General features: G+C 37.5%; 22 protein-coding genes, 1 long non-coding RNA gene and 20 other non-coding genes across 84 annotated transcripts; 11 read left to right on the top strand and 32 right to left on the bottom strand.

Annotated features, from left to right (window-relative positions):
* Nucleotides 1-5,083: 5,083 nt before the first annotated feature.
* Nucleotides 5,084-28,392, bottom strand: LOC105205541. Its single transcript, XM_011174934.3, has 4 exons — nt 28,030-28,392; nt 15,869-15,998; nt 12,239-12,337; nt 5,084-6,766 (listed from the first exon to the last, which is right to left on the bottom strand). Exons 1-4 carry the CDS (start codon nt 28,036-28,038, stop codon nt 6,741-6,743), a joined length of 264 nt encoding a protein of 87 aa, XP_011173236.1. The 5' UTR covers nt 28,039-28,392; the 3' UTR covers nt 5,084-6,740.
* A 20,592-nt stretch (nt 28,393-48,984) lies between these two features.
* On the top strand, nt 48,985-105,177 carry LOC105205562 (angiotensin-converting enzyme). The gene is made up of 13 exons (XM_026139188.2): nt 48,985-49,201; nt 51,886-52,257; nt 54,569-54,727; nt 55,045-55,141; nt 55,855-55,998; nt 56,296-56,487; nt 56,616-56,713; nt 56,826-56,995; nt 57,189-57,313; nt 59,077-59,419; nt 87,172-87,315; nt 98,316-98,482; nt 102,334-105,177. Exons 1-13 carry the CDS (start codon nt 49,145-49,147, stop codon nt 102,480-102,482), a joined length of 2,217 nt encoding a protein of 738 aa, XP_025994973.1. The 5' UTR covers nt 48,985-49,144; the 3' UTR covers nt 102,483-105,177.
* Nucleotides 60,562-64,283, bottom strand: LOC105205543 (proline-rich protein 4). Its single transcript, XM_011174936.3, has 2 exons — nt 63,099-64,283; nt 60,562-62,658 (listed from the first exon to the last, which is right to left on the bottom strand). The coding sequence occupies exons 1-2, from the start codon at nt 63,108-63,110 to the stop codon at nt 61,441-61,443; spliced, it is 1,230 nt and encodes a 409-aa protein (XP_011173238.1). The 5' UTR covers nt 63,111-64,283; the 3' UTR covers nt 60,562-61,440.
* On the bottom strand, nt 65,846-68,480 carry LOC105205559 (BCL-6 corepressor-like protein 1). Its single transcript, XM_039454922.1, has 2 exons — nt 68,471-68,480; nt 65,846-67,604 (listed from the first exon to the last, which is right to left on the bottom strand). Exons 1-2 carry the CDS (start codon nt 68,478-68,480, stop codon nt 66,214-66,216), a joined length of 1,401 nt encoding a protein of 466 aa, XP_039310856.1. The 3' UTR covers nt 65,846-66,213.
* Nucleotides 70,520-76,419, bottom strand: LOC105205560 (proline-rich protein 4). Of its 7 annotated transcripts, none has more exons than XM_039454797.1 (4): nt 76,289-76,395; nt 73,481-74,251; nt 72,383-72,614; nt 70,520-72,241 (listed from the first exon to the last, which is right to left on the bottom strand). In XM_039454797.1, the coding sequence occupies exons 2-4, from the start codon at nt 73,490-73,492 to the stop codon at nt 71,310-71,312; spliced, it is 1,176 nt and encodes a 391-aa protein (XP_039310731.1). In that variant the 5' UTR covers nt 73,493-74,251; nt 76,289-76,395; the 3' UTR covers nt 70,520-71,309. The 7 variants fall into 7 exon arrangements, with proteins under 7 accessions (XP_039310731.1, XP_025994976.2, XP_025994978.2 ...); XM_026139191.2 differs by having other exon boundaries at nt 73,481-73,887; nt 76,289-76,386; XM_026139193.2 differs by having other exon boundaries at nt 73,481-73,887; nt 76,285-76,357.
* Nucleotides 79,923-82,413, bottom strand: LOC105205542 (proline-rich protein 4). The gene is made up of 2 exons (XM_011174935.3): nt 82,242-82,413; nt 79,923-81,445 (listed from the first exon to the last, which is right to left on the bottom strand). The coding sequence occupies exons 1-2, from the start codon at nt 82,251-82,253 to the stop codon at nt 80,330-80,332; spliced, it is 1,128 nt and encodes a 375-aa protein (XP_011173237.2). The 5' UTR covers nt 82,254-82,413; the 3' UTR covers nt 79,923-80,329.
* Nucleotides 105,178-113,073: 7,896 nt separating the features above from the next.
* Nucleotides 113,074-130,794, top strand: LOC105205544. 6 transcript variants are annotated; one of them, XM_011174938.3, is made up of 11 exons: nt 113,074-113,437; nt 115,801-115,924; nt 116,021-116,146; nt 116,752-116,878; nt 124,314-124,491; nt 127,250-127,367; nt 127,490-127,746; nt 128,071-128,376; nt 128,705-128,941; nt 129,193-129,333; nt 129,593-130,794. In XM_011174938.3, exons 3-11 carry the CDS (start codon nt 116,040-116,042, stop codon nt 129,730-129,732), a joined length of 1,611 nt encoding a protein of 536 aa, XP_011173240.2. In that variant the 5' UTR covers nt 113,074-113,437; nt 115,801-115,924; nt 116,021-116,039; the 3' UTR covers nt 129,733-130,794. The 6 variants fall into 6 exon arrangements, with proteins under 6 accessions (XP_011173240.2, XP_039310886.1, XP_025994984.2 ...); XM_039454952.1 differs by having other exon boundaries at nt 115,994-116,146; XM_026139199.2 differs by having other exon boundaries at nt 115,790-115,906; nt 115,994-116,146.
* A 1,073-nt stretch (nt 130,795-131,867) lies between these two features.
* LOC105205547 (neurogenic locus notch homolog protein 1) lies at nt 131,868-145,727 on the top strand. Its single transcript, XM_039455205.1, has 19 exons — nt 131,868-132,152; nt 132,300-132,366; nt 132,577-133,013; nt 133,862-134,590; nt 135,827-135,967; nt 136,063-136,162; nt 136,301-136,744; nt 137,843-138,379; nt 138,802-139,880; nt 140,213-140,376; nt 140,707-140,850; nt 141,209-141,255; nt 142,076-142,248; nt 142,388-142,487; nt 142,624-143,559; nt 143,693-144,336; nt 144,435-144,598; nt 144,848-145,003; nt 145,349-145,727. The coding sequence occupies exons 1-19, from the start codon at nt 131,998-132,000 to the stop codon at nt 145,432-145,434; spliced, it is 6,303 nt and encodes a 2,100-aa protein (XP_039311139.1). The 5' UTR covers nt 131,868-131,997; the 3' UTR covers nt 145,435-145,727.
* A 716-nt stretch (nt 145,728-146,443) lies between these two features.
* LOC105205548 (serine-rich adhesin for platelets) lies at nt 146,444-160,671 on the top strand. Of its 2 annotated transcripts, none has more exons than XM_026139216.2 (7): nt 146,444-147,125; nt 151,058-151,201; nt 151,676-151,837; nt 152,637-152,813; nt 154,151-154,411; nt 156,808-157,073; nt 157,335-160,671. In XM_026139216.2, the coding sequence occupies exons 1-7, from the start codon at nt 146,846-146,848 to the stop codon at nt 157,647-157,649; spliced, it is 1,605 nt and encodes a 534-aa protein (XP_025995001.2). In that variant the 5' UTR covers nt 146,444-146,845; the 3' UTR covers nt 157,650-160,671. The 2 variants fall into 2 exon arrangements, with proteins under 2 accessions (XP_025995001.2, XP_025995002.2); XM_026139217.2 differs by having other exon boundaries at nt 146,445-147,125; nt 154,151-154,291.
* Nucleotides 160,672-160,811: 140 nt separating this feature from the next.
* On the top strand, nt 160,812-167,641 carry LOC105205564. Of its 2 annotated transcripts, XM_039454963.1 has the most exons (4): nt 160,812-161,799; nt 161,859-162,394; nt 162,507-162,642; nt 167,422-167,641. In XM_039454963.1, exons 1-3 carry the CDS (start codon nt 161,109-161,111, stop codon nt 162,594-162,596), a joined length of 1,317 nt encoding a protein of 438 aa, XP_039310897.1. In that variant the 5' UTR covers nt 160,812-161,108; the 3' UTR covers nt 162,597-162,642; nt 167,422-167,641. The 2 variants fall into 2 exon arrangements, with proteins under 2 accessions (XP_039310897.1, XP_011173265.1); XM_011174963.3 differs by lacking the exon at nt 167,422-167,641 and having other exon boundaries at nt 162,507-163,498.
* On the bottom strand, nt 163,327-173,286 carry LOC105205549 (heat shock 70 kDa protein cognate 4). Of its 3 annotated transcripts, XM_039454945.1 has the most exons (7): nt 173,194-173,286; nt 172,656-172,716; nt 172,420-172,487; nt 172,124-172,179; nt 167,603-167,855; nt 164,702-165,946; nt 163,327-164,580 (listed from the first exon to the last, which is right to left on the bottom strand). In XM_039454945.1, exons 5-7 carry the CDS (start codon nt 167,805-167,807, stop codon nt 164,096-164,098), a joined length of 1,935 nt encoding a protein of 644 aa, XP_039310879.1. In that variant the 5' UTR covers nt 167,808-167,855; nt 172,124-172,179; nt 172,420-172,487; nt 172,656-172,716; nt 173,194-173,286; the 3' UTR covers nt 163,327-164,095. The 3 variants fall into 3 exon arrangements, with proteins under 3 accessions (XP_039310879.1, XP_039310878.1, XP_039310880.1); XM_039454944.1 differs by lacking the exons at nt 172,124-172,179; nt 172,420-172,487; nt 172,656-172,716; nt 173,194-173,286 and adding an exon at nt 168,564-168,720; XM_039454946.1 differs by lacking the exons at nt 172,124-172,179; nt 172,420-172,487; nt 172,656-172,716; nt 173,194-173,286 and adding an exon at nt 167,944-168,080.
* A 761-nt stretch (nt 173,287-174,047) lies between these two features.
* On the top strand, nt 174,048-177,483 carry LOC105197563 (islet cell autoantigen 1). 4 transcript variants are annotated; one of them, XM_039454947.1, is made up of 6 exons: nt 174,048-174,336; nt 175,073-175,342; nt 175,477-175,819; nt 176,025-176,300; nt 176,361-176,981; nt 177,054-177,483. In XM_039454947.1, the coding sequence occupies exons 1-6, from the start codon at nt 174,330-174,332 to the stop codon at nt 177,178-177,180; spliced, it is 1,644 nt and encodes a 547-aa protein (XP_039310881.1). In that variant the 5' UTR covers nt 174,048-174,329; the 3' UTR covers nt 177,181-177,483. The 4 variants fall into 4 exon arrangements, with proteins under 4 accessions (XP_039310881.1, XP_039310883.1, XP_039310882.1 ...); XM_039454948.1 differs by having other exon boundaries at nt 174,049-174,336; nt 175,077-175,342; nt 176,361-176,986; XM_011163989.3 differs by having other exon boundaries at nt 174,326-174,336; nt 175,077-175,342; nt 176,361-176,982.
* A 93-nt stretch (nt 177,484-177,576) lies between these two features.
* LOC105205550 (armadillo repeat-containing protein 8) lies at nt 177,577-181,761 on the bottom strand. The gene is made up of 8 exons (XM_011174948.3): nt 181,546-181,761; nt 181,338-181,411; nt 180,726-181,176; nt 180,146-180,640; nt 179,719-180,010; nt 178,628-179,151; nt 178,151-178,317; nt 177,577-178,064 (listed from the first exon to the last, which is right to left on the bottom strand). Exons 1-8 carry the CDS (start codon nt 181,570-181,572, stop codon nt 178,028-178,030), a joined length of 2,067 nt encoding a protein of 688 aa, XP_011173250.1. The 5' UTR covers nt 181,573-181,761; the 3' UTR covers nt 177,577-178,027.
* Nucleotides 181,762-182,214: 453 nt separating this feature from the next.
* Nucleotides 182,215-185,042, top strand: LOC105205551 (vesicle transport protein GOT1B). Its single transcript, XM_011174949.3, has 4 exons — nt 182,215-182,771; nt 182,887-182,978; nt 183,057-183,235; nt 183,839-185,042. The coding sequence occupies exons 1-4, from the start codon at nt 182,747-182,749 to the stop codon at nt 183,963-183,965; spliced, it is 423 nt and encodes a 140-aa protein (XP_011173251.1). The 5' UTR covers nt 182,215-182,746; the 3' UTR covers nt 183,966-185,042.
* On the bottom strand, nt 184,827-188,758 carry LOC105205552 (ADP,ATP carrier protein 2). Its single transcript, XM_026139209.2, has 4 exons — nt 188,442-188,758; nt 186,535-186,796; nt 185,905-186,139; nt 184,827-185,821 (listed from the first exon to the last, which is right to left on the bottom strand). Exons 1-4 carry the CDS (start codon nt 188,602-188,604, stop codon nt 185,579-185,581), a joined length of 903 nt encoding a protein of 300 aa, XP_025994994.1. The 5' UTR covers nt 188,605-188,758; the 3' UTR covers nt 184,827-185,578.
* Nucleotides 188,759-192,532: 3,774 nt separating this feature from the next.
* Nucleotides 192,533-230,102, top strand: LOC105205565 (protein furry). Of its 12 annotated transcripts, none has more exons than XM_039454935.1 (49): nt 192,533-193,236; nt 193,671-193,871; nt 194,033-194,136; nt 194,757-195,180; nt 195,648-195,724; nt 195,790-195,831; nt 196,384-196,560; nt 196,629-196,813; nt 196,873-197,072; nt 197,136-197,345; nt 197,425-197,632; nt 197,731-197,868; nt 197,960-198,194; nt 198,284-198,687; nt 198,761-199,336; nt 199,415-199,550; nt 199,622-199,792; nt 199,868-200,057; nt 200,146-200,322; nt 201,290-201,436; nt 201,827-201,997; nt 202,078-202,227; nt 202,305-202,474; nt 202,565-202,836; nt 202,993-203,147; nt 203,373-203,536; nt 209,782-209,991; nt 213,810-213,946; nt 220,365-220,604; nt 220,684-220,952; nt 221,173-221,299; nt 221,464-221,654; nt 221,888-222,522; nt 222,616-222,784; nt 222,850-223,159; nt 223,307-223,610; nt 223,728-224,242; nt 224,316-224,624; nt 224,730-224,898; nt 225,315-225,487; nt 225,686-225,760; nt 226,269-226,304; nt 227,300-227,473; nt 227,546-227,683; nt 227,841-228,031; nt 228,104-228,296; nt 228,419-228,676; nt 228,739-229,240; nt 229,404-229,802. In XM_039454935.1, the coding sequence occupies exons 5-49, from the start codon at nt 195,682-195,684 to the stop codon at nt 229,562-229,564; spliced, it is 9,807 nt and encodes a 3,268-aa protein (XP_039310869.1). In that variant the 5' UTR covers nt 192,533-193,236; nt 193,671-193,871; nt 194,033-194,136; nt 194,757-195,180; nt 195,648-195,681; the 3' UTR covers nt 229,565-229,802. The 12 variants fall into 12 exon arrangements, 11 of the variants coding, with proteins under 11 accessions (XP_039310869.1, XP_039310870.1, XP_025994990.2 ...); XR_005575843.1 differs by lacking the exon at nt 192,533-193,236 and adding an exon at nt 229,843-230,102 and having other exon boundaries at nt 193,586-193,871; nt 229,404-229,669; XM_039454937.1 differs by lacking the exon at nt 192,533-193,236 and adding an exon at nt 195,301-195,447 and having other exon boundaries at nt 193,586-193,871.
* Nucleotides 203,178-207,925, bottom strand: LOC105205554 (thyrotropin-releasing hormone receptor). 4 transcript variants are annotated; one of them, XM_026139207.2, is made up of 5 exons: nt 207,284-207,924; nt 205,608-205,719; nt 204,793-205,523; nt 203,934-204,132; nt 203,178-203,775 (listed from the first exon to the last, which is right to left on the bottom strand). In XM_026139207.2, exons 2-5 carry the CDS (start codon nt 205,618-205,620, stop codon nt 203,657-203,659), a joined length of 1,062 nt encoding a protein of 353 aa, XP_025994992.2. In that variant the 5' UTR covers nt 205,621-205,719; nt 207,284-207,924; the 3' UTR covers nt 203,178-203,656. The 4 variants fall into 4 exon arrangements, with proteins under 4 accessions (XP_025994992.2, XP_025994991.2, XP_039310898.1 ...); XM_026139206.2 differs by having other exon boundaries at nt 204,793-205,719; nt 207,284-207,921; XM_026139208.2 differs by having other exon boundaries at nt 203,603-203,775; nt 203,904-204,132; nt 204,793-205,719; nt 207,284-207,925.
* On the bottom strand, nt 214,917-214,989 carry Trnaa-agc. The gene has a single exon. It is a non-coding gene; the product is annotated as a tRNA-Ala (tRNA).
* Trnaa-agc lies at nt 215,074-215,146 on the bottom strand. Its single transcript has one exon. It is a non-coding gene; the product is annotated as a tRNA-Ala (tRNA).
* Trnaa-ugc lies at nt 215,226-215,298 on the bottom strand. Its single transcript has one exon. It is a non-coding gene; the product is annotated as a tRNA-Ala (tRNA).
* Nucleotides 215,378-215,450, bottom strand: Trnaa-ugc. Its single transcript has one exon. It is a non-coding gene; the product is annotated as a tRNA-Ala (tRNA).
* Trnaa-agc lies at nt 215,530-215,602 on the bottom strand. Its single transcript has one exon. It is a non-coding gene; the product is annotated as a tRNA-Ala (tRNA).
* Nucleotides 215,682-215,754, bottom strand: Trnaa-ugc. The gene has a single exon. It is a non-coding gene; the product is annotated as a tRNA-Ala (tRNA).
* On the bottom strand, nt 215,834-215,906 carry Trnaa-agc. Its single transcript has one exon. It is a non-coding gene; the product is annotated as a tRNA-Ala (tRNA).
* Trnaa-agc lies at nt 215,986-216,058 on the bottom strand. The gene has a single exon. It is a non-coding gene; the product is annotated as a tRNA-Ala (tRNA).
* Nucleotides 216,138-216,210, bottom strand: Trnaa-ugc. Its single transcript has one exon. It is a non-coding gene; the product is annotated as a tRNA-Ala (tRNA).
* Trnaa-agc lies at nt 216,442-216,514 on the bottom strand. The gene has a single exon. It is a non-coding gene; the product is annotated as a tRNA-Ala (tRNA).
* Nucleotides 216,594-216,666, bottom strand: Trnaa-agc. The gene has a single exon. It is a non-coding gene; the product is annotated as a tRNA-Ala (tRNA).
* Trnaa-ugc lies at nt 216,746-216,818 on the bottom strand. The gene has a single exon. It is a non-coding gene; the product is annotated as a tRNA-Ala (tRNA).
* Nucleotides 217,037-217,109, bottom strand: Trnaa-agc. The gene has a single exon. It is a non-coding gene; the product is annotated as a tRNA-Ala (tRNA).
* On the bottom strand, nt 217,189-217,261 carry Trnaa-agc. Its single transcript has one exon. It is a non-coding gene; the product is annotated as a tRNA-Ala (tRNA).
* On the bottom strand, nt 217,341-217,413 carry Trnaa-ugc. Its single transcript has one exon. It is a non-coding gene; the product is annotated as a tRNA-Ala (tRNA).
* Trnaa-ugc lies at nt 217,493-217,565 on the bottom strand. Its single transcript has one exon. It is a non-coding gene; the product is annotated as a tRNA-Ala (tRNA).
* On the bottom strand, nt 217,772-217,844 carry Trnaa-agc. Its single transcript has one exon. It is a non-coding gene; the product is annotated as a tRNA-Ala (tRNA).
* Nucleotides 217,924-217,996, bottom strand: Trnaa-agc. Its single transcript has one exon. It is a non-coding gene; the product is annotated as a tRNA-Ala (tRNA).
* Trnaa-agc lies at nt 218,081-218,153 on the bottom strand. The gene has a single exon. It is a non-coding gene; the product is annotated as a tRNA-Ala (tRNA).
* On the bottom strand, nt 218,233-218,305 carry Trnaa-agc. Its single transcript has one exon. It is a non-coding gene; the product is annotated as a tRNA-Ala (tRNA).
* On the top strand, nt 229,830-231,798 carry LOC105205553 (A-kinase anchor protein 14-like). The gene is made up of 4 exons (XM_026139213.2): nt 229,830-229,999; nt 230,236-230,346; nt 230,411-230,596; nt 230,928-231,798. Exons 1-4 carry the CDS (start codon nt 229,856-229,858, stop codon nt 231,045-231,047), a joined length of 561 nt encoding a protein of 186 aa, XP_025994998.1. The 5' UTR covers nt 229,830-229,855; the 3' UTR covers nt 231,048-231,798.
* A 73-nt stretch (nt 231,799-231,871) lies between these two features.
* Nucleotides 231,872-252,636, top strand: LOC105205555 (zinc finger protein 8). Of its 10 annotated transcripts, none has more exons than XM_039454959.1 (10): nt 231,872-232,415; nt 233,598-234,373; nt 234,478-235,737; nt 236,434-236,542; nt 237,363-237,578; nt 240,658-241,212; nt 242,233-242,541; nt 244,397-245,999; nt 247,866-248,663; nt 249,427-252,636. In XM_039454959.1, the coding sequence occupies exons 8-10, from the start codon at nt 245,927-245,929 to the stop codon at nt 250,101-250,103; spliced, it is 1,548 nt and encodes a 515-aa protein (XP_039310893.1). In that variant the 5' UTR covers nt 231,872-232,415; nt 233,598-234,373; nt 234,478-235,737; nt 236,434-236,542; nt 237,363-237,578; nt 240,658-241,212; nt 242,233-242,541; nt 244,397-245,926; the 3' UTR covers nt 250,104-252,636. The 10 variants fall into 10 exon arrangements, with proteins under 10 accessions (XP_039310893.1, XP_039310887.1, XP_039310892.1 ...); XM_039454953.1 differs by lacking the exon at nt 231,872-232,415 and having other exon boundaries at nt 233,491-234,373; nt 234,478-234,671; nt 235,587-235,737; nt 249,427-252,632; XM_039454958.1 differs by lacking the exon at nt 231,872-232,415 and having other exon boundaries at nt 233,491-234,373; nt 234,478-234,671; nt 236,437-236,542; nt 249,427-252,632.
* Nucleotides 232,509-233,728, bottom strand: LOC120358957. Its single transcript, XR_005575844.1, has 2 exons — nt 233,589-233,728; nt 232,509-233,496 (listed from the first exon to the last, which is right to left on the bottom strand). It is a non-coding gene; the product is annotated as an uncharacterized LOC120358957 (long non-coding RNA).
* A 1,034-nt stretch (nt 252,637-253,670) lies between the features above and the next one.
* On the top strand, nt 253,671-261,030 carry LOC105205557. Its single transcript, XM_039454943.1, has 5 exons — nt 253,671-254,212; nt 256,072-256,164; nt 256,227-256,358; nt 256,624-257,002; nt 257,284-261,030. Exons 1-5 carry the CDS (start codon nt 254,153-254,155, stop codon nt 260,997-260,999), a joined length of 4,380 nt encoding a protein of 1,459 aa, XP_039310877.1. The 5' UTR covers nt 253,671-254,152; the 3' UTR covers nt 261,000-261,030.
* An 800-nt stretch (nt 261,031-261,830) lies between these two features.
* On the bottom strand, nt 261,831-268,640 carry LOC105205558 (coiled-coil domain-containing protein 102A). The gene is made up of 7 exons (XM_011174956.3): nt 268,212-268,640; nt 264,483-265,216; nt 264,179-264,407; nt 263,798-264,007; nt 263,452-263,726; nt 263,274-263,368; nt 261,831-263,211 (listed from the first exon to the last, which is right to left on the bottom strand). The coding sequence occupies exons 1-7, from the start codon at nt 268,314-268,316 to the stop codon at nt 263,189-263,191; spliced, it is 1,671 nt and encodes a 556-aa protein (XP_011173258.1). The 5' UTR covers nt 268,317-268,640; the 3' UTR covers nt 261,831-263,188.
* Nucleotides 268,641-269,129: 489 nt separating this feature from the next.
* Nucleotides 269,130-270,992, bottom strand: LOC105206039 (ribosome biogenesis regulatory protein homolog). Its single transcript, XM_039454933.1, has 5 exons — nt 270,623-270,992; nt 270,269-270,527; nt 269,722-270,023; nt 269,467-269,646; nt 269,130-269,388 (listed from the first exon to the last, which is right to left on the bottom strand). Exons 1-5 carry the CDS (start codon nt 270,769-270,771, stop codon nt 269,247-269,249), a joined length of 1,032 nt encoding a protein of 343 aa, XP_039310867.1. The 5' UTR covers nt 270,772-270,992; the 3' UTR covers nt 269,130-269,246.
* Nucleotides 270,993-286,682: the final 15,690 nt, after the last annotated feature.

The raw sequence follows: 286,682 nt of genomic DNA, 5'->3' as shown, positions 1-286,682 counted from the left end.
AGGCTCGCAAAGTATTCATTGCGGTACGTTTTTCATTTCTTGGCTATCGTCGTAATAAGCGTTAATAAATAAAGCGCCCATCTCTTTCGCATACGGCGGATCGCGATGTAATGAGCTCCAGTGTATACATGTGTATTTAGAAATACCTAAAGAATGTAAATTATATCATCGGTCGTATTAGTCACGTTACGTGGGAAGATTGCACATGCATGGAAAAACCGCTTGTATGTTTAAAGCGATATACTGATTGCACTTATCCATAAATAAAACATTTGACGTTATAAAAATTTTTAACGTTTGCTATGAGAGCTGTTATAATAAAACTCAAGGCAAACTTACAAAGATTTATCGAATTACTTTGAAAATATGATTGAAATCTCGAATTGTCCCGGTTTTTTCTGTTAATTGACATTAAAAGTGCAGGTAATAAACAGCGAAAATTTCAAATATACTACATATTAAATATGTGGAAATATTTATTAGATAAAATATATATAGTGGAGCCTTCCATATATATATCCGTAATAATAGGGAGACAAAATTGTTCGGATAAGGGAATTTTCGGATAGTAAAATAAACACATTTTTATACACATTTTTATTAAATTTTATTTATTCAAACAAAAACTTAAATTTTTAACAAAAAGGACTTCATATATTCAAAAAGACTTAAACTTTTTATGTTAAAGAAAACAAAATTAATTGCACAATATGTTATAACATTTGGATAATGGAACGTTCGGATATGAAAAAATTCGGATATAGGAGACTCTATTGTAATTAGAAAATATATATTATTAAAATATATTTTTCTGACTTCGCTGGCCGACAATGCGAGTGCAACCGTGTGATTATAAGATTGGAATCGTGTTTTGATAGTCGCTCATTTTCAAATGCTCGCTCCGCGCTGACGCGCGCTTCAACAGTCGAATGTACCGGTAAAAACGAAACTACTCTGAGTCGTTACAGTTCTGGTGCGTTATTTCGGCGTTGCACAATGCTCAGCGAAGGAAGGCCCGTCCGCGAAAAACCGCGCGCCGATCCGATATCTGGCGTTTGCGTGTTGCGAAAATTGGGAGGTGGCGTATATTTATTGCGTGCTCGCAATGAATATCGCGAAAGAAAAATAAAAAAGAAAAGAGGGAAACGGCTGCAGCAGTGCCGAGAAGTCAATACAAAATGCGACCTGTAAGCAAGCCGTCGATCTCCGCAGACACCTAAAATATCTGCGGAAAGAAACGAATTTCTACCACGTTTCTTTATTCTCTGCTCTGGTTACTCGCTAAAATTTATTACAGTGACGTTAGTTAGAAATATGTTGCACAATAAATATTTATAATAATATTTAATCGGAGCTAATTAAAGTACACGTGCGGATGTAGCTATTCTTCTGCTCAATTTGACTTGCGATTTAAGCAGATGACCAGTTTGCAAAGATCCGACGAAGATACTAAATATTATTTTATTATTTTGCAACCCCGAAGAATAATTAGCCCGATTACACCAAGCACATTCTTGTGTGAACATTTACGGGGGAAATAAAATGCGGGATTGAAGAAAAGTATGACTCGTAAATGGTAATTGCTCAGGAAGTAGCGCAATATCAAAGTTATTGTATGCGCCAGAATGTTTTAAATCTTAGATCTTTAATGTATGGTGATTGCACAATGTACTGTGTGAATTTACACAGTTTGTACAATTCAATTATTAATGTTTACAGCTTGTCGAGTCATGATGCTATGCAAAAATTGAAATTAACATTGAAAATAAAGTGAAATATGTGTGCGATGAATCTTGAAAGCGCATTTTTCAATAAATTGACTTCTTAACAAATTGCATTGTATCCCTATTATAAATCTCTTTACAACGAAAATGTGATTTGACAAGTTGAGCTTCAGCGGTGAACGAATCGCCGTCCTATCGTTTTATTTTAAAAGACAGTGCTTATAACGGACCGACCATAAATATCGATTGTCAGAGCATTCCTTAATTGAAAATGAAGCCTTGAGGATTGACGCGCGGCCATTGCGCGTAGTCACCGTGCGCGCGCGAGAGAACATAATAATAACGCCTGGAAGGAGTGAAACGCGGATCTTGGGCCTTTAGAAATTCGCCGCGACGTGAACCCGACAGCTACTCGATAAATGGCGATGCAGGCGAGGCTGCAACGACGACGCTCGCCCGATAATCGATTGAACATTTGTTCGGCAGACTGGAAGTGCCCGATACTCGGAGGAGAGGCAAAAGTGGCGCACGAGCGAGCGAACGAACGAACGAACGACGTTTCCTCGTCACGGAAGCGGAAAGTGGCACCGATTTGTACGGACCGACAAGTACATCGTCTTCGCGACGAACGAGACAGAAACCGGCGTCTCGCGAGGCATCTTCGCCTCGTAGAAGACTTTCCCCGTGGCTTCGTGTCCCGTCCCATCCTCGCCTTCCACGCGCGCGAGATTAACGTTTTATACCTAGAAGTTCGGAAAGCTTTATGCAAAGTGAAGCCGCGATTTCATAAATACTAATTACATGCTGTATTATCACGCCGCGCAAATACAGCGCAGTAAAGCGTACATACGTTATAATTTCCAACCAGCGATGCGATGTCTGCAGACTTATATAATCTAAGACACGCTACTTTCCTTTATGTAAATTAAAGTGACGATCTTATTATTTTAGATATCAATTAATTCTTTTTTCTTTTTTTACTAATAAGATTAATATCTTTTATTTTTGGTTTGATGCATTTATAGAAAAATAAATCGCCAAATAATGTCTATATTAGGAAGAAACAGAATTGTTGTAAAATTATATTCGCTGAAATATTTTTATCTCAATTGACGTAACAAATGATTCTATTTTATGGCGAACTGTTCGTATCGATGTTCTTCGTGCGCTTTCGAATCTCTAAACTGTCAAACACGTGGCACTCTAGTTAACTTCAGGATGAATAAGCGAGCGCTCTCGGCGGATCTCTAGCAGATCCTTATCTCTTCGCGCGGATATATGATACATCACGAATCTCATACAATCAGCGTATGTCACGATGCCGTAATATCGTGATAAATCTTGCGGCACTTTCCGTAGAGAGAAAATTCTACCGGTTTTACGAGAGGGATCGTGGCGACGGCGACGCCGGAATTTCTTTAATTTCCGCCGTAATTACGCACTTCTTGCATATAAGTGCATGAATAAATCGGTCATATTTTCACATGAGATCCGACCGCCTTTATCCCACGCGGATTATCCCGTCCTATTCATTTTGAAATGTTCTCACTCGGGAACGATTAGCGGATCGTGCGTGAAAATACGTTCGACTACTCGTGAGATGTCTATTTGCGATTGTCAGACGAATGTGCTTGCGTGTGCGAGCAAAGAAACAATCAGAGTTGAGTGGTAACTAGTTAAAAAGTTACTAATTTTAATTTAACTTTAGTTAATTTTAAATAATTTAATTTTTAACTGCAACCAGTTACTTTTAAAACACATAAACTTTAACTTATTAACTTCTTTCTGAAATTAAAAAATGATCGGTGTAAAAAAGATAATAATTATAAAACAAAAAAATATATTTCCATAGAAAAAGTAATATTTCTTTATTATTTCATGAAATTAATTTACAAATAAAGAATAAAATTTATTTGATAAATCCATATTATAATTGTCTTGTCTCTAATCTAATTTTTTTTTATAAAATTGCGACTTTCTAATTTAGTATAAATAATGCTTTTCAAAATTAACTTTTTATTTTACTCAAGTTAATCCAATTTTGACGTAACTTTTAACTGACTGAGTTAGTTTTATGTTTGTATAACTTTTAACGTAACTAAATTTATCTTACATTTGTCATTAACTTAATTTAGTTAAACAGGAATATTAACTTGCCCAACCCTGGAAATAATACAATACGAAGAATTCTCGGGTAAGCCGTACCCTTTAATAAGCACTCATGCGAGTATTCCTCAATTATTACCAATTATAATTAGCGAAAATAATACGGTTGATACACTTATGATTTGTACGGTTGTCGTATGTTATTAAAACGAAACTGGTTTTGCAGCTGCAAATTGTGTACATAAACGTTTAGCTCAGAATAAAAAACTTTAAGATTCTAAAGGAGCCGTTCTCGTATCTTAAAGAATTTGAAAACCTGTTGCATTTTTGAGATGCAAATAAATGATTAGGATATACATAGTTAGAATACATGTATATAAAGTTGTCAATTATACGGATTATTTGCAGACAGCTGTATAATTGTTGAGCTGACTAATCGTCTTAACTTTCATCGCGAACAATGTTCCGCTTACTTTCATTCATATGCCCATCTTCTTCTTTGAACAGTTAACATTCGCGCTTTTCTCATTAATGCGCGACTGGACGTAAATGTACTTTCGTTACACATTACACAGGACACAGTTTCTCCGTTCGCAAAGATCGGGTGAGAGTCTTACGGTCGAACGTACGTGTGTTTGAATATTCCGTGCGCGCTCGAACGGTTGCAGGAAACTTTCGTAATTACTAATACACGAACGTGGATAATGGCGCTCGATGGTAATTATCGTCGTCGTGCGAGCGTCGTGCACCACAGATTTCGTCGCGGATAAGAGCGCCGCCCGTCGTGTTTATCAATTTATTGGCAAATTTCATTCCGGGACGAGGTCTCCTTGAGCAATGAAAGGTTCCCGGTGCTGCTTTGATATATTTACTCTATGCCGAGTTAATCTCGCATCTCATAAAATAATTAATGCCTCCCATGTAATAAATTTTTATTATAATAGATAAATTTATTGTAATAGATAAATATTTAATGGAAAACGCACATAAATATAATCACCTTTAAATACATGTATAATTTTATTTCTAGTTATTATATACACTGAGAAAAAGAAATCGAAATAGTCAGGAGCAAATGTTACGTGCGACATTTTCTTCGATGTTTATTAGTCATAAACAAATTTGCTCGATGACAAAATATTCATTTTTATGAAGTAAATTTTATTTTATTAATTGATTTATTTCTTGGAAATAAAATTTTATTTCATCATATTTAAATGAAGGTTTATTTCAATGAAATAAATTTTTAAATCTTTTCTTTTCTCAGTGTAGTTTATTTGCATATCATTGCATAATCTAGCTGTAAAATATTTCTTGATAATATGCTGCTTCTCATTAAGTTTCTCAAATCAATTTACCAGTTTATTAATAAGTTAAAGCTAAAATATATATAAAATTTTTGTAGACGAATTTTATAAAAAAAACGTAGATTTATAGGCAATGATTTTATTTTATTCCTGTAGATTATGTAATATTTACACACTTCTTGTACGAAAACTTATAAAAATCTTCTAAGATCGGCCGTACTCATGCGAAAATTACGCAAGGGTGAGATAATTAACCGGTATGCAGATGTTTTTTGGCCACGGATCAATGAAGCTATAATCGTACTTCTCGCCACCGTGCGCGATTAAAAGTGGGCGCGTGCGGAACAGATTGACCGAGAGAAGCCGGGCACTTAAAATGCACCAACGTAGAAGGTATCTCTCGCGTTTAAAGAACCATGACCGAATTGCACGGAAACGAAAGCGACGGCGGCACCCCGCCATTGATTCCGCGGCCTCATACCATACTTCCTTACTCTCTCTCTATCACATTTACATATAAATATATTACTATTAAGCCGCGCGTCGAGTCGCCGCACGACGCGGAGCGTTAACAATTTGAACTCGATACGGGCTGTAAAGTTCGTAAAGACTGTTCGCCCGAAAACGGCTATCTACGCTTAATTAAATCGCCATCGCGGTCGTAATAAATAACTTACCAGTCGGCACGAAATGTACTCGCCGCCTCTTAATCATTTTCAGGGGATTCAGCGGCGCGCGCCGAACCCACCTCCTCTATTTACCCGGTCTTGTTTCATAAGCGGATATCTCTCGACTCTTTTAAGACGCGGATTGCTATTCAGTCCCGCTTGCTTTGTTCTAGGATCGCACTGTCAGGAGTGCACGGTGCTTTCTGGCTCTGCTACTAATTATACACGCCTCAGCGTTACCACCACGCGGAGGCGCAAATACCCGTAGTAATGTACCATAAAATACGACTTGTACTTTCGTAGATTTCGTTATGCGGACGTTCGCGTTGCTGCTGCTCGTACACGGGATTACTCGCGGTTCGGTAACGAGACTAACCGTGGCGTAATATCAATTTCGATATGACCGGCATTTAGCTGCTAACTATCGGTCTCGTTAGGCATACCTAAAGGTGCGTCTCGGGTGATTCTTAATTGAAGGAGAGATAAGGAAACACGGGTTTCATTTACTGCGTTATTTCATCGAACTTTCATCTTGAAGTATTCCGCGCGCACTACGCTACGCCTTAGGGGGGAACTTGATGTTTTTAGAAAAAAAAAGGAAGAAATCTCGTTATCGTTATGATTTCGCACGTATTTCTCTATTTGCACATCGCGTTAATAGCTCTCTTTTACCCCGCGAACTTTACGCAATCCAAAGTTCACGGGAAGTAGGCGTACTCCCACGCCGCCAATCACGGTGGAGAGGCTATTGTTAAATGGAAAGAAGAAGAAAAAACTACTTTAAGCCCGTCCTTCCCTCAATGGACACGCACCACCACGTAACGCCGATTTGCTAGTCTACCACAATGTCCAGTTGGAGTCTGCCAGCCGTGACGTCCGAAACCTTGACCACCATTTTCTTCGTGTTATCATCTTCACGCAGTCCCTCATTATGCTTAGTAGTAGAAGTAGGTGAAGTAACCTGCAACAAATGAAGAACTCGTTCTCAAGATCTGGACGTTTATAAAGTGACGGAACTAATTGACCGTCATCAAGCTACTTTGATGATGATTCATTTGGAAAAATCTGAATTTTCTCTTTGCAAATTTATGGATATACTTAATACTAGCATTAAAGAGCTCGTAAGATCATGCGCTGCAAATTTATACGGTTATTCCGGCTCGTTCATCTTTGTTGCGCTCGCGGAAGCGCGGGTAGGCGAAGCAAGGAAAATTAATTCCCACATTTCCAGTCACCTACACTTCCGGGACGCTTACGTCGGCAGATTCCGACGGATTCATCATTGGGAATTAAGCGATAAGGTTAATCGTTTTCCCGATTTTCCTCACCCAATCGAATTTCTGACGTCTTCCTCTTTCTCTTTTCCACATTTTCTCCGTTCTTCTTCTTACGCCATCTTTCGACGACGATCTCTAAGGATTCGTGTGATTTCCATTTACTATTCTATAGTCAAAAGTATCCGTCGAACTTGGAACACCTGAACGTCGCGAACGTCTAATGAGTAGCGAGGGTGATACCACTTCAAAGCTGCTAATTACAGGACCCTCGTCACCTTGTCGTAGGCGGGCAGAACTGACCTCATCCCCTGCGTCTTCCACCCTTTGATTAGTAAGTGCTCGCTTTTCCGGTCCCCTAGTGCTCTGTCGCTTCTCCCTCGCTTTTGCGCGTAGCACGTGTGCTTTGGCAAGGTCGTACGCAGCGTCGATAATAAAGTCGACCGCGGAACGAATGGGGGATCCGAATGGAAGCCATTAGGGAACCAAAAGGATTCTGTCCCCCCCCCCCTTCCTATTATAATCAATTTAAACGCGAGGACGCCCTAATGACGAACGGCAGCGTTCGTACATAATTGTTGGTAAATGACAGAGACCAGGGTCCGATTTGCAAGTGATTCAGGCGAGCGAGGCGCGTATTTTGCAATTACATCGTATCGCTAACAAATTTTGTAGTCGACTTTGAGGTATTAGATCGATTTTATGTGTCTCAGACGTCAGGTGCACGATTTGTAACTGTGCACGTTAAAACAGCAGCGTATCGTGTTGCCGGAACCATGCCGACATAATCTGCAGCTAGTTAGTCGAATGTACTCTCTGAAGCGCTTTATATCGAGTCATTAAAAACTTCTTTCGAGCATCTTCTCGCGCGGATGTCTTCTCGTCCAAATTAATGTCCCGTGAAAAAAAAGTATTTAACGGAGATATCGTTAAATTACGAGAGTTGGTCCCCACGGGGAATACCGACGACGCGTTTCGGGGAAAATTCGTTCTTCACACCCTCCTCCTTTCAACCCCAGATAAATTTCCGTCAAGGACGTCCGGAGGGTTCAACAGTTTTTGCGTGTTGCGTAATTAAATGCGGATCGTTGGGTTTAATGACTATCAAGGGAAACGAATGACCGTTTGACCTAGAACCGGCACCATCTTCGTGCCATTGTATTTGTTTAGTCGTCACACATCAAAATTCACGACGGCTCGTTATCGATATGAGATACGATCGTTCGTAATTGGCAAATTGCAGATGAAGATATTCGCGCACGTGCTTTTCTATTACGAGTTTTTATCTCTCACGGGATTTCGAAATAAAACTATTACGAAATTATCAACCATTATTGAACGGAAGTCGCGCCTTGCGTCAATCCCTCTTCTTCGGTTTTATCGACCCAATTAGCGACGAGCGGTGTGGCTTTATGTTTCTCGCCAGAGAATTAAGTTACACTTTGCACTTATTATCTGCTCTGTGAAACGCGCCGATGGTTAATCTTCAGAGTTGGCCCGATAAAGCGGTCGTGCTTCCCCCTACAACCACGCGGGAGGATCTTACTTTCGGGCTTAACTCGTCCTACCTAGCGCGCCGCGACGTTAATCACGGCGCCGCGCGGCGGTTGCCCGAGATTTACGTTTTCTCTCCCGTGTCGAGTTGCGCGCATTAACGAGTGCAAAACGTTATAAAGTGCGAGATGTACAGGCTTTCCCCCGATATCCGCGGCGCGTGTTTCACCACGGGGAGAATTTATTCGCCCGCCATTCACTTCTTTTGCGCGGTAACGCGAGTTTTAATACCGTTACCGCTGCCTTTCTTCTCTTCCCCGCTGTCTTTTATAGAGTTATTATATAAAATGCGCGCCCGCAGCGTGGCGGAATATTTGGTCCGCATTTTTTATTCCAGCGTGCATTTTCTCAATTGGACCGGCAACTACGAATGCCCGAAGCGAAGGATGTATGTTCGGTACGAGCGATCTATCTATCTCTGTTTCTCGCCGAATCAATCCGATTTTCATCAAAACCATTATTTGCCAACGCACGCTGCTTTATGAAAACAAAGCTCTATTGCGTCGGGCTGATGTTACATCAATGCATTAGCGCTCATGCGCGATTACGCGTTCTTTCCCTGCCGTTTTCACATAAAATTTCGCAGACGCACAAATTACACAACCGAAAGTGTCCGCTCTTCTCGTCGATTGCGAGCTTGATGACACTTGACATTCTTCGATAGCATTGATCCTCCAAGAGGAATAAGTAACGAAGTAAACCCGCGCGGTCCCCACGCGTCGTTTTTTTTTTCTTTTTTAGAAAGACGCAACATCGTTCGTCTTTCTCAAGGAGAAATGAAATTTTATGATTACTCTCATAACACCGAATTCGGCTCTTCCAATCGTGTTGTCACATTTCAAGAAATATATCTTGACGCGAAATTCTCCAATGATGTTGCACGAATGTCTTATATAATCCTTCTCAACGCCAAGAAATACGTACTTTATTTTTATGCGTGCCAATATCTCGACGACTTTCGCCAGCATTAAAAAAAAAAAGTATTTCGATTGGACCGTAACTTCGGATGGGCCAGAAATTTGTGTACCAGAAATTTGTGTACCTTTGATACAAAAATTGACGCACTTGTTTGTACAACCGAGGACGAGTGGAAACGCGATTCGCATGATTGAATGGAATAAAAAATCGATCGAACTTGACCGTGCGTGACCTGTTCGATTCTGGTTCAGAGGCCGGGGATCGAAGGAGCGTTGATCCTCGCTCCTCCACCTCTCTCTTCCGGTGCTCGCGTCTCCGTTGACCAAAAAGGCAACCTTGTCGCCTTGACGACCTCGTAACACCTGTTACGCGCAATGGAGTAACTTAAGTAAGGTTACGCGTAAAACGAGTTTGCGAGCCGCCACGAGGCCGCGCGCAGCCTCGTCGAAATCGCTTTCACCGAACCGTCGCGGGCCCCTGGCCGCGGTGTGCTCGTGTGCCAAGGCTGAAGATTCCCTCCTCGCGCTCGTGGAAACCGGTACACGAACTGCGTACGCGCGGGCCTGCGTTTCGCGGAAGGAGGAAGTACACAAAGGTTCCATCTCCGCGCGCCTTGGTTAGCGATCTTCCCTTCTCTCGCTCTCTCCTTCCGTCTATCTTTCTTTTTCTCATTACGTCTCGTTATGCCGCTCGATGAGTCTACCGGTGCGGCCGAGCGCAGGTGCGAAGGCCGGCGCGTGAAATGAAAGCCGAGCGTACGTTCAAATTACCGGAAGAGACACGTTGCCTCCCTCTTCGCGTATTACATCGCGGAAATCGAGGGGATCCGATTACGCAAGGAAGCCCATTTCACGGGTCTACGATACGTTTTGGTCCGAATCGATTCGCAGGCGCTCGGAACCCGATCTCGTTTTACGCGTACGACTCTCGCTTCGTGCAAATCGGGTGACCGGTAAGTGGCTTGCCGGGTATCGCTGACAAGGTTAATAAGATAACGATCTGGCGAAAGTCCCTATTATATCGAAAAAATGCTTCGTGCTCACCGCCGTGTATATAATTATCGATAATAAAGAGGGAACGTTTATCGTACGTTCACTACAACATTTTACGGAGACCAATTATACCGCGCCAGATATTAAATATATTATTTCTATAGACTTACCTTGCACAGGAGATTACGATATCTATCTGCGAGTGCATTGCTGTCACCAGACATGCTGCGGTGTGCACGTTACTTAAGTAGCTAAGTAAGAACCCGCGTACCACGTATTAGTATCCGTGTCTCGCCGTCATGGCTCGCGATCCCCGAATTAATCGTCCAATTCGGAGAGAAGGCTGTAGAAATCGCGACGGAGAGCAAGCTAGACGAGCGAGACGTCGAAAAGTTTAAGCCTTATAGCATGCTCGCAGCCGTCAATTCGTAATGCCTCAATCTCAACGTACAGCTTCCCCGGGATGTACGTAATGAGAAGAGCTGATTGTCGTCCTCGACGTGAACGACAGGATACCATTAGCACGCTCGCAAAACGACGTACCAGCCGAGATTCAAGGAGCGAACGTCGGGCCGGTAAGACAAAGTCTCGACCTTCGCGCGAGAATGTAATAAACGAAAAGGTAATAGGGAAGAGAAATTTTTGCGGTTTATCTGCCGTTTCTCAGAGCCGCGGTGCAATTCGACACACCGCGGTCGGAGAATCGAATGATTCCAATTTTTTAATAAGCCAATTTTTACAAAATATGGGAGATCAGAAAAATTACAACGCTTGTGTGTACGTCAGATTTGCGAAGGTTATATGCTGAAGGTTTTTTTTTTTTTTATTAACTTACAGCGTATTTATATAATTACGTAACGCAATTAACAATTATAAGAAGTGTCCGAACAGTCGCGCACCTTGCAACGAAATCACGTCTGTCGGTTTGAAACACCGACAGCGTTGTTTAATTACAGCGTATTATCGAGACGCAGTATTGCAAGGTTCAATTTCGCATTGAGCTGTGCTCTGTTAATATAAATATTAACATTTAGCGATATGCCAACGAACCAGCAATGTTATCACGAATATATAATATTTTTCTTCGAATGACTTTTGATAAATTTACATAATTGAAAATATCTTTACTTAATATTGCAGTAGTAAAACGGATTTATCACGTGATATCGTTGCTGGATTTAAAGTGTTGACATGCGTATCAGAAAATCTCGCGTAACTTTTCGAACATCTCGTAAAACAATAAACGCCACGGTGTCACGATGCAATGCACATGCGCATCGCACATGCACATCACATAATGCCGGACATGCACCCTCGGTATACAATTAAAATTCGGGAAGTTGAAGGAATGTGTGCGATCGTAGACTATGTTATTTCATAAGTGACAACAATAAATAGTGTTTATAGTACATAAGTTGAGTGCAGAGGAACGTACGAGGTATCGTGCGATGAAAGATATTATTCTCTCTTTTCTCTCTCTCTTTCTCTTTTCTACTCATTCCTTTTCTACTCATTATCCTCGACGACTCTTTGGGTTGTCTTGCATGCAGAGACTGGTCACGTAAAGGCTCGCCGGTTCGTATTCCACCACCGATCCCTTTTAACCCTTTTGTCTATTTTTTTTTCTCTTTTTTTGGAGGGGAAAGGAGGTGCACCGGGATTTTTTTGATTCTCAGAACCTGGCGAACGAATTACCTGCGCTGGGTGGCACGAATCCGTATCCGCTCGCGCCCACAACGACGCCGCTGCTGTCAGCATTGTTGGGTGGCGGTCCAGGTGGGAATAACACCGGACCTATGAAAAAAGAAACGCATGTTAAAACGCATTCTCGTAACGCTGCGTTAAAGACTGCGATCGTTCTCACGATTGTTCTATTCGATATCAAATATGCGAACTTGTGTTTTACTTCTGTATTTCCAACCAGTGAATACGCCAACATTTTTAGAGCAATCTTGAATCGTGTAAGAGGAAATGTGTTTGAAATCCTTGGAATAATCTTCGAGGAAAGATCTCAGCCATTGTTCTGATAATACCATCAATCAACGATTCATAATATACCGAATATCGCAGTGGAGTGGCATACTTGTAAATGTCCCTCAGTGAATCTATTGATCTCCAGTGATTTATATCGAGCTACACTTAATACAGAGGTATACAAGATTGGTAGGATCGTTATCGACATCGTTTGACGAGATCGAATCGAATTGATTGGGCGCTTGCATCAGTTACAACGATCATTGGCTTTCATGGTCACTGGACGAAACAACGATGTGTGCGGTTGATCGCACATAGTAAACAGAATCGTTAAATGCAACGTTAAACAGTCAACGACGTTCGACAACTTTACTTTACAAAAGCTGAATTAATGGCACTAATATTATTAAATACCAAAAATAATTTTGTCATTTTATAAAATCTACAAAAGAATACCTTTCTCTCAAAATTATTAAAATTAAAATAATTATAATAAAAGTAACCTTATAAGACAAAATCTGAGAAATAACTTGAATAGATCCAATTAAAGAATACATAAAATTTGAAGATCAGCCCATTATTAAAAATATATATTTTATGATCGTTAAAATTATAATAGTAATTAATAAAGAATAATTAAAAAAATAAATATTAGTAATATACCCCCTTATTAATCAATTAATCAGTATTAAAAAAAATAAGGCTATAGCTCTAAAATTTTGTTCAATACTATAAGAAATGGATATTTTATATTCCTCTGTTATTTTTTGTTAATTATAAAATTATTTTAAAAATATGTAATTATAATTAAAATATTTACGTAATGTTGCTTACACCGACGATTATTGCAGCAACGTATGTACATATGTACAAAGTATTTTAAAAAATTGCATTTTTTTGTATTTATCATTACTTTTGAATTGTTACATTACTATTTTAACGAAAGCAACGTTCAGTTTATCAACATTTAAAATTTAATAGAAGCTGTCTTAAATAAGAAATTTCTAAATGAAAATGATCTCCAAATTCTTTTTATTTATCGTGCATATTGTATTATTTAACAAACCGCAGCTGCTAATAGCAACACGGTGTTACGTGATATTAAAGGAAAGTTACACGAAGGAGTAGTGGAAATCCTTTCTAACACGAGGAAGTTATTTATGTGCCCGTATTATTAATCGATCTACTGACACGATATTATATGCTCGCAGATATTATCTAGATTTATTAAGATAATTATCTTGACGAACGTAGTATTTGGGTAAGAAACGTTAGTTTCCGCCTAGTAGTCTTCTATTATCTCACAAGTGAAGTAGTAACAGAATACGCGAGGCGAGCACGCTTTCGGTGAGTAATCGCCATGAATATTCAGCAGTAGAAAAACCGAACGATTTGTTTGACTGATGTAAGCTTCCGATGTTATCCCGATAATCACTTTCTAAGCGGTGATTGTGATACAACGAGGATTATGGGAGCAAGAGATAAATTAGAAGCATCAATCGTTTAGTAATTCGAAATTATTATCAAGAGACAATTAGCATCAAGAAAAATACAGCAATTTAATGTACGAGATAAATGAAAGATATGAAATGTGTATGTGCGTGAGTGCATGCGTCATAAAATATATTCTCTTAGATTTCTTACTGCGCGTAACTAGAATAATTTCTGTGTTGTCAAATTAAAACGTGATTTATGTCGCTACTTGTTCGACATTTCGTCAGACATATGATATACGGCGCATTATTTATTGTACGTGAATTTGAACTTGACACTCATTCCAACGCCGATTATTATGCACATTCTAACGCTCAAACAGGTTGCAAGGATCGCATATTCTGCCCGTGCGAGACATTTGAATAACGTAGTTCGATCAACCTTAGAACAGTCAACATGCTATTATAACATCTCTCGGAGAATTCTATTAAAATTCTTTTACGTTTATGATTATACAACGATTGTGTCAGAATAGATTTCGAAATCGACAAGATCCTATTTCTAGAAATATTTCAATGATTAAATAAAATTTGTTAATTTTATACAAATGTATGATAATTTTAACACAAGTGTAATTATACTGAAAGCAATGATTGACACAATACGTTCAGAAATTTCATCATCATTTACAAAGTTCTGACGATACATATAAAAACAACATGGCTTGCCTCTCCTTCCGTTATGCGTGCACGTGTTCAGATAAATCCCTAGTTAGTCTCGCTGTTCCGGTAAAAGTTCGTTCTATGCTATAAGCAAGATGAATTCTGCATCAACAACAAGACATTGCCTACACGATTCGATTCAGACCCGTTCCTCTCGATCGCAATCAGTCGTTTGATTATACGACAGCGCACTTTACAAAGAGCATACCTTTTATATCTCGAATCTTAACGGCTGAGCGGACACAAACCATCGTAAGAGCGATTGTTATATTGTCAATCGTGCGCACGGAATGTTATATAAATAAACGCGGATAATGAGCTGCAGCTCTTTTAATTTCTTAAAATATTTCCGACGATAGAATTTACACGCTTATCTCATCTATCGCATTTCTGAATACAAATGACTAAAATTGTGTTAAATATTTAGTTTAGTATGAGATTGTACGTTTTCCTATCGCGCTTAGCTTTCCAACGGTAACATGTGAAGCAATAATTGTCGGAATTATACCCTGTAGCAATACCCTCTTACATCTCTCAATAACATTGTACGCGAGAATTGGTTTCTGAGAAATCTATCGTATTGAGGAAGAACTTTCGAACGATTGAGGAATTCTAGCGAGTGGTATTAGGATGCCTACCATTATTTGCGGACGGAACGAGGCCGTTGCTTTGCGGCGTATGCAAATAGAAGGGAAAAAAAGCATACGAACAAATTATCATAATTGCACGATTCTCAGCTTCCTGATAATGTGGAGGATACACAAGAATGAACATTTCCGAAGCATACCGTAAAACTCAACGAGTACTCCGAGATATCTAATAATAGCGCATGAACAAAAAAAGAAAAGCGTAATCGTTTTGTAGCAAGCTGTCGGGCATAGTAATAATATACCGACAAATCATCCTTGGGTTATGTAAATTGACGTAGCCGCTAGTCATAAAAGTGCAAGGGTCACCTCAGAAAACCTTATGAGCGATACCAGAAATTTGTCCTTGATTAATTTGCCAAATGATTAATGTAACAATTTTATAAAACGTTGTGATACATATCCGACAATAATTTCTAGAAATCAATATTACCATTTATTAATCTTCTGTTAGTCTAAATTGAAGTTTTAGTCGCGCGCGAAGAAGCTGTTTGTCATTTTTTTAATGATACTATTATATAATTTTGGTTATTGTTAAAATAACTCACCCCTATTCGATCTTGGATCCCTCAATGCGGCTCGAATGCTTCCATAGGGACCGAATCCCGCGAAAAAATGCCTGAAATCCTGCGCCGAGACGCTCGCCAGGACGGCCATGACAAATACGACTAGAACAATCTGCAATTAAAAATTCGTAAATTTGTAATTCTTACAAAAACGTTTCGTAACATTTGCGTCGAATTTTTTTAACGGAGTTTTTAATGTTTTTAATAAATAAATAGCTACCGATTTATGCTTCTTGATAAACTTAGGATCATCTTTTTTTTCTTTGCGCTTTACACAAAACTAGAGAAATTGCGTAAACAAGATAATAAATCTGCAATGACAATAGAAAAGTTCAATGTGAAAATGGAATTAAGTTCGCCAAAATCTCTAAAAGGAAAGAGAACATCTAATTTTAATTACTATTGTATGAGATTGTGAAAATTGTTGTGTAAAAGAAGCGTAACGTAAGAGGAAAACCCTAACTCGATGTTTAATCTTATATTTTTAAGTTGCGTTACGAAATTATGCAGCAACCGTTTCTTGTGAATCGCAAATGCGACGCGAAACCGCGCTTAACTTGAGAGAGAATCTTTCCTAATGGGCATTCACACGTCCAGCGTACTGCGGTGATTTACATAGATACGGACGACGGATAGACGTTAAGGAGGACGTTACATTTTTCGCTCGTACTATGTGTAAACCATCCGTCGGTTACTAATTATAACAAAGCAAGAGCGCTTGCGCGTGCCGTTTAATCACCTGAATTCTCACAGGAGCAACAGCTGCTTGACGAAACTTGCTGTTCGTAGCGCGACCGAGCGATCGAGTCATCACGGGAGTGTAACTTCGGACCGTTACGACTGTCCGAAAAAAATGACCGTTATTACGATAATTATCGGTGTATCCTATACGCAAAGTTACGCGCCGATCTAGCCTGTCAGGTGCTAAATAATGGCACTATCCGCATTACGACGCTAAGTATAGGCTTTAAATTATCGAGATAGGCATTAAGAGCGAGCAGAACGTTGAACGCACGACCATACGTCCCCCATTTGAAAAGTGCGCGCTGTAAAACCTCGATATTATATCCCTTTGCCTATCTCCACGCTCTCTCTGATCTGTGAAGTTATATCGTCCGTGACGAACGTGCGTGACAATTTTTACGACTGATCGATCGCCATTTTCCAATGTACAATTTCCACCGCAAGCCGCAGATATTTACGACCCTACGACACACTTCTCTAAATAGCCGTTCCGTTGAGATATTTTCAGGCAAATGTACTGCTTAACGTTTTCATTTCTTTAAATGACTCAACACCCGCTGGCGACCGACCGTAAACCGGATTTTCACAAATGTTATGTCCAATACGAAACGTAAATTATTCATTTTTCTCTAGCGTGACATTATTCTCTAGCGTGTGACCTGTCGTAACTAATAACAATTTTCTTTTTGTTCACCGACAGCTTTGCCATCATCGAGATTTTCCATCAATTCTAGGCTTGATGACTGCATCGCGTGTTCAGTCTTTCGCACCAGTTCAACGCGCTCCCCCTGTGATGTCGTAAGACAAACAAGTGTCCCAATGAAGTTAACGAAGACAGCCGCAAGGACTTTCGTCGGATTAGCATGACGTAAACCGTATGCGGTTGCCTCGAAAATTCGTTATCGCGCCACGAATTTTATAGCAGTCTTTACGCAAACGAGAAAGGTGGAGACGAGTCGTCGGGCCACCAATTTCTTACTCTGTCTCTCGAGATATCGTTTCTTACGTAAAGTCCCACCTGACGAAATCGTTACAGCCGTCCTCGACGAGGCGCATCAAACGCGTCGAGGAGATCGTCGAAGGACACCGTTGCTCGATCGCAATTACCGGTGCCGGCTCACGAGGTAATCGCTCGGAATAAACCTCGATTGTCGGCACGATCGGGGCAATACCGAGTTCGTTCGCCGCGGTTCGCTCGTCCGCGAGATTTCCGTATCAAAGGCAAGGTTGAGCCGCCGCGCCGCCACGGCCGCTTTCCGTCGAGCTCCTTTTAGCGCGGTTTTCTTTCGCCGGCGCAATGTCAAGGCGAGTCGGCTGGTCACTCGATAGTTTGCCATTAAAATCGAGCACCTTGCGTGCAGTTTGTCGGAACGGAACAAGCTGATCGAAGGCTAATCTGCAGATCGTATCCGCTCCGCAGACCTAAATGTTCGGACGGGAGTCGCGAGATAGCTGATTTTTGCAATAGCGACTCTCGCTCCGAGAACCTCGGATCGCCGCGGAATTCCGAGCTAACTTTAACCACGGCGGTATCTTTTTACGACAGCGATCAATAAAAGTTATGATAGGAAATTAACGGCGGGACGTGCAACCAATTTATTATCTATTTTCTGTTAATATATGCCGCGGATCGTCGTTTCAACGCTCGACACTTCGACGTGTAATTCCGGGCGGCCGGATTATTATCTTACGAGCGTAATGCAGTAACGCGCTACCGCATTAACAAAGCAATAATTGATGGACCGAAAATCGCGCGATGATGCAACGAAGCGAACATTTATTCGGCGAAATGTGGAATAACGATCGTATCGCGGAGAACGAATATACAAGCGCGGGAAGACAGGCTAATAGCGTAGGCTCGGCAGATTGACAGCAGGACGGTAGATTGACAGCACTTTTAATTAATAACGTTTATTAAAAGAGGGTAAACGCGCGGGCTGAGCTATTTTTCTACGAACGTTTTCTTGTTTCTGATTCTTATCGGGCGCGGTCGCGTGCCATCGGCCTAATTCACTTCATTAATTAGCCATCCAATAAACAACCATCGACAACGGTTGACCTACGAGACGGAATAGTCACGCAGTGTCGTATCAGCAAATACAAATTGACCAAGCACACTGCAACTATTATAGATGCAATTTGTGTGCCAAGCTAGGGATGAGAAGTAATGAGTTACCTTTTTATATTGTTTTTTTTTTAATTTGTAAAATTTGCAATATTTTATACAAGTGTTTTCTGTAAGAAAAAAAAACTTTATCTAAACACATAAATTCTAAAATCTTTGATTTTTCTTCACTAATGCCATTTAAATTTTTGGAGTTCTTCGTTTTGTCAGAGATGCTGAATCTAATATCGAGCACGTAGTATTCCACGTTAAAATCAATTCCTACTTAATAGATTTATTAAATTTTATTTTGTTTTTGTAGCTAAAATTAGAATTTAATTTAAAAAATTAGAATTTAAAATTCAAAGAAATTTATTGTGATTTATTTACAAATTTACTGTATCAAAAAGCCAATTTGCATGAATTTTCTTCTCACTTATACGAGAGTGGAATAGATAGAAAATGGACATGGTGTGGCGGTTCACAATGATAAATCATAGAATTACATCCATATAACACATTAATTTTTTTTCTTTGAAACAGCCCAATTTTAGTGATTATAGCTTTCTCGGAAATTTTTTCGTGTCCCCGTAGTACATCGTCACGCGATAATAAAATTAAAGATCGAGACACGAAACATATACAGAGAACACGGTTGCGTGAAATTATAAGCAATCTCGATTCAGCGTTCGCGTTGTAACACCGTGACAAACCCAGCTCTAGTCACAGAGCGTGAAGGCAAGGTGAAGGCGAAGTGCATCCTATCGAAGTGTATTCGAACGAAGGATGCTAACTCTTGAGATATCCCCGTGACGGCGGCGATGCCGGCGCCAGCGGAAACCATCGAGATACAAGATCAGACCCGCGATGCAATGGTCAGTCGAGCGGAGATTCCGATGACAATGCGAATGTCGAGGAGAGATGCGGAGGAAGCAATTTCTTTCGCGAGAGAATCATCTCGCTCTCGTTGCTACCCGCCAGGCGGTGGCATCGCGACCACCTTCGTTTTCTACGAGGTCGCCTACAAAGTGCGGCACACATGTGCGTAAGACCGTGACGCGAGATCACGCCGGCCAGATATCACCGTCCGCGAATGCGCGGACGATCGCGTAGGGGGGAGAAGAAAAAAGCCATCGACGTAACGACATGCAACGTGTCTGTATGGAAAAGGGGAAAAAAAAAGCGCTCGCGGCACGATATTTCGCGGCGACATGATTTCGCATTGGCGATTTGTTTCACGCTCTCGCGGCGCGGTATCGCCGTTCGAACGCGTGCGTTCAACGTTCCCCCTCGCTCGGAGAGGTTGCATTTGTTACTCGCGGGTGAGAAGGAGAGAGAGAAAGAGAGAAAATAATGCGTCAGAGGAATGCGGGCGGACGCGGCGCGATTTCATTACGCGGGCGTTATTTCATTCCGCGGTTTCGTCTCCGCGAACTCGACGACCCGTCGGACGACGAAACGACGTTGATGAATATTCATCATCCGCGATATAATAATTCATCTATCGCGCATCTCGTCGCCGATATTTATGGGATTAGAAGCAGCCTTTTTCGAAAGATATTGGGGACCGCGTGTCACAGGCGCGATAAATTAATTTCCTTTGTTTATTGCGCTGCAAAAATGTAGAAAGTCTTTGTCAGAGGCATTGATTTCTCTGAAAAATTCAGATTACATTTGGAATAAAAATCTGGAATGATTTATGCTGTTGTTCGTAATATCCATGCCGTTCACGCCTATTTCCATGAATCAATGACAGATAAATCCGCCCGAAGTTATCCTGACGTATCGAACTATCGAGTTAATGATTCTATTAATTTATTTGTACAAGATTGACTTGTCAATTATTGATCGTATATCTTTATTGAGTGCTCGCCCCCGTAAAAAAAAACTTGGGAAAAAATGTAACAAACCGGTATAATAGGCTCGACTTTAACTCTTTCTCCTCCTTCCTCTTCTCTCTCTCTCTTTCTCTTTCTATCATTTAATTTATATTATAATTTATATATGGATTGCGTTGACAAGGACTTTCTGTATTACCGCAAAGAGATTAATTTTGTCCTTATATTCAATAATAGATATTAAAAATAATTATAATAAAATTAGAATAATTAACAAATGCAACTAAGTATATTGTTACTTTCACTCGATACTGGTTAGGCTTAGGCTGTCAAATTTATTTGAAAAGGTAAATCTTTCGTCCGTTTATTTTGTGAATGGCGCGAATGACTCGTCGTAAATTGTATTCCCCTGAATCGATAGTAGCGATATTTATCGGTAATCCGAGGAAAGGGGGAAGCTCTTTATCTCACAGTCGTGTTATACGAATGCTTAGACAGAGTACGGTCAGGTACTTAGTACCGTCCATATGTTTTAAAGGAATACTTCCGCGTTTGGCGCCGAGTGAAACGTACCGATCTGTTCCTGTGGGCGAACTTTTACACCATTAATATTAATCGGTGCAATTAGCTCGCTATGTGTTCGGAGAATATGCCCGTGTGTGCACAATAAGGAATCAAGCCGATGGGCAACGATTTAAAGCGCTTGCCAATCGCAAGATAGTTTGCGATCCCGAGGCCTTTAATGCGTTTGTCATTATAAAAGTCTTAAAGAGAAATCTGTTCCTCGTTATTTAATCTTCATTCTTTATCGATTGTTGTATCAATTACTATAATTGACGCACAAGTAACGTAAGTAACTTTGATTAATACACAATTATATTATAAAGTATATTATTATTATTATTTTGTCCGTAAACAATAGAATAGAAGTTTTATTAAATTTTAAAGTAAAATATACTTTTAAGGTTTTATTTTTCATGCATGCTGTATAATGCTAACGTCGCTTGCAACATCGATTCATGATTTTTTCATTAGAGACAATCTGACTTAAAGTTTTTTTTTCCCTGGTAACGTAACTCATGATTTCCAATAGTTGCAAATCGCAATATCGTTACTCTTCTACTGTAATACTCGGAAAGGAGATTTCTAATAAATTCTCCGATATTATAAAACATCTTCCGCGTTTGTAACTTATTCTGCGCATAGACGAAATGTACTTGCACATGACGTAAGAGCCTACGATACGAGCATTTTGTTTAAATTGCTTTTCTTGTTGTGAGGCGTTAATGATGCTAATTTTGACGTGCGAGGGAAATATCATTTTCTGGATGTGTTAGGAAAATCGAGTGTCTCGTTATGTTTCCACATGATCCGTTACTGCGAGGTGAAATGTTGCAATTTAAGGCTCATCTACGTCCCGAAATAGCGTCATCGAAGGTGACGGAGATTATTATTTTTCTGCCATAACTCATTAATTTTTTTTTTTTTTTTTACTTACGAGACAGAATACGAAACGATTACGTTCATGTAACACAATATGGGCCGAAAAATAATGGTGTGGTAAATTGCAATTTCTCATAATTTCAGCCCGATTGCGATAAATTCGGGTAACGCCGCTGCACTTCGAGGAAATAAAGAAAATTCGACCCGAGATGTTAAAGCACACAGCAAAGAGAAATTACGTTTGATTTGTACATCAAACGTGATTACATTCTTTGATCTCATTATTGTGTTATTTTTTACGAAGTCTTTTTTTCCGCAATACGAATGTATAATTATCCTCCTTTACCTCGAAGCGCGCACAATCCGAAAGTTAATAATAGTGTTCAGTCCGCCGAATATTACACCGTTCGTGAGAAATCAGGCGATGCAGACGGAATTCAATTCGCGGGGATCAACCGCGATTCAAATGTTAATGCCTAAATGCGTAAATCATACTACCCGAGAATATTGCAGCGAAGTGTAACGCGCTGATTGCAACGTTATACAGATCGTTTAACGTCCACGTACTTGGCTGGAACGTATGTACGTCGTGATTAAATTCGTTACGCCGACGATAAGTACGTCGGTCAACGTGCGTCGTTCCGTGCCGCGGGTTTCTATGCCCGCATGAAATTTCCCTTTTAATACGGTCGGCGGTTTTCTATCTCTTTTTCGCAAAAGCGATCGCAGAAGCGAGACAAAACGGCGGCGGTCAATATTACGGAAGATATTTATTATCGCGCTTAAATCTCGCGGACGTTTAATCGCGAGACGATCGCGAGACGTCAATGCGAAAGAAAAGAAAAGAGGAAAGCGCGCAGAACTCGGGGGAAAAACTATGAAGATCTATTGTTTAACAAGAATGCAGGAATTCACGACGGTTGGAAAATTGCACGTCACGAGCGACGGATGCATCCCGCGCGGTAACGCCTCTTTCATGGAGAGAACAGATGTTACTTTCCTCGCTTCTCTCGCGAGCTGGGGGGCACGCTTTCTTGCAAAATTGATTTGTTGCACGTAATAAAACTATTTCACGGCGGCCATCTACGTGATTAAGGGTGATTTATAAAATATTGTTTAACTTGAACAATTCTATGAGACAAATGATGCAAATTTTCCTGTGATTCTCCGCGATAACAATTTTTGTACGAAAGTCGGTGAAATATCATTGTTCTCTGGAAGTCCCGGCTCCTTCCGCAATTTGAAAATCCTGGGAAAACTCTGCCCCAAATACGTAATTAAGATTTACTGGCAGAATTTAATTAGGACTCGTTCCTTTGGCTGCACCTGAGACTGCGCCACGGTAAGCGAGAGTTGTAAGAGCGCATCATTTTCACGTGGTATCATGTAAAGCGCTACCAAGTGAAAGTGCACGCACTAAATTCGTTCTAGGACAAGCTCATTCGCGAGCTATGCTAGTATTACGAACCCGCCCTTGGCGGTAAGCCAGCCGTTACAAGAAAGAGGATCCAAGATGTTGAAAAACGAGCGTGAACTCGTAGCGTAACTCACAGCATGTTTACGAATTATAAATTATGTGAAACGTACAAGTGCGAAATGTTTCAAATATACATCATTACGTCAGCAAAATATCACGAGCATTTCAAGAAAAAAAAAACTTTATCATAGGTCGAAATATATGCTATAGAATAATTACAAATTAAACCAATGGAAAAAATATGCAGACTGAAATAAAAATAAATAAATAAAAGGCTAAATAGGTGATTTAATTCCAGTGACGAATTAAACATCGAATTCAACGTTATTACATATTAATATTACGAGATATATAAATATACGAGATATATAAAGTGCGTACGTGTAAGTATTAGTATTTTTTTCTACTTTGTGTGGGATACATTATTAGGTCTACTATTATTTCCTCTTCCTACTAGGAAGTGCTCTCCTTTCCCCTTCGTTAGATACATAGTAACGGGATATATATATATAAGCGAATATTTCTAATGTAATGTATTATCTGTATGTAATCATATTAGTTTTTAGTGACGTTTTGTGAAAGGAGTAAATGCCAATTTAAGAAAGTAAAAAAGACTGTAAGAGGATATATATTGGATTGTCACGGTTGGACAGTTGCCGAAGTACGACGCACAATACCGTATTACGCTCTCCTCGAGAGAAATAAAAGAGAAGATAACAATATGTACGCGTGTTTGTGTCCAATTATTTAATAACGAAAACATGATTTAAAATAATGATAAAGATTATCTATAAAATCGTTGAAAAATTGGATTAATTAGGGTCGACTTAAAATATTCGAAAAATTAGAGAATTTTAAATACAGCTGACTGCTCTAATTCGATAAATCTTATCTAAAACTCTTATTAAATCTGAGTTCTAGGAACTTTGAAATAATATGAGCTAACGAGATCAAAGGTTTCTTAATTGCATTAATATTTCTTGCAATAAAATGGTTTGCTCTACTTTTTGATAAAAAGATTTGTCGGTTTCGTTCAAAGAAAATTAATAAAAGAGAGCAGAAAATTACATACTTCGATCGCGTTACGCTAGGATTGTACCATTTTTGCACCATAGACACACATGTATGCACACATACAAATCCCCTAACCACTTGTGAAATCGCGAAGGGAGTGACACAATTGTAGCTTTCTGCATGCCATTCGTGCGCTCTAAATCCGTTCTGACTACGCCTGTAATAAACCTAAATCAACATAGGCGTATGTTTATCTATTGGAGAACATGTATGTATATGCAAGTAACTTACTTTTAAATATATGTAATGCACAACGCACGTTGTAAACGAAACGTTTTATTCTTTAATTCCGCAGATTTTATTAAATTTTAAAGGATAAAACTCGATTACCAACGTTTGGAGAACTTTAAAGAAAGAAGAAAGAGTAATGTCCACGCAAACTCTACATTAAAAATTTATGAGAAAAATTGAGAGTAATTAGAAATTAATTTATATACTATGACAACTGTAGTTTCTTGATTTTTGCCTAGAACATTTATTTCTTCGGAACTATATTATATTTTACACTATTATACACTATACGAAAAGAACGGTTTTGCTGAAGTATCTGAAAATTAGTTGGATATAGATCTAAAAATAATTTTCCTGGAAAATAATGTCAAAATCAAAATAATTAGTTGAATGTTAAAACATTTTGCAGCCTTGTTCATGCCGAACCAAACACTCTACATAATTATAATATCTTAATAAAATTATTTTTCAGATCTGTATCTAAATAAATCTTTTGATACTTTAACAAAATCATTCTTTTTGTGTAGTAATTAAAAGTGTCTTTTAGATACAACATTAAAATGATTGCTTGCTAATATACCATTAACGTCCCACGATTTGACGTGTGAGCTATGGGATAAATCCAGCGCTTACGAAAGTCTATGGTACACCGGAATTGCATGCCGCAACGTTACGAAATTTTCGCTAATAGTTTGCATAACCAGTCCAGATTATTAGCACTACTTTCTCGCGTTTTATTTGGAAAAATGACGTATGGAAAACATCGAATGGTTTCAAACCTACTGGACCCGATACTAATCAGAGATGTTCAATTCCGTCGTTTAAGTGTTAGTGCAGTAGAGTTTGTAAATTAGATCAGATCACGTTCCACCGGCTGAACTTAATTGCATAACTTGTTATTAATTCCTTTTTTTTACATATTTTCTATATTACATAAGCGTGCCCTATACTTTAATAAGCACTTTAACTTTTTAAGCACACTTTAAAAACCGGTACTTGATCAATATTAATAATAATATTGCATATTACTTGGAACGATAAGTACCTCTTACATTTTTCTCTATATAATCTAGAATAATTTTTTCTCCTTTTACAATACCACCGTAACATTTGATGTAGTACAGATTATATATATTTTCAGTATAACTTTATGTTTAAAAATCTTGAAAAGAATATTGTGTAACGTGTAGCACGTAGAAAATAAGAATTTCTGACAGCAAACGCCTTTCATGTGTTTCGTGTCACTCTCTCTACAATTTCGATAAGTAAACTTTGATAAATTCTAAATTGCAAGTTAAAATAATTTTAAGAATAATTAAAATTGAAATTTTTTTAGAGCAAAAACAGTTTGATTTATTTTAGTCAACACAAATTACTCGGAACGTCTTAACTTTGCGCTAATACAGCGTAAGGGGACTGCGAATAACAATTTCGTTTAGCATTTGATTTGACAGCAGTTATATCTGAGTTAAGCTAGAAAATCACCGAGGTGCAGTCGCCAAAGGATAGTCTTTCCGGTAACGACGTTACTCTTGTTGTGCATTACGTAATATGTGAACGATCTAAAGCTTGTCGGACACGCCGGTTCACCAACAAACGATTGGACGGCCCGGGGCAAGGCCGCGGACCTGTCTCGCCACGGGCTAGAATCTCGTGAATGAACATGTTACATGGTGTTTGCGGATTTCCTTCGCTGCAGCCATTATCTCTGCGCGCATCTCTCTTTCCTGAAGGAGGCTAATCGCGATCTCTTCCACTAATTTGCTGCTTAATGTAGCTGCTTGTAATTGAGATGTCAATATACGTTAAAGAAGAAAATTGTGGTACGAGCGAGGGGGAATTCACAACCCAAAATTTTGTACACCAATGCCGATTTTTGGCATTGCTGTAAAACACTGCCGACATTTTTGTACACTGCCGACAATGCTTATTGTTAGTCAATGCCTACAATGCCGTCAATCCTATATTAAAATTAAGGCAAAGCCATGCAATTATGAACACTACCGCGTGCCCATTATCATACGCCAATGCCTGCACAAGAATTCTAAAGCTTTCCCGAAGTATTCAAAAATTTTTGTGCTCAACCCCATGATCGAAAAACCGACTCTGAAGTGAGCTCACCACTCCCCAACCACTGACGACAATGCCGTCAATATTATAGGTCACTGCTTACTTTTTTCGGCAGTCCACTGCCGAAATTTTGTACACCAATGCCGGCTGTGAATTTCCCCTCGGGTACGAGAATAGATAGTAATCGAACAGAAGTCGAATTGTAAGAGTTTCTTTCTTCAAATAACTAGCAATTAAAATTCTCATTTCTAAATAATTCGACGGTGTCCAATTGTAGCTAATTAAAGTGATTTATCGGCCTAAAATCTTTGAGCATTTACGAAAGTTTGAAATCCACGATAATTACGGCAGATACATTTTAATACCGATTAAGCCACGGCAACGCATCGTTTGCTTTATGATTCTGTTCAATTAACGTGAATCAGGGCGATTTTATTTTTTTTCATGTCTTTAATTGCGCAGATGCCGAGTGAACCGACCGTGCGGACGTAGAAAAGCACGCTTTACTTTATGTCCGAACGCAGGGTACCGGAAATGAGAATGTAGAAAGTCAAGTCGGAGTCATAGTTAGAGATATATATTTTTGCATTTACGTTGAAACGATGTAAACAAGATTCTCATTCATTGTCCGCCTTCAGCGCGATGCTACTTACGCGGACGATGAACCTGAAACGGAGCTTGGATCAAATTCCTTGTTGCGGTGATTTAAGCTGTTTAAATCTAACGTGATTGTTTAAAAAAATTCGTTAACATTGCGAAACGTTTCGTCGGGTAAATATGATCCATCGACTATCGGATTCGAATACGTGTTAAATTTTATGTAAGTTGAAAGCAATGCCGTTGATGATGACGAATCTTATAAAGCTGTGTAAAAGTCAATGAGCTTCCAAATTTCCTATCCTCTCATAAAGACGCTCGCCTGTACTCGCGTTAATTGAACATTTTTGTGTATGATATCGCTGTCAAGTTTCTCACAAACGTTTAAGACTTCACTAAGATCTAATCGGCACGATTTCACTGGTCTAGAACGAAACACTCTCGACCACTCGCGACTTCGCACGCGGAAATAGCGAGGCTCTCGAGAGGACTTGTCTCTTCCGGTCCTCTCTTCCGTCGGTCGTTCGCGAAGCGCACGGTAATCGCACAGACACATCGTACTTACGATCCTCATCTCTCTCTATCTCTGGGTCTCTCCCGAAACTGCGGCGAGTCGGAACGAGCGCGTTCTCCGCGTTTCCCCGTGAGCCGTGCACAGGTCGGCCGCCAACTGCAGTTGCACTCTCGTTAAGCGGCGAGTCTAGGAGTATCGCGCAACGGTGGTGTGCCACCTGCCACGCGGGGGTACGTTCTCGGAGTCGCGGACTCGCGGATGGTAGGGGGGCTCCGGAAGAAACGCCTACTACGGTGCGGATCGTTGGAGTAGGTTCCCCGTGATGACGGCGGCGGATCCTAGGTGTCGGAGATTCTCTCACAGCTGCTGTCCGTCTTGGCAGTAGAGGACCGTTTGACTCCCGGTGGGGGCCGATCCTGAGACTTATATATGTCGACGTTGGAGGCCATCCGCGCGTCTGTCTCCCTGTTCCCCCCTCGTGCGCCCCCGCCCGAATCATTACCCTCCCAAGGGGCGCGAGCGATGGTCAAGGTGACCTTCGCTCCACCGCGGGGGATTCCGCGGGCAGGAAGTTGTGCGAGAGTAGCTTCGCGAGAAAGGCGAACACGCAGCCGCCTCGCGGATCGCCAGACGATCCATTCGATATTTAATTTTTTACTTGAACGCCGCCTGAGTCACGACGAGGAAGCAGGAAGGATGCCTTCGAGTGGCAACGAAAGCATTCTTATTAATCTATAAATTTATGTCTCGAAATTGAGTAGAGATGAGAATTCCTTATATAACCAGAGGAATTTTTAACATTGATAAGAACACAAATTGAGCAAAAAAACATGGTAAATTTTTTTACATAATTATATATTTATTAATTTTATATTTGCAGTAATAAACTTGAATCAGTTTAAATGTCTAACGACAGAGAAAAACTCAAATTATTTTGAATATTATTCGAAACAAAACAAGTTTTGTAAATCTTGAAAATTTTGAATGTGTTTTGAAAGTTTTAAATATATTAAGAGTCTTGAAAAAAAGCTTACATGTTTCTTAAAATATGTACAGATAGGGCAATTATGTTAAAATATGGATTAAAAAATAATTATACTGAAATAATTATACTTAAAAAATTTATGTTGGACGTTAAAATTGATTATTAGAATGTCAAAATTTTTTGTCGCAGTATCATCCTGCTTGAACGTCGTACATAATTATTTCGATAATCCGACATGAAATCATTTTCTAATCTATATCTAACTAAATTTTTAGATACAGCAAAATTTGATTTTTCTGTGTATTTTTTTCTTCACATTATTAAACATTATTTTAATTTATCTTTTATGTTATACATGCCGTGATAAAGATTTTTTTAAACTTTCAAAACTTTCAAGATTTCTTAACTTTGAAACGAGTCAAACCTTTCATGATCGAATTGCTTGAGAACTGAAAAGAAAAATTCAATAATCTGTCTGTGCCCAATAATCTGCATGTGCAGTAAGAAAAAAAGAAGAAAAGAAAAACAGGAAGGAAAGAAATCAGTGATATATTGTAAAATAAGAACGAAGGGGGAAATAAGAATGCAAATAATGATTAATCTCAGTCAAGTTGGAACACTTTTTCCAGTGACAAAGAACTTTTCTCTCGCCGTTCAATCATAGGGACGGCAAACTATCCGGCGTAATATTCTATCCGGCAAAATAATGCATGCGAGTGCTTAATGCATGTTCCGTCGACGTTACGTCTCAATGCCTATCGCATCATGCTCTCGATCGGAATCCGGATCTCTATTCCGTGAGTGCGGCATTATGACGTCAGCCGGTGTTGCAGAACGTTGTCTTGCCATGCAAATATCGTATCTTGAGTTACTAAACGCCCTTTCTTTAAAGCAATTGCTGAAAGGAGCGTCTTTATTCATTTACTTTAATAAATCGTTATCCCTATCAGAACGTGACATTCTTTTAATAACGCATTATTAATTTTCAACCACTTTGTCTGATATAATTATGGAAGCTCCGAGAGATCTTATCTAAACACGTCTCTATTAAAAATTACAATAAAACAGAAATCTTGTTTAGTGTTGATTACCGATCTCAAATTATTCGCCGGATCCAAGAAACAGTCAGGATGTAACAGTCACATCTGTATATGATTGCTTGTTAGCATTCACTTATAGAGTCAATTGATCGCATAATCATTATTATAATACTGTATTTAATTCCTGTATAATTGACCATTTGCGAGAAGATACGTTAATATACTATTCTCCCGAGATACCTCGTAACTTCCGACGTAAAAAAAATTTCCGCACGTACGTATGACATCCGCGCGTACAATAATTGCGGTAATAGGCTGCACATCCGCGAACGTTGTTATTAGAAAGGAAAAATTACCCTCTCATCTCTTTACGTAACCCCGTGAATGTCTCGCCTTGGAAAAAAAAAGGTTTCTTCTTATTGGCATATTTCTGATAACAATTAACGATAGCGAGAAACGTATGATATTATTTTGCTGTTACAAGAGAAATTCTGGCTGAATCTCCCGAGACGCTGTTCTCTCTCTCTCTCTCTCGAGACCATTTGAAAAGGAGTGCGAACCGTACGGCAAGTTAGCGCGATCGTACCGTGATAATTGCTCGAACGAAACGACGTACACCATACGCGAGACAGCTTACGTTTTACTTAACCGGGCAATCAACGTCAAAATGGGCCTCCAATTTAATTACCGCCGTTACGAACAAACGCTAACTATATCTGACCCATTTATCATAGTCGCGCTGCGGCGATCGTTTCAAGCAGAAATTCTCCCCGTTCGTGTGCAATTCGTCGTGTCTCGCGTTGAGAAAGTGCCCGCGCCACGGCAGCATCAACCGCGCGTGCTGGGCCCCCGTCGTGTGACCGGACCGCCGTGGTTTCTTGACCTTCGTTAAAAATGGAATTCCTCACCTTAACCCGTTAATTAGCGTGCCTCCAATTAGCGGCGACGATCACGAGCAAGGAGAGACCGGAGCGGAATGTCTTCCGATATATCCGGACAGCGTCCGCGTCCGGCTCGCAGCATTGCGAGCTTGAGGGAAGGTTCGGACCTTGCCGCGACTGGCTGCCTGGTGACCTCAGTCGCCTAAATTCGGTTTAATTAACGAGGTCACTCGCCCGAGAGATATTTCGCTCTCGAGCGTGTCGGCACGCGCTTCTCACAGCGCGTTTTCTCTCCTCTTTCTCCTCGCCGTCCCTTCCCTCTTTCTGCAAACGCGACTTCGTGGCATCTCTGGTACTTCGAGAGAAGATTTATGGCGTCTCGATCCATCGCACCGATTAATTCGCTCGCAAGCTGAAATTTATTTGTCTGCCGCTCATACGCGTGGCGGCTCCCCACATTCGTTTTATCAAGGTTCGATAAAGATGGGGCTAACGCGAGTCAAAATATCGATGTATAAGTGTGCAAAAAAGTTTTTTATTGCATCAGACACAATTCCGTAGTTGCTGTAATAAAAAGGATTATTGCGCACATCGCGCGCGCGACACTCTCGCTCGCAATAGTCTTATCTTAATCTTTACGAACATTGTAACATTGAGCTTTTACATTTTAAGTTGCATGGCTTACAATAATATTTTGCAATTCCGCGAAAACAAATGGCAAGGTCGCCCCAGATGTACAGATAATAATGTTTTTTATTAGCATTTCCAATTAATTGTGGCGAACGTGTCTAAACGTGTAGAAAGATTGTTACATAATTAAATATTACTGGATAAAGGACATTATTTCTGAAACCTAGCAATTAAATTTTGAAACATAACAGTTTGTATTAAAAATAACAATTTTTAATACAAACTGTTATTTTCTCTACTCTGACCTTCGGCTATATTTTCGAATCCGCGATTTCGATGTGCTTCCTGACGGTCGACCAAGCGAATTAAGTCGGGCCGAAGGGAAAATCCCGATTAAATCGATCGAGGACGTGCCAATTACCGTGAAGCATTGTCGTAAAATTGTATAATCAATTACGGGAACGGTAATGATACTTATGAAAGTATAACAAGGTCATTAGTCATTAAATAGAATATAGTTGGAAGAAGCGATAAGAAAAAAAGCGAAATCCGATGTTTATGCAGGATGCCGTCTGTGGAGGATGCTACGGCATTGAACGGCCCATTAATTTGTTTAACGTTTAACGAGGCTGACAAACAAAGCTGTCCCGTGGAAGCTGCTGCGATTAGCATTCCTCGCGTGGCATATGGCTTTGGTGCCTGAAATAGTTTTCAGGGTAATGAACAATGATTTTTTTATTGCTAATCCTTTTTCAGTGGCGAATGCATGAATAAAACCTGATGCAACGCGAACGAATGCAGAAAAGCAAGAGATATCGTCGACACGATCTTACTTGTAGATTGATTGAATCGCTCGCGACTCTACGTTTTACGACACGCGATACACGGAAGCAGAAACGTCATCGATAATTTAACATTGTTGAAAAAAAAAGGTTAATTGTTAGTAATTACCATGAGAATTATCTCCTGCGTTGCGGCATTCGTTATTACTAAAATAATTTATACATTCGCATTATTTTATCATATCATTTATCCCGTGAAATTTTTTGCATAACATTATACTTTAATAATCAAATCGTGATTTAAAATTACGTTAAATTATTATTCACACCCTAGAATTAATTAAGAAATAAAATATTACCTATCTACAGCTGATTAAAAACTAATTTAAATTCTAACAAGACATATCATTTTTTTAACTTGATAAAACTTTATCGTTACATTTATAACTTTATTATCTTGATTTTATTGACTTGGTTGATCTTTAAATCAAGGACACAAGACTACTCTATATTCATCAAAAAATGTATATCCTTGCTAGCAAGATTAATATTTTTCCGAGTGTCCCACGGACGACATTTACTCGTATATAATTTTGTCCTCTCTTTCCGATAGTTTTGCATAGTCTTACTATGCCAAGCCCCATACTATTCGTATTATCACAATTATGCATAATATGCGCGTAATTATATGAATTACTATTACATTATTAATGTAATTGTAGAAATACAAAGATTGAATAATCGAGGACTCAAAACCATGACTCAAAGCGATGACTCAAAACGTTTCGAGGCGACAGATACATAAGCGCGCTATTCGCGAAAATTGTCCCTAGGGAACCACGAGAGCACGAGATGATCCGTTTGAAGAGCAAGCCTAACGAGCTTGTGCCTCGAAGGTTGCACGGCTCGACCTCATGAAAGGTGTATTCGTACCGCTAATTACCCGCCTTCGGTGTGCCGCATCGTCTTACGAACAACAAACTGGCAATTCACTGGACGCGCGTCACGCGCATTGGACGTCCATGAACTAATTTCGTTTTCAAACGGAAACACAAAGAATGGCCATTTCCGACAGCGGTGACGAAAATATAAAAATCATCCGCGCTTATCGCCCAATTTTTCGGAAAGTAGAGCAATTGTGAAAAACAGTCTCTCTTGGAATGTAAGATTGTTTATGAAAGTTTACCATCACTAAAAATTTGCCAAAACTAATGTTTTACATATAATGCATCGAAAGGCTAAATAAATATGAAAAACTTACAATAATTGCAATATTAAATGCAACTGTATCGTATTAAGATAATATTGAGTCTACAATAATGATCAGTTTAATAATTCTTTATAAAGAAATAATTTTATATATAAAAAATAGTTTTATATATAATAAAAATATACATATAGTACAAATTAGCAATTATAATATTTTTATTTGAAAATACGATAATTAAGACGAAAGTTTTGTTTTCAAATATATGTTGTAACATGCGATTATAAAATTTTATTAAATTATAAGCTGTCAATTAAGTTATTAAATAATTATTAAGTTATTAAATAATTACGAAGTCATATTCCGCAATATCAGATAGTATTTCTAAATTTCTTCCTTTCATTAGTTCCGGCTAACGGGTGAACGTTCCTATAAATCACGATACGACAATTCCGGCGTATCAAGGACTGCGAGAAGTGCATGTTCAGTTCACGGTCGATTGCGTTTCAATTGTCTAAGTGTCGTCTTGAAGTCCCAAGATTCTCTCTTATCAATAGTAATATGCAAAATTCTCTCGAATACAATTACATACAAGATATTCTTGCTTAATTATACTAAATTAAAAACTCTTGAAAACATAATAATTGCTATATTTTATTATACTTAAATTACTAAATATTTGTTATAAATAAAATTCGATTATTCGAGCATTATTATTTTATTGTACTTTTATAATTTATGTATCTAATTTATATATCAGTTAGGATCTTCTGAAATTGTATAATCGCTAATTATTCATGATCTATGACGCGTACAATTGTACACATGGAATCATATTTCTGAAGTAAGGTCGTTATTCGTGCCAATCTAATCCGATCCAAACTAATAATTTCCGCTTCGTTATACGTATAGAGCACGAGATGAGAAAACATCTCGAGTTCCGGTAAAGATCACGCGAAACTTATTGAAAAACGATTCTACGGACACGTGCCACTTGCGAGATCAATCAGAGATCAATATCTTTGCATTAGGAGAATTAATGATCATGTTCGTTTAAATTGATTGAACAAGTGTCAGTCTGCAGTTCGCAAATAGAAAGGAGGAAGTATCATGCAGACACCAAATTATTCACGTACGTTGCAATTACACTTGGAATTATTTCGATTAACATTGCAGATTTTATGCCTCGTAATAATTGGCGTCACATTCAGCGCGAGACCTTTAGAAATATTAAACAAGGGCGTGTTGCGTGCCACGGAATTAATTAATCTCGAAAGAAACGACTCGGAGGACGAGAAATTTGAAATGCAATATTTTTATTACACGAGAAGAAAAAAATATAACGAGAGCTAACAATGGCTCGATACTGATCAAAGGTTCACCATTTCCCATCAGTCTTGCTCGTGTTTACACAATCTTTTGAAATATTCGATTGTTAGAGAACTGCTGCGACTGATTTGAAATCGAACTGAACGGTACCTGCAGCAAGAAACACGTAAACGAGGGACTGTGTGTCGTAACTACAAGCGTCTACGGCTTACGAGCAGACTGGCAAAATTAGGCCACTTCTCGTGTGTGTTAAATCGCTCTTATTTTCTGCTATTTTCTACGGTAAACACGGGTTTAAGCGGGTGTCTACTAGATAACTTCCGATTAATCGCAATAAATCCCTCCAACAAAACAACAGTAATGCGCAGCCATTACAATATCTTGCACCAATGTTACGTAATATGATGTTTCAACTACACTTCTTCGATTTCAAAATTACATTTCTTGTAACAAAATATACTTATCGTAAGAAATATTTAATCGCTAATAACAAACTCGTTAATATGATCTCGATAATAAAACATTTTGTTTAAATATGATTAAATAAAAATAAAAATTTAATTTTCTTTAAATCAACATATTCCTTATTTAAATCAAACACTTTTAATCGTATAATTTTGGTACGCTTGTGATCCTTTCATTTTTGATAATTTTAAACTTTCAATGTTTAACCATTTTCAAGTTTATTATATTATTGTCATAAATAAAATGACATCAAAAACTATAATTTATAATTATTTACAAACTTAATAAGATAAACGTCCCAGTGATCACACGTATCTAGACTTATACAAAACTGCTTGTTATTAATCTCTTAAATGCTTTTATAACATTAAAATTCAATTGCAATATTTAAATATATTTAAGATTACAATTAAATTTTAATATTAAAATAAAAAGGCATTTGAAATTAATAAGTTCCTGTGTAAGTGTCTGAATATAAATACATAGGACGTTTATGTTGTTACAACATTTATTCACATTTGTTAAAATATATTTTATATTAAATATAAAAATTAAAAAGTATTAAATAAAATGTAATGAAAATTATAAAATAAAAGAACGAAAAAGACAAGAGTCAAAAAAGAATAATAAAGCGATTAGAATGGTAAGATCTAATTTTTATCTGATTGCATCAGTAATTTGTTTTTAACGCCACTTTTTTTTAGGTCTCTTTATCACGTACGCAGAATTTGTTAAGAAACTCGTAAATCTCCTAGAAAAGTAGTCATGGCGACGTTACGCTCGAACAGAGACATCCACTATGTTAATTAATCAATTTTTAGCATTCCGTTACCTGATTTAACTGACGTGCCCGTCAAAGGTTGACATTTAAAATACGTTATGCTTATAACGTGTAACACGAGCAAGCCAAGAAAGTGGTCTCAGGTTTCGATTAGATCATTTCGACATGAATCTAAATATTATCGTTACTTCGATGAATTTGGATAATACAAGAGAATCAAGAAATCATTATATTATGTGTTTATCGTAACTCTTTTATTATAAAGTTACAAATGATACTATACATAGACGTACATATTGTACATGTATTTATAGTTGCGCAACGTGAAAGCAAATTTAAGTACGAATTAAACTGACTGAGATTCCGTTCTTTCATACGCCTTTCATATGGCAGCATTCGCCGGCGTACGCACGTATTTCGATTGAAACGGTTCGATTGAGTAAGTCGCTTCGTGGCAAACGCGATGAAATTTGCGTAACAGCAAAATTCCTTTAGATCGCTATCGGATATGACCGGATGATTGCGGCAATGACATAGTGACGACATATCTCGCGTATTAAATGTTGATAATTACAACTTATGTTGCTGAATTGTAACAATATTTCTGTATTATTTATTTTAATGCGAATAAAATAAGTAATCAGGACTTTTACCATTTCGCAGGAATTGAACTTACCGAGAGATGTGAAAAATTGAAAAATGAAAATAATGTTCTGTTCAGAGATAAAGTAGAATTCTCTAGTTACAATGACGTTACCTTTTACACGATAATATCTTCTGTTTTTTTAATTGGAAGTTAAAGCGATCTAGTTGTTTAGTAAAACAAAATTTTAAACCTCAAATTTTGCAACATTTTGCAAAAATTTTTTCTTCTTATTTGAGTTTAATAAAAAATAACCGTATGATTTGTATAATGTATATTTTTGCAGTTCTTGTCTGTTAGTATCATTCAATGGTTATTCTTTACCAGCATATGATAGAGTAAGAAACTGTCAGGCAGTATATAGCTGCTCACCTTTGCCTACCTTGCACCTTGCAAGTTTCTTCGTTGATGGCGACACTTTGAAATTCTTGAAAGTCACTTGTTTAATCATCCTTTATGTTTGTTATATAGTTACATATTTAATAAATTTTTTATTTTATATTAGAGAATTATTTTTTATGATAATCTTTCATGTTTGTTTCTATTGCGGAATAATTTTAAAAAAATTCACCATTTTATAATTTAATAAATTATAAATCATGAAAAATGTTGCATAATTAAAAATGCATTAAAATTGAGCTTAATGTAATTAAAATATGCCGGAGATATTGTAAAAATTATTATTCAGCACTAAGATCCACTGCAACCAATATAAGCCGTCTCATATTTATATTTAAAATATAAATATGATACTCAAAGAAATTATTGATTGATAATCAATAAAATATATTTTTTCCTAGAAGATTTTTTTCTGTACTCATATATTCCCGAAGTAAATCTGAAGATGACGAAATGTCGATTAGAGGAGCAGTCTTTCACTACGTCATTCATCTCCAGGAAATAAAACCTCACCTGCAGCATCATCACGCACCAAATAATTATGATAATACGACGTTTTCAATGACTCACAAAATCGCGACAGTTTCTGCCATCCATGATCACAGAACGAATTTACCTTGCGGCAATTATCACCGCTACTTCCTGTGTTTCATATCGATGACGCGCCCAAAAGTCATTATGGAATTCTTTGAAGCGTAAATTTTTACAGGCATATTTATTGAATAGGAAAGCACTGCAGAAGCTTTTCCCAGTACAAAATAAAATATTAATCTTTTTAATAATATTTCCATGAAACATAATGTGTGTTACAGAAAATGCGATCTTTTTACATTTTCCTTTTTCAATAAAATAAATGGTATCGAGAAACATTTTAATTTTATAGGAAGTTAATAAAAAATCTTTTGGTAATAAAATTCTTCTACGCTCGGACATTGCATCGCAATTGACTATGCAATGTGGCGTTGTGGAATGTCTTGCGGTTTCTTGCGGAACCGCGGCAGACGTTGAAGAAAATCTCGACAACATGCGCCGCTTACTTCCATCGATTTACGTAATTAAATGTGCGTACAGTTAATTGTCGATCTCTCAGTACCGATATATTAAGATAGTATAATCTGTGTGCATAATAATGTATTTTGTGCCATTGCATTCATCGAGCATCTTCCTGTCTTTCAGAGATAAAATTAATTGCCGCATAGTGGAATTTTGCGATCTCACGACGTCATTTTACATACAAAAGAATAGCCGCGTTTTAAAAGAAAGCGTAAACTCGGTCAATGTCGCGCAAAAATTCTTGAGTATAATTTATGTGTCCTAATAATAAATTATATTATATTATATAATCACTTTTATATCATCAGGTTTCATTATTAATTGTATTCTGAATATTGAATATTAAACATTATCGCGTAATTAATTGATTATTTTACTCGATTTTATATCCACGTATAAGCCAAGTTTACGTCGTTATAAATAAACTTGGCTGTCTGCGTCGCGTTTTGCATTGACTGACACTGGAGTTAATATTCCCCACCATAATTAATGGTAATTTGACCAGCAGTCATACGTACGAATTCAGCGTCTTATATTGATCTTGACCTTCGCAAGACCGCCTAATTACGTACATGTTTTACTTAATAGCCGGAATTGTTCATGTTGTTGACTTAAGCAGATTGTATTTCGACATGTGTAAAACGATTTATTTTTATATCATTTAGATACAGAGATATTATACAACTATTAAAAATATTATATTTAATTTATTTATTTGTCTCTTTTGTATTTTTATAATTTAATTCAATTTAATTTATTTTTTAATCTACTTTTACACAAATCTTTATTATCAGAATGATTTGACACTCTATCAAAACTGTAATTATCGTCTTGTTACCTTGAATATATACAGAAATATTCTGCATGATAAAAATGTTTGGAACATTAACATTTTACAAAAAAAAAAAAAAATGTTTGCTACCGCGTATATTTCTTCAGCATTAAAGCAAAAAAATTTATTTATATATTTCTTCTACAGCACGCACTCAGAAAAAGAAACATTCTTGAGAAACATATATTTATGTTAAAAAAATAAAACAGCACGTGCCAGGTTGAAAAAGTTACTTGCTACGTTGCTAAAGAAAATATACGGAGATTAAATTAATGTAGGAAAACAAACCGTACGTGCCCCAAGATTTATGCCAGAGGCCGCACTGTATATTGCAACCGGGTATTAAAAGTAACGTCAAATGAAGAGATTTACGAGAAGCGCTGCATTAAAATTCACGAAGAAGATCGTAATAAAGAGCGTTGCGAATTGCCCTATGCAAATTTCCATGATCCTATGATTTTGCGCAATCGACGTGTCTCTCATAAAAGTTTTTTTTTTTTTATATATTTTTTCTGCGTGGTCCCGCCGCGCCGTTCGCCGCCACATCGAGTCACACGACACACATATCGCGGTACGTGTGTGGAAAAAAGAAGGTTGGCTCTTGCTCAATCGACGTGATTCAGAGAGTACGCAGGGTCGTGAGTACCGGGCGCGACAGGCAACACAATCTCCGTTAATGACTACGTAATACCGCGAGGAAACCGTCTTAATCGCGGGCTAAACAGCGGCACACGAACACATTTCGTGTTGGGTGGGCGATTTCGCCCGAATTAAGAGAATGGAAAAAATGCATTCAACGCGAAGATGAGACACGGTGGCTTCAGCAATCGCGTTTCTACTTGCCGCTTGCGGACGGTGAGGTTTCTAATTACGAGCTTCTTCTTTCGATTAAGAAAAAAAAGAAGAACACGTTTTTTTTTTAATCTACACTTAACGTTGTATGTCTCGTAATTACGCAGTAATTACAGATTGCGGCTTGCAGATTGCCCCTGCTGCCGCTCGCAAGCGAAATCGAGAACGCGAGTGAGATCAAAGTCTAGAGATTCTTTGCCGCAACCAGGGATCGCGCCGAGGGATGTCACACCCTCCCTCATTTGTATTCTAAATGGGGCGAGATAAAAATGGCACGCACACAAAAAAAATTGTTCCTTTTACGGCCTTGCTTCAACGACGTAGTTTAAGCTTTGTCGGCAGTTTGAAGTTTAGGCTGCGCACGGTGTGCGTTCGCGATTATCCGCGGCTCGTGTCGCCGATTTATTTAACGTACGCCACTTTATGTAATACGCTATCCGCATTACGTATTTCCGCTTTATTTACTACTCGGTCACAGATCACCTTGAAGACCGACCGGCAATCAGGCCAGTTTCTTGCTGTTGTTTGCGATTGAGTTCATGAAATCAATTTTACCGTATCACGGAGATCATGATTTGTTTCACCGTCCTGTTTGCTCGTTAAGCCCCTCGTTAAGTTAGACAATCTGTCTTTTCGTCAGAAATCAGGAAATCAGAATTCTGGTTACTAACTTTATGTGCTGTGTAACATAAAAAACATTTAAAAAATCAGAGTATACGTTTTTAATTTTTTAATGTTTTTCTGTTACACCGGCATAAAGTTCTATCCTGTAATTTACAATATATAGTATTAATATATTTGAATATATTTTTAATTATTTTTATGTTACAAATTTAATTTGAAATTAAATAATAATAAATTTAATTATCAAAATGTACACATAGAAAATTATAAATAAAATTTTCCCGTGAAGTTTGACAAAAATTAAATTGTCGAAAATGAATAGCGCTAGCTCCTTGCGTCTTTCCGTCTGTGAGATACGCGATTAAAAATTTAAATTCCATGTAAAAGATTTCATCGACCGTTTGAATAATTCTTGCATCCGCGCGCGCATGTCGCATTCTGCTTTGCATAATTCTTAAGCGTAATACCGGTTACTCATCTCAACACTTTCCCACGTTTCCTCGGTTCTACGTAAAGAGATAAATAATTATCAGCGCTCATTACGATCGCATTGTTATCGCGTGATAATACACGTATAGAAAATTCATAGTTCAGAAATACACACGCCTTATTAATTCCAAGGTTACGAAGAAGGAAGCGCGCGTCTAGAAAATCTACATCGCGAAAAAACGATGGATTTTCTTATCTCCATTTATTATCTGTAGCTCTTTCTATATATTTTAATGTAGTTAAATTAATATATTTATATTTATTGCAAAATAAAATTAAGACGCTGTGGCATATTTTAAAAACGCATATGTTTATAACGAAAGATAAACTTTTTGAAGTGTAACTTTTCATGATTTGTAATAACTTCGCATATTTTTCTTAAGAATCATTTTATGATTAATTATCTTCTTTCAATTTTTGTAAGTACAGATCAAACACATAACAGATCGGAATGACGTTAAAGTAAAAATAGAAACAGAAACTCTCAGAATGAGTAGAATGACGTCAAGTAAGTGACAATGGAAATAGAAAAGTCGTATTTACAGAATCGTCAAAGAGACGTTACCCGCTCTGAGGAAAGGAAATAAGAGAATTGGCCATAACTGTGTATATGAATAACAATGATCGAAATACCGGCAACGACATTCAATGCATTTCCGGCAATTTTACGTGAATTTCTTGCGACCTGTGCCACTTATTGTTAAAATAGCATTGGAGTACGACGAATTGCGCAAGTATCAACGTAGCGTCATCTCACCTTTTTTGCCCGCCCGAAAGTAATCTGCGACGCGAACAAAGTCGATTAAGATCTGTCCGAGAGTGCAAAAAGAATCGCGAGAGACACACACTACCGCATAAACGTATGGTGAACATAAAATGAACACATTCGTGTGTACTTGAAACTAAAATTGCGGTCGGTACGTGAGACCGGTGCACGCATTATCTGCCAATGAGATTAGCATTGTCCAAGTCTAGGCATGCAGGGAACTAGTGTACTTCCAGTAAGATATCTGTACGACCATAACACCAATAGTAACGTAAAAGTATACACGTTGATTTAGCTTTACAAAGCAAAACATTTCAACGCTGACCAATCATTACATTGAAGGATTTTGATGAATATTCGGCTAGATACAGATTGAAAAATTATATGATTGACTCATCAAAATAATTATACAATGCACAAGCAACGCTGTGTAACGTTTAAGCATTCTGATAATCAGTTTGAGCGTTCTACATAATTATTTTGATGATCTAATAGAATTATTTTTAGAATTGTATTTGTGTTTGTGAAGCTGGCACATTATTTGGTGGAAAATTACTAAACATTGACAGTTCTGGGTTTATTTTCAATAGTTCAACAGTTCCTGATAGATAAAACAAATAGTTCTGGCCTTTAAAGCGAAAAAAACGACAAGGAGGACAAAGTGAGGTGCCAGATTCACGCAGCACCTCAGTTTGTCCTGCGTCATTTTCCAGACCCAATTCTTGTAGGATTTTAAAAGATCTATAGTTCTAGATGAGTTCTAGAAAGAGTTCCAGCGTTTAACACAGTTTATTTAATTTAAAAAAAAAATTATTATAAAACATTTATGTTATAATATTACATAATATTACATTCTGTGTATGAAAAAATATTTTTCCTATAGTTCTCAACATATTAAAGCGCCTTCAGAAGAGTTGCGGTCGATTCAGATATTAGTTAATCAACAAAAAATTAATAACTTCCGAAAAAGCCGATTTTTTCCATATATGGGTGAGATGCTGATCTTTTTCAAAGAGTTCTGTGTACGAAAAAATATTTTTCCTACAGTTCTCAACATACTAAAGAGTTTTCCGAAGAGTTGCGCTCGATTCCGATATTAGTTAATCAACAAAAAGCGGAACGCGCTTTAATATGTTGAGAACTGTAGGAAAAATATTTTTTCGCACACCGAACTCTTCGAAAAAGACCAGCACTTCATCTAAATGTGCGAAAAATAGGCTTTTGCGGGAGTTATTAATTTTTTGTTAATTAACTAATGTTGGAATCGCCCGGAACTTTTCGGAACGCGCTTTAATATGCTGAGAACTGTAGGAAAAATATTTTTTCGTACACGGAACGTTATTATGTAATATTATAACATAAATGTTTTATAATAATTTTTTTTTTTTTTAATTAAATGAACTATGTTAAACGCTGGAACTCTTTCTAAAACTCATCTAGAACTATAGATCTTTTAAAATCCTACAAGAATTGGGTCTGGTAAATGACGCAGGACAAACTGAAGTGCTGCGTGAATCTGGCACCTCACTTTGTCCTATGGGTTTTTTCGCTTTAAAGGCCAGAACTGTTTGTTTTATCTATCAGGAATTGTAGAACTATTGAAAATAAACCCAGAACTGTCAATGTTTAGTGATTTTCCACCAAATGTTGTGCCAACTTCACACACACATTGTATTTAGCTAAATTTTTAAATATTTCAGCGAAACCGTTCTTTTCGTGTATACACTGAGAGAAAAAATTACTAAAAGTTTGAGTAAATATTTGTTTGAATAATTGCAATGGAATATTTACTTACGATATATAAATATTTACTGAATAAAAAAATGATAGTTAAATTAAATTAGTGGTTCTTGCACTAAATAAATATTTCGTCGCTACTATTCAAGCAAATATTTATTAAAATTTAGTAATTTTTTTCTCTCCAAGCACGTAATCAAAAGAAAAAAGGCCACAATTACTTATTATATTTAAATAATATATTTACTATTTGTTATCATTATTTATTATGTTTGCAGTATATTGTTTAAAAAAACTTGACATTAAAATAATTGATTTAAAAATTTTTTAATATAGATATTAAATAGGACTCTCTGTTTCTCTTTCTCTCATAATTTATAATTTATGATTTTAAGTCAAATATTTTTTTTTAAATTCAAATAAGAATATTCTTAAAGCGAAATTGAGTAAAGAAAAAATCTCACAATTGTTTACCGGTACAATTGGCTATCATAAACTATGTATTACCTACAATTTTAAAAATAATGTAGGCAATAACCTAGATCAAATGATAACTATCATAATGATAAACATTAAATTAGAGATGCAAATCTTGAACTTTTTCTCGTAATTCAAAACAAGAGCAACGTAAGTGTCAGACGTTCAATGCGGCAAAACTTAAAACCATCTGAGAATAAATTATATGAGCCATATTTTCTTATATTATACAATATCCACGATGTAAGAGCAGATTATGTAAACAGGTATATCGCGTATACATGCGAGCGGCATCGTACGACACGGAATATGCAGATACATATGCACGTAAGAACTTCGCCATAATGGCTCCAAGGTCTCGTAAACTGGCCTAGACCATTTGCAGTTACGTACATTCCAGATCGTCGTGAGACTATCCTCTCAGCCCGCAGCTGGGCGCGGTTGTTTACGCTCCTTTACTGCGAGCTGCCGTTGTATTAATCACAATCGTTACGGATAACCCTGCGCGGTCGCCGTCAGGGCTGTCAAAGAGAGCGCCGATCATGAAAGCTAAAGTGGAACATGTAGTTCAAGATCAGCTACCGCGCGAACGCGCCTGGCGAGAAATGTTCGTGTGTATATACGCGAACCGATTCATATCGTTAACTTTACGAGTTATAAAGCGCGCACGTTACACGCATGTACTGTCCGCGGTTTACACGATATTTTTTCCCCTCTCCTTTTTTTTATTAGCCGTGCGCAGCATCCAGAACGTTAAGGTCGCGTCCCTGCATTGAGATACACTCCTTGTTGACGGTTGGAGGTAAATTGAGTCAACGATTTGCTGAACATTTTTCTGCATCATAGTTTATTTTTTTTATCGCAAATTTTAAATAAATAGCGTCATAGCTCGCAAGGAAAAAAAAGAGATTGATTAGAATCGGAAAACGACACGTGTCGTCCTGTCTCGATGAGACCAAGCGCTCGTGAGTCATCTCGCTGGCATAATTGCACGAGAGTAATTTTTAAGTCAATGATTCACCTGTTCATTTATGTTTCATCTGACACGCCCTTCGGCGATTCATCTAAGAGCTATCGTGCGTGTGGACAAATCACGCTTGCAACTTCTGCATCGTCCGGTACAGGTGCCATATTTGCGAACAGAATATCCCGCAACCGTGTAACACTTTAACAGCGTATTTTAGAAATTAGCCGGGGTTGAAGGTTCTCATGCTATGAACATCAAAGTCGCAATTACCTTCGAGTTGTAAGCAATCAAAATTAGCGAAGAGTATTGCTAATTTGAAATCCGTTTAAATTTATAATTGCGATCGTTAAGTCGGAGGAGGCAAGCGTGCGCGTACAAACACGAATGGACAACTTGTTTCAATGAGCGGCTACATCATTCGCAATTATCGAAGCGTTCCGTACGATGGATTCCAATCTGTCATTCCTACATGCGTGCCATTCTGTCGTCTTTAGATTAAATAATATTGATTTTTATTACCTATCTTTTCTTTTGATTTCTTTATTGCTGCGTGATGAGTTCAAGCTTCTAATTACGCCTCAAATATATAACAAAAATATTAGTATTAAATATTGCTTTAAAATTTAAACTTTAAATTGCAAGAATTTTTTCAAAATTGCAAATATTTCAAAAGAAGTCGTTGAAAATCTCGAATGTTTTGAAGATCTTTCGGAAAATCTAGTCGGCTATAAGACGGGATAATGCAAAGACTGAAAGTGGAGATAAAAAAGTAAGAGATTCCTGCCTCTTTACTGATAAATATTTTACAATTAAATTTTTTTATCTACATTTTTAGTAAAATAATTTGATATATTTATTATTTGAGTAATTTTAAATCACATCAAATTCTACTAAAAAAAATAGATAAAATTATTTATTTGTTGAATATTTGTCATTAAAGAGGTAGGGATCTCTGACTTATCTTACCTCTTTTTCCAGATATTCTTATTGGTGACTAGATTTTCGGAAAGAGCAATTTTTTAATCTTCAAATCTCAATTATCAAAAAAAGCTTTAAATTTTCTTGAAAGAAATGTGGTATCCAGTATAATTGCATGATAAAATAATTATGGTTATATTATTTTTTGTTTTATAAACATTTTTATATAATAATTGCAATCATAATTATAGTAAGTGTATGTAACTATTTCTTTAACCTTCACTTACCACTTATGTAGTAATAATGACTAATAGCTTTAATTTAAATGACTAAAACAACAAATATATAATTGGTACTGAAAATAACTGTGAATTATAATTGAATTATAGTAATTGCAACCATTTTTTCATTTTATTTTAGAGCCTGAGTAATAAGCATTTTAAAAAAACAAAAAAATGCGCAGAGAGAGAGCTCTTATTCTTGCGAACTTATTAATAGGATAAAGAATCTTATAATAATTGCAAAGCTGTTGTTTTTTTTTGAATTATTTATAAAATAGAGCGCTTGGAAATAGAAATACGCGTAAGAAATATCTTCGCTAGACTTGAAAGTGGAATGTCAGTGTAAAAATTATTCAGTCGTTTTCACTCACTCCACCGTTGCTGCTGATACCTTCCTGAGCCTCTCCTGCGCCCCATTGCCCTTCTTCACTCGATTAAGTCACTCACTCGCGAAAACACAATTGATTACGATCGATTGCGCATCATTTCTGAATAATTCTACGTAGATCTCACGACGGTATTACGTGCGGTATTTTACACGATACCGTTAATCACCCGCGGCACGCACTTGACTATCAAGGATAGTGAAAACATGGAAAAGATATTTCACAAAAAGCTGTTATTTGCTCGATACTCGTTGCATCTCGCGAATTATCACTATAAACAAACCTTGAATAGCGAAGAGTTTTAACGTGTCGCCGATCAAACATCAAAATTACGCGCTGCGCAGTTGACATATACTTAAATATAGAATTACAACTCCAGTTGCTAATTAAGCAACAAGCGACACTTATAATTAGTATCAATCCACGCATTCGTGACGATCCGTTAACGACCGAAGAATTCGAAAGCGACATCCGCAACTTCTGCGCGTGATACGATTCCGGCAGTAAAGTCGAGATAATTAAAGAGGAAGTATGCAACATCGAAATTCAATTTGTTGCACGTGTGATAAGTAATATGTTCTGTCGTATTTTGTACGGTACGTTTATGTCTTACGTTTTCGTATCTATTGTGCGTTACGTTCAATATTTATTGAAAAAAACTGATAAGTATTTAATTATTGAAATTAACAAAAGTGTTCCTTCTAGTATTTTTTTCTCTGTAGATTTTTAGAGGATTTTTTTAATTTGCGTAGAATTTTGTAGAACTTTTTTTCGCGCTTTTGTTTCTATCAAGTAAATCTCGCATGCAAACACAAAGAGGAAGAGATGCAACGTGTGATACATTCAAAGAGATAACGATTACGTGAACGGAGCGCGATGGAGCAATTAAGTGATTTATGAAACTCCAAGATAAACCGAGCATGATTTTTCAGAGACACAGCGGGATTTGATTAATCGAACGGATTGATTAATTATAGGCACTTCTGGTGTCTCACGATATTTGTATTCTGATCAAAAAAACAAATGAAGAACGCTGCTGCCGGACATTGTTGTTTTGCCACCCGAGTATCGCCTGCTGAATTAAAAGGCACAAAAAACGAAACTTATATAAGAAAATAATTTATTTCTAAAGCAGAGAATTCGATTGTTTGTAAAGCAGTCGTATCTTAATTTTTCCATTTAAAAAAAAAAGTGCAAAGAAGGATTTTTTCCTAAGTTTTATTTTTTCAACAAATTGAAGACATTATCATGGTCATTTTTTTCCAACCTGATTTTTTGCCTCAATTTTATTTTTCAGGAAATTCAAAACTTTTATGCACTTTAGCGTGTCCTTTGTCCGATGAACTTTATTTCAAGTTGATCGAGAACATATTTACTAAATTAATGTGTTATTTGTTTTTCTAAAACTTGTAACTCCCGAAAAAAGAAAAAGATTTTTTGTAATCAAATAAGACAAATTGTTACGTATTTTTAAAATGATAATTTTGTTTTATTTCTATCATAAAACAGATTGATAAATTTACAGTCTAATAAATTGTGCAATAGTGATAAAGCATTTCATGGATTTTTTCTACTTCAGTGATAAACGATCGAGTAACGTCTTCATTTTTGTTATCTGTTAAATGCATCGATGCGATTTCTTCTCTCGTCGGTATGACTTACATCGTAGATGCAAGAATGAATCGTAATGAAACTTTTACTTATTCATCATTAGCGCAAGTTAATTTATCAAATTCTTAACGTGTCGTTTATCTAAATCTCGACGCCAAAAACGCACATCTATTATTTTTAATTTTCCACGATTTTTCACGCCTTCCCGCTCGGGTAATCTTTTCTATGAGTGGTTTCGAAAACAAATCTTAAATGTTTACAGAGTCGCCAAGAGTAAACGTGCGCTCCGATAGACAATAGGCCTCATTGAGAGAAGTCGGCGAATGACTCTTGTCAACGTAAGAGCCTCAAGTTGTCGCAATCCATGGCCGGTTGGCCCTCGACCCCCATCGTTCTACCTCTCGTCACCACTTGGCGCTCCTATGTTTCCATTTGCCCTTCCTTCGTTCCCCTTAATCTAATTGGCATGCTTTTCGCGAAGTTTCCTGCCGTTTCTTTTAAACTCTCGTGAGCGCGCTGAAATTTTAATGCAAGAAAAACTCGTTCAATTGGTGACTTGGTCCTGACTCGAATGTACGTAGTTTTTCACTTCTTGCTCCTTCCAAACTTTTCTCCTTCCTCCCGAAAGAGACTTGGTCCCCTCAAATGCAGACAGAACGAAGAATTATTCATCTTCCTCTCCTCGTCCTCGGTTATTTCCACCTACTCCCACGACAATACGTCTAAGCAACAGCGACATCGACATCGACGAACCAACGACACGAATGAGGTGCGCGCGAATCCCCCACCTTTTTCGCTACGGATGACCTCCTCGTGGTCGCGTTCGAACAGCTTCGCAGGGATAAATGTACACTTGGCGTCGTCCACGAGGCTTTTAGCGTCGGCAGAACGAGACCGTCGCTCGTGTTAGTCGTGCTCGATCGGTGGAACGGAATTTCGTACGACGACGAGGAATTATTGCGTGCATCCGCGAACGATCGATAGACGATAGTAAATGATCGTCAGCGAGGATTGAGACGAATTCGACTTTCATGGAGTTTGCTTTCGGTGGAACCGGCGGAATGTTGGATCGCGTCAGCGCCAACTTTGTAAGTTAATACATGTGGGGTGCATGTCTTTTACAGTGATTTTAATACTAGAAGGACGAAAATTGTTCGTCATTATTTTAATGAGTACCACAAATAGCATGATCTTCGTCTGCTGGAAAATGGAAAATCGCGTAATTCTGATCGGCGAGAAATCGAAAAAATCTGAGGACTTTGATAAAAATTTAGTGAGCTACGATTGAGATAAGAGAGGACGCTGTACCCATCGAAATAATGAGTGCACTCCTTCTAGTGTTAAATATCGTGAATGTCTTCTATGTATGGGACGAATGTGATTAAGTAAATTAGGAATTTAAATAGCGAAAGGCTAAACGAATGTAAAATAGTGTTAAAACTGTGTCAACATTTTTTATACGGTAATATCCAGGATATACGAAGATATTCAGGTATCAGTTATTATGTAAAGACGCACAATTTATTTTTTAATTACTTGTACAAAAAAACTTTGTTTTTTTTTTACCTAACATCTATTAATATAATTAATAATTTGATCAATCCATAACTTTTTCTGTCCAAAATTTTAACATTTCTTTTTAAATTCGAATGATAATGTTTTGCTTGAATTTTTTTTAAATTTATAATCTAGCAACTGCAATCTTGTCGACAATATTTAAATAATTTTTAATATACTGTGATTTTTAATAATTACGATACAAATTAAAAATAATTATTTTACAGACAATATATAATTATAATACGTGAGACCTATGTAAATATTTATATAAATATTTCTTTTATTCTTTTTAAAATTATCTCTCAAATCTTACATATTACACGTTACATCCTGCATTTCATACTAAAAATGAATTCAGCCGGTCTTGTATAAAGAACAATCATTAGAAAATAGATGCAAGGCTTCTAGGCATCCATGAATCATCTCCATTCGTTGGATTATAATACACGATACTTAAAGCATACCATTATTACATTTAACGACGACCTCGTTTGTACGCTTATTAAGTATGCTCGGATTATTTTCCATAAATCTTCGTCTTGTCTTATATTATCGGCTATTATTTAATATAAAATATTATATTGCCGGTTTACTGGGAATATTATTAAAACGCGGCTATATTAGCAGAAACGTAAATAAGTCATTACTTTAGTCAGAGCAGCGTGAAATACTAATAAAGCTCACGCTGTTGCGCGGATTAAAAAATAAATATGATAGATACGTATTCTTCACCGAGCGCAATTGTACCAAACCAAGGTCATCGCATCTCGATCAACCGCAGGTGACCTACTACTGTGCATAAGCAGATACCTTTCATGCTGGGAGGAAGTACGTAACGCGAAGACGTAACACGTGACCGTGAGACCAACAAATGAATTGCGCGTAAATGCTCCGCTCGTAATGTCATAGTGTGATTTAGAGAAACAATGAGATTTCTATAGTAACTTGTAAGAGTGCGAGGGGTTCCATAATAATTTTGCGCGCGGTAATTTCTGGCACGATAATTCTACTTGCACGAAGCTCGGTCCCATCGCTTCACGAATCGACTATAATTGTTGTTGCGCGGGAGAAAGCTGAGCCTATTATATCTCGCACACATTGCTATATGTCCTACTTGACGCAAAATCTTAGATTACTTCCGATAACTCGATCAATGATACCTTCTCTCTTTATTTCTTGATGCCGATACCTTCATTTAGGTAAGATAATTTAAGTTTAAATAAAATACACATTCGGCGATCACAAAATTATTCAAGACTTTATTTTTACGTTACGAAATCGATGAGAGACGATCGTTGGAAATGTCGTAAGGGAAATACGGAAATTCATGGGGTCAATGGTAATTCATTACCGAAAGGCCATTATCCGGATCGTTCGTTTTTTTCACGCACCGTTTTATCCGCTTGATCGACATGTTTGAACACTGTCAGCCTAAAAGATATATTTACTAGAAAAACTCGGAAATTTTCAGCCTCTGTTTCATAAATTATTAACCTGTTCATACCGCAACGCAAACAACTTCGTGTAACGAGCCGAAAGTTGAAGACGACAGAAATGAGCGAAATTTACGTATATTTGTGGGCGTAAATCAATTAGTACACGAGTGCGGTCGAGTTCGTCAACCTTATCGACTCGTGTACTCCTTTTAGCGAACATACCAGAGATATTCAACTATATATAAATTCAAATAGACCGATTAATAAGAATTGATTAATTAATTAATCAAATTTTTAATTGACGTTTCAACAATTGGTAGCTATTACCAAACTCTTTTTTTTTAGTGTAACGTGAAAGAAAAATGTTTTCCAATGAATATTTGTAATCCGATATTTTTGTTAATTGACAATTAATAAGACAACAATTTGAATCTGCTATCACCGTATTTTTAACGCAGATAGATCGCTTTTTTACGTACGTGCACTGAAAAAAAGTCTGGTTATCACTACTAAATGTATAGTGAAATAGTATCAATTAAATATTTTGTCAATATAACCAAAAATAATTTTATTGTTCTAAATATTTAATAAGTATTGTCAAATCTGATATAAGTTACTAAATATTCAGAAAGATATAATTATTTTTGGTTACATTGGCCAAATATTTAATTGATACTATTTCACTATACATTTGGTAGTTATTACAAGTTTTTTTTTCAGTGTGCTTAAAATCGGAAAATACGAAACTACAATACAAATGAACGTGTGTTATTTAGGTAAGATGGACAGCGTTCGTACTTTGCCTATTATCGACAGTTTCTGGTCAATTGGATTTGCCGCCGTACAGAGGCGATGATACTAGCCGACAGATACCACCGTACAGGGGCAATGATGCTGACCGACAGTTGCCGTCGTACAGGGACAACGACGTTGGCCGACAAATACCATCGTACAGGGACGAAGATATTGGCCGACCGATACCATCGTACAGGGACGATGATGTTGGCCGACCATTGCCACCAAACGAAATAAATTATCAGAATATCTTAGCTAGATTAGACTTCCTGGGCGCAGAGAGGTGTAGTGCCAATGTGATAGCTCAGTGGGCATACGAAACCAACGTCAACGAGTACACGCAGCTGCAAGCGGTAAGGGATCTAAAATATTATTGAATTCATTTTAAAGAAAGCCTTTCTTTCTCAATTTTGCAAAATCAGAATTTCGTCACGACACTTTATCACACTAAACAGTTTCGAAACTCTCCCGTTTATCAGGCTAACAAATTTCGACACTTTAAAACGCGCAACCCGCATTCGCTTTGACCTGTCCCTCTATTTGCAATTTAGGCTATCTTCTGGAATACGATATTGTCAGGTTTCCACTGAATGTACCGGCAAGTCACCACGAGTATCACGAACATAAAAAAAAATTTAATTTTGTTCGTAGTCTAGGTGATAATTTATTACTAAAATTTAATTAAAGTTTAAAAACAACTTAATCTTAAAACACTAATAATTTGATCGCAATCAACGTGAGATTAAAAGTTAAAGCTTACATAAGCGTATCTTACAAGCGTCATAATGAACAATCTTTCACGCGTATCGGTGTCCGCGGCAATTACTGAAATAAGAAAATATTAGATTAAGAGATTAAAGCAAATTACTACCGAAGAGAGTATGTGTGTGTATGTTTGTGTTGAGATGCAATTCTGAAGGCAAAAACTTAGAAAGGCTATATTTTCAGCGCTGCAACAAAGTGTAGTGACAACCGTGGAAAATGAGTCGCGTACAATCGTATATTTCTCATCCACCCTGTACGAAACGTCTTCAGGGAGGACCTCGACCTCCTCTCGGTATCTTCCCGCGCGACTCTTCGTGGCATCCGCACACATTGACTTGTCAATCGGTTGGCGAACCGCCTGCTCACCAATGCTGGCACGTCGCGTCCACGATTTTCCCTGACGCGAGACGTGCTCGCATTGTCCGCCGAAAGGCCGAACGCCTCCGCGGGAAATCTTCCCAGGCGATGCCATTGTCGTGATAATTATCCTGAACGATTGTGCAATACGCCCGACCGTCTCGTATCGCCGGGAAACGGGAGTTTTGTACTTTTCAATGCGAAACCCAACGACGCTCGCGTCGCGTGACGTTAACGATAATTGAGGCGCCCGTCGTTTCCCTTTTCCGCGGAGGAACGTCGGTGTACGACGAGCCACCGCCTTGCTTCATTATCGCATGAGAGGTGTCAACGACTAGTTGTCGGGGTCGCTCATAAGCTAATTGATTTTTATAACAGTCACAAATAATAATTATAAATTAATTAATTGCATAGAGGGAATAGACAAAATAATGTAAACATTTAGGAAATACACTATTTATTTTATTAATAATAAGATCATTTGTCTTTAATACAGGTTGACACTTTATTTGACTTTAATAGTTTGGTTTTATCCTTTGGATTCAAATCATATAATGTTTAAATAGTTATTAATGCAATGTTATATCATTTTTCTAACAGAATAATTGTAAGAAATATTGAAGAATATTTAAAAGATATTGGAGGAAAAACTTATTTTTCACTGTAGGTACTTTTTAAAATTGCTCACAATGACTCGATAATATTTAAGTCAGACAGTTATGTTGGCCAGGAAAAACGATGAAGTTTCAAAGAAGGCAATTTTGCAAAAATTTTTATCTAACATTTTTATATATTTTTTTCTAGCATTTTTTGGCACTATATTATCCATCTCCTATATGTATATACATACATTTTTTTTCCAATATTTCTTTCGGCATCGTGGACGCATTTGAACTACTTCGCAGTAATTCGATGACAAAGTTACGTTGGTCATTACGTGATATCTGCTCCTAGTTGATTTCTTACACACATGCTGTCATTATACGTAGAAATATATCATGTAACATGTAATTAAATTTGCGGTATATTATGCGGTATATCCATATTTTTCATACAATGATGAATAAATGATGTATGCTTAAATATTGTTATAAATTTTAAATTGTCCAGAAACGTAATACATTACGTGATAATTGCATAATCAAACTCTAACAAATGATGATTGAATTTAGTTATACAAGGGCTGCAAAATGCAACTTCTCTTTCTTAGCCACTTTTCTTAGAATGCAGGTTACTGCATTCGAGGGAAGAGCGTAGATACGGTTTTATCTCTAACGGTAAAACCGACACTCCCGGTTCGTGTTTTACTACAACTGCATTTTCTCAGTCGTCGAGAGTTTTCTTACGTCATGTAATTAATACAATTGCACAATTGATACAATTAAAATTCAATACAAGACAATACGTAATTGTCATTTGAAAACAATTTTTAAAAATTATATAATAATTTACCTATTTCTGTATGAGCGTAATAAAAAAAGCATTAAATTTTATGTTATGTACTCAAGAATTACTTTCAATATTTCCGTTTTATGTTTTCAGCTGGATGCCCAACGCTTGTACGCGGACTTCCAATACCAAGCGTGGCTTTTAATCTCCAGAATCGACCTAAATTCTATCCGAGATCCTATCATCAGGCGACGTCTTCGTTATTTGTCCGCAGTGGGCCCTTCGGCACTGCCACCTGATCAATTGGACAGGGTGAGCCCTATTTATACAAGCAATTATAACGCATTCAGAAAAAAATAGTGATGGCAATTATAAAAGTGACAACTGCACAAATTAGTGTTATATACAAATTACATTTTTAATTTTATTGCAACCAAAACTTTAAATTGCAACAACCGTAAAATAGTTCATTGACATGCACATTAATTCTATATGTATATAAAACTTATAGTTATTACTTCTATAATTGCTACCACTTGCTCCTTTTTCTGTGACGCACTTACATCGTCGTTTAACAATTTGCGTGACAGTAAATATCGTTAACAGTAATAAAAATAATTTTTTTGCAGTACAATCGCCTGATCAACGACATGCTTGCGATTTATAACGCGGCGACCATATGCGCTTACAACGATCCGTTCCGGTGCGGGCTGCGTTTATATCCAGGTAATACATCACGAATTACGCTGAATAACGATCGGATCGGCACGATGCCGCCGCGCCGGCATCGTTCACGGTTCGTCGCGGCGAAATTCTGTGCCGGGGGATTTACGTAAGTCCAAAATGCGCATGAAAGTGTGAAGAAAATAGGATACGTCACGCGAGCGCGCGTATGCGCCTTCTCCTCGAGTAGGAGGAACAGTCCCTCTTCTTCTTTTTCGTTAATTTATGAAAAGTATGAAAACCTCAGTGCCGCGCTCTATGCGTCTCTAATTGTCTGTTATTCTTATGTTTAATGTAAATCCCCGTGCACGTCCATTTAGACGCAAACCTAACATGACCCGAGGCATCGCAGAACGTGCACAAATAGAAAGCGAACAATTAATTAATTGAGCGAAGACGCTACGCAGTTAAATATAGTTTGTAATGTAAGAACTTAATTGTTCGCTCGTGTCTTAGCGTGCGTCACGAAATGATAATTGGCTGCACTGGAGCTTTGAGGAGCAAAGGAATTGAATGTACGCGACTCAATAAAGAAATTTACGGTTTATGCCAATGATTTTGACATTTTTGGCAAATAAATGTCGCTTTGTAATATTTTAGTAAAGAGAGCGTCATTATCTAAAATTTGTGAAAAAATAAAAATTAGCAAAATATCTTGTACAGACATAACGTATCTGAAAAGTGTCGACTTTAACACCGTATTTTTTTTATTAAAGATGTATCGCAAATCATGGCGAAAAGTCGGGACTGGGACGAACTGCAGTACGTCTGGACCGAGTGGAGAAGACGAAGCGGCAGGCCGATTAGGGATTTGTACATACAGCTCGTTACGCTGACCAATGATGCTGCAAGAATGAATAGTACGTCTAATATTAACTCCGAACCGGAAGTATGACGCGTTAAATGGAATCTGTAGTACTGACGAAGTCGGTCAATATATAATTTTATTCCAAACAAGATTGCAAAAAAGATTTTAAGTGTTGAACCTATTAAGTTTTTATCATTTTTCACACCTTTAACCTACCGCGAATGACGAGACTCTTTTGCACTAGAATTAATTAATACATATAAAATACGATATAGAAATCGTTATATAAATAATAAACGTTAGGTAAGTCGTACTAATAGCTGAATGTTAACATTACTTCTTTTTATAGACTTTACTGATGCCGCCGACTATTGGATGTTCCCTTACGAGTCTCCTAATTTCCAACAGGACGTTGACGAGGCTTGGGAATCGATACGTCCGCTTTATGAAGAACTGCACGCTTATGTTCGCAGAAAGCTGAGAGATCTCTACGGTCCTGAAAAAATTGGCGGACACTCGCCTCTTCCGTCTCACATCCTTGGTACGAAAAGCGCAAAATATTTATTTCAGTATTTCGACTATTTTATATCATGCGTGTATCGCAATTAATTTACCTAAATGCATGTTTTTATGTAATTATAAAAACGGTTCTTTATTCAATGTTTACAGGTAACATATGGGGACAGTCTTGGACCAATCTTTTGGATGTTACTTTGCCATATCCCGGGAAAACATATCCTGACGTTACGCGTGAAATGCAGGCTCAAGTACGATCTCTCCTCTTTTTTCAGTTTATAATCAATATTGTATATTATTATTTAAAACATCTAGTTGATAATAGTTACATAACTAATATTAATGAACATGTATTATAATTAGGGCTATACACCCATTGACATGATTCGGGTGGCCGAGGAATTCTATCTGTCCTTAAACTTGAGCGCAATGCCGCCGGAATTCTGGGCTGGAAGCATAGTCGCTGATCCTGGCGACCGTCCATTAATCTGCCAGGCGTCCGCATGGGATTTTTGCAATCGCATAGACTACAGGTTAATACATTTATTAATAATATATTTATTAATAACCGTCTTTAATATATACAATAATCAATTAACACGCTACTCACATTGAAATCAGCAAGAGCTTGTCGAAAGCGTTTAAACTTTTACGTGTTAAGCTCGTGCCTTGAAGATGACAAAATAAGAATGAGAGATTTTAATACGCTGTGGATTTTATTTTTAGAATCAAAATGTGTACCAAGGTGACGATGAAGGATTTAATAACTTTGCATCACGAAATGGGACACATTCAATACTTCTTGCGGTACAGCGGTCTACCTCGCGAATTCCGTGACGGCGCTAATCCAGGTAAAAATATATCCGAAATTTTCAATTCATATATATTTTTTATAATTAATATGTTAAACAAACACACAACACAAATGCAATAAAGTCATAGTAAGGGGTCACACTACGCTTGATATTATATAAATTGATGCTCAAGTTTATCGGATAAATTTTTGATTCAGAAACTTTACATCTTATATAATTTTTATAAATCTTATAAAACTTAAAACAAAATTAAAATTTAAATAAAGCAAAAATTAAGAATATAATGGTAAAACAAAATATTGGAGAATGTTTTGCAACAAAACAGTTAACATTATTTTGTTTTATTTTTATCTCCATCTTTCGCAATATGTAAATGAACATCAATAGAACGGACGTTAACGTAAATAGCGTATTATAATAAAAGCGTTAAGAAAACTTTAAGGCGGGACACCAACATCCGCTCTCGATGACGCTGATATTTCGCGTGATGCCCGAGCGCAATAATGAGAAATTGCATCACGCCGGGAGGAAAAAAAACGTGGACTAGGACAAAAGGATAGGAGACGGCCGGCGATGATGGCATGCGTGCGGGACAGACGACAACACGCGTTGCGTAAGCATGACGGGTCCGACTCTCGGTCGACTTCCGGAAGGCACAGCCGACCTGTATGCGTCTTACGGCTAATAGCGCGAAAGCGAGAGCGAGTACGACACGCTCGAAGTGTACGCCGCGCGCTACGGTACTCGCGAATAGGCGAGTGGATGTTACTCTCGTACATTGGCGTCGGGTGCACGTTAAAATATTTTTATTACGGTATAATCGCGCTTTCACCGTAGCAACGGCCGGCCGGCCGGCCCGGTCGTTCGCCTCGCGCCGGAACACACGGATTGTTTCGAATCAGAATCGAACGAGAACACCTTTGCAGCGCGGCACGGCGGCCTTGCCGATCGATTTTACGTAAAATCGAAGCCTCGACTCAGCCTCCGTCGCGAAGTCTAAACGCTGTGTCGCTCTACGTCGAGATCCGCGAGATCCTTACACGACGATTTAATATTATTTCAGAACCGTCACTTCGACAACGAATTTCGTCTGCATTCGCAAATAATTTTTATCGCCGAATTTCATCTGCATTCCGCACTTTCGTGTATCTACGATATCTAATTAACGCTAATTTCGAGTTATGAAATTATACGCCGCGATTAATTATGCGCTTGAGGCGCTAGGCGTGTGCACGCAGCTTTGCATCGGGGAAACGTGATAGAAAATAAAAGGGAAATAATCAGGCGTCATCTGCCACGCTCGACTAATCCACGCTAACCGTAATTGCATCCTGGTTAGCGCTAAATCGCATCGAACGCAAAAAGTCACCGGGTTATCCGAGGAGAACCTCGAGAAACTTTGCAATCATAGACGGAACTCAACGACAAGCCATCTGTTTCGTCTGACGTCGACTTTCACCGTTCGATTATCAAACATCCAAACTCCTTCAAAACATTCGCAAACGAAACTCGAAATCTGAAATCGACTCGTGCCGACAATTTATTCGTGGTCGTAGCTTTCGAAATGGAATGAAAACCTTTTGTCACCTTTTTGATTGTAAATACAACCTGTCGTAACTGTTGATGTAATATTCAATAACAACGTGAGGAAAAAGGTAAATCTACATTAGCGCACTGATAATTATTATTATTATAGTCTATTACAAGCAGAACGTCGTCTCATAACAACTATCGAAGAGAAGAAACTTTATCATAGTTATCACATCTCGTTATACCGAAGTTATTACTATAATTATCAGGCTTCCACGAGGCAGTCGGCGAAGCTGTCGCCTTGAGCGTCGCGACGCCGCAGCATCTGCAAACTCTGGGCCTGGCAAACACGTTCATCGACGAGCGATCCGCGGACATCAACTACCTCTTCTCCTTGGCGATGGATAAACTAGTGCTACTGCCCTTCAGCATCGCGATGGACAGGTGGCGATGGGATGTCTTCCGCGGCTTCATCAACAAGGAGGAGTACAATTGTCACTGGCACAGGCTGATTGAGCAGTACACGGGCACGAAGCCGCCGGTCCTGCGATCCGAGGACGACTTCGATCCAGGCGCGAAATATCACATCCCAGCCAATATCCCCTACATACGGTGAGTACCTCTTGCATTCAAATGGCAACTTGATTCTTAAAGATTCGTTCGCGACGACCGATCGTCCCGCGTAGATGTAAAATTATTGTTCGAGGTCAATCTCCAACTCTCCTGACAATCTTGGTAAATGACGACGGTACCTATAATTAAAATTATAGGTACGTGGGAAAATTACGACAATATAATAACGGGAAAAATCTGACGACAATATTATCTCTTACAACAATATTACATCTGAATGATAAACTGCATAGCACGTACGTTCTGCGGGGTACGTTGTTATTTCAACGAGCAGCCTTGCTGGTCTTGCTGATTTGGCAATAAAAGAACACCTGCTACGTACTTTCATATGTAGTTTCCAATACGCCCGAAGCAGATAATCCCGTTGCGAACTATTCTGCGTAGCTGCGTGCCTCGCGCGCACGAGATCGGCGATTTCACTTTTGATTCGCGATCCCGTGCTCCTCCTCTTGTGATTTGCTCATTGGTAGATCAGAGGAGAAAGAGAGGCGCGGGAGTCCTTTCTCCGACTCTCGTTACACGCGTTGCAGTTAGTTCGCGATGCGCGAACGAGGCTAATGCCTGAGATCCGCACGATCTGAATGATAGGTCGCGAGGCAGAACAGGACGCTGATATCATCGAATCGGAAGTGTTACGTATACGTACTCTTTCCTTCGTTAGTCATGCTAGATAAAAGAAAGTCCTATTTCCATCGACCGTACGAAGGCTTAATTACGCATAGAGACTTTTTAGCGGCGCTAATTATCGGGCGAATTTCCGCGTACGCGCGCAGCGCGCCGCGGCCGAAATTAGAAAAATGGCTTTCCCCGGCTCTACCTTTTTCCGCTTTTCTGCCGGAACAAGAAACCGGAACAGCGTCTCGATCACAATCAAACGCCGCTCACGCGTAGCAAATATCGTGCACTATTGAATACACGCGATCGAAGATAAACAACTCGTCACGCTACGCGAAGTTCAAGGATATTGACGCCGGCGTGAAAAATAAGGAAAATCTCTGTCTCGTAACGCACAAATAGATGCTTTAGCTGCTCGATCTTCAAGAAATCCAGACTCAGCTGAATATCAATTTGATACTCAATTCAATTTCGCTCGCAGGGGAAAGGAGTACAAGAGCCGCAAATTGCTTAGTATGCAAAATTTATTGAAGGACAAGACACATGAAAAAAAAAATGAATAAGTTTCAGATCTCTTCTCGAGAATGGCAATGAGGCTAGGATGAATTCCAAGGCTGTCGTTTTGCTCTTTGGTTTTATTAAAAAGAAGCGAAAGACATCGTACAGAGACGTCCGTTACATGTTCCGAACGTCGTTAGAAACACAGTACATGTGTTCTCGTAGGTACTTAAGTGTTGATACTATATATCTAAGAAATCGTTAGCGCTGTCTAAGCAGACTCGGAGACCCATAATCATCTTTCGCGGCGCAAAACGGCTGTTCCGCTAACTCATCTTTCTCGCCGCGTCCCGCAGCGAGAACGACGTTAAGTTAGGAAAATAAATACGTCCGCGTTTTCCTCGCGGACTCGCACTTCGAACCATAAATTCGAGACTCGCGAGTGCCGAGAAAACGCTTCGTTAACGCTCCCGTGTGAAAGATCAGCCGTTGACCGCCTTACAAAAAATAAAAATTCACATTGCTCTATGATTTGCTCCTCGACGCAATGCGATTGAAAAATAATATTACAATTTTTAAGTGTATCGCGATATTCCGTGATGCCGCGCCGACGTGTCCTCTCGTACGGTGCAGTGGAGAATTTGCCAATCTCTCTATAGGTTCCAATCTCTCTATATTCCTAATTTAATTTCTACAAATTAATAACACGACGATCTAATTTTAGTTTTTCACGCAAATATATACATTTTAATATTTTTATGTACAACATTGTGATTGAAATCGCGTTAAATCGAATTAACACAAATTTCCTTTTGATTATTACTTAATTCGTCTTATCTTAATTTCTTTTGCGAACCGAAAATCCTCCACTGCCCCACTTTTTGATATTAATAGTGTCCCCCGAAGCTAGACTCGTAATCCCCCCCGCCGTAATCACCCCCTGAGGATCCGGATTCGTGCTCGTGCTCGTGCACTGGTACCGCCACCGGCACTTTTACGGGATACGGTACCGGCTTGGGCACCTGCACGGCCACCGGCTTCGTCACGTGAATCGGCACAGGTCGTTCGACAGGCACTTTTACGGCGTAGGGCACCGGTTTGTCGTACGGCACGGGTACCGGCTTCTCCACCGGATACGGCACCTTAACTGGTACCTTAACGTGATAGGGCACTGGCTTCTCCACTGGTACACCTACTGGTCGCTCGACATGAACCTTGACTGGGTATGGTACTTTCTTCTCCACCGGATAGGGTACGGGTTTCTCAACTGGGACTGGGTACGGCTTAGCCACGTGTACTGGGTACGGTCGATCGACGGGCACTTTTACGGGATACGGTACCGGCTTCTCCACGGGGAAGGGTTGCGCTACATGCACCGGAACTTTCACAGTGTACGGCACGGGCTTCTCTACTGGGAAGGGCTGCGGCACCGGGACCTTCACTGGATACGGTATCTTCTTTTCGACCGGATACGGTTGGGGAATATATACTTTGTAGGGTACCGGTCTCTCCACCGGCACGTGAACGGGATAGGGCACCTTCTTCTCAACCGGATATGGTTGTGGTATGTGAACCGGCACCTTTACCAAAACCTTCACCGGCACGGGGATCTTTTTTTCGACCGGATAGGGTTGCGGTACCGGCACTTTAACTGGATACCGTACTTCTTTCTCCACCGGATAGTGAACCTTCTTCTCGACCGGATAAGGCACCTTCTCGGTTTTTACGATCGTTATCTGTTTGATCTTGCCACCGTCATCTCCACCGCCACCGCCACCGCCACCGCCGTAACCACCATCATAACCACCACCGTAACTACCGCCAATGTCGTGACCGCCACCAATATCTCCGCCGCCGATATCTCCGCCGTGGGCAATTTCAAAGCCACCACCGTCGCCGTAACCGCCACCGTCGCCGTAACCGCCACCGTCGCCGTAACCACCACCGTCGTCGTGTCCTCCAAAGTCTGCCTCGACGTGACTCAATCCGCGCTTATCCTGCTTTTTCTCTCCGCCTTCAGCATTTTCGATCTTCTTATTTGTAACTTGCTTTTTCTTCTCGCACACGGCCAAGGCCAGTAGCCCCGCTACCAATACCGTGAGAAACTGTAATCGATAGAAACGTCGTGCCGATTACATCAGTCGCTTGCAGCATCAATGCTTCTATCTCTTGGACCGTGAAAGAATGCTACGTGTGCGTTAAGTACAGTTGCTAATGGCCTCGACAGTACAATACAGTGCAGCATAAAACACATAAGCCTGATCCTTCAGATCAGCCATGACTTTTTACCTTCTTTTTTTGTTTTTGTTAAATTTATCTTTGTTATACTCTCTGTCGAAGCAATATTAATCAATTGAAATCGTAGTTTTGTGTGTAATTTGATTTAAAAACTAACACTTCTCGCGGCTCTTTTTGACATGCATAACTTGAAATGGAATCTTAAATTCGCGATGATGCAGGCAAGATGACTAAGCGAAGCTAATTTGCGAATCAAAGTGCAACTAAATATATAAAATTTCGCCCCGACGAGAAAGAGCGAACTTACCAAAATTCTCATGTCGACCAAGTCTCACGATCTGGTCAATGTCCAGACTTTACTGAATGCTTCCCCCCAAGATGCCACTGTCTTTATAGCCCGCTTTCCCCCGACGCGTATCGAGCGAGCCCCTCTGCACTCTCGCGGAAAAGTGAAACACACGCGTCTGGTGCTCGCCCGACGTACACAGCGCGTTATGGCATTTTTTTTTTTCATAAATCCTAGACACAAACTACGGTGCTTCCATAATCGTGGGCAACGGCGTAGCCACGGAAACTTACGGAACACCGGAAGTTTCTTCAGCGGCAATGTTAAAAAGAATCAAAAACTAGAAAGTACGTTTGTCGGAAACGAGAACGTTTTACAACTGCTTTTCAATCGGAATAAACCTGTAACAAGAGGTGTTTAAAAATGAATGGAAAATTCTACCTAACAAACATATAATGTTAGCAAAATTCTGATACAAGTGAGAGAACTTTTTATCGAAAACAGTGTCCGGCGAGAAGATATCGTTTTCAGATTCCTTGATAAATGTTGCGTTCTTTTGTTGAATAACGATACATGATCTCCAAGTCGACTCGCGATTCCAAGGTCCTTTCGATCCTTTTGTTCCTTTTTGGTCAATCTACGCCACTGAATTAGTTTAGTCAATCTACGCCACTGAACGTAGATGCATTTTCGTTCCTCCTTCGCTATTATTATACCCTCCTCTTTCCAATCAGCCAATCTCCCTTCGCCGTTTTCCATCTTGTGGAAGTTACTCGCTCGTGCATACCGCGTTCGGCAGGACTCTGCAGTGTGACCCCCTCCGCATCCGGTCCCCACGGAAGGACGCGCGGTAGGCTGCACGTACGAGTTCTCTCGGCCGAGACGAAGAACATGACGATGGAAGCTTAACGGTCTCCCCTGCGGTCCGAGGGAGAGCGCGAGAGGAAGAATCGAGAACGGTAGGAGGAGAGAAAAAGTGAAAAGTGTCCGGTGAGAGGTTGGTGGAACGGGGTAAGGAGAAGATATAGATCCTAGAACGTGTTGCGCGCCGATGTGAGATTGACCGCGTTTAATGCGCTGCTTCCTAGGAACGCTGCATAGCAAATCGCGGCAACTTGCTCCAAATGGAAAACACTTGTATTATACTTGACACTAATACCAAAGATAACATCTGAAAGCATACAGCGATAATGAACGTAATTGAGATTGGATTCGAGTGAATTTCTGATGCGAGATGAGAATGGGATGTTTTGTGCATTGCTAGTTATCGCGTCCACGTGTGCAACAAATTTATCTATTGTAATTTGAAGATATATTTAAAAAATTATATATTAATGAAAGAAAATATCTTCTTTCAAGAAAGAAGGAAAATTAAAGTAAAAAGTTAAAGACGATCTATTATGATTTAAGCCAGCCTGTTGAAGAAAACGCAGAGAAAATTAATGAATTTAGCTACGTAAAATATATTAATTATTTTGCGTAAAGAAGAATACACAAAAAGAAAAATATTATGAATTAGTCAAATTAGAGAGTTATTTTTACCTGGTTAAAACTGGAAATACATTTATTTAATATATATTTGTGTTCGAAATTTTAATTCTTAATGATATTCAAAGATAGATGCGTATCTGTAGCGATAGCTACATAGCGAAAAAAAATGAAAAGAAGTAAGCGAGACTAATTATTGCTGAAGAAGAAAAAAGTGAATGTTCAAACATTACGTCGACTAAAATTAGAGCAGATTAAAGCAACTAAGATTCTCCCTGATACCAACAGAAATTGCATTTTCACTGTTTAAATCAATTAGAAAAAATATTTTTATTTATTAAACTTTAACAAAACGAAATATACAAATTGTATACAATATACGTGCACATTTTGGAACATTAAAATTTTCATTAAGATCGATTAATTGAACATATGAAAGTTCTCTTGCCATTGAATATACAAGTTAATTAATTAAAGTTATATAAATATGTAAAAACATAAAAATTAGAAAATTACTTTTACTGTGCTAAATAAAATTCGCATGATTTCCTTAGTCTAATTACGCTGAAGCAAACAAGCAAAAAGATATTATTATCTTTTCAGCCACGTTAATCATTAGTCAGGAATGCAAAATTTGGTGTTATAACAAAAACGATACGTACAAATCACGATTAGCAGAGTCGTTTGCAATTTTTATATAATTACAGATATGTCTAGTAACAAGAACAAAGTTTGGTTTTATTACTACAGTTTTACGATCGTCTCCCACTTCCTCTCTTCCAACTGAGTGCAAACAGGGAAGTGATTAGGAAACAAACTAGGAAAGTGATTTCAGTCATGTCACGTTTTGGTTTCATTATTTTTTTTTATACACATTAAAAATAATTAAACTCATATAAATCAAATATATATACATATATACGCACATCTTGTTGCATAAGTCTGTTAGAGAGTTTCGTGTTACGTAATTAAGTTAGGAGATTAGTTAATTTCCATTTGCAAACTTGGAAGTTAGTGATATGATCATTCAATTAAAAATTCTAAACTTTCTTAAATATTGTATGTTACTTTAAAGAAATGGTGTATTTGATTATATTAACTGACGAATATTTAACTATATTTGCTAAATAAAATAAAAAAAATATCTTAAATAATAACATGTACATGTGCATTTTAGTTTAAAATTTACTTAAAAGTATTGATTAAATTTTTGCCATGATTATTTAACACTGTTAAATTGATATTTTCTAATAATCAAATATTTCAGTTATATTAGTGAAATATTATATACAATAATTAAAACATATATAAAAATGTGATTATATTTTGTTAATAAAAAAAAATTTTTATAAAATAATTATATTATGTATCGTGACAAAACTAATTTGCATTTTATGTATTAAGAATTGAAATTTCTTTTATATAATTGCAGCATTTTTTTGGAAATTTACTTTTTTCGAAATTCACTATAATTGTTAATTATTATGATTTATACAATTTAATTAATTTACTTTTTATATATTTTATAGACATTCAGTCTTTTTTAAATTACATAAAGTGTACTTATCATGATTTTATGCAAAATATCCGTGTACACGATGTCAGTATGATAAACAGTTTGCGGCGAACAGTACAAACGTTTGCGGTTTCATCGATTGAATGATTCGCGATTAAACCATTGCGGTCGCCACAATGGTTTGGTCTCGGTGCTTTCGCTCTCCAACAGATCTTCCTTGTCCTTGACATTTCGATCTTTCCAACCGAGCTTAACGGGTATCGGCACTTGCACGACATACGGGAAGGGCTTTTTCACCGAAACCAACACCGGCTTCGCCTCGTGCACCTCGTAAGGCTTGTCCATGGGTACTTTAATCGGAACGGAATAAGGTTTCACTATTTCTACTGGTACAGGTTTTTCCACGGTATACGGTTGAGGATCCGGTATTTTGACAGGTACTGGAACTGGCCTCTCGACCGGTACCAGATACGGTTTCTCCACAGGTACTTTTATTTTTACTGGATACGGTTTAGGCACTTCTACGGGATACGGTCTGGTGACCTCCACCGGATACGGTTTTGGCACTGGTACCGGATACGGCCGATCGACGGAAACCTTCACCGGTACCGGCACCTTCTTCTCGACCTCGTACGGCGTCGGTATCTTGACCGGTACTTTGACCTCAAAAGGTATCGGCTTGTTGATGGTAAATGGCTGCGGTATCGGTACTTTTACCTCAACTGGAATTCTTTTTTCGATCGTGTACGGCTGCGGTACTGGCACCTCGACTTTGTACGGCACGGGATTGTCGACCTTCACTTCGTAAGGAACTTGCTTCTCGACTTGGTATGGCTCCAATACCTCGACCGGTACATTCACGTAGACCTTGACCGGGTAAGGCACCCTCTTCTCTACCGTATAAGGCTGCGGTACGGGCACTTTGATCTCGTAAGGAATGTGCTTGTAGACCGAATAGGGAATTTTCTTCTCAATTGTCACGGGTACTGGCACTTTCTTTTCTATGGTCACGACCTTCTCGATGGGTTTATTCCAACTCGTACTTTCTTGGGACCAATCGCTTCTCGGGAATCTTTTCCAAGTATCGGTCGGGTCTTTGAAATTAATCTTGCTAGACCACGCAGGAAAGTCTCTGTTTAGCGTACGTCGAGACGCGAACGCTGAATCTCGTGAATATCTGCTCCAATCATCCGCGTCTTCTTCTGATTCTGATTCTGATTCCACTTCATCATCCACCCGTTCGTATCCGCCGCTGTCGTAATCGTCATCCTCCTTCTTTTCCTTGTACGGATTGTCTTTTCTGACATTGGAGTAAGATTCGCGGACAATCTTGGATTCTGTCGTGGTATTCCCACTGTCGAGAGCCTTTTCCACTGCCCTCTCGGCCGCCCTTTCGGCCGCCTTTTCTACTGCGAGCTCGGCGGCCTTTTCGAGCTCCTCTTTACGACTAGCTGACGATGTAAGGGCAATCCCGAGGCACAAAAATGCTATGAGACACTGTCGCTGTTTAAAGAAATTTATTACTTAAAAGTAAAAAAATATTCTTGAATATGTTTAATATAATATGGACATTTCTAATCTAATAATAATTAACAAAATAAATTTTCATTCTTTTATAACAAATTGAAATACCTAGTAATCTCTCTGTAATAAATAGATAATATGTTCTATAGCTGAGATAATGCATAAAACTATAAAATTTATTAAATTAGAAAAGCTAAATCAATCGATAGAATCAATCACAATACCTGATGTCCCATAATGGTGTCTTTGTGATCAAGACGATAGATCGACCTATACTGAATCTGAACTGAAAGGCATCCCACTATTATTTATACACTGTGGACGACTTTCGCCGGTTCAACCAGCTGGACCTTTATAGCCTTGCAATACCTTATTCGTGACAATTATTCACGGTTAAACGATTATCATTGTTTTGCAGCGTAGCTACAAACGCCATTCATTCGTTAGGAATGAACCATACCACCTGTTTTAAAACCGAAACAGCACGCAAAACGCATAAGCAGTTTCATTCACGATTCTTTCGAGAATACTACAGAAATTTCCACGAAAAAGATTTTTTGCTTTTCACGCTCAATTTCTTTACTAGGATTTCTTGCTTATTAATTTCTATCAATATCAAAATTACTGTTTGTAATTTTCTCTGTAACGCACATAAAATATTTTATTTAGTAGCATCCAGCTTGCAATAAAAATTGCCAATGACGGATTTATTAATTAAAAAAATATATTTACTTTAATTGGCACTCTAATGTTTTTACACGCGTAATCCCTTCGATATAACACAAAAATAGAAATTCAATTTTAATAAAAGAATAAGAAATTCTGTGAAGCGGATTATATTTGACACACGACAAATGCTTAATACCAGTTGCCATTTACTCTCGCGTTCTAGCTCATTAATCTATGCAAGAAGAATGTCGGATTAGCGATGCTATTTACGAGTGGTCAATGAAAGCGAATAGGCACTTTCTATGTCAAATCGTAAAACCAAATGATCTTTGCATTGCCATTGTTCTCAGAATATTCGGTTACATTTTCCAACGAGTAGTAATTTTCTGACATTTTTCTCATCTTTCTTTTTTGCATGCCGTATGAACTTACGGTAACGATAATTTTCTCTGATTTTATATTAACGTTCGATGCAACAAGCACCGCGAATCGTGTTTATCGATAATTCATCAACCATTTTAAACTTGTAGATTAAGTTTCAAGGATGGGCAATAAAAAAATCAAAATGTTATAATTTGAATAAAAATATTTATTATCTCATATTAATTAACACATTGTATATAGTGTACAATTGTTGCATTATATATACATATTTTTCAAGAAAACATCGTAGTTTGATTGGTCGCGGAACTATCTCGTTAATTCAATCGCAAACGCAATCGCGTTTGCCGTTACAAACAGCGTGCGTTTACGCGTTTACGCGTATCGCACAATTCGCAGGATACGATCCGTACTTTCTTTTAACAAATTGAGTAACCCGAACGAATTTCCCAGATTAGTAACATCAGTGAAACCGAAACCGAACCGGTGTAAAAGTGCTCTCCACACGTCTTGCCTTCTCGAAGTTGCACTTTCCCGCTTTGGAGGCGGTTGTATTAACCACTTAACTGTCTATATTTATACGCGCTTCTCGAAACTTTCTTCTGATATTTCCCGGAGATATAGCCGGAGAAAAAGAAAAACCTCCTTCGTCACCCAACGACAGCTCCAACGCTGTTTATTTTATTCCACTTTCGTTTAATTTGACTTGCGCTATTATAATATATCGCGCTGATGTTCGTTTTATTTTTAATAATAATAATGCATTGAATGTACGTTCGATCGGACGGCGCAGTATCTTTACAACACGGAAGAGTCTAAGTGAAATCGTAACATACGCCTCTTTGGATACTTATTACGCGAACCATAATCATTTATTTCGTAAAGTTTGCACTCGCCATAAAGAAAAGCATAAAGTGATATAAGAGCGTCGTATAACCGTAATTGCATCGCGTGCAAGTACATTAACTGCAACTATACCGCACCTGGAAGTGTTCGGCGAAGACTTTGGGATACACGATACAGATTTGGAAATGTTTTATCCATCTATAGTGTACTTGTCAATATTAAATCGCAATTGTCGAAGAGTGAAAGTCGCGGAAAATTTTAAATTCTACGTTCAAAGCAGCGAGAAGTAATTTAATTTTTATAAACAGAAAATGATATCGTTTCTCTAATAAATAGATAATGCGTTTATTGTTACCATCGAAATAAATTCAGAATTGCAATCAGCTTGTGCCACATATCTCTTCACAAGTTACGCGTTTGTGCTTATATTTGCAGTTTCTACTGAAGAACTCAGTTGAAACCAATCTCGAAACGTGATAGGATTTGATGATTAAATCTTGAAAGTTAATTTGACGTTTATTACGTCACATCTGCAACCGCGATTTAGTCGATAAACCTTGTTGGATAAAGCTTGCCACATAATCTGAATTTTATTTTTTTTTTTGCAATTTAATGAATTTTTGAAAGACATTCATATTTGTATGTGTATATATTAATAATTTTGAACATTGCAATATTTTGAAACTTGGAGAAAATGAAATAAGATATTAATCGCGACTCTTGCGACAATCCAATTCGACTTATTTGATATATGTTAAAATCAATTCTTTATTTATTAAAATTGCACAATTTTACTTGTGAAAGTATTTCGACGAATACATAATTGATCGCTGGCTCGTGTGATTAATTAACTTTCAAGATAATTGCACTTTTTATAAATTAAATCATGATAATTAACTGAAATAAATTTAATTTAGAAAGAGTTGTTATATTACGAATGCTTGTGCTATGTGCGATTGGTTACTTCTTGTAGTATTACAGAAAAGGACAGACATTCCGTAATCACAATCACGGTCAATATCGTCAATTAACTGTTGTATTTCGTATAGATCAGTTACAACATGTCATTCCGGTATGGCGAAAGTAAACACGACTGTTATTAGAGCTGTGACGGAAAGAGGCCTTAATGGTCTTGAACGTATCGTAAGAAGTTAATTGCAACTTGTCCAATTAAATTCTACTAACTATCTTATTTGATCAATTATCTTCTTTTACGCGTTGATCATTCCAATGAAGCTGTTAATTAACAACTATTATAAAGACAAGAATTAGGATCAAGTACATTATACATACAAATCCAATAAAAGCGTATTAAATTTTTATTTATTTAACCTATATATTGTTTTGTAATCCTTTAATTTTAAATCAGAATTTGGAATTGGGTCGGAGCATTTCTTTATTAAACGTTAACCGAACTTGTTTGCACAATGTTACAATAATTCTTGGTAATACTATGCATTATGATGAAGATGACATCGACATTATACCGAGTACAGTAATATACATATAGCGAGAATGGCGTATACTTATACCTTTCTTATGCGTTAAAGAGTAAAAAATTCCTTCAATGCAAATAAATATCCCCTAGAAGAAGAGAAGCAGCGAATGCTTAAGTACTTTATTAAGTTTAGCCTCGTATTAAGAGTCTGCTTATAAATCTAAATGTTATGTTTTTTTTTTACAATTATTACATATCTTTGAGCTGAGAAATGTCATGATCGAAGTACGAAGCCTCTGGCAGCTACATCGTCATTTATATCCAATGACTCGTTTTTCATGAATGATTACATTCTATAGGATCCCCGGATCTATCGGTGTTCGGTACTCTCGTCTATCGGCACCGCGACTGGTATCTTAACCGGATAGGGAACAGGTTTTTCAACGTGATACTCGATTGGCTTGCTCACGTGAATCGGCACAGGCCTCTCTATCGGTATCTTTACCGGTACAGGTACATATTTCTCGACGGCATATGGTACATTTTTTTCGACCGGATACGGCGCCGGAACCGGAACCGTCACCTTGTACGGTACTGGATGGTCCACCGGAATCGGTACCGGTCTCTCCACCTTGACTTTGACTGGAACCGGCACTGGCTTCTCAACGGGATACGGTACAGGCTTTGCAATTGTTACTGGATATGGTTTTGATACTGGGACCGGTACCGGTTTATCCACCAAGATCTTCACAGGATAACGAATAATTTTCTCGACCGGATAGGGCTGAGCTACGTGTACTGGTATCTTCACCGGTACCGGTATTTTTCGTTCTATCGGATATGGCTGCGGTACTGGAATTTTCACTTCGTAATGTATCTTTCTCTCAATGGGATATGGTTTTGGGACATAGACCTTGACCGGTACAGGACGATCCACCGGCACTTGAACCGGATACGGAACCTCTTTAAAGACCGGTACCGGCTTTGGAATTTTGATGGGAACTTTGACAAAGATTTTCACGGGATATGGTACTGTCTTCTCGATCGCGTACGGCTGCGGAACAGGTACTTTGACCGGATATAGTACTTTCTTGATCACAGGATATCGAACAGTTTTCTCTACAGGGTACGGTACAGCGACTTTCTTTATGATTGTAACAGTTTTATCATCGTTGCCTAATACTTGATAATTGTGTGCGCTTGGTGCACTTTTGTCTCCGCTATCTAATTCATCACCAACGTTTTTTTCATAGCCATCTTCGATCAACTCGCGTTTAAAATGTTGAACTTGAGAGCCTGAAACTGAAAATTATTTCTTGGGTTAAATTTAGTCTTATCTGAAATATTGAATATTGTCTAATAGATTCTTTTACAATATCGACAAATGAATGTGTTAGTTTTTAAATTTTTAACTTTATTAAATATCTCTCTAAGAATACTTACGTTGACTATCTTGAAACTTCTCTTGTTGAATTCTAAATACATTCGTGTTGTAAACGTTTCCTTCTGGGACATAATTGGCCCTATTTTGCCTCACATGGAAAGGCATAATTTGACGAGCATATCGTGCTGTAGGGAAATGATCGTACCTGTATATGCGTCTATCATAGTTGTTGTAAATCGGAAAACTCATTGCCGTAGCCATAAAGAGTGGCAATAAAAACCTTGCGTGTCCCTGCAAACAACAAAACCCAAGCGATTTCACAAATTTCTTCCGCATTTTAGTACAGAATAAATAAAAGCTACTTAAAGATATTTTTGCATCTCGTGTTTAAAGTCTGAGGACAAGAAATTTTATCTTCCAAAGAAATTGCAATAGTTTACCACGTGTAAATTGTTTATATAACATACAAATTAATCAATTATTCTAGACAAAACTTCAATCAATATATTTGTATTGAATAAATTTGAGAAATTAATTTTTTTCTATAAACTGCTATTAAATTTGAAGACACACACACACACACACACACACACACACACAAATTAGTATTAAATCAACAATTTATTGTTTCATATTGCATAAAAAAATTTTTTTCTTTATGTAAACAAATTATATCTGCTTAAGATTATAGATTCTTCCAAGAAGATTTATATTCTTGTTTATATATGAAAAAATGAATTGTTAATTTGATACTAATTTTTTTCTGTGCAACAATTAATATATTCAAATTTTAATTTATAGTGATTCTTATAAAAAAGAGTCTGAGACAAAAAAAAATTATTTTTATTCTTGAAAAATTGTTTATTTTCTGAAATAATTGACTCAGTTATTTTTATATTAATGTAGTTTTCTTAACATAAAAATCAATATTTTATAAAAAATATTATCACACAAGATTGTAAAAAAAAAGAATAAAATTGTTTTATAAAAATTGTCATATAAAAATGTTTTATATTATATAGTCTATTGCACTCCAACAAAATTTTACATTTGCATATCTAATCACGCCATAGAGAAAAAAATTTACAACGACACAATTTAATTCTCGACACTCGTTCACTGCACTGAATACTTTAACAGCCTATATAAAGACGTACCGCATGTCCCATCTTGAACGAAATGATAGAATTTTCTCTCTGGGGACGGTGTCTTCGCTTCACGTTGCTCAAGTTAACACTAAATAGATCAGTCGTATGCTTTTACCATCTTATATATGTGGCTGGCAGAGGCGTGTTACTGATCTAGAAGCTGTACATACACGCGATGCCTTCTTCAAGAGGGGATAGATCACTTTCGCGTTTCATTATACTCGTGCGACGAGAGTGAAAATTTTTCGCAACAGCAAGAATCAACTGGAAAAGCCTCAGCATACACTGGTTCCAATAGAGACTTACTCGTAAAGGGAGTGGTAGTATTATTCATTGTTCCGGTGGCAAGAACCGTTCGCTTCTTTTGTGGAATGTTGTTGTCGACGTTTTCTCAAACTGATTTTCTTGGGCATGATCTTAAATCATTATTGGGAATATTTATTATACAAAATAAAAAAAATATATATGTATTATTTAAAAAATGCGAATAATGAATAAAATAATACAATTTAAGAAAAATTAAATCTTATAAAAAAATCTAATAAAATCGACTTTCTAAGTATGTAGAAATCTGATAGAAACGATAAATCTTTAATAATATCAATTACTTATATCGGATCGTACAACAACGATCCTTATCACTAGTTTTACGTTATTTGTTCTGATGCGTGACGATGTCTTTACTGCCGGAAACATAACCGGTCACTTGAAAATGCAACCATAAATCCAGGGAACTAAACCTCTCCGCTACGCATCGCCGCTTCACCAAGATAAGCCAAGCTGTACGCAGAAAGTGAAAAGTGTCAAAGACCTTTTCATGTTGACGCGATTACGGAAACTTGCACGGAGAGGCCGGGTAACCAGTTTCACGACGTTCGTTAAAAATGATCTCTTAACGCTCCTCCAAAAATCGTAATTAACAGTACTTCGCTGCAAACGCATAAATTAAGGTAGCGGAGTGAGCTCTGCAATCACGGTGAACGTAGGCAGATTAATTCTGAATTATATAAATGTTTTTGTAAATATTTATCGATTATACAATTACAAACGAACAAGCTTTACCCGTGAACGAGAGAATTATCTAACTGTTATTAATTAAGTATAATTTATATCGTATAATTTATTATATAAACCATTTTGTTCGTGTGCTTCTTACTGCATTACTTATCGGATCGCTTAAATTGATTACAATGTGCGTATGCTGGTTATCTGAGAGTAATCTGAACCCGTGTATAGAGAATACAAATCAATTATGTAGATCAAATTATGTAGTTATACAGATTTTTGTTTCTAAAAGAGATAAAGAAGTGGTAACAGCGGTAATAGTGGGACATATTTACAATGAAATCGCGCTTTAGCGTTGATCGCGATGCGATTAGCGATGGTTTTCCAACACCGTCGCGAGGAGAAAATGATGCTCTCATTGTTTCACGTCGTGCACACATTCGTTTTGTACGGATTTCGCGACGGTCACGCGATCCTAGCCGCGGCCCATGGATCACCGATCTTCATTATCGTCTTTCAACGCGCTCGCGTGTCCGACATTTAACGCTCGAAAGTAAGCGCATTATCGCGATAATTAGTCGTGCAGTCCACACATCATTACCCGCGATTTCGCGAACATCGCGAAATTTTTCATTCGATGGATCGCGAAAACGGTGAGAGCTTGGGGCCGATCGAACGTCGATCTTCTGTCGAAGTGCGCGGTTGCACAGCATCGGGAGAAACGCGGCGCGTTGTCGGAGTCGTCGGAGAAGCTTTCAAATCGCTCAATTAACGTTATAATGCGAAACCACAGTTCGACGCTTTTTCACGTAGTGACGAAGTCATCAAGATTCCTCTGAAATGAGCACCTTCGCGCGAATTCGTTGTATTTGTCTCGCGAACGAGGAAGTCGAGAGCGGAAGCGCGAACGGTGCGCTTTGAAGGTGCGCTTCACGCTTCCGGATATCTAGATTATGACATAAATACGGGAGATTCGTCAAGCGATAGAGTGAAGGAAGAGACGCATTAGCGCGCGCAAATATACAAACATAAGAATAAATTTACTGGAGCCTCTGCTTGGGATACGCTTTTTAAATCACGTGTCGACATAGCGGCCGCTGTAATAATAGTAATTTTCCGGTCTCACACGTGTGATGGCCGTCTAGTCGAGAAATCAGTCGTGCGAGACTAATCGTATGGTAATAATTTATATTTCAATGTACTTTTCAATTATGGCTGTTTTACATGCCGGCTATTTTAAACTCTCAGTTCTTTCGATTTACATCTGAAACGTTCGCCACTAGCGAGTCAGCGACTTCTACTAAAGAAAAAAAGAAAAAAAAAGGAGAGGACGATTCGTAAAGCAATGATTTGTAAGCCATTTCTAAAACGTGATATCTGCAGATTAAAGCAAATAAACCTGGCGAGTAAATCTACTTTCGTAATTAATGTTTTCTTAATAACGGCGGAACTACATATTCCCGTACGCTCGTAAACTTTCTTACATCTTTAATATATAGGTTTTGCCTTCACTCTCGAGATCACTGCGTTATTAGATACGTACTTTCTAGCGCATATAAGACAGCACGTGCAGCATAGAAAGAAAAAATCACGCTGTTTTAATTATATTTATTATTTAATCTCTTGATTTTTTACACCTCTGCTTGACTCTAACGTACTATCGCGATAACTATTACTAAGTGCGTATAATTATTATATCACAAAGACGTGGCATTACATTGTGCGAAACGTACGAGATAATATCCGATAACGGAAACACGCGGAAATCGGTAAATTACGATAAATTATTGAATCTGTATGCGACTTACGTACTATTTATGAAAGGAAGACTGTACTGTTACGCTTCTCGAACTGCACCGTGACTTTCGATAACCCCGGCATGTATCCTATGCTGTGAAATTACAACAAATTGTCGTTTATGATTAGCAATAAAACGCCCCTATGCGAATGTCGATCACCGAGGGCACGAAGTGGATCATGATACGTTCGCGTCATTGCTTTCGTTTATCGCGGATCATGTTCTCACAATGCAATTTAATGCGTATTAATCCTGAATATGAATTGCCGTTTAAACATTATCTGCAGTAGCTACGGTCGATATTATTTCTCACGATATACGGGACGACGTCCCAGATAAGTTTCACGAACGACCGTAATAATTAAAGTATCCGCAGGCAATGAAGAAACAAGATAATCAGATTTTAACATTGGCGACAAAATTATATTCATTATTTAGTATTACAATAATTGAACAAAAATATTGTAGCTTTCATGGTCATTATTTCTGTTATTGTACGATAAATTTATTAATAATTGGTTGTTAGTTTTAAAAAATTAGATCCGGTATAAGTTCCTGAAGCATGAAACAAATTTTTTAATATTTTGTTTAATTTGATGAAAAAAATAATTTAATTTAAAGGATATCAATCAGGTATTTATTATATCAGTCAATGTGAAAGTGACTAGCTGCTTTACCGGTTACCGTCGTCAGAAGTAGTTGAGAGAAACACCGTTCCTTCTCCAAGGCTCTCTATAGAAACACTCGTTCAATTTATTATAATATCAAGCATCCACATATTTCTTCAATTTAATTTCTTGAGCATTGATAACTCACATAAAATTAATTTTTAAGCGATAAAAATCCCATCACGTTCAATCATACACGATTAAAATTAATTATTAAAATCAATTTGAATTTTTACTTCTAAAAGTTTTATTAATTTTGGGAATCAAAAGTTTGAGATGTCTTTTAATGTAAAAATTATTTTCTTGATTCTAATTGCGACACATTTAACGTCACAAACGTGCGTGGGCAGTTCACTTCACAGCTGAAACGAATATCACACGAAATGTCAAATAACTGGCTTGGAGATCCTCTCACTCTAACGCAATTAGGTGATAGAAAATTTCGCAACGGAATTACTAGCCACGAGGGATAAATAATGATGGGGAAATTTAAATTATTAGTTTGTTTATTATTTTATTTTAAAAATGAGATTCTTTTAATTGAAATTATTGAATTAAATTTCGTAATTCTTTATGGGCTATTCAGAAGTATAATTATATACACAAAATCTCTGACCTCTTTTTTGATTACAAATATCTTATTGGTAAACAATCGGAAATTTAATATCCTATCACGGTTAAATGTCAAGTTAAATATTTATAGAAATTAAGATGAGGCACTTCTTCAAGGTACGCAAAACGAAGAAAGCCTTATTTTATGAATATAATTAAAAATCCGTCAAAGCGCTGACATTTAAGCGAGCTACCAGCCTTCTCACGTTACGCTTCGGCGTTCGTGATCTTAAGATCTTTGCGGAGCGCAATATTTTTTAACGAAGGGCAGTAACGTCGTTCGCTCCGGCGTAATCGTCTTAGATGGAACGGTTTTGCGGAGTCAAGGCGAAGAGGTGCGGCGGGACAGATAGAGGAAGCGAAAGGACTCCGGTGGACCTGGAAAACGGACGAAAGGGGAAGTAGACTTCGCGGCAGAGCGCGCGATCTTTCTCGGCGCGACGGCGATGGCGAAGGGGAGAGACTCTTACTTTCAGCCTCGGCGTCGCGTGCGCTAATGGCGCAATTGCATAACCGTTCCCGTGCTCGCAGCGGAGACGAGCACGTAAGTCGTTGCTTCAAGTCGTGAGTCAAGTGGCAAAGCCAACGCGCGCGCGCGCGCTCGCTCGCTCCGGCCGAAGTGGGTCGTGCAGAAATTAGTCGCGGATGCATCGGCTTCGCCTCCTACAACGGCACCGCAATGGCGCCAGGGGGGCCTCTGCCGTAACGAAACACTAAGATTGGGTAACGAAGGCCGGAATAACGAGGAATAATCAAAGATCGACTGCCCCGTTTGCCCTTTCGGGCTTCTTCACTCCGCTGCGCCTTCGATGCATCTCACGGCAGTTTATCGTAAATCGATGTAACGAAATGAAGCGGAAGACCTTTTATTCTCTCTCTCTCTCTCTCTCTCTCTTCTTCTTCTTCTTCTTCTTCTTCATCATCTTTTTCTTCTTCCTCGCTCTTCGTTCTTTACAAGTCTTAGGAGATTCTCCGTTAGATTTATATCTAATTTAAGAGCTCATAAATTTTTTACAAGGATGTCGGTAAAAAATAATGTAAATTTATTTTTAAAAAAAAGGTAGCTATTATCTCCCCCTGAAAATGATTTTTAATACTTTGCGTTTAATACTTACGTTTTCAAAATTTTTAAAATATAGAAGAAATAAAATGGTCACGGCATTGATGATAATGATCACGAGGCGTATATTTGTGGATAATGTTTTGCCTAATTATTATACATCAGATACCATGTAAGTTTTTACAGCTTTCTCCGAACTTCGGAAACACTTGCTTCGTTACATCACTTTAATTCTCCGGATGGTAATTTCTATGCTAAGGAAAATAGAACTTTGTCATGGGAATTTATGCGAACTTTCATGTTACCCAGGGGAAATTTTGGAAACGTAGGATAATGAAGATCGAAGTAATAAGTTTAATTAAACATTGATTATATCTTACTACGTATACATTTTCAAGGCTTTATTGTGCAGATTTTGATTTAACGTTCTCTAAAGTATCGATAAAATATACAAAATAAAAAAATGATAATATAAAACAACATGCAAAATTATTTTTTAATTGTCAGAAATTTGCGCAACATAAAAAATTTGAATGTTATAACTTAAATAATTTTAGAGAACTAAACAATATTAAGGACAAATATTTAACACAGAAATAAATTATGACCCATGTTTTTGGAAGCGCAAGCTTTTCAGTAAGACATCCATCATTGTGAATATAAAAAATATTTTTGATTTGAAATCAACCCTTTAAGGATACATCAAGGAATTTACTCCTAAATATCTTTTGATGTACGTGACTAGCTTCGAAGAATTTAAAATGGGGTTGTAAAAATGCAGAGTGGGTTATGATCAAGGCTATCGATTTGGCGAAAACTCGGTGTCGGAAATTAGGTCGACAACTTATCATTTAATTTTATGCTGTCAATAGAATGCAATGACATTTATCGAGCGAAACGATAACGAGCGAAAAAAAGCAGAGGCCTAAAATATTTTAAAAAAAGCTAGCACCTCAGTCTCGAGGTTTTCCCTTGAAAAATAAAATTTTTCTTTTCAATATTTTTTATACGTTCCTGAAATAATACAGTACCAATATTATATCGTACCTATATTTTACATAATACAATATAATATATATGTATTTATTCAAATATTGTGAATCTCATTTACTTTATTTATTTTTGTAATCTTCTTAGTTTAACTTTAATTTGAAAGTTGAAAAAATTTAATTGCGCGCATTTTTAATTTATAATTTTTTTTTTTTTTTTTTTATCAATTCTTTATTTCCTTCTGTATCCTTTTAGAGAAAAGGAAATATATGGAAGGGAAAGTAAGTAGGTTTACGTAAGATACACCACAATGCGCAATTACTTTACATTAATATTTATTTCGTTTTCCGTAAAAAAATACATATACTTTGCTAATATCGGTACAAAAGTAAGACAAGCGAGTTGCTCTCGAGCGAAGATCGCTAAAGACGAGTACATCCCTACTGGTCATTCGTTCTTCCTAACTGGCACACGTCGCCGTGCCGCCGTCCTCGTTGCGATCGGATTCGAAGGTACAATGGCCCGGTACACGATCGTCTACCGAAGATCGTGCCTGATTCCGATCCAGGTACAAAGTGGCGGATATCGTTGCGCCGCACGGCAACGTTTCGGATCGGTAATCTTCGTAACCTAAGACAAGGTCCTCGCGCGGCTATCCGTCGTCGTCACGCTCAAGTTGCTTACACGACGATGATGGAAAACCAGCCGGGAGGTTGGTAACAAGATTAGTGGTAACCGTAGCCTGAATCGCCACCGTCGTAGCCACCGGAGTAGTAGCCACCGTGTCCGTGATGCTCGTGATGGACGGGCACAGCCACCGGCACTTTAACCGGGTAGGGTACAGGCTTCTCCACGGGGTAAGGCACGTGCTTCTCGATGTGAACGGGGTACGGCCTGTCGACCGGGATCTTGACTGCTACCGGCACGGGTTTCTCGACCGGATAAGGTACTGGTCTCTCGACTGGGTACGGCTGCGGTACTGGTACTTTGACCGCGACTGGCACGGGCCTCTCGACCGGGACGGGGTACGGCCTGTCAACTGGAACCTTCACGGGGTAGGGTACCGGCTTCTCGACTGGATAAGGCACAGGCTTCTCGATGTGCACGGGGTAAGGTTTGGGTACGGGTATGTGGACGGGACGGTCAACCGGGACTTTGACGGGGTAAGGTACGAGCTTCTCGACTGGATAGGGCGCAGGTACGTGGACTGGGACCTTCACTGGGACCGGAACTGGTTTCTCCACGGGGTACGGCTGTGGCACTGGTACTTTTACTGGTACATGTATATGCTTTTCAACGGGATAAGGCTGCGGAACGAAGACCTTGACCGGGACGGGACGGTCGACTGGTACATGTACGGGGTAGGGAACCTTCTTCTCCACTGGGTACGGCGCTGGCACGTGTACGGGCACCTTCACGAGGACCTTGACTGGATAAGGCACGTGCTTCTCAACTGGATACGGTTGCGGTACGGGCACTTTGACGGGAACCGGTACGGGCTTCTCTACCGGGTAGGGGATGTGCTTTTCCACGGGGTAAGGCACGGCGACGTTCTTCACAACGGTCACGGTCTTTACGTGCTGATGATGATGGCCATCATCGATGTATCCTCCGCCAATGTATCCACCGTATCCACCGTATCCACCGTATCCACCGCCTAAATCAAGGCCGACGTGTCCACCGGATCCAATATCGTATCCGCCGTCATAACCGTAACCGTAGCCAAGACCTAGCAGACCACGCTTCTCCTGCTTCTTTTCAGAATTCACCGATTTCTCGACTTTCGCGGTCTCTTCCGACAGTACTGTCGCAACCACGAGGGCGGCAACTGCCACGTAAACCTGAAAAAATATGTAATGTCATCTACTCTTATGCTCGACGTAAAATGTCAGTATTACGATGTATCAACGTATTCGTGATCGGTTGATCGAAGCGATCTCTAAACGACGCACATCGAAGAACTGATAGAAGATATTACGTCCGCGGAAAACTAAACCTTTCTACTAATAACGCACAACGTAAAAATTTAGCGTAAAAGTATATTCTAAATAATTTTAGATCAATATAAAGTATAAACAATTATGTATCATCTTCGCGTTTCAATAAAATTCTATTTTGATCCATAGGATTAAGTACACAAATATATCACCGCACGATGAAGTAAATATTTTTTCTCAACTTTAACAGAAACTCAAAAATAATCAAAGTCAGACGATAAAGTATACTGTATACGAAGACGATTCATTCACTTTGCAATAAAGTGAAATTGCTTTAAAAATCGCGCAACCGTCAACGTTGATGAAAGAGAGAGTGTCTGTTGAAAAGAAAAAAAAGAAAGAAAACACTTTTCGAGCAACTTGTTTGCGGTATCCTTTAACGCGTGATTTTCCGGATCTACCGCGACAAAGGTGCGCGCGTATTCGATCTCCCTCGAACGATTCACACCCCCGATTAATCCCGATTATTCGCCGTCGTCTTGTTCACTTCTCGCAGATGCCGTTATCTAGCCGGTAGCCTCCCCGGTACACGAGGCTTCTCTCGAACGTCGAGGTTCCCGACGAGTCTTTCTTCGCGACGACGCGACACCAGGAGACGAGAAGTATCGACGAGCGAAGCCGACTACGGCGGTGGACGTACCAGGATTCTCATTTTTGCTCTCGCGATGTTCCGGGTGCGTCCAGGAGTGAACTGGATGCTGATTGCCGTCGATTCCTGTCCTTATATACGCGGCACACTTTCGCCTTCGCTACCCGGGGGCCCGTCGGGTCCGGGGCCCCAAGTCGTATACCCCCACGTATACACCTTTGTTCAGCTACGACGACGTCGGTCCCACCGTCCCGAGCGACCACCACTCCCCCTTAGGACAGACGCCCCACTCCCCCTCTCCTACAAATACGCGAGCCACGAAGAAACGCTCTTCTCCTTCTTCAACGAACAGGTTTCGTTCTCTTCCTCTTTCGCCGAGTGCTCGTGCTCGCAATGCCTGGCTTCTTTTTTTTTCTCTCTCCTCTCGTCGCATATCTTCGTCGATACCTTGGCTCCGCGCTTTGGTTTCATATGATACTTTCTCTGAGGAACGGCCGATCGTTACCGTCGTAGACTCCCCTTGGTGTCGGAAGCTACCGACGGGACATCGATCGCGTCCGCGTACCTTCCCCAGTTCGGGTGAACTCCCAGATTAACCCGTCGTACGTGAAAACTCGTCTTTTCGTAACGTAACGGTCGCGATCCGTTCGCGGGCAAATCTGTCAACCGATACGGTTACATCGAATAGAAACGGGACACGCGTCGACCCGGCGAACTCTCGTCGATCTGTCACCGTGCCGTTGGGGGTCTCTACGTCTCTCTCGCGCGACAGATTTATTACGTCAATGCCAGTTAAATAAAAATGTCGTTAAAAGCCATCGATTTTGGTGTTACGTCTGACGCAATACGGCGACGCGGCGACGACCAGTCGATTTCCTATTCCGGGGATTACCCTGTTTCGAAATGCAGTTCGAAGTGCGCACGAAACGAGTTTTGAACTTTTACTACGCGTCGCAGTTCCTCGAGGTAGAAGTACCTCGCGACGGGAACGGAAATCGACAGAACCCCTTCCGGGGGAATTGAATCGCAATCGTCGAAACGCGCAATTCACGACTGCGCGTTTTGCGAAACTATTTTATTGCCATGAACTATGCACGATCTACTATCCGATCGAACTTGGAAGAATTGTGTATATTCTCACTAAACGTCATTGATATATCTCTCTTTCGACACTCGTTTTAATATCTACGATAAATTACAGGCTATACTTGCACACGTATACGCCGGCATTCGTAAGGACATTGACATATGCCAACCCAGTTTCTCCGTCAGCAAATTACACTAATTTCCTTTTCCGACAATTCCGTGTTCTCCTGCAAGAATGCACAATTCGCATTCCAACGTTACGTCTGGTCTCCCGCGTGTCTTCGGCATTGTATAAATTTTCCGTTTACCACACTGTCGCTTCCGAATCGCTTGCAATTCGCCGGTGGAGCTGTAGAAACGTTACTCCCTGTCGTTTATTATTTCAGTCGTGACTTCAGATTTATGTGACGGACGTGATTTCTCAGCTTCTCAAAAGTCTTAACTCGTTACATGTTGTTAATCGATTGGTCGCTACAAAAATATGTTTAGGAAGAAAACTTGGTTAATTTCAACCTCGATAATACGAAAAGCAAGAATTGACATTTAACTCGATAAATAACAATAGCTAGAGCAGTTTCTCGAGCTGCACGGCGTTTCCTTTCATTTTCTTTAGCATCTTTCGCCGTTAAACCTGTCGTACGGCGATCGCCACTGACGCAACGCAACGCAACGCACGTTTCAGCTACGTGCCGTTCAATACGTCATTTTTCGTGGCGATCGACTGCAACGGTCACGCGAATCGCGCGCGAATCAACGTCATCATCCATCCTCTCCCTTTCGCCATTACCGTTCCGTTTTCGTCCTCGCCTCGCCTCGCCCGCGCTCACGCGGAGCGGGCGCCACGTAATAGCGTACTACATGCATACAGACAGCGTGCGGCACTTGGCTAGAATTTATCTGTTACCGATCTCGTGGGTGCACCCATTGGTCCCTTTCGTGGGACACGCGGGTTTCCCCGTCACGATCTCGCACCAACGTCGACTGGCGGAGTTCCGTTTTCCTCCTCCTGCTCCGCCACGCACGCGGCCAAGTATGTCGATGTTTACCGGCGCATTATCCACGGAACGTGATCACCTTACGCGACAACAGCATGCGGTATTATATCAACTGCACCCAGCAAATGATACCGCGCAAAGTTACTCGCGGAAATCCACTCGGCGCTCTCGGGGTTACAAGTCCTTTTTTTTTTCACGGGCGAAAGCGACGCGTTCCACAGCGCGGAATGAAGGAAGAGGAAAAGAGATTCTTTTTTCCACATCGAGAGATACAATTTCGCGCGCTTTAAATCGTCATGTAACAATGACGGCCTCGGCCCGGAGGCAAAAGCTCTCGAAAGTGATTTCGTAATCTCTGACACAGAGATGAGTGATTTTTTTTTTCGGTAAATTAGAAAAGGTGTTACAGTAGAATTTGAATTGAAATGAGAGAAAGTGAATCGACGAGCGTGTCTTCAATTTGAGATGCATTTATTCAGCAAAAACGTTCGTTAAGGATCTGCACATGTTGATTACAGAATTAATGCAAGGTTAAAGAAGTTCAGATGAAAATGTTATTGCACATTATCGTCCTCTGCATTGAAAGAACGTTTTTGTTGAAAAAATGTAGGTATGAAAAAGTACGTTGGATCATTAAAATAATTACATTACAGCGACGAAAAGATTTCGCAGTTACACATATTACCAAGTTTGGTAACTTTCCCAAATTTGGTAATAGTTGCCAAATCCTTTTTTTTCAGTACAATGTAATCATTTTAATGATCCGACATAATTATTTTCATATTTGTATTTTCAACAAAATCGTTCTTTTTATTTCTTTCAGTGTGCCCTTAATTTCTCATCGTGTACTTTGATCAATCAGTTTAATTTTGTTGCGTCATATTCTCTCATTCCGGTTATTAATTATACTAACGAGAGAGGCGCTCGGTGTCTCCGATTTTAATGAAGTTCTCTCGTCATAAGATTATCGTTTTCTGACTGAAAAATTGTATCAAAATAATCGAGGCCGCCCGACGATGTCTGTCATTCAGGGCGAAGGTCTCACCTCGACTCCGTTCAACCGTGTAACCCAATTTAATCCGCGTTTCCTCGCCGAACGATTCTTTTCCCTTGAATACCGACGCCTCGCTTTGACTCTCCCGCGATGTCATTTGGATGCAATGCGCTCGCCCACCCGTGAAGCAGAATGTGGGCAGACGCAAGAAAGGTTAATCGACAAAATTCACCAGTAAAAAACAGAGTCGCAACTGAGAAATCAGGTGGCAGATGCCTGATCCCGCGACGAATTTCGCAACGGCAGAAAATTTATGCCGAATTTTATATTCCAGTGCCTGACCGCGGATTATCCGCGCTGCATCTGAATTCTGGCTTTGCAGCAATCGGCTCTCTCTCTCTCTCTCTCGCATATAATTTCGCGTCTGCATCAAAGCGCAAAGTGATGCACAATCGTGATTACCATAATCAAAAGCATCATAATTAACAAACGCGCGATTATTTATGCGCCGATTGTAAAATCGATTATAAAACCGATACCGTGCGCAGAGTTGTGTTTCTCAACATACAATAATGAATCCGGGACAGCCTACGTGAGTGGTTTATAGGTCGCACGCTCCCTTCCTGAAGTGTATTTAGCCTGGGAAATCGTGGATTTCATTAAATTCGTCGATGACTTCACGCACTGGCAGTCGCAATACGCACATATATAATATATGTGCGAACGTCACGCGTGTTACGACACTTTCGTGTATTTTCAAACAACGACGGGAGACTCGGTCAGTGAGCGAGCGAGAGCATCGCTACAGTCGTGGAAAGTGGAAGTGTCGGAATAACGACCGTAATTCCGAGCCGCGGTCCCCCGGGTGGATCGCCTGGACGGTATTACGTAAAGGTCGTTGCCGATGAAGAGTCTCTCGGTGAAACGGCAGCATGCTTACCGGTTTATTGCCGCGCGCGTCCTCTTCCTCTCTCCCTCTTTCTCCACAGCCGCGTATACCTGACGGCAATGCCAGTCTACGCGCGCGATAAAAGCGAGAGTACTGTCTATATCGTCATATTACTAAGTCCATAGAAACCGAGATTCTCCGTAACCCCACCGACCTCACTGACACTGGCCTTGAAGGTGGCCTATTCAAGGTGCACGAAAATCGACGACTCGGACGTGACCACCGCGTCGTCTATCTTTAGAACCGTTTCGACTTGAATCTGGATCAGCTATGAATAAATAAAGCGATCGCTCGATTTAATTCCGACAGTTTTGTAAACGACAAAAAAAAATATATACCTAGGTGATTAAAATAATAATAATTTATATTAAACCAAAAGCTCTATCAGCCACCGATCGATTTTAGCGCTGATATTTATTGTATGATTTTATATTCAAACTTTTCAAGTTTACGAAACTGCGCGCCGAATAACTTTTTTGCAGAGTTGAACAAGAAACAGTGATATCATGATAATAAATTGAAAGTCAAGCTACAACCGATGCTGACAAGCATCTAAATGTGAGAACCCTTTCCCTCATGGAATAATAATTTTTATTAAAATATATCATTGTACATATTTCATTGTTATCGAACTTGCGCGATTATCGTTGAACGTTTAACACGGACTTTTCTATCCTTTGTTGTTCTGCTAATATACTTTTCGAGCTGCGATATATGTCGATATTGTATGGCTATAAAGTCCAGTTAATTAAATAAGCACGACGGAAAGAGGATCATTGGGCGTAACGAATGGCCGTCAACTCTTCGGGATACTTTAATATGCTGTCCGAGATTACCCTCGCGCTGCAATATTTCTTTTCGTGCGAATATGCAAGGCTGATTCAGCTTTATTTAAAATGCCGAGATACACGTAAGAGGCATGATATAAGCTAATTAGCTTTCTCTCATATTTTACAGGAATTTCGTGGCCGGAGTCCTCCAGTTCCAGCTGTATCGCGCGCTGTGCCAGGCTGCGGGACAGAGGTCCGAAGTCGACAACCCGAGGAGGCCGCTGCACAGATGCGACTTCTACAGAAGCCCCGCGTCCGGCAGGATCTTGGGGTGAGGCTCGAATAATCCAATAAATTATCGTGCACTCAAACCGAACAAAGACCGTGTCTGCGTCATTTTTTTTTTTTTTTACGCCACGTCTTACGCAAATCCGCCGGGTACGGAAAGCGGATACTTGCAGACGTAGAGGCACGCATCTTTTAATAATCGGCTTTTAATCAACGTGTTTGCCCCCGTCCCCGTCCACGTGATGCTTTCGCAACGGCGCGAAAGCGTAGATCGATGCGACTAACGCGGCAGCAGCTTTATCGCCAAATTCTCCCGTCGCCCGGTGGATACAAAACCGCTCGAGACGTCGAAAAAATGAGTGTTTCTCACGCTTGCGTTTGCCGTTTCGCGTATTTTTTACGATTGAAAAAGCTGCGCCGCTAGTTCGACCCCTCTGCTTCCCTTCTCTCTCCATTATTTGTCCGGCAGGCAGCATGACGCGGGTGTTCGGAGCAAGCAAAAAAACGCCAGTAACCGCTTTACCGGTTTAAATAATATATTAAAGCCTCGTAAAATGCACAGGCAAGTAATACGTAACTCGGTGACTTGCTTGAGCACCCGATGACGCGGACGAATGTTAATTACGTATAATTGAAAAAGAAAGACGCAGAATTTTTTAAGTTACGTGACACGTATTTGGAACAACGATACTTGAGAAATGTCCGGCATTGCGTTAAAATGTTCGCACATTTTGAGAAGACTAAAGATTATCCGAGTAAGTATCTATAAATTGGAAAAACTGCCGTGTCTATCTGGGTCGAACAAAAAATGTAGATCACGGAGAGTGACACAACGTCGAGAGAAAGGAAGCAGGATGAAGGAAACTGCTCAATGATACTGCGACTTCATCATTATCTATTGCTCGAATTGCACAGCTCTTTGCCTTGATACAGAGCACTCTTTAAAAGGTTATATGTGCAATATTTTTTGGAAAATCTTAATGCGCTGAAAATAATATTAAAATTGATTCTGCGTCGCAGAAATGCCATATCACAATTTTATTGAATTAATTTTGTACGATACAACGTAAAAAGATACGTCCGAAGGTAGCTGTGTTTATTGCCCATTTCGCTTTCAAATCTTGCTAATTATGCTCGCATCAAAAACGAGACGTTCTTGACTCAACTTAACCCGGTGTCCATAATCGCAGCCGGATTGCCATCCCAAAATGTCAGGAACTCGTGGAATTTCACAGCAAGGCGGAGCTGCGAACTCCGATTTCCGGGTCTTGACATTTTGTCCCCGAATCTCTTTAAGATTCAAGGTTACAATTTTTACACGCGAAGTTAATGCTTGCGTGATAGATAAAGAATCTTGAGGCTTTCTGAAAAGAGGACGGCGAAGAGGACAAATCGTCTTTTGGCGTTACCTGATATTTCGTCACGATTAATTTAGAAACGGATGGAATATTAAATCCTACTTATAAAAAAGAATTAGGTATATCACATGTCTGTGATATAAAGCAACGTGACATCGTAATATTTATTTGCTTAATTTGTTATCTTCCACTGCATCATTTAGAAACATTTAAAATCTACGCATTGATATAGCGCCATCCACACTGTCCGCATTATATGCATGCATAATTAGATCAAAAATTTAAAGTCCATTTTTTATCAACGTTGAATTTTCGAAAGAGGATTGCAGTTCACTTCTAAGTAGGCCGCCCGTTTATATCGTCCAGTTGAACTTCGTATTTATTCGTTTGCACAATCGTGTCCGTTGCGATGTTTCTCGCGTAACTATATTTGGAATACGGAGCATGAAATCTCTAGGACGATTTCGACATTGCGTGTCTTCACGGCGTTCATTCTCGTGTGACTATCTTCAAGATAATTGTTCGCCAATGTAGACACTAATTACTGACTACGGCTTGAATTCATTAAAGGATGTAGCAGTGACAGTTGTCGAGAGAGAAAGGCCAGTAACGAATAATTGGAATTTAGATTTTTAACGATGATTTATTTCTATAAAATTTATATATATTATTTTGCAATATATATTTTTCATAATTTTTATAATATCTATATTTTATTAATCTTTTTATTAGAAACAATCTTTTTAGCTAAAAATGCATACGATTGGAAGGATGTTTGATTATTTTGATTACCGCTCGCAATAACTTTATGCAATATTTACGCGTTGCAATTGTGCTGTTAAATTTGCCAACGGCCGACATTTCCGAGAAACTATATATCGCGTAGCTTCCTGTCGAAGAATGAAAACGCGTTTGCAAGCGGTTGATAAATTGCTAAATTAAATGTAGGCAATGTACACACAGTGATATAACGCGCAATAATGCAGCTAACTGCCTCGAGAAAGGCGGTGCTAAACGGTCTTTAGCGCCGAAGTAGCGTCTTCTATGTTTACGCGGCATCGCGAGGTTTCACGACGCGCAAACGCTCGGCGCCGCGGATTGCGGTTTTGCGTCGTTGATTACGGGGCGCACATTATACACGCGAGCGCGATCGTGATCCCCGGCGAGTGTTGCAAGATGCGTGCGCCGCGGTAATGACGCTTATTGTTGAGATCGTATCGGCTTACCCGTGCAAGACACGCGGATTTTGACACGGCAGCTTTATTAAGCGGAGAACTCGGCTCGCACTTGCTCGAGTACGCGCCAAGCCAAACAATCCTCGTCGTTATCCGCACGATCGATCCACATTGAATTCCATTGATTGCGCCTCGCGCGCGTGGCCGAGCATTGTATCGACGATCGCTTCACGATCGATGATCTCGATCGCCTTCTCTCGGGGCGATCCGTGTCGAACGTTAGGTATTTGGGTCAACGAGAGGGAAATCTTCGTTCGGCGGTTCTGCAATTTCGCCGGTGCCGGGGCCAGACATTATTTGTCCTGTCGACGTTATTGCGTTATTGCCGTTCTTACAATTTTATTTAATCAAGACACGATGATGATAATAATAACGGGCGCTGATAGCCGTTTATGGTGAACGAAGCGTGGATCTTAGTTCGCGGAACGGCGTACACACGTAATCGAGCTGGTATAAAGCTGGCGAAACTGCAAAAAACGCGGGCGTTTATAATCACTACGTACCATATTGATATTACACATCGATATTTATATAATCTCTCGCCGGTTACGTGAGTAAAAGTTCTTGCAATAATATATGCACGATATGAAACGTGCAATATTTCCATATTCGTTAAAAAGTACGAGAGTAATAACAAATACGAGTACGTGTGAGGACGCGGTTTTTCACATATTGCGAAAGGTGCCAACCAGCTGAGATCGATTAACTTCGCAGAAGGCTGTTTGTTTCATTAGAATTTGTAATTATTGCAAAAATTCCATTGACCTTCGTCGACCCAACGCAAAATGTCGCAAACGATTAAATTCTGAGATGAGCGCGCGCGCGCGCGCTGAAAGATAAGATAATAAAACTGCCACGTATAAAAATTGCGAGAGGCGCGAATTCCCGAGACCGTCATTTTTTACTGCGAAAGAAGCGAGATAACATACGCACTCGGACGCTGAAGTGCCCGTGTTCCCTTCGCAGGTTACGAAATCGCACTTGCGTTAAAGAGTTACATAAAATGACAAAAAGCATCGGGCGGCAACAGTTTTATTCTAACGTGATAATTTATGTTAGAAACGTTCCCGTCTCTTTTACGATGTACCCGCGAGCTATATGTCCGCGGACTCGTTCGTGCACATTTGCAGGCGTAACGCGGGCGAAGTTTTATAGACGTGGAAAGTTGCATGATCCTCTTGGCGAGCGGAAACTCGATAAGGATTGTTCCGCGTTCAAAGTTGGTCGGGGTTCGTATAGATCGAAATCTCTTGGCGGTCGGCCAACTTACTGTGGCATCCTACTGCAATAAAGTAGTTTTCGTGGAACGGCTAAACTAATCTCGATAGAATATAAAATTCAACCGCGATGTACACGAGCGCGCTGTAATGCAATATATTAAATTATTGTGAAACTCGAGCGAAAAGATTCGTAGATCGATAATTGCGATTAATCCTTTGTGTCATGAATTTTTATATCAGACCGATTTTCTTTTTAAACTTTGTACTCGGAGATGTTTTGGATCGTTGATTATGAATCGAAAGGCAGAATTTTAAAATTCAAAATAGCCAATTTAATTTAGCGATCTAATAATTCAAATTTTTTTTGTTTATTTTCATGATTTGGAAACATTTAAAAATATTTACCTCAGATTAGAATTTAGTTATCAAAGAACATAAGTTACAATTTTTAAAAATATTAATTTTTCCATAGTTTTTAAAGATTATTAATTTATTATAAATAACGTAGAGAAAAAAATTTGAAACGTCCTAAAAAATACTTCAGGGTGTCCTAAAAAATTGCCGTTTCAATAATAATTTAGAAAAAAATGCATTTTCTTCATAAAAAGCACAAATTTTTATTATTTGTTTGTTTACAGCAATTACGCAAATATAAATTTACGGTTGTCTATTTTTACACTTGCTCATACTAAGAACTCAACAAAGACAAAAAAAATCTTGTACTTGAAGTTAAGAAATTCATCAAAATAATGAAAAATTGAGCGGAAAGGATAAGAGCGTTTCACCATGCCACAAAGAATTAATTATCGCGAGTAACCGTTGAATAAACAGGAAAAACCGAGGGAATTTCCAGCGTCAAATCATCTATGATAAGTGATAAATGCATCGCGGTCTAACGAGTTAAATTATATTAGAATCCGAGTATATCTTCGACTTTTTTATCATTATAATGTCCGCTCGTTGCTCAAGCTTGCGGTTGATACGCAGCCCGAGCTCGTTCGCGCAGCACGCTGCGACCTGTCGGCATCCAAACGGAAAATCTACCAGAGATCGTTCACCGTACGAAGATCGAAGATTCCATTGATCAAGATCGCGCCGACTTCCTGCGATCGAAGGACGGATCTCGAACTCTCGCTTTACGGCGCACGTCGACGATGACGACGACGCCGTGCCGATTGCGAAAGCGCGGTAAAAAGAAAAGTAAACAAAAAAAAAGATGAAACGAAAATAGCATGCGTGTGCCGCGTAAAAGAACGCAAGTGAGAGAGCACTGGCGCACTGGTCGTTACGCGTTACACTTCCGTTTTCACCACGCGAGATTCGAGGACGTCGCACGCGGATGGAGAATCACCATCGATAGCCGATACTTTAAAATTCACGAGTAAAATTGACCCGGATGTAACACGCATGCACAATCGATGCATTCGATCAACTGTGAAATCGAAAAAGGAATATGCAGTTTTGCAAAATCTCTCTTTGTGAATAATTCCGTAAACACTTTTGTGCGATACTTTTAATCACATTTTTCATGTCATTTAAATACTTTTTGATACGAGTATAAAACGTAAAACGTTTTCTTTACGTATTCACGAATGCAAAAATTATTCCACTCTATTCTTGACACAGAGGTGAGGAATTCACATCTATCTTTTAACGAAAACTGGTATCATTTGTTTCACAAGTTTTTAATTAGCAATTTTAAATAGCGGACATAACATAAATTTTGTGGTCAAGGTGAACAGATAAAAGTTCCGCTTTTAATTATTCAAGAGAGATTTGCGCTGTTTATTTACACTTTATATTTATGTCAGATTCACCGATATTACTGTATTCATTATATTCATATTCAGCAATGTTACTTGATCGGTGTACATTGATTATATGAATTGCAAAAACGGTGTGCGACATCGTGGCTGACTTGTGTATTCTCTAACACACCGACATGGTGATTTAAAGGCAAATGCAAATCGATATCTCGTCCTTGGACGCCACGGACGATCGCGTGGAGAGGATCGGAAAGGAATCGTTTGAAAGTGCTGTCCCGCGACCGAGAAACGGCAAAAAGGTTTTGCGGTATACTGTACAACATTTACGCCTTGAATGCAATTGAGAGTAACTGCCGCGTAACTGTTTCCTCGGAGCCTTCTGAATGCATGAAATCGCCCCTGCCCACGATCGCAGAAACCAAAACACGATTTAAATGACCGACAATGAGAGCGCAATCATATCCGTTTTAAACTCACTGTTACACATCCGTCCGTTTACGGTAATTTAGCTATTGCCGATCCTTCAGCGATACTTTCACCATTCAATCTCTCATTTCTCCGTAAAATTTGAAATCTTGTCTCTATTGTTTATGCTAAATCATATATCATTTAATCTTCAGTATTTTATTACATAAGAAAATTAATAATTTTTCCTACAAAATTACAAAGATATTGTCATTTTAATTTACATATTTATTTTAATTATGTATTTTCTTACATGAGAGACAGCGTTTTGTAAAAATGATTTCAAATGCCGTGCTTTAAACATCCTAATTATTTCGATGATGAGTTAAACGTCCATTATTAGACTAGATTAATTATCAGTATATTATTATGATGTAATTAACAACGGTGGAAAATTTTACAAAAGTTTCACTTATCTTGAATTAAGTGTTCCTGTTGAATTAAGTAATTTTGTCTGACGCTTACATTGTTCTTTATTATACTTTCGCGATATGTTTATACACCTGCTTGTTAACATACCTCCTCGGCAAAACGTTCGTCTCCTCGCAGCATCTTGGCGCAGTGCTTGCGAAATGCATCGCTCGTCGGCAGGAAAGTACCGATTTCGCCTACGTGCCGAACACCGGAAATTATGTGATCGATATAAATTACGGCTGAAGGCTGGGAGAGAAAAAGAGAGAGATAGAAGGAGGGAGGGACGAAGAGGCAGATCGGGGAGGCTTTTCAAGATATATCGAGATGGTTTTGCCACTCAAATCGTTTTCCAAGAGGCGTGGTGGCTGCACATTTCTTATTCCGTGCGAGTAACGGAGTTGACGATGGTATCGATGTCAGCGCGAGAAACTCACATCTCTCTCTTTCTCACTCTCGAAACGCCGCGCGCCGGCGCCCCGATTGCGGTCGATGACGTTATTGCACTTTTTGATAACGTGAAATCATGTTAAGTCGGTAAGTCGGTCGGACAGATTGTCGTGATGTAATCGACGCATGAATTCGGCCCTGAAAACGATCGCTATGTATAATAATATTGTCGAGATTGATCCCCCCCCTCTCTCTCTCTCTCTCTCGCTCAATCACGCGATTGAGCGAGAAAGAGATCAATTGTATATTGAACGTACATGATACAAAGCGTCTCTTGAATCTAGAATATAATCGACGTATACGTTGTTAATCAGACATATACGCTGAAAGAATAATTTTGTTGAAAATACAGATGTAAAAATAATTATGTTGAATCATTAAAATAATTATCTTACGTTGAAGAAAGGATTTGGTAATTATCGCAAAGTAATACTGCCTAATTTGGCTATAATAATTACGGCTAAAAATTCTTTTTTCAGCGCAATTATTTTCGGTGTAATTATCTTAATTCAACATAATTATTTTCATATTTATATTTTCAACAAAATTGTTCTTTCCATTTCTTTCAGTGTTTGATTAATCAAAGATATATAAACAAGTTTTCTAAATAAATTCCTATATCAATCTATTGATTATATTAATTAAATAGTAGTACCGATTATGTTTGATTCCACAACACGTGAACGTAAACAATTAAATATTTGGTTAATATAACCAAAACTAATTTTAGTTTCCTGAATATTTAGCAAATATTACCAAATTTAGTAAATAATTTTTGGTTATATTAAGCAAATATTTAATTGGCATTATGTCACTCAACATTTGGCATTACCAGACGCTTTTTTCAGTGTGCGAAAATTCAACGATCGCTGTAAACGTGATTCGAATAAAAAGAATGTAGGTCGAGTGCGTTAACGTCGCATTGTCCGCCCGAAAAAGATCTGCAAACGTTTTACGTGTCCGCGAAACGTATTTTAAACAAGTTCGCTCGCAGCTAAGAGCCTGTTAATCCATTTAGTGAACGTTGCGCTATAACGTCGCGCCGCGATACGCCGCGATTATGCATAAAGGAAAAGTTGCGAGAGTTCGCCGTTGATCCAGCGATCGATTTGAGAGGCCGATCAGCGCGGGATACCGTCGCCGCCGCCGCCACCGTTGCGTAATCGCCGCGCGTCTAAACAGTCACCTCTGTTGGCACCGTGCACCAGTTCTCAGGGAGCGCGGAGCATCGCCTTTAAAGCCATTTAATCTTAAATCGGCGGTAGACGACGATCATCCGATCGCCCGACAGTGTCGATGGCCTAATCTGAATTCATTTGCGATCAATCATCTCGACCGTTGAGGCATATTGTCTCGCTTCTCCGATTAAGTTTGCGTATTAATTAATTTTGGAAGAGCGCCAGGACAAGAAATGTTGTAACGGACGTTGGTGTCCTTTTACTGCTCCGAGGTATTATGTTTTTATCCCGCGGAATAACAAGTAGGCGAAAATAAAAAGTATCCGTAACTCGTTTTTTTTTCATTCTGGAAAGTCTACGAGATGTTGCTCTGGAGTCGTGACCTAAAATTAAAACGGCCGCTTTTATAATTAAACGTTTATATCTAAGAAAGCGTTGTTTACCGAGTGTATTATGCTACAAGGAAAACGAAACTCGTAAAACAAGGAATAGAGTCAATCTTAAAGAGAGTTATGAGAAATATTTCTAAATGTTTTATGCTATTTCCAGAAGTTACGTTTCAGGAGAAGTGACACAACGAGAAATACTGTCGAGATAGGTCAGGGTGTAAAATAAAATGTCAATGTTTGAAATATGAGACATACGGGCCGACGATGTGGCTATGTCAATTAAGTAACTCTTGCCTGTCGAAGATACGACATCGATGCTGGCATAAATTCTTCGTGGAATTTCAAGCTGCGCGGCAATAAATTCCGCTACGGCATTCCGCATCGCCATAACGCGAAATGTATCGCCTGCGCAGATTAAAACCGCGTTGAAAACGATTTGTCGAAGAAATGGATTATGCATGGCGTTTCGAAGTTTTAGCGCGGAGAACAAATTAGGGATAGAACCCGACAGGTACACTAAAAAAAAGAGTTTGATCGCAGCTATTAAATGTTGAATGAGAAATAATGCCAATTAAATATTCGATCAATATCAAAAATAATTATAAAAAATTAGCATGTATTATTAGATCGTCGTACTGATTTTATTATTGTGTGCTAAATATAATTCGATTTCTAAAACATTAAAATAATAACGCGGACGTTTCGTCCTTATGTTCGAATCATCTTCAGTGTGCCGTTACAATTTAAATTTAATCGCTAATTAATCTAACAATACTCCCGATGTAATTGTATTTTTTTTAATGAAATCCGTACGTGCATCGACCTCAGTTCGTGTTTTTTTTCTCATATGTTTATTCTGGCTGTATCAGGTCCCATTGACTTCATCGTTCGATTTTTATAATGATTATGCAATTGTAATTCGGATGAATACTATTGAACTTTGTACAGTTTCTTCGCTTCTCAGGTATCACGTCATCTGTATTAATGCCAAATTCTTAAACTTGTTTATACTATAAATTTTTCAAAATTGTAAATGACTATGTTAACAGTCCGAAATTGTCATATATTGAAATAAGAAGTAATGAATTAAACTGTCAGTCTAAATGATTAAATAGATAAAGATAAAAAAATAATTATACTCTTCTTTTAGTAAATATTATCAAACATAATTTAATGTATCCGACTTAATAATATTATACTTACTAAATATTTAGAAAGTAAAATTATATTTAGTTGTATTAACTGAATATTTAATCGGCATTATTTCAACACTTGATAAATATCATCAAACTCGTTTCTTTTGTGTAAAGCCGTGGAATCGCGATAGTGGAATTATAAAACAGCGTGTCACACTATGGCTCCTATTATGCATCACGTGTCGCCACTTCGAGGGATTCCGCGTTATCCTTTCTTTCCTACATCCTCGGTGTGTTCGCATTTTCGTGCGAAAAGCACATCCGGTAGTGAAAGAAATGTCGAGCTGTAAATACCGCGTAGCGCCACACAACTACGCACGCGCTACGGAATAATACCCATCTGCGGGAGTCGTCGAGATTATCCCTTATGCAATCGCTTTATACTCGTAATCTCTTTTTCTCGACGGCGCAGTCCGTGCATTCCGTTTGTCTAACTGTCTCGCGAACAGCGTGATTTCCGCTGAATAAAGAAAAAGTACCGCGCATTCTTATATACTCTCACACTCAGCGATGGTTTTACTCTTTGAGTAATTTCATTGCAGGCATTTTTATTGAAATAACCCGGTCAAGTCTACCGACGACCTGAATCTTAGCAATTTATTGTGCAACTAGATTTTTAAGCAGCTTCTGGCACTTTTGCGAACATTAGTTCAAAAATCATAAAAAATTCTACGGTCGTATTTTCTTCACGAAAAGTGTTTCAGTTTTCCCCTATTCTAAGTAAAGAATGTACAGGACATTTCTCAAAACATTAAGAAAATTATAAAAAAATTACAATTGCTTTATATATCATTTGAAGGTAGTAGAAAATATTTTAGAGCAATTTTCTATTACTCATAAAAAATTATTACTCATCAAAAATTATTTCAATAAAAAATAGACACGTGCTCTAATGAAAATATAATTAATAATGAAATAACAAAATAAGAAATAATGAAAAACATCGAAACTTTTTTATTTCAGTACTTTAAATATTCATGATTTATGTAAAGTTTTCATTGCAATATAAATATTTCTACAAAATAAATAAAATTTATTTGCTTGTTTATATACAAAACAACTAAACAGACAATCACAATGAAATTTTGTACAAATCTTGAATACTTAAAGTACTTACACAGAAAAATTGAGATTTTTCTTAATGTTGTAAAAATAATTTAGTTTTCAATAACAAGTAGAGTAAATAATTTATAAAAATATAATCTTATTACTCAACTTTCATATGTATATAATTTATTTGAAATATTTATATTAAACGCATTTTCAAATTTTATTTACTTTGCAGGGCCTGTATGTCCGATACGTCCTTAACAGCCACTATAAAAAGTTCGAGATGAAGCAATCCCGCTAACTAACGTATTGTTTTTATTCGCAGGAGATTGATGGAGAGGGGCTCGTCCATCCCGTGGCAGGAAACGTTGCGGGAAGCTACCGGCGAGTTCAGATTAGACGGATCCGCTCTTAGGGAGTACTTCCGGCCATTAGAGGACTGGTTGAGAACCGAGAATTTGAGAACGGGCGAAGTAGTCGGCTGGTCATACGGTAAGAGAAAAAGAGAGAGAGAAACCTGGAAGGAACTGGGGAGAGACCGCTCATTTAAATTTACACGAATTAAACGAGCCTCCTTTTTTGATCGTTTGCGACACTTCCTACACTTCTCCAGCTGATTTTGCATACGTTACGCGTATACCCTTAATTAAAAATAATCGTTACAACGACGGATACCACGGAGATCGATTCAAGTGACGTCGGGAACCACTGCCGCTACCGCCGCCGCCGCCTGTACACGTCGTACGACGGCGGTGTGCCTTTCGATACGTAACTTGCTACAAAATTATGCAATTTCCTACTGTAACAGATTGAAGGTTGCAGTTCCCACGTGCCACTTTACCGGCGAGCGTTACAAATGTGCATTGTATGACGACATTCGACTTGTGAATTACGATCCGGTGTGTGTACGGCGAAATTATTGAGATTAACTGCCTGCACCTAGCGGAGGGTATGCATCTTGCCAAATTCTTCGACGCCGGTCTCTCTCTTGTACGCGCCCGCGCGTTATATAAAAAAAAAAGAAAAAAAAACGGTTACACAGGGAAGAACTCGGATATGTATATTGTGCGCCGCGCGCTCATCCCATAAATTACGCCGGCGCGTTTCGAAAGCATAGCGGAGCACTTCGAGCGGAATAAGTTATGAATTCTCTTAAATAAAGTAAAATCGTTATGTGTGTGCGTAATAAATCACAAGGAGTGTCGACATCCCCGAGAACGAAAGGGAAAACGGGCAAGGACCTCGGGAGGATCGTGGCGGGGCGATAATGAAAACGGTATCGCATTCTGCATTAGGAATTTGCGATGAATTCGATTCTCCTGGCAGAAAAAAAAAAGAAGAAATCCGAGCTGACCGCGAGCACTGTTAAACGGAAGAGCTCGTCTGAATGCGAGCCGCGCGAATCATCCGACCCGGGGAATCTCTCTCTAGTTTTCGTGAAATTCCGAGAGGCGTTTCATCTTTCGATACGTAAAGCGATATAGCAAACGTTTGCGCTACTTCCGCGATAAGACGCAGAGGTGGGCAGAGGGTCTTCAGGAGGGGAGTCTCGATTGTAAAGCTCCGGGGCCCCGTGGGACTGGAAAATTGCGAAAGCGCGATGTGAAGCGAGGAAAAGGCCGCCAGGAGAGGAGCGCTGAGGAAAGGATAAGCATAGCGACTAGTCTGAAAGAAGAGAAGAGCGAGAGAGAGAGAGAGAGAGAGAGAGAGCGATACGAGAATCGTGAGACAAACTCGACGATTGCACTCTCGTTTCCATCGCGCGCCGTAAGAGTTCCCCAATCCATCCATCTATCCATTCGTCCGTCCGTCCGTTCGTTCGCGAATTCACGAAGAGGCGAAATCCGAGATTCGCACGTGCACGTGCACACGGGCATTAGACGCTCCAAGTATCTCTTCTCGCGTGAGAGCGAACATCGCGTACGGTCAATCGGGGAACGGGGCACGCGTGATCGAGAAATCATTCGACTACGCAATATTACGTAACGAGAGGTGTCTCCCACCAGCCGGACGGTCGATCCAGTTACACGGGATTTCGTTTCAGCAGGAAGTAATTCTTTCGGCAGAAAGCATATACACACACCTTTCCCCGAAAGGGCAAATCTTTAAATTAAGATAGCGTTAAGTGCTCGCGACCGAGGAACCCGCTCGTCGATCGCTTTTTCTCGGCGGCTACACCACCGCGGTGGTATCTCCGTACAAGGAAAATGCAAATCACGAAATAGGAAGACGGATTAGTCATGGTAGGAATATTCGTCATGTCCAGCCGCGGAAAGTGAAAAGACACGGCGTAATGTTAGAGAGTCGCTTGGAACAACCAATTTGCATTGCAGAAGTTCGTTTTACTTGATTGCAACGGTTATGCAGGCAGGTACGTTAGTATCGTTAGCTTAACCTGAATTTGAGCGCCGGCGTGCAGTCCCGTGGCAGTCCCGCCTTGCGTAACGCATATGCACGCGTACTTGCGCGCGCGCACGCCTCGTCAATATTTTCAGCCAAAACAGCCGGCAAAGCGCCGCGCCGGCTGCGCACGGGAGAGATGGTGCATAAATCTGCGTTTGCTCCAGCAAAACGGTCATATTCGGGCAGGAGGAGCTTCCTTCCTCCTCCTCGTAGATGATTCTCCGATCGAAGGAGACGCGGAGACGCATGTGCGCAGCCACATACGGCCTCATACGTAACGGCCGGGCGATGTAAAAAGAAATCATGGTGCGCCAGTCATATAATTTCACTTTCAGTCGATCTTCGTTCTCGTTTTGCCCGGTAACTTCTCCGGTTACAGTTCTCCCCACTCGTAACGCGCACGCGATACAACGGAAAAAAACAAAGAGCAAAACTTTCGATCGAGAGTCAACGATAACGACTTCTCCAGCGATTTTTCTTCAGCGAATTTACCGTTACGTGTAAAGATTGAAAGGAACAGTTTGATCACGCGTTATTCGATACATCACCGTTATTTTATTGTACATACTATATATATATTAGCCTGTAAAAATACAAACTACAATTTACACGTGCGCTGAGAGAATAGGCGCAAATAATTGAAAGATAGATCACTTCATCTTTAAAAGTGTATATTCTGTGCGCGCACTTTGCGGCCGTGAGCCACCAATTATCTTATCGCATTTCCCCCGAGAAGATTGATGTTATTAAATTTTTTTTCAATAATACTTAATCATAAAAGCGATCGGTAATTTCTCAAGCGCATTGGTAAGAAAAAGTCGCGTGAATACGTCATGCGGACCGAATGAAGTAATATCAGTGCATTGTGCCCGAGAGATAACGAGGTACGTGTTACTATTAAGTCGCGTCCTTCATCTCCCCGCCTTCCATCGACGCGGCCGCAAGTGATTAATCCGATCTTGCGCGCAAGAAATCGCAAGCAATCTGGTGAGACTCGAGATAGCACGGCGCGAGCCCCCTCGAATGCGCGAACGAGTCGAGCGGAACGACGACACGTGATTCGAGCCCCCAAAGAAAACGGTGCCGACGAGTTCGCCGAAATATATGCTCCGCAAACCGCGAAGTAACAAAGCCACGAAGGGAAAGGTGGACCGACCTCTCCTCTCGGGGGTTCCCTTTACGTTCTCTCGCCGCGAGACTGTCCTTCCTGCTCCTGCCGATCTCGATTACGGGATTTTAGAGCGGCTCGTTTCTTCCCCTTCGACGAATGATCTCCGTAGCACGCTCACTTTGGACGATCGACAGAATATCTCGGCTGCTGTTTCGATAGACGGATTCGTTATTCTCTTTTTGTTAGAGCAGCAGGTTTTGATCAGCCGGTGACGCGCAAAATGCGAGCGGGGTGTCCGCACAGAAAAAAATTAGTATCAAATCAACAATTTATTGTTTCATATACAAGTAAGAATGTAAAATTGAAAGAAATTGATAATCTTAAATGGACATTAGAAACAAAGTTTCTTCGTGGTAGCAAATTATTTTTTCTGTGCGTCATTCGCCGCTCTTAATAATCTTAAAAATGTTATATAATGAACAATATTGCGTATTATAATTATTAGAGATGTGCGAATCAGAATTTTTTGATGCTAAATTAAATCGAATCAATTCGTTTATACATAACTTTTGATTAACACAATGTAATTACATTGAATATTAATATACATAGATAATAACAAAGGTCTTTATGTTGTAAGAAAAATAATATTGATTATATAATATAAAATTATTTAAATATGATTTTATAAGATTGTCCATGTATCTGATTTGCATTTGAACTTCTTAGATTCGAAATTTTCGATTCGAATTATGGAGACTCAAAACCGAATAGTTCACATCTCTGGTAATTATTATAACTTAATAATATGTTAATTTGTTATATGTAGATGGAGACTTTTGTAAGAGGAGCATAGAGACCGCGGGCCTGCAGGTTTACGGCAGTGGCTTGTACTACAATAGCGGCACATCCGTCTCCGCATCTTGGATCGCGTCAGGAATTATGATGACTCTTTGGATTTTATCAACGGTCTATTGAACGCAACGATTCAATAAGTAGCCGATTCATCATCGAGCACCGATGACAATAAATTAAGAGGGAGAGTTCGTTACACCGTTAATCTGCCAAAATACACCAAATCATATTCCTGTAAGATCGCCGGATAAATCTTAAAACACAGAAATAGTTAAATTATTCAATCGAATATTTCGGGTTGATATTTTACAGTAATAACGATTGTTACTGCCAAGTATGCTAAAGTACACTCTTGTCAAGCGTCAAGCTGCGTGCTTGATGTGATGTAAAAAGGTCACACTGTCAATTTACGAACTTACTATTACGTATAATTGTAATACTATTAATATATATGTTTATATTATATATGTCATGTTAATAATATTGTACGCAGTATTACAATTAAGAGTATAAAGCGTGCCTGAAAACGTCGTGTGTGTCGTGCGTGGGTGTAAGTGCATAAATCATTTCATATACTCGAACTTGGCTCATGATTCACACCTTTTAACTGTATTAACCTTACTGTTGGTTGATCAAATAAACTTATGCATATTGTTGTAAAAAAACGCGCCGGGATTTTTTGCCGTAGCGCTCGATTGTCCGTTATTACGTCACCCTCACCGAACAGTTTCATTTTCTAAGCATCTGGTTCTCTGTACGCTCCGGTTCTTCTAACGGGATTGCAAAATCGAGGCTCGGGCGTCCTATACACGACGTTATTTTTTTATCACTCGGCGAGTAAGCGGGTAGAATTTTTTTTTTCTTCAGCCCGCAACAAAGAGAGCTCGTTAAACGGCACGTTTAGTTTCGCGTCGACGTACGGAGGGCTGGAGGGAGGATATTTTATATTTTATATTCGAGAAAGAAAGAGGATTCTCCTCCATTGGCACGCACAAAAGCTGTTCGACGACAAAAGCCACGCCAGGACGGCTCCCTTATCTTGCGTAATTGAAAGCCGGCGAAATCGTACCAGGTGAAATCGCGCTTTTACTGTCAAATTACCGGTAAACTTAATCGGACCGCCTCGTCTCTTGCCACTTTATTGCATCTTTTACCGCCGCCATTAGATCGTTCGAATATTCTTCTTAACATTCCCCGCGTATCATGCGCATTTTCGTTCGTTTCAACATTAGCAGATCGTAAATGCGGATAACGATTTCCGAGACGATCTCTATAAATAGCATATGAACGTGGAATTACAGCGTTAATCCATTCAACCGCATTCTTTTAAATTACGGCAAATGATATATCGGTGAGGTACTACAGATTTTATAATACTGCATGTTTAAATTATCAATTAGCCGTAAAAGTCTCGGTAGTAAACGTTGATAGGGAATTCCAATTACAGCTGTAGTATTATGCATGATTCAAATGTGTAATGTAGCAAACACAAAAGGAAAACGACTTCTTAGGACTTAATAAATTTGATTGTACTCAAATTTATTTTAAATGGTCCAAACAAACTAATGTTTAAATCAATCTGATTAATAATAGTGTTATTTTTGTCAAATAATATATATTTTAATGAAACAATTTCCAGTCAAATAAATTGGGATACTAATTCCAAAGAAATCTTTTTCTCTCTGCAGACGCTCAATGTTTCGTAAAAACAGTAGCTTTTCGATTAGAAACGTAAAATTAGAGACGCGAATATTAAGCTTAGAAAATCACACGCAACAATGGGAGCTCTTATTAAATCCTTTTGTTTTACGACCGCTCTCTCGTTTGATTTTTGCAGCGCACGCCGACGAGAGCGTAGGACGTCAGCTTTCAAGCGAAAGAGAGGCCATTATTGTTTGCAATGACACGCCACTGAAACGTACGTGTAATTGCACAAAGGTGGTCCCTGTCCAGAAAACTGGTCCGCCCGCCTTGCGTAACGCGAAGACGCGGAAATCGACTGCGTCGGGCAAAAAGAAACGCTTGCATCACGCCTGCACGTCGAATGTGCAACGTGCATGCATTTCTCCGCGCGCGCGGCCGGAAATATTTCTGATCTTATCATTTCACGCGGCGGACCCGCGGCGCACCATCTTACGCATAATACTCGCCGACGACAACGAAAGCGGAATATTCGATACCGATCGCGCGAGCCTGGTATCCTCTGACATGGCATAGATTAATTTCCCGCATTTTCGCGTACAATCAACTTGTCGAATTAACGACGTGGCGCGCAATTATTCCCCCCCTCTTTGCGTAATCGAGAAATAATTTACGCCGCGAGCCAGTTTGCTTCCTGTCGCGGAGGAGATTCTATCAACCGAAACGACGCGGATATGCGAGTTTAATTCATTCCGAGATAGCTTCGAATCATAGAAATTGATGAAAGCCATAAAAAGGTTCTAGAGACCTGACTATTCCAAATTGATCTATTCCATTACAGAATTGCAGATCGACAATTCTAAATTTATATCCTGAAATTGTTTTGAAATTTATAACGTACGTAAGAAATTACTTCACACGAGCAGACGGTATTTGTTACGTTCGCGATTCGTATTCCACACTCGATGCTTATCCGCCGGTATTAATCTGAACGTAAGAAGTCAAGTTGATTGTCAGGAATACACAATATATTCCTTCGTTACTCTTCAGACATAGGCGTCACTTTACCAAGATGCGCATGGACTCCTAATTTTATTTACGAAATTGCTCTCCCGTCGGTCAAAAACACGATCGGCTGTTATATAAATGTTATTACACTGCAGTCTTCGAGGAGTAATTAATTTTAGTTGATAACCGCAATGAATAACGAAATATTAAAAAAAGTGAAACGGCAGCAATAATTTCTACCATTTGTAGGAATCGTCTTAGGCACCATAAATTATATATTATATATTGAAGAGAGTCACGTAATTTCTATTACTAATGATGAAGAATGCGTTGCACAAGCGACATTGTGGATTAATTATATTATTTCCATTTTTCCTCTGTCTCTTTTACTTTCGTAATGGAGAGCGATGAAGCGGTAACAGGTGAAGGATAAATTTGACGAAAGAAGACATTGATGAAAGAAGTTTCTCTCCCGTTGATAATACTAGAATTGAGCAATATTGATGGATAACATTGACGAGAGAGGCTTCTGGGGACTCTCCGATCGTAAATCGCTCGAAGTGGAAACCGGTCAGAGATGGATCAACCGGACGTTCGCTTGGCCGACGCCCATGGAACGCCTATGGCGGTTTGGCGATCTGCCCCAAAACTGGTTCGACCAGTTGCGTAATCGGAAGACCGGGAAGTCGTGCCTTTCCGCGAAATGTCTGCGAGGCGCACAATGTGAGCCGACTGACTGGACGCCACTCTCGTCCACTTTCACCGTCGGCCGCGCGGCTCGCACAGTTTTAGCCGGTGGTTTTAGCCGCGACACAACCGTATCAGCGATCAGCCGAAATCAATAAAAGAGGAAAAGCAAGAGAGAGAGAGAGAGGGAGAGACAGAGAGAGAGAGAGAAACAGACACGCAATCGGGGAATCGGACGTAATCGTCTTAATCGAGGCCTCTTGGAAGGAAGGAAGGAGTCTCGATCTGACGAAATCGTCCGTTTCGAAATTGTGCGTGAAAGTGATCCCGAAAGCAGATCGGCATCCCGTCCCTTCGCCTCCCTTGCCGATACGCCGCGCCGGCATCGATACAGGTGCATGTTTCGCTAGATCGCAAAAAGAAGACAAAGTTTCGTGTTCGCGAGTTGAGCAACTTGGATGCCGACGGCCTGAGGAATCGGTTACGTCACACGTATCGAGAATATAGAAAATTATACGTAAAATAGGCTCGCAAGATGGATTACACGAGATGGACCGAAGGGAATCGCGATCGCGTGTACTTATGGGCACGCGACGTTCGGCCGTTTCGAAACTGTCGGTGAAAGTAATCAAGCTTAAAGAGATTAAACGATAAATTTGTATTAAGAGACATTAGTTATATCTCTAACTCTCTAGCGTAGACGTTAGAATATCAAACTAGCTAATATATATACCATGTAATTAATTAAATCGACAGAAGTATACTAAATTGATTTAGCCGCGAAACTTTCTATCAGAGAATTTCGGCGATCCGTTTTGCTATCGTTCTGCGCGCAAGGCAGATCAATCAAAACGCAGAACTTTCTTGAAATATTTCGCAAACTTTTTTTGAAATACGTTTTTACGATTTTTTTTTTAATAGAAACGTGATAGAGCATGATTTACTGGCCATATTGTTTTACGAAATGTCTCTATTTTCGAGCTACGTAACATTGCTTTAACATAATTTATACAACATATAAAACTTCTGCAATAAATCTTCAGATATTTCGTTAAAAAAAAAAAAACAAATCACGACGGAAAATCAAATTAGCGAGAAATAATTTTAATGTCGAGATTATCTTTGTCCGACTCGGAGCGACTTTATTCCACTCGGGGCGAAAATAATTGTATTACAGTTAACGGCACGACAAATAGCGAGAGATAATGAAGGTTGTCTGCCTGTTGAAAGGCGCACTTTTGAGAAACAACAGGCTGCTCCGGGATCGTTACGGTGATCGTAAAGACCATTACGTCTGCGAAATAAACTGGGGATCAACGATATCCCAGAATAATATCTGGCATTACTTGGCTGGTAATGAGGGTAATTATAATTAGTGTTGTTCCAGCGAAACAATGCTCAATGCTTACGCAATGCGAGACGTAGAGCGGCACCAATGTCACTGTCTCGCGCAATTAGATCGACGATTTATACAACGAACCATGCTGGCTGAAAGCAGCTGGACCAGTTTGTTTCTCGTTGACTAGCTTTTGAATTTAAATTTTATTAGACTAATCTCTTGCATATTTATTTTATTGCCTTTATATAAAAAAAAGTATGCGAATAGATATAGGCACGCGTATATAATACTTTCTTGTTAATTATGTAAAGAGATTTATTATAAAAATAATGTGAAATCTGATAAGGTAAATTTCATAACATGCACATGTTGAAATAATCGTAATGAGAAGTCTAAAGCCAAATAAAGTGAATAACGTAACAAGTTGCGTTACATTTTGCAGTTTTGCGAGTTCCTTCTCTCTTTCATCGCCGCTCGGATACATTTTCCGTCCGTTGACTCAAACATTTCCAATTAACAGTTCCAACAGTTATAAGGAAATTTCTATTTTTTATGTTCATAAAACAAAAGGCGGGCGAAAAAAAAGAAGAAAGCCGAGCATAATATATTCGAATTACAAAACGGAAGCGCCGCGCGCCGGATTGCGCGTTTCAAATACGCACTCATCGGAAACGCTTTCGCGAGAAGTGTGATTTTACTGCCGCTTGAAAATATATAACAGAACTGCGTAAGACACTATTTCATAAGGAGTGCCAGTCGTCTTTTATACATTAGTCCGATATTAATCTTACCGCCTGTCTTTAAACGAACCACGCTTCCTAAAGGCTTTTAAAATCTTTTCTATACGTATTCAGAACCTCCTTTACACGTTGTGTAAAATAATCTTTAGAGCATGAACTATTCGAGAGATTCAGATTTCAATCTCTACGATTCTAATTATTCGAATTAATTGGATTATTCAAATTGTTTAAATTATTCAAATTATTTGAATTATTTGAATTATTCGAAAATTTTTAAATTTAAGACGTACAAATCGCATATATTGAGAATTTTATAAAATCATATTTATTTTATATCGTATAATTAATATTATTTTCCTTACATAGTAAACTTTTTCTTTATCTATGTCTCAAAATTCAAACTAACAAAAATTATATCGTTCATTAAAAGTTTTGTTTCAACGATTCTCTCGATTCGATTCGATTCGGCGTCAAAAAATCTTGATTCACACACTTCTAATAATTTCCTTTTCTCAATTTTGATTTATTTTCGATGCTTGTCTGTACTACAGCCGCTGCGAGGTGATGATGAATAAAATCAATAATTCGCAGACATTGCAAATAGAATTATCTATCTTCATCTGTTCCTGGCACTCTTAAACGTTACAATCATTTGATTTCGCACGGAGTACTGAAGTCTCATCGTTAACATCACGATGATTCGATCAGCGTGATTTATTACCTATAATGAAATCCGATGGGGCTCGTGCAGGAGTGTCACTATGCCGCAGGAGACGCCGATATATATTCGCCGCTCTCTGGACTGCACCAGGCCATTCTCCATTACCGCCCGATATTAGAATACTGTTCACTGGTATTAGAATGCTCGATGAGCACGTAAGAAATTTCCGCAATCCGACCACTTTCTATTTCCTGTTTCCAAATCTCACAACGCACGACGCGCGACGGTTTGAAACGTTTCACCCGATCAGCCGGGCGGCGCATTAAACAACGCGACATATTAGCGTAACCGTTATGCAACTCCCGTTGTTGCGCGCCGTTCCACCTTCGATTGATTCGCAATCGAAATCTCGTAGAGGCGGTTCCCGATACGGATGCAGAATTGCATAAATCTACCGAGATTAGAGTCTCTCTCTCTTGCCTTCTCCCTCCCCTGAGCAATAATCCCACATCTCGCGAGCGTATATTATTTGTGAAATCAATTATCGGCATCCATTTCTCCGAAGTACATACTCGTATTCGCGAGCGTCGTCAGCGATTACGAAGAGATTTTTTCCGGTGCAATTATCCTTGCCGCAATCGTTGGTTGCGACAATCGTAGTATCGTCGCAGGCGCAAGATCGGCGCACGAAATTGGTGCGAAAAGTCTCGGCTTTCGTACCTCAAAGAACGAAAAATGGACGGAAAAGCGAATAGACGTTATTTACGACCGTCGTTCCTTGCGGCAGCGGCGCGGCGGCGGCGGCTTGTTTATCCACTTTAGATGCAAGGACGAAGAGAAGTTTAAGTCGATCTAAATGCCACGGGCGAGTCCGTAGTTCTCGACCCCGTTTTCTTTCCTCGATTGCTCGACGCGGTAAATTGCGGCGCTTAATTATAATATCACGAAAAGAGATTTGACAATCTTACTTTGCCGATAATAAGCCATCGATAAGATAAATGCTCGTGGATATACATAATTGTTCCCGCTCTCATTTTAGCGCAACATAAGGCATACAATTCAAGGGAAAAATCGTGAGTGTGTAATCAACTTGACGTTAAACACGCTTGTGCTGTATTTTTTTTTGCAGCATATCGTTTATCCGCTTTATTTAATTAAATAAAAAATTAGTAAAGATTCAGATCTATTAGGATTTGTGATAGAGTGTCGGTTTACATTTACAATCAATTTCAATTACATACACTGAGACAAAGAGGTTAAATTGATTAAATTCTTTAACTTGATCAAATTTCTTCAATTCAAGTATTAATATTATCATATTTAACTTTAAAATATATAAAACACTTGAACCTGAATTTAAGCATTTATACATTTAATTTAAAAATAATAAAGAAATTCAATCAAGTTGAAAATTTTAATTAACAATTTTTTTTCTCAGTGTACAGGCGATAATAATCGATAAGATCATTGTATCGCCACCCCGTTTTAAATGTTTCCACGAATTGAAAATATATTTCAAACGCAGATGCGCAAATTCTCCGTGCATTATTGAGCAACTCTACGCGTTGAGGTGCTCTACGCGTGATTTCACACAAAATTGCGAAATAAATTAATCCACACGCCGCTGGCGCGACATCCAGTTGGCACTATCATCATTAAAACGTTCGTATTAATTAGCTCGATTATGCCGCGACGAACGAGTGGGAATTCGGTCAGGGATGTTGCACACGAAAAACAAGTACCGCTTGGGAAAACATTTGAAGCTTCGCGACAGATTTGTGCCGTTCCTGTTGCCGGAAATAATGAGAATATCTGTTAAATGTCTCGACGAGCAGCCGAACCACCGAGAGTGGAATTTAATAAAATTTCCAAAAAATTGGCAATTACTTTCCACCGGATAAAATAAGCGAGCAAGAGCGTTTATTACGTAAAAAGTCTGGACCGACGAGGAAGTGCATAATCTCCGTATTACTTAAGGAAGAAAATATTACGACGGGCGGATGCATTCAGTCGATGAGAAATGTTTCCTTCGACAAGCCGCGCGTTTTTATAAAGTGCATATAACACGTTTAACGATACTGTGCACTCAATTCTCGCATTTTTTTCTCAAACAATATTCGAATTTAATGTAGAAATGATCTCTCTGCGAAGTCTGTATTATTTTATTACGATAGTAAATTTAAACCGACAAATTGTGAATAAAATATGCGCATATTACATAATAGTGCATGCGCGCTACGTTAATAAAACTCATTTCAGTTGCGAAGCAGACATTTATATAGATATTATTCTCGAAAATTTCATCGTGCTTATTTCTCGAAAATTTTCACCGTGTTTCAAAACTAATAAACAGTATTAAATTTTATTGATTAAACAGGTGAGAAGGAAGAGGAAAGTACACTTCTTCGTTAACTTTTTATTTCGCACGTCGTTGTTTAGCTGCTGAAATGCATCCCGTAGATAAACGATACGAAGCTTTGTTAAACATAAAACCTATACGTAGTTGTTGCGCCTTGCAATTGTGAAATATTTGTTTAGTCGGTTGCAATTGCACGATAGAGTGCACACGTAGAACCTACGTCATTGAGATTGGCGAGCTGGCATTTGAAAATGCAGAATGAACGGAGGACTCGTAAGAAGAGAAAGACTGCTATATTTACTTCAAGAGAATAATTTATTTCCCTATAAAATGATAATAAAATATCAATATAAATTTTACAGGTAAATTAATTATTACTTATTACTTCATTTAAAAACTGCTTCTATAATAAACATTTATTTATGTATATTAATTTCCTTTTAAAGACGTATAGAACATTTCTCAAAATATTAAAAATTATGAAAAAATTACAAATTATTTTATATTGTATTTCAAAGTAGTAGACAAAATTTGGCGGCAATTTTCTGTCTGGATAAAAAATCATTTCAATAAGAAGTAGATATGTACTCTAATGAAAATATAATAAAGTAATAATAAAATCAGAAATAATGAAAAAATTAAAATTTGTTTATTCAAGTACTTCAAATATTCAAGATAATTTATGTAAATTTTATTACCACACAGAGATCTGTAATAAACAAAATTTATTTATTTATTTACAAAATAATTAAACAATCACAATAAAATTTTGAATAAATAATTTTGAGTATTTAAGTACTTATATCAAAATTGAAATTTTTTTTTAATATTGCAAAAAATAATTATTTTTTAATAACAAATAGAGTAGATGAACTATAAAAATGTTATTCAATAAAAACATAATCTTATTTACAACTTTTATACGTATGTAATTTATTTGAAGTGTTAAACACATTTCCAAGTTTTATTTACTTTGAAAGAATTGTATGTCCGCGACATCTTTAATAAAATATTTACTCATATGCTTCAAAGTGTTAACAATATTGTTCAAACAATACTGATAAATATAATGGGTTTAGATTATCCAAGTCTAGGTTTTATTTCAATGAAATATGGTGACTAATTTCAATGAAATACACAGGCGGCAGAGGGGACGTTCCTACGTAATTACTAATTACTCTGTTTAGTGGGATGTTGTGCAGCGTTATGGGATTAAACGGTCGATGCTTCGGACAACGATCCAGCCGTAGTCCTATCTATTGCGTGCCGCGAGAACAAGAGGGAACGCGGTGAATTGCCCTCCCAATCATCTCATTACACGAGTCTGCCTGCTCTCGACTATTCCGACAGACAACTCTAAAACTCCGGCTTTCTCGCCTATCTATTCTAATTCTTTCCCAACGTGAGATACATCAGCCTCGTCTACTATACATCCAACACATCGGGTTACAAGCGAAAATAAACTGTTGTAACTGCGCGATGTGAGATATACCGTATGCATTATTAATTCGCAAGTAATGTAAACGGATACACCGTGTAACATAATGACGCAACTGCTAAGCAGTGTAAGATAACGCAAGGTAACGTACAGCGTCACCTCGACGGCTTTATGCGATTAGAAGTTTCTTTTTTACACGACTTTATATTAGATTACATCACGAAGTAATACATGTTCTCATATTTAGCGCTTGTCGCCCAATCGATATCCATTTCCGTCAAGCGTAACCAAAAAACAAAAAAAAATCGTTATATCAGTCCCCGTGAGATCGAAAGCGACTTTTTTTCCGTCGACATAAAACGCAAAGAAAGCTGATTTTCTGTTTCAACAGCCTACTGTTTCGAGAGTACGGCCGTTTCACAATTTCTCGATACGCTTCTCCTTTCCGCTCTCGAACCCACGCTCTGAATTCCGTCTACTAAATCCATATTTCTCCATGCGCAATATCGATCTCGTATTCTTCTTTGTTGTCACGCTCCGCTGCCGCAACGGTGGTGACTCGACCGGTCGCAATGTCAATGTCTCCTCCAGGATATCCGCGCCGCTTTGCAAAGTACTGAAGTACCAGCATGATGGTGCCGCACGGTCTCTCTCCTCTCGGCTTCGCTGACGAGGGCCCACTGTACGGCCGCTGCCCTCCGGCCCCCGTACCTCTCCGCGGCTCTCTTGATCGTCGTCGTAGTCGTCGTGCTCGTCGGAGTTGTCGGAGGGTCGGAGTTCATTGTGCCACAAGTGCATTCCGAGTACCGGCGACGCCAATTGCTCGTTACGAGCCAGTTGCGAGTCGCTCTGTGAAAGCGACAGTGACATTTCCCGAAGCGAGGGCTCGGCCCTCGCGAAAGATCGCTCGAGGAGATCAGAAAAAATACGCCGTAGGCTCGTGCACATCTGCGTTTAACCGCGAGATGATACTCGCGTTCTCGCGAGATAAAGAGCAGCGCGACATGGTCCCGCATTTCGACACGACGTCACTTGGCGCGAGGCAGCGGCTTCTCGTACAATAAGAAGTTAATCTGAATTTCGCTTCGAAAGCACGATAACGCGCGTGTTTTTAACGTAGTGAGAATCGTGGTGAGTCGAGATTAACGTGGAAGTGATACGAGAGTGGCACGTGGATTAAATCGAAGGCCAATACGCATATTGCGGTGAGTAAAGAGTAAACAGAATTATTTTCTGCCGCACGCATAAGTTACCGAATTACATGTATAATAATTTACATCCTACATTTAATGAATTTCATTAATAATTTAATCGCATAAGTGGAAGAGATTTGGAGGAAAAATTTTGTAGGAAAATGCGTGAATGTTGAAACCGAGCGTTAATGTATAGTGTTATTATTATATTTTATTAATTGCTACGATAACAGTTGGAAGTCACTTTATCAGAAAAAAAATATATAGCACAAAATTAAAGGCGATTCTTTTCACACATAAACGGTGATATCAGTCCGCATGATAAATGCATTTGAACTGCACGCCGAACCAGCGATATGACGCATATCCTTTTCCCTTTTGCCAGACGATCGGACGATTGCAGCGTCACTTTATTCTCCTCGTTCCCTTCGTCGTAAACTATCGCGAGGAAAAATTGTCTTTTCGACCTAATTGGCACGGTCGTACTGATTATAATTACATAATCGCTCGTAAAAGAGCTCGGTGAAACGCATAATGTAAACCGTGGTAACATCGACGGGGATAATTTGCATCTACATTTTCATTGCTAGTTTTACAATCCTACGTAAGAGCCCGGTGCGTTCTCGGCATAGGCGTTTCGATAATTGCAAATTGTGCAATCGCGACATTTGCCATCCGAGTTTCTTGCGCGCCGCTTTGGATGAATTTCAAGGCGGGCACAGACTTATTGCGTATCCGCGTATCATCGTATCACGGCGTGTCAATTCAATGATAGGATACGGCGCGCCTTTTACATATCGTTGTATCAAAATTTCGCTACGCGCAGTGCATAATGATGTCTACACTGCGACACGTGAACGCGGGGCCTCTGTATCGGCCTTCCTAGATTTCTCAATCATTTGCAGAATAGGATGTTCGAAGCGACTTTGGTGCAAACAGAAAAAAAAAGTTGACGTCCTCTGAATTAATACCAAAGTTTACTATAAAAAGTATCCTTGAAGTTTACATTTTAATTGCACCGGTTTAAGTTATTAGTGTCTTCCGTGAAAACATAAAATTGTCGTGGAATTTTGTTTTGGTATAAATTCCTGATGTATAAAAGTTTACGGGGTATCATAAAATACAAAGTCAGTTGTAAGACGTCAAAAAATGCAAGTCATGACCAGTCAGAATTCGTTAAATGGAAAGTGATTTATTTCTCTTTTGTATTTATCGCAATTATGCGGGAGCCATCCTAAATGAGATTACCTTTTAAAATAAACAAATAAATAAAAATAAATTTCAGAGAAATTTGATCGAGCTTTAATTGAAGAATTGTTATAAAACTCGATTAAATTACACGATATGCCTGTATATCTTTATAATTGCCAACTTTCACGCTTGTACTACGACATTAGAAAACGCGTATTTCGTGAAACTTTCTTCGAAATGTTACAACTGTCGTAATAGTTCTAAAAGAAGCGGAATTCTCTCACGGATAGAACAGCTGGCCGACGCGTTTAAATGAACCTCTCCTCAACTTTTTGCCCACCCCCCGTGGGACGCTACAGCGGATAGAAAAACATTAGGTATGCTATGTGGCACATGTGAAATTTCATGCGGCCTTCGCCGACATTAGCATTAGTTAATCGGATTAACATACCGTGGGGCAGCTATTCTCATTCGCGAAATTCTTATTTCTTTACCATCGTTTTCACAATTCGTCATTCCGTACAAAAATAGCTAGACTATAGTCACTCCTAGAATTACAGCTGAATAATAAACTACGTTACGGAATTATTCATACTTCCAGTTATAAATGTATCAAATTAATTTATAAATTATTAAACACTCTACGGCGGATCAGTCAGTCGAATAATCATTACGTAGAATTATCGCGAAAATTATCATGAAATTCACCAATTGAAATAAAAATGCTCGTACAGCTATTGATTTCAGTCTGGTATTTTATTCGTGCAATATTCAACATTATTCCCGCGACGTTTTGACATTCACACGTGAGGCGTGTTCAATATTCAATATCGTACTTGTACCGTACCACGATTGGGGTCATTTAATAACTTCCTCCCAAAGAGAATATCTTTTCAGAGGGGACGTTCCTATCACGCACGTATTGCAACATGTATTTCCGACCGTATCCTGACGAATGTCCGAGCAGCCTCACGATAACACGACTGCAGACTTGACAGACTTTTTCTCGTTTAATTCATTAGAATTTATATAACCAAAATTATTCAAAATTATTATATTACGATACGTCTAATCATTAGAATTCATCGATCGCGCGTCTGAGTTCTCCTACTTTAAATTGTTGACAGTAAAACATGAGATATTTTTTTATTCAAAAACAATTTTTTTGGTTAGTCAAATTTCAGGTGGTGGTGCACGATGGAAGGCTCACTTTTATGTGGACATCATCGACAATTATTGGAGTTTCTTCGATGTTGGTTCTTCTAAAGAAATTGGGTTTGAGATTTAAAAGTACCTATCTCGTTCGCAGTAAGTATGTTGTGCAGAATGATTCTTAATTAATGGCAGTAAATAATGATTCATACTGTGTCTATGTAGAGAGACTAATCGAGAGACATCTTTTAGACTTCGCAATTTAATTGAAATGAGTCTCTCGGAGATTTCGTGGATCTTCATCCTAATCGCAGCGTTTGAAACAGTGTATATAGCTAGCTCGTTGACTGGGGATCACGTATGCTCAAGAATAGAAAAGTTAGTATACAAAAGATACGTTAAGATGTGCAATTGTTAGATAAAACTCTGTAATTTGTTCAAAACTAAAAACTTCTAATTTTATAAAAAACATTTCAAGAAACAAAATATACACACACACATATATATATACTGAAAAAAGTTTTTTATGTCGAGTAAATATATTTATTTCAATATCATTTCCTTGATTTAAGAAAATCTTAATATAAAATAAATTATTTTTAAACTTAAGAAACATTTTTTAAATCAAGATAATATTAAAATAAATATAATTACATAAACATAAAAAAATTTTTTTAGTGTAAAAAATTTATAAAAATACACACTTATATAAAAAATGTGTAATAAAATAATAAAATTCTAATATGAAATTGGACGCAAATTGCAAATCGTTCAAAGGTGGTTTAAACAATAATTCAATTTTCAAGCAATAATACAGTCAATATTTTTTTAAAAGACCTTCACCTAAAAACCTTGACAATGCAGCCGGTAATAATGCGTAATGTGTACACAAATCATTATTGCGCACACCTCGCCGCATGCCGTTATAAACCCGATAAGGGAATCGCGGGACTAGTCGATAGTTAATCAATCCTACGTTGCAGTTACACGGTTACGTCGTACGAGACCTATACCGAGCCGGTCGTGATCAACTCGTTCACCTGGTGCTTACAAATTCCCCCAAGATGCCCCAAGACGTGGACAGAGCTACGACAACGATACCGTGTGAAGGTAATGTTAATCCTTTCATAGCTCGAAAACTTACTCTTATAAAAAACAATACATCCAACTAGGCGTTGGTGGTCTGAAATGACATTCAAATTGAGTTAACTCTCAAGTAAACGTCAAACTTAACACGTCAACGCTTACAATTAGATGGGTATATTTTTTCATAGAGCACCATTTAATGAGATGGTTTCGGAAGAGACATTATTTTATTATTAATCAATTAATTTTATTTTGCTTTTATATATGGAGAATAATTTTTGTTTCGCATGTAATACGAAAAACATTAATTTTGAAATTTTTATATAACTCTTTGTCGTAACGGCCGCATTGTGAACCTTTTTTCTCTTTCTCGATCGACGTGATAACGCATCCCTAGTACGCCAAAAGATCGGAGAAACAATGATTTGAGAATTCATTGACAGACACGTATTTGCATCGAGAGAATATTTCCGACGCAGATATCCACGTAGGCAATTGTATTGTCTATTTCTATTCATCATTCTGGCTCATCTGTCAGGGAAAGGAACCATTCTTTCAACTTTTCAAAAGAATAGGAAAATATGTTAATCTCTGAGCGCAACACGGAAGACTTTGCGCGTAAAATCGGTTTCGCGGAAGACCTTGGCATATAACAGGCAAGAAAGTATCGTTCCATCAAAGCATTGGCGATTGTTTGTAATCTTGCTCGATCTAAGTTTGCTCTCCAACATGAAATTGTAATACCTCGAAACTTTAGAACCTAAAACTTAAAGCTCACTTAACCGATGGCGTGTGCGCAACTGATGCAACGACAGCGAAATAGAATTCTCGCGCTCGAGATTGTCCAAAAAAAAAAAAAAAAAAAAAAAGAAAGAGAGATACATTCGCGAGACAATAGATTCGTAATTTATTCTAACGTCAGCGAAATTGCGTCGCGGAAGAGATTACGTAAATCGCCATTTCCACGCCTCGTTATGGAAAAACGTCGTTTCCCAGGCGGCGCGTGAATGGAAAACGATCCGCGAAATATTTCTCGCACGGCGGCGGCGAGTACCTGTGCGGCAAATCGCTCCACATACACGGCGCAATAAAAGAACCAGTCTATTCTTCCGCTTTTTCCTCCCGCTCTCCTTCTTTCGCGCCACGTCCACGTTCTCTCCGTCTCTGTCGCCTTGCTCTCGCCGCCGACGCGAGTTAATTGCAGGGAAAGTCCGTATTAACAGCGACCGTTTGATTAAGTAAATAAATAAAAAGGAAATGCGGAGTAACGTTTATACTCACGTTCGCGCACGCTCAAGCGGGAGAGCCGTGGCGAGAGGAGGAGGGACGAGGAAAACCCGCGAGTGTTCGAGCGGCATTTACGCCCCGTGAAATGCGGAATTGACGAATCGCGCCGAAAGAAGGAGGAACCTGTCCTGTCCCGGGAATTACGAAACAATCCAGAAGCGGGCCATTAGCTGAAAAGGACTTCGCACGACTTTGCACGATATCTTTGCGCGGTACCCTCGTGAAGGGGAATGCCGGAAGTCGGCAATTTGCGAAGCGTTTAACTCGACGCATCGCAGGTAACGAGACAATTTTCTCTGGAGGGAGGGGGGGGAGAAGATCGTATCTCTCATGCGGTAATATCATTCCGAATTGAAGAACACGCGTTCAATCACGTGTATAGTGGCGCGACGGACACGCGGCATTACGAGAAATTACGCGTACGCGATCGATTGCGTCTAAATATGCAATCGCGACGCAACGCGAGTAGGTGGTCAGGCATGTATTCGTAATTTAATGAGAGCTCTCGACGTCGCTTCAATTAAGGCACGAATTACCGAGGCGCGAACGTAATAAAGTCGATGTGAAATCTCGCGGACGATTTACGGGCGCCCCCGTACGTACAACGCACAGTGCCGCGCGCGAAAGTGAATTGCCGCCGTTTAACGACGATGAGACGTGACGCGCGTGGTATAAACAAAGTCCGAGCGAACGACAGACATAATTGATGTTTAAAAAAGGAAATGCCACGTGTCATCGGCCAGACGAAAATTCTCGGCTCTCGCGCGTATTCGAGCAATGTCAATTTCGAAAGATATAAAGCGTACGGGAATACGATCTCTCGGAGAGATTAATTTTCAATATATCCGAACAAATCACACAGCTTATGTTAATCGTCTTATTTATTCTCATGGGAAATAGAATATGTCGTTACTTTTGCACGTATGTATGTCCCAAGAGGAGCAAGAAGAATGTCAAAGGCCGAAACCTCCATTCTTCAGGAAAAGATTGCGAGAGCTCGGAATGATAAGTGCGTAAGATTTTTACAGAAAAATAGCGCACATACATAGATTTTGAGATAGAAATTTTCAAGTATAATGCCATAGGTCGATTTAAATCTAAACACGCAAAGGTAATACAGTAACGCGTCGCTGGCTCGGATCCAAAAAATTGAATACAATGGTCAAATTTTCTTACTTATGTAAGTCTAATATAATTAGCATTTATTTCGTTATAACTTAGCGTTTAATTCGCGGAGTAAAATCTGAAGCTATACGGGAGAAATTCGTGCTTTCTCACGGGACTTTGCGACAGAGGCCAGACAAATCGCACTTTTGTCAATTAGATTAACAAGTCTCCTTTGGAATCTCAGCCGGTTCTGAAAATTCGTGCGTATCCGCCGCGTACTGCTCACAAAGTCGAAGAATCGACCGGAAGTGAAATGATCTCGCTCGCGCTGGCGTTTCGTAATCGACATGCCGCACCGGCGTGCATTATATCAAAGTCGAAAGGGAACGCTCAACCTAAAATGGAAATTTTAGCGTGTTGTTCGAGATGTATACCCTCGCCTGGAACGAGAACGCCCGCAATGTAATCGTATACGCCAAATAAGGTGCACCGGGCATACACATATCTGTCTGTGTATGTAAGGCATTTTGCAGGATTTATTATGTGGACAATGAAATTACTTGGCGCAGCTAGCCAATGAGAAAAAAAACGGATATTTCTCCATTATATCGGCAGCGTGTCACGTATGCTAATTATCGTACCGTTTCGAAAGTCCCTTTTTTTCTGTTGACGCACGAGACGTTTGCCTCTGGATAAAACGTCTTTTTTGCGAAGAGCGAGTCTTCGTATAATATAGATAATTATCGCGCGTTTATATGCATTTAATAGATTCAACTTTTTATTTTAAAGAAAATTAAAATCTTTTGCGAATTTAAAAATAAAATAACTGGTTAATTATTATAAATACAACGTATGTGAATATAAATAAAAGTGAAGCCTAGAGATAAAATTTTTTTGTAATACCGCATTAAAATAAATATTTCGAATTTAAGAGGTCCGATACGAATCTTATAAAATCGCATTTAAAATAACTTTATATTATAATAAGCATTATTTTTTTTTGTACCATAAAAATCTTTGGTTTTTACGTAAATATTGGTATGAACCTAATAATAATTATATTATTAATTAAAAGTTATGCATCAACAATTTGATTCGTTTTAATTAGATTCGATTCAAATTTGAATAAAGAAATTCACTTCGATTCAATTTGCATAAAAAAAAACTCTGATTTGTACATCTGTAGACGGTTACAGTTCCTATAATTCTCAACAACGATTCGCGTTAATTAATCGATTCTAACGCTATTAGAATCACCTGCTTGTTATAACCACTATCGACCTACTTGGAACTTCGCGAGGCAACCATCGCGCATTATTGCGATACGATCTCTGTACGACGTTGGTGATGTACGCGGCGTAGTTACGGTGCAAAACAATTATAGCTTTCATCGAAGCCCCTCACCAATCCGGCGTTTATCGAATCCGCGAATCTACTCGTGAGGGGCTATTCGTACATGCTTTACGAATTCGGCTCGACGCGCGACCGAAGAGGTTTCGGCTTGTTAGCATACTACGAAACACCGTCGTCGTCGCGCGTACGCGCGCCGACTACGTAAGGAGCTGTGCAATTGATAACGCAATGCCCACGTAAGAGCGACGCGAATTCCAGCGTAGGTGCCGTTGTGCGAAGGTAATCGTTTACTTCGCTAATTACCCAGGTGTGTTCCTGAATGAGATGACTGATGAACGTGCGAATCTTGTAACGCAAAACCGTAACGCTATCCTTGCATTGAAAAAACGGCGAGCCAACGCGAAGAATCGGGTGTATTTTTTTTCCAATCCCATCATTAAGAAACGAGCTGCTTTACTTCGAGCAGATTGAAGTTACTAACCGGGAATGAAGCTATGGAATGAAGCTAAAACGTAATACGCCGCTAATTACCGATCGCGGGGAATTATGGGGGAACAAAGTGGCCGCGGTACGTGAGAAGCCAAGTCGTTAACTTCTCAGATGAATACGTATTAAAAAACGTATAAGTAACGCAGCGATAAGGAGCCGTTCGTATGCAATCGAGTTAAAAAGTCGTCGCTATTAGCAACGATCAATAACGAGATACACCGATATGACGCAGTTGGCATTTTTAAAAAGCAATGTCACCTGACGGTCGAATTAAAAAAGAAGGAGAACGTTGAACGAAAAAAAATGCGAGCAGGATAATATTGTATAATGAGCGAAATTACCGTTGGACAAGTCGAGGTCGCTTGGCGTTTTCTACTATGCGAGAAAACGTCTGAATTGCACAACTTTTGAGTAATAAGGCGCATAAGCATTAAATGAGAGAAAGAGAGAGAGAGAAACTTTTACATGCTAAGCATAGATATAAATCAGAATATATATTATTAAAGTTGAACTTTTAACTTATATTATTAGATTTCTTATAATATACATTATATTTGTTATAATATACATTATAATAAATAATATACATTATATTATTAAATATAACTTTTAGAAATATTTTACAATATTAAGCTAAGACACTTAAAATATACATACTCGTATATTTGCAGAATAGATCATAAAACGTTATCAATTTTGAATTATTAATGTGTCGCTTTTACCTAACTAGATTATATGATCATATGAGGTATCCGCGTTTAATTACAAATGCTTATGTTTAATATATTTCTAATACAATCGAGTTAAAATATTTTCACGAAACTGTGGGATTATTTTGAAACTATTACGCAATTGCATAATATGCATTCCCACGTAACGTAACGTTCTATGAAAAGACAGCAGGATCAGATGCTATCGAGATGACGCTATCAGGCATCGTGAGATTTCTGAAATCGATAATGTCGATCAAAATGTACAATATAATATGGTCCATTGTGTGGCTACAGTTGGGCGCAATATTGTAATCAATAACTTATCTCTCTTCTTTGTGAAAGAGAGTCCTCATTACGCAAGCGAAAGGTTTGCTCTGCGAATTAATCATGTCAGTTACGGCGTTTAGCGGGAATAAAAAAAATCATTGACGTCAGTTTCCAGTGCATCTGGTAGCTCTCGCCGCAAGGATCTATAATTCCAAATGATTTATGACGAGAGACGGAACATGTTCATCAATTAAATTAATGGATTTACAGCTGAGTTTTACTTATATAGAAATTTTCTTATATAGAAATTACTGGTCCGTTCGCCGTTTAATGTTAAATTACGTATAAAAACGCAGTTCCTGTGCGAGTCAATATTGTACGATTTAACAAGAAATAATTTAAACGTTAATACCCTCCGAAACATTTTTAATTTGAAAAATTAAATCTTTGTACTATTGAGTTTTTAATTGAGATTATTTTATAAAAATAATTAAAAAATAATATAATACAAGTTTTATTATCTGTTTCCAAGAATTAACGACTCTGTCAGATTTACATTTTACAATTACTTGTATGATTAATGATTTATTGCATAATAATACGTTTTAAATATATGTTATATGTATTTCGACATAAAGGGCCATTGCCAATGTTCAGAAAACCTTGAAAAAATGTATAAAAAGAGCGACAATAATTTCGCAAGATCACGCATATATCAAGATAGCAAAACCTTCACGGGTGTCGCAGTGAAAGTAAAAAACAGCGTCCGAATTCCATGACGTGTACATGAATCGATTTGCATATAATTCGGTTTGCGTATCAGGGACCTTGTTCTTAATGGTATATTATGAAGTCGTTATCTCTCTGACGGTATGTCGGGTGTCCAATTGAAAAATTGAAGGTGCAGAATCTGTATAATTAATACGAATTAAAAGTGCACTGCTCCTGCAAACCATACTTTAAGTAACTGAGTAAGAGAGGAGAGAATATTGAATAAACGCGATCGTACGGCACATCGTAATGTTTAAGAAGACATTCGCGTAACGCGATCGCAGAAGCGGTGAACGGCGACGAAATGTAATAACGTTCGCATAGAGGAGAAAAGAATATTTCTGATTCGATATTTCACGGAAACGGGGTTTCCACGTATTTCCCTTTACACCAAAGAGAAATTTATTATCGAGTCTTTGATATTCAATCTTCAATGGTGTCGTTTCTTCTCTTCAAAGGTTATACAATAACGCATTTGGAAAATAATAATCAATCGTTATTACATAAATATTTGTCGAAATAAAAATCGAATTCGTAAAAATATTAACACTGAAACGTGTTACGTAATCTCAAACGGTGCGTAGAAATAAATTGAAAGGGAAGCGAATAAATTTATTCCTTGCCAGAAATAATTAATATTAAATTGATAGTCGTCTTATCAATCACATAAATATATACATTTCGTTCCTCGTATTTTAGCGCGCTGTTTTGGGCGCGTTTGATCAGTCAATTCAATGTTGCGAAGAGGAACTCGTTACGCACGCGTGTGTTCCTCATCTCGTTTCTCCCTGCGGCCCCCGTTCGTCTACCATCGCGTGCCCTCTCTGCATTCCGCGCCAGCCGTTCTCACTTTTACTCTCGCCAATGATCGAAATCTCGTGCTTTAAGAAAGGTGATATAACGATCGTCTTATCTCCGGAATTCTTCGTCGTAACTGGAGTCGTTGGTGAAATCGTTCTCAAAACGGAAAAAAAATACCAGAACAACATGTCGTCATCCTCTCTTTCTCTCTAATGTCATGTTTCATTATTCTCATGCCAATGATGTAGATGTCAGACTGTCAAATCATTTAATTATTATATCACTGTACAAAAAAAGAATTAGTATTCAATTCATTGTTTCATATATATAAATATAAAATCCTGAAAGAATTTGATAATCTCAAACAGACATAAATTGCTAGCATGAAAAAATTTTGTTTCTTGATGCAAGCAAATTATGTTTAAGACTCTAAATTCATTCAAGGAGATTTTATATTCTTGCTTACATATAAAGCAATGAATTGTTGATTTGATACTAATTTTTTTCTGTGTAAAAAGACGAGAACGATAAAGAATGATTAACGGTTGTCAAAATCGTAAACGTTCTCTTAACAAGATTGTTGAAATCAAAAGTGCTCTTTTGTCACGGCAGACATCTCAACAGATCAACTGAATGATACGTATTTATCTTGAAATATGTATGTATTGCAGACGGAGGAAAAGTCGAAGATTGTGAAGGAATGCTGCGAGGGGTACAAAATGACTCACGGCGATGCGGAAACGGATGCGAACTGTTTACCGTTTTGCGAAAAATGTGTGACAGGTGCGTGTGTCGCACCGAACGAATGCCGATGCGATCCTGGATATCAGGGAGATGATTGCGCCCGTGGTGAGTTGGCAATAAAATTAGTATTAAAATAGGTTTTTCGTTTCTCTCCATCAAGTATCTAATTTCAGATTCCCTAATGTATTTCTAATGAATACTTATTATCGCTCGTTTAAATCTGTAATATTTACAATCATTATTGAAACATATATATCTTAAGGTTTTTTTTGTGCATTTAAGATACATTAATTACCATAATTACCTTTCAGTTTAATAGTGACGCGTTTCAGAAAAACAATCACAGAATTACTTTTTAAAGAAGAAATTAAAATACTTTTTAATATATTTGTAAGGCTTTTATTGATATCTCTTTTGTATGCACAGAAAAAAAAATTACTATCAAATCAACAATCATATTTTCATATATAAGCACAAGTGTAAAATCTTTTTGAAAAAATCTGATAATCTTAAATAAAATTTTTTTTCTTCTTGTAAGCAAGTTATGCCGGTTTATGAAATTCTTTGAAGAATATTTTATACTTTTGCTTTATAAGAATACAGTTGTTGATTTCATAGTAATATTTTTCTGCGTACTAAATTAACACAATTCAGCTTGCGATCTTCATTTTAATTATATAAAAAATTAATTCATCGTCATTCCAATATAATGTACTAACTGTGTGTGTGCTGAATTTTTATTACGCAATAATTGTGGTTATTTATGATGATGTCCGTTCGTAATGTCATTGTCAACACGCACATCAGAGTGACCCGACGAGATGTTATCTTAAAAAGAAACACCGAAAGCGTTTTAGAAGGTCATTGAAATGAATTTCATGGCTAGCGATACTTGCAACATCATCGATTTATCGAGTCGGACCGAATAATGCTGCAGTGCTAATTAGGTGCTGATAAATCTCGGTGACATTTAAAAGAAGTATATTTAAACTGTGGCAATAAACAGCGATGAATATATATGCCAAATCCGTTGAACTGAAACTTCGAAGGTCTGTATAATTAATAGGTCCGTATAATTCCTTAATGCTGCTAATTTCGCAACGATCCTCCTTCCCCTCCATTCAAAAATAGGATCTAGAATCTAGAATTAAGAAAATAAGCGATGCGACGCGCGGCGAATTGTGAAACGAGATTGAGAGCGAAACAGATCCAAAACGGGTAGCAGTAAAACGCAACGAGAAATTTCACGCTCCATGAAACGGACCGACCTTCCACGAGAACGTGCGTGTGTGAAATGACTGTTTCTAGTAGACAGTATAGTAGGTACTTCCACGCGAATCATAATAATGAGTGGGATTTCTCGTGTTCATACGACGCATCTCGTTAAATCCGATGTTAGCCCACACGTGCCGCCACGAAGTGGCATAATCACAGTTGTTGTAAAATAACGACATAATAAAAGCTATAAAAAAATTCGCTGGATCTCTGACGTAGGACGTGACCAATAAAAAAAAATATCTGTTTTTTCCATTATCAATAATTTCGATTTTGCAATTCTTCTTGCCTTTTTACAGTATTATATATAAATATTGAAGAATCAAATTTAAATAAATTCCTTGAATTAAATAACATTTTGTGATTTTTATCGTCTATGTGTGTCAAAATTTGTTATTTTAACGCCAAATATCGTTAAAAGACCAACCTCATCAAATCAACCCAATTCTGTGGTTTCAAAGCAAATAGTGTCCATGTTAAAATATTCATCTAATAAATTAATAATAAATTAAATTTGAGTCAAATTTAACATTTTTTGTAGTTTAACTTGTTTAACTTCATTGTTTCAATTTAAATTGACGACATATTAAGTATGCAATGACAACCTATAAGAATGATTAAAAATAACTCAAATTAACTACAATTCAAAACTATAAATTTAACAATGCAATATTCGGATTTACTAACGTTAATAAAATTTTATGCAGCATGCATTTCCGAATAAAATTCGCCGAAATTTTTATTTTCTCGTCTTCCCGTGTCTCCCACCGTTCTTTTGCAAAACCGCGCTCAGAACTAGGTTGATAAATCGCAAATTCCAGATTGAGGCTTATCGAACGGGCAGAAGTCGCTGATTGCACGCAACTGTTGCGTCAATACGATCGGGGGAACGCTTCGAAAGTTGCGGAAGCCCGGAAGTTACGAAGCCGCTACTTTCCCGCGAGCGTTCGAGAAGGTCGTGGGCGGCGTGTACAGTCGATCAGATATACAGCGCGTCCAACGATCGCGTAACGCAATCGCGACGTCGATGCTTTATAAGGGACACATTCGCGATGTGCGACAAAGGTTCGCCTTAAACATTGCCCAGATACAATCTACGATACCGACTCGTGAAGACTTATTAATTTCGCTTGTCTAGTATTTACGAAACGTTTAATAGCCCGCATTTACGTGGAAATTGCATCATTGTTTCGACTCGACTGTCAACTATCCGTGAAACGCGGTGATATTATAGATTAAAATAGAAACTTTTTTTGAAAGATCTCATAATATGGAGTTAATGAGGTATATTACGCATCAAGTATTTTACGTTTTTTTTTTTAACATACGCAAGGTATACATGGCACAAATTGAAGGAGCAAATTTCTGAAATAAATTGAAGTAGAAAATGTCCTATGAATGACAATTTGTGTTCAAAATTTCTGGCAGCACAGATTCTTGAACAATTTTTCTTAAAAATAAAAATCGTGTAAATTGACGTTTCTTCAGCATTAATACACAGTGCGATCTAAAAGGGGACTGATAATTAAATATTAAATAATTAACGTTTCATTAATTTCGTTATTTCATTATTTTCGTTAATTCGCAGGGTGTCCGTTAGGAACCTGGGGTCTCCAATGTGCGAACGAATGCGACTGCGGGGAGAACGGTGCCTGCGATCCCGCAAACGGCACTTGCCAGTGCTCGCCGGGCCTGCAAGGACCTCGGTGAGTGTTTAAGAATATCAATGGCCAATGTTTACCGAGCAATAAGAGAGTGGCTCCAGGCGGTATCCGTTTAGCACGTTAAGCCAAGTGATACTATAAAAATGATGCTCTTCCTTTCGCAGATGCGAGGAGTATTGCGCGATCGGGCAATGGGGCCCGGGTTGTGCAAACGAATGCACATGTCAAAACCGGGATAATGACTGCGATGCCGTAACCGGAAGCTGCGCCGACGACGACGACATCTCTTCGGTCGAGCAAACGTCGCCCGCTTATTTGCAGAGCTCTACCATCGACCGTCTACCGCAAACGCAGGGAATTAATACGGAGCAAACGGAAGTCGTCTCTGTGCCGCGTGAGACTACCGAACGCCAGGAAGAAGGTGAGAGAATAATGAAAGAAATCACTAGCGCTTCAGGGTTGCGCAACTGTTTGCCCGAAGATGAAGAAAGGTATCTTCACGCTTTCAAACGTTGTAGACGGCTTGACAGGCGAACTCGAGAAAAAGTTGTCGATTAAAATTTAGGGAAAGCAGTTTCTCGCTCTACTTTCGCGTCATTAAAAAAGCAAATATCTGAAGCGTTCATCGCCACGTGTAACATCGACCATACGCCAACGATAGATTGCCTCGCGCTAAACTAATTAAATAATTATTAATTACTAATTAATTAATGATATACGTAAAATTGAAATTCGTAATTTTTAGTTTCAATCGCAAGTGTCAATGATGATTGGATCGACACGAATTACATTCCGGAAACGACGAGTCCGGCAACAGCTTCGATTGCAGCCCCTCCTCAGGGAACAGAGACCATAGCAAACCAAACGCAAATGAAGGATCTCTCCACTACTGTTCGCCCCGTGATCGTCTTGGTCTCGGTCCCCGAACGTAAAAGAGACATTGAGAAGGACAGGCAAAAGTTCGCGACAAAGGACGCTCTTTTCAAACACGTTCAAAATGACAAAAGCATCAACATGCCAAATATCGATTACATGAAAACCGTTCACAAAGGTATACTATAATCACAAATGTATACAAAAATTTTGTACAGTTGGATTGTTCAATCGCTACACAGAAGGAACAATTTTGCCGAAACATCTAAAAATTTAGCTAGATACAGATGAGAAAATAATTTTATTGAAGTATCAAAATAACTACGTAAAACGCTCGAGCATGATGAGCAATGACGCAAAAAATTTAGATATTTTTTGCCCATCGTACGTAATTATTTTGATGGTATTAAAAATTAATTTTTAGATTTATAATTGGCTAAATTTTTAGCTAGAATTTACTTTAGCAAAACCGCAGTTTCCGTATGAATGAAACATTTCTATTGCAGCGACAGACGACATTCAGACGTCAACGCCAATCCCGTTGGACATCGCTCTGATCGTCGTTGCCGCGATTGTCTCCCTCGGTCTGACCTCGCTCGCAGTAGTTATGGTCCTTCATATGCGCTCCAAGCTATTCGATACCATTCGCGTTGCTATCTACGACGATGAGAAGCCCAAGAGGCAGGAACGCGAGAGCATGAACGGCGGAAGAACGTCCGCGTTAGTAAACGCCAATCTGCCCCGTGAGTATCGAGAGTTATACGTTCACCTGTCAGCCACATTCTCTCCTAGATCGTCAGTGAAATCCGTGTGTCCTTGACCCCGATTGGGTCGGGCCACGTAATCGTTTTGAAGATAGTCTTGACCGCCACAGCCAGCGAGAAAGCTGTCTCATCGATCATCGTGCGACATCGAGCCCTTTGGGCGGTTATTAACTCAACTCACGCGCTGCGATCAGCATTTGTTATATTTGTTGATACCGTTCTGATTTCAGTACCGCCAGTCCGCGAGAAACCGATATTCGCCTATCATACGGATCCGGATACAATATTGACGCTCGATGGCATTGAATCGTTAAACACCTACGCTAACGGCGCCGCTACGATCGGCCTGCGAATTTCCGGTAATTTTCACGGTAAGTTCCCGCTTTCTTATTAAATTCGCTGCTCACCCGAGTCACAGTAATCGTCATAATTATAAAAAAAAAATTGGAGTCTGAAGTCTATAGATAGCAGATAGCAATTAGCAATTGTGAGAATTATCGCTTAATCTGTAAAACGCAATCAGTTCTATTTTCCAGTTTCACTCTAGAAGACTTTGAATAAACGATATACTTTTTGCGGATTTTTATTCTTTGAGATGCTCAACAGAGATTCTTTTATTGCGAGTCGCAGATCTGTTACAAGATGGCCATTACGACCGACCATCGGCAACTCTGATACGTCTGCAGTCAAACTTGGACCATAACACGGAGCACTTGTACGACGAAATACCCATGCAAACCACTCCACTATCTGATCGCAAGGATCTGTGATGGAGAAACGATTCCACTTACTGCACTCACGATCCATTCTATCCGTTTAGCTTTAGTTGTATAGTTTAACAATGCGTCATCGTCGTAGAAGGACCTTGAAACATTTTTTTATGCAAAACGTGACCTGTCGCGGACAAAATGATCGATGAAAAGTCGATCGCACGCTGAAAAATGCGCGAAAACTGGTTTCCGACCTTACGCAGAGCCGTTGAATGCGCAAGGTTGAACGTGACTGTAATTTAGTGGCACAAGACGGAGAAACAAGTCGACAGTTCGAGCACCGTGCTGTCAGTGACCGACAGTAGAATTTACTCGGCGGAGCGTGTCAGCTCCTTCTGAATAAACTATTTCGTAATTTCGACGAGATGACGTCAAACCGGGGGAAGAAAGAGAGGGGAAGAGCGATTATGATTGCGCGCGCGAACGTGCAATTAAGTGGAAAACACGAAATAATAGAGTCCCGTGTAACGAGCGCAGGGAAAAATACAGTGCGCCGACTGTTATTACACAAATGATGTTAAACGTAAGCGTAGTCTGCGGGGGCGAAGCTACCTGTTTGCGAATAAATAAATGCGAAAATGAACTGTCCGGTATAAATCTAACAGCCTCATTCAATTTACCTGGTATAAATTACCATTGCGCAAATAAGTCGAATCGTTTATTTCAAGCCGCGAGCGATCTCTTCGCATTTATTTATCGTCGTGTCGCCAAACAGCGCCCGTAACGTTAACAATATTATTACGAATTCCTTAATAATCAGTCCCGTAGTAATCGCGTCCGGCGAAGAAGTAGTATTGGCGTGAAAACACGTATCCTGCGATAATATACAGTTTCCGATTACATCACTAATGATGTGTACATAAGCGATAACATAACCGATGATACAAAATTCGTTATCGTGGCAGGAAGCGCGCTAACGACTTTTGTACATCGAAATTGAAGCCAAAGAACAAAACTCCTATTTAAGGCAAACGCAATATATGTATCCTAGAGAAATATGCGTTCATTTGTAAACATTTTTAATGACTATCTATAATAAATTAAATAAAATAAATTAACTAATTAATGTGTAAATATATAATTGCGTACGATTTTATTCGCTATTATTTTATCACTACCTTTTAATAAGTCATATCACTTTACGTGCAGCAATTTATTTATAAACCGAGAGTCATTGAAAGGAATAACAAACTGTATCTTTATCTTTGATACTTTCCTCCGGTGTTTTCCATAGGAAAGAAGAAAAACTTTCCGTTTCTATGTCACGCGATAATTTGATGTATCTCTTCGTTTTGTATTGATTTTTTTTTATTTTGCACTCATTTCAAGGAAATGTTATTTGCAGTCAGCATTAGCTTATCGTAATTAAATAAACAAATACCATGCACTTATCGCATTCAATATACTCTTGCGCGCTGTCTTATTATCATCCCGATTCGCTCATGCATTCCCGATATCAGTCGGATTACGTAAACAACGTCGATTTACCGTTGAATGTGTGAAGCAAGAGTTACAATAAACTGTGCACGAAAGACAAATTTGCATATGGTTTGGTGCGATACTTACATCAAAACAAAACGATTATCTCATTATTTGGGAAACATTTTTCTCTCAATTAAAACATTTTATCTGTCAAAGCTAACAATCTTCTTTTCAGATAACCTCGTCAATATGAAGCGAATGAATATATAATATATTTCTTAACGAGTAACTTTCATAAATATTATTCTCTCTTATATTTATGTGATAATTTTTCTGTACAGCTCAAATGTATTTTAAAACAATTTTAATTTTTTTTTTATTTTGAAAATTTAGAAAGATCTCGTAAAAGCTTGCAAATTTTTATGAATCACATTATGTGAGATGTGTCTTTTTGTAACATAGTCAAGCCGAGAAATTGCATTGCATTATCTTGTCCCCTCGCTTTGCGCACACGCGATCAATAATTTATGCGCCCGATTAAAGCCGTGCCTAATAAGTCAATTATGTCCCAGTTAATAACGATGACCTAATCAATAACTAGATAAGAGTAAAAGTATGTGGAAAGAAACGGGCACACGAAGCGTCTGGCCCCATTTGGTCTCTCTGACATATCGATACGCGTAACCGATAACCGTTTCCGTGAACGGCAATGTTGCGTAGTTAAATATGAAGTTTAATGAGAAGATGAAAACCGCTGACCCTTGCGACATCCTTATCGCGGTGATGCCCACTCCCTGACCGAAAATAAGCGTCCAGTAGTAAATTCGCGATCGTTCATGCAACATGGAGAGATTGCCGATCTGCCTGATTGTTTTTGCGTGCCTTAGTGTCGGCACCTGGGCGATTGACGGTGTCAAAGGTGGCCATCGGCCGCGTCCCAGCGGGCATTATCAGGGCACCAACTCCTCGCAAAATGGCCTTTGCTACAAAAGGGTGCCGTAAGTAATCAGTCTTTTAATTCGAAGCGAAAGCCTCGCGCAATAACGCGACTCAATATTATTTTCTGCTTGCACACCTGTTACTTTGCTTCTTATTTCACACTCATTGAGAGAAATAGTGTAAAAAGAATAATTGGTATCTTTCAGATACAGTCATGTCTCAAACTCCAGCGGATCGCCTTATAATACTTTTCCTCATCCCGATGGCAATCCTGTAAGTAATCTCCAAATCGTTAATTTCTTTTGAAAAGATTGATTCTTGATCAATATAATGATTTATAATGGACGATCAAATCTTGGAAGATAGATTTTCATAATGCAACATCTATCATGTGCTAAGGAGTTTGTCTAATTAGAAAACTTGATTATAAATCATTAAAATGGCTTTGGGGACAAGGATTATAAAATAAATTCTATTCGTCAGCACAACGACGGTTGGATCACTATCTTGGACTGTTGCGACGGCTACGAGCGTAACGTGACGAGCAGTCTGTGCGAGCCGCAATGCGAGCGCGGCTGTTTCGGAGGCCGTTGCACAGCCCCGAACGTGTGCAGCTGCCCGCCAGGATGGCGTTCCGAGGAAGGCGTTTGCATGCCCGTCTGTTCGCATCGGTGCCAGGAGAACGCGTACTGCTTCTCGCCCGAGGTGTGCGTGTGCAAGTTGGGCTACGACGAGGTCGACGGTCACTGCAGACCGATCTGTCCCGACGGATGCAGACAGGGTGAATGCGTGGCGCCGCGCGTCTGCAGCTGCAGGCCAGGATTCGTTCTGAATGAGCACAAGGAGTGCGTGGCCGCGTGCGAGGGTGGCTGCGTGCACGGCGTGTGCAGCGGCCCGGGCGTGTGCACCTGCAACGAAGGGTAACTAACGCGTTAGCCCACTCTCCGAGTCCTCTCCGATCTCTCCGCCGACTACGCAATGTCCTCTCGCATCGGCGACATTCCGCGCGATAATTAAACCTCGATTTATTCGCGTAATACGTGCGTAGTAACCCGCGAGGCGACTCGCCTGAGTCATGAATAATTGATAAATCAATGTTGGATTCGTCAAAAATGATATTACACGTTGAAAGCAATTATACGCCGCACGTGTAACTGCTTTCGTACAGGCAATATAAATCAGCAGTTTTGTAATTTACATGCGGCCATCTGCGTAGATAACGTTATTTACGCTGCCGTTCGAAGTGCAGTCACGCGTTGTAAATAAATTTGCAAACATTACAAGCTTTACGGAACGAGTACCGCGTTGTCTTTACGTATAGGACGTTTCGCAGGTGCTGTCTTTCAATAACGATTTCTTTAACGAATTTGAAATTTCAATTGCAAGTCCCATATTTTTAAAAATTTTTATGTCTTTTTCACTGACTGATAAATCAATGAAAAAAATAATAGGAGAATACAGACCGATGCGCGTAAAAGCATAGCTAATGAGTCTTATTCGGTCACAGCTGGATCTCAGTGCTGATATTTCTTGCGTGATTTTATATACATTTTCAAGCTCATCACACTCTGCGCGTCGAATAAATTTTCGGTCTTGAAACACAGTTCTAAGTTGAGTGAGCACAGTAATATCGCAATATTGAAAAATCAATTTAATAATAATGATGCTAATGAGTATCTATTATGGCAACGATGCTCCCAATGAGAACTCCCTCTTCTTCAAAAGTTGTAAAAAAAATATAAAAATGTAATCATCAATTGTTTTACAGATACATCAATCCTCCCGGCGATCGCGAGTCCTGCGTTCCCCATTGCCCGGGCGGTTGTCACGACGGCGAGTGCACGGCGCCTGGTGTTTGTAACTGCAGACCCGGGTACTCGCGGGACCGTTACAGCGGCAGATGCATCCCGGGTACGGGTTCGTCCCAGTGCGGATATGGATACATCATGGACCGCGATACCGGTAGATGCGTCCCCACAACGACGCCCCCGACATCGCAGCCCGTCGGCGACTGCAGATACGGCTGCGGTCCGCACAGCGTGTGTATCGGCTACAATCGGTGCGCCTGCGAACCGGGATTCACCGTTGATCTCGATACCGGTAGATGCATCGCGACGCCCGCGACCAACGCGACGCAATGCAGCAGATACGGCTGCGGGCCGAACGGCCGATGCGTCGGCACGAACATGTGCGTCTGCGACCCGGGATTCCGCATCGATCCCGATACCGGAAGATGCATTCGGCACGACATTGGTGGCACGGGCGAGGATATGTGCCAGCACGCGTGCTTGAACGGCCGATGCACCGGGCCGGATCAGTGCACCTGCAATCACGGGTACACGCACGACGTCCGCGACGTTACGCGTTCCAGATGCGTGCCGGTGTGCGTGGGGGGATGTCAGAACGGCGTGTGCACCATGCCCAACTACTGCATATGCAATCCCGGATATCGAAAGGAAGGTGTCAAGGGTCGACAGAGATGTGTCCCGCAAGAATAAACAAATCGATGACACGCAAAGCACATTGCTATAGATATAAGTTCGATGAAATAATTTCAGGCATTATGATCAACTGAACTTGTATACATAAACTCCGATAATATAAATTATAAAACAATGATACTCTTATGTGTCTCTTATTTCATGCAAATCTGAAACGATACATTGTGATAACTTTCATAAATGTGCGAAAGATCAATGCGAAGATAAATACTCATAAATTTAAAACTTTCTAGATTGTAATAACACTGATGACTAATTCTATACACACTCTTGGGTAACCTCATAGACTAATCAACAAATATAATTTTCTCGGAGCGAATAAAGTATTGAGTATTTGAAATTCCAATGATAAGTGAATATGTTAATGTAGTAAATCACAAGGTTGATTTATAAAAACTGTAAATTAATAGTCAATATAGTAAATCATAAGGTTGATTATATAAAAATAGGAGCGCTCTATAAATCTTACAGCATCACAGAAAGATATGTAAAAGTAGCATCAAACTAACTACGAACGCAATCGCGTGCCGTTGATTTTACACACCAACTGATGTTATTGCATTATAAATGGGTCAATGCGGACTGCATCCTTGGCCCAGTACGTTGACTTAACGTAAGTTTTACTCAAGAAAATGTACGTTCCGTTTATGCACTGTTAAGCATGCGGAATCGATTCGTTTACGCCATAAAACAATTATGCAGTTTCTCTTCAGAGCTCGGCGCAATGCACATGTCTTAAACACGATTCACAAGATATTCCGTTACTGCATTACTGTTATCTATATGACTAATTTAATAAATCTGCATTATTTTGATGAGAAATGCTGGATACTTTGTACCTAGCATGATTCATAATGTGTAATATAAATATAACTTGACTCAGAATTTTCGTCGATTTATCTTAAATGCATTTCTAATTTTCTATCTAATACAATCTTCTTACGAATAAATAAATTAACGATTTTGGGCATAACAATTTTCAACGCTAATTTATGCAAAATACAGCTGCTAAAATTAAAGATACTTATTTTACTGATAAGCAGAGATTTCACATGGATTTAATTGTAACTGGCTGACAACAGTTAACATCCTGTCATATTCTGATAGCGCGTTATATTATATAGAGGAAAAGGAGCCTCAGTACAAGCTGCGACGCAATATACGTGACAACTGTCCGAACGCTGCTTACATTCTCGTTAGTGAACCTCTCTTTAAAAAGTATATGGTTAAATTTGCTCGACAATTATGAAATTTTCATATATTATAATTGTTCTTGCCATTCTAATATCAAATGGATTCGTTACTTCGGAAGAGCAGCAATTCAGATTACAATTTCCAGGTTTTTCTTCGGGAAATTGTAGTAAAATTGTTAGGTAATATTAGCTATATTTCGCAAATCAAAATAATACTTAGCGATACTATCGTTGACACACAAATCAGCTAATATTGCTAAAATCGTTATTTGCAGTTTTATAGAAACATATCAAGTTCCATACATGGAAACGTATAAGGAAAAAACGTGGGGTATTTTTTATAAAACCCGCGTTCGATGGAATTATAGAATTGAGGTAAGATTTTCAACATTTGTTCGACGTTCATCTGTATTGTTCTCTAAAATTAGCATTATTATCATTAGCATCCTACATATCCTTTCACACATATAAATAACTAACGCAGTATTTGTAATACGCTACTTTTATTCTCAGTCTCGCAAATCATGGCGCAGAGAATACGAATGTTGCGACGGATATACACTCAAGAGTGGATGGAAGAGGAATATAGGCTACTACTCAAGCTGTGAACCGATTTGTCATCCTGATTGCGGAAACGGCACGTGTATAGGCCCAAATGTATGCATTTGCAATTACGGATATCGTACAAAGAATTCTGTAACGGATTATACAGAGTCTGACAGCTTCGCCTGTGTTCCTGTGTGCACTAGCCCTTGTGTAAACGGCAAATGTATCGCACCCGACACTTGCATGTGCGACTCTGGATACAAACTGAAGGGGGATCATCACATGTGCGAACCTGTCTGCGACAAACCGTGTCCTATAGGATCATTTTGCTATAAACCCAATCAATGTCTCTGTCTGCAAGGGTACAAAACGAAAGTGCCAATGCCCATTAATAATTATGAATTAGCCAACGTAAGTAAACAATATAATCATTTTGTTTTATTCATCCAATTTGAATTCTACTTAGTTTATGTAGGGTAAAGTCGGTATTTACGCTGCGGAGGGATGTACGCCGCAGCAGTCAGAAAAAATAGAAGAAATAAAGATAGTTTGTTCAGAACTATTTTGTTATGTGCCTTTATGTTATATTAGTATTGTATTGTAATTATAGTTCTTTATTGCTAATATTAACGAAAATATCGTAAATTGAATTAATTTTTTCACGTAGAAGTAGCGCGATCGTGTATTACCATCTACGTAAAATAATTACTGTAGAAAATATAAAAGGCATAATGATTATTTCATGATACGTAAATGTAGAGCGATAGTAAAGAATGAAATACAAGCAAGATTCAAGTGCATAGCTCTTGTATTCTTTATTTAGTTTGATATCTTGTATATTCCACTTGTTTAGGATATACGGCCTTTTCAGCGAGCGGGATTTATGCCGTAATACAGACACTGCGTGATTGGAAAGCACTTACCCTATGTTGAGCACTATGTTGAGAACACAATGCGCACTCTGTTGATGTCTGTGCATATTAATTTCTTTAATATTGCATTATTATTACTTTGTATACATATTTACTGTTCTTATTCCCTAATAAACTTTGTAAACACATTTTGTAAGTCATTATGTTATTTTATATCATATCTGAAAATATTATTTGTAAATTTTGATGCGCCGTGTATCTTACACATGAGTAGTCGTAAATCCCGCCACTTTTTTTATACGACAAAAATGTAAGGGTTTCTTTAAGTTTCTTTTTCAAGTATAAGAAAAGAAATATTTCATATTTAAAATTTTTTTTATAATAGTAAACGGTATGAAGTTTTTATTGGCCTAATTTATTTTCCTTAAACATAGTAAATAATACTTGATAAATTAAATTTTCGATAGCTGCGGCGTATATACCGACTTTACCCTAATATCGATAAAATATGTGCAAAATAAAAATTGAGAAATAACAACAACTTTTAAGCATGAAAATAATTACTGTTACAATTCGAAAGATATAATACGATATAAAAGAGTATATATGTTAATGATAAAAATTCTCGCATCTTTAGATGTGTCAGCCTATTTGTGAAAAAGAGTGTGTTCATGGCAAGTGCACAGCCCCCAATGTCTGCACATGTGATGATGGTTATCAGCCTGATGCATTCGACTTATTCAACTGCGAGCCCAAGTGCGAGAACGACTGTCTTTTCGGTTCGTGTACCGCACCCAACGTGTGCACCTGCAACGAGGGCTACTCTTTAAAGACTCCCAGCGTTTGCGAACCAGTCTGCAGCAAAGCTTGCGTTATGGGCACTTGCGTGGCTCCCGAAAGCTGCAGCTGCTTCACGGGCTACGGGTTGCTAGAAAGTTCAAAGTATATCTGCGAGCCGGTCTGCGAGAAGGCTTGTCTCAATGGACGATGCACTGCACCTGGCGTATGCACATGCAACGAAGGATTCCAATTGAGTGGTGACGAGACAGAGAAGCACATTTGCAAACCCTATTGCGAAATTCCTTGTGAACCGTTCGGCGTGTGCATTGCGCCGGGTACCTGTTCCTGCTTTGAAGGATATCGCCTGGCTGATAAGACGAAAGCCAAGAAAATCGTTAGTATTAAACACGCAAGATTATATTAAGTGTTCCAATGGAACGTGATTGCAATCCAAGAACTACACGAAAAAACCGTGCTAAGTTATTTAAGAATTTAGCTGGATACAGATCTAAAAATGAATTTGAACCATCAAAATGATTGCTGCAAAAAATTTTAACATATTAGCAAATATTTGAAGCGTAATTATTCTGAGCCAACGATGGTCCAATGATAAAATAGTTTTCAGATCTATATCCAATTAAATTTTTTAGTAAAATCATTCCTTCCACGCATAATTATAACAGTCGACGCATAAAACTTATTAATTATTTTAATAATTAAATCGAATCTCTATTCAGGTCGAATATTTTTGTTGTCTGATATCGTTTCAAGAATATGCAAATTCTTTATATTAATCAAAAATATTGATTTTCACAGAGTTCGGAATATTTTGCCGTCAGCTCGGTTTGCGAGCCGATCTGCGATACGGAGTGTGCGAATGGATTCTGCAGCGCTCCGGGGAGGTGCAGTTGCCACGCCGGCTATCATCTGTCAGACAAAGATCACATCTCGTGCGAACCCACGTGTAGCCAGAGTTGCATCAACAGTTTGTGCAGCGCACCTGAAACTTGTCGATGCAACGAGGGCTATCGTCCTTCCAATTCCTCGTACAAATGCGAGCCCCATTGCAAAACTGACTGCGTCAATGGACATTGCACGGCGCCAGACGAATGCACCTGCAACTCCGGTTATCAACCTAGAGAAGGCGATAGAAACTTCTGCGAACCCATTTGCAACCCGAACTGCAAAAACGGCATTTGCGTGCAGCCCGACGTGTGCAGCTGCAATCCAGGCTATCGTCGATCGATAAATTCCAAAACCAACGTGTGCGATCCTATCTGTCACCCGGCTTGCGAAACAAACGGAATCTGCGAGGCGCCCGAGCTCTGCGTCTGCAAGAACGGTTATCGCATGGTTTATTACGACGGAGGAAACGTCCCGTTTGAATGCAAGCCGATCTGCGGCGTCGAATGTGGCAATGGCACGTGCACTGCCCCGGATCTTTGCGTGTGTTTCGACGGCTATCGAAACGCGAAGATCGGCGGATGCGAGCCCGTCTGCTCGACCTGCGGCAACGGCACGTGCGTCGCGCCCGAGGTCTGCGAATGCGACGACGGATTCGTCCTCGCGGGCCCAAATCTCGAATTCGGAGCAGAGGGACCTCGGTTCGTGGTTGACTCTGAGAATGAAACGAGAAACGGAAGCAGATGCGTGCCGCATTGCGAGAATTGCGATAACGGCGAGTGCGAGGCACCAGAAGAGTGTCGATGTCATGCCGGTTTCGTGAAGATCGAAGGCACCTGCGTGCACGCGTGCCAGGGTGGCTGCGGTGCTCACGGCGAGTGCGTCGAGGAACGCAGGACTTGCGAGTGCACTTACGGATGGGCTGGACGAAACTGCGATCGACCAACCTTGTGTGTCTTGATTTTGAACGATGAAGGGAATTATACCGACAGGTGAGTACGCACGAATCAGTAAAATGCTTTATAAATTCAGATTTCCTTCGCGAAAGGGATAATAATCGTAACGATAGCGACTTTTAATCGTTATCATATAACGAAACTGGCATGATTTAATGATTTAATTAAACACATCATTAATAAAAATAACCAAATAAAAAATGAAACAAATAATAAAGAATCGCGATGTTAAAATATTAGAAATCAGAAAAACTTTGATATTAGACTATTATTTTGATAATTAAATTATCAAAAAAATTTTGATATTATAGCAATATCTACAACAAATCATTTCATAAATTGTTTATGAACTATTTATTTTTTTGCAGATTAACAATTATCGAGGAACAAAATGCTACAATCGAACATGTATTCATGAATAACCCAGTGTGTTCTGAGTGCATTGGTAAAGTAAACAATGAAACTTTGTGCTTTAATATATTTGTCAACGGTACAAGGAATGAAATGCAGATTGGTTGCTTAATGCATGAAGGTTTGTCTTTTAAACTTACTCCATTGTGTTTCTCGAATTTGCATACTCGCGATATAGTTAAATGTTAAATATTTTTTTACATGAGAGATGTTTTCTTAGGATTGCTTTAATTGCAAATTTTTCAATAGAACAATAATTTCACGCACGAAATATAGTAAAATTTTTTAATATCTTTTAATTTTGAAAAAAACTTCTACAAAGTACTAATGAATAAAACGTTTAATACATTAATTATTATGTAACAATTTTTATATCATAAATTTTGAAATTATTAGTTTTTCCTTCACTATAATAATTTGTTATAAACTAATAAAGACTTTTTTATACTAGGATGCTTCGCATTGAGCAGTCAATATAAAAGTCAAGGAGAAATGATCAAATTAACAATTGGAATTGCAAGTGGAATATTAATTCTGACAGCAATAACGATATATCTGATATTCCGAAAACGTCGAAATAGACAGGCAGATCTAGGTATCATTAGACGCATCATGCATCTAAAATAATGACGTATATTGGAAATTTCTTTTCGATTATACGTGTTTATTTAAAAAATGAGGTTGAAAGATAAAACTTGTAAATATAAATTTATTGAAGAAAAGATCTTTAAAAAGAATCTAAGCAATTATCACTAATAAAAATAAAATTAGATTTATTCAAATTAATATTAAAAATCTGTGTTTATACATTTTTTAAGTTATCCATTATTATGTAATTTACAACTTAAATTCTTTTTCCCCAACATTTTCATCTACCTTTATATAAAAAACATAATGGAAAAAATTGTTAAAAGTCACAAAAAGTATTATTAATCAATTATTCTTGTTAACAGGCAGTGTTCAGATAACATGCAGACACAGTGCATCGACGCAAGGATTAGTTGAATCGAATTCAAATTTATAATACAAAAAATACTTGCAAAACCTTAATATAAAATCTTAATATAGAGCTTGTTATAGTAATAACAATGTTTAATACAAAAGAGTAATTTTTATTAATTTAATTAGTTAGTTGTAAGTTAAAGTTAATTAAAGTTAAAATTATATAAAATATGTATTTCTTGTAAAATTTCTAATAAATTAGTATTAAATTTTAAAACTCTTTTATTTTTTACTTTTCAGAAATTTCTTTAAATTTCTTTTAAGTTTTATAAAAAAAACTACAATTTTATGAAGTATAAATAAAAATTTGTGTTGCAAAAAACATAATCAGGCTGAATGTAGAGAATCTATCTTAAAATTTGTATTCTTTTCTATTGCAATATAAATAATTGACACTTTCGTTAAATAATTTGATTCGTAGACTTATTGTTCTTGTAATTGTAAAATTTCTGTTGTTTTCTAATATATTTTTTGGGCTAAACATTATCATTATCGTCATTCACAAATTATTATTTGACATGACGAAATTATTGGACATTACTGTTCTTTTAAAATAAATACTTTTATTAATCTTGCCTTAGATGAATTTCCCTCAACATTAATGATATCAATACGATTATAACGATTTTTATAAATGCATATATGCAAACTTTCTGATAATTCAGTTCTGATAATACATCCTGTCTGGAGAGAATAACATAATATCCGTGTGTGTCATACACACATACAAAGCAAGAGATAAAGGTGATAATACATGAGAAAGAAACGTTGCAAGGGTCAGTTTAAGTATCACAGAGCGAACATCAACTTCATAATAGAAGCAACAAATCATGGGATTATTTAATAGTTTGATCACTATTTTAGCCGTCAAAATTCTATTTTTACAAGTGAACATATGGCATATAATTCCATGTGTTGAGGGTTTTCTGTGGTCGAATTTAATCGATGAAGCTATGGAACCAGTTAATGATTCAAATTGTGACATGACCAGGTATTTTTACATTTGTTATTATACTGTCTCAAAAATTATAGTCTCCATTTCTAAGGTAATTTGTTTTTTCAAAATATCTTGCAATATACGCGTTTAAATATATTAACACACACAATTAACTTTGTTAATTTTCTTACAGTCATAAAATATTACAATACGTTCCTTATGTAGAAACATATAGATTGCCTTGGTCCCCCCACGACTATTACGTAAGAAGGCGATTCAATTATAGGATGCAGGTAATCAAACTGATAAATTACGTTCGCGATAATACTCAAGAAAGAAATGAATAAATAAGGGAAAGAGAATAATTTTATAAACTAACAATCCTTCATCTTCTTATACTAATCCGTTGATTCGCTAATTTTACACAAGTGGACGTGCTGCACAGGCTATGTTCTATCCGGTGCAACGTGTGTACCACGTTGCCCACGAACATGCGAGAAGGGTACGTGCAAGGAGCCGTACGTGTGCACCTGCAACAGAGGGTACCGAATGTTAAGCGACAACGGCGAGGGTCCGTGCGTACCGGAATGCACGAACGGTTGCATCAACGGCACCTGCGTCGATCCCGAGATTTGCAGTTGCAACGAGGGCTATTGGCTGGATTCGGACGGATACACCTGCCGGCCCGTCTGCGACACGAAATGCGAGCAGAATCACGGATACTGCTCCGAGCCGAACGTGTGCACGTGCCGGTCCGGTTACAGGAAGACTGGCAACGATTCCTCTCCATTCACGTGCGAGCCCGTCTGCGAACGCGCGTGCAGCAACGGCCATTGCGCAGCCCCTAACGTGTGCATGTGCGAGGCCGGCTATGAGGTAGACGAGCCATTCATCTGCAAACCCAAGTGCGACGAGCCGTGCGTTTTCGGGACGTGCACAGCGCCGGGAACGTGCACCTGCGATCACGGTTATAAAGCGACGAACGCGAGCGTGTGCGAGCCGATCTGCAGCGAGCCCTGCGAGAATGGTACGTGCGTGGCGCCGGAGAGCTGCAGATGCAACGAGGGCTACCGACACCGTAACGGCAGCTCCGAATATATATGCGAACCGATCTGCGAGATCGACTGCGGCAATGGCAAGTGCACCGCGCCCGGATTGTGCACTTGCGAGAGCGGATTCGATTATAATGAAACGGAGCGAAGGTGCAAGCCACGCTGCACGATACCTTGTGGACCGAATGCAGAATGCATATCACCCGACCAATGCGTTTGTTTGAAAGGATATCAAGTATCCACAGCTTTAAAATGGTTAAATAAAAGTCACTTAAATAAGAGAACTTATCCCTTTATATTTAGCCATGTAACGGCAAGTATATATTATATTATATGTATATCTGTACACTATTCATTACAACATTTAATAATGCGATATTTTTTAAAGGATTTTTTAATCACAATTAATTAAAAAAAAACTCATTTAATCTTCGATAAACAACTAGGCATACACGATGCATGTCTGCCAACCACTTTGCGATTTCTCCTGCATCAATGGCGAATGCACTGCCCCAAACGTGTGCACCTGTGACCCGGGTACAACCTACTATCCGTCGTGGGTCGAATTTCATCAGTCTCCGAGCAACAAGCAGCGCATCTGTACGAAACGTTTCGGACCCCCCTGCGACGCGCTCTCGTGCGGGGAGAATGGAACCTGTCACTCATCAGGCATTTGCGTTTGCAATGACGGTTACGCAAAGGACACGGACGGTGATTGCGTACCGTTCTGCATCCCAGCATGCGCCAATGGCACGTGCACGGCGCCGAATCGGTGCACGTGCCACGACGGTTTCGCGCCGCGGAACGAGAGCTTGTGCGAGCCGATTTGCGAAAGGGGTTGTCAGAACGGCGATTGCATCGGCCCGAATCGTTGCGTTTGTCACGACGATTTTATACCGAACATAGACCACCATGTGGGGCCGGAGTGCATCCCCGTGTGCACTCGCAACTGCAGCGGACATGGTGTATGTGTCATCGACCGCGGCAACGACTACAAATGCGAGTGTCACTTCGGGTGGACGGGACGGGACTGTGATCAGCCGACCATGTGCGTCATAACGATGGCTTACGATCACAACGATGTTAACAGGTAAATATCTACTCGCCCGATCTCCCATTCCTCGCGAAGAGTATTCGCCATTCAATAATTTGCTACACGAGTTTTCTAATTTATAAATATAATTGCAGAATTACGATTCGTAATGATACGAACAGCACGATCGTGCGAGTCTACGAGAGTGCGCCGTATTGTCAGTGCAGTGATAAATCTCTTGACAATGAAACATTGTGCTACATGATGCAATCTGATGATGACAATACGACTTCTAATATCAGCTGCTTGTTTAGTATAGGTATTTGCAATTTAGAAAATAAACTACATCTTTTTCAGTTATTAATGATACAAATTTTTCTGTGGTTATTTATGACTATTAAAAATTTTTTTTATATGTTTCTATCAGAAAAAATGTGTATTTGTTTTCATCTCTGAGTTCTAAAATTCACTGCTAGTATTGAAAATCTATAATATATATAACGGGAATAGATTTTCAGTACTGGCAAGGTATATTGGAACGTAGCGTTTATTGTCTTTCATTTTACAGATTTGCCTTGTTACACGACGCCTCGTTACAATGCTTCTATTAATGTTACTAAAATAGTTTGGCCTTTCGTCACTATTGCTATATTATTGGCCGTAAGTTTGACAACAGCAGCATATTTAATGTACCGCAAACGTCAGAAGAAGAAATTAACTACAGGTATTTTTTTTTTATTGTTTTTCAAATTGATAAAATAATTTGCCGACAATTGTTTTCAAATTTTTTCAAATTGATAAAATAATTAATAATAATTTCACGTATTAATAAATATAGATAAAAGTAGATAATTGAGACAGCCTACTTGCAACTGCAAGTATAGTTCATAATAACAAATATCACCTTAAGTGAATGACAAACGTTTAAAACTCCTACAATATTAAATGACTTAAGATCGCTCTCCCGAGCAATAATTATTATAACAAATATTAAAAAACAAAAAGCTTCTAATTGATACTTTAATATATTTTAAGTAACAATGAGATAACTAAACTCTTGAAATATTAGTTTCAGTAGGTCTGTCGACAAACATCTTCGTACGAGAATCTTTCGCTACCGAATTTTTGTTGCCTGACAATGAGATCTTACTTTAAAAAAGACATCAATAGGAAGACATTCACAAAGAATGGATTGCCGTAGTTGTGATAATAGTAATTGTAATAACGTAATTAGATCATATTTTATAGCTCATGCAAAAATAAGTAATATTCATTTAGCCAATCTCTGTTAGCAATAATATTTTCTCATATAAACCTAGTTTATTATAATCAAGTTTATTATTTCTTTGATCGTATATATTAAAATGTTCTGATAACATTAATAGAAATATATTGTATAAAATTGTTTGTCAAATAAATTTTATGTAATAAAAAGGCAATAATTTACTGCAATTTACTCCGTTATGAACCGCTAACATTGTCAACGCGTCCATGAATAGTTTCTCGTGAACAGGTCATGTAACAACACGACACCACGTAATTGAAGCTGTTAAACACCGCTCGATGATAATGAAACATTCTCGAGACATTTTCGGCGTGTATGGCCGCAATACACCGGTCACCTCCTTTAGATTGTAATTACTGCCCCAGTTGTAACTCTGCCACCAACAGATGTCTGCCGACGATAAGGCAGCAAAATTTCATTCTGCGATAAGACGTAAGTTGAGCGAAAGGCCGGAGGCGTGCTGGTCTCTTTTACATTTATTTTCCCCTTCGAACGCGAATCGATTAAAGCGCGAATCGCAGTTTAACACTCGGCGAACCTATTCTACGCTCACTCGTAGCGTCGGGGGTGAAGAAATTTTCCCGAAGAGCATTGATCCCTTCGAAAAAGGCAACGAAGCGTCTCGGTGGAAAATAAAAAGGGGGAAACCAGTGGCGACAGCCTGACCGATAAAATAATGAACATACATGCATCCACCATATCCCGGCTCTCTCTCCGGAGAGAGAGACCCACGGCAACTAACCCCGTGTTCTCGATCGACGTGGTGTGCGGACCGATACGGCGCTGCGGCAGCGAAGGGAGGACGAAGCGGGGCGCCGCGACGCCCGCCGCCTATGTCGGAATAAGCAGCCGCGCGCAGCTGCAGCCGCGTCCGTCCTCGCTCTTGCCCCGCGAGGATCGTTCAGTGAACGAGGCGGAGCGGTTTCGAGCGGTCCCGAAACAATTGGCGGTGCTCCTCGCGGTGCTCATAGTGCTCAAGACTCAGGTGAATTAGCAGTCAGCCTTGTCATCGAGCGGTTCGCTCGCGTACGCAAGTGCGGGCGTAGCGAGCTCGCAGTGATAAGAACGTTTATTACGCCGCCACGTAGGGGATACGGACGTACGTAGACAAACGCGCGACGAGCGCGACGTAAGGCGCTTCTCCCTGGGGCATCGACGACGCGAGGGTGCGCCAGGGAGATCCGGAGGACGGGAGGGACGGAGGGGAGAGCAGGCGACGGGGAAGGATGTCGATGCGCCGTCGGTGGTCGGTTTCGGGGGTTGATTCGCGCCGCGGGGGCGATGAGCGCGCTTCCCTCCGCCCTGAGACTGACCTCCTGCTGCTGCTGCTGCTGCTGGCTCCTGCTGATCTGCCTCATCGTCTTCCTAATACCTGCGCCCTGCACCAGCGATACGCCGCAGCAGATGATAGTAAGCCGAACTCGAAAATCGGCAGGTGATAATGACGCGATATACGAATCCAGCTACCTTGACGACGATGCCGAGGTCTACGAGGAAGAGCAGATATCCAACGGAAATGACGAGCTCGAGGACGACTGGCTCGATGGGAATATTACTGAGGGTGAGTTAGGACACAACGATTCGCACAATGACAACGGCAATCGATAGCAGGAGAATAATTGTACGTTCCACGGAAGTGACCGGCAATTGCGTTACACTTACAATTAAATTAAAATTCGATAATGGCGAATCCTGAAACGATTCGACACACCGAAAATGTAGAGGTTTTCATGAGTATATCCCTCTACAAAAAATCAGAATTTTTATCTAAACCGACGAACGATAAGCGGAGATGGTAACTTGTAAAATGAAAGAATCATTGGTATCGATAATTACAATTTTGAAGAAGGAAGACCTAAAAGCTGAGATTTATAGGATAACTCGATGATAGCATTGTGATGCTAGTTCGTTACCTAGGTGATGTAGGTAAAGACAAAATCGTTTAAACGTCGTTTAAACTTATCAAAATATAATATCGTGGATGAATGAATTTATCACTCCTCTTAAAGTCTAAAATATTCAATATGAAATCACAAAATGCTTGTTCAAATAATGCTGATATTTTCACTGATATGTAATAATCATTTCCTATCTTCCTGTTAACATGAAAACAATTTTTAATTAGACTGTCACTGCACATTAAAAAAAATTTTTTTTTTCTTTCAATATTTTTTTTTATATGTCTTTTATATTGTAACAAAAAAGTATATTCTGAGAAAATTTAAAAAAATAATAAATAAAATCAATAACATTAAACATGACAGATAAATAAAGTCAAATTGTCAAGTAAATATGATTGTTGAATTAGCAAGTATACAAATAAATGAAAAAAAATATATAGGAGAGATACTGCCAAGTTCTTAAAAAGGTAATTATGCTATTTAAATTGTTGGAAATGCATTACTTTACAATTCAAGAAATTGTTCAAGAAAATGGAAATGAGATGATAACAAGACGAGGAAAACTAAATAAGGGCACGCCACGCAAAAGAATCTCTAAAAAAATGTGCGAGCAGGAAACAGATAAAATGATTATAATTACGCCCAATTTTGTTCGACAATTAACGTACATTTAACGTAATTTGCAATCGAAACATATTCGTCGTAGACACGACAATGCTCTATTTTCACGTAAGACAATAACGATCGAACAAAGGCGATGTATCTCAAGGTTCTGCCTTCTCGCGCTTGCTCCACAATATACAAACACTTTGCTCGGAAATATTCATCCATTAAAGCTATTTTCATTCCCGAATGAGATTAAATTTAATTGTTAAAATAAATATAATTTTTATGTTAACCTCATCAATTTGATTAAAAAAAAAACATGATATGCTAGTTTTTTAAGTAAACAATAAAAAACGTGACTTTTTTCTGTAAAAATAATTCTTTAAGCTGCTCAAAATTATAGTAAAAATATGTTTTCCTAAAAGCAATTGTGACAATTTTTTAACTCAATTATGTTTATTATTAAAAATGCCTTTTATTTTTTTAAATCACGCTGATTGCTTTTTATAACAAATGCTTTATTAAAGACACGTAAAATTTAAGTTTTTATTAAACATTTTGTCGAGTCGCGTACATTTTCTTTCGTTTCAATAAATATTCCAAGTTTCATCATGTGACATCTATTTCGTTCTGCTCTTCTTACGTTTATCTCTTTCCGATTATATATTAAAACATCCAACGCGTTATTTTTACGTTCTAAAAAAAGGTAGAAAGTACCTCCAGTGGTTAGTCTTAACGCACGCGTCGATTTCGCGTCGAGAAAGGAACGCGATTCTCTTCTTGATTTTCGCGCCAAGCATGCCGGTATTGATTTTAATGGATGCTGCAAGCTCCGCTCTGCCCTGTATCAGTAGAACTGCACAATGTTGCCTACGTTCGTTTCGAGAGTGCGGCTTATCGCGAGGATAAAGGATAACGAAAAGGATAACGTATTGTACGTTTTTTTGCTTTTTTTCTTCACGTGCGCATCTAGAAGGATGCAATCGAGCAAAACGAATTAGTATGAAGAGCAAAATTTATATAGCATATAGTTAGACTGAGAAAAAAATTGGTTGAAAAACTAAAATATTTAGTTCGATACGTGCAACTAAGTAATAAGTTGGTTTAATTAAATTTTGGTTAAAAAATTTGAACGATTAACAAAAATGAAGTATAAACTTTTTGTGCAATAAATAACTGATAAATCAATCTAACGTTTAGTTGATCGTATCAGACTAATATTTTTCAACAAATTTTTGTTCTCAGTGTAGTCATAGTATAAAAATTGATAAACGACGAAACGGAAGAGAGCGTCAATCTTACCGTTCAAACTTAATTTTCGAATGAAAAAATATGAGCGTTCTATAATAAAAATAAATTATTACACACGAATAATGAGTTAAGAAGCAACACAAGTATGCTTAAATAATTACATAAGTGAATAATTAAATAATTAACATTAAATTATTTTTTTATTTAATTTGACATTCTTTCTGGAACTTTCAATAATTTCTACTTAATCAACGTACGCTCCACGATAATTTTAATTACTCGAACGCGTAATTTCTTAATTATACTGGATATAGTCGCACATGCTGATCCTTAGACGTTATTAAAACTTTCCGTTGAATTCTCCGCAAATCACGCGAATCTAAATTTTCGCTCGATAAGGAAGCGATAAAGCGCACGCGACGCAGCACTAACATGTACGTGCAATGAACTTTAATCAGTATGAAATTAAATACGGCCTGCTAAAGAAATTCAGTCGAGGCCGCGCATTTTCAACCGCTTCGAAAACTGAAGGAGTGAGCGATCATTGCGAAACGACACACAAACTACGTTGCACGGACGCTATTATTCGTAAGAGACAATGAGCTCTGTAATATTGAAATCTCTCCGCATCTACATACGCGTCCATGGCGCCGCTAAATGACACAAAGTGCATTTATCACGCACGACTGTCGTTGTCATTAAATAAGCGATTTACGTGTTAATCCGAATAACGTAGCCCGAGAAAAAAAAACGCGTCGTACGCGATTCTCAAATAAAGATATCTGTATGTTTAAAATACATTTATTATTATTAGAATATATGAATTATAAAGTGCAAACAAACTAAGAATACTGAAAGACTCGAGAGAAGAAACTTTGTAACTTATTCATGATATATTTATTTAATAAATGTATCATGATGCAGTAATCAGAAAATTAATCTCTTTATATCTTAATAGATATGACAAGAAAAAGTATTTATCTAATTTAAATGTAACATGAAAAATATATCAGCCCTTGTTTTAAGGAATACTCGATTAGAAAATTTATAACTATATTTACGTTATCACTGCATTGCCGCACATTGCAGTTTGAAAGCGTGCCAAAGGGAGTTAGCAATTATCGCCTGGCCTACTGCTGCGAAATCAACAGAAGACACAGTACGATACTGTTACAATGGCCTTAGCAGTAAATCTATAATAAATTAGTTGGCGCGCTGCCAATTAAATGTTTCAAAGTCCTCAGTTGAATTAATAAATTGCAAAACTTGAGAACACTTACGTTATTTTGGAATTCACATTCTAATCAAAATATTGCAACAAAATTATCAAAATGTAATATAGTAAACGTAGTACTGTATTATCAAAAATATACAGAACTATGTCCTTTTGTTTTTACTAATAACAAAATGTTAAAAGAGAAAAATTAAAGTGCTCTTAGATTAACAAAAGCAATTTGTCATAAAAACTATATATTGTGAAAATAAATTATTCTCAATTTTTTTCCATTACTGAGCGAAATTTTATATTGCAACGCTGTAGAAAATATGCGTAAAACGATATTGCAGAAAAAAATTAATAATAATTGTAAGCTACATTAGCAAAAAATTCTAATTTTTATAATTATTTTAATCATGTACGTATCAAGAGCTACAATTATTATTCTCCAATTATCGAAATGCCATTTAATGATATTTTAAGTAGAAATTTGAATACTCAAATGATAACATTTTACAGAAAAAGGACGATACTTGGGCTCACTTTGCGACAGCGAGTGCAATTCCGAGCTGCAGCACGTGTTCTGTGATTCAATCACTGGCCACTGCGAATGCGAAAAGTTCTATCCCGTTCGTCTCGGGCCTACCAAGGGATGTGCCAAACGTATGTAAAAGCTAGCGACTAGTTACCCTCATGCCTAACAAGTAGGTCGTTCCGATATCATAACTTCCATGGTAACGGTCGGTGAAAATAAATGTTCGCGCGTTCCTGATGGCCTGAATGAAGTCCAGCGGCATGAAAAGACTTTGTGTACCCGTTTATTATTTTATATAACGAGAGCGCAAAGTGCGAGAACCGTAAATGAATTTCTAAAACTGCAATACGGGTTAAACGTTTACCTGTTGTTATATCAAAACCGTGAAAGATTTAAAAATAATAAATGTCATGGCAAATATTTCAAGGTCTAACGTAGAGATGTGAGACTCTCTGCTTTGAAAAAACAGTGTTTTGTCGACAATATTGAGAAAAGGTCGATCCTATTATATATTTAAGTAGATGGAGCTTTGGTAAAATTCCTACTGAATAAAAGATACGTTTCTCAATAAGTAAACTCGAGCTATCGATTCTTACTTTCAGCCAAAAAACTCGGAGAGCAGTGCTTCTATCGTGCGACATGCACTTTTGCGGATCAGCATTCGACGTGCACGCAGGTTCAACACAATGCAGTATGCGATTGCGAGGAGGGATATCACAGGGTTGCTCTGTCTAGGCCTAATAAAAAAGTCTTTTGCGCGGAAGGTATGCTATTCATTCTCAGTATTTGTCTCAAAGTCTGTCAGTCTGTTTCCTCAAAGATTGATAACAGTCGCATCCAAGAGAGTCAAATTATTTATTTAAAAAAAAAAAACATAAGTATCAAACTACGAAGTAGCAAGAACATTTCTATTATCCGATATTTTAACCTTGAAACGCAAAAAACGCGACTTACAGAATGCAGTTTTAATTACGTTCAAACATGCTCAAACGTAGTCAAATGAATTAATAAGCCAAGAAGGAAAAAAGAGTTTAAGAAGTTGAAGAAAAATGGAAGAAACACAATTTATAATTTTATAAAGATCTAGTAATCAAACTATAAGAATTTTAGAAATCTCCAATAATAAAGTGGCAATATTCGATTAACATGCTTTACAATTAATTCCGAATCTGCTGTTCTAAAGATGAATAATAATTATTTCACGTGACGTTATCAGCCACACTTTCATCTTAACCAGAGAATCGTTTTACGTAAATTACGAATTAAAAATTTATATTTAAAATTTACACGGAATAAGAGTTTTCGAATCCAAGACTCGTAAGTTATGAATCTCTCGCATGAAGCCCTCCCATCATCGTTTATTTTATATATCAGTGTAGATAAAAAATTAACATTTATTATTATAATATCCGATGTACTCGGCTGATTTTCGTAATTACTGCAAACATACCGTTGAACTATAATAAATTCCGTTAAGTTTGAGGAAATATATTTTGATATCGATCCGCGCGTCGCGTCATCTTGCCGCGTCCTCCTTTAATTCACCGTAATCTAATCCAATAGATCAGGTGGTGATAACTACGGACCTTCCGACTCTACTCTGCATAGCGTCGGGGATAGCCATCTTTACGGCGATGATATGCTTCGTACTCAAACTATTCAGCCGGGCGAGGTATACAAGGCCGCGCCATTACGCCAATGCCAATCATGCGCCACCCATGCTGTTTTCTAGTGATACAGGTGAGTAATGATCAATTAATCCTGGTATTCTACGAAAGGGGATCAATGATATCAATGATCTGGATCAGAGAAATTATATCGCCATGAAAAAGATGGCTCTAGAGAGAGAGAAACGTTGATCGCAAGCAAAGATCCGCTTTAAGCATTTTCTTTAATCAAATTATTTGTTAAACTTGATAGCACGAGCAGAGGGTAAGAAGATGCCTCACTTGTTCGAAATAGAAAAAATTAAAATTACTGCATCTATAATGTTTTATAATTAATAATATTTTTGATCGACTATTTATTTAAAGAGCAGATGGATTATTTTCATAAACGTACTGTTATAATCTTGCGTAATAGGTTTTAATTTTCTCTTGCAAATTAAAAACATTTATTCTGGCTAGAAATAGCCGGGATCGGTTTTTATAGTGAAACCGTAGACGTAGATCATTACATAGAATTAATGCTTTTCTTACAAATTCATAATTTAATAGCCTTCTAATTAGAAAGGAAGAGGTTGCGTATAGAATTTATAGATATACAGAAGAAAATTGTAATTTGCTATCGCTATTTTGACACGAAATACGCAAACAAATTTTCATAATTTTCCTAAAACCATTTCACGCCATCAAGCATCCGTAAATTCAATAATAATAATTTTCCTCTTCGTAGAGAACCTACTTTCGGTTCTGCGGAATCAATAGAAGATATCTATATATCGATACGATGCATAGTACGTTCTAAAGAGACGTATCTATTCTCGTCTCACTTCGTTACTTATGACGTCGCGCATCAAACTGTACTTCAAAACCAGACGCAGCAAGAGAATGAGATTTTAACAGGCCCAACAAAAAATATAAAGCGCTATTTCCACGCAGGAAAAGTTAATTATACCCTCCCATCTAAAAATAATGTAATTAAAAGGAGCAATTTTTTCATATTTGCAAAAGCCTTCTTTCACAACAACAATTGTTTCCGAATATCTCATAAAAGCAGTAGCGACGTCGAGCACTCACTTCCGTCCTTATTTTACTGTTCCCGAATAAAAATGTGTTCTACAATTTCATTTTGTTTACGTAATAGCAACGTTTGATATCAAAAAATATTGAATCACGCCAAGCTATATGGCGTTGAATCAGCGTAGGTAACATACATCCGACGTAGTAAACGGACAGCAGGAGAAATAACTCGTTCAAATAGTCGGACAAGCGGCTTGCCGAGATATTTCATCCGAAAGGTCAAATGAAACGTCCATCCCCTTCGCGAGTGCAAGAAAGTTGAAAGGCCGCGTGACGAACGACGCATATCGCATCTCCGTATGTGGAAATAACTTCCTCTGAAAATAAATTTTGCAGGCATACCGCTGACGCTGCACGGACGACCGTCGTCGCGATCGAGCCAGCGGAGCAGCAACGCCGGGGCCCTCAGTTGCGCGTTCACCAGGAGGCCCAGCAGCGGTGGTAGCCGCGGACCCCTGGTACCGGCGTCCAGAGCAGGTGCGGCACGGGCCGCCGCTATCTTGCTTATATCGTGTCACCTGCAGGCGACCAAAGAGGACAACAAGCACCGACGTACCCTTAGTGACGTGGCCGAGGGATCAACCGACGCCACGATCGGTAGACGATCTCGTCTCTTTCTCTCTCTCTCTTTCTGTCTATCTCTTTCTTTCTCTCTCTCTCTCTCTCTGTCTGTCGCTCTTTGAGTGTCTTACGTCCTGTCGACGTTCGCGCTATCTTCCTACTTGCTTATCGATCTACTTGGGTGAAATTCGGTCTACGTGGCTCGTGTGAGTGACATAAACATGGATACATAAAGAATACGCTTGCCTTCGTCGTGGAACATTGTTATCGGTATCATTATCGCTGCGTTCATTCATACCAAGTGTTATCCTGGCAGTGACAGATTCACTACGTGTAACTATCTGTTATCTAGCTGTCTCTCTTTCTCTTCTCATTCTATCTCATCTATCTCTTTCTCTCTGTTTCTCTCTACATATACTTCTTCATTTATCTTTTACACTTCCTCTCTGTATTCGTCAACTCGCTTCTTGTGCTGGCAACGGTGGTGTAACTTAGGAAAGGAAGATTATTTATGGTGACGACTGATGACAGTAGCAATGATGCTTCATGCCAAATCATGTCAAATTGTTGCTATTGCTGCTACGTGATCATGGTAATTAGCTGTTGTCAATGGTTGTTTTAGATATCCGTGTCTCATCCGAAAGTCTAGCTCTTGGTAATCTCATCTGTATGTCCATAATGCGTTTTACTCGCTGGATTTTATATATACATCGTTCCACAGTAACATTATCTTACGAAAGAAAAACTTCGCAGCTTTAGACAAAATTGTCAACCATTCTTGTTAACTGCATTTGGTTATCCTTACATAATGTAACGCAATTGTTATTTACTGTTCACGCATTTCTTCTGTCGCCATTCGTACATATATGACGATGTAAGGATGACTAAATACAGTTAACAAGAATCGTATTAATATATATGTGTGTATGTTTAATATATACAATATTATATATAATATACATACATATATTAGTACGATTCGCGTAACGTTCTTTCCTCTTAAAACTGAGAAATTAAAGCGTGCTTCCTTGGCTGTCAACGTCTTAGATAAAATAATAAACGTTGTTATATACACGTACAAAATCTGTACAAAATCTGTACAAAATCTTTATCTCAAAGAAGTGCAGACAGATGGTCTATGCATTTACAAAGATAAAAAAAAAACCTTGAAATCGTGAATGAAATGCTTCACAAGTGTGTTACGAGATAGCAAGATAGCAGCGGCCGATTTCGTTGCTCGTACAAGTAAATCTTTTCTGGTAAGACGTAGAGAGACACGAAATCCTTACGCACTAGCTAGCTCGCTGCACACATCACGCACATTCACACACACGTATAAATATATAAAATTTACAATACGTCAATAATTCAAGGATCAGTTTCTCGGTAGATATGATTCATGATTATAGCTCATGAAACTACTACTTTTTAATGAAATTAATAATAGAAGAGCAAATGTTTAATCAGTTGATATATATTTTGAATTTTCTTACTGGAAAACTGAATCCTTCTACACTAAAGTAATTTTTTTTTTTTTTTTAATAGTTTGCTTTGCTAGCTTACGTCAAAATTTGCTTTTTCAGATATACATATGTATGTATCGTAAAAACGCGTCTGAGTAAAAACTTTGCGATCGTTTCATATGTATCACATACTTGCAGGTATTTAAGTACCACTTCTATCAATTAAACTTTTGCATTTTTTTAAATTTCAGTAAAATATAATTATTTACACATATAATTATTCCCAATATGCAAAGCCTTTTCTATAAAATTTCTTTTCAATAATTTCTGAGTTACTCCTTCGTAATGCTATCAACTTTTTAATTAACTGTTTTTAATGTCTGCATAAATACAATGCCATTTTCTACGTTTAATTCGACTTATGCGATGTGCACGTGTTATCATTCTAGAGAACATAATTTTTATATACAGATTATTATTTATGTTATGAAATACACAATTATACAGCAGAAATACTTCGTAAACAAGTTTAGCAATTTTTAATGAGTTTTAGCATGTATCTTAATTTTCTTTTCCAAAAAATATCAAAAACAAATACAAATCTTTAATTAATTTATCTTTGTTATTGTTCCCATATTATTACCGTTATTATTTATTTCTTTTAAAATGCACTGATATTTTTATTCCCGTTCTCGTATGCTCATTCACTTTCCTATTTATCCAAATTGTAGCACATTATTTCTTCGTAAGCTTCCACTCCCACCACTTCATCGAATATTTATCGCGATGATGAAGGTATCGCAAGAAGTTACAGTTGCGCACTTAGAAATTACAGTCTTAGATAGTTCAGATTAGAGATTATCCAGTATAATATATAGATTCTTTTGCTTCCCATTTATATTTCTCTTAGCATAGAAGATGTTGGAGGGTACACCGATATCTCAATGGCACGGCTTTTTTTTCACATAGGTTCCCGTCGACCCAGCTTAGCATCGGTTCATAGTTCGACATCCTCGTCTCGAAGCTACAGCGCGCGTCGGCTCGAGAAGGAGAGGAACGACAAGGAGCAACGCCAGGTGCTTCAGGAGCTGCGGCTTGCGAAGCAACGAGATCAAATGCAGCAGCAGCAGCAGCAGCAGCAACAGGTGGTACCAACGCCCAGCCCTAGGACTCCGCATTCTACGGACGAACTGCTGCCTTCGGTCGAAGAAGGGAAGGAAGTCTTTTATAACGAGGTAAGTCATCCTCGATTTATCTTGGAAACCAACGTCTATCATTGATGATGATTTAAGTATCAAAAATGAGCTTCATTACTGTCGAACCCGTATTTAAGATGTTGCCGCACTGTTAAATTTAATTTTAAATTAGTTAAACTGAAAATTGTTACATTTACTTACAAATATTATTAAGCACCAAGATCTGACTTGACCGAAAAATATAATATTCTTTTTCTCTTACTTGTATCAAGTTTTAGACAAATATAATTATCTTTGCAGCAAGTGCCGACAACATCAGAGATACCAAAGATCATCCCGACGACGATGACGACGACGACAACGTCGACGACGATGACAACGTCGACGACGACGACGACGACGACGTCGACGACGACGACGACGACGACGACGACGACGACGACGACGACGACGACGACGCCGACGATGACGACGACGACGACGATGTTAACAACGGCGATAACTTCCAATGCAAATACAACCCGAATGGGCGAGATCGCGCCTATGGCAACGCCAACGATCATTTTTGGCACGAGCATTGCACCACGGGCTTCCGATGACATTTTTCAAGTGTAGTCTTCATCGAGTATAACGACGGAGTCGATGAACTCTCAATTTATTAACGACCTTTTTATTGTATTTGCAAGAATCATCCGCAATGGCATCAAGATGGAGATGCGTACGTAGAAGACGCGAAGAACACACTTGCGAATAAATTACGAAACTCTTAATATCAATAGAGATAAATGTCGAGAGTAAACTAAAACCGTATTCTGCCCGCGTTAAACAGTCAGCTTATGACATGTAGAAACTATTCACATAAAAAACAGACTTCTTCCCAGATAATAATCTCGCAATTTGCAATTTTATAATTCTCTCTCTCTCTCTCTCTCTCTCTCTCTCTCTCTTTTATTTCTCTCTCTATTTATATTTTTATTTTGAAAAATATAAGCGCCAATTTAAGTTTGTACATTGTAAAAATAAAGAAAAATTAGCTGACAGAGATGTGAACTTAAAATCCTTTAGCCTCACTTCTAGCACTTAGCGTGCTACATTACTCTCATTATTATTTCAGTTGTCCATAAATATTACAAAGGGCCACTTTGGTTCTTCCTACTTTTCGACTATATTTTATTTCTTTATTTTAAAGTACAACAATTTACACATTCGAGCATAAGTTCAGAATAATATCATCAATATATATTTAACTCAACTTAATCTATTTTAATGCATAATCATTGAAATTTTTAATTTATCCTTTTCTTTCACGTAGCATGTACTATATTGAAAATCAATACTTTACAGCTGACTTTATAACGCGGACAAAGTATTAATGCAGATACAGGGCACTTTCTGGATGAATGTACTTGGGCACAAGTGTACTTAACGAATTAGAAGGTGGCAACATACATATTTTTACTCGATACTTGCACAGATAAAAATTTACGAATGCAATTGAAAAGAGAGCAAGATTTAATGGTATAATTAAGTAACGCGATCAGAGTGCAATGATAGATACGAACCTTTTTGAATGCCTTGATAGTTAAACAGACAAAAACATCGGAAGCGTTTACATCTGTATATAAATGAGAGAAAAAAATTTACGCTTAATGTGCAAGAATTCGAAATTAATGACAGACAAATCCGAGATAAACTGAAAAAGAAGAGAGAGCGTTTCAATGCTCTAAATAACTGAACTGAGAAATCGTAAATATTCGCTAAATAAATCCCTTTGGTATATGAGAATTTTTATTTGTACAAATGTATGATCTTACAAAGCTCAGCAAAGGCTGTTTTTAGAAATCAACTATGCCAGAAATAAAAATAATATCACTTCACAACAAGAATTCAATCAATTATTTCAATTAAAATTGATTTCGCAATTTACATAGCGTTACATCTCAGAAGCTATATGATAAAAGCATTGATTCGCTTGACAATATTACTATAAAAAAACATTGTAAATTCTCTTTTTAATTCTCATGATGTGAATATAATTGCACTTCATTTAAAGAGTACAATAAGGATTATTAAAGTACATCAAGATAAACTGCATTGTTATGTAAAGATTTCAAATCTCTCATTTCGATAACAATATATCTGTTCAATAATTACACATCATCGTCATACGATCGTTTGTTGAAACCAAATTACATGTAGACTCATACGCCAGCTCGTGAAACTGTTCGAATGTGATTACATATCAGCAGATCCTAAGGCACTACTCCGTTCGATTTCGATCGGAGACGTGATCATCGCATCGCACTAAACCTCTCATTAAAAAGTCACGGCACGAAAAAAAAGCTATTGGAAGGACAATCTCGAGTGGATCGAGGCTAAATACACTATAATATCCTTACGTAATCTCCTGTCCGGATTTAACAAAACAACAATGCGATTGTAAGAGTCATGAAAATTACGCCGCGTTGCTGCTATTGCAGACCCGCTACTTCGCTTCGCTAATTGGGATGGCGCGTAATATCGGGCGACAATTTTTTTTTCTTTTTTTTTACCTCTCAAGCATTTAACTTGTTTTTAGATATGACCAAAAATATGTATACACAGTGCGATACCTTTTATACCTTTAGACAAGTGCAGCAAAATATCTATGCGTAGGTGTTACAATATATTGTAGTAAATTTGTTGCGATTACATCACCATCATTTCTCTTGGTTTATACATTTTGTGATATTTGTGACGACCGTCATACAAACGAAGAGAAGAATTGCATTAAGTGAATTTCTATTTTGTTGATTATTAATTGAAAACTGATTAAATTAATTGGGTTATATTTTCGTGAAATACACATTTTAGATGTCCAAACATTTGAATGGCGACTCGAGAAAATTGTGAGATCTATTCCATTGCGTTCACCGTCACATTTCGCAATTTTGCAGACATTAATCGTAAGTTAGCATAATCAATTAATCCATTTTGACATTGTATCGTAAGCCTTTCAAATGCAATTTTTGGCCGCTAGACTCGCGTAAAATGTAAAACGTAATAATATAAAACCATTAAGAGACGTTATATACCACTATATATAATACATGCGAGCACACGTTCGTAATAAAGATTTACAGAAAAATCGGAGCCGCGTCAGAGAAGCGTAAATCTATTGTCATAGCAAAACGTATATCAACATTCGTGTTCGGATAATTTACGCTGCCGTTTCCGATTAAATAATAAATGAAGAAAAAGATGAAAAAAGCGTTGAAGGATATTTTACACGCTGCATAGCGTGAATGCTGCATAGGCATACATACGTACTTACACGCAAAATTCATGTACACGTGACACAAAAGTAAGATTGTATCTCAAGATCTATTGTGTTCGACAGCGATCGCACCTGGTTATTAGGCTCGGTCGCGGTCGATCGATCTATTATCTATTAAGGCAGAAGATGGAAGAGATGATATGAACTTGTATCACGTAACACAGCCCGCATTTCTCTCGAGATACTCAATACTCGACTTGCCGCCTGATTTACAAAAGTCGATGTACAACGTTATCGTTTTATCCCGGTTTTAAATGTTTATTGTATCATAAGATTGTAATATAATCGTTGGGCCAAATAAAGCTCGTTTTTTCGATATAAGCACACATGTAAATTGGTGATTATTTCTTCTTTGATTGAAGCATTGCCGAGGACGAGCAGAAGAAGCTGCGTAAAGTCGAGACGCAAGATTTCCATTACACTAAACTTCGTGCATTGTTAATACACGCCGTTCCACTCTCTCTCTCTTTCTCTCTCTCTTTCTCTCTTCGTCCGAAGAGATCCATTTAATTTACTAAAACCGCTTATGAAGAACAGCTAATGGCACGCAATCTGAACTTCATTAATGTTGCAGAAGTACGTCGTTCTTTATTCTATGTGAAACAGCACGGAAAACTCGCGACGCTCGTCAGTGTGTTATTGCTTCCAGGGAAACTTCACTGCTTTCTCTCCAAAATATTCTATATCGTAAAGAACTTCGATGTAATCAGCAACTGTATTCTCTTGCCAAGCCAATAGCAAGAAGATACAAGACAAAAATGGAGACTGAGACCCATGTGCAAATGGAAGACCACTCGCCCTCGATAGAGCACAGCTTACGTCCAATATCGTACACCTCCTGGCTTCTGGGTGTCGGCGTTGCACGTCCGCGAAAGTGTCCCAAGGCTGTCACGATAGCCCTACGTATCGTTCATCTGATCGTGTGTACCGTTATCGTGGTGTACGGCGTGATAGATTTCTTTACCTTCGGTAGCGTCTTCAAGAGCGACATATTCAAGATCATGTATTATATGAACAAGATGATGTGCTACATGTCGGCGTATTATTACGTTTATCAAGGGATCGGGCAGCAAGACAAGTGGTCGGAGCTGATGGACAGAATGAAGGCGGTGGATCAGAAGATCAGGAGAGAAACCCCTATGAATGACCGGCCCATAAAAAACGTGGAAGCGTTAGCGATTCTCGCAACGTTCGCTTGCGGCCCTTTATCCCTGATCATACACGCCTTGTATTACTATTTTATCCATCCCGAAGACATCTTTGCGTCCGACCTGCTGCTCTACTACACGATAGCCCAGTCGATGGTCAACAGCTTTATCTTCGACGTTGTCGTCTACGTGCTGTATCACAGATTCCAAACGATAAATGAACTGATCGGCCAGTTGGACGATCTATTCGGTGTGCCATGGATCGCGCTCAAGATTAGACGCATCAGAGAATTGCATACCGGTAAGTTTCTGGAAAAATTGTCTTCTATATTGTCTAATCGTAAACTCTCCGTTACGCAGGTATTTGTGACCTCGTCATCATGGTAAACAATATTCACGGCTTCCATCTTCTCGTCTGCTCGGCGAACTGCTTCACCATGGTCGTGGCTACACTATTCAGAATCTACATGGGCGTCGTGGAGAAAAACTACGCGTTCATGCTGATAAATAATGTCCTTTGGATTCTGTATGCCACACAGTTTAGCCTGATGTGCTGGATTTGTACGCTCGCGCGTCAAGAAGCCAATAGGACCGGGATACTTATATACGCGATTGTGCTTAACTGCAAGCCTGCGAGTCTTGGTAAATTGAACGGTGCAAGGAATCAATCAAATCTAGAAGTGCTACCGCCATTGGAAGGCCCGGACGAGCAAAATTTTAATCGGAGCAGCAATTATGATCTGAACTATGTCGCCATGGAAAATCTTTTGCGCAAAAACCTGGACCGAGACTGTGTCAGAAACGAAGTCAATGATTTTTCAATTCAGCTACAACAGCATCGGGTGGCATTTACGGCCTGTGATTTTTTCGAAATGAACAATGCTCTGCTCAGTGGTGTGAGTACACAATTTACTTGCGTCATTATAATTTTCGTAAAATTATCTCCTTTCGAAATGCAACGTGAATAACAACTTCAAAGCATTTGAATAAATTAAACTTATATTTCAGTTCGTCGGGGTGATCACTACTTATTTAATAATTCTCGTTCAATTTTATCGACCCAATAATCTAGATGAGCAATTCAACGGGAAACACTAAGAAAATGATTGCAATATAAAGAGATGTTGCAAGCTATACACAAAATGTACGTACATTATTTTTTAAAATAATAAAATTTGCCAGTTTAGGTATTTTCGATCAAAAACTTGCTTCTTCAGATTGACAAATATCATAAAAATGCGCCTCAATTAAAGACCTTGCAATTATTTCATACGTATTATAAGTGTTTCAGTATAAGAAAGATCATAGTGATTTAATTGCATAAAATTTTTTTTATATATATTTTATGCGATTAAATCACTATCATCTTTCTTTTCGTTTATATACTTTATCTGCCATTATATAAACAAAAGAAATTCAATTAAAGAAAATGAGGTTTAAATGCGCAAAAACTTAATGAACTTGTGATATAAACATAGAAATAAATTAAATCCTCTGAATACTATACATTATATCTATAAAAATTATTTACGCAGTTACAAAATTCTTAATATATTATGTGTTGTGCAGACTAACTCGAGCAATAAAACTTTGCCTGAGGCACATGAAAGCTAGTTACGATTCTGATTGCGATTTGTGATAAAGGATGTAGCAAGAAAAAAATGCGTTATTTTTTTTAATTAATATTAAATTTCAATAAATATTTATTATAATAAACTTATCGCTATATAATACATAACATTTATAAATCTTCAAAAAATAAAAACCAGGTTGGGAGGTAGCGCAGTATATTTGTAAAGCCGTTACTCTTAAAGTTGCTTTTGTTTAGCAACGGCATTACTTTTCTCTTTCATTGATTGTAACAGTAATGTTGTTACATTTTTTTTTAGTAACAGTAACGAATTCAATAGTTATTTTTATCGTTACTTTTTACATTTTGAATTTATTTTTGACATTTCCATTATGTACGTTTAATCTTTAGCTGTTGTTAGACAGACCACTTTAAATATAGCTTTAGATGCCATAAATCAATCATATTGCATACATTTTAAGAACAATTTAGGATTTGAAATTATCATGTTAAAATTTTTAAACATAAAATTGAAAGTGCAAAAAAGTATAAATTTTGCATTTATAAATTTAATTTAATCCAATTTTTTAATTTGCAATTTAAGCATTTTTAAACCTTTTTCTTTTTAATTTTTTGTGGTCTTGCTAATTTAACATACAAAATAATGTTTTTATTAATACTTTTAAAAAACATTTTACATAACAGAAAGTAAATTTTATGTTTAATTTATTAATTAATTTGATCTTATTTTAAACTAAAAAAGTAACGAAAAAAGTAGCGCATCATTACGTTTTAAATGATGGTAATGGTAATGAATAATACTTTTTGACTCGATATCGAGCAACAGTAACGAGTTACTTTTAAAAAGTAACTTTCCCAACCCTTATAAAAACATTTTGTTTTTACAAAGCGTAGATTCATCAAATGAATATGTCAAATATATTAACATTATGTGTACTTTAATAAAATGAAATGAAACGAAATTTGTTAAAGTACACAAGGAAAAAACAGAAATTGGTCGTTTAATTTAGTCGACTTCCTCGATGGTTGGTCCAGCGCCACCAGAACCAGGATTGGGTCTTGCTCCGCCAGCACCAGGGAAGCCACCCTCAGGCGCTCCGCCACTTTGATAGAGTTTCGTGATGATGGGATTGCAAATGGCTTCTAGTTCCTTCTGCTTGTCCGCAAACTCTTCCTTCTCCGCCAACTGATTCGCATCTAACCAGGAGATGACCTCGCTACATTTGGAAAGGACCTTCTCTTTGTCGGATGCATCAATCTTATCTTTAACTTTGTCGTCTTCCATCGTACTCTTCATGTTGAAGCAATACGACTCGAGGGAGTTCTTAGCGGAAATCCTTTCACGCTGTTGTTCATCCTCCGATCGGTATTTCTCGGCTTCGTTCACCATCCTCTCTATGTCTTCCTTCGATAAGCGACCCTTGTCATTGGTAATCGTGATCTTATTCTCTTTGCCCGTAGATTTTTCAATTGCAGAGACATTCAATATGCCTGAAGACCAAATACAGAAACATCGGTTAGAGAAAATGTTATTTAAGTTATTAACATTAGAACAATTAATCGGACAATATCTTCGACTTATTATATCAATGTTTTTAACGTCGTAACTTACCATTGGCGTCGATGTCAAAGGTGACTTCGATTTGCGGTACCCCTCTAGGCGCCGGAGGTATACCCGTCAGCTCAAATTTGCCGAGGATATTGTTGTCCTTAGTCATCGCTCTCTCACCCTCGTAAACTTGGATAAGTACTCCCGGTTGATTGTCGGAATATGTAGTAAACGTCTGAGTCTGTTTCGTTGGGATCGTCGTGTTCCTCTTGATCAAGGTGGTCATAACGCCGCCAGCGGTCTCGATACCCAACGACAACGGAGTCACATCCAGCAGGAGCAAATCTTGAACCGCCTCAGATTTGTCACCGTGCAGAATCGCCGCCTGAACTGCCGCGCCGTAGGCAACAGCCTCATCTGGATTGATAGATTTGTTCAATTCCTTGCCGTTGAAGAAGTCTTGAAGTAACTTCTGAATCTTTGGTATCCTGGTGGAGCCACCAACCAGAACAATGCTGTGAACTTGAGCCTTGTCCATCTTTGCGTCTCTAAGTGCCTTCTCAACGGGTTCGAGAGTGCTTCTGAATAAGTCGGCGCAGAGTTCCTCGAACCTGGCCCTAGTGATCGATGTGTAGAAGTCGATACCCTCAAACAACGAGTCAATCTCGATGCTCGCCTGCGTCGACGAGCTCAACGTTCTCTTCGCTCTCTCGCAGGCGGTCCTCAAGCGCCTCACAGCTCTCTTGTTGCTGCTCAGATCTTTTTTGTACTTCCTCTTAAACTCTTGCACGAAGTGGTTTACCATTCGATTGTCAAAGTCCTCGCCACCGAGATGCGTGTCGCCGGCCGTGGATTTTACTTCGAAGATACCGTCCTCAATTGTCAGGATCGACACATCAAAGGTACCACCGCCCAAGTCGAAGATCAGGACATTCTTCTCACCCGCGGCCTTCTTATCAAGACCGTACGCTATTGCAGCGGCCGTAGGCTCGTTTATTATCCTAAGGACATTCAGGCCAGCAATTGCGCCGGCATCCTTCGTCGCCTGCCTCTGAGAGTCATTGAAATAAGCCGGCACGGTGATGACAGCATTTGTTATAGTCTTGCCTAGGTAAGCTTCTGCTGTCTCCTTCATTTTCGTTAAGACCATGGAGGACACCTCCTCGGGGAAGAAGGTTTTCATCTCGCCCTTGTAAGACACTTCGATCTTCGGCTTGCTGCCGTCGTTGACCACTGTGAATGGCCAGTGCTTCATGTCGCTCTGCACCGTCGCATCATCGAAGCGACGACCGATCAAGCGTTTTGCGTCTTTATAGAAAAATAATAAAAGACTCGTAAGTTGTCTATTTCTTTAAACATTGTTTTTTAGAAATGCAATGTGATGAGATGAAGAAGAGGATCCTCTGGATTGTATCGGATTATGACTCGAGGAAGTGGTTGTGGAACGTTGAATTATTGCCGAGCCGGAAAATAAAAATGTTCATTTACCAGTACATTTTCACACAATTTGTACAAAAATAATTTACAAATATAAAAATCATGAAATATTCTACTTACCGCAAATTTTAGTATAATTGTAAAAACAGATTGAAAAAATTCGTAAAATAATTAAAATATTACTATTTATTTAAAAAATATATAAAAATAGAAAAAAAGTAAAAAATATTTTATTTATATATATGTAAAAAATATAAAAATAAAATATGTATGTTCCAAAATTATATATATTTTTTAAATATATATGTTGAACATATATCTTTAATATAAGTTCGTAAATGTTCGCATAAAAAAATTGAGCAAGTCCGACATTGAACGAATGTCGCGTGAGTCGCTTTGATTTGCGAATCAACGTAAGCGCGGTATACTAGTAGCTGGCACACAAATTAGGATTACGTAAAACTATCACGTATAAACGTCAAAACGCCCGGCTACAGTATAAAGGATAGGAGGAGGAGGGAATTGCGTACATTACTAATGAATGCAACCACGCAGAGGCATGCGCATGCCGCGCAAGGTCACGTTGCAAATAAAGCTGCAGTAAAAACGCGATTGAGATAATTCGAGTTTCAACCACGGAAAGTTTCATGTTCGATCGATCTCAAAGTCGAATAATTTAGAAACGACGTACATTTCTTCGTCGTAAAAGAAAATCAATGCAAGCTTTCCAACGTAGCAAATTCATTGCAAGATAATCATGCTATTGTGTACATATATCTTGTCAAATTGCTCATAAATTATAAAATCTCATTGTTAATTCGATCGATTGTTCTCTTATCAATTTTTCAAACATTTAAATGAATAAAGTTTAGTTGAATTGGCTACATATATTAGTCATAGATCATGATTCAACGTTTAATAAAATCACAATTTATATTACAGTATTTTTCCTCAATATAAGAATTCACGAATTGATTCAGCAGATCAGTAATAAAAAATATAACTCAATTTAATATTAACTCTTCGTGGTCCAACGTTTTCTTTTTCGCTGCTTTCCTGCTTCCAATTAGATTACTGATAATGCTTTTGATAGTTTTTGAGGACTATAAAAATCAGAAAAAATTTTGATATACTCTTCCAACACTCTAGAGTACAATCTCACTATTCTTTGACCAAAAATGTTTCTCACTCTTTTTTGTGTCTAAATTTGAGACAGAACAATTCAAAATTAAAAATATGTTTTCAAATTCCCAGTTGAACCACGCAGTGTTAAGAAAAAATTGGTAAAAATTGGTAAAAATTTCAAATAGAAAACAATTCACAATTAATCAAAAATTTTTATCAAGGATAATTCCACGAGTTGAACATTTGACACGCCGGAGACGGGAGAGTTCAAATCGATAGAGGCACGGCGCAACAGATAAGGTAACAGATTCTGGTGGGATCTTATCGGGTCACCTGACACATTGCAACTACGACGCAAAAGCGAAGTTTTCGAAAACGCAATAACAAGAAACCACGACTTACCAAAGATGGTGTTGCTGGGATTCATGGCTACCTGGTTCTTCGCCGCATCGCCGATCAGCCTCTCGGTGTCGGTGAAGGCGACGTAGCTCGGCGTGGTGCGGTTACCCTGGTCATTAGCGATGATCTCGACCTTGCCGTGCTGGAAGACACCCACGCACGAGTACGTGGTGCCCAGGTCGATTCCGACTGCCGGTGCCTTCGCCATTGTATTCAGCAGACTCTTTTCCACTTAACGGCCTCGATTGAGTGATCACTGAAACGTGACAACGTGATATATTGGATGTACCACACAATATCTATATATGTATATCGCATCGTGATAAAAAAATAAAGAAAACAACTTGATTGAGCGGCTTCAAGCGACCAAAGTTGCTCGAACGAGTTGCCACGAAACAAACCGCCCGGCCCGCTCGAAGATAACTAAACGACGCAATAAATATAATACATGTCGTCACGCGTCTCAAATTTCTCTAGTGTATCGATAGCGGAAACGCCGTTCTGTGAAAATAACGCATCCCTGCGAGCTATCTACCTCGAAACGTGTAAGACGAACTGTTGCGGAAAGCAGAAATCACGAGAGGATGAGGCAAATTCGAAACGACGCTCTCGCGACGCCGCGACTATCGTAAATCATTTAAAAATAATTACAAAACGATGCCACGACCGACTGTCGCGGTTCGTTACCTCTTCCGGAAAATGCATTTTTAATGTCACGATAAAGACTATCATTCAGACAATCGTCTCTTTTTCACGCAACTATTCGTATCTGGGTCACAGCCTCATTTTCGTAACAAAATAATAAATTTACGTCTCGGATTGAAACGTGAAAAGTAACGCAAACAAATGACGAAGTTATCTAAAATTTGCGTCGCAGTATCAACAGGGTTAATTTTCAATGGACGATCGTACGCACGAGATCGACGCACAATCATCTCACAATTAATCTTATTCGAGCACCCACCTCGTAACAACACGTTTAGTACGTCGACGATTCGATTAAATTCGCTTGGACACTGATCGCGTCACGTCACTTATAATACTTATAATACCTGTGCACTCGTCGTGTTCGTTGCGAAACTGATGACGCGACGCACGCCGCGCCTTTAATATACCGAATCGCCCGCTTCGAGAAGCTTCTACAGTTAACCAATCGGGGCGCGATATTTCGCGACTCATCGAGGCGCTTCCATTGGCGGATGCGTCGGACGTGAAGCGAGCGAGGGAAAGAGAGCGAGTGAATGACGCAGCGCGTGTGACGCACCCTGGGGGGGACAAAGACGGGGCGAAGAAACGTGGGAAGATGCTGGAATAAATATATCGTATGTCGCTAAAAGATTCACGACTATAATTAGCTCCGCGCGAATCGCGTTTTCGTTGCGAAGCACCAATAAAATGGTAGTAAAGCATCGTTTTTGCTGGCGCACTTTTAATTGTGCGTAAGAACATTCGCGATTGTTCGAGTACTTTTTAGCACTTTCTAGCACTTTCTAGGGAACACGCGATCGTTCTAGAGGCCAGAGGGATGAACGCGTTTGCGCAGAAAGACCTCGAGAGGGCATTCGAGAAGGCGCGAGATTGGACGGGGTTTTCAATTTATTGATTGACCATTCGCATTATGCGCAAATGCAAATTTGCTTTATAAAAGCAAGCGCATAATGTGATTGATCAATCAATAAATTAAAAAAACTCGCTTATCATAGGCAAATTTTTTTAATTCATCGATTGTTCAATCACAGTATGCGAAAATGTGACTTTGCTTCGTAATGTTGCATAATGCTCAATCAATGTCCAAACAGCACACAATATTAATAAAAGATTTAGAAATTATTTGTAATAATTATTTGAATATTTTAATTACAAGAATATTTTATAAATATTTATGTGTGTCTTTAGATCATAAAGATTTCATAATATCACATAAAAATATTTATAAAATATTTATAAAATATATATAAAAATTATTACAAATATTTATTTCTTTTATTTTTAAAAATATGCAATCTATATTTTAATAACATTTTAAATAAAGATTTTATGATTTTTTTCCTTCGTGTATTTATATAAAATATTTATATATGTTAGTATTAAAATATTTTAAAATATTAAAAAAATAAATAGTCATAAATATTTATAAATATTGTGTGTTGTCCAAATAACTTAAAAAATTTGCTTTGTATGTTTTAGACAGTAACACATGTCTAAAAAATATTTTTAAAACAAACTTTTAAATACGCGTGTTGTTTTGGGTCAAAGTTATTTTTCGCTAAGAACATTAAGAGAAAAATATTTGGTATTTGTAATAATTACATAGTAAAATAATTAAAGTTAAGAGCTACATTTTTATGAAAACTTTTACTATAAATTAGATGGTTTCAAATATTAAAATTGTAAAATATTAAGAGATGGATGAAAAATAAAATAAACATTTCTACGAAGTAAATGAAATTATAGTACATAATAATAAATAATAAATATAATAATTTTTTAACATTTACTATTTACATAGTAATAATAATAATTAATAGCTATAATTTACATGATTAAATCAACAATAAATATATAATTGACACCGTCTAATGAAAATGACTAGTTAAATTATAACATATAATTGCAATCATTTTTTTTTGCAGTGCAGAAAAAAATAGTTGCAGTGCTGGCCTTGTTTCTTTGATCTCCTTTCTATTCGTATCATAACAAAAAGTAAATTAAACTAAAAACTGTGTACGTAAGCGACAATTACAATTGGCCATTATATTAACTCTTGCTACTTTTTATTGTTACGTCAAGAATATTAAAATCATTGCGCTGTATAGCATGCTTTAAATACAATTAAATAGATTTTGTATCAAGGAACGAAAGAAAGCAGGTAATGCGTTAAATTTTCAAATATATTTTTTCATGTATATAACATTTTTATTTTTTATTATATTTTATTTTTTAATAGTTATTTGCTGGGTATTTTTTGGTATATTATTGGTATATTGAACGGGTTCAACTCGGTCAGACAACGTTTGGCAAGGATTGTGAAACACCGTACAGTCTATTTAAAGATCGCCGTAAAATATTCCAAGTGATTCTAATTTAAACTTTATGCATGATAAAAATAGCCAACTCAAAGATAATACTTAACAAAAACTGTTAACTTTATCTAAATAAAATAGTCACAAACATTTTCAACTCTTTAGAAATTACAAAAATTAGTTTAATTCTCTCAAATCGAATAATTAGAGAACGTTGATATTTTGATATGTAACATCTAATATTATATTAAATCGGCATTTAAAAATGATAAACTTCGACTTTTGAGTAACTTAATCAACAATTATAACTTATCGAACAATACAGACAATATTTTTTATTAACACAGATTATTAATTTTCTGTTGCTTGAAACAGAAAAAATTCCCAAGCAAACCATTTACGTTTAATGTTAATATTAATTACTTAATTATGATATATAAAAACGACTATTTATCGTTTTTATTAAACTGTCAAAATGTCTCGTACAAAAATAATATTTAAAAAAAAACCTTTAAAATAAACTATATAAGATCTTATAAAACATTAATTAAATGTATAACTTAGAAAAATATATCAAATTTAAAACATTTATTTTTTCAGTTTAAACTTTTAAACTGATTTTTAACATTTATTAAGTGTACTTTGAAGTTTTGAACCTAACTGCGTTGTTTGAGAAAAACCAAAGTAGAGACAGTAAACTAATACAATTAGAAGTTTTGCCGTAAGCAATTCTACTTGTTAATTTTAGCGTAAGTTAATCATTGTTTAATCAAAGTTGCCCCTAAACTTAGTTTAGTTGACCTATATAATCCATATTAGAATTAAAGATAGAATTTGATTTATAATATTATAATGTAGTGAAAAAAATTAAACATTTGAAAAATTAAAATATAACTTACATATATATATTATGTAAAATAAAATTACATTAATGTTCATTAAAACTGTTTAAATGGAATATTTTGTTTAAAATAAAATTAAAATATTTCAAAATAATCAAACTTTATTCTATAATATATATTTTATTTATTTATTATATGTCATTCTAGCTCTTGAAATCATTAGAAAATTGCGCGAGATAAACAGTGTACGAGGTATCGTCTTTCGTAAATCTGTCCAGCCACTTCGATAATGAAAATAATAACGATCAATTAATAATTTTATCGCGACTAAGTCAATCAATCAGCGTGCATTTCATCTCTCATTGATCGCGCTGGCGAGACACAACGAGCTTCCATGGTCTTATCCAAGAGAAGCAGAGAGTCGAGAGTGATCTTGACCACGATTTAGTTGATACAACGCCATCTCTACAACGTGGACATACACTACGGTGTCAATGTACAATCGGTCAATACCTCGAAAAGCACGTCGTCCGGCTGTTAGCTAAGGGAGCGCCGAACGCACATACATACAAGAACTTCGAATTTTTCTTATTCTAACGGCTTTCGCGCAATTTATTAAGTGACAATAAGTATTAGAGCTAAGTGTAAGTTTCGCTTACCTGTTTAACGAGTCGAGATTGTTTTGGAGCCGATCCGCCCCGCAATACGCCGAGTTCTGGAAAGAATATGCGAATGCAATTAGTATGGCGTGAAATGGCTTCGTCTCTCTCGCGCAGTCAACTTCACGCGTTATTTAAAAGTGACGCCGTGCCGCCGCGGTGCATGCCGGTACACGTAACATGTATATCTATACATGTATAACCCCGCTGCAGCGCAGCATACATTTTCGCTTTTGTCATACATTTTCGGCTGATCAAGTATTGCAATGTGTAGCTTTAATGTAGGTTTCATTTACCATTTAGACGACATCGCGACGACATCCATCCCCAAATCAATCCGGCTCTCGATCTCGATTGATACGTTCTGTAACAAAAGAAAGAATGCTATTGACATAGTGGAAGGGGTTCCTCTCCTGGGCGGTGAAATTCGCGCGACGTACGGCAGCGATCCGCGTCCCGAGCGCTCGAACGGGTATTGAGAAATACGCGTTCGAACGAACTGTAATGCATGGTTTATATACGTCATACTTACCAATTATATGATGCGCGATGCCACTCGATTCGGAGCCGGTCCATCGTGCGTCCGCCTCGTTCTAGAGAGAATACGCGAATGCGATTAGTAATGGCATGAAGCAATCGACTTCGTCTCGATCTCTCGCGCGGTCAACTTCACGCGCTAAAAGTGACGCCGTGCCGCGGCAGTGTGCGCCGCTACACATACATGTACCTATACATGCGTAACGCCGCCGAAATCGGCATCGCTTTTACCGTATTTTCGGCTGATTAAGAAATGCAATGTAGCTTTAATGTTTCATTTACAAGTTAGGCATCACGATAACATCCATCCTCGAACCGTCCGACTTTCGATCGACATGTTTTGCAACGAAAGAAGGAACGCAATTGACATGGAGAAAGGGGCCCCTCTCCCCTCTCTCGTGCGGTCAATTTCGCGCGCCGTAATTAATACACTCTCAACAGCGTAACAGCGTCGTGCATCTTTTCTCCAACGAGTGCTGAGAGATACGCGTTCGACCGAATTACGAAGCTAGGTTTAAATGCATTATACTTACCAATTAAATGATCCGCGATGCCACTTGTTCCGGAGCCGAACCGTCCCGTGTCCGTTGCGTATGGGAAAGAATGAGCGCGAATGCAGTTACGATAGCAAAGGGGTACACGTCATCCTGCGCGATCAACTTCACATAGCAAGACTGACGTCACGCTGCAGCACGCGCCACTTTTAAATTCACGTTCCAAATTAATTTTTCGTGTATCGAACAACAAATAATATGCATTTATTTTTTATGATGATTATTGTTATGAGAATAAGAGAATTAATATTATTACAGCAATTGACAAGACGACAATTATATTTTCGGATATTGCGAATTACGCGGATATCTATGTTGTAAGCTGGCGGTTCTCGAGTTATACCTTCAACCGCGTTACTATTCTATTGAACTCGCAGGAGAGACAGTCTTCTCAACTCCTGGAGGGAAGGGCAAAATGACAACGAGTCTTGTCGTATATAAAACTGAGGCTTTTATTCTCACGTTAATCTAATAGCGGTCTTCTTACACGTCGGTGTCTGAGCGAGACTACTACGCCGATTTTTAGCGGGAAAAGATTGGCGGACCAATCCGCGATCGGGAAAGCTCGGGAGCCAATCTCGCTAGGGAACCACGATGGCGCTTCGATAGGGCACTATCGAAGCGTCACCGCCAACTAAGGCGCGAAATTCAAATTATTTAGTCCTCTCTTACAATATAATTAATTTGATAATTCTAATATTATAATATAGTATAATGATCATAAGTATATTAGCCATTGAAAAACGGCCACCACGCAAGCGCGACGGCTGTATTGGCTTCACGTCGCTGCGCAGTGTCGCTCAAACGGCAACGGACGGTCAATCGGTCAGGCAGGACGGCGAGAAGTCGTCTTACCGTCCGAGCTATCACGAGTGTCATGTAGGCGAACGCTCCGATTCTCATTATTCTAATTGTCAACGCGGCGCCGCGCCTACGAATGCAATCGCGTTCGCGATACGCGCGTGCATTATGTGATAACGCAGTCAAACCACGGTGTACGCACTCATGCACTACGTCGCGCGAGGCTCTACGCAGGCACCGTGCTTGTAAACATTAACGTGTAGCCCACATTCTCACGCATCGTGTCATATGTGCCAGCGGGTCTTCCGTTATGAATGCTTAGTAAGTATCTCCTCCGTTTCTATCCCAGCCTTCACGAGGTCCGAATTCCGTCGTGGTTATTAGCGGCCGAGTCACGCCGACCGAGGCGGGACAACTGCTGTTTCCAGCAATTCTAGCCCGAGATCGCATCCAATTATATTGAATCAATATGGTAGTTTGTGTCTCTTCGCGTTATTAATAGCTGTCGCGCAAAACTGATTATCCAGTTTCGTCGTAAAAACCTAGGTCTATCGTCCTGTTATGTTGAAGGACAGTTATCTCCCTTTTTTCCTCTTCCAGTATAACTGATAAATTATCTGTGGAATTTGCAAGTTTTTTTTTCTCCATCCTGTTAGTCGGAAAAAAGGAAATACATATATTTGCAATACATATAGATATCGTACAAAATTGATTACTCAACTTTCTCGTAAGCTTCCTAGATCTGTCTTGCTGTTGTGTTAAAGAACAGTCTATCTCCTCCCCCCCCTTCAGTATGACTGATAAATTGTCTGTGAAGTCTACTAATTTTCATTTGTTAATCTGGAAAAGGAAATACATGTATTTATAGTAGGATTTGACGAATAATGATTTAATACCAATAAAACTAGGCGTCTGTCATGTTAATAATTATTTGACATATTTTTTATTAACAGTAGGAATGCTATTTTTATTATTTAGATCTTTTGCATGTAACTCTTATACTAATCGCTATCATATATTTAACAAGAAACTTACAAAACTTCTTTATACCATGCATGCAGTAACAGAGGTGCACCAGGCGTATCGGGGAATGCATTTGATTGCTGGGTTCAAAAGTCTATGCATGACGATTCTGCCATCATAAAGATGCAGTACCAATTTTGGGTGAGAAAACAAGCCTTGTCCCAGAAATTAGGGAAAAAGGAGGATGAGTGTATAGTTGCTTCGGATGCTGAGCTGGATGCAAAACTAGAATTGTTCCGCAGTATCCAAGATTCCTGTTCCTACTTACAAAGGGTTATCGATAGATACCAAGAAAGATTATGCAGTGCGTTCTAACATAATTTCTAATAACGAAATAACTGTATTGATTGTCACAAATATATCTGTTACAGTATTTTTTCTTTAAAATAAATTTAACTATCAAGATATTGCGATAATGGGATAATTTAACTTGTTTAGATTTAGCCCAGGAGGAAAATGGAATGGGACGTTTCTTGAAAGATGCTGGGAAGCAAGACAAAACTCGCGCCGGCAAGATGATGTCAGCAGTTGGCAAATCTCTATCTTACTCCAGTCAGCAGAGGCTTGCGTTGAGAGCTCCACTGGGCCGATTGTATCAAGAAGTGGAAACATTTAGACAAAGAGCTATCGAAGATACATTGCAAAATGTGCAAGCGATGGAAAAGGCCCGTACGGAATACCGAGCCGCTTTGTCATGGATGAAAAATATTTCTCAAGATTTAGATCCAGATACGTCCAAACAACTGGAAAAATATAAAAAAGTTCAAGCACGTGTCAAACAGTAAGTTCCATGTTTTATATATTCATGTAATATAAAGTATGCAATCATAAATTTAAATTACAATCACAGATTTAAATTTAAATTATATGTAATTTAAATATAAATAATATATTTTTAATCTTGTAAATTTGATTTAATTGCACATTTTTAAATTAAATAAATTGTGAGGAATTTATATTTTATGTATATATTTATTATAATTTAGGGGCAAAATAGTTTTCGACAATCTGGCCCTTGACTGTCTTCAGAAAGTTGATTTGCTAGCGGCGGCAAGATGTAACATGTTCAGTCATGCCTTAGTTTTATACCAAACCACACTCTTGAATTTCACAAAGAAATCTGCGCAAGCGTATTCTACAATAGCCAATAGCTTCAAAGGCTATCAACGTTACGACTTTACGGTTGTACGAGAACTGGCTGAAACCTCCAGTAAATTAGCGCAGGAGACTGGTGGCGACGACGATTTGGAAGACAAGGATAAGTGAGTTACAAAATGAGAATAAACACCTGTCATTTTCGTCATGATATTAATTTTTTACAGATTACCCTTTTTTGACATGGACTATCATGATGACGTTGAAGAAGCTCAAGAGGCTACCGCAAATTCGGAGAACACGTCGGAAAAAAACAAGAAAGATGAGAAGCTCTTAGACATAGATAATGAGCCAAAAGATACATTGATAAATTTGGATACGAGCACAAATTCTTCGAGAAACGGAATCGTGCATAATACCAACGATACAGAGAACGATAGAAGTCTCGAGGAGTTCTTTGGGAATCTTAGCCTCGAGAAAGACGCGTCCAATAATACACAACAATCGATTAATAAAACAGAGAAAACTAGTCATACTGTATTCAGTAAAAGCTCTGAAGAACAGAAATCAGTAATGGATATATTCGGGGAGTGTAACACTGATTTTAATTTGGCCGATTTGTCTCCCTTATCATCGGAGGCTCGACAACAGCAATCGTTAAATTTATTGGCCTCCGAAAGCGCGGTGCTTTTTGACGAGATTCTAAACGATAAGCAACAAAGCGCGAACAGTGACTGGGAAGGTATATCACATGATACTTTTCTACCGCCGAATATTTTGAAACAGAGTTTAGGAGACGCGGCGTTGGGTATGGGACAGAAAAGTACTGCTAGTAACACGGACGACAAAGTAAGTATTCGCGTTTAATAGTTAATGCAAATGTGTCACACGATTAATATATCATGATATTCTTTTCATAGAAAAAAAAAAAGACTGGAAAGCAGAAAGGTAACTCGTGGTTGGATTTATTCGCAGAATTGGATCCATTGGCTAACAATCCAATGGAGAATCTTTCCGGTGACAGTAATGCTTCTGCTTAATTCATAATGCATTTTAATAGTATCGTCTTGTTCACTTGATATTTGAAACAATAAGGAAAACTGATCAAGCTATCATTTATTATCAATAAGTGATGCCATGAGCACATAATTCACAGCATTTTCACTTCATACATTTTTGTATCAATAATTATCGGTTTGTAAACTTTTATATTTAATAACATTCCAGATTTATTTTTAATGGAAACGTCATAAGAATCAAAACTCTTTGAATTACATAATTTTTCATATAAGCTAAAAAACAGATACCAAAGATATAAAATGTAATGTTTATTAAACATTATGCACACTAGTTATATTTTCTTTTAAATATATATATATATATATATATATATATATATATATATATATATATTTTATTATATTACAAAAACTTCAATATAAATTTATTATGGAATTCTTTGTATTTTTGACGGATATATCTAAAGGTATGGAAGTATACCGCACAAGTGTATTTATTTTCTATTTATTTCTTTTCATGATTTCATTTATCCCCTTAAAATTTCTTTTTATTGCATATACGACAATCCATATCTGAAGCCTTTGCTTGTAAATCAATGTTGTAAATAATATGTATCAAACAATTCCTTCGACATAAGCAAGTAAATCGCGTATAGTTTACGCGTTATACTTTCATCTATTAAGTTAAATAAATACTATAGAGACAGATTATACAGGCATAGGCTCAGAAATATCAATTTGTTCATCTTGTAACTTTCGATTATACATTATCAACCGAAGTGATCACAGTATTAATGCTAAACTCGTAATTTATTTCAAATATAAAAAAAGACTTGAAATCATATCCTAATCTTCATCGGCGATACGTGCCAAGTTCAAGGTTCGTAGAATTGCGATAGGGCAGTCTTGACTCTGAAACGGAAATAAGTGAGAGACCACTGTTATATAAAATTTTGCGATACGACAATAATTTAGCACGTAATGCTCATCTTGCGTACTTCTCAAATAACTGGGTATCTTTAGTGTGACGTAATTGTTGCAAGATACGATGAATTCCTAATTCTCGCAGACGCGCTTGTCGTTGCGCGGCACCGGGTTCTTCCCTCCAGACTAGGTTGCATACACAAAAAATGGCAGCAACTTGCAGTTTCACGTTGCTGTGCATCTAAATGAAATGTATACGTAAAAATGTACAATCGATGGCTATTCAAGAGATATAATTATTAAATTAATAGATAGGATTTGAAGGAAATATTTAATCGATTTAGCATATGTTTAAAGTTCATGATATTCAAAACTGTTATTTTTTACTATCGTAGATAAAACGGTTGTCTATATAAGTACGAGTAATGTAACTCGTTTCTTTCAGAACGACTTCAAAGACTTATCATCCTATCTATTAATAAAAGTAATCATCTTTGCATAGGGATATGCAATTAATAAAATAACTTGTAATAACTGTACATTGTACGAACCATATAATCCATGAGTTTCTTAAGCACATCATCATTAGCCATAATATGATCTCTAGCCCGGTCGCCATCGGCTACATTTGCTAAAATGCAAAGTGCTTGCTCCTTGACGTCCGCCGGGTGTTCCGGATCCTCCAGTACTAGAATGACCGCTTGCATAACGTGCGTCGCGTGCTCGCCCATTATACGATCTATGTGAGCTTTAGTGGAAAGCAAATTTCGCAACAGACCCAGCGTTTTCATCAAGACGCCTAATTCAGGATCGGCCAAGAGACGAAAGATCTGATCTGTGCCCAGGCACGAGAGTATTTGCGACTTTACACGTTGCTCCGCTTGAAAAGCCACGTTCATTAGGGCCCAAATGCCGTTCAGTCGGAGAGCCGATTCGGGCCGTTTAGTGAGAGAACATAATAACTCTACTCCGCCGGACTCGAGAATTGGCTCTTTGCTCGGACTAAACTCCAACAGTAAATTACATAAAGTACTCGATGCAACAGTTAATAAATCACCTTCACCTTCGCCTCTACCTATGGTACAATAATGACAATGTTAATAGTAACTCATACAATCGGCGATTGAATACTAATAATAACAGCTAATTACAAGCACTGATCTCTTTATTCTTGCTTTTCTTTTTTGAAAAATAAATCTTACAATGCAGAGAGAAAAGAATAGGGATGTATTCGTCATTTCTGTCTACACGCATGAAAAAACAGTCGCTCTGTTCTAAAATTACATTCGCGTATTAATATCTAAATATTTTTCTTGCGAAAATATTAATATGGCAAACAGAGAAGCGCGAAAAGTTGCGAACTTTTCTTGATGCGTGTATTTTAATTCAGCTAATCTATTCTTGTCTTATATAGAATAAAGAAAGAATAACTCACATTGTACAATAATAACCCTCTTTTCGAGATATTGCATCTTTTTTTTTTCTTTTTGATTAAAACGTTAATTTGAAATTTGAAACTAAATATACATATTTTGTATGTTACATGCAATATATTGTATATGCATGTAACATACACCTCCCTCAGTGTTTATTTTAGCGTACCTCTGTAATGCTTATTATAAAGGTATTTATCATATTTTACCCTCCAACCCCTTGTCCGCTCCATGTAACAACTGCATAAGTGGCCTCCACACTGCATGATCCTGAAATGTAGTGCGAAGCTGTTGCACGCTCCTCGAGAGGGAGTGCAAACATCTAACCGCGGCTAAACGAACACGTGATCCACCAGGATCTTGTAAACCAGAAACAACTTGCTCCATAAGACTTTCTGTTTCAATAATACGTTTACGGATATCTTCGTCATTCGCACCGAGAGACGCAAATGCTCTGAACGCAGCTTGGCGCATGTCTTGCGTTAGCGTTGCATCCTGGACCTGAACAAAAAAATATATAACACAATTCTTACTTGAGCACTATCGTAATATAATGTAATAACAGAAGTATCTTTCATAAATTTTATATATTATAATTTGTAGATACTCAACGTATTTAATGTAACTTCTGCTTACTTGCGGATGTGGTCTCAATAATTCCGCCAGTGTCGGTATCAAATGATTACTAATGGAAGCTAAACGCTGTAGATCTGTATCGACCTCTGTCAGATACGCAAGTGTCTCGGCCGCGGCGACTCTCTCGCGTGGCGGCCGGTCCCGATGACACAAACGTACGAGGCAGGGCAAAGCGCGATACACTACACGCGGATCAGTAGATGGCAACGCGCCGGCCCTATGCATGTACGCGATGCACCTTGCTGCTTCGAGCTGTATCAACGAGCTCTTCTCGCGTCCCATTAATTGGCCTAGCGCGACAGGTACCAATCTACCATGGACAGTATTACTTGTACTGGCTGACGCGACCAGAGCCGATACCATGTGATTTTGGTAGCACATGTTCGCTAAGCAGGCCAGAGCTGGTAGCTGAACATCGGACAGAGGGGAATCGAGTTGCATCGCCAATGTTTCCACCGCCCCGCCTTTGGACAAAGCATTCTGTTCCTCCGTCGTCTGATAAGCAATTGCATTTGCAGATTAGTTCCCTCTTGCAACGCAAACATTTTACAGTTTATAAGAGTTTCAGACCTCTCTTTACCTTACATGCTGTAGTTAAAATTGTTGCAACACAGACTTGACAGGTGACGGATCGACTCGCTAGGGATAGCAACCGTGGTACTAATGCAGGATCCTGATAAATGGAGTGAACTGGCGCTGCCGCATGCTGAAATACCGTGCGCAGACATCGCAGACAGGCTTCGTGCAGTAAATCCAGTACCTTTATCTTTCCGTCCGTTACGATGTCAGGGGTTGGCGAGGTGAGTAATACTTGAAGAAGCAACGGAACTACACCTAAATCTATAAGTGCCAGTACATGCTGATCCGTGCCCTTGGCTAGAGAACCCAATGTTACGGCTGATTCTAATCTTATTCGATCGCCGATGGTACCGGACGTGTCCCCAAGCAATTGTAAGAGTCGAGGCACCACACCTTGAGCTATAACTGAACCCTTTTGCCTGTTGCTGCCGATCACTGAATTCTTGAGACATCTGAGACCAGATCCATGAAACGTTATTACAGATTTTCCTAATCAGTTGCAGAAATAAAGGATAAGTATACATATAAAAAAAAATAAAATTGTCGAAAATTTTACGATCGTACATAACGGAATATTAATCTTAAGGTTAAGAATGATTTTTTTCAAACTCACATAATCGCTTCCAGGCATTTCTGCGCGTCCGGGGAGTACAGCTCGTCGATGTAGCTCCTGGAGCTCTCGATGTCCTGTAATGATCGCGAGAAGATTGCGATGTAATTTCGCGCTACGAGCAACGATGGGAGATCCGCGGGATCCACTGATGCGTCAAAAGGCCATTTATCGGAGACCGCGTACGAAACCGAACGGATATTGAACTCACCATGTACGGTTGCATCACCGACACCATCTTCGCTCGGCTGCGTTCTCACATAAATGTCCCGTAAATCGTTCCGCTCGATCGGGCTTCCTGGCCTAACGACTGCCCACGAGGAACCGTCAGATCTAGTTTGCGTACTGTTGCGTACTACGCGAAACGTTCGCGATTCGTTAGTACGCTGCGCTGCGTTCTCATGTTCTAAAATAAGCTCGACTGGTTGCCAGTGATGCCAACATCGTAGAGCGTTTTTCTTCTAGCAGACAAGAAGCCTCTCCCTAATTCCTTTTGCTCATTTTTGTCTTTTTACAGCGCAACAGAGTATAAATATTAAATAATTTATACTAAAAATACAGCTACGAATTTAATTTGCCACTAACTCGCAAATTAAATTTTTTGAAATCTATGAAATACAATTTTCTTCGCGGTGTCAAAGTATATACGTGTTATAATCTTGTGCTGAAGTATGTACGATTGAATTTGTGTAGATATCTTGTATATATTGGTAACTCAACAATTTTATTATAATTAAGCAGACAGAGGTTGAAATACTAGATTCATAAGCGATGATTTGCACTTTTGCGGTTTCAAATTTATGTATAAAATAAAGTTTTAAATTCATCGTTTGTTCATTCGAATTATGCGCAAGTGCAGCTTTTTTTAGAGCAAAGTTGCGCATAATGTGATTGATCAATTGATCAATTGATGAATTAAAAAAACTCACTTATAAAAAAATTTCAATCGTCCATATTCCGTTGATTAAATAAAGAGACAAAAACGTACATTTTACACATCGATAAATGTATATTTATTGCTAATGATAGAGTGATCGGGACTAATCGGAAGCAATTGGAACGTTCGATCGTTCGATTTACTTGACGGCTGACACTGCATCTGTATATTCTGAAACTTGCCATTTGGGGTTCCTGACATCCCGCGGATCGTTTTTAAAAATTTTGCATAATTTCGAAGACAACCAGATGATCGGAATACGAGTTTAGATGGAAACATCTATCTGATGAATTTAATTGCGTATGTACGAAAGGCGTTCGCGGAAGAGCTGACGAAGCTCCGTAATGTACAGTGGGCCCGTGCCGCATCATAACCAATGACGTGGATGTAGGTTAGGGTTCTCGTTCACGCTCAAACAAATCAAATCGCCAGGTGTTGTCAGGCACATTTTCTAACGGCAGGCAACTTGTAAATAATGTTCGAAATCACAGACACACAGAGTAAGTACGAGCATCCCTTCTATTGATATTGACTAATCGCTGTATCTTGAACCGGCGAATATTCGAAATATCGATTGCGCACCGCGCTGATTTTACTATAAGGGGTGTGTTCCAGAAATCGGCGTAGGACTGGCGGGATTTGGTATCTCCTTCCTATTCCTCGGCGTACTATTACTCTTTGACAAGGGTTTACTCGCCATTGGAAATGTAAGCTCGTGATCTTGTTATTTATATAGATTAGTTACATCTGACACATGATTGACCTATAGGATTATCCTTTTCTAGCTTTTGTTTATAACGGGACTCGCATGTGTCATCGGACCATGGAGGACGTTAAATTTCTTCTTTCAGAGGCACAAGATGAAAGCTAGTGCCTCGTTTCTAGGAGGTATTATCGTAGTACTTATGGGTTGGCCAATTGTAGGAATGATCTTAGAAACCTATGGCTTTGTATTGCTCTTCAGGTAAGTTATATATTTTAACCCTTGGACAGTGGATATTTGGAGTAACTGTGTACATGGAGGATTCAGGATTTCCTATTCTTAAGCACATGATTTTCACAAACAAAAGTAGCAGAATAATCAATGAAATTCTTTGATAGTATTCTTCCACTTTTCCAGATAATCTGCCATTTTCATATGTGAAAGTTATGCATATGTGCTCAAGAAAATATCATATATTATCTAAAAAATGCATTGAAGTATGGAAAAAAAATCAGATTATTTTTACATATGAAACTTTTGTCAAATCTCAAATGATTTATTCTGCAGCAACAGTTTGGTATTGTTACATTGTTGCACAGATATTGATATGGCAAAAAAGCTGTGCAACAATGTAACAATACTAAATTGTTAAGAATTATGGAATATTTACTGGGCCTCAGTTCTGTTAAAATATCAATATTGTTACATTATCGTTGTACAGTTTTATCATATATATTAGCCGTGTAATGACAGTTATAACAATACCAATTTTGCCATTAATGTCCATTTCATCAACATAAATTAACTTTGATTGAGGATTAATGATCTGTGCAAAAGATAACTTAGCATAAATGTTTGTTCCAGTGGTTTTCTACCAGTAGCGATAAACTTCCTGCGAAGAGTACCTGTGTTGGGAACTCTGCTGAATATGCCTGGTATCAGTCGAGTTTTGGACATAATAGCAGGTGATTCTAATCGAACGACCGTTTGATACTATATATAATATATTAGAGAAACACCCACATCCTCTTGCTTGAAATCTGTATATAAAGCAGTCGAATGTCATATTTCATATTCTTTTTCTATTCATTCCTGTTTAAGAATGACAGCTAAGTTTTTGTACAAAATGTAAGAATATTTTACATCTTATGTCAATGTAGAAAATTAAGTCAGTAAGATTAGTATAATCAATTTATATGTTTCCAATTTATATACATGACTTGTATACTGATTATGTCAAGGGTACAATCAATTACATACAACATTCCAAAATTTTTTTGTAAAAATGTTATTTTTTTCATCTTAAAATATTCATCAAAATACTTTGAATAATAAATTAAAAATACTATTTTATTTTATTATTTAAATACTTTAAATAGTAAAATAATGGTCAAAAAATGTACCCTTCTCCTGATCAAGTAATAAATGTTTTGGGATAATATAAGCGTGTTCAATGTGTTATTTATAACATATGTCACATATCGGTATAAAGAAAAAAAAAATACACTGAATTTACATAAAATCTTTTTAATAATTTTCAGACAAAGAATGTGTGATCAGTAACCATAAATATCAATTCAGAAATGTATCCAACTAGATATTGAATATTAAATATTGATATTATATTAACAGAAAAAGGTATTAAATATGAAAATAATATTTACAATCTTGAATTGTTAAGTCTCTATCAATCTTTATTAATTTTATAATTAAATTTCAGAAATACAATTTGATGAAATTTATTTTACTAAAAACAATTTAAAAATAGTTTTTATACTTAAACAATTTCTTTTTGATGTTTTAGGGAAGAAAAGAAATTTCCGAATGTATGAAATTTTATATTGTTTTTTTATTGATTTGCTGCTTTCCCTGCATGCATCCTAACATGAACAGATGCATACATTCTGAGTAACGCTTTTCATCTCTTACATAGTCGTCTGGAGTGCGAAATTAAATTATACTGTCCATCAAAAATCAACGGACTGGCTGATTACCATTAAAATGATAAGTTTATTAATTACGAATTATGAATTATCTACAACGGGCCGAGAATAAGGGCGGGGGGCGGCCCAGGCTACGCGCCCCGCCATCGCCGTGATGACAATTTCGTCGCGCGTCCTCCTCTCTCAATGATTTTGCGTGCGCTGACTTGATTCTCTAGGCAATTTGTTACTTTCAAGTACTTTGATATATTCCGACCGGTCTACTTACTCAGCGTGGCGTGTATGGAACGTTATCCAGGTAACAGGTGTTTTCGCGATACATTTGCGATTGTGCTTGCTTGCCTCTTCAATGTTTTTACAATGAAATACGAAAATACGTAATGTTAACCGCTGCGGGAAAAATACTGAATCCGGCAATAAGTTAAGCAAATTCTCTTCTATGCTTATTTCCTTTTTTTGTTTGCAATTTTTGCCGAGTTTCATGCACTTTACGAGCTGCTACGTCAAACGTCTTCAGCCTGAATTACTTGTTAATAATCGCCGACAGCAAGTCTCTTCTGTCTGTCGGTTTGTGGGAATCGCTATCAAATCTCATGATGTGGATAATTAATGACGATGTCAGTGGTCGTGAAAGTAATGAGACGAGGATCGTTTTAGCGTTTTAAAGAAGGTTCTTGATTTCATCATACAACACTAGTACGAGCGCACCACCTGTACCACGGAGAACGTTAGAGAATGCGCCCTTGAAGAAGGCACTACCACCTTCCGACTTGTAAATGGTGGCCCAGCAGTGGAGAGTGTTTTTGTACAGAATGTCACTCTTGGCACGGCCGGACTGCATCATCATACGCCTACGCACTGTATCGAAGGGATAGGATATAATACCCGCCACAGTGGTTACGGCCTGCAACAAATTCGAATGAATGAGTGAAATATGGCTCATTATTTTGCATGAACTTTGACAGCAAAAACATATCGTCCTCTCACCTGGGCAATACCCCATGAGATAAGGAATGGAGTCTTTTTGGGGTCTGGCAGCATACCACGGGCAGTGTCATAGAAACCAAAGTAAGACGCACGGTAAATGATGATACCCTGTACCGATACGCCAAACCCACGGTAGAGACCAACGATGCCATCAGTTTTGAAGATTTTAGTCAAACAATTACCTAAGCCTGAGAATTCACGTTGACCAGCACCTTTGCCTACATCGGCAGCCAACCTAACAAAATAAAGAAAGAATATAACAATGAAGGGATAATTTTTAAAATCTTAATCGAGTATGTATAAAACTATTTCTATTTTATAGATAGAATTTATTTGCAAAGAATTATTTTTGTATTTATTAATGTATTTATATGTGTATATATGTTTAATATTTAAAAAATTGACATAATTGATATTTTTATGACTGCACTTACACAAAATATATCTATCTTACAATCAAAGATTTTATCAAAATACAATACAGTTAAGAATTGTATTGCAATTTACTAACTGTTAATTAAATACAATTTTAAATTATTAACGCGTCGATAAGAATTCCTATCATTAGCGTACGAGTAAAACAATTTGTTATCAACACATGGACAAAATACAATATTTTGAGCAATTTACCTGGTTCTGGCAAAGTCGAGCGGGTAGACAAAGCACAGGGACGTGGCTCCGGCAGCACCACCAGACGCGAGATTTCCAAGGAAATAACGTCCGAACTGAGTGTTCTTATCAACACCACCCAAGAAAATCTGTTTATACTTATCCTTGAAAGCGAAATTCAAGGCTTGTGTTGGGAAGTATCTGATAACGTTGGCAAAGTTACCACGCCAGTAACTGAGGAATCCTTGTTCACGTGGGATGCGAACAAAACAATCTACCATACCTAAAAAGATTTATATGATGTAAATTTACATTATTTTCTACAAGGTCTAAACGTTATATATTTACAATGTATTTTGACAATTTTTCTTACATTAATGTTTCAAGTTATGAATAAAGTGGACAGATATATTGTAATTAGTAATAAAACTAAATAATTAACATTAAAAATCTCAGATTTATGAAAGATTACATTCAGTTACATAAGTTTTGCGATGACAAAATATAATTCATGAATATACAGACACCGCAACGTTTAACAAAGCTAAACGTTTTTATATATAATTAACACAAAAAATCTTTGTGAAAGATTACATTCGGTTTTGTTAATAAATCCAAAATAAATCCCGCGAATTACAATGATTGACTAGCAAAAAAGTGACTGTACAAAGTTCAAGAATATTCTATAATGCAACATTCAAGTGATAGTATGAATATTTAAACGGGAGTATTTAAACGGCTCAATTGTCTCGCTAATTATGCTATCGTCTAATACCGTCGATTACAAACTTTGCCCTCTAATCTAAGTCTCGTAATCTGACACGGCGAATATTACGTATGACAATTGAAACCGGAATTACGAGAGCGATAAGATATTTGTAAGATATCTCCCGTTATCGCCTCGTCGTTAGCAACGTGACTCGAGCACGAGACCGAGACACCGAGCGTGTTTCATTGAATTTCCCCAAGTGTCGCGGGTAATGACATTTTTTTGGGACGCCGTCGAACGGGAAGATCGCCTCGATCGCGCGTAGATCCTCGCGGATGAATCGGCGAGGGGGACACGGAACGGAATTGACGGCGACGGCGGCGGGGGAATTGGTGACGCGTGGAAGTAGGAGGCAGAAGAATTTGGTCTCGTGGCCGGACGAAAAGGCGGCCATGTTGGACCGCGCCGTCGTCATCGATCGGGGCTCTCGTGCGACAGCGGAGAGGAAGCCACGCGCTGCCATCTGGCTGGCTCGAGCAAGACGGCGGCCGTTCCATCGGAATATCGATCCTCCCGTCGAAGCCGGGCACCTTCCGCCGCGTGAGAGATCCACGCGCGGACGGAGTTATGTAAGTCCGCCAAAATTGCGGGCCGACCTTCGTTACATAAACGCGTAACGCGAAAATTCGTCTCTTGCGCGCGTGTATATTTGTGTGCGTGCGCGCGCGCACACACGCCATACGTCGGAGCTCTCGCGTTCCGCGTCGTTCATCGCGTGGCCGCGTTTCGCGCGCGCCAACGAGCGACATCGGTGCGCGACACCAACGGGGCACATGCATTACATAACGGCCATGTCTTTTTCTTTCTTTATCCGCACGCGGGCCGCGCGTCTCGAGGCGACTTGCGCGCGCTCGCGCACACCCCGAGGAACAATGGCACGTTCGAGGATACTTGGCTACTGTCACATGTTCCGCAGGCTTCACTGCACGTCGCGTCGCTACCGCGTTAACGGTAACTGAAAAGAACGGCTCTTCCTTTCAGCAAGCGAGCGAGCGAGCGAACGAATGAATGAATTGCGGTCGCGTCCGTCCTTGCCGTGACATCGAGGCGCGTGATGCGGCCGGTGCACCTTTCGCACAATTTCGAAATTTCGAGAAGAACGAGACAGATTAGAGGGCAGGGGAGTAAAGTCTAGAGGGAATTGGACTTCAGCACTTACCCTTGTAACGCGCTTCCTCGGAGATCTGCTTGGAGATGTGCTGTACCTGCAGCAACAACTTGACACGCTCGATGGGCGCGACGGCAGTCTTGGAGATTGCCGCGGCCACACCGCCGGCCACAAAATCCTTGGCGAACGCCACGGGATCCGCGAGTCCAGACATCGTGATGGGTTGGTGGGTGCGCGTGTATGTGTGTGAATGGATGAGACACGGGTAACGTAAAGGAGAGAGAGAGAGAGGAGAGACTCCTTTGGTGTTCCAAGTGTCTCAAACGCGCGCCGAACGACGAATGGCCGAGGCAGCAGCGCGTACGCTCGTCGCTCGTCACCTCCCGCTGCCTCCTCCTGCGACTAAGAATAGCCGCGCAGGTCACGTGTGCCACTTTGCGCAGCTACGGACGGAGCGACATCGCTGCCACTGGTGCATTGTCGCCTCCACACCGTTGAGTCAGGAATCGTCGTCGCGACATACTCCCCGTCACCGTGACACCTCGGCGACCGAGAGCTCGAGACACTTCCGTCCGGTATTCGCGACCTTTCACGACCTCGACGGTCGATCAATGTCTCGGTCACCCTGCGTGATCACGCAATCGAATCTCTCATTGCGTTCGAAAACGGTCAAGTTTCGCGCCGCAGCAACGTCATGTCCGATCGCAGCCGACCTATCGCTGTCCGCGATCGCGCGTTCGAAATTATGAACGTGAATGGCGGGAACAGTTGGACACGCGCGCCAAAGAGATAAAGATCTGCGATTGTTTAAATCGATTGGAATTCGTGCAAGTTAACTTTGCGAAAGAAATAAGGAAAATGTTTTATTGAATAATTCTTCATGAATGGATTGGAATGTGTTGCATGTTTAACAAAGAATTTCCATAGATTTGATTTATAAGTATATCAATTCCATACAGCAAAGAATATGCTAGGAATGTGTATATTCTATGTATATTCATAGAATATATACACATTTCTAACATATTCTTTACTGTATGAGATGAGATTAGTAGACTGTTTAACAATTGATCTCTGCAACAATTTCTAAACATTGTAAATATTGCAGAATTATTAGAATAAAAAATTTAATAGAAATTATTATTTCAAGCCTAATAAAACCTTGTTCAGCAAATAAAAGTAAATTTAAATGAATTGAAAATTGCAATTTATTTTAATTTATCCGAATTTGCGTTTAAAAATTCTAGCATATTTTTGGATTGAAATACGAAATATATATTTATCATGTTGAATTTGGATGTATTCATATACATATTATTTTTAGATTTAAATGGATTCAAAAAAATCTGAAGTGCGAATTTAAAAATGTTAAAATGAATTGATTTCTATCCATTTCAAATCAATTTTGTTTGCTAGGTGTTAGTTTATTACAAAAAAAAAAAACACATCACATTATTTGAACAGTTGGGATTTATTTGGATGTTTATTACATAAATCATTTTTTATTTGTTAACACTGAACACATTTTAATTTTTATTACTTTTATAAGAATAACAAATTCCTTAATGACTTATACGTATTTTATTATGTCTAGAAAGTATTTGTATGGTTGTTATTAAAAAAAAATATTCCTAATATCTTACAGCAAATTCGGTTAAACGCACCTCGTGCATATTAACACCGTTGTACATAAATCGACAATAAAAATATGTTTATTATGTATATATATATATCAACTGATTAAAATGTGAAATCCTAAATCGATATTTTATTATGCTATTTAGTAAAATGTTTATTTTATTATTCAAGATATTTATATTTTATTTTTAAACGAGATTAGATCAGTGTACAGTGCTTTTAATGTGCATCAGTACACACTAATGTAACCAAATTTGTTATAATATTCAGCTTTATTGTTGCACAGGGCTTAAAATCAAATCGCGGGCACGTGGCCACGCGAAGTTAGTCGAAATTCCGTTTGACCATTCGAGAATTCCTGGCTGCGTTCACGGCGGATCGCGGATGCTCGCGCTCGCGCAACTTCAGGGCGATCTCGCGCGAGCGGAGTTGTCGTTGGCTTCGGGCGAGCTTGCGCATCAAGAGCAAGAGAGTCGCAAGGTCAATTCTCCCCCGAGGAAGGAGGTCAACGGGGCGCATTGCTTGCGTAACCCTGGCTTACGGCCCACCACGTCGCGGAGGATACGCGCCAGGGGAGTTCAATGGAGTAACGTCAAAAGCGAGTTGTATTTATACACCTGCGGGTGAAAGAAAGACAGAGAGAGGTTAGAGAGACGGCGAAAATGAGAGCGAGCACGCGTCACGCGGAGTAGCGGTGCTAAAATCAGCTGTCCCTCGTTTACACACGCGCTCGTCCACACACGTTTTTGTCGATATCGGTTACTATTGTAAGCGTTAAATTATCACGTTGGTATCTGTATGTATGTGTGTGTGTGTGTGTGTGCGCGCGCGTGCAGGCACGCGCGCGCGCGTGCACGCCACCGCAGCGATCGATCTTTCCGCGTGTGCGTTGAGGAATCACGACAAGCACGTCTACTTTGACCTTTCGACTCGATGCTTGGAACCGATTCGAATGTAGCACCTTGATACGATTCGATTTATACTTGACATTGGCCTTGCGAGAGAATTTAGAAGATGCGTGAGAGACGCACGACAGAGAGAAGGAAACACCTGAGGGGCCCTGGATTTACTCGCCCCTGTGAATACGCGATGATTTCGAGGTCGAATTTACGGCTCGGAAGATTGTTGAGGGAGATCAGGAGAAGTCACTTGTCGCGACTTATTATCTATTAACATTGAGTTCCTTGGATTTCTCAGTATGGTAGAAAAAAATTTTTGTGGACGAGACTTAATATAAAATCTGATTGAAAGAAAATGACACTGCTAAGCGATGTATCTTTTCCGTTTTACGCTTGCTTATCTGCTTTTGTTTACTGACATTCGTAAGAGCATCATTTTTCTTCATTATAAAGCGTCACGTTCCTTTTGATTTCCAATTATGTATTTAACACATTTACATCTATTTTCAGTTTAGCGTCAAATAGCTAAGTATTCGTATCCATACTGGAGGATGAGCACCACGTTCTGATGACAAAGAACAGAATGAAAACATAGCGTCATGATCGCTAGGCGAATGCGACTATATAATATACATTTGTTCTTCGCTGTGAACTTGAATTTTGAAACACTTTGCCAATCAATGATAATATTTCAATTAAGTTTGGAAAACTTGCGTGGGAACAGAGATAACCAGAAAACAATAAGGAGGCGAGATAAAAAGAAATTATAAATGAAGAGGAAAGTCATAACAAACCTGGAACATTCTAGTCTTGCCGTATTATACACTAAGAGAAAAAGTTACTTGATTTAATAAATATTTTATTGGTACTATTCAAATATTTTATTCGAATATTTTATATCAAACCAATAATATTTATTATACAAATAAGTAATATTTGTTTGATGTACATCAGTTATTTGAATAGTAATAAACATATTATCTGAATAAATCTTTTTTTATTGTATGTACTATACTGAGAAGAAAGTGTCAAAGTATTAGCAAGCAAATGTTACTTGCGATGTTTTCTTTGATATTTATTAGCTATAAAAAATTCAAATGTGTTGATAAAATATATATTTCTGTGAAATATATCTCATTTGTTATTTAATTGTTAAAAATAAAATTTTATTTTGCTGTATTTAAATAAAGATTTTATTTCAATGAATTTATATTTCACAAATAAATTTTTAAGTATTTTTTTCTCAGTGTACACTGAAAGAGGAAGTTGTTAACTTAAGTACATAAATACTTGCATGTTTTTATATCTATTTCTACCGATATAGATTAATCTCGGTTTAACTTATTCTATATCTTTTTCTAATTCTTAGAATGAGAACAAGATAAAATACAAAGTTAATCTATATTGCTTGAAAAAGACATAAATACTTTTAAACATTTACGTATTTAAGTTAAATACTTATTATTCACATATGTTTAGACCCAATTTGCACCAATGTAGCTTAACTTTAAACTTAAATTATTTGCTTTCCATCTTTCTAGTTTTAAGAATTAGAAGAAGATAGAAAGTAATTGTTAAACCAAGTTTAAAATTAAGTTGCATTTGTATAAATGTACCTTAAGTACATAAATACTTGAAAAATTGCTAATAACTAAACGCATTTAGTTAAATTCACAGCCTTTTTTCTTTAGGATATTTTAAATTGTTGGCTAATAGCCTTGACAAATTCACTTAGAAGTCTGAGACACTTTTACGTAAGAATGACGACTAGAATGATGTGTGTTTGTTTTGATGTATTTTTTTCAAGACCGACCGAGTCAGCCTAGACTAACATGTTCTATTGAAAATATTCCAGATACAGAGAGAAAGAGAGAGAGAGCCTAAGAGATTTGTTATCGATGTCTTCAGGGAATCAAAGGAGAAAAGCCACGTTGGCGCAATTAGAAATTCTCGCGAACGTCGAGGTGCGTTTCTCATTGCGATTGTGGGCGATAAGAATCTGCTCCAATCGGATAAGACATGAGGAAGTGTGATAAGGACAGTTTTGACGAATCATTCATCCGTCATAGATATATAACTACTGCGTTTAACCGTAGGTCGTAGGAATGCGGACAACGTAACACCGGGGCCGTTATCTTTGGTCGGGTTCGCCGGATATCGGACCCGGGGCCGCGGAGACTCGAATGTTGCATATTGGATTAAGTGGCGGCGGCCTTGTAAACCGCTACTCGCGATTAATCGCTTCAAGCCATTCCCCGACTAGGCGTTTATCGATGATGCACCTGACGGGAAAGAGAAGCTCTCTCGTGGTTCGTTTTTCCTCCCTCGAAGCTCAAGATTGCACGCAATTGCTAAGTCTCTCGATACCTTAGAGGAAAAAAATGCTACAAAAATTTACATAAAAATTCTAGAATTGGAACACTTTTAAATTTTTGTAAATATTTTTTTTGTCTTTTTGTTGTGCGATTTCTATAGATTTCTCGGTAAAATTACGTCAAACTATAACGAACTACATATTGTACATATTTCTGAGTAGCCTACTCTGGTGAAAAAATTTCTATGAATAATTACAAGGTTCTACTAAAAATAGAAATTATTAGTTTTTTTTCGTAAAAATATTTATTTTTTTTATAGAAATATTTATTTTTCTCAGATATATGTATTAAATTGCTAAAATTAACAAAATTGTTAGTTTCCAATTTTTGCATTTTGGCGTAAAATTTTCTAGAATATTTTCCGCCAGGTCTCACTTTGGTGATACGTGACGCAATGCCGATAAACGAGGAAAAAGAGAAAAGAAAAACGATTGCTGTCATCGTGAACTTCGACACGTAATCGGGGATAACCGTCCTGCCTCTTTTGAAACGCATCCGTGGATGCGTCTGCGATATTTCGTGATTTATTGCAGTTGCGCGTCACTCAAGACGGCTCGTATCTCTATTACGTAAGCCCCGGGAATCGCGAATCGAATTGAAATTAATCGCTCGGCAGACAAACGTCTGCCGGATTTTAATTAATGTTAATTAGCATCAAATTATGAGCAATTTTAATTTTTTTTTTACAAATAAAAGTATATAATTTTTTGTATTTTATTTATTTCGACAGGACGACTGTCTTTCATCGAGTATCGAAATGCGGACGTCGTATTGATCAAGGCTGATTTGAGAGATCGGATTTGTAAAGATCGACTCTAGCCATCAGACGGACCGGTTAGTTTTACGATCGACTTGGCTGTCCCTGGTAATCGGAATGTATATGCGATATCTAAATATGCAAATGCAACGGTCCTTTATGTAATGTTGAGATATTTCGTACACTAGTCACGGAGGATTCTACAATACTTCTGCGTGTTGCAGCTGATTATAGCTGACGTGTAGCGCGGGTATTTATTCATTTCTCGTGTACGTGCAAGAAGATACAACTGACAGATAGCCTGCTATGACCACGTTTCCGAAGCTTTGCGCGAAACGTTATTCGGGCTTATCCGCGTGCATTCAATATAAAAATAAATCCGCGCAGAAATAAGCGTGACGTGCCAACGTATGGTACCGTTTTTAGCGCAGTACACTCTTTACTGGACTTATTATACCCGAGACATTCAGCAGCTTCACGTATTGTAATAGAATCAATTTTACGAGTAGCTATAAAAAAGTAATTGTATATATCTTGCGTAGATACACGTATACACCATATACATATACGTATATGAGATCTGCGTAATAATATGAAGTTTAACAGACTGATGCTCGGCACATTTACGTATTCGTTATAATACATTTACATTTTATTAACGACAAGGATTTTCACAAGAAAATTTGTCGTATTCTAGACGATTCCGTGCCACTGTCAATTACTTAATCTACTGGTCATTCGGTTCCCCACCCGCGCGCGGCCGTTCAAATCGCCGAGGCGCGAGTAGCTCCGTTGGTACATAGGCGCTCGATGGATGCTAGAGAACGCGCGAGGCGGATTCAACGCTATCTAGTGGTAGGTAGCGCGCTAATAGACGAGCGGTCAGCGAACGAGAGGATAAGGAAAAAACACACAAAAAAGTGAGAGACCGTGTAAACCAAAACTCCGCGACAGGACAAGAGGGCAGGCGAAAGGAGGAGTTGATACGGAGAGATTACGCTTCGCCGGGATCCGCGCCGGAATATCTAGGCGATGTGTTGATGAGTCACCTCTTTCACGACGGTGCTCCGTTTTCGTCGTGGACGCGAGGTCGGCGAGACGTTTGAAGCCATCGGCTGACAGTGAGCATTCTTCCTTGATCCGCTCGTCGCTGTGCGCGGCGGCACCCGAAGGTGCCACCGGGTACATGGCACTTCGTTGCTGCGCATTAATTGAACGGAAGACCTGCGTAATTATTCTAGATACAGTTTGCACGGCGCGTTGCCTCTCTAATCCGACTATTGCGTTTAAACGTCACGTTACACGGTCTACAAATTGCTACCGCTCTAATTAGGGATCTCCATCGTTCAGTTTATTTGATTTACTTAAACACACACGCATGCTCACACGTACGTACAGGTTTATCCGTTAGATGAGGCATATTCCATTTACTTGGCGAGTATTGGCAATTAGCTGATGAGTAATGTAAAATTGTTTTTTTTTGTTTTATTTTTGTGAAAAGAATTTAGTTTCTGTGTGTAGTGCTTTGCGATATCAATATTCTTTTAAATTCTCGCAATGATGCTAATAAATGGTATAATTATTGCAGATGTGATTGCATCATAATGACATTCAGCATATAAATGTTGCCTAAGGAGGAAACAAAAATCAGCAACATGACTGAAGGTTGGTGATTTATGTTCTATGCAACAATAAATTTAGAAACTAACGAGTTTGCATTTTTGTCGCAGGAACTGAAACTCAACCAAATGCGGGAAATGAGCCCCAGACTGGTAAGTTATTATTTCATTAATAATTTGTACATGTATCTTGTGCTGATACTTGTAAATAATTTTCAGTCTTTGAAAGAAAAGAATAAATGTATGAATAAATTTGTACTTATACTTTCAAAGATTGAAAAATATTTACGGCTATGAATAACAGCCTAAGAGTATAACTATATAAAGTTAAATGCGAAGTTTGGTATAATTGAATTACTATTGAATTTCTTAGTATTAGATTTCATTATAGGTATGTATTATGTTATAGGTAATAGGGCTTCATTTTGTAATCTTTTCTATCTTATAATATGTTATTCAACTGTGAAAATAAAGAAATCTTTGAATAGATTAATCAATGTTTAATTATTTAACAAATGACATACTTTGATAAAATATTTAATAGTTTAGTAAGATTTATATTGACAGAAGAAATTAAAACATTTTGTATTTTTTTACACATCACAGTGTGCTAAAGGTTAAAGTGTATATAAAAATGTTTTACATTTTATCAGTTGAAATGTGCTTTTAATAGATTGAAATTGAAAGTTTGTTATATTCTTCTAGAAGCCTTAGAACCAAGGGCAATGCACAGTGATGGATTATATGAGGGAACAGTGGAATCAACATCGCAGGCTGTTTTTGAACCTATGCAAGAGCTTCTTACAGTTCATGGAGCTACACAGGGAGAGAGCAGTGATGCTGTCAGTATTTATACTGCCAGTACCTCTGTCTCTGGTAATGGTAAGTTTTCAAATTCTAATAGAGAATATTGAAATGCATTTATATAAATATTTGTATCATTTTTTCAGAGTCAAGTTCAAGTAGAGTCAGTGCGATAACTGTGGTGTTGCCCTGGGGTGCTCAAAAAGAAACAGTCAAGCCTCAACAGATAGGTGATATGGACCTAAGACCAGGAGAATACGTAATGCGTATTCTCTTTACAGAATTCACTTCGCATGCGGAGAAAAAAATGGAGGCTGTTATGACGGAACATGTAAGTGACTTTAAAACGATTGTTTTTGTGGCAAAATTGTGTAAATACGTTATTTTTAGGAAAAACAACTGTCAAAAGTATTACAAAGAGGAGAAGATCCACAATTTGATCAATTGTTATCAGCTTTTGGTTCCGTTGCCGAACATTGTTTACCATCAATATTGAAAGCCCTTTTTAATTGGTACGAACGTCAGCTTATTGATCAAGGTGGTGATCAAAAGAAACCTGCTCCTGGAAAGGAAGATCAAAAAGGGAAAAGGTAATAAAATAATAAATTAGTACATTTGGCAATTAATTAGCAAATAATAATGTTTTATTTCAGTATTATGTATACAATAGTATCAGGAAGTGTAGAAACAGTGGAAAGAAGCGAAGCGGATCTTTTACAAGAGCGTAGAGATCTTGCTGTCGAATTTATATTTTGTTTAATGCTGATCGAGGTTTTACGTCAATTACCATTTCATCCTGGACACGAGGATTTAGTGACATATATAGAAAATATTGCCTTTAAACATTTTAAATATAGAGAAGGGTAAGAGCTGATATATTGCAATATAAAAAAGGAGAAAAAAATATAAATAAAATCTAATCAATATTTAAATATTTTTCAGTATACAAAATGAACCGAATGCAGCTAATATTCACATTATTGCTGATCTCTATGCTGAAGTAATAGGAGTTTTGGCGCAGTCCAGGTTTATGTCAGTGAGAAAACGATTTATGGTAGAACTAAAAGAATTACGAGCTAAAGAGCCAGGTCCTCATACTACGCAGAGTATTATTTCCTTATTAATGGGAATGAAATTTTTCCGAGTTAAAGTAATTATGATATAATATTTAATATGTACATTTTGAATTTTACATTATGTTTTTCTAACATTTTTTTCTACTTTTGAATAATGTGCATGAATTTTCAGATGGTACCAATAGAAGAATTTGAGGCATCATTTCAATTTATGCAGGAGTGTGCTCAATATTTCTTAGAAGTGAAAGACAAAGATGTTAAGCATGCTTTAGCTGGTCTTTTTGTTGAAATACTCGTCCCTGTTGCTGCTGTAAGTGTTCCTGACTGCAGATTATAATACATGCATTATCAAGTAATGCATTATCAAGTAATACTACAATAATCTGTACTTTATATTCTAGGCTGTGAAAAACGAAGTGAATGTACCGTGTCTGAAAAATTTTGTAGAAATGTTGTATTCAACAACACTGGACATGTGTACAAAGTCTAAACATAGACTGGCGCTCTTCCCATTAGTAACCTGCTTGCTTTGTGTTAGCCAGAAGACATTCTTTTTACAAAACTGGCATTATTTTCTAGCTATGTGTCTGTCCCATTTGAAAAATCGCGATCCAAAGATGTGTCGAGTTGCATTAGGTATAATATTCAAGTAGAAATTTTATATACGTAATATTAAAAAAAAAAAAATTAAAAACAATAATGTATCTCGTATTTGTTAATTACAGAGGCTTTATACCGTTTGCTTTGGGTTTACATGATACGAATTAAATGCGAAAGCAATTCAGCTACGCAGAGTAGATTGCAGAGCATAGTGAATTCTTTGTTTCCTAAGGGATCAAAGGCGGTAGTGCCGCGGGATACGCCATTGAACATTTTTGTAAAAATTATTCAATTTATCGCGCAAGAGAGACTGGACTTTGCGATGCGCGAGATAGTGTTTGATTTACTGTCTGTTGGTCGACCGGTAAAAATAATTTTAACTCCCGAACGCATGAGTATTGGACTCCGAGCATTCCTTGTTGTAGCCGACAGCCTGCAACAGAAGGAGGGCGAACCACCTATGCCACGCACTATGGGAGTTTTGCCAAGTGGTAACACCATGCGTGTCAAAAAGACATATTTGAACAAAGTATATATCAAACACATAATTCTTATGCATATATTGAATGTGACATTTTTACTAATGTGTTTTTACGATTTAGATGCTAACGGAGGACACTGCGCGAAGCATAGGAATGTCTTCATATTTCCCACACGTGCGTCGGGTATTCGTGGATATTCTACGCGCGTTAGACGTTCACTACGGCAGACCTCTCATGATGACCAGTACTCAGAATATGAACAAGGAGCCGGACGAGATGATCACTGGTGAACGCAAGCCTCGAATAGATCTCTTTCGGACTTGCGTCGCGGCCGTTCCGCGATTGATTCCCGATGGAATGACCGGTGCGGAATTGGTCGACTTGTTGGCTCGTTTGACAGTACACATGGACGAGGAACTGCGTGCGTTGGCATATCAAAGCTTGCAGACACTGGTATTAGATTTTCCTGATTGGCGACAGGACGTTGTGCTTGGGTTTACGCAGTTTCTAGCCAGGGATGTGCAAGATACATTTCCGCAGCTAATTGATAACGGTCTAAGAATGCTGCTACAATTGTTGACTAGTTGGAAGAATGCCCTGACGAGTCCTAGCATAAGAGCTAAGGAACAAGCGGTTGATACTACACGAGTGAATATACGAGTGGACGTTAGTCTCAAGAAATGCGAAACGGGCCAGGTTTATATTAATTTTTCTTATTTTGAAATTTGTAAGTATTGTACAAAATGCAACATAAAATTTATTGATTGTTTACAGAAAGTAGAACCTGTATCGAACATATTTTATCTGGTGGAGGGATTTGCACTGGTTATGCTTTGCAATTGTCGCCTTTATCCTCGACGATTAGCTGTTCACATACTTCGGGAAATTAAGCTTTTACTGAAAACTTTAGGTAATTATTTTACGCGTATTACACATACACATGCCTTACGATATGCATCTTATATAAACCACTTTCTTTAGGAGGACCTGAAGATGATCAACCAGTTATTGATGTGATCGATGCTTGCTGTCCCGCCGTGTTAGAAAAATGTTATCCTATGTTACCGCCAGCTGAAAAAGCAGCCGCTGCCTCTACATCTAACGTGGATTTGCAATGGATAGCCGATAGAAGTAGTTGTGTTTGGACAGCTGGTAGTACTTTATTTATCACTTTTAATATATGTAAATTATTTGATATGTATATCTACCTATATTTGTTTTACGCAGGATTTCACGATGAAAATAGTACCAAGAGTTCTTCCTCGCTTAATTTAAATGGGGTTGATCCATGGGCCAGTTGTTTATTTGCTTTCCTAGAAAAAGACAGAGTACTCACGCTGTGTCCAAACGCCGTTGCTCATTCTTGGCCTATTGTCTTCACTCGTATAAACTCTTTGTTCTCAGTAGTGGATCCCACGTAAGTTTAAACCTCTGTAACCAATTTTTATATTAGTTATATTTAAGTTTTGACATATAATTAACAGTTCTGCCTTATATTTATGCAGGCCGGTAAATGACAATCGAGCCTCGTTATTACGTAGTTCAACTACAGTGAGAAAACCAGTAAACGAGAGAGATGTCTACATGCATATTTGGAAAAATTATCTGACCTTTGGCTACAGAGTTGTACCACCAGTGCCGAATCCAGTTGTTCGATGCGCCAGTCCGGATCTTAGTCTCAGGTAAGTTAGTCACATGAAAAATTTACTGCGAGAGTTCAAATATCATATTGTATCATTCTATTATATATTTCATTTTTTCAATAGTTTTAATTCTTAATACAATGTTCATGCTTATTACATATCATTCAATAAAGAACATAAAATCGCGTGCATTATTGCGCTTGCTGTAAACGCAATTGAAAGAGTTTGTATTGAACATAACAAACGTATGTTGAAGCGTCTACAGTGAGAGAATGCATACGATTACGTTCGTATTGATTACGTTTAATTTAATGAGATATTTCAATAAAAACTTTGAAATAACTAAAAGCTCACATGTTTAGCAGAGTAATGTATTAAAGCTTTAAGTGTCTGTATAAAAAGTGAGTCACGGAATAAGATCAATAATCAACTTGGTATTAATTGGTGTTGGGTTGTGTTTGTTAGTGTCCACTATTTCGCACAAAAATATTACTTGTCTCGTGGAATGTCAATTTTATCAGTAGTTTGTTAATATTTTACAGAATTGTAAAGTTGCTCATATATTTTATTTTAAGCGTTAATATTACACAGCACAGTTACTGAATTATAATTTTATAATGTTTTACATATATTGAACACTAAAATATCATATATATATATATATATTTACATTCTCTATCTGATGTTGTGCACATCTAGCAGTGATAATTCTTTCATAGACTGGCACCAATTCCTACCAAATTCACGCTTTGCATTCGGGAGCGGAATCCATGCTCTGTCCTTTCTTCTATGCATATACATACTTCGCTTTATTTTCCGCAATACACTACATTTCTCGCATGCTGTTTCCTATCGTACTGTATCTCGTGTACATTTTCCTCTCTCTCTCTCTCTCTCTCTTTCTCTGTCTCTCTTTGTTTCTCTGGATATTAGAGTAGTAGTCTCTGAGCAGTAAATAATGTCTGATACAAGGAGCATTGGTGGTACACTGTATTGCATACTCTAGTGGTCAGCATACGGTGGAGTTTGGTGTGTTGTGCATGAGTAAGGAGTTGAGTCAGAGCCTGGAGAATCTCGGTGGGGCGCAGACCCTGCCGGGTCGGTTTTCTGTACCGTCCATTTCCGGCATCTACACCCGGCACAAGCGTACCAGGTGAGCCCTGAGATTAACAATCGCGAACAAAACGACCACGCTTCCTTCGATGTCACCCGGGATTTAAACGGTCGTTGGTAATTCGCACTTCGTACTTTTTATAACTATTAAATCTTTGTCTTTTCTTACTTTCTTAACGCAGTATAATCTGGTATATTCCCCTTTTTCCACTGAACTTTCAGCTTTCGTGCTCAAATTATCTCGCTAACAAATTCTTTTTACGCGTACTTGCGTATACCATCCTTGCCTAACCTGACGACCGTTCCCGATCGCTTCTTTTTTTGGAAATTAAACTGCGACCGAATATTTTAGAGCATATAATTATTAATTCACGAGTTTTAATAATGTACCTTTGAAAAGTAGTGAAGTGCAACAGTCTCGTTTCCGCAGCTCCTCACCCGATAGTTTATCCGCGGAACGTGGCGACAACAAATCACCGGGTACAAACGCAAGTCCTGCAGCTTTGTATAAGCTGACCGTACCTTTGTTGAGATGCGAGGCCGTCGATGTCAGGGATGCTGCGGTGCAGGCGATCGGAAAAGTAAACGCCGATGCTCTAAAGTAAGTGCGCTATTATCCAAGATTACATGAAAATGACGAAAACTAGATTAAATTGTAAAAAAATTTTCTTCTTAATATAGAGACTTGATGGAGGAACTGGTACTTTATATCCGGGAAGCGGTCGATCGGAAACAAGAGAATATGAGACGGCGAAGAAGACGTGACGCTTTGAGACTGCAGCTAGTAAGAGTACTGGAATTAATCGCCGAGTATGGAACGTTTGGTATCTGGTTAGTTGGTACCCTATTTTGTATCTTTATATCTATTTTCTCATTTAACGAATTGGATTAAAAAAATTTTTTTTTAGCCCAGCGGTGTTAGATCGCGAAACGCAATCTTTACATCCGACATTCGTCGAGTACATAGACGGTGCGCGAATTTATCTAGAAAATGAAACCGACAAGGAAGCACCCGCTGTACGAGACATCAAGTTACACTTCTGTAACTTCATCAGGAAGATGATTAAGAGTTTTTCACGTAAGCTATTTTATTTAGATAATCCGAAATTGAATTACACGTAATACCTTAAGAGATTTATTAACTATTTTTTTCCTTATTTTTTTCTAGTGGAGATCTGCTATACTTTGTTAAAGAGAGACTTAAGAAGAAATCTATTTATGCTCTTCGCTAGTTGGGCCGGGGTTTACGGCAGGCCGCTTACAAGCACGTTGTCTATGCAAGAGGAGGAAAAATCTTGCACGGAATTACAACTCTCAGCTCTGCAAGCTATGAGTGGATTACTCTGTTGCGGATCATGCTTCAATCCACAATCGCTTTCGGAAGAGGGTGCGATTTTGTATCAATGGCTAGATTTATTATTGGCCAGTAAAGACGAAAAGGTAAATTTTATAAATTATCTCGTACATAAGATTTCATTTGTGTAAATGTGTACCAGCATTTAAGATTACATGCAAAACTATCCATTATACATTGAATATATTAACATGGTTAAGTATTTTATTTTGTGTATTCTATATGTATCGTATCTCTTACAGATTTACACGCTTGCACGTGAAACTGTCGTGTTACTGCTCGAAGGAAACCCCGATATTGGTATGCTTTTAGATTGGGTAGTGGATCGATGTTATACTGGCGCACCGCAAGTGGCCGATGGCTGTTTTCTCGCATTGGCAACGATTTTCAGCGCCAGGTACGCGTGAGTCAAAAGATGTACAATAAATATTGTATATTTCACACATGAACGTTTATTAAGAATAGTAGGAGAAAATGTGATATGTACACATAGGGAATAAAGGCTATGAGACACACACTTTTCAACAGAGTCACAGGTAGAATAATTGCGAAGAATAACAGAATAACAAAATTTTTGTAAACGATATAACAATCGCGAGACATTTGATTTTTTTTTCTTTAGGGAGTATCCTTGCGATCATTATACGAGTGTTATCAACGTAACATTAATGAATACGGGATGTCCACGTGCTCCGGTCCATGATGCAGCGCTTCAGCTTCTTCAACTATTGGATCAACGGTTCTTCGGAAACGTAGGTCCTCTTCCTGCTACGGAACTCGAAGCTGGTAAGCTTATAATCCATCTACTTTGTGCACTGTAATACTGTATCGGTGCATTACACATAATTCTCTGATTGTCTCCGTTTAACACATATTTACACTCAGGTACATTAAACTGATGATTTATTATATCATAATCCTTTTACTGGAAGTTTTTGCGTCTGCTGACAGTTCTGTCGACAGAGTAGTTTCGACAGAGTACTGTCGCTTTGTTGTTAAATTACTTCTGCTTGTTAATTCTGAAACTGTAAAGAAATACGATATTCAAACTTGAATGTGTTTTTTTCGCTTATTAATTAATTTAATTAAAACCAGGAACAAATTTTTCAATCATTGATATTATTCACACACATACATTTCATTATTTTGTTACCTTATTATAATTGGGTAATTAAGTGCCTACCACACTGATTTCCATGACTCGTGATAGTTCCACTTGTAGTATTTCTCCTCGAACGTTTTCCACACATGCGAAGTATCTCTCTGCGAAAATTCTGCCCGCTCGCGCAGTAAAGAATGAAATTTATTCCAAAACTCGTATAGAATAATGCTTGAACTATCTGTTGCGCCCAATAGAGCCATAACAGTTCCTCTATTTTTTGCTAAATTACATATATAAGAGTGATTATTAATTATATATTATTTAATATAATATTATATATTGTATATTACATAATATATAATTTATTTAGCATGTCAAAATTTAATTAGATATAAATAATGAAAACGTAATAACGATATTCGAACCAATGAAGTATTAATAATGGGAACAATAATTGCAGTTATATGTAATTTTTTAACACTAGAATTACTGAGCATAATTGTTAAGCGTTTTTATTTTTTAATATATTTTTTTATATATTTCTTATGTAAAAGATAAGATTACATTCTTTAACTTTTCAATAATTATATCTTTTATTCTAATGAAATACTTTGTTTTTAATCACATTTTTTATTTTTATAAATAATTTATTTACTTGGTTCTTTTTTGTTTATTTCCACCAATGTAAGTTAACTTTGATTTCAGTTTAACTTACTCTTTACTTTTTTTTAATTTTTAGAACTAGAAAAGGATAAAGAGTAAATTAAAATGAGATCAAAGTTAATCTACATTGGTGAAAATAGACATTAGTGAATAAAACATGTACTTCTAGTGTTAATTATGCGGAATTCAGCAAAATTTAAATACTTTTATTATCTAAAATTAATTTTTTAGAGTAAAAGCTATGTATTAGATTTTAGTATTAAATATTGATACATACATTATAAATAAAAACGATTATCCTGATGACGACTGCAGGTAAATTGAGACAGAGAAACGTGGTCGAAACGACCAGAAGCATTTTTGTGACTTTAGTCTGTGGCATTCTGTCCCGTGAAGCATGAGCTCTGTCGTTGGAAACGTTAGATTCTATAGTCAAGGTTCTTCGAATATTATCAAGCTTGTAGATGTTACGTGCTATCAGCATATTGAAGATTACTATCGTGATCAAGGGTACAACGAATGATACGATGCTGTCGATGGTATTGTAGATCTCACTTAACCGACGCAAGTTCTCGTCATTTTCGATGTTTTTATTTGAGCCACAATCTTGATCAGTGGTCTTCCTGGTCAAGTAGATTATCGGACTGCTCAGCAAAATCGCTGATACTGTTAATCCCGTTACCGTCATCTTTGCTCGGACTACCGTGCATAAAAACTGGCGACGAAGCGGCCACTTGACTGCTATGTACCGCTCGACGGTGAAAGCCACTACAAGCCATGCGTTAAGGAAAGAACTAACATAGCCAAAATACTGAATAAATTGACAGAAGCCTTGCTGATTAAATATATTCACGCCCCACGTTCTTAGCCAGGGTATAAAAACTCCCAACAGTAGGAAAATGTTGTCATTTATTGCTAGTGCTCCCAAGTAAATGCTGGACGAGGAATAACGCAGCTTCGTACCGAGAAACGCATACACGGATAGACAGTTACCTAAACAGCCTAGAACTACGAGAATAAGGTCATAATACGATCGGATATTAGATTTAATGAAATCTGCGACTTTGCAATCGAATTCTAGCGTTATGTTACAGTTATTGGTCATCTTCACGGGTCTGATCTTAAGTTGTCATCAATGAGAAGAAAAGTGGAGGGCAGTACGACACCAAGCGTAGACAGCATAACAGCTTGCATGCGCTATGACCTGGAAGAACATTAATGTGTTCTATATAGGAGAAAAAAGAGAGTTAGAGCGAGAGAGAATATTTTAGTGTCATGTGTTTTCTCTATATTATTGACAGGAGAACTCAATTTAGAAGCTGAAATAAGATCAGCGGTGATTGTTTGATGTTCGGAGATTCAAATATCTACAAAGTTATTTAATCAAAATCGAAATGCAAAATTGTTTCATTGTATTAAATTTTGAAAGAGATTACAAGATTCTTTTAGTTAAGTATCTTTAATTTAGTTACTTTTAAACAGATTTTAGTAAAATTAATTAATTTTATAATCACGTCGATGTAAAAGGGCAGAAAGCGATAAATAATATTTTTATGTTTCTCGATTACTTTATTATCGCTTGATTGAATATAATCTCTTTGCATTCTTATCATACATCACAAGATGCAGTCTCTGCATTTATTGCGAAACAAAAAAGTTATGGAAAAACTTGGCGCTTATCGCGCGCAGGAAATCCTTCGCGCAACAGATATTTTAACGAATCATTGGGTGCTTTCCATTTAGTGATACGAGTCAGCGTCGTATCTGTCTTTGTTACTCATTGAATCAAAGATAGGACAACATTTGTGTCGACTTGTGTCACTAAGTGAAAAACATTATTGCATAACTATATGTCCGAATATGTTTATGATTGATTGCCTAAAAAATTTCATTGTTGTATTGAAATAAAATACAAATTATTCAAATTATACAAATTATAAATATTTTTTTGACACGTTGCATTCTCGCACTGAAATTTATTTTATTGTAAAATTTGTTTTAAATTTTATTATAAAATTGAGAATTATAATACAGTGTCGAGATAACTATATAGGAAAAGTTCTTATCTTTTCTGCATTATTACGAAAACTCCGATTAGTTTCTCAGCAATCTCGGCGAATATTTTTTTCGTAAAATAACGCAATGATGGTTCTCTAAACGTAAATGATCATCTTGTATGTGATTACAAAAAAATTCTTGATATAATGTTTTATAATAATCTCTGATAATAACGAAACTTTATATTTATACTTTTATATTTATACTTTCGAGTGGAACACATTAGAAGAGAAATCTAAAGCTTTTCGACCATAACGACTTACGGTCGAAGAGCTTTATATTTCTCTCTATCTCATTTTATAACTTACGGATACATTTTACGATACTTTAATAGTTTATGAATGAACATTAATCCGAACTGATATATAATTTGTTAAAAAGAAAATACCTTTGGTACGATAAATCTTTTAATAATTTCTAATAAAAAAATGAAAACTTTTTAATAAAAAAAAAGTAAGATACTTTTTATCATGCTGAAATAATTAGAAAAAATAAATAAGTGAAAATATATAAAAAAACTGCAATAAAATAATGACATATACATAGAATACTTTTAACAAAGAGGAAGAGAGGTTATTTCTCTATTCTTTTCTTGTATCTAATAAACATTTTTTTATAAACATTACGTAAACGTCTTTAAATTTTTTTTAATTGGTACAGTAAAAAAAAACTTGTCGGACAGGATTCTTAAATATTTTATTAATGCGTACCTGTCTACTGAGTAAAGCATCAGTAAAAAGAACAACATGTTTTATTTAGTGAAACGTGAAGATGCAAGTCATTCATTGGATCGTCATCCAAATTCTATAAACGATTCCGTGACGATGCTGAGAGCTCCTTTTAACTGCCATTTCCCAACACTAATATTTCAATTTGTACACATCTTACACGTCAACGTTTCTAACGTTTTGTTTGAATCACACATGATAAGTGCTCCTAGCACTTTTAGTTGGCACGACAGATGCGGTGTCGGTGCAAGATATAATCATACAATGTATAATCTTTTTGTCAGTTCCGTATTTGTTGATACTGTTTAATGAGTTTCTTGTTTAAACAGTCGCGCGACACTTGTTTTTAATAGCACGATTTGTCAACAAATGATTTAAGTCTCGGTACATCCGGCACATCGGTGTCGATCACGTTAATAGCGATAACACGTTTTTTTCTTATTTCCAGAGAAAAAATGACAAGTTATGAACGCACTTAATAATGAAAAATAATTTCAATTTGGTAATTGGTACACTTAGTTTATTGAGTAACACTCGGAGAATGTATTCGAGTGCTGTCTCAGCTATTTCTGCTGGGTACCCCAACGCATCCATTCCTGATAAAGCTTGGCATACTGCATCCAGTATTCCGGCTTCTGCGCATCAAAGTAATGTATAAATTCCCGCCTCTTTGCGGCGCACGTCAACTGCTGTACCGCGGGGAAGAGAGTCATATTTTTGTGAATTATTCACACGTTTACACATTATACAGTGTACAGTTATTTTTTATATTTCTATAGATTGTTTATACGAGAATATTAAACGAGAATAATATCAATGTTTATATTAAATAGAGAGTTATATTAAATAGAGAGTTTTATTGTAAAATATAATATATTTTACTAAAGATTTTCATCCATAATGATTTTGCATAATGAGTATGAAAATAACGTGTAAATTTATTTCTATCGCGTATTAATGTAAATCATAAACAGTGTAATCGTAAACTGATTTTAATTATTACATCATACATTATAAACAATCATGGGTTTGCTGTTGCAGCTTTGAAATTTCAACGAAATTGGAAAAATTGAATTTGTTCTGTTACGTCATAGGTACCATTTGAATTGAAATGTACCGGTTCAAAGGATATAATTTAGACTTTTCTTGTAAAAGAAAGATTGCACATGTGCTTTAGCATGTCGTGTATTAAGTTTCGTTTGAGAAGCATCTGTTCAATAAAGCACGTTTTCATGCATGCAAGGAGATTTTATATTATACTTTTGCAAAAAAATATATAGGATGATTTGAAGTATTCTAAGATTTTAAGGAATAATTTCTCACATTAATTTAAAAAAAACTCAATATGATCATATATCCGAGACTTTGTTTCTAAGATACAAGGTGTTAAAGTTGAAAAATAATTTTATTTTTCCTGAAAATTTTGAAGTTTTATTTTGTTGGAAACTTCTTACATGCTTCAAAAACATGAAAGCTAATTTTTTAGTGCCATACCATTTTTTTTCTATTTAATCAGGGGAAAACTCAAAGATAAACAGATACTTTTTTACAAAAAAATTAGTACGTCATTGATATTTTCAAGTTTGAAATTTTTTATGATAAAAAAAATAAATCGGCACAAAAAAAGTATTATTTTCAATCAAATAAGCCATTTTTGAGAAAAAAATGAATTTTCCATCAATTTTCACATTCTGTGTGTTTCAAACTGTGTATTTCAAGCCATTTACGGTATATGCCTGTATAAAATTTTTATCTTGAACTAAAGTGAAGAATTATTAAAAAAAATTTTTTTAACTACTTAAGAAACGCCTTGTATATAAACACAAATATAAAAAGTATTATTTCTGTAAAATGTATGTTCTATGCGATATCAGAGTAATCATAATGACATCGGGAAATGCAATGTAAATACACATCAAATTATATTTATTTACTAATTATTAATTTATTTATTAAATATTAATGAAAATAATTATTAAGCTTAAACGTTTAACATGTTTGCTGATAAATATTATCGGTATCAGTAACAGTAATAATAATTAAACAAAATGTATTTGTAAATATTTATTATCCCATGCTATCGTATTTTCTTTATTTACCATTAGGTAATAAAGGAAATCCGTTAGGTAAATGACTTTAAAATTTTATTAGCTATATTTTGTGAATAAATTTATTTTTTTCTGTAATGGAAATTAATTAAAAATTTATTAATAACAAAATCGCCTTTTTCTGCATAATCTTTTAAATTGATTATTAGTCATAAATATGATTATCAACAAATTATTAAAAATAAACGCCTTCGTGGATAAATAGAACTTTCTTTCATTAAACGTATAGTAAAATTGTAACCAAGTTATAAATCTTTATTTTATAATGAAATTTTAAAGCAATCTTAGGCAATTAATGAGATGATTAATTTTCTTATTGATCCAGTAAAATGTAATGTAATTAGATAACTTTATCTGGCTTTTTCATTGCAGGACACAATGATCCTCTTGCAAGTTCTGCCGCCACCGTGACTTCCGGTCCTGGTCAACAAAGTAATCCTGCAGGTGAGATCTCCTCTGGTGGCACGATTCGAGGTGGCACTCTGGACGTCCTCCTGTCGACTACTTATTGCCGTAGCCAAATGTATCTTTCACGTCAACTGGCCCAATTACATCCGGAACTTACGATGCCAATGTTCAGTGGTAAATAAACTTTTTTTTTATTAACTTTTAAGTCTAGAACGCATGTTATCTTTGAAACTTGATATTCAAACGGGATTTTCAAGAGAAATTTGCTTCCAATTTTAAACGTCAAATTATGCGGATACTTCCATGAATATTTTCTTGAAAGATGCTAAGGGTTATCAGGTTTACAGATTGTCTCCAGTGTTTACGAAACGCTGGCATTAACGATGTATCAAGACACGAAGACAATCCGTAAACGCTTTAGCACTTTTAAACGTCAAAGTTTTATATTTAGCTTTTATACTTGCAGTTTGTTTTTAACGCAACATGTGGTTGCTTATTATAGAGTACTACATTTTGTAATGATTCTATAGCTATAATATCGTAGGATTCAGTATATTTTATTACTGCAATAATTAATGTAAATTAGTTTGGGGAAGCGAGAACAGTGTATGATTAAACATAATTAACAACTTTTGTCTATTGAATGCTTTAGTTAGAAAACATGGTTTATAATTATAATATTTTCTCACAGTTAAAACTTTGTCTTTTCCTTGTAATTAAAATATCGAAATATGATATGATATATATTACTTTAATTTAATATATACGACATAAATAAATTTCCGTACAGTTTTTAACGCGGAAATGTATTTAAAAATAAATGCAAAAGATACAACGTGGAACATATTAATCGTAAGATATTAAAATGTTTCGTGCGTGAAAACTAGAATTTATTTTTTCAAAGCTTATGCTAATTTCTGCGAAAAGTAGCAAGTTTTTAATACACTCATTTTATTGAACATTAGAACTTACGTTAAGAACAGTACCCAAGAAAAAAATATAACTTTTACAAATGAATTTGAAAATTATTTCTGTAATATGTAAAATTTTTTATTTGCTTCAGCAAAAAATACGCCAAAAATATTCATGCATTTGTAAAAATAATGATTGTATTAATGAAACAGGAAGTTAGCTTTTTGATGTGATTTATAAATTTATATATAGACTGCTCACTTTGATAACAAAATTGTTTTCATATTTTTTACAAGCTTGGGCGTGTGTAAAGAACCGTGTAGTTTATTAACTTCCATATTTACATTATAAATATAATATAGTAAAGTTACATTTAAAAAAAAGAGGGAAAATACAAAGATATTGCCTTTTTTATTATTACATAGAAATGCATCCGTGTATAATGAGATGATCAGAAAGTATCCATAGAATTTAACAGAATTATCGCAAATATTTGTATCCATCAATGTAACTCTGGAGAGATACTAACTGTCGATTCTCAACAATTCTCATGTGATTTCATCATTTATATGTCAGAAACGTATCGCTATTGCATAAATATTACCGTGTATCTATTTTAACGAACAGATGCCATTATGGTAATGTAATATCAGAGAAATATTAGCAAAAAAATTTGTCGAGCGAAAAAGAGTAGATTTTTTTTTCTATCGATAGAATTGATCACACGTGTATTCACATATACTTCGCTTGAATATCGTGGTATCTGCAGGAACATTAATTATCAATGTCATGACTCAAACACCGATTCGCGATTTTCTCGATTTTTCTAGAATGGAAAAATAATGATTTACGATGGAAAATTTTACCAAAGAAATGCACCTTTCTTGCTTTATTCAGTCTTTATTCGTTTAGTGATGCGATTAAAGAACAGTCAAGAATAACTTGATTAATTGTCTTAAGAGAACTCGTGAAAATAAATTGAATCAAAAATGTGAAATAAAATTAAAATTAATCGTAAAGACTCTAGTTATGTAAAAAGTAGTTAAAAATAAAGTAACGGTTCTTATAAACGTTGCGTTGTTCGCAGAATTTGTAAGCTCTTAATCAAACTCAGGAAACATGGAGACTGACAGAAGGTCGACCATGACCTAATTATTAAAGAATTTAACCTTTTAACTACGATCGTGACTATTAATGAGCCACAAGACGCATAAAGTTGCACAGGCTCGTTTCGTTTCGTTTTACATAATAGATTGTTCCTTATCGCTTCAATTTCATGACGCATGTCTGATGTACTGCCAGTGTCATGGACTATGTTAAAGGGGTGAAAGGTTTAAAAAGAGTGGAGGACCAATCTGCGATGAGAGAAAAATTTAACGATGCAAAATAATTCCATTGCGCGAACCACTATCTTGCACTATTTCCGGCTAACCGGTGTACATCCGTTCGCTTTGACACGCTCGAAGCTACGAAGTATATCGAACGATTTTGCTTGCGAGAATGGTGTAACGTAAAACGGCAGTTTTATCTCATAAAACCTCCATGATATTGCTCTCGATAGTAGAATAAAAAAGAAGTAAAAAATTTTATAATTTAAAGTGCACATCTGATCTACACTCTAGAAATTATTATAAAAATTTCAATAATTCGAATCGAATATTCTCTTCATGTATAACGCCTTTTATAAAATTATTAAGATTTGCAGATATATTTTCCAGAAATATTAGAAGTTATTATCATTTTTGATGAAGAAAACGCAGAGTTTATTTTAAATTAGTAGAATAAATAGTTTTATTTTGAAAAATTATTTTATTTTATTATTATATATTTCTATTAATTTACAGAATCAAATATTTGAAGATTAAATATAGAAATAGCTACTTGTACTAATAATAAGAGCGTAGACGTATATAGTTAACGAATTTGATCAAAATGCAGATAGAAATGTTAATTATAGCTCATCCGGTTACAGCAGATAGAAGTTTATAGAATTGTGCAGCAAGCTAACGAATAAATTTATCAAATTGTGACAAATCTCTTAGTTTAGTTCAATATGATACTTTATAAAGATTTTACAAATAACATTAACTATTAACTGAGGACAAACTTGTATTTTGTATTGAGAATCATTAAAGAATCATAAGGGAAAATGAAGGTTTTTGTGACAATTATTTGATACGTTATTATCTTTGAAATTTATATTGAAACGCGACGAGCAGCTGGCACTGCCAAACCAAATGCACACAATTATAAATGAAAATAATGTCACGTAATTTTACACCTGCACATACATGCTGAGCAAATCACTTGGAATTTGGGTTATTTGCGAATGCGGATGAAAATATCGAATACTTTTTTTTATGTCTTACTGCTTTAAAACCGGTACGTTACATTACTGTTACGCAGAAAGCAATAATGGGCATGCGTTCGACTGTTACCAATGTGCGAATTAATTAAATGCAAAATGAGAATGCAGCAAATGAAAGAAAAAAGAGGGAAAGGTAATGCAGTTCGTATTAAATTTATTCGAGCTGCAAAAGAATTTAAATATTTTCAGATTGAGAAATGAGATGGATGATGAGATACTCGATGTACATACGCATTACGCACGTATGCATTACATGAAATTTAATACATTGTTTATTTGAGAGAAGCTAGATGACAAAGCTTGACAAAGAAAGATATGTACTTATACATATATTATTGGATAGCTATATTAATAAAGGAGACGAGAAAGAAATAATTTAATGATGTGGCAATCCATTAATTCGTAAATTTAATATTTATAGAATCGGTGATGGTTTAATAGCTATTGTTTTCTTTTTATTACTGGCACGAAGTGGATTACGCTATCGTACATGTCAGTAATAAAAAAAACAAATGATACACATTTTCTTTAATATAATCTATCGTATTAATTACAACGTAAAACTAACATATAAACTTGATCAAATAAACGTTTCTTAAACTGATTAATGTTGAATAAGAAGAAACGTATATCGATAATAAAGCACTTTATTAATATAATTTAACATGGTATAACTCTAACAAATTTTTACTAGAGACTTTATATGTTTCAGAAATTACACATCGGTTTCAAACAGCTCGCAGAGAAGTTCGGCAATTACTACTGCAATATTTATTACCCTGGCTGCATAACATGGAACTTGTCGATCCTAACGTGCCACCGCCATCTAATCCGTTGAGTTATTATCAGGTAAATGAAGCTTATTATCGTGATCGGCTTTGGAATAGCATCGCTGCAGAAAATTGCATTTTGCTTTGAAATTCTGCGCTTACAAGCTTTTGCTTTTTGGGTCGTTAAATGGGAGTAATTAGACAATGGAATAAATGTCAGAAAAGTTTAAGAAGAGACAACAATATAATCAACAAAACTTTACTATTTAAGCGCTAATAACATTTTAATCTAATATATATAATTTCATATATTTGTTATATTTTCTATTTTAATTTGTTTAAAAAATTGATAACTTGCAATTTTTAAATGCATGTATCTTTAATGCATAGCAAGTATAGTTCTTTATTCAAAGATAAATAGAATGTTGCTTAAGACAAAGTACACGTTGCAAAGTTATTGAACATTTCTTTTAGTATCTTTGCAAAATAAGCTTTACCCAATTTTATTAATTTACAAAGTGATATTAGCGCGATTCCAAACTTGTCAAATTATTCACCTTATTGAAAATTAAATACAATTGTTGACTAAAAATTAACGATCGAGTCTAGGATGATGGAACATTATTTTTATAGAAAATCATAGCTGTTGTGCACAAACAAGAGAGAAATGTTATTGTAGAATGTTTTGCAAAATTATACATGCAATTTTTTTCTGAAAATAGATTACGATTGTGGTCCAAAATGATTCAACTAATGATCAAAATATAAGGGGACTTAGTTTAGACAATAGAGCTCGTTTCGTATGCGAGAGATACTGGGATCTATACCCAGCGCCTCCAAAATCATTTTTTAGTTCTTACCGAAAATAGATCATAATTCAAAATAATCTTGCCAGCAATTTTAATTATGAGGCGGCTTAATTTAAGTGGTAGAGCGATTGCTTAGCATACGAAAAGCTTTATTTAATTTATAATGTACATTACATTTTCAATATATTTTTGAACATTATAAATTATTGTTGAGAAAAAAATTTAAAAAAAAAGAGAACTTGGAGGCGCCGGGTATCGATCCCGGTACCTCTCGCATGCTAAGCGAGCGCTCTACCATCTGAGCTACGCCCCCTTGTAATGTAATTCTATAGTAAGATCAATCCGGTTCAGAAAAGTGATCTACTTTTGGTGAAAGGTACCAGAAAAAAAATGATATTGGAGGCGCCGGGTATCGATCCCGGTACCTCTCGCATGCTAAGCGAGCGCTCTACCATGTGAGCTACGCCCCCATATGGTCTGGATCGCTGGCAAAATTATTTTAAATCATGATAATGATCTATTTTCAATAAAAAGATGTAAAAATAATCTTGGAGGCGCCGGGCATCGATCCCGGTACCTCTCGCATGCAAAGCGAGCGCTCTACCATGTGAGCTACGCCCCCCTGTGATCTAGATCGCTGGTAAGATTATTCTGGATCATGATTATGATTCATTTTTAATAAAAAGATGTAAAAATGATTTTGGAGGCGCTGGGTATCGATCCCAGTACCTCTCGCATGCAAAGCGAGCGCTCTACCATGTGAGCTACGCCCCCCTGTGATCTAGATTGCTGGTAAGATTATTTTGGATTATGATGATGATTAATTTCTAATAAAAAGTGGTAAAAATGATTTTGGAGGCGCTGGGTATCGATCCCAGTACCTCTCGCATGCTAAGCGAGCGCTCTACCATGTGAGCTACGCCCCCCTGTGATCTAGATCGCTGGTAAGATTATTCTGGATCATGATTATGATTCATTTTCAATAAAAAGATGTAAAAATAATTTTGGAGGCGCCGGGCATCGATCCCGGTACCTCTCGCATGCAAAGCGAGCGCTCTACCATGTGAGCTACGCCCCCCTGTGATCTAGATCACTGGTAAGATTATTCTGGATCATGATTATGATTCATTTTTAATAAAAAGATGTAAAAATGATTTTGGAGGCGCTGGGTATCGATCCCAGTACCTCTCGCATGCTAAGCGAGCGCTCTACCATGTGAGCTACGCCCCCCTGTGATCTAGATTGCTGGTAAGATTATTTTGGATTATGATTATGATTAATTTCTAATAAAAAGTGGTAAAAATGATTTTGGAGGCGCTGGGTATCGATCCCAGTACCTCTCGCATGCTAAGCGAGCGCTCTACCATGTGAGCTACGCCCCCCTGTGATCTAGATCGCTGGTAAGATTATTCTGGATCATGATTATGATTCATTTTCAATAAAAAGATGTAAAAATAATTTTGGAGGCGCCGGGCATCGATCCCGGTACCTCTCGCATGCAAAGCGAGCGCTCTACCATGTGAGCTACGCCCCCCTGTGATCTAGATCGCTGGTAAGATTATTCTGGATCATGATTATGATTCATTTTTAATAAAAAGATGTAAAAATGATTTTGGAGGCGTTGGGTATCGATCCCAGTACCTCTCGCATGCTAAGCGAGCGCTCTACCATGTGAGCTACGCCCCCCTGTGATCTAGATTGCTGGTAAGATTATTTTGGATTATGATTATGATTAATTTCTAATAAAAAGTGGTAAAAATGATTTTGGAGGCGCTGGGTATCGATCCCAGTACCTCTCGCATGCTAAGCGAGCGCTCTACCATGTGAGCTACGCCCCCCTGTGATCTAGATTGCTGGTAAGATTATTTTGGATTATGATTATGATTAATTTCTAATAAAAAGTGGTAAAAATGATTTTGGAGGCGCTGGGTATCGATCCCAGTACCTCTCGCATGCTAAGCGAGCGCTCTACCATGTGAGCTACGCCCCCCTGTGATCTAGATCGCTGGTAAGATTATTCTGGATCATGATTATGATTCATTTTCAATAAAAAGATGTAAAAATAATTTTGGAGGCGCCGGGCATCGATCCCGGTACCTCTCGCATGCAAAGCGAGCGCTCTACCATGTGAGCTACGCCCCCCTGTGATGTAGATTCGCTGGTAAGATCAATCTCGGATCATGAAAAGTGATCTACTATTGGTGAAAGGTACCAGACTGGGTATCGATCCCAGTACCTCTCGCATGCTAAGCGAGCGCTCTACCATGTGAGCTACGCCCCCCTGTGATCTAGATCGCTGGTAAGATTATTCTGGATCATGATTATGATTCATTTTTAATAAAAAGATGTAAAAATGATTTTGGAGGCGCTGGGTATCGATCCCAGTACCTCTCGCATGCTAAGCGAGCGCTCTACCATGTGAGCTACGCCCCCCTGTGATCTAGATTGCTGGTAAGATTATTTTGGATTATGATTATGATTAATTTCTAATAAAAAGTGGTAAAAATGATTTTGGAGGCGCTGGGTATCGATCCCAGTATCTCTCGCATGCTAAGCGAGCGCTCTACCATGTGAGCTACGCCCCCCTGTGATCTAGATCGCTGGTAAGATTATTCTGGATCATGATTATGATTCATTTTCAATAAAAAGATGTAAAAATAATTTTGGAGGCGCCGGGCATCGATCCCGGTACCTCTCGCATGCAAAGCGAGCGCTCTACCATGTGAGCTACGCCCCCCTGTGATCTAGATCGCTGGTAAGATTATTCTGGATCATGATTATGATTCATTTTCAATAAAAAGATGTAAAAATAATTTTGGAGGCGCCGGGCATCGATCCCGGTACCTCTCGCATGCAAAGCGAGCGCTCTACCATGTGAGCTACGCCCCCCTGTGATCTAGATTGCTGGTAAGATTATTCAATAAAAAGATGTAAAAATAATTTTGGAGGCGCCGGGCATCGATCCCGGTACCTCTCGCATGCAAAGCGAGCGCTCTACCATGTGAGCTACGCCGCCCTGTGATCTAGATCGCTGGTAAGATTATTCTGGATCATGATTATGATTCATTTTTAATAAAAAGATGTAAAAATGATTTTGGAGGCGCTGGGTATCGATCCCAGTACCTCTCGCATGCTAAGCGAGCGCTCTACCATGTGAGCTACGCCCCCCTGTGATCTAGATCGCTGGTAAGATTATTCTGGATCATGATTATGATTCATTTTCAATAAAAAGATGTAAAAATAATTTTGGAGGCGCCGGGTATCGATCCCGGTACCTCTCGCATGCTAAGCGAGCGCTCTACCATCTGAGCTACGCCCCCTTGTAATGTAATTCTATAGTAAGATCAATCCGGTTCAGAAAAGTGATCTACTTTTGGTGAAAGGTACCAGAAAAAAAATTATATTGGAGGCGCCGGGTATCGATCCCGGTACCTCTCGCATGCTAAGCGAGCGCTCTACCATGTGAGCTACGCCCCCATATGGTCTGGATCGCTGGCAAAATTATTTTAAATCATGATAATGATCCATTTTCAATAAAAAGATGTAAAAATAATCTTGGAGGCGCCGGGCATCGATCCCGGTACCTCTCGCATGCTAAGCGAGCGCTCTACCATGTGAGCTACGCCCCCATATGGTCTAGATTGCTGGCAAGATTATTCTGGATTATGATGATGATTAATTTCTAATAAAAAGTGGTAAAAATGATTTTGGAGGCGCTGGGTATCGATCTTAAACCTTTCGCATGCTAAGAGAGCGCTCTATCATGTGAGCTACACCCCCTTATGATCTAGATTGTTAGCTAGATTATTTTGGATCTCAATCCTGATCTATTTTTTGAAGAGAAAGATATATGTATAGTTTTGTCAAATTTTAATATTTATGTTATTATTTGTAATATAAATTTGCTACATGTCCATGTTATTGATTTCCATGATTGACTGAAGATTTTGAGTAATTTATCTCTGAGTAGAAGATAAATTTTATCTTTGAAAATTTCAGTATTTATATTTCGCATGTACGAGATAAACACGGTGTTTTTCCTCGACATCCTGGCGACACTGTCATCGATTTTATACAAAAATAATGTTCCAGCATTCTAGACACAGTCTGTGATTCATTCGATGATTGCGTAGTTTTCGACAAAAGTAAATAATTCTGCAAGTTTGGAAATGCGACGGTATTTCTGTAAATCGCAATTGGACATCGTAAATGGAGTATAAACGTTCGTTGAAACAAATATTAAATAAAGCTCGCTGAGAATGCAATATTGAACTGTGTGTACCGATTGCAATGGACTTGCAAATGTACCAATATAGCAGTGGTATGATTGCACGTGCAATGCGAAAATTTAATGATAAAACATGTCATTATAGTTGAATGTTTTGTAAAGAATATTTATTGATGAAATAAATGCTATTCAGAATTTTAATAAGAATATTAATATGCAATAGTGAATGTAAATATTAATATTTTGTAAATGTATAATATTTTATAAAAATATGAAAATAGATTTATGTTTTGTGGTAATAAAATTCCCGTAGAATGAATAATGAAAAACGATCACAGATTTTTATTAAAATCAACTTCAAGAAAACTAGTAATTTTGGCACAAGTAGGGAAATCGATGCCAATATGTTTAAGGTTGAATACGATATGTAGTGTACGATTGCGTGTTGAAGATTCTAATCATTTTCTTCGTCTCAGTAATATCGAAGTACATAGTTTTAATATCAGAATGTCTGATTCGAATTTGGCATGCGGAAACTGTAGAAATAAGTTAATATATTCAAGATCTTTTTTCCACATTAGGCAATTATTTTACGATTATCAATGATCGTAATCTGTTTGATTATTCATGTAAATCAGTAGATCATGTATAATAGAGCACATCGTTTTTGTGGGAGAAGTACCAAGATCGATACCTGGCATCTGTTAGATATTTTTTTTAATAATTTTATTTATCGCGCAATTACCAGTGATCGTAAGGGTTTTCTGAATGATTGCGAGCGTTGCAAATGAAACGATAAGTTGAAGTGGTATGTCAAACCGTCGAAAAGAAAATCCATTTAATGGAGAAAGGACGTGACGCGCCCATTACATTTGTCTTCCATCGAATGATACTCAATTATCGATGATGGTAATAATCTTGATCACTTCGATGGCTAGATGGACGAGACGAGAGAATTGTAATTCAAGTAGTTATATCGAGAGCCTTTCTGCTTGGCATGCAAACAGTACTGTAATCGATTTCCGATATCCACGCCTTTCTTTCGGTACTTTACAATTGTCAGCAATAATAACGATATGATGTGGTGGATGATTGTTATCTTGTTATTCCTTCTCGTTTTGTAACAGACGTATGAGGCTTATCAAAATTAACGAACTATAATATTATTTTTTAGTCACGCAATTATTTTTGCTTTTTATTCTCAAAGCTATATAGAATCTATTTTAATATTTGCAATTAAATTTTTTTAAATTTAAATTGTGAATATGTTCTTATTTCGAGTTAGCTGTATTGAAATATGATAATATTCTATATTATAAAAAAAGAAAGAATAGTATTTGACGATAATTATATATAGAATTTCATGCTTTGCTCATTTTTGCAATATTCTCTTGTATCCGATGGTTTTACAAAAGATATTCTTTTACATTTTTGTAATATTTTTCAATTCTTTTTTACAGTATTACACGAGCGATGTAACACGTGGAGGCACACGTAGAGAAGGTTGGGGCAGCGCAGAAGCGACGGAGATGGTGCTCAATAATCTCTTCTATATCACAGCGAAGTTCTCGGATGAACATCCTAAAGAGACAGAAGAGCTTTGGGCGACTCTGTGCGGTTGTTGGCCAAACAATCTTAAAGTGATAATTCGCTACTTGATTATCGTCTCAGGAATGGCACCTCAGGAATTGTTACCATATGTAAGAGTGACACTTTTAAATAGCTTTATTTACGGACGACGAGACGACAATAATCTTGAAAAATATTGAATTATTATAGGCAAAACGTGTAGTACTGTATTTGGCGCGGGCTCGTCCGGATCGTCTTGTCGATGAAATGATGACAGAATTGGAAACGGTTGAGACTCTGAATTGCTTGATCGAGCGGACGGAAACGCCGCCCTTCTATCGGCTCACCAGCATGAGAAAAGCTTCGTCACATAGCGACGCGCCCGCTGCTGATCCTGCCAATCCTCCCCGTGATCTCGGCGTTGAAAAGGGTACCATCCATACGAAAAGACACTCCGGCGAAGATCCTGTCAAAACTGGGTGAGTGGCGCTCATTGAAATTTTTTTATTATTTAGTTGAAATTCCGAGGTTTCTTAGTGAAATCTCTTATCTTAACTTTATTTTATTCACGAAAGGAAAGGAATATCTAAAGATAATTAATTTTATGATCACGATTGGTGCGGTGCTTCATGGTATCAATTAATTGAATATAATATTAATTGGAACTTTTTTGAAGATGCTTAAACTCTTCTTTCGCAGCTCGAAATCCGATACCGCTCTTCGAGCACTCGCGGGGTTTCAAACTCCAAGGGCAGAAAAAACGAGGACTGCAAGCGGTCCGCCAGTTCTTCCAGACGATCTATCAACTCCGACGACGGAAGCTGAGGTATATTACTCTATTGAAACTTGATTTATCGTTATAAAAAGTAAATTTATATAGTTGAAAGCTCTTGCTTCTATTAACGATAAAACGAAGAGTAAAAATACGAGAAAACACGTAATGCATCTTAATAGTGATCCAATTTAAAAAATGATAAATATTACTTTTAGTTAACTACCGACGAGTCATGTTACGCCGCTCGCAACGGACCCGTTGGAGTGAACGGAAAGATGCCGTGCGTTGACGAAAAGTTTGATATTCCTCAACCGCATCCTTTGCCAATGCCGGAATACGGCGGGTATTTCGCTCCTCTAACTGAATACCTGCCGGATAGCTCTCAACCGATAAGTGGATTTCACAGGTAATTACGAACTATATTCATATTTCATCATAAATAGAGTTTATTCTTTCAAAGTACATAGTCAAGAGGGAAGTTTATTTTGTAACTTATCCACATACATCCAACCATTCTTTATCTTTGACATATATATATATAACGCGCATTAATAACTTGATATATATATATATATATATATATATATATATATATATATATATATATAACGCGCATTAATAACTTGATATTTCTGTCAGGTGCAACATTGCCGTGATGCTGCTTACTGATGTGGTCATCGACGGGATCCAGCTCGACTGGGCCATACATGTTCCCTTGATGCTGCACATAGTCTTTCTTGGTCTGGATCATTCGAGACCATTGGTGCGAGATCATTGTCGGTGCTTGCTATTGAACTTGCTGGTCGTGCTCGGTGACCACCGTGATCACCTCGGCGTGGCGCGCGTGCTGCTCGCTTCGAAAACGGAACAATTGGGATTGGGACTCTCCACTCCGACTCTGCCGGTGTTGGAGCATAATTTCACGGAGATAGATCCAGAGTTTGACAGCTATCTGTACGGTCCACCTGCGGTTCCACCGCCTACAACGCCTCCACCGTCATCCTCGCCACCTCCGCCTTCTTCGCCGCCGCCTCCGCCACCTCCTCCACCGCCACCGCCGCCACCACCTATGCCTCCCGATTCCTCAGCATCTCCGCCGGCACCTCCGCCACCTCCGCCTCCGCCTCCTCCTCCACCATTACCGTCTTCCTCGGTTACGGATGGTACACCTACTCATTCATCTTTGTCATCGACGTCAACCCCGCCAATGTCGATGAATCACTCGAATCACTCGACAATAGATGATAATAAAGATTATGGAAATTCTCATTATGGTGAGCTAACCAGATGTACTATATAAATTTAGTTTTATATACTTTGTATTTATAAAAAAGAATTTCACAGAAATAAAAGAAACGATTTTGCAGAACCAGCGGTGTGTAACAGCTGGCCGGCCTCAAGCGGAACGGCGACGAATGCAGTGCCGCCTGTTATTGTAACACCGGAAGACACGCATAATTGGACCGGTCCTCAGCCAGGTCCTAATATGCCGATACAAGATGTCATTAAGTCTTTAATTAATTTTTTAGCGTCTAGGTATGCACATTAATTATATATTTGAAAAAATAACATTCTTGATTTAATATTATCTCCCATGATAGGACAAATCAACCGCTTTGGAATTACGAGGATATGACTGCGAAGGTGTGGTGGGTGCGTAGCGCCGAACAACTCACAATATTATTGCGACACGTGTTACGTGTCTTTAGAGACTCCTTGCCCCATGCGTTAGTCAGTCAAAGATGGGCACAAACAGCGCTGCAATTAGGCCTTTCTTGCTCATCCAGACATTATGCCGGCAGATCTTTGCAAGTTTTTAGGGCGCTACGTGTTCCCATAACATCTAGAATGCTGTCTGATATCTTGTCCAGACTGGTGGAGACAGTTGCTGAACAAGGCGAAGACATGCAGGTATAAACAGTTTTATCATCAATATAATTGCAATTGTTTAAGACATTGCAGTTAATAATAATTTGAAAAAGTTTTAAATTGATTAACATCTTGAATATTTTGTATGATTATTATTACTTATATTATTATTATCTTTATGTACATCAGGGATATGTAACAGAATTGTTACTAACATTGGAAGCGGCTGTCGATTCGCTCGAGTCAGACTTCAGGCCGCTCGATTTCATGAAAGAGATCTTTAAATCGACGCCTAATTTGAATAACAAGGATGCCGTATCGGGAAATGTGATCGGAGGAAAGCGCAGTCCAGGAGGTGGAAACGGTTATCCAGCTGGTCCTCACATGTTCTCTCACTTGAATCAAGGTGGACACACGAGGAGCACTAGTTATTCAGTTAGTTACTGTATGAAGAGGTCCAGCGGTGGGAATTCCGCGACTAGCGATATGAAAGGTTATTATTACATTCGATGTTTCCTATTGTATTTAATACAAGCTTTCTCTTCATGTATGAATAAAATTTTAATTTTACTTTACTGATTTTTTTGTGAATGAAAATTTTTATTTGCAGAACTGGAAAATAGAACTGGCGGCAACAAGTATCCTAACACGAATCTGTCTAGATCAAGATCGGCGCAATCTTTGAAGTTACTGGGTGACTCCGCCACGCAGGACGACAAAATGACGATACTAGCACAACTGTTCTGGTTATCGGTATCTCTACTTGAATCGGATTACGAGCATGAGTTCCTCTTAGCGCTGCGGCTACTCAGTCGCGTGCTGCACAGATTACCGCTCGATCGACCGGACGCCCGGGACAAGGTTGAGAAACTGCAACAGCAATTACGATGGTCCTCGTTTCCCGGTGTACACGCGCTATTATTGAAAGGATGCACCAGTCCGAATACCTACGAACCAGTTGTTACATTATTGTCACAATTTACGCCTCTGCTAGATCTGCCAGTGGTCGATCCCACGCAAAGTCTTGCGTTTCCGATGAACGTTGTATCGTTGCTGCCTTACATGCTGCTAAATTACGAAGACGCTAATGAACTTTGTATCAGAAGCGCTGAAAATATTGCGCAAGTAAGACTATTTTTATTTAATTTTTTGCCACATTAACAAATGAAAGGTATTGCATGCGCTTACTTTTTTGTAGGTGAGTGCAGAAAAGGGAAAAAAATTAGAGAATCTTGGTACAGTCATGACATTGTACAGCAGGCGTACTTTCAGCAAGGAAAGCTTTCAGTGGACTAAGTGCGTAGTGAAATATCTTTACGATTCCTATGCTCATCTTAGTTTCAATATGCTTGCTTTCCTTGTCGAAGTACTAGAGAAAGGTCCGAGCAGCGTGGCATTGCCGGTACTTAGTATTATACATTGCATGTTACATTATGTGGATTTGGCGTCTCCAGCTGCACAACCCATCAATACCGAACTGTTGAGAGTGATCTCTAAATATGTCGAGGTAAAATTTCAAGTATTTAATTAGTTTTATAATTAAATATCTATTCAATGATTACATATGCTATTAATTTGCAATATTTATCTAATGAATAAACTAACGTTTCAGGGCACTCAGTGGAAAGAAGCACTGAAAATCTTGAAGCTTGTAGTGACAAGATCGTCGACACTCGTAGCGCCACCAACTTCGATGCATGGTTCATCTTGGGATTCTTCGCTATCATCACCGCATCCTAGCTTCACCGATACGGAAATATTTACAAAGAAAGAGCTACCAGGTAAATCGACATCTCTGCTTAAATTAATCAATACGTATTTATTTTTCTCCTAGACGTATATCATCATTTTGCTTTTTTCTTTGTGACGCGGCATGCATGCATGGCACGGATGATTTATTGCACAACAGCCAGGTTGCGATAAGAATAACAATAGTGATAGTCTTTTCCCCAAAATAAAATTGTTATTTTTCTAAATTCAATGTACTTCAAATTATGTTGTGTTTTCTTAAATATGTATCGCTTATGTTTCTACGATTACTTAAATTTCAAGATATATATCTGGAAGCTTTTTAGCAAAATGTAATAAAAATTGTATTTTATCATTTTTCTTATCTGTATAGAAATACAGATTCTATTTTTATCAATCATTTCTTTTAATTTATAATATTCTTGACTGTTTCACTTTTAATGAACAGGAAGAACGATGGACTTCACGTTTGATCTATCTCAAACACCAGTAATCGGTCGACGTTGGCTGATACGTCAAGGTACTGAGGAAAAATTAATCAGTTCTCCACGTTGCTCGTTATCTTTATCGCCAGCTGATAATAATGCTATTGCCGGATGGAAGAGGCCTTGGATGTCGCAGGTATAATTATTAACATTTTCAAATAAGAATTTATTATGATTATAATTAAAATAGAAATTTGATTAGTAATTGACAAAGCTTGCAGAAAATTAGGTGTAATAATGGAATCATATGCAGAAAATTTGATGTAATAATGTAATCGAATTATGTAGTAGTTGAATTATGTATCTAAGATAAATTTTTAACTTTTTTTAATAGGGCCGTGTCAGAGAGTGCTTGGTAAATCTATTGACGACATGTGGACAAAGAGTTGGTTTACCAAAGAGCCCATCGGTACGTTTTTATTTGCGACACATTTTTCAATTATTAATTCGAATAGTGTAAACGTGGCCTATCCTATGTGAATGATACAATTATGTATATTTATATACAATTATATATTATTTTATTTCAAATTATATCTAAAATGTATATAAAATATTGATATTTTGTAAATTTTTTTAAGAGATAATTTTACATAAATATAGATATTTTAAAAAGTTATTTAAAATAAAATAACGTAATTGTATAATATATACATATATATGTATGTATATATCATTAGTTAACATGATTCTTGTCACATCAGAACATGCTATAGCATGCATTACAGCGGAAGGCGGGCACGTTTTTTGAGCATTTTGATTTATTTGACAACATTAGAAAATAGTCCATACGATTAATGTTCATCTGACATTTTTGGAGCTCTGGAGTCACCGCCTGAAGTGTTATTATAATTAAGAATTATCCTGTACATACATCTTACAAAAAACAACTGACTCTCATTATGTACCCTTTCTAGGATGAGCACATTAGTTCAATGACATTATATAGCAAGGTAAAGGGTTACTTATAAATGCAATTTGCACACCCGCTGTAATTCGCAATAGTACAAATATTTGTACTTGTAATTAATTGCATTGTTCTATAAGTCGTACTTCCACGCTTCAGTCTGCTTTATAAAAATGTCTTCACTCGCATTGTTACAGGAATAATGTAAATAAGATCTTTGTATAAAGTGGTAGTAGTCTAATTTTGCAGCACAGCCATCTGAGATCTATTATCTTTTCACGCTTTATCATCTATATTGATTATTCAAGAAATTATATGTGCATTTATAACAGAAAATATTTTACGTATTCTTGATGCTGGATACGTAGATTGTATAATCTTATAATCTGACGATATGTTATCAGTTGTTTTAATATAAAATAATGTTCATTATTAAATATATGTACATAATTATATGCAGGCGACTCCATTACGCTATCGCATTAGCTATTAATCTTTTCAAAACTTTATAACGTTATGTTGCTAAATACATATAAATTTAATACGCGTGCGCATTATTGCTGATTAAATATTAAAGTTTATCCTTTGATATTAATATAATTATTATTATATGGATATTGTTTATTAGAATCTAAAGAAAATTGCGATAGCTCCAGAGCACTGTATATAATTTATTACGCATATATGCATAATTGCTAAATATTTTGAGTAAATTTACGTAATTAATTAGAATTAAACATATTAAAAGCAATTACCGATCGAGGGATTTAATTGAGAAGCAGCGAGATATAAGTGGATTCTGTAATATTGAATATTATTTAGTGTCATAGTACCTTTTTTCTAAAAGATATGAGATACTTATTCATAGTTCTTAATTCTTTTTGCCTTCAAATAAATTGTTTTGTTACGAGATGATGCCGAAGAGATTTGGAGGCAAAAAACAATTTATGAAATTGTTATTTATGTATTTGCTTTTAATTCCTCCTATTTCTTTGTTTACATATATATTTTTTATATTAATCGTTTTTTTTTTAAATTCAGGTCATATTTAGTCAAAGTTCGGACTTGATGGAAAGACAATCATCCATGGCTTCCTCAACGGAAGAAGTTTCCGGTGCAAATAACGATTTGAGCGGAGGATCTAGACGAGATGATGAGCAGTTTGGCGTATTTAAGGACTTCGATTTCCTTGAATATGAAAGCGAAAGCGTCGAGGTAAGTCCACTTTATTATGCCTTTCAAATGGAGAATACTAATTTCACAATTTTTTCTCGTTAAATTTTACAGGGTGAAAGTACGGACAACTTTAATTGGGGAGTTCGACGTCGTCCTCTTAGTGAAGGAGAAGAACGAGAACCCAGTTTGCGACAGTTCGAGGAAAGTTTAAGTGAAAAGACGCCATCATCCAGTAAACTCACAACACGGGTAAATATATAAAAAATTAATTAGTTTTATTATACGTATATAATTTTTATGGTCTCTCTCTCTCTCTCTCTCTCTCTCTCTATATATATATATATATATATATATATATATATATATATATTTCTTATTTTCAATTATTTGTATTAATAAAATTTAGGATACACAGCGCGGTGTCACTGAAGAATCGTCGGATGACGAGGCAGGGTCAGAATCACCTTTGGATGAAGTACCAGGAGGATCTGGAACGGGGCAGGAGGCGAATAGCATTCCAGGGATGTTCCCACCGTCTTCTCTGTCGTTAATACCTAGTCGCACGCGTCACGATTCATCCACAAGGTCTGACACATCGTAAGTTTCTGTCTAAAGGACCTTTGAAAACGAAATATATTAATCGATTTTATTTGAATTCTTTACCTGTAGCGGGTCGAGTGCAGGAGATCTCGGAGATGTGACACCTTGTAACGCATCACCCAACTTGTCCGCGTTGATGCCATTCCGACAAGTCGTACGAGATGATGCCGAGGAGATTTGGAGACAACAAATTCAAAGTCTTATCACTCAAGCTCCATACAACACTTTGAGCTTCTTCCAATTGCTGAGCAAGATCTTGAGGGTAGATATTGCCTTCCCGCCTCCAAATATAATTTATTTTAAATACTGCTACATTTTACAAAAAAATTAATGAATTGTTACTTTTCTTAAAAAAAGTTACAAGGAAATCATTGTGTTTTATAGGATGTGAGCAGTAAATCTGTCGGTCTTACACGCGAAGCAAGTGCCTTGCTTTGTAATGGCAGCTCAGCTTCAGCTCACTTAGGTTGTCATTTATCTGGTCATGCCGAGCTACTTAGCTCAAAAGCTGAGCCGCCTCTGGTGTGGTTCTCAGTGACGATATTCGCAAATCAGCGATTAAACGAGACGCTACGCTTTGGAATGTTGGAGGTACAAGAACATCTGGAGACATTTTTGGATAGGAAAGATCATGCTACGGAAGTAAGTTTCGTTAAGATATTTAAGACTAAGACAAATAGCTACGGTATTTATTTTTCTTTTAGTGTTTGGAGGCAGCTAAAGCAACCGCTAAGCTTCAGGCATTAGGCGGTAGTCACACCACTGAAGCAGGCGTCGAAGAAATGCTATTAGACCTAGGCAGAGCACTCTACAAGTTGCATTTCCAGTTGCTTTTATTGATCGAAGCATCTAACAAAATGCTAGGAGCGCTAATGAACGCCGCTAGAAATGTACAAATTTCTTTGCAAGATCTGTCCGTTGAGATCGCCAATATGAAGATAGCATTGAGCAGAGCGCTCGAAGAAAGCACCGAGAGCGAACGAGGAACACCCACTCCGACCCCTAGTCCTAGTCCTCTGCCGGGCACCGGAGCCGTAGAAGAAGTCGCCAGAGTTGCCGAACTTCTAAGAAACGCACGATGGTGTCCGGCACTCGAAGCCGTGAGACTTCACAGAGCACAATGGCCCGGAGACCCTTTTCACGATGACGACGATGTAACGACTGCCGTTAATATGTACTGCAAATACATAGGTCAAGATAGATCGGGTGAGAATTAGATACGCTTAATATACAATCAATTTTTTATTAGTTGTATGTTGTCACTATATCATTCATTTTTGTTTTATTATATATTTACGTGATTTATACTGTTAAATATAGCAATATGTGAAATATATGTTGACTTATATTTTGCATATCAATGTTTTAGATATATTTGTAGTGACAAGGAAAGATGACGAGATGTCAGAAATATTTGGCAGATTAATGGAAAGTCTGTTTGAAGTGCTAGCGGCTGTGACAGGATTGGAAGCGTCTACGAAGGCTGCGCGCAATCAGCACGACTCTAACCACGTGAAAAACGATTGTTAATATAAGCTTTAACCATATAGTATTTCGAATCGTATAGATTTAAGTTGCCGCATATATACATATTTAATTGTCGTACGTACGTAGAAGTCTTGTATACGATGGTAGGTAAGTGTATATACCTATATCCTATATCACAAAAAAAAAATCCTTAGATCCGTTATTCTTTTTTTTTTTAATGCGAATAACGTAATGAATTGATATCGATTGTAAATTTGGCGAAATAAATTATCGAAATCTCGAGGCTGACGTTTTGAAATTTGTACACAATCTTTTTTTAGGCATCTAATTAGGATGGTTATGCGAAAGAGACGGTCGATGTATAGCATATGGCCTGCGGAAGAACCTCAGGTTGAATCTTTTGAAGATGTGACGCGTTTTGTAAGAAGATTCGTTGATTTAGCGATTATCGCTGCAATAAAGATTGTCGCTGTCATGGTTCGTTAAATTTCTTATCTTATCGTCAGTTATGGTATATATGAATAATTTGTATACATTCATGTATATATTACCATGTAGAATATATTGAGATAGCTCGTAACAATTGTTAATATTATAATATATATAACAATTGTTTATATTATTATATATCTTATATAACAATATAACAATTATATAATTATATTTATTGTTTATAAATAATTGTTATTTGTACCAATCGCTCTTAACTGTAGGAGCATCAGTCCTCGCTCAGCCATTCGGAATGGCCTACGTGTGGAGATATGAATGTGCGAAACGGTCTGCGATGTGTGAAAGAGAAAATGCACAGATGGAACCAATTATCGGTATAATTCAGAAAGAGGTCGATCATCAAAACTACATACACGCTTAATTAATCTTCTTCGGCAGGCTTTGAGAAGTTGGATGTTCCATGTAAAGTTTATCGGCCTTAACAGAGAAGGGACCGCCGAATTCTACATATATCAGGTTCTGTGGAGCATACCCACACCGGCATATCCGGAGCCATATGTGACTGTCAGCGTGTTCTTCTACATTGCGGCGAGTCGCGTGCAGCCGCCGCACTTTCCAGTCGACGTTAGTTTGTTATGTATATTTTCAGCTCTTTCCCCTTGCTCTTTCTGTTTCTCTCTTTCTCTCGCTCTCTCTTTCTTGCGTGCACGTCATTAGACGTCGGCGAGAACGAGCAGATCTGGGTAATATTGGGAATCACTTAGCACGTTTTATCATAGTTTGAGAACGTGATATAAATATTTAAAATATAAAAGTACACCGTACTTCATTTATCATTACATTTACATGAACTTGTACCCGAAGTACCAGCCAGGTTTTACGTGTAGGTAGGCACGCGTTAAATTGATAGCTTACATTTTACACGATTTTGTAAATGCGAATAATTTTTTAATAGGTCACATATGTATTCGAAGGACATCAGTTTGTGCATCGGTTGGATGTAGTCTTTAAACCAAAGTGGCTTTACGACATTCTCGATATGAAGACTATGCTGTTCAAAACTTTCACATTTTAAGGTATTGTTTCTATTTATTTAACGCTTTTATGAGAAAAACTGTATTTATTTTCTTAAAATTATAGAATTATAAAACAATTTTTATCTGCAATTAATAAGAATTTATATGTGTGGTTCACACAAATATATTCTGCATATCGAAACGCAAGCACGATTCTTCTGTAGAACGGCTGCAGCTTTTTCATATGGCAGATTTTTAAGCGCCTGCACCAGAGTGCAGAGTGTCGTAAAAGTAAGAGTGTCGGATTTCCGCGAATCGGGCACGCGCCGGCCGCAATCTGGTCCAACACCGGACGCAGTTTCATTCTGCTCAGTTAAACAATACGAGCAGGTGATACTCCGCATCGTAAGAGCGAGAGTGCGCACTGTGTACTGCCATATTGCCATTCCCAATCGCACATTTACGACCTTTGCATTAAATCATTAACAGTCGTTACAGGATTCACAGTATTTCCTTGTTTATGGCTGTAGAAATGGAAAAAAGCAAGATTAGACAGTTTATTGATACTGAACCGATTTATTGGTAGTAGAATTTCTTATAAAAATACAATAAGTAACATAAACCATAAATAAAATCAGACTTTCAATATATATTAAAATATTCTTGTTTTTGTTACATATTACTCTAACGGAAAAATTTATACGAATAAGTACAATGTTTTATTAAAAATAGAAATTATTTTCTTTTTCATAGAAATATTTGTTTGTTCATAGAAATGCTTATTTTTTTGCAAAGATATTTTTAGAAACATGTATTTTAATTATTAAAATTAATAGTTTTCGAATTTTAGCGTTTTTTTTTTTTAAGATTTTTATAGCATTTTTTGTGTAGAATTTTGTAAAACTTTTTCCATTAGAGTTGTAGTATAATTATAGAAATTTGAGATTTTATACAAAAAAATTCCGTGGAAAAATATTGTAAATCCTGTTCTCTTCTTTACACAGTTGGTATTTCCATTTATAAACAATACTTTTGTTTTGCTAGCATTGAACTATGATGGGTATCAATAAGTGGTTGGTAGTCTCACTCATCCTCTCCCACAGAGTTGATACACGTAGCCGACCACAGAAAGAATCTATTTACGATCCCGCGGAGGACACTGAGGAGGTGTGAACGCGTTGGTCCCTGCTGGGCCCAATCCCAACTTCTGTTACACATTCTCAGCTTTGGATAATAAGACGAATAGATAAAACAATTCGAAAACCAGAGAGGGTACCCTCATTTGTACACATGCGAGTCGAACGACGCCGGGAGGTCTCTTGCGATGCCTCAGCAGGAGCCAGAAGAGATGGCAGACCACGTGTCAGGCATATCGAGACCCGGACACGTGGTTGCATTCTTAATATCGATTTAATTTTTTTTCTCAGGTAATTCTAAAGAAAGAAACATTTTGGCATTTTATGTATCACTTGATATTCTGAAAGCATTTGAGATGTTTGCATGAGTCATAATTAGATTAGATTATTTTTAATTCAACGATTATAATACATGGGTATATCTGTAAATGAAACGTCAACCACGTTGTAAATGTTGGATTTGACTAATATCCATTTTTATCAATTTGGATTAACTTTAATCTCGGTTTAACTTATTTTTTATCCTAGGTAGCAAATTAACATTATTTGTCGTCACTTTAATATCAGAATAAGATCTTTAACGACATTTTAACGTCAAAATGACGATAAGTAACGTCAGCTCGTTATGTAGGATTTTTTTTGTAGAATTAAAACAAGATGGAAAGTAAATCAAATCAAGATTACTATAATAATTCCCAGCAAACACCAAATATAATATAGAAGTAATGTCATATAACATAGGTACGTGTTTGCTGGGTCATTGATGAAGTTTAATGAATCTCGCAACTTGTACAATCCCTTTTCTTTCCGTTGAGGAACCGTTCTCTAAACGGGAAAGCGAGACCGATCACTCGTCGCTTCACAAACAATCAATCCGAGTTATGTGGGTCAAAGCGTGCGTGATATCGGTTTACGACCGCCAACGGCGCCGACCACGGTGGCAACAACCACCGCCTATTTATACGACGTAGGGCTTTTTGTCAGTTGTGGGGTGGTTCCAGTCCTAAACATCACATCCGCCGAAATGTGTGCCTTCTACGCTGACCGGAGAGAAAGAGGATCGCGGGGGACCGCGAGAGGCAGTGACGGCGACGACGAAGACGAAGCGCGAGGGAAGCCACGACAGGAACCACCGCCTCAGCTTTCTTCAGCGGCTTCAAACATCCGCTGCACCAGCCGCCGCCAGATCTCTCGTTTACCCCCTGCCACCTCGGTTCGCGCTTCAAAGGAACGCTCGTGCACTCGTTCATTTCCCTTTTTCACGTCGGAAGCGAAAGGATGCGTCTCGAGTGCGTCTCTGCCCGCGGTCTCTTTCTGACGCTTGTCAAAGTCTCCGCTACGTTTCCGGCTCTTCTTGCTGACGTGTTCTATACTATAGTTTAAAATTAATTATTAATATATATGAGTATAATAAAGTAAGAAAATATAGATATTTAATATTATGTACACTGTATGTATATTTACCATTTTAAGCATTCTAGAAGCAGGAAACATAAAAATTGGACAGCCAACAGTTCAATTTTTTCACGTCGTGTTACGAGAGGACTTTCTTGATCGACTGTGACCGCGTGTCACGGAGGGAGAGAGATCGCGAGATACATCTGGACCAGGACGATCGGACACGTCTCGGCCTTCTTCGAGACGAAAGAAACGAGAGAAGGGGGATGACCGGTGGACGCTGCGCGACACGCATTGTACGCCGGACCCACGTGCACGCGCGAGAGGCAGCAGCTCGTCGAATCACCAGCTGCCGATTCGCCGAGTCGACTCCTGGAAGCACGGGAGTTGATCTAAAATTAGCGGTCCCCGACATGGCACCCCCGCCTAGCCCTTACATGGCCACGTTACGGGCATACACTCGGCTACTTCGAAGGAGAGAGAGATATAGAGAGAGAGAGTTGGGAGAAAGAGAGGAGAGAAAAAGGGAAACAATAATAATCGCAGCCTACCCGGCACGAGTTGATCACGCGCGAGATCTAGCAGCTGGAACTCGTCGACGTCCGGCATGATTGGACCTTACTCCAGGAACGATTGGCGGAAGCTTATGTTAGCGAAATTTAAAAGGAAACTTTGCATTGTGAAGTAATGGCAATTACGAAAAAGAATGAAGAATTTCATTACTTTTTACACAGAGAAAGGATCTATTTTTTTTATCTTCAACTCACATTTATTACGACTAAACACGGCTATCTAATACTGATTCTTTGATTAATTTGAATACCCAAAATATCAAACGTAAAGCTGTATAGGTATGTTTAGCATATTTGAAATTTCTTTTGCTATATTTTACATACCCACACACATGTATATATAATTTTAAGCTGTAATTTCCTGTAATTTTTTTTTTTGACAGCATAAAACTGTACAAAGTATTAGAATCTCTTTTTTATCACTGTACGAGACAGGAAGTACCGTACGGGTTAGCAATGAACCACATGGCTCCCGGATGAATGAACGGTGTAATGAACGATGTCATGCCATATCCAAGATAACGCGTTAATGTGCTGGAAAAGTTCTCAATGAAGTACTGATTAATATCAAACACACGTGAGATAACATTTAATCTTATTTAATTTTTATTACTTCCTTGATTGATGAATCGACTTTTTATCCTCATTATTTTATATTGTCATAAATCAATTAAACATTTAAATAAATAGTTATTCGTGTATTGTCTCTCATTATACATGAATAATTTATTTCAACTCTATTTTGCTTTTCTTTTTTTTTTTATTCTGATATTTATAATTCTAATATAAATAAAACGAACTGTTTGACATCTTCTAATTGTATATGGAAGGAGATTGTAATAAATATAATGTGCTCAAATCCGCCTTAATAGAAAGCATCCGGAGGGTTGAAAAATAGAGAGCTGCTGGTCTCTCGCGTGCGGTTCGATTAATCGCATTTCGCGGATCTCCATCCTAAGTTCATCGTACCGGGTACATCGTTGGTATAGGCTCGCCTAACATTGAAATGAGAGATCCTTTGCGGACTCCTTGTAGGAGGAACGAACCCCGTTCCGCAGTACATCTGCGTCGAGCGGATGCAGACTGCATTTTATGGCCGCCCAATGCACAACCGATTCTTATTCGTGCACCCGCACTCACACCCTCCATCGTTCTCCGCTGAGCACGCAGTACAACGACTTCTATAATTAGATTTCCTTCCTTCTTTTGGATTTAGACACCTTCGCGGCCGCGAGTGATCTTTTGACCTGCGAAAATTAAAAGGAAGAGATTCGAAGAATATTGAAATATTTCAGCTTTCCAATCGATATTGATGTACATGATTTCTCAATTAAATAATTTATTGTTTATTTTCTTCCAACTAAATTTGAAAATTAATGGAATAATTACACTTACCAAAAAGCACACAAAGAAATTAATGGGATAATTTAATGTCTCTATTGTAATTTATTATCTTTTTTATATTGATCGTGACTTAATCGATGATCCACAGGTTTGGACGCGATGTTACGACGGCTTGAAAGGACCACGCACTCTGCGTGTCATAGGTTTCACTTCGGCTATTTCGAACAGGTTGCGCTCGTATCTATTTTTCGATCATTGGCATCGGTAGGATCCACGGATTCTTGCGCTGTCGACGACAGGTAGACATGGACATAATATAAACGGCGATAGTTAAATCGAGTCGCCATACATGAGCGCAACTCGCCATGCCAAGTGCTTGCTATCATCATCATTGCATGTAGATATCACTTAATCGTTGGTTATCAGCCAAAACGCCTCTAAACTTGTTTCAACCGTGCAAAATCGCGATATTTCGATTCAGGGTTGAAGTGCCAGTCTCTGTTGACATATATCTTCTAGTTAATTAAATTTTTTAATAACTAGGCATCATCGTTCTATTTGCTATTTCTATTAAGGGCCAACCACACCTGTGCAAGCTGTCTTTATTATGTCAGAAGCATAAAATTGGGCGAATGCCGCTTGCAATTTTACATAAGAGTTGTATAAATATATAACAGATGTAACTAGCTATGTATACATGTGACTATTTTTTTATCAAATTTGACAGCATAGAAGTCGTATAAGTCACGGGAAATTTTGCTATATATTATTCAATTATTTCTGGAATACTTCTATATATAAAAAAAATTGTAATTTTTTTCGAAAAAATTGTAATCGTCAATAATCACAGTTGATTCTCATTAGTCTTTTTTTAAATATTATAATTTTTTTCTTTTTTAAATCTTGTTTTATCAAATGTGCTTTTTTATAAGTGTAAGTGTACGCTATTTTTATGTATCGTTTAGTTAATTTTGCCTAATTACTTTATTTTTTAGTAGAGAGGCTCTGATTTATGATAATTGCCCGGAAACCGACAATCGTCACAAGAGCCACGCTTCCTGTCACGCTGTGCTTTCGTCAATGGGTGAGAGATAAATTGGTGAGGTACGATTTCGAAATTAGTATTTCTAGATCGTATAAAAATATCATTGTGCAATATCTTACTAGAAACTTGTCAAATGAGGGATTAATGTTCAGACTGTACGATAAAAATTACAATTGATTAATTTAAGTAGAAAATCATAGCGAAATAATTTCACACAGTTATTTAATTGATTAAAAGACTTAGTGTTCAAAGAACTCATGTTTATAGATCTAGAAACTTATAGTTTATAGATTTAGAATAATTTTAAAAATTTTTAAATTAAAAATTCTAATTTACAGTTTTTGAAGCACCTCTACAAAATCATAACTTGTGTAGTTTATATGAATTAAAGCAAAACGAAAGATTTGTTGCAAATATTTTATATACCTCTTTGAAATCTCTTTACTGAAAAAAAATCTATCGATTCTTATATGTTATGACGCCTTGGCAAGTCGAATCCGTCCCTGATCTGCATGCAAATACGAGCTAAACTTAGAGATGTCCGATTTCCCTCGTTACGACAGATCGCATTTTCGTCTTCATCGACCTTAATCATCTTTTTCTAGCTTCGATCTCTAAGTATGTCCCACGTTATGCCTTATAGATTACGTCCCTTTGATCATTCAAACATTATTCGAATTTATTTGAAAAAAAGTATAAACACATTCTATGCAAATAATACAAGTCGAAACTAAAATTAATCCTTTGGGACCCAATTTCTTTTTCCTTTGATAACTACTTTGGACAATTTCTACTTATTGACGTAAAACGGGAATTTTGTGGCACATGCGATATTTCGGTATTTATAACATATAATATTGTCTAATTCAATTCTCGTAGGTCATTTTTGAGTCCCAGAGAACACAACGGCGGCAAGGTACAAATTCGGTACCTTTGGGCCTCAAAGTGTTAAGATAACACGGCTTAACGGACGCACCGACTCGTGGCTGGATTCTTCAATGGGCCACTAGAAAGAAGAGTTTCTGAATGGGCACGCACACGCATCCGAAACGCGTCACGCACGTATAGCGCGATATTCCCGTGGATCTTATAGCGGTAAGATATCATTGCGTACAAGATGCGCGTCTCCACTGAGTGTCTAATATTATACTGCTACACAAGGCACATCGTGACGCACGCGATGTTTGTACGAATTATTTCGAACTCCTTTGCGTCAAGACACATCTTAAAATAATTGTATCTGAAACAAAGTAATTAAAAAATACAAAATTAACGTCAGTAGTAAATGTTGTACAATATTAATAGTTCATCAAATTATTCTTGTTAGTTAGGTAATTTATGTTAGTTCTATTATTTTCGCATTTCTTTTTTGCTTAATAATAATATCGTAAGATAATATTTGACGATTATAAAAAAACATTTATTTCTTTGCTTATATCATCAAATTTGATATAGAAAAGATTACGATTGAACTTTTTTAAGAAGAAAAACTTGATTTGAAAAAATATATGTGAAACTTTTTACATTCTAAGATTTACAAAAAAAAAGAAATTGATTAAATCGCCCTGGCAACAGACTACCGATTATAGCTGCTACTGATGTTTTGAGATCCCATATGGGCATAAAGCCCTCCGGGATAATCGCGTGCACGGGTCGCATGCGTCTTGTAGACGCACGCGTGTTAAAGGGAAGGCGGTGGAAAAGGGAATTCGAGCTCGGAGATGAGACGACGGTGAGAGAGATGGAGAGGGTGGGCGCGTGTCGGTCGCGTGCCTATTGCCACCGGTGACTCGGTTGTATATCTGCGACCCTCTCCGGGTCCCTTTAACCGCCCTCTTCGCCGTTTTTCCTGCGGCGCGGGTCTGACAAGGAGATATTTCTCAGACAATAACATTTCCGCCGGCGATGAAGATCAACCGTCGACACATGTATCGCATAAAATTACAAGGAGATTTAATAGATCGATGAAGGTTCCTTTTATCACCGTGACAAACGACGGAGACGTTTGCCGTAAGAGAAGCCGCAAGAAATTGAATTTAAGAGACTAAGAAATGAAATTGATTGTGGTCGACCCATCAGAATCTAATTACTATGAAAATTCACCTCTCTTTCTATGATATATTCAAACGTACCAATAATTTGTTCAACTGTTGACGATACTTGCTTAAATTTGTCACAGTATAGTTCAAGACCATGACCATGACCCCTTCGCCGTCTAGTTCACTTCCTTTTCCTGTCAGCACGGTCCATAAAGACCGCCTGGGCAATAGCGTTGAAAGAAACAGAATAAAGACGCTGCTGGCATACACAGCCTTGACTAAGCAGATTCTTATAATATTTTTATTTTATATATATATATTGCCTTTTGAATGAAAAAATATTGTAATTAAAAGGGCTTTTAAAAAAGGAACGAATTAGATCTCGCAGAAAGTGGAGTATACCCGAAATTAATTGCGAGGTCAGACTGCGGTACACTATACGAGACGAGCCTGTCTTTGCAGGTGGCAAGCAGGCATGCAAAATCGAAAACGGAGGGCGAGCACGCATACGAGCACGTGCTCGCATTTTGCAAGAGGCCCTCTTTTCAGAAACTGCGCGGCGGCGGCGGCAGAGACGTTGGCGGCGATCAGCTGGCGGTGTTTCTCTCTTTTCTCTCCGATCTTCGCAAGACCAAGGGAGAGAGGCGAGTCAGAAAAAAAACGCCAGAAAGAACGAAAGTGAACGTCGCCACCCCTTCTTCGTTGCGCGCACCCGCATCCTGTGGCAGCTTTCGTAAAAACCGTCGGCCCTGTCGGTTTCCATTCAAAAGCACGAGTCACGGGGGCTCATTTACGAATTTCATGACGAAACCCTACACTGGCTGAAGAGCGAGGCGTCTGCGATCTCGATCGAAGCGTCAGGAACCGAGCTTAGAGATGAATTGATAAGTAGACACGAATAAAAGGAGAGGGTGCGATCGTCTATTGAAGAAAGATCTCGCTTTTGGATTACGTCAAAGTATTGTAATCTATCTCTGAAACACACATAAGATAAAGAGATTTTATTTAAAAATATAATAATAAACATACAAATTATTAAGAAATCTAAACTCAAATAAATAATTTATGAAATTCGTCACAAGACAAGATCAGTGTTTCTGTCGAGCTGAAATTTGTAATTTGCGTAAAATGTGGATGGAAAGTGTTGAAAAATAATGGGGATTATTTCATGAATTACGGTATGTTTCGATTTTTCAATAAATACTGAATTTTATATTGCTGCAAACAAATTGGACATCTCATATCATTTTTTAAATGATTCGACATAATTATTTTTAAATCTGTGTTTCAGCAAAATTGTTTTTTCCGTGTATGGACACGATACGGAAATAAAAGTGAATAACTGTAGCAATGTGACTTGATATAAAATGAATAATGATAATAAAATTAATCGCAAGTGAACTCGTCATTTTTGACATGATATAAATACATTACGGCTACATGTCAATCAGAACATAAAATTTTACTGAATAATATCAAATGACCGGTTGGACAGAGAGATTCCCTTCGAAGGGGAGCACTCCAGCAGCACCGAGGCGAAGGGCAAGTAGCTGAATTCGTACCGATGCAGGCGATGTAAGAATAGCAACACGATCGAGAAGGCGAGGAGGAAGGAGAGAAATGAAACAGGCGGCTGATCGCTGTCTCCGGAAGGAACTGTCTCCCTTTATCCTCGAAGACATTCCTCCGAACACGAGCCAACGTGTCGTACGGTGACTCTCCCCCAAAGGGAGGCGCTTCCACGGACGTCTCCACCCAGCGTTAACCTCTTGCACCCAGAACTAAATTAAGAGTCGTTCCGGTCCAAGTTTTTTGCCACCGGCACTTCTCGAACCTTTTTTTCTTCCCGAACCTTACTCGATACATCGAAAGTATCAACCCGTTATATTTCTTCGCCATGTCTAAATATTTCAGACCCATCAGAACATCAGACCCAAGATATATATCTGTTGTAGCTTTTACTAATTTACTAAATTACACTCAATTCTTTAATTATAATTCTTGTTTAATTAATTTTTATTTTTTTATATGATAAATAAATTAAAGTTATGATTGCGATAGCAGTATTAGGCGATTAATTTATTTTTAACGCTTGTACACAGAATTACTTGATTATATTGAATTTTTTGTTGCAGTTTACCCACATTTTCGACGAAAGTGTAATTTTTTCGTGATTTTCATGAAACTTTGCTTAAGGCAAAATAGAATCATCGGTCTACCATTTATCTGCGTACAGTGGTGTATTGTTCTCCCCGTTCGCTCGCCTAAAAACAGCAACAATGCGGCGGAACATAATCGAGGCGCACGCAACGCCTATTCCTGCATAATGATTCACGTACCGTGAATAGAGAATGGTCATTAAGCTGCGTCGCCCGGTGTCATTGCACCCTAGATCCTAGAGGACGTATAGGGGAGCCGCTAAGGAAAGCGCAGACGGAAAAGTTGGAGGTACACGTAAACGGCTGAAAATCTTGACGCCTTGGCACCCGGCCAGATCTCTTCGCAGCTTATCTTCGGCCCTCGTCTTCTTCATCCCTCATCCTCCGGTGGGCGCTCTTCTGCGAAAGGCGGTCCACACCGGACTTTTATTCCGTTTTCCCGCCGATGACTACACGACGCACTGTTTCGCGGAAGCGCCCGATCGTCCTCGTCATCGTATTGCTATTCTCGGAATCTGGACGGTTTAATAGGTCCGTCCGATTACGAATCCTAGGCGCACAAGTGTTTAGATTCTGAAGCTTCTTTCGCGGAGAACTGATTATTATTTCGTGATGTCTGTGTTGCCGTAAATGTTTGTGATTACACGCGGCTCAGAACTTTTTTAGCGGCCACCTGGTGCCAACATTCAGTTTCTGTTAATCTCTCGTCGCAACTCCATTTGTAAATTTATTTTTAAATCACAAATAAAATGATAAAATCTGCATTTATATTATAGAAAATACATTTTTCTAACAAGGGGAGAACTAGAGGTGGAAATGCCCTTTTCAAATGCAATTTGTTGCAAAAGTTCTTTGAGTTCATAGTAAGAATCTTAAAACCAGCTTTAGACCTAGCTTTTAGTTTTTCAAAAAATAAGAAAAAATATAAAAATACTGAAGTCATCGAATCAATCCATAAACTACATGCAGAGAAAAGTTTCTTCGAGTTAAAAAAAAAATTTGTTTCTACCAAAGAAATTTGTGCATTGCTATATGGTTAAAGAAAAATTTCTTTGAATTGAAGAAATTTTTCGGTTATTTTTTTTTATTAGAATTAATTTAAACGTAATTTTTCTTTAGGTATATTTACACATATATTACGTAATGATATAAAATTAACTTCTTTCCTCCATTTCCTAAAATCTATCATTTTACCAAGCATAAGTTTATAGATTCGACTTCAAAAATTTAATATTTATTTTTCTTTGAAAAAATACTAAGCGATATCTGAAGCTAGGATTTGTAATGTAGACACGAAGGAATGTCTTTTGCAACATATCGCATTTTGAAAGGGCGGTTTTTTCTTCTGCTCCTCCCTTTGTAAGTTAGGATAGATTGATTGTTATTATAATAATGTTAATACGGCTTGTCACAGAGCCGAGATTAAGATATTTTTTCGAGATTGCACTGTTTTCAAAGATTTTTTACTCAATTTTATCACATAGTAAAAAATTATTGCAAATAACGTACTATAAATTTTTGTTTATTACAATTCAACATATTTCTTTACAGGTATGCATGCGAATATAATCAAACATTTTGTAAAAAAAAAATTGGAAGAAGTCATTGGAATTTACTCACGTCATCACCAAACAAAATTGAGAAACGAACGAGTTCGAGAAAAATTCGCCAACTGACGAATCTCGTCGCGAGATTCTAGATTCCAATCTTCTCGGCCTACCTTGTCGCGCCTCGTGGATGGCCGTGGAATAGAAGAGAGGTGGTTTACCCGAAGACCACGACAGCTGCATCGAGCCAGCGGGGCCTGAAAATAGCACGACAACCCCATGCCGAGGCCGCCGGAGGAGCGGCGAAGTCGAGGTTCTCTCTCTTTCTCTCTCTCTCCGCCTCTTCATGCATACTCCGAACCTCTAGAAAGCCGCCCACCTACGAGCCTTTTAAATAGCAATCGCGTGCTTTTCCCTTTTTTCCGGCACGCGGAAAGTACTTGCTGCGTCAACCGGTCGACGCGAGGAAAAGAGGGTGGCGCGCGCGCGGGAGGCCGCTGATTTATAGGAGGACCCGTGCGTGTCCGGATACTTTACGGGACGACGACACACGATACAGTCACGCTCTCACCCATCCTAAACGATCCCGGCCACCTCGTGGAATCACTCCTAATGACTCTGTATCCCTCCGTCATCGACGCAAAAAGAAAACTACATCCGCCCCCGCACTTATCCATCTTTCTCAAGCGAGAAATTACCTAAAATGGGAAAATTCCCCTCTTACAAGTACGTCCCAATTTAGTAAACTTGTACAAATCATTCAATATAATTTATTGCAATCCAGTCATTCTGAATCTCATCAGGCATTTCTTGGTGCTACCAAGTCTTCAGCATCGACCATTTTTCCGCACTACTCTTTCGGCATAGCGCCGCACGTGACCGCGACGATCGCGATTTATTCGTCAAGATCTCCTCCTCGCTATCGCCTGTCGTCGACATCGCGTATTTCCTCCTCCTCCGCATCTGGGAGCGCTCCAAGAGCGCCGAAAATACGCGAATCGCGCTGGTGGGCGGACAAAATACCTTTGGGCACCTGTAGGATGCGTCGCCGGATAAAGCGCGCAGAAAGCACCACGAGATGCATGCTGCCTAGCATTATTGGTGCCGGTTACGCTAATGGATGTTCTGCAGTCGAATTGCGTCAGTAGTTAAGGATGTGCTCTCGCTCGCTCGCCCGCTCGATGTGCTTGGTACGCGTGACTTTATTTTTGGCCGTCGACGACGATACCGTCAACGATTTACGATACCGCTGCCGAGACACCTGTTCCGCAGACTCCCATCTAGAGCTTTCTTGCGGGCGCGCGTTTTATCCGAAAACTTCACAAATATTTTGTTTTGCATGTAGACAGTCGAAGTATGGGGCGCTTCAATTTCTCTTCTTTTCTGAAGAATCTCAAGCATTTTTAATGTAGCGTGGAGAAATGACGCGGAATGGAATAAATATATCGAACAGTGGTGTAGCCGATTGCGAATCGTAAATTCTCACTGAATCGCAGAAATTGCGAATATTCTTGAGGAACAAATATATAAGCTATTTAAATACGCATAAGTAGATTAATAAAATTTGAAATAGACATTTCTTTACGAGACTTTACGTGTTTCTAAAGGTTCACAAATTGGACTGAATACATGTACACAGAAGAAATTAGTATCTTATCAACAATTCATTGCTTCATGTATAAGTAAGAATATAAAATTTTTTTTTAAGAACATGATAATCTTAAAGACATCATTTGCTTACATGAAGAAACAAAATTTCTATTTTATATATGAAACAATGAATTGATACTAATTATTTTTTCTGTGTAATCGAATTGATCTTTCTCGATTAAAATCATTCTTTTTTATTAATAAAAGAAATTGAAAATACAAATGAAAATTATTTATCTCTCAATTTGAATCACATTTTTCTTATTTCAGAATAAAGTTTAATAAAATTTGTATTTCTAATATAGCTATAAAAATATTTGAAGTGTGAAAGTTTATTAGCAAAATTGCAAGTAAAAATAATAATTAACTTTTAAAGCTAAAAGAAATCAGCATTTTAAAATTGTTGACAGAAAGCAATGTCCAAGAAATTCTGGGATGTTCTCTTAATCTGAATATTTCGCACTTAGAATAAGTTTCAGGAAGAAACGCTTCTGATCTTTTTCTTCTAATCGCTTTAGGACACGCGTTTCGCGCAAAGAACGAGATACTATGCAGGCAGTGGGGCTTTTTGGTCGACGATTGAATGAATGCCACGCGAGTTAGTCAGCGCCGCGGTGCTAAATTCGGCGGACGCCTGGCGTCGCGCCAGAAGAACCACCCAGCGCACCAACCTGTGCTTCTACCCTGTAACCGCCGACGAAATGGCGCCGTTATCATATCTGCTCGCCATCGTTTTCTCCGTTTAAATAACGTCCAAATAGATAGACGAATAATGTTGATTCTATCAAATTCTCCGAATGTGCAGCTTAAGATCCATTGCTAGCTTATTGTATTTTTGTCCCTTGCTTTTTTGCAAAAATTTAACATTATCAGAAGTAGACAAATAGTTTTAAAAATGTTTCGAATTTTAGGAATGAAAAGTAGAAATTACACTGAGAGAAAAATTATTAAATTTTGATAAATATTTATTCGAATATTACTAATGAAATATTTATTAAATATAAATATATGTATATTTATTTAGTTCAATCACCATTTAATTAAAGTATCATTTTTTTGATAGAATAAATATTTATGTACCGTCAATAGTACGAGATTGAATGATAGAATTCATTTTCTAAGGTGCAACAAATATACATATATCAATTAAAATTTTAATCAAAATTAAAATTGTCATTGTAAAAATTTATATGTAAAAACGTAATCAATTGTCTAAAAAGTTGTGAGTAAGAACTACTTAAAATAATAATAGATAATAATAGATATAATAATAGATATTAAAACATTCAATAGCTAATTATAAATCTCTTCTTACAGTTTTTTACCGCGGCAAATTATGGAAGGAATTATCACGTAATTACAGTATCACGCTCACGCAATTAATTTCGCCAATTTGCATTTGATTCAACGACTGCTGCAATTGGCAAGGGTCTAATAACGGACGACAATAAGGGATAACTTGTCGAGAGAAAATAAGGGTAGTTAGCAACCACCCTGCGCGAGCCGCAGGGGCCGCCCGTGTCCCTCCCGCGCGGTCTTTTATCCGTTCCCTCCTCCGCATGCACTCGCCACGCGTGTCACACATTGCCGACACACCAACGGGACGACCATCACATGCGCGGGAGGGAACCGGGCGGCCACGCTTCTGAGGCGCGTGCAGCTGAAGAAGAAGAAGAAGAGGAAGAAGAAGAACAAGAAGATGACGACGACGACGAAAAGCGCCGCGGCAACGGCGGTGGCTGCGGCAACGAAGGAGGTGGAGGGCGAGGGAGGTTGCGCTGCTATATGTAGCCCCGAATCTTAGCCGGGGCAACTATTGCGCCCGAAATTGCCGAAGCGAACGCAACCCCTGCTCCACTCGACATACACGCTTCCGAAACGGATCGTATCTCTCTTGACATCGTGACACACCGGTTCTACCCTCTCTTCGCGTAGTCTCCCCTTGATTGTAGATAGTAATTGGTGCAACGAGTGTGCTAGTTTGTGCGCCTTGAATTGATAAGCATGACTTGTGTGCTCTGAGGAGAAAAATCGAAGAGACGAGGAAGATGCCGCGAGCGTTTCTGATCACGCATCGCAGGTACAACGGTGTTGAAGAAGAGATCGCAGGATCTGAAAGAGGTACATTGTTTCTTTCGCGTGCTGCAGCTTTGATAAAACAATTGAAAAGCTTTAATTTAATTAATTATGATAAATTAGAGTAAAGTTCGAAAATTAAAAACCATTAAAAATTTATAGAAAAGAATACTTTAAAATAAAAATCAAATTTTTTTATTTTGTAGTTTGTATTGTAATTTAATATTATAAATATTTATTTTACTTGTAGATTATTGAACATATCAGTTATTAATTTAATTTATCATAATTTTCTAAAGCTATAAGTTAATAGAAAAGTATTGCATACTTGATGCAATTTAAAATATTGTTCTAGTTCATGTATTTCTTGCATAAATATTAATTTAAAGTTTAAAATTAATATTTTGTTTGAAAATATTTTTTCTAAATAATTTGCAATTCTATATGTTTACTAAATAATTCAAAGTTGATTTTTTATCAAAGAATTATATTTGAATTTAATGATTTTTCTAGTTAATGTATAATTTTTTCCTATTTATACTTTGATTATTTGACTATTTTTGTATAACTTTTACATAAGATAAAAGAAATCTCAATACTTGTAATATAAAAAGAAATTTATCATGTAACTCTAATGTGAAAATTTAAAATAAAATATAGCATGTACATTGCAAGTTTCCTGAAAATATATTTAACATATTAATGGCAGTGATGATATCGCGAATATCTTTCCTGCATCACCAAAGTAAATACATACATATTATTCCAAAGTTTGAGTCATCTATTAAATCCACAAAAATTCAATTTGGTATTTTTCGCAGAAAAATGAGACTCGTGACGTCGAAATCTCGCTTTTTTTTTACGCAACACGCATGACGATCGAAATCCCCTTTTCTCCGCGATCGAATTTAATCGGGAAGGAATCTGCTGGTCGTTGCTTCGCGATCAAGGTGGTGTGTCGCGCGGATTTAAGAATAGGAGACGCTAGATGCGTCACACACCAGGGCGGCCCACCGAGACGCATACCGTCGCGATGCCGTCAACCCCACCGCAGGCAGCTTTCCTTACAACGCGAACGTAACGCGTGTGTGTACACGTACATACTACGGAATACACAGAATAAACGCGTTAGGGAAGCGACGGGCGGGCGGGGGTTGGTGGCGTAGCTACTCTATTTCCGTTCTCCCCGAAAACGGAGCAGCGAGCGCGGCAGACCCCTGCTCCCGAAGGTGTTTTACGAGCCGCGCCGACGCCGGATTTCCCTGCCTATCGGTCGAGATTTATCAGAAGTGTTGCACTTGAAGTCACGTTCCACGTGCGATAGCCGCTGAAAGGCGCAATCAAATGCAAATTTATAAACTTTCTTTCGCGGAAATAGTTAAATATAGGATATATTATAATATGATAAAAATAATAGTAGGAGGATATGGATACATGTATGCTCTATAAGCGCTATAATATTATTTACTTTGATATTTTAAATTATTGGAAATATTAGAACTTTTAAATACAATAATTATAAAGTTTATGAATATTTTACGCATAATAATTTACATTAATTTTTGACCACAATAATATTTGTAGAACATATTATTTTCATAATACTTCATGGATATTGAAGTAATATATCACGAATGTTATGTCAAAACGGATGTATAACATCAACACAATATTCCCATCATAATATCAAAATAATAATATTCTTGGAATAGTATTTTAATTTTTCATAATATTTGTATAATATTTTAGGAATATTGTGTTCTTATAAGGCAGTGTATCATATAATCAGATATAATTGCTGGCTATATTAAAAAAACATGGCTAGTTATTTAAAAAATTGTTAATAGCGAAATAGATTTTGCTACAACCTTCTTAATTTGTGAATACTACATTTTTTTTATTTTCATACAGATTTCAGTCCGGAGAGGAGCGTAAGGCTGGCCGATTACAGCAGCGGTCAACCAACTTCCGATGGCGCCAGCGAGTGCGGCAGTGAGACGTCGTCCGAGTGCCCCGAGGAGCTGTACAACCTGACGAAGCTGGCGGAGGTGAGCCTGGCGGCGGCGGCGGGTACCTTGATTCATCACAACAATGTCATCTATCAGCGTCCGGCGTCATCCGGGATTGCACAGTATCCTGCGGAAGCGAGCAGGACCCTCGGGTCTCGACCTGCCGTCCAAGTGATGGGAAACCAGAACCAAGTCCTAGGCGAACGGACGAAGCTCTTCTTCGAGCGGATCGAGACCGAGAGGGAGATCCTGGAGACTCATTCCGAGGAGAAGGCTGCCTTGGAGATTTGCCTCTCGCCGCGGCATCCCTCCTGCTCCTCGCAGGAGGAATCCTGTCATTCGAAAGTACCGGTCGTCCCTGGTATTGACGTCGATCCGATATCGCTGCCTTCGACCGCGTCGATCCAAGGTCGCAGGACAGCCGCCGTGGAGGCCAAACCGGAGGATAATGAGGATCACGAGTGTCCCGACTGCGGCAAAAAGTACTCGACCTCCTCAAATCTGGCTAGACATCGTCAGACGCACAGGTCGCTGGGCGATAAAAAGGCCAGGAGGTGCCCGCATTGCGACAAGGTCTACGTCAGCATGCCGGCGTTCAGCATGCACGTGAGGACCCACAACCAAGGCTGCAAGTGCCATTATTGCGGCAAGTGTTTCTCCAGGCCGTGGCTGCTCCAGGGACACATACGCACGCATACAGGTAATGCTCTTGACATCGTTATCCAAAATTTATTTATCATACTTTTTGCTAACTCTGATACTTATGTAATTTAGTGTAACTGTATATAATCAGGTATCTGAAAAAATTAAGGATTGGTAATCGTTCGCTCTAAATTTAATTCATCAAAATTGTTTGACTCTCGGAGTTGTTTTTTGTCCGTGACCGATTGCGTTCTCTTATAATAATAGATTTCACGTAAATAAACTAAGGTAAACTATTTTTGAAGGGATTACGGTGAATTTAACAAACCTTCAATGAAGACAAATTCAAATTAATCATTCGCATGTGATTTTGGCACTCTCGGAGACGCGGCACTATTTTCAACCGAAAATTACTGATGTACAACTGTCGGTTGACATGCAACAATATATTTACGTCCTTCAATGCATTAAATAGTCTATTAAAAGTAATTAAGATGTTACCCGAGAAAGAGAAGAAATGTCAAATGTATTATATTATTTTTTATTATTTACCTTGAAACAATATAATAAAAAGTAATTGTATTCTTAAACAAATATTTGTTACATTTATGTTTTGAAACAGCATGTAAATCTGTTTACAATATTACCTATTTTTTTAAAGCTTCTTTAAACTCTACAATTATTATTCAAAATTTTTGAATGTACTACAGTCTTTTAAATGATTATATTTAAAAGATGCTTTTATTTAAGTGATAGACATTCTGAAATTTAAATATACACAAAAAGATTGTTATTTTCAATAATTATTTTCTCTGCTCTAGGTGAGAAACCTTTCAAGTGCACCATTTGCAACAAAGCCTTTGCCGACAAGTCGAACTTACGGGCTCACATACAGACACACTCGAATACCAAACCCCACGTGTGCGGTCGTTGTGGCAAGGCCTTTGCCTTGAAATCGTATCTGTACAAGCACGAAGAATCATCCTGCATGCGTGCCCATCACCGATCGTCCACGGACAAGCCCGAGCAGATCGAGCAGCAAAGAACATCATCGCCGGTAAAACCGAGTGCTCCCTTATCGTCGTCCTTGAACAGATCGCAGACGACGACGCCGTGTATCACGGCGTCGCCCACCAGTGTCATAGTTCCTCGACTAGGGCTTGAGCGTGACCAGAAAGACTCGCCGTCGGCGTTCTCCGCGATCATCAGGCACACCAGGACGTCAGACGTGTCCGCGGCGGCACCGTCGAAACGACCCTGCAGAGAGAAAACACCCTCGGACAATTCAGAGGGGCAGAGCCCGGATTTGGGGATCAAGGATCCAGAATACGTGTCTAGAATGGTCATCAGAACGTCGGTGATATCACCCAATCCGGAACACCTGCACCTCCGTTTCGAAAATGACGTTAAGAGTTCCTCGACTACGTTCGATTATTCCGACCCGACGAGATCCTCGTCCTTCTCGAGACCCGCCACGATGACTTTGGCCATCGCTTAAAAATCGATCGATACTTAGCGATCAAATCGAGTCAATCAATCAATAAAGAGAATTCAGATTTGACTTCGTACTTTAAAACGAATTTTTTACAACAAGGATTCTCTCGAGATTCACGAAACTCGATTGGAAATTATAATCAAATGGGGATTCCAGGGTATTCTAGAATTTTAAACGTCTCTGTATTTTGCAGGAAATTAAAAGTAAGTTCAGAAATTTCTTTTATTTTTCATTGGAAAATTATTGATCGAAATATCAATCATATCTCATTAAAGATTATAACGAGGTATGATTATAATACGAGATTATATTACCAAAAGATATAATTGAAAAATTGAAGAAGAAAATTTGAATTGTTAGAGTGATTGTATAGAAGTCACAAAGTTACCGATGTTTCACTTAATCATAAACTTTTAATTTAAAATGTGAATTTCTTTCTCATTGAAAATTTAATTCAAATTAAAACATTAACTTTTACATTAATATATATTGGTAACAGTTAATGGACAATTTCGATGGCGTTTTCGCGTTATCAAAGCTCTAATAGCACATAATATCAAATATCGTGATATCATACAAATATACATTATATGTTACAATACATTATATGAATATTCATACGATATCTAGAATATTCATCCTGGTATCTTGTATGCTGTTAGGGAGATTATTTACAATTTTTACTATTGACTGCTACTATGAATTTGTTTTAATTCTATAATCAAACAAAGACTATTTCTGGCAATGCTGAATAACATGACGAACATTAGCAAAGAAATCGACAGAGTATTGTGTGTGACAGATATTATTCCAAGCATCTTCCGAATTAGGGACCATCTAGCGATTAATTGTAATAACGTTAAATTTGTAAGTGTGTTTAATTTACCACAATTTGATGTAAAGTCGTGCCTATATAGTATCGGGTTGTGTTTTAGCACGCGCGCAACTCAATACAGAAGTTCCGAACAGAATTGGCATGTACAGATGAACGCGTGAAAAAGATTTTCGAGAGCGTCTGTTAAACGCCAAACTCGTGACCTTATCTATTTAAAGGCGTAGCGTCGCTATCGCGCGGCGTTAAGCGATTGAGATTGATCATCGACACGAACTGAATTACAGTGCCATCGTGTTATTATTTTAGGATTAAATGAGAGTTTCTCCGCGGCTCTTCGAGGCAGCTACCGAAGATGTAAATACATATGTACGAATGACAGGTGCGCGAAATGTGTGAAGCGAATATATCACAGGAAAGGTATGAAAATATATATTTGTCCTACATTTTTACATTTTTGCGATCGCAATTATGCGCGTCGTGATGCAAGTCGTTGCGTCAGGACGTTTTTAAAAGCAAAGGCGTGTATCTGTGATTCGGAATTGCATAAGAAGCCGGCTCCAGGCAATGCGATCACATGCCAAAAAAATTTATAGAAATAAAATATATATACAATATTATATATATTTCATATCATAGAAATAAGTTAAGACCCAGCTGGTCGTCCACTAGTGTACCCACCTGTTATGTGATGAATTTTGCTGTATTAATTTTTATGCAATTAGAATATTATGTGTGTAACATCCAACGAACATTATTCAGTCGAGCGCGTCGCTCACAGCCGTATTGTAGTTTTTGCCAGCAACGTTCTCCAGCAGCAAATTATTTGTAGCGACAATAAATAGGCCTTCTTTTTTCGTTCGTTTGCGGTGCCAGAGATTGGCGTCCGATCAGAGTGTCGAACTAGTCGAATCCGTTTCGCCATCGTGAACGCAATCTGCCGTGAGAAAGATCTCTCTTGATCTATCCTTAATTTATCGCGACAGACGTTATCTCGATTGATGGATATTAAATATCCCCTTTTTTCCGGGATACTCAACGAACGGCAAGATTACGCAGATTATGCGAGTGGCAACGGTTATGGTAAAGATTTTTTTGTAGATATAATGTCGCGTAAAACAAGATCGATCGCCACGTACGCCGAGGAATCCGCTCGAGTTGTACGTAATTATAATTAATTGACGAGTGATTCTCAGACACACACGTGCGTCCTAGTCATTCGATAGATCGCCCATGGATGAGAATAGGGATCCCGATCTCGCGATTAAGCACGTAGTCGCGTTGACCACATATTGTTGTAAATAGCATTCCCACTTTTACGTATTAGATTTTAGTCGCGCGCGCGTGAAGGTGAGACCGTTCCCTGGCGAAAATAAAGCGTAAATTTAGACGTCGGAATGTAAATAAAGCATAAGGAAAGTGTGATGAAAGCGTAAGCGATCTCTGTGTAAAGCGTAGATTGGGACATCGGAACGTAAGACACTTGTATGATGCTTGTACGACGTTTCAAGAAGCTTTTTATTTTCGCCAGGGTTTTGATGCCGTTTTTAGCTAGCGATTTATTACAACCGTTGTATTATACGTGCTATTTGTACACTGGAGTGCCTATGCGAAACATTTACCCGCATCTTTTTGTACGAATTGTAAAAGTATCTTGTTTATCGTAACGGAAGAATAATACATGAAGTGAAATATGTACATGTTCGAAAGCTCGAATTAACTTTGAATCCGTCATGTCCAGGTCTGTTTTCACACTGAGAAAAAAAAATGTATTGAAAAACTAAAATATTTAATCCGATATGTGCAACTAAATATTGAGTTAGTTTACTAAATTCTTGAAAATTAAAAAATTTAAATGAGGGTTGATACGAATGAACTTTGTTTTGTGCAACTAAATAATTGTTAAATCAATCAATGTTTAATTGATCGTATTGAACTAATATTTTAGTTTTTTCAATTTTTCAAATTTTTTTCTCAGTGCAATTCCTTCAATCCTGCCTCATGAGTGATAAAATTTAAAAGTTATATTAAATAATTTAATTCCACGCCCCTGTCGGATTGCAGCACGCGCAATCACATAAAGCTTCCCGTTGAATACTCTCCCGCGTCGCCATTTTATTTATTGAACTCATTATCGCGCCGATGAACCATGCGATCATTAGCTACGCTTGGTAGTAGGATAAACAGCGACTAACTGTGTTTAACAAATAGATTGGACTCGGTAATTAGGCCAACGAAAGCGAAAGTGACTAAACCCTCGATAAGTCAAGTTAACTCAATGTCGCTCGATTGGTACGTATTTACGCGACTTCAAATAGAAGCAAACGAATCTTTTTGTTTTAAATGTCATAAATCAAGCTTTATCAATAACGTAACTGAGAAGCCTGACTACTTTATGTATATTTATATTTTGTTTCTGAATTATAAATTGTCTCATAAATATTTTCAAATAAATATATAAATATATATTTACACTAAAATAAAAATTTTTTACGTTTCAATCATTTTTTTATATAATTTAAATTTAGGAAATATTTCTTTAATCAAGAAAATGATGTTAAAATAAATATAGTTATTTAAAAATAAAAAAATTTGTTAATGTATTATACACACACACACACACACACACAATTTATAATATCTAAATATATTTTATGTATGTGTATACATATAATTATATAATTGTATATGTTTACATATATAAAATATTTATACAAGGAAATTTTATTGAAAGAAATTTCAAATTTGTCAGAGTTTGGTTTAAAAAAAAAAATTGTTTGCAGGTTCGAAGTACCGTGCGATCTAAGCAACATAATACAATATAGCGAGATAAAATTCGGATTTTCGTTTCTTTTTAACTGCAAGATGGGATGTCTTCTAAGTCAATGATGGCCATAGGCGCATATCTTTCGGTAATGAGATCCACGGCGACAAGACGAGACCAAACGAGATAACGTGATACACACGAGCGTCTGTACGCACATAGATCACGACGCACATTCCCGGAATTTCGTCCAGCGATTCTTACTCCCGCCTCGCGGCCACATGGATCCTTATGATACCAAACGGCGCCTCGTGGGACCAGTTACGATGGAACCGAAGAAGACGGGACGCAGCAGAAGAAGCGAGATAGTCGGTGGGAATCTATTACAACGGGGTTGGAACATCGTCGAGACGTCGGTTCGCTTCAGTCGTGGAGATCTCGCAGAAGGTTCGAGCCATGCGGCCGTACCTCATCGTCCTGATCTACCTCGCGAGCACGGCACTCGCGAGGTACCATGTAAGTTTTTCATTTTCCAGTCGAGCACGGAGAGAAACATCGAGCCCGTTTTGCCACCTTTTTCTGTCACGCGTTCAATATTAATCGAAGTGCGTGATTCACAATACGTCCGAAAAAATTAAACGTGTTTGTGAATTAATGTGCTTTTGTATATCTTATAAATATCAAACTAGCAGTGAACAGGAAATTCATTTTACTAGAAATTGTACCATCTAGAATAAAGTTAACAATTCTTATTTTAATCACTCCATGTGAGTGTTTAATTATCTCATTAATTGAGTTATCAATTTATTGATTTACATTTATATTTATTAATCGTCGCTCTTTTAATACACAAGATTTTGAAGATGAGTAACAGGCACTTCCGGCGAAAGTGCTCAAGTTTCTGTTCGCGATTGTAAAACTGACCGGGTAGTTGCGGATTTGCAAAAGGTGATATTTAGATGTTTGCGTATGCGCGTGAGTCGCTTATTCATTAATTCAAGAGTAATAGATAGCTGCTTATCTCTCCTTCTTGCGATTTAGGGCACTTTACGTCGTCCGTGGTTCGCGCATCGTTGTGAAATTCAGCAAATCGCCGACGTGTATCATCTATCTGCGACGATAAACGCGGAAACGCGATCTCCCTGAGTGTCACCGCTCCATTCACGTCCGGAAATAAGCCGAGTCGTACGAGCTATAATTTCGAGATACTTAAAAATGATTAAAAATTGCTTTTGCGCAAAAAGATGCGCAAAACGCGTTTTTATATTAAACTTACGATGACTTCAGCCAAGCTCCACTTAACTTTCCAGTAAGAAAACTATCCTTAGTCCAGTAGTAGCAGTTTGGCAACAAATTCGATCAGAAATTGCATCAACAAATTAGTATCAGCTGTGACCGCATTAAGCTCACGTTTTCCTAATCAATCTACTGTCAAAATTTGTAGAGAGACTTCTGAGTTTGTTAATTTTGCCATATTTTTGCAACTTCTTCGTCGATCCGGCGAAAGCGCGTGCATCGGATTCAAAATAGGATGTCAATCATTACATCGAATTTGTCGTTCCAATTACGATATTCCGTTAAATATTACAGTGACGCACGCGAGACTAAGAGGAGACAGTTGCTTAAAGAAAAATTTGGAGATCAAAGCTCACGAGATAAAGACGGATGATACAGATTGCCCGGCCCGCTCTCGATCGCAACGCATTTTTCATCCCTCTTTTATCAGAGCTCGAAACTCTGTTAATGCCGTTTCCATGACTTATAATAGTCTTCAGGTCAATTAAGCAGTCTTCTCACCTTTCCACGACACTGTATTCTCGGTTTACATCCCTCTCCTCTTCCATCAAAGTATCAATATATAATTAAGAATTTCTTGTGTATAAGCACTATTTTAATTTTATTATTTTACTTCGAATTACATTTAATAATTACCTATAATCAATGTAAATTTATCTCTTCCCAAAACGATATCGATTGAGAGAAGAATGCAAATAAGAAATAAGTTGCGAATTTTAATTTCTAAGTACCGAACTAGAAAATCTGATGTACAAACTGACTCGCTTCAAATTCGATTTACCTCTCTCTGGAATTAAAAAATTACAGAGAACGTGAAGTTAAATTAAAGAAAAATTATAATTTTTCAAAAATATTGAAAGCAAATTGGAATACTAATTTTAATGTGTTATTTGACTGGCTTAGAAAGAGAAAAAATTTCATACAGATTTTTAAAATAAATAATTGTCATAAATAATATTAATATGTAATATTATATATTAGTTACATATATATAATTTATATAAAGAATTATTATATTGTGTTATTATTTTAATATTATTATTAATATTATAATATAATTTAAATATTATTATTCACAGGAAAAGACACGTTTCGATCGATCTGTTCACGAATATGAGATAAGAGATGCGGAAAACAATAATGAAAGAAAACAATGGTCTTTCACTGATGATGTAAGTAATTACGTTATTTTAATATTAAACTACGCTGATTAAAATTCATCATTTCACAACAGCAATTCGTTGCATACAAGAGCAGGAAAGAGAACGATTGCTATCTTGAAGATATAAGGCAGGGTCAGAATGTGTCACCTACAAAACGACAATTCAAGATATTCTATGCGTCGACAGCCCTCACGAAACTAGAGGTAGTAATGTGACGTATTGGAAGTGTATAAGTCGCGATATAACAGATTTCTATGTTTCTCAATAAATTTCTATACGTGCATATTTAAAAACAACAAAATGTTTCTTGCTATTTAATTTAGTTTTCTCAATGTAGTCATATTGTTGTAGAGGCTTAAGAACTGTATACAACAAAAATAAGATATTACCTAAATAATTATATGTAGAAATAATATAATAGATTATTAGTTAAGAAAATATCAACATGTAAATTTAATATTCTAACAGGCGTGGCAACTTGCTGGAGGTCGAATTGTGGATTTCTGCAACGGCCGTAATATTCTTTTATTGCAAACAACAAGACCTGTGCCTGGGCGAACTCTCGATCCCTTCTTCAATGAAATTCCTATGGACGAAAATGATATTTTGCCAAAACGCGTGGCCGACGTGATTCTCATACCATTGAAAGCTCGAATAAAGCGACAACTTCAACTCGAGCAACGAGAGAAGTTGAACAAAAATATCGATCGAATTCGTCGGCAGACGAATCAGTTTCGAGGGAAGTTTCGTGGTCAGACTCAATCTCAATATTTGAATTTTGGCGATGAAAAAAAAGAAGGCAAAGCCGAAGCTGAAGCTACTCAGCAATCTTCGCACGCGGTAGTTAGTAAGTAAATGCTTTACATTCAATTATTTTACATCACTGTATGATAAATAAATCTTTTTTAAGATAAAAAATGGTTACATTAAAACAATTTGGTTAAAAATAACAAATGGGTAAATTAAAAACTGAATAATAAGATCCTCTCTACAACATTGAATTTCTTGATTGATTTCAGATTTGAGTTATAAAATATTATGACTGAATAGATAAGAATTTTGTCAAAGAAAAAAATCAATTACATTTCTTTAGTCATTTACATAATTATTTTAATATCTCCTTCACAGGTGGTAGTCGCGGTATGGGTCAAGCACAAAGTATGTCATCAGGTAGTACTGGATGCGAAGATTGCCCTGGATATCGTGGATATCCTGACGGGATACCGGATAAGATACAAGTTTCACCTATAGGTGTTGATGGACAACGTCCAGATACTGGAATACCAGGTATTACACAGCCTGGAACAGGAGTCATTCCTGGAGTTATATCTTACCCTGGTGGGCAGATAATGTATCCAACTGGAGAAGTTCCTGGAAGCAGACCAGAAACTTATCCTGGAGGTGTTCGTCCTGGTACTGTGATACCAGGAATTGACGGGACGTATCCTGGAGGTGTTCGTCCTGGTACCATGATACCAGGAGCTGACGGGACGTATCCTGGAGATGTCCGTCCTGGTACCGTGATACCAGGAGCAGACGGGACATATCCTGGAGGTGTCCGTCCTGGCACTGTGATACCAGGAGTTGATGGAACGTATCCTGGAGGCGCCCGTCCTGGTACCGTGTTACCAGGAGCAGCCGGGACATATCCTGGAGGTGTCCGTCCTGGCACTGTAACAGCAGGAGTTGACGGAACGTATCCTGGAAGCGTTCGTCCTGGTACTGTAATACCAGGAGCAGACGGGACATATCCTGGAGGCGTTCGTCCTGGTATCGTGATACCAGGAGCAGACGGGACATATCCTGGAGGTGTCCGTCCTGGCACTGTGACACCAGGAGTTGATGGAACGTATCCTGGAGGCATCCGTCCTGGTACCGTGTTACCAGGAGCAGACGGGACATATCCTGGAGGTGTCCGTCCTGGCATTGTGACACCAGGAATTGACGGAACATATCCTGGAGGCGTTCGTCCTGGCACTGTGACACCAGGAGTTGATGGAACGTATCCTGGAGGCATCCGTCCTGGTACCGTGTTACCAGGAGCAGACGGGACATATCCTGGAGGTGTCCGTCCTGGCATTGTGACACCAGGAATTGACGGAACATATCCTGGAGGTGTTCGTCCTGGCACTGTGATACCAGGAATTGACGGGACGTATCCTGGAGGTGTTCGTCCTGGTACCGTGACACCAGGAGCAGACGGAACTTATCCTGGAGGCATCCGTCCTGGTACCGTGGTACCAGGAGCAGACGGGACATATCCTGGAGGTGTCCGTCCTGGCACTGTAACAGCAGGAGTTGATGGAACGTATCCTGGAGGTATTCAACCTGGACTCCAACCAGTGCAAGGTATCTATCCTGGTGGCATTGTAACTTCAGTAACAACGGGTACCACTGCTATTACTGGTGTTGGATCTTACCCGGTTAGTACCCTTCCTGGAACAGGCTTACCTAGTGGAACATATCCCGGAGTTCCTGGTACTCATGTCGGAACTGGAATCTATCCTGGCGGTGTCCGACCCGATTCGACTATCCCAGAACAAAGGATATATCCAGGTAGTGTTGTTCCAGGAAAGATAGTAATTCAAGGTGTTCATCCTGATGGACAGCAGACTGTCGTATTCCATCCCCAAGGTGTTCCAGCAGGCACTTTACCAAGCAGAGGTCAAGTTTCTGGTACGACTACATCTGGTACACAAATAATAACTTATCCAGATGGTCGACCAACAAATGGTCAAATTTTTTATCCTGGAGGTGCTCGTCCTGCTACTGTGACACCGGGAGTTGATGGCACATATCCTGGAGGTGTTCACCCAGGTATTGTGATACCAGGAACAACTGGTGTTATACAACCTGGCAGGCTCCCTGACGGAACTGGCACTGTTCCTGTACCAGATGGTCAAATTACATATCCAAGTGTTACATATCCTGGTACTATTCCAGGCACATATCCTGGCAATGCGCAACAAGTTACTTCTCCCAGTGGTACCTTATATCCTGGTCAAGGAACTTATCCAGGAGGACAAGCGCCAATTTATCCAAGTGAACAATATCCAGGCACGGGTATCAAAATTCCGGGAACAGGAGGCGTTCAGTATCCAACAGGTCAGACAATTGGAGAAACTGGTATTACTGGGCAGTATCCTAGTCAATATCCAGGTCAAGGAGTAAGTGGAGGACTTGGAACAGTAGGTGTAGTGGACGATGGTACCGAGTCGCAGGCATCGAGTTCCGTACAGCAGATAGACTCGGGTACTCAAGCGAGCGCTGCGGCTCAGGGTAAATACGGATCGGGCACAGCTCAGTCGCAGGTGACAGGCACTTATAGCGGTTCCGGCACCTTCTCGGCTCAGGCTGGTACCAGCGACGCCAACAAGAGTGCTCAGACTGAGATTAGTGGCGGTAAAGAAGGAGCTACTAGCAATGCGCAAGGTATTGCCGGTTACGGAAAGAGTCAGACGCAGGTTCAATTGGACTCTGACTCCGGAGCTACCTCGACAGGTGCTCAGAGCAGCGGCTGGAATCATGGTACCAACTCACAAGTGCAAGCAAGTTCCAAGGGTGGAATGGCGGACGCTCAAGCCAACGGTGAGGGTAGTACTTCCAGCCAGGCGCAAATCGGATTTCAGCCGTACTTAAAGAGCGACGATGAGAAGATGGAGAAGCATGCGACGCCATTTCGCGGTAGCGGAACAGCATCAGCTCAAAGTGGCACTCATCGAGGTCAGTCCCAATCACAGCTACAAGGTTCCTTCCAATACGGAATCACGTACACCGGTGCAGCGCAGGCTGGTTCCGGATCTGGTGCCGCATCTTCACGGAAGCCTTTTAATTTCACCGACACCGAACTCTTCAAGCCCTTTAAGGCGGTTTTTCCTTTGAAACGACCAGCGAATGTTGATAGCGCACATTCAAATCTGTCAGCAAGTTCTAATTACAACAGACAGGATGAAAAGCAAAATCGCGAGCAAGGCTTGCAAAGTAGTTCAACTTCAAGGCAGACCGTCGTCCTAACTTCTAAGAACAATCCAGACGATGCTGCTGACAAAAAAGTGGTAGCTACTGAAAAAGCGCAAATAGACGATACATACGATGAATACGATGACGATTACACGGATGAGAATGATTATCCTGCGGCTGCGGATTCGAAGTTGACAATCAAAGAGAAGTTCTCGGGAACTTTCTCGAATCCGAGCTCAAGTCATCAGAAATTTGACAAGACCATTCAGCAGCAGAGCCGCACTCAGTCGCAGGCAATACAGATCGCTAAAGGGAATCAGTACAATGTCCACGTTAATCAAGATTCAAACATACCGCGAACGGGCGATACTTTGCAACCGGGACAATCCGTATCAGGATACACCATCCCGCCTGGATTCCGCGGTCGAGTGATGTCGACCTCCGGCATCGAAACCGTTGCTCAGGGCGACGGCAAGTCTCAATCGCAGACTGTATCTTTGGTGTCAAAGGATTCCAATAATACCAAGCCATCGTCCACAGAGACTAGATCGCTTCAAACAAATTATGAGCGTCATTACATTGGTCGGCATACGTCGAAGAACCAAGAATCTCCCGTTAATCAAAACATATCTTTCGATAAGCATACAAGACCTACTCCGGCGATAGCGGCGAAACCAAGTTACTATACCGTAACCAACAGTTTTGCTGGAAAGATAAACGGCAGCAACGAACCGAAAAAATACGAACATCGATATTACACCAAAAGTTCCACCTGCGGTTACTTCACATTTTCTTGTAATGTCCTGTACGGTTCCAATGGCAGGACAAAGATCTGCAAGCCAAAAGTGCCAACATATCCCAATGGCACGCCTATGCGGTGTTGAATCACCAAATATATATGATATTTAACGGCAATTACAAAGCATCTTGTATTAAATCATTTCTTGTACTGAGAAAAAAAATTATTAACTTAAATATATTTTTCAACTTGATTGAATATCTTCAGTTTAAGCATTTACGTATTTAAATTAAACATATATGTAGTTAAGCTAAATATTTAAATGCTTAAACTGAAGTTCAAGTATTTAAGTCAAATATGTAAGATACCCAAACATAAACTCCGAATCATAATCTAAGTCAGATTATTGATGTACAAGAAACAAACACCAAGATGCCAGTGGAGTCTTGGTCTAGTAGTGAGAGTACTAACAGTTGGAACGACGGATCCTGAGTTCAAACTCAGCCAAGTTCCTTTATTTTTCAACTATCTCTCTAGAAAATCTACATCGGCAGCAAAGACATATGAAACAGTAATAACGGTATTTTGCAGATCTACAGAAATTATCTCACAAATACATAAATAATTGAACTGAAAAATTTAATCAAGTTGAAAAATTTAGTCAAGTTAAGAACTTTTTTTCAATATGTATTAAATCATTTTCCTCTTAGTTATATACTACAGTGGAATTTATGTGACTCACTTAGATCGTAAGTTAGATTGTGTTTGCCTAATTGCTTTCGCGTGCGTCGTCATTGTTATAACTCATTCTATCATAAATTTTATCATAAAAATGGTACATTCCGTCTCCATCAGCTTTTCAGCAGATAAAATAAATGTAGAAGTAAAACAGAAAACTTTTGTTCCTACGGATTAGCAAATAAAGATAATTTTTTGGGAAATCCACAGGAATAAAAGTTAAAAATATTACGTGTACTTCGATATTACAATTTCTTTATTGAGGTACTTCCAAATTATTGACTGTATAGCATGGGGTGAACATGTTATATCAATCGTTGCTATTTATTAAGTTTTATCAATAAAATACATTTTAACTGGAAGAAAAATTTTTTTCTCGTCTTATCTCTCTCGGCGATTAAGAAATATAATTAACAACATTCTTCTCAATTTGACATAGGTGATTGTATGAAAGTTCGTTTAGATTTTATCTACAATTCAGTATATGTCTATGACACATGGTACACTCGCGGACATGTAGATAAAGTATTGCTTCAACTTATACTATATAGAATTTTTCGGTATTGACATAAAATGTTTAGTTATAAATATCAGGTATCGTATCTTGTACATGATCTGTATTTCGCTACTCGATTTCGCCAATCTTTTTCGAGACGAAAAATACATGACGGAACAATGTTTTATTACACATGTATTTCGTGTGTGAATATCTATATCTATATATATCTATCTATCTATCTATCTATCTATCTATCTATATATATATATATATATATATATATATATATATATATATATATATATATATATGTATATACAGTATCTGTACACCAATGCTTTAAAAAAGGAATATAAGTGTAACTTACAAGCCAATAAAAGGAACGTATAAGAAAAAATGTGGAATGTGATAATTTACATTGATGACAAATGAAATGAGAAAAGATATGTGTTTACAATATAATATAAAAATAGAAAACGAATATGAGGGAATAAAAAATGATTATTTACAGGAAATAATAATAAAAACCAGTACAATATTTCCCTCACAATTGAGTAAATAACTATTGAACAACAAATATTGTATATGACTTATCCCTATAAGGACACAATATTAACATTATGTGAATATTACTAAAAATTTAAATAATATTAAAATAACATTCCAAGAATATTATTCAATATTTTTAATATTATTTTAATGTTATTTTAATATTTCTAATATTTTGTTAATGTTATATGTCCGTTTTTACATAATATTTGCTTATAGGGATTATTCATGTCGATCAATAGATAATTAAAATTATATATCATCGATTAATAAAGTATCATAAATGCAACATATATTTACATATATGCTTCTAGAAGTATTGATGTGTTCCTCATTAACACAATAGGCGCGTAGCTAATGAATTATTTGATAAGTACGTACAATTCTAGCACAGAGTCAAAGATTAAACAGAAAAAAAAAAATTTTGTCAAATGTCAAATTCTGTACTTTAGGCCCACTATAAGGTCACCTATCTGATTTGCATCTTTGTTAAATGACTTAAACAACACTCCATCGCTATCAACACTCCATTCGCTAGCGATCGAATACTAGGCTTGTTGCTCATTGCAAACTGTAATTTCGTCTAATCATTGTTTTATCGATTTAAGAGAGATGACTATATTAATAACGTACCTTCAACGCACTCATTGGAGTTGTTAATTTGGAACTTTTGCTCCCCAGTCCCATCTACTTCAGCGTCCGTTAAAGTTTCGTATGTCTCATTGTTACTGCAATAAAGTATATATTTTTTTAGTTCTAACATAGAGAAAATCGTGAATAGATAGAGATACCGATTTATTATTCTGCTTACCTATTTCTAAAATGTACCAGCTGTACGTTTGCAGATTCCAATTGCTCTATAAGATCTTTATTAGCTTGTTGCAATTTTCGTATGGTGTTTGTAGCAGCGTCAACCTCATCCTGAGCAGTGGCCAACTCTTTCTTCAACTCCTCTACTCTTGCTCTCAATCGTTTCACTTCCATTTCATATTGCTCGGACCGTCTCATCGCGTGTGATAACTCCGTTGTTTTCTCTGCTAAAGACTGTTTCAGTGTCGCCTGATACTGCTTCACTTCAAGCAACACCTGTGGGCAAAAGAAACAAAGTAATGATACTCATTTTAAGAAGCCTTACTCGATGCGATTATCGAACAGACCATGTTGCGAACTAGAATTTCATGCTGTAATTGTCTAGTGTCTGTGTCGGCCGTAGATACCGGTCGTGGTCGCCGTGATTCTATTCCTTCTTGCAGTTCGTATAGTTTTAAACGGAGCAGCTTGTTTTCTCGTTCTAAAGAAATTTTTTCAGTTTCTAGTTTCTCCCTTTTACTCCATTCTACTGCGTTTTCAGCTTGAAGTTTCTCTAGCTAAAATTTTGGAATACGAAGATGTAAATGTAGTTCTCTCTATAATACTCTATAATAATAATAATATGCATATAAAAATAAAAAAGTATAAACTTTAATATTTTATTGATTAATATTTAACAATTTCTTTAAAGAATACATGATTGTACTTATATAATATAAATAGCTTACTTCTGTCCTTAATTCAGTCAAACGAAAGTCCATGCTCTCCCCCTCACTTGTATTGTCTATCAAATCCACTATATGTTCATCATTAAGTTCGAGTTGAAAACGTTCTTTTAGCTCTGATAAATCTTTCATTGCGTCAGCTTTACTCTCAGATAAATCCTTACATTGCTCTCTTAATTGTTTAACCTCGGCTTTCAATTTTTCTACAGTCCGATGCAAAGAATTGTTTTCCCTTATAAAACAAAAGTAAAATAAATTGATGTATGATGTAAATTAGTTAATTTAAAATATTGATTCGTATACTTACTCTCTTTCCGCAGAAATAGTTTTCGTTGCCTCTTCCAATTTTATTTGCAAAGTTGACATTTTTTGAGTTAAATCTACATTATATATATCTAATGGCGATGATGGTTTCTCCAGCCCGTCCTTTTTGGTATTATTCTCCGTGATTAGTTTCGTAACGACTTTATCTAAAGAATTATTGGGACTTTCCTTATATAATTCAACCGCGTGTTTTGGCACAGCACCTTGCAACACATACTCCTCGATATCTCTTTCTGGCAAGATACTGTGACCTCCCGAAGCAACGTTCGATGTTTCATGCGAATTTTTACAAGACAACATATCCCTTTGTGCGTCTAATGCGTCACTAGCCTCGACGCTGTTATAAAACTCCAGTTGCTCGTCTAATCCAAAGGTAGTTCTTAATTGCGGAACTGATTCCAGAATGGTAAAAATGTGTTGGTCAAACTGCCCAGCGTGTTTCAAGAGTATCATATGTATCTTCTCCATCTCTTTCTTCAGCTGTTCATTCTGTAATTCTAATTCTTGAGATTCGTGCTTGAAAGTATTAGCGTCTTTGACGGCAATCTCTAATTTCGCCCTAAGAGCTTTCGCCTCGTCTCTAGCGGCGTTTCTCTCGTTCCTAACTTTACTCCACTTCTCGCGCCAATTGGCAGTACAGTCAGACCACCATCGCATCGTTTTTTCCATTTGTGCTGCTCGCGCTCTTGCCTCCTCGAGCTCACGTTGTCGTAAGGCCTGTTTGATGAGAAAATACAATAATTAATCGACAAAATAATTAATAAACAAACAATACTATAGTCAATCAAATCTCTTGGAAAATATATTTATAATTAACATAGACTTTAATTTATAATTATACACATCAAAAATGCTAAGAGCTTTATAAATTGCCTCTGTATCTTGATACGTTAACGCTTCGTTAGTATTTATACTAACATTGTAGTCGTCGCAGTTACTTATCAAAATCAGAAGTAATGTGGTACTCTAAGAATTAAGATGAAGCCTTGATAAAATGAAATCAAGACAATGTTGGCATCAAGACAAAGACAATCTTTTTAAAGAAATTATTCATAGAAGTCTCCAAAGCATAATTATATACATATATGTACATTATTTTTAAAATATAAAACGCCCTAACTGTAAAAAAGATAAATGTAAACATTTAAATATAATTACTTAGAGAATTAAATAATTATTTAGCAAAATAGCAATAAGTAACTTAACTTGTATCACTCATTGTAAAAAATTATTTAAGGGGGAAACCTCCTGTAAAATCGATTTTTTTCACGTTTTCTATTTTTTGCTTAAATTCTTAGGAAAACATATGGAAAAGAACATTAGAACACTTATAAGAGACTTCCTTTTATGTTAATTTCAAAGAAAGGTCAGTCGACCAGCGGCCGGAGCGCGTAGGTATACAAACATCTACCGACAAAAGAAGCCATACTGCTCGTAAAAAAAAATAGCGCAATTCCAGGAATTTCAGGAAGAGGAAGACCTGCTATACAGCCCTGGAATCATTGAATGATCAAAAATGGAGGTTTTAAATCAATTACAATTTTTTACGATTTTTTCATTACAAAAACATTAAACGTCGTTTTCTCAAAACGCTAAATTTTGTGCACCGTGCAATGTAACTCAAAAACTACTTGACCGATCAGCTTCAAATTTTACATACTCATTCTTCAACTATCTCGCCTCAGCATATACCTATCCGATCATTAATATTTTGCTTTAAACAATAATTATTAAAAAAAATTATGTCTTTTTGTTTATGTCGCCGTTTTTGCAATTTTATGAATTTTATTAATTATTTAGATATATGCTGTGCGTTTTTATAAACTAACGAAATTTTCTTGAAATTTTTGTTTCACTTTAATTTTGTGACCTCGGCGTTGCACGGCGTAAATTCAAGGAGCCAACTTCAAGCAACTGTTGTATTGAAATTTTTCAACACCAAAAAATTTTTTATAATTAGCTTAGCTTAAATAGTGAATATTATCTAGATTAGTATTTTATCTAGATCCAATAAATTTTGTCATTTAAAAAAAAATTGAGAAAAATCGGCCGTTTACTTGAGGTTCCCCCCTTAATTGTTAAATTGTAACATTTGAGAAAATTTATTGGCAAACAATACAACGGCCTGACAGACTGTTATCATATGTTTCCATTAATTTTATAAGTTTCTTACAATAAAAAATGTATATTTTTAATTACTCTGAATACTTGTAAATAGAGGAGGCAGAGAAAGATGTTTTAAAACAATTAAAGTAACAAAACGATAGGCTCTTTTCTGATACTATCAATAATTAATGTTGTATAACAGGGCTAATACCCATTTCCATCAATGTAGATTAACTTTGATCAGTTTAACTTTATCTTTTTCCAATTTTTAGAACTAAAGAAAGATAAAGAGTAAGTTAAATTGAGATCAAAGTTAATCTGCGTTGGTATGTATAAGTGAACCAGGCCAGTTAATAATGTCAGAACAAAAATAAATAATGTAATAACAATTCGCAATATTTACAATTTAATGACAGAGACGTTTCAATCTTTTACATAAAAATCATTTTCAGTGTCCGTTGATATTACAAATAAGCATGTTACAAAAAGACCTGTTTTTACTGTGTTTGGGGGAAAGTAAAATGAACATCATTTCTTATAGAAATTTGCTTTTCTTATAAATATTTGAAAATATCAGACATAATTGCAAGTTTGAACAGTTCGAATTAACTTCACCCATTCAGTAGCTAATATTCATGCAATATTACCTGCATGTATTGTAATATGTATTCATGGTAAGAACTTATTCTATTAAAGAGGGTAAATCATTTTTTTCTTTTGGCCTAAACACACAACCCATCTAATAAAAAAACTAATAAAAGACTAATACTAGATCTTGACCAGTAAAACTCCTATTCCATTGTAATTCCTATTCTATTGTACTAGAAACTGACTCTCTTTAGCTTATTTCTATCTTCCAATAATAAAATACATTCAAACTTTTGGAACAAGGTTTGGTTCATGCATTTAAGTTAGTTTTTGTTTGCTGTAAAAAACAGCTGTAAAAAAACAGCATCTATATATAAGCAGCGAGAAATAAAAAAATTGTCTACAGAAAAAATTCGATTTAGTTCTATTTTATTGCTATATAACATATTTTAGCAAGTAACAACAAGTGCACAAACTTGCCCTTGTGTCTGATATTTTTGCTATTTAATTTAGCATTTTTATAAAATATTTTGTAAATAAGACAGATGAGGAAATACATAAATACTCAATACTGCGATAAAAAAATTCAAATAATAAATTGGTGTCTGTGGGACTCTTACAATTTTTCAACTGTTCTGTATTACCTGTTTCCTTGGGAATGACAAATGATATATGAAAGTACTTTCACATGTCATTTGTCATCACCAAACACTTCAGTGATCCCATTGTCCAATATTTAAAGAAGGATTGGGGATGTCAAAGAAGTTGTTGGTAAATACAGTTTCAATAGCGGTTTGTAAAGTGATAAACATGAAGCCTGCTCATATTGACTTTTCATATAATGCACATATAAATGAGTATAATACAATTGAAATATATGAGAACAATATTTTTATGACATAATCAAAACAAAAGTAAACATAAATCATGTTATAAACATAGAACAGGGTGGGAATAAACTATGTGGTACCAAGATATAAATTGATGCACGATACGAATTTGGCTTGCATAGAATTACCTCATTAGACTCCCATTCGCTGTCTACGTAACGCGACGAGGATTGCACCTCGTGCTCTCGCGTATATCGCCGCGAGGAGGTCCCGCTTGTTGTCGACTGTGCCATAGTACACGGCGCGTAACCTACAACTTTGTTTTTGTTCACGGCCCCGGGCAATTCTTCCGAAACGCTGTTTCGTGCCAGTGCTGCACCTTCCAGCTTCGATTTAATGCCAATTGCACATTGTTCCTCCCTTAATCGCGCCTCAAGTGTCGTCAAACTCGATTGAATAAAAAAATTTCGTACATATCACTGACGACGATATTACTCTCGTATACGTATAAACATCCGCACGTCCGGTACCATAATGTCATAAACACGAATGACCACGAATGACCACCGACCATCACTGACGACCAATAATAAACACTGACAACTGCTGACAACAGCCATCTCCCTTTCGGAAGAAGGCAAGCTCGAGAACTTCGAGAGTTGTCCGGACTGCTGCGCGCGTAAATTCGAAACGTTATAAATATTATACATGAATATTACATATTAAAAATTAAATATTAAAATAATATTCCAAGAATATTATTCAATATTTTTAATATTATTTAAATATTACAGGAATATTGTATTAATATGTCCACTTTATATAATATTCATGATATATTATTTTAATATCTCTGGCCTATGAATAGAAAAATGTAATATATAATTAAATAATTTTTACAAGTTCAAAAAACAATAGATTTTATATTATTGCTTTTACAAGGCAAGTAAACGAGCCTTTTCTTGGAATGTTAAGAAAATTATCAAAATTTTGATCAAGTTTTAAAGAATTAGAAATTTGATCTTTTTAGGTAATAAAAATTGAAATCATTTGTTGATACAATATCTTACATAAAATTCTTTTATCCTATATTACGAAGAGCGCAATTTTTTTCTCGACGTTATTTTCGATTTTATTAAAATTTTTCACCTAGAAAATTCAATACATCTAAAGTTTATAAACATAAAATTTATTACTATGAATATTATTACAGACATCTGAATTTATCTTCGCTTTCTACCGCCAACCTTCTTGTGCAAATCCCGCTTGCCTTTTCCAGCCTTGGGTTTTTTAGCGGTTTTACTTTTACTGTTTTTAAGAGCGCCTTTTTTCTTTTTACCACCTCTTGTTGTAGACTGCTTTATCCTGTAACGCAAATAAATAAACATTGTATTATTATTATTACATAATATCTAGATTAAATCTATGCTAGTAAAAAGTTACTCTGCAACTCCCGTCGAGTAATCATCGCGTAGAATCTTTGTATTGCTCTTCAAAACGCTATCCACCAGGCTTTGATTTTGACGTTTCTCTTGGCTAACGTTTAACGGAGGTGCTTTCCTTTTTCTTTTCATTCCCGACACCTCCTTGGCAATTCCTTTTGCATCTTTCTCTTTTGGCAATCTGTAAGTTTTACGTCGTATCGTTTCAGTGAAAACAATTTTATAATAGATAAGTTGCAATATTTAAAGAGTATACCTAGATTGAAATTTTCCGACAGATGCGGTAGATGTACGCGCTATAGTTAAAGCTTCAGAAAGCTGTTGAGAACTTGAAAAGTGTTCTCTAGTGGGCAAACCAACTCTCGGTAATTTGATCTTTTTTGCTCTGGCTATATTGCGAAGCCTTTGTAATTCATTCTTGGATTGTCTCTCCTGCTTAGCTGTTTTAATTTTAGTAAATGGATCATCAGTCAGATTATCATTGTCTTTAGCCTCTATCAACCATTCTTTCTGTTCCTGGGTCTTTGCTCGTTTGTAACCATATGTTGGAATCCATTTCTAAAATAAGATTAGGCATTTAAGTATACTGAAAAATTTATTATAAACTTTTTATTCATTAAACGATTAATTTATTAATAATTTAATGTTATGTATGTGTGTGTATAATGTTAAATAGAGATAATTATCAGCAAATTAATTATATATATATATATATATATATATATATATATATATCAAACTAGAATAATTTCTTAAAAAATCTCAACATATAAATAGAATAGTTTTTTAAAAATAAATCTTGCCTTTAATTCCTCGTCCCACTTCAGTTTGGATCTTCCCTTCTTCTTGGTTTGTATTCCCTTCTCTTTAGCAAATTGCTGCCACTTGGTCAAAGGTTTAGGTTTCGGAATGACACGCGAACGAGGCAATACGTACTCAGGCTTAGGCAATGTAGCCACTATAGCTTCATCCACCCGTTCCACTGGGAGTTCCCAGATTTTATTTATCAGTAATTGTACATTGTCTCTTGTCAGGGTTTTCAAGTATGAATCTGGTTTCGACCTGCAGATACAACAAGTATTATAGATATTTTTCAAATAAACCCGCAGAAGACTTTCTTACAGAGCTATTAAATATGTGTATAAGATTGATGTTACTTGAGAGCTTTCTCGTCCAAAACGTTGTAGTCCGACGCGAGTAGAGTTCCCAGATCAAAGTCGAGCTCCACATCCTTATGCACCTTCGTCGATTTACTTAAATCCGCTTTTCCTTGATCATCTTCCAAGATCGACTTGACAAGATCCATCGCGAGGTTACACAAGTCTTCCCAACGCGAATTTGAGGTTAGGCGAGCTCAGGCGAGCTCACGTGATCCAAGTCAGTTTGTAGCTGCACCGTGCCACACATCGTGCTGCACTTTTCGCCGTCAAAAGCTTCGTTCATGTAATCCGAATGACTCGAACCAGAGAGGAACCTGAGAGCGGCCACGGCGGCCTTTTTCCTATAACGCTTCGAAACTCCCGTACACTAGTGACGCACATCTATTCTGGTCAGAATAGGAACTACGTGTCACATCCATTTTGCAACCCGCCGTTAAAAACAGTGTGGATGTTAGCACGGACAACAACCCACATCCATCTTTCGAGAAATGGATGTAGGTTGTTGTCCGTGCTAACATCCATTTTGCTGCAAATAAAATCTGAGGCGTATCGCGTATGTTGCATCCAGAACAGGGGTCGAGAATGTGCACAAATGATTAATTACGTCTACTTTCGCGTAATTTTTTATTTATTATAATCTGAATTATTTACATTAACATTGATATTAATACATATCAATACGTTTATGCCCATATTTTGCACAATCATATTTTTACTTAAAAAAGATGTTTAATAGTAACAGAGAGAATTTGGTTCTTTAATAAAGAAACATTCATTTTACGCAGTACTTAAAAAATAATTGTAATTAACATCGCATCATATGATGAAGAAGAAATAAATGTCTTTCCACGAATAAATATACCATCTTTTTATTTTTACATAATTCTTTATTATTTAAATGTCTGCAAATTATGCTTTTGAAAAAATTAGCTTTTTTAATTTTTTTAAATCTTGACGCAACTCTCTCTCTCACTCTTTCTCTCTTTCTCTCTTTCTCTTTTAACGTGATTGTCCTTTAATTGTTTAGGCCTTCAGTTAGAGAGAGAGAAAGCATCACGGTGATAGACATGGAGCAAGCGGCGATGTTATCTCTATGGATACCTTCCTCTTCACTCTCCTCTCGACCCTTCACATTTTCCGTGCTACGTTTAGGCCGTAAAATTCAGAAAGAGGATTTCGGACGATTTCTGCGCAGGGACGTAGAGAAACTAGAAAGCGCCCACACTTTTTTTATTATGTTACAATGGCATATACACGCATACGCATGATTTACAAATGACAATACGCGCGATTAATATGGCACAATAAATAATAATAATAATAATAATAATAATAATGTAACAAAAATCAATGAAATATATGGATACTTGAGTATTATTTTTATTCTCTAACTTACAAACGTGAAGATTATTGATCTGATTTTAATACAACCTTTCAACAGTTTTTACGAAATATCACGTAAAGAATAATCAAAACTTTACAAAAAAAATTAATTAAGAATTATATAATAATATACGATATAAGGTATTGAAGTGTTAATCAGTAAAGTAACGGATTTTAATCAAATTCTTCTCGATATTAATCGATGGCAATTGTGGAAATGATGGAAATGGGATGGCAATGGGATGGAAATATTGGAATGAATGCAATGATGTTAATGGAATGGCAATAATGGAAATGATGACAATGACAATATATATAGCCTGACGGCAATGACAGCAATGGTGGAAATGATGGCAATTATGACAATGTTCTCGATGTTAATGATGGCAATGGAATGGCAATATGGAAATGGAATCGCATAATGGAATGAATGCAATGATGGAAATGTTATCAAAAAGATGGCAATGATCGCAATAATAAAAATGGTGGCAATGTCGGCAGTGGCGGCAATGGCGTAATAATAATGGCAATGATGAAAATGGGATGACAATGATGGCAACGATGGCAATAATGACAATGATGGAAAAGATGAAAAATAGGCCATCCCATTGGATGGCATTGATGGAAAGAATGCAATTATGGAAAGAATGCAATGATGGAAATTATATCAATTAGATAGCAATGATAGCAGTGGCGGAAATGGTGGTATTTGTGACAATGACAGTAATGGAATAAATGCAATGATGGTGTAATAATGGTAATGGAATGGCAAAAATGGAAATGATAAAAGTGACAATGACGGCAATTATAACAATTATTGCAATGATGGCATTAATAGTAATGATGGAAATGGTAGCAAAGAAAATGCAATGATGAAAATGATATGGCAATGGAATGGCAAAATTGAAATGAATGCAATGATGGCAATAATGGGACTGCTGGCAATGATGGGAATTGTAGAAATAATGGAAGTGTAATGGCAATGGGATGGATATGATGTAATGAATGCTATGGTGACAATGACGGCAATGAAAATGGCAATGATGGAAATGATGGCAATAATGGGAATGATGGCAATAGTGGCATTAGTGATAATGATGGCAATGATGACAATAATGGGATTGCTGTTAATGGTGAGGAGATAGTCCAATAAATTTCTGCAAAATTAAAAAAAACTTGGAAAAAGTTCACTTTTGACATAGTCCAATTTTGGTCAATTTTTTGCAAAAAACTTGAACAAAAATGATGAATTTCCGCAAAGTTAACAAAAAAATAGGAAAAAAACTGACTTCTGACATCTATATCCCAAGCAGAACAGTGAGTCATCACTACATCAAAATGATATCAAATGATCATTAAGTCACTTTTTGATCAATTACGATTTGATGTCACTTTGACTTACTGTTCTGCTTGGGATTAATCTCAGCGGACAAACGGTGAGAAATAGTCCGACTTTGGTCGATTTTTTGACAAAAACTTGACCAAAAATGTTAAATTTCTTCAAAATTAACAAAAAACTTGGACAAAATTCTTCTGACATCTATATTAATCTCTAGCGACCAAACGGTAAGAGATAGTCCAATTTTGGTCAATTTTTTGCGAAAAACTTGAACAGAAATGATGAACTGCCATCTTTGCCAACATCGCCATCATTGTCACCAATTCTATCACTTCCACCATTGCTATCATTGTCATCGTTGACATTTTTGCCATCATTGGCATCCCATTACAATCATTGCCATTATTGGCAATGACGCCATTTTCGCCATGGCATAGTTGACAATGGCTGCGTTCAGCAGACTCAACAGTTTAGTGAGCGTTTGCTGTTATTGGTGTATTCTTCTAAATCTAAAAGTCTGATTGGATGATCTAGAAGAATATCTCAACATGTTGAGTCTGCTGAACGCAGTCAATGATGGCAATGATGACAATAGTAGAAACGATGGAAATGGTAGCAATATTGGAAATGTCGGCAATGGTGGCACTTATGTAGTGGTGGCACTTATGGCACTATTTGTAATGATGACAATGATAGCAATGATGACAATAATGGGAATGATGGCAATTGTAGAAATGACGGAAATGGGATGGAAATAATGGAATGAATATTATTTATCCAATATTTCTGTGTTCTGCTAGTCACCAAAAGAGTTCTAACTCATATCATAATGGATCGAATCGCTAAAGTGAAAACCGAAAGACTTATATCAAAGTTCGAAATTTCTGAGTAAAATTTTTTTTGCGAATTTCTCCAATATTTCTGTGTTCTGAGAGCCCTCAAAAGAGTTCTAACTTTTATCATGATCGATCGAATCGCTAAAGTGAAAAACTAAAGTGTTATATCAGTCAAAGACCGAAATATTTGAGTAAAATTTTTTTGCGTCTTTCTCCAATATCTCTGTGTTCTGATAGCCCCCAGAAGAGTTCTAACTTTTATCATGATGAATCGAATCGCTAAAGTGAAAAACGAAAAACGAAAGACTTATATCAGTCAAAGTTTAAAATACTTGAGTAAAATTTTTTTGCGTCTTTCTCCAATATCTCTGTGTTCTGATAGCCCCCAGAAGAGTTCTAACCTTTATCATAATGGAACGAATCGCTAAAGTGAAAATCGAAAGACTTATATCCGTCAAAGTTCGAAATTTTGAGTAAAATTTTTTTTGCGAATTTCTCCAGTATTTCTGTGTTCTGATAGCTCCTAGAAGAGTCCTAACTTTTATCATGATGAATCGAATCGTTAAAGTGAAAATCGAAAGACTTATATCCGTCAAAGTTCGAAATTTTTGAGTAAAACTTTTTTTGCGAGTTTCTTCAATATTTCTGTGTTCTGATAGCCCTCAGAAGAGTTCTAACTTTTATCATGATCGATCAAATTGCTAAAGTGAAAAACTAAAGTGTTATATCAGTCAAAGTCCGTAATATTTGAGTAAAATTTTTTTTGCGTCTTTCTCCAATATCTATGTGTTCTGATAGCCCCCAGAAGAGTTCTAACTTTTATCATGAGGAATCGAATCGCTAAAGTGAAAAACGAAAGACTTATATCAGTCAAAGTTTAAAATTCTTGAGTAAAATTTTTTTTGCGAATTTCTCCAATATATTTGTGTTCTGATAGCCCCTAGAAGAGTTCTAACTTTTATCATGATGAATCGAATCGCTAAAGTGAAAATCGAAAGACTTATATCCATCAAAGTTCGAAATATTTGAGTAAAATATTTTTTGCGAATTTCTCCAATATTTCTGTGTTCTGATAGCCCCTAGAAAAGTTCTAACTTTTATCATGATGAATCGAACCGCTAAAGTGAGAACGAAAGACTTATATCAGTCAAAGTTCGAAATTTTTGAGTAAAATTTTTTTTGCGAATATCTCCAATATTTCTGTGTTCTGATAGCCCCCAGAAGAGTTCTAACTTTTATCGTAATGGATCGAATCGCTAAAGTGAAAATCGAAAGACTAATATCAGTCAAAGTTCGACAGTTTGAGTAAAAGTTTTTTTGCGTCTTTTTCCAATATCTCTGTGTTCTGATAGCCCCCAGAAGAGTTCTAACTTTTATCATGATTGATAGAATCGCTAAAGTGAAAAACGAAAGGCTTATATCAGTCAAAGTTCGAAATTTTTGAGTAAAATTTTTTTTGCGAATTACTACGATATTTCTGTGTTCTGATAGCCCCTAGAAGAGTTCTAACTTTTATCATGATGAATCGAATCGCTAAAGTGAAAAACGAAAGATTTATATCGGTCAAAGTTCGAAAGTAGGGGTTAAATTTTTTTTGCGAATTTCTCCAATATTTCTGTGTTCTGAGAGCCCTCAAAAGAGTTCTAACTTTTATCATGATCGATCGAATCGCTAAAGTGAAAATCGAAAGACTTATATCCGTCAAAGTTCGAAATTTTGAGTAAAATTTTTTTTGCGAATTTCTCCAGTATTTCTGTGTTCTGATAGCCCCCAGAAGAGTTCTAACTTTTATCATGATCGATCAAATCGCTAAAGTGAAATACGAAAGGCTTATATCAAAGTTCGATACTTTTGAGTAAAATTTTTTTTGCGAATTTTTCCAATATTTCTGTGTTCTGATAGCCCCTAGAAGACTTCTAACTTTTATCATAATGGATCAAATCGCTAAAGTGGTAAACGAAAGAGTTATATCAGTCACAGTTCGAAATTTTTGAATAAAGTTGGTTTTTTTCCGAATTTCTCCAATATCTCTGTGTTCTGATAGTCCACAGAAGAGTTGTAACTTTTATCACGATGTATCGAATTGTTGAAGTGAAAAAGGGAAGACTTATATCAGTCAAATTTCGAAATTTTTGAGTAAAATTTTTTTTGCGAATATCTTTAATATCTCTGTGTTCCCATAGCCCCGAGAAGAGTTCTAACTTTTATCATTATGGATCAAATCGTTAAAGTGAAAAACGAAAGAGTTATATCAATCAAAGTATAAAATTTTTGAGTAAAACTTTTTTGCGAATTTCTCAAATATCTCAGTGTTTTTATAGCCCCCAGAAGAGTTCTAACTTTTATCATAATAGATCGAATCGCTAAAGTGCAAGACGAAAGAGTTATATCAGTCACAGTTTGAAATTTTTGAATAAAATTGGTTTTTTTCCGAATTTCTCCAATATCTCTGTGTTCTGATAGCCCACAGAAGAGCTGTAACTTTTATCACGATGTATCGAATTGTTGAAGTGAAAAAGGCAAGACTTATATCAGTCAAATTTCGAAATTTTTAAGTAAAATTTTTTTTGCGAATATCTTTAATATCTCTGTGTTCTCATAGCCCCGAGAAGAGTTCTAACTTTTATCATTATGGATCAAATCGTTAAAGTGAAAAACGTAAGAGTTATATCAATGAAAGTATGAAATTTTTTAGTAAAACTTTTTTGCGAATTTCTCAAATATCTCTGTTTATATAGCCCCCAGAAGAGTTCTAAATTTTATTATAATAGACCGAATCGCTAAAGTGCAAGACGATAGTGTTATATCAGTCAAAGTTCGAAATATTTGAGTAAAATTGGTTTTTTTCCGAATTTCTCCAATATCTCTGTGTTGTGATAGCCCACAGAAGAGTTGTAACTTTTATCACGATGTATCGAATTGCTGAAGTGAAATAGGGAAGACTTTTATCAGTCAAATTTCGAAATCGTTGAGTAAAATTTTTTTTGCGAATTTCTTTAATATCTCTGTGTTCTCATAGCCCCGAGAAGAGTTCTAACTATTATCATTATGGATCAAATCGTAAAAGTCAAAAACCAAAGGGTTATATCAATCAAAGAACTAAAATTTGAGTAATACTTTTTTGCGAATATCTCAAATATCTTTGTGTTTTTATAGCCCCCAGAAGAGTTCTAACTTTATCATAATAGATCGAATCGCTAAAGTGCAAGACGAAAGAGTTATATCAGTCAAAGTTCGAAATTTTTGAATAAAATTGATTTTTTTCCGAATTTCTCCAATATCTCTGTGTTCTGATAGCCCACAGAAGAGTTGTAACTTTTATCACGATGTATCGAATTGTTGAAGTGAAAAAGGGAAGACTTATATCAGTCAAATTTCGAAATTTTTGTGTAAAATTTTTTTTGCGAATATCTTTAATATCTCTGTGTTCTCATAGCCCCGAGAAGAGTTCTAACTTTTAACATTATAGATCAAATCGTTAAAGTGAAAAACGAAAGAGTTATATCAATCAAATTACGAAATTTTTGAGTATTACTTTTTTGCGAATTTCTCAAATATCTCAGTGTTTTTATAGCCCCCAGAAGAGTTCTAACTTTTATCATAATAGATCGAATCGCTAAAGTGCAAGACGAAAGAGTTATTACAGTCAAAGTTCGAAATTTTTGAGTAAAATTGGTTTTTTTCCGAATTTCTCCAATATCACTGTGTACTGATAGCACACAGAAGAGTTGTAACTTTTATCACGATGTATCGAATTGTTGAAGTGAAAAAGGGAAGACTTATATCAGTCAAATTTCGTAATTTTTGAGTAAAATTTTTTTTGCGAATTTCTTTAATATCTCTGTGTTCTCATAGCCCCGAGAAGAGTTCTAACTTTTATCATTATGGATCAAATTGTTAAAATGAAAAACCAAAGAGTTATATCAATCAAAGTACTAAATTTTTGAGTAAAACTTTTTTGCGAATTTCTCAAATATCTCTGTGTTTTTATATCCCCCAGAAGAGTACTAACTTTTATCATAATAGATCGAAACGCTAAAGTGCAAGACGAAAGAGTTATATCAGTCAAAGTTCGAAATTTTTGAGTAAAATTTGTTTTTTTCCGAATTTCTCCAATATTTCTGTGTTCTGATAGCCCACAGAAGAGTTGTAACTTTTATCACGATGTATCGAATTTTTGAAGTGAAAAAGGGAAGACTTATATCAGTCAAATTTTGAAATTTTTGAGTGAAATTTTTTTGCCAATTTCTTTAATATCTCTGTGTTCTCATAGCCCCGAGAAGAGTTCTAACTTTTATCGTTATGGATCAAATCGCTAAAGTGAAAAAAGAAAGAGTTATATCAATCAAAGTACGAAATTTTTGAGTAAAACTGTTTTGCGAATTTCTCAAATATCTCTGTGTTTTTATAGCCCCCAGAAGAGTTCTAACTTTTATCATAATCGATCGAATCGCTAAAGTGAAAAACGAAAGAGTTACATCAATCAAAGTACGAAATTTTTGAGTAAAACTTTTTTGCGATTTTCTCAAATATCTCTGTTATTTTATAGCCCCCAGAAGAGTTCTAACTTTTATCATAATAGATCGAATCGCTAAAGTGCACGACGAAAGAGTTATATCAGTCAAAGTTCGAAATTTTTGAGTAAAATTGGTTTTTTTCCGAATTTCTCCAATATTTCTGTGTTCTGATAGCCCACAGAAGAGTTGTAACTTTTATCACGATGTATCGAATTTTTGAAGTGAAAAAGGGAAGACTTATATCAGTCAAATTTTGAAATTTTTGAGTGAAATTTTTTTTGCGAATTTCTCAAATATCTCTGTGTTTTTATAGCCCCCATAAGAGTTCTAACTTTTATCATAATCGATCGAATCGCTAAAGTGAAAAGGAAAGAGTTACATCTATCAAAGTACGAAATTTTTGAGTAAAACTTTTTTGCGATTTTCTCAAATATCTCTGTTATTTTATAGCCCCCAGAAGAGTTCTAACTTTTATCATAATAGATCGAATCGCTAAAGTGCAAGACGAAAGAGTTATATCAGTCAAAGTTCGAAATTTTTGAGTAAAATTTGTTTTTTTCCGAATTTCTCCAATATTTCTGTGTTCTGATAGCCCACAGAAGAGTTGTAACCTTTATCACGATGTATCGAATTTTTGAAGTGAAAATGGGAATACTTATATCAGTCAAATTTAAAAATTTTTGAGTGAAATTTTTTTTGCGAATATCTTTAATATCTCTGTGTTCTCATAGCCCCAGTAGAGTTCTAACTTTTATCATAATAGATCGAATCGCTAAAGTGCAAGACGAAAGAGTTATATCAGTCAAAGTTCGAAATTTTTGAGTAAAATTTGTTTTTTTCCGAATTTCTCCAATATTTCTGTGTTCTGATAGCCCACAGAAGAGTTGTAACTTTTATCACGATGTATCGAATTTTTGAAGTGAAAAAGGGAAGACTTATATCAGTCAAATTTTGAAATTTTTGAGTAAAATTTTTTTTGTGAATTTCTTTAATATCTCTGTGTTCTCATAGCCCCGAGAAGAGTTCTAACTTTTATCATTATGTATCAAATCGTTAACGTGAAAAACCAAAGACTTATATCAATCAAAGTACGAAATTTTTGAGTAAAACTATTTTGCGAATTTCTCAAATATCTCTGTGTTTTTATAGCCCCCAGAAGAGTTCTAACTTTTATCATTATAGATCGAATCGCTAAAGTGCAAGACGAAAGGGTTAGATCAGTCAAATTTTGAAATGTTTTAGTAAAATTGGTTTTTTTCCGAATTTCTCCAATATTTCTGTGTTCCGATAGCCCACAGAAGAGTTGTAACTTTTATCACAATGTATCGAATTTTTGAAGTGAAAATGGGAAGACTTATATCAGTCAAATTTCGAAATTTTTGAGTAAAATTTTTTTTGCGAATTTCTTTAATATCTCTGTGTTCTCATAACCCCGAGAAGAGTTCTAACTTTTATCATTATGGATCAAATTGTTAAAGTGAAAAACCAAAGAGTTATATCAATCAAAGTACGAAATTTTTGAGTAAAACTGTTTTGCGAATTTCTCAAATATCTCTGTGTTTTTATAGCCCCCAGAAGAGTTCTAACTTTTATCATAATCGATCGAATCGCTAAAGTGAAAAACGAAAGAGTTACATCAATCAAAGTACGAAATTTTTGAGTAAAACTTTTTTGCGATTTTCTCAAATATCTCTGTTATTTTATAGCCCCCAGAAGATTTCTAACTTTTATCATAATAGATCGAATCGCTAAAGTGCAAGACGAAAGAGTTATATCAGTCAAAGTTCGAAATTTTTGAGTAAAATTGGTTTTTTTCCGAATTTCTCCAATATTTCTGTGTTCTGATAGCCCACAGAAGAGTTGTAACTTTTATCACGATGTATCGAATTTTTGAAGTGAAAAAGGGAAGACTTATATCAGTCAAATTTTGAAATTTTTGAGTGAAATTTTTTTTGCGAATTTCTTTAATATCTCTGTGTTCTCATAGCCCCGAGAAGAGTTCTAACTTTTATCATTATGGATCAAATCGCTAAAGTGAAAAACGAAAGAGTTATATCAATCAAAGTACGAAATTTTTGAGTAAAATTATTTTGCGAAATTCTCAAATATCTCTGTCTTTTTATAGCCCCCATAAGAGTTCTAACTTTTATCATAATCATTCGAATCGCTAAAGTGAAAAAGGAAAGAGTTACATCTATCAAAGTACGATATTTTTGAGTAAAACTTTTTTGCGATTTTCTCAAATATCTCTGTTATTTTATAGCCCCCAGAAGAGTTCTAACTTTTATCATAAAAGATCGAATCGCTAAAGTGCAAGACGAAAGAGTTATATCAGTCAAAGTTCGAAATTTTTTAGTAAAATTTGTTTTTTTCCGAATTTCTCCAATATTTCTGTGTTCTGATAGCCCACAGAAGAGTTGTAACCTTTATCACGATGTATCGAATTTTTGAAGTGAAAATGGGAATACTTATATCAGTCAAATTTAGAAATTTTTGAGTGAAATTTTTTTTGCGAATTTCTTTAATATCTCTGTGTTCTCATAGCCCCGAGAAGAGTTCTAACTTTTATCGTTATGGATCAAATCGCTAAAGTGAAAAAAGAAAGAATTATATCAATCAAAGTACGAAATTTTTGAGTAAAACTGTTTTGCGAATTTCTCAAATATCTCTGTGTTTTTATAGGCCCCAGAAGAGTTCTAACTTTTATCATAATAGATCGAATCGCTAAAGTGCAAGACGAAAGGGTTATATCAGACAAAGTTCGAAATTTTTGAGTAAAATTGGTTTTTTTCCGAATTTCTCCAATATCTCTGTGTTCTGATAGCCCACAGAAGAGTGGTAACTTTTATCACGATGTATCAAATTGTTGAAGTGAAAAAGGGAAGACTTTTATCAGTCAAATTTCGAAATTTTTGGGTAAAATTTTTTTGCGAATATCTTTAATATCTCTGTGTTCTCATAGCCCCGAGAAGAGTTCTAACTTTTATCATTATAGATCAAATCGTTAAAGTGAAAAACGAAAGAGTTATATCAATCAAAGTATAAAATTTTTGAGTAAAACTTTTTTGCGAATTTCTCAAATATCTCTGTGTTTTTATATACCCCAGAAGAGTTCTAACTTTATATCATAATAGATCGAATCGCTAAAGTGCAAGACGAAAGAGTTATATCAGTCACAGTTCGTAATTTTTGAATAAAATTGGTTTTTTTCCGAATTTCTCCAATATCTCTGTGTTCTGATAGCCCACAGAAGAGTTGTAACTTTTATCACGATGTATCGAATTGTTGAAGTGAAAAAGGCAAGACTTATATCAGTCAAATTTCGAAATTTTTAAGTAAAATTTTTTTTGCGAATATCTTTAATATCTCTGTGTTCTCATAGCCCCGAGAAGAGTTCTAACTTTTACCATTATGGATCAAATCGTTAAAGTGAAAAACGAAAGAGTTATATCAATCAAATTACGAAATTTTTGAGTATTACTTTTTTGCGAATTTCTCAAATATCTCAGTGTTTTTATAGCCCCCAGAAGAGTTCTAACTTTTATCATAATAGATCGAATCGCTAAAATGCAAGACGAAAGAGTTATTACAGTCAAAGTTCGAAATTTTTGAGTAAAATTGGTTTTTTTCCGAATTTCTCCAATATCACTGTGTACTGATAGCACACAGAAGAGTTGTAACTTTTATCACGATGTATCGAATTGTTGAAGTGAAAAAGGGAAGACTTATATCAGTCAAATTTCGTAATTTTGAGTAAAATTTTTTTTGCGAATTTCTTTAATATCTCTGTGTTCTCATAGCCCCGAGAAGAGTTCTAACTTTTATCATTATGGATCAAATTGTTAAAATGAAAAACCAAAGAGTTATATCAATCAAAGTACTAAATTTTTGAGTAAAACTTTTTTGCGAATTTCTCAAATATCTCTGTGTTTTTATATCCCCCAGAAGAGTTCTAACTTTTATCATAATAGATCGAATCGCTAAAGTGCAAGACGAAAGAGTTATATCAGTCAAAGTTCGAAATTTTTGAGTAACATTGGTTTTTTTCCGAATTTCTCCAATATTTCTGTGTTCTGATAGCCCACAGAAGAGTTGTAACTTTTATCACGATGTATCGAATTTTTGAAGTGAAAAAGGGAAGACTTATATCAGTCAAATTTTGAAATTTTTGAGTGAAACTTTTTTTGCGAATTTCTCAAATATCTCTGTGTTTTTATAGCCCCCATAAGAGTTCTAACTTTTATCATAATCGATCGAATCGCTAAAGTGAAAAAGGAAAGAGTTACATCTATCAAAGTACGAAATTTTTGACTAAAACTTTTTTGCGATTTTCTCAAATATCTCTGTTATTTTATAGCCCCCAGAAGAGTTCTAACTTTTATCATAATAGATCGAATCGCTAAAGTGCAAGACGAAAGAGTTATATCAGTCAAAGTTCGAAATTTTTGAGTAAAATTTGTTTTTTTCCGAATTTATCCAATATTTCTGTGTTCTGATAGCCCACAGAAGAGTTGTAACCTTTATCACGATGTATCGAATTTTTGAAGTGAAAATGGGAATACTTATATCAGTCAAATTTAAAAATTTTTGAGTGAAATTTTTTTTGCGAATATCTTTAATATCTCTGTGTTCTCATAGCCCCCAGAAGAGTTCTAACTTTTATCATAACAGATCGAATCGCTAAAGTGCAAGACGAAAGAGTTATATCAGTCAAAGTTCGAAATTTTTGAGTAAAATTTGTTTTTTTCCGAATTTCTCCAATATTTCTGTGTTCTGATAGCCCACAGAAGAGTTGTAACTTTTATCACGATGTATCGAATTTTTGAAGTGAAAAAGGGAAGACTTATATCAGTCAAATTTTGAAATTTTTGAGTAAAATTTTTTTTGTGAATTTCTTTAATATCTCTGTGTTCTCATAGCCCCGAGAAGAGTTCTAACTTTTATCATTATGTATCAAATCGTTAACGTGAAAAACCAAAGACTTATATCAATCAAAGTACGAAATTTTTGAGTAAAACTATTTTGCGAATTTCTCAAATATCTCTGTGTTTTTATAGCCCCCAGAAGAGTTCTAACTTTTATCATAATAGATCGAATCGCTAAAGTGCAAGACGAAAGGGTTAGATCAGTCAAATTCTGAAATGTTTTAGTAAAATTGGTTTTTTTCCGAATTTCTCCAATATTTCTGTGTTCTGATAGCCCACAGAAGAGTTGTAACTTTTATCACGATGTATCGAATTTTTGAAGTGAAAATGGGAAGACTTATATCAGTCAAATTTCGAAATTTTTGAGTAAAATTTTTTTTGCGAATTTCTTTAATATCTCTGTGTTCTCATAGCCCCGAGAAGAGTTCTAACTTTTATCATTATGGATCAAATTGTTAAAGTGAAAAACCAAAGAGTTATATCAATCAAAGTACTAAATTTTTGAGTAAAACTATTTTGCGAATTTCTCAAATATCTCTGTGTTTTTATAGCCCCCAGAAGAATTCTAACTTTTATCATAATCGATCGATTCGCTAAAGTGAAAAACGAAAGAGTTACATCAATCAAAGTACGAAATATTTGAGTAAAACTTTTTTGCGATTTTCTCAAATATCTCTGTTATTTTATAGCCCCCAGAAGAGTTCTAACTTTTGTCATAATAGATCGAATCGCTAAAGTGCAAGACGAAAAAGTTATATCAGTCAAAGTTCGAAATTTTTGAGTAAAATTGATTTTTTTCCGAATTTCTCCAATATTTCTGTGTTCTGATAGCCCACAGAAGAGTTGTAACCTTTATCACGATGTACCGAATTTTTGAAGTGAAAAAGGGAAGACTTATATCAGTCAAATTTCGAAATTTTTGAGTGAAATTTTTTTTGCGAATTTCTTTAATATCTCTGTGTTCTCATAGCCCCGAGAAGAGTTCTAACTATTATCATTATGGATCAAATCGGTAAAGTGAAAAACCAAAGAGTTATATCATTCAAAGTACTAAATTTTTGAATAGAACTTTTTTGCGAATTTCTCAAATATCTCTGTGTTTTTATAGTCCCCAGAAGAGTTCTAACTTTTATCATAATAGATCGAATCGCTAAAGTGCAAGATGAAAGAGTTAAATCAGTCAAAGTTCTAAATTATTGAGTAAAATTGGTTTTTTTCCGATTTTCACCAATATTTCTGTGTTCTGATAGCCCACAGAAGAGTTGTAACTTTTATCACGATGTATCGAATTTTTGAAGTGAAAAAGGGAAGACTTATATCAGTCAAATTTTGAAATTTTTGAGTGAAATTTTTTTTGCGAATTTCTTTAATATCTCTGTGTTCTCATAGCCCCGAGAAGAGTTCTAACTTTTATCGTTATGGATCAAATCGCTAAAGTGAAAAAAGAAAGAGTTATATCAATCAAAGTACGAAATTTTTGAGTAAAACTGTTTTGCGAATTTCTCAAATATCTCTGTGTTTTTATAGCCCCCAGAAGAGTTCTAACTTTTATCATAATCGATCGAATCGCTAAAGTGAAAAACGAAAGAGTTACATCAAAGTACGAAATTTTTGAGTAAAACTTTTTTGCGATTTTCTCAAATATGTCTGTTATTTTATAGCCCCCAGAAGAGTTCTAACTTTTATCATAATAGATCGAATCGCTAAAGTGCAAGACGAAAGAGTTATATCAGTCAAAGTTCGAAATTTTTGAGTAAAATTGGTTTTTTTCCGAATTTCTCCAATATTTCTGTGTTCTGATAGCCCACAGAAGAGTTGTAACTTTTATCACGATGTATCGAATTTTTGAAGTGAAAAAGGGAAGACTTATATCAGTCAAATTTTGAAATTTTTGAGTGAAATTTTTTTTGCGAATTTCTCAAATATCTCTGTGTTCTCTTAGCCCCGAGAAGAGTTCTAACTTTTATCATAATCGATCGAATCGCTAAAGTGAAATACGAAAGAGTTACATCAATCAAAGTACGAAATTTTTGAGTAAAACTATTTTGCGAATTTCTCAAATATCTCTGTGTTTTTATAGCCCCCAGAAGAGTTCTAACTTTTATCATAATAGATCGAATCGCTAAAGTGCAAGACGAAAGAGTTATATCAGTCAAAGTTCGAAATTTTTGAGTAAAATTTGTTTTTTTCCGAATTTCTCCAATATTTCTGTGTTCTGATAGCCCACAGAAGAGTTGTAACTTTTATCACGATGTATCGAATTTTTGAAGTGAAAATGGGAATACTTATATCAGTCAAATTTAAAAATTTTTGAGTGAAATTTTTTTTGCGAATATCTTTAATATCTCTGTGTTCTCATAGCCCCAGTAGAGTTCTAACTTTTATCATAATAGATCGAATCGCTAAAGTGCAAGACGAAAGAGTTATATCAGTCAAAGTTCGAAATTTTTGAGTAAAATTGGTTTTTTTCCGAATTTCTCCAATATTTCTATGTTCTGATAGCCCACAGAAGAGTTGTAACTTTTATCACGATGTATCGAATTTTTGAAGTGAAAAAGGGAAGACTTATATCAGTCAAATTTTGAAATTTTTGAGTAAAATTTTTTTTGTGAATTTCTTTAATATCTCTGTGTTCTCATAGCCCCGAGAAGAGTTCTAACTTTTATCATTATGTATCAAATCGTTAACGTGAAAAACCAAAGACTTATATCAATCAAAGTACGAAATTTTTGAGTAAAACTATTTTGCGAATTTCTCAAATATCTCTGTGTTTTTATAGCCCCCAGAAGAGTTCTAACTTTTATCATTATAGATCGAATCGCTAAAGTGCAAGACGAAAGGGTTAGATCAGTCAAATTTTGAAATGTTTTAGTAAAATTGGTTTTTTTCCGAATTTCTCCAATATTTCTGTGTTCCGATAGCCCACAGAAGAGTTGTAACTTTTATCACAATGTATCGAATTTTTGAAGTGAAAATGGGAAGACTTATATCAGTCAAATTTCGAAATTTTTGAGTAAAATTTTTTTTGCGAATTTCTTTAATATCTCTGTGTTCTCA

This window comes from Solenopsis invicta, chromosome 11 (genome assembly GCF_016802725.1).
Source record: "Solenopsis invicta isolate M01_SB chromosome 11, UNIL_Sinv_3.0, whole genome shotgun sequence".
Taxonomy (NCBI): Eukaryota; Metazoa; Arthropoda; class Insecta; order Hymenoptera; family Formicidae; genus Solenopsis; species Solenopsis invicta.
Note: the sequence above shows the minus strand (reverse complement) of the source record. Positions and strands in the feature narration are given on the sequence as shown.

What these genes read in the sequence shown, in the direction of transcription:
- LOC105205547 (XM_039455205.1), top strand. Translation starts at nt 131,998, where the DNA reads ATGGAGAGATTGCCGATCTGCCTGATTGTTTTTGCGTGCCTTAGTGTC. An exon ending in GTGTGCACCTGCAACGAAGG is followed by an intron (nt 133,014 to 133,861) that starts GTAACTAACGCG and finishes ATTGTTTTACAG; the next exon opens with ATACATCAATCCTCCCGGCG. An exon ending in GAAGGGAATTATACCGACAG is followed by an intron (nt 139,881 to 140,212) that starts GTGAGTACGCAC and finishes ATTTTTTTGCAG; the next exon opens with ATTAACAATTATCGAGGAAC.
- LOC105205549 (XM_039454945.1), bottom strand. Translation starts at nt 167,807, where the DNA reads ATGGCGAAGGCACCGGCAGTCGGAATCGACCTGGGCACCACGTACTCG. An exon ending in TCCCAGCAACACCATCTTTG is followed by an intron (nt 165,947 to 167,602) that starts GTAAGTCGTGGT and finishes TTTTCTATAAAG; the next exon opens with ACGCAAAACGCTTGATCGGT. An exon ending in CTTTGACATCGACGCCAATG is followed by an intron (nt 164,581 to 164,701) that starts GTAAGTTACGAC and finishes TTTGGTCTTCAG; the next exon opens with GCATATTGAATGTCTCTGCA.
- LOC105205558 (XM_011174956.3), bottom strand. Translation starts at nt 268,316, where the DNA reads ATGGCACAGTCGACAACAAGCGGGACCTCCTCGCGGCGATATACGCGA. An exon ending in ACTATTTCTGCGGAAAGAGA is followed by an intron (nt 264,408 to 264,482) that starts GTAAGTATACGA and finishes TTGTTTTATAAG; the next exon opens with GGAAAACAATTCTTTGCATC. An exon ending in AAATTCTAGTTCGCAACATG is followed by an intron (nt 263,727 to 263,797) that starts GTCTGTTCGATA and finishes TTTTGCCCACAG; the next exon opens with GTGTTGCTTGAAGTGAAGCA.
- LOC105205552 (XM_026139209.2), bottom strand. Translation starts at nt 188,604, where the DNA reads ATGTCTGGACTCGCGGATCCCGTGGCGTTCGCCAAGGATTTTGTGGCC. An exon ending in CGAGGAAGCGCGTTACAAGG is followed by an intron (nt 186,797 to 188,441) that starts GTAAGTGCTGAA and finishes AAATCTTTTTAG; the next exon opens with GTATGGTAGATTGTTTTGTT. An exon ending in TCTCATGGGGTATTGCCCAG is followed by an intron (nt 185,822 to 185,904) that starts GTGAGAGGACGA and finishes AATTTGTTGCAG; the next exon opens with GCCGTAACCACTGTGGCGGG.
- LOC105205560 (XM_039454796.1), bottom strand. Translation starts at nt 72,659, where the DNA reads ATGCGGAAGAAATTTGTGAAATCGCTTGGGTTTTGTTGTTTGCAGGGA. An exon ending in GAAGTTTCAAGATAGTCAAC is followed by an intron (nt 72,242 to 72,382) that starts GTAAGTATTCTT and finishes AATAATTTTCAG; the next exon opens with TTTCAGGCTCTCAAGTTCAA.
- LOC105206039 (XM_039454933.1), bottom strand. Translation starts at nt 270,771, where the DNA reads ATGGATCTTGTCAAGTCGATCTTGGAAGATGATCAAGGAAAAGCGGAT. An exon ending in TTGGACGAGAAAGCTCTCAA is followed by an intron (nt 270,528 to 270,622) that starts GTAACATCAATC and finishes TTGTATCTGCAG; the next exon opens with GTCGAAACCAGATTCATACT. An exon ending in AGTGGGACGAGGAATTAAAG is followed by an intron (nt 270,024 to 270,268) that starts GCAAGATTTATT and finishes ATCTTATTTTAG; the next exon opens with AAATGGATTCCAACATATGG.
- LOC105205541 (XM_011174934.3), bottom strand. An exon ending in GGATCCAAGATCGAATAGGG is followed by an intron (nt 12,338 to 15,868) that starts GTGAGTTATTTT and finishes CTTTTTTCATAG; the next exon opens with GTCCGGTGTTATTCCCACCT. An exon ending in ATTCGTGCCACCCAGCGCAG is followed by an intron (nt 6,767 to 12,238) that starts GTAATTCGTTCG and finishes CATTTGTTGCAG; the next exon opens with GTTACTTCACCTACTTCTAC.
- LOC105205544 (XM_011174938.3), top strand. Translation starts at nt 116,040, where the DNA reads ATGAGTCTCTCGGAGATTTCGTGGATCTTCATCCTAATCGCAGCGTTT. An exon ending in GACAACGATACCGTGTGAAG is followed by an intron (nt 116,879 to 124,313) that starts GTAATGTTAATC and finishes TATGTATTGCAG; the next exon opens with ACGGAGGAAAAGTCGAAGAT. An exon ending in GGGAGATGATTGCGCCCGTG is followed by an intron (nt 124,492 to 127,249) that starts GTGAGTTGGCAA and finishes GTTAATTCGCAG; the next exon opens with GGTGTCCGTTAGGAACCTGG.
- LOC105205564 (XM_039454963.1), top strand. Translation starts at nt 161,109, where the DNA reads ATGGAGACTGAGACCCATGTGCAAATGGAAGACCACTCGCCCTCGATA. An exon ending in CATCAGAGAATTGCATACCG is followed by an intron (nt 161,800 to 161,858) that starts GTAAGTTTCTGG and finishes TCCGTTACGCAG; the next exon opens with GTATTTGTGACCTCGTCATC. An exon ending in ACAATGCTCTGCTCAGTGGT is followed by an intron (nt 162,395 to 162,506) that starts GTGAGTACACAA and finishes CTTATATTTCAG; the next exon opens with TTCGTCGGGGTGATCACTAC.
- LOC105205557 (XM_039454943.1), top strand. Translation starts at nt 254,153, where the DNA reads ATGCGGCCGTACCTCATCGTCCTGATCTACCTCGCGAGCACGGCACTC. An exon ending in CGGCACTCGCGAGGTACCAT is followed by an intron (nt 254,213 to 256,071) that starts GTAAGTTTTTCA and finishes TATTATTCACAG; the next exon opens with GAAAAGACACGTTTCGATCG. An exon ending in CAGCCCTCACGAAACTAGAG is followed by an intron (nt 256,359 to 256,623) that starts GTAGTAATGTGA and finishes ATATTCTAACAG; the next exon opens with GCGTGGCAACTTGCTGGAGG.
- LOC105205562 (XM_026139188.2), top strand. Translation starts at nt 49,145, where the DNA reads ATGGAGTTTGCTTTCGGTGGAACCGGCGGAATGTTGGATCGCGTCAGC. An exon ending in CGGGCTGCGTTTATATCCAG is followed by an intron (nt 55,142 to 55,854) that starts GTAATACATCAC and finishes TTTTTATTAAAG; the next exon opens with ATGTATCGCAAATCATGGCG. An exon ending in TGATGCTGCAAGAATGAATA is followed by an intron (nt 55,999 to 56,295) that starts GTACGTCTAATA and finishes TTCTTTTTATAG; the next exon opens with ACTTTACTGATGCCGCCGAC.
- LOC105205548 (XM_026139216.2), top strand. Translation starts at nt 146,846, where the DNA reads ATGAGCGCGCTTCCCTCCGCCCTGAGACTGACCTCCTGCTGCTGCTGC. An exon ending in AAAAGTCTTTTGCGCGGAAG is followed by an intron (nt 151,838 to 152,636) that starts GTATGCTATTCA and finishes CTAATCCAATAG; the next exon opens with ATCAGGTGGTGATAACTACG. An exon ending in AGGAAGTCTTTTATAACGAG is followed by an intron (nt 157,074 to 157,334) that starts GTAAGTCATCCT and finishes TTATCTTTGCAG; the next exon opens with CAAGTGCCGACAACATCAGA.
- LOC105205565 (XM_039454936.1), top strand. Translation starts at nt 195,682, where the DNA reads ATGTTGCCTAAGGAGGAAACAAAAATCAGCAACATGACTGAAG. An exon ending in GCAACGATTTTCAGCGCCAG is followed by an intron (nt 203,148 to 203,372) that starts GTACGCGTGAGT and finishes TTTTTTCTTTAG; the next exon opens with GGAGTATCCTTGCGATCATT. An exon ending in GCGCTGAAAATATTGCGCAA is followed by an intron (nt 224,243 to 224,315) that starts GTAAGACTATTT and finishes ACTTTTTTGTAG; the next exon opens with GTGAGTGCAGAAAAGGGAAA.
- LOC105205553 (XM_026139213.2), top strand. Translation starts at nt 229,856, where the DNA reads ATGGTTATGCGAAAGAGACGGTCGATGTATAGCATATGGCCTGCGGAA. An exon ending in ACAGATGGAACCAATTATCG is followed by an intron (nt 230,347 to 230,410) that starts GTATAATTCAGA and finishes CTTCTTCGGCAG; the next exon opens with GCTTTGAGAAGTTGGATGTT. An exon ending in CGCCGCACTTTCCAGTCGAC is followed by an intron (nt 230,597 to 230,927) that starts GTTAGTTTGTTA and finishes ATTTTTTAATAG; the next exon opens with GTCACATATGTATTCGAAGG.
- LOC105205551 (XM_011174949.3), top strand. Translation starts at nt 182,747, where the DNA reads ATGTTCGAAATCACAGACACACAGA. An exon ending in CGAAATCACAGACACACAGA is followed by an intron (nt 182,772 to 182,886) that starts GTAAGTACGAGC and finishes GGTGTGTTCCAG; the next exon opens with AAATCGGCGTAGGACTGGCG. An exon ending in GTTTACTCGCCATTGGAAAT is followed by an intron (nt 182,979 to 183,056) that starts GTAAGCTCGTGA and finishes ATCCTTTTCTAG; the next exon opens with CTTTTGTTTATAACGGGACT.
- LOC105205550 (XM_011174948.3), bottom strand. Translation starts at nt 181,572, where the DNA reads ATGGTGTCGGTGATGCAACCGTACATG. An exon ending in AAATGCCTGGAAGCGATTAT is followed by an intron (nt 181,177 to 181,337) that starts GTGAGTTTGAAA and finishes ATCTGGTCTCAG; the next exon opens with ATGTCTCAAGAATTCAGTGA. An exon ending in AGAAACTCATGGATTATATG is followed by an intron (nt 178,318 to 178,627) that starts GTTCGTACAATG and finishes CATTTCATTTAG; the next exon opens with ATGCACAGCAACGTGAAACT.
- LOC105205554 (XM_026139206.2), bottom strand. Translation starts at nt 205,620, where the DNA reads ATGACCAATAACTGTAACATAACGCTAGAATTCGATTGCAAAGTCGCA. An exon ending in TAATCGTTTTTATTTATAAT is followed by an intron (nt 204,133 to 204,792) that starts GTATGTATCAAT and finishes TATGTAATTTAG; the next exon opens with CAAAAAATAGAGGAACTGTT. An exon ending in GAGTCATGGAAATCAGTGTG is followed by an intron (nt 203,776 to 203,933) that starts GTAGGCACTTAA and finishes ATTTCTTTACAG; the next exon opens with TTTCAGAATTAACAAGCAGA.
- LOC105197563 (XM_039454947.1), top strand. An exon ending in GATTTGGAAGACAAGGATAA is followed by an intron (nt 176,301 to 176,360) that starts GTGAGTTACAAA and finishes AATTTTTTACAG; the next exon opens with ATTACCCTTTTTTGACATGG. An exon ending in GCTAGTAACACGGACGACAA is followed by an intron (nt 176,982 to 177,053) that starts AGTAAGTATTCG and finishes TTCTTTTCATAG; the next exon opens with AAAAAAAAAAAGACTGGAAA.
- LOC105205555 (XM_039454959.1), top strand. Translation starts at nt 245,927, where the DNA reads ATGCCGCGAGCGTTTCTGATCACGCATCGCAGGTACAACGGTGTTGAA. An exon ending in GATCGCAGGATCTGAAAGAG is followed by an intron (nt 246,000 to 247,865) that starts GTACATTGTTTC and finishes ATTTTCATACAG; the next exon opens with ATTTCAGTCCGGAGAGGAGC. An exon ending in ACACATACGCACGCATACAG is followed by an intron (nt 248,664 to 249,426) that starts GTAATGCTCTTG and finishes TCTCTGCTCTAG; the next exon opens with GTGAGAAACCTTTCAAGTGC.